The 204037-nt window shown below is 44.4% G+C and overlaps 11 protein-coding genes and 1 long non-coding RNA gene across 39 annotated transcripts; 9 read left to right on the forward strand and 3 right to left on the reverse strand.

The window, feature by feature from the left end:
- Nucleotides 1–5312: 5312 nt before the first annotated feature.
- Nucleotides 5313–29652, forward strand: SSC5D (scavenger receptor cysteine rich family member with 5 domains). 2 transcript variants are annotated; one of them, XM_083580545.1, is made up of 13 exons: nt 5313–5584; nt 13784–14134; nt 15403–15708; nt 16940–17254; nt 17546–17851; nt 19809–20123; nt 22038–22343; nt 23788–24102; nt 25058–25372; nt 26794–27123; nt 27685–28008; nt 28100–28231; nt 28729–29652. In XM_083580545.1, the coding sequence occupies exons 1-13, from the start codon at nt 5491–5493 to the stop codon at nt 28890–28892; spliced, it is 3573 nt and encodes a 1190-aa protein (XP_083436671.1). In that variant the 5' UTR covers nt 5313–5490; the 3' UTR covers nt 28893–29652. The 2 variants fall into 2 exon arrangements, with proteins under 2 accessions (XP_083436671.1, XP_083436670.1); XM_083580544.1 differs by lacking the exon at nt 5313–5584 and adding an exon at nt 11146–11164.
- Nucleotides 29653–33782: 4130 nt separating this feature from the next.
- LOC310746622 (uncharacterized protein) lies at nt 33783–65626 on the reverse strand. Of its 3 annotated transcripts, XM_083580571.1 has the most exons (6): nt 64533–65626; nt 42792–42819; nt 42107–42276; nt 38437–39455; nt 38145–38271; nt 33783–36882 (listed from the first exon to the last, which is right to left on the reverse strand). In XM_083580571.1, exons 4-6 carry the CDS (start codon nt 39133–39135, stop codon nt 35903–35905), a joined length of 1806 nt encoding a protein of 601 aa, XP_083436697.1. In that variant the 5' UTR covers nt 39136–39455; nt 42107–42276; nt 42792–42819; nt 64533–65626; the 3' UTR covers nt 33783–35902. The 3 variants fall into 3 exon arrangements, with proteins under 3 accessions (XP_083436697.1, XP_083436699.1, XP_083436698.1); XM_083580573.1 differs by lacking the exons at nt 42107–42276; nt 64533–65626 and having other exon boundaries at nt 42792–42813; XM_083580572.1 differs by lacking the exons at nt 42792–42819; nt 64533–65626 and having other exon boundaries at nt 42107–42769.
- LOC310746617 (uncharacterized protein) lies at nt 43686–52449 on the forward strand. Of its 4 annotated transcripts, XM_083580564.1 has the most exons (6): nt 43686–44838; nt 45335–45427; nt 45610–45747; nt 46249–47181; nt 49057–49183; nt 49914–52449. In XM_083580564.1, the coding sequence occupies exons 4-6, from the start codon at nt 46471–46473 to the stop codon at nt 50954–50956; spliced, it is 1881 nt and encodes a 626-aa protein (XP_083436690.1). In that variant the 5' UTR covers nt 43686–44838; nt 45335–45427; nt 45610–45747; nt 46249–46470; the 3' UTR covers nt 50957–52449. The 4 variants fall into 4 exon arrangements, with proteins under 4 accessions (XP_083436690.1, XP_083436692.1, XP_083436689.1 ...); XM_083580566.1 differs by lacking the exon at nt 45610–45747; XM_083580563.1 differs by lacking the exon at nt 45335–45427.
- On the forward strand, nt 63993–69701 carry LOC310746652 (serine/threonine-protein kinase SBK2-like). Its single transcript, XM_083580632.1, has 4 exons — nt 63993–64223; nt 65633–65797; nt 67144–67346; nt 68952–69701. Exons 2-4 carry the CDS (start codon nt 65635–65637, stop codon nt 69543–69545), a joined length of 960 nt encoding a protein of 319 aa, XP_083436758.1. The 5' UTR covers nt 63993–64223; nt 65633–65634; the 3' UTR covers nt 69546–69701.
- Nucleotides 69702–82062: 12361 nt separating this feature from the next.
- On the forward strand, nt 82063–98451 carry ZNF628 (zinc finger protein 628). 7 transcript variants are annotated; one of them, XM_083580540.1, is made up of 7 exons: nt 82063–82459; nt 83874–83947; nt 84625–88095; nt 93663–93765; nt 95712–95789; nt 97288–98140; nt 98171–98451. In XM_083580540.1, exons 2-4 carry the CDS (start codon nt 83909–83911, stop codon nt 93702–93704), a joined length of 3552 nt encoding a protein of 1183 aa, XP_083436666.1. In that variant the 5' UTR covers nt 82063–82459; nt 83874–83908; the 3' UTR covers nt 93705–93765; nt 95712–95789; nt 97288–98140; nt 98171–98451. The 7 variants fall into 7 exon arrangements, with proteins under 7 accessions (XP_083436666.1, XP_083436664.1, XP_083436665.1 ...); XM_083580538.1 differs by having other exon boundaries at nt 97288–98451; XM_083580539.1 differs by having other exon boundaries at nt 97803–98451.
- Nucleotides 93724–96254, forward strand: NAT14 (N-acetyltransferase 14 (putative); the record flags this gene model as incomplete). The annotated part of the gene is made up of 2 exons (XM_083581759.1): nt 93724–93765; nt 95712–96254. 2 exons carry the CDS (start codon nt 93724–93726, stop codon nt 96252–96254), a joined length of 585 nt encoding a protein of 194 aa, XP_083437885.1.
- Nucleotides 98452–98830: 379 nt separating the features above from the next.
- Nucleotides 98831–113137, forward strand: LOC310746611 (uncharacterized protein). Of its 6 annotated transcripts, XM_083580548.1 has the most exons (11): nt 98831–99163; nt 101129–101188; nt 102869–102895; nt 103780–104094; nt 104646–104756; nt 105815–106129; nt 107593–107781; nt 108575–108889; nt 109558–110556; nt 111600–111755; nt 112165–113137. In XM_083580548.1, the coding sequence occupies exons 2-11, from the start codon at nt 101161–101163 to the stop codon at nt 112566–112568; spliced, it is 2859 nt and encodes a 952-aa protein (XP_083436674.1). In that variant the 5' UTR covers nt 98831–99163; nt 101129–101160; the 3' UTR covers nt 112569–113137. The 6 variants fall into 6 exon arrangements, with proteins under 6 accessions (XP_083436674.1, XP_083436673.1, XP_083436675.1 ...); XM_083580547.1 differs by lacking the exon at nt 98831–99163 and having other exon boundaries at nt 100056–101188; XM_083580549.1 differs by lacking the exons at nt 98831–99163; nt 102869–102895 and having other exon boundaries at nt 100056–101188.
- On the reverse strand, nt 108353–115576 carry LOC310746726. Of its 4 annotated transcripts, XR_014540776.1 has the most exons (3): nt 111897–112157; nt 111113–111266; nt 108353–110334 (listed from the first exon to the last, which is right to left on the reverse strand). It is a non-coding gene; the product is annotated as an uncharacterized lncRNA (long non-coding RNA). The 4 variants fall into 4 exon arrangements; XR_014540774.1 differs by lacking the exons at nt 111113–111266; nt 111897–112157 and adding an exon at nt 115233–115576; XR_014540775.1 differs by lacking the exon at nt 111113–111266.
- Nucleotides 115577–125731: 10155 nt separating this feature from the next.
- LOC310746629 (putative serine/threonine-protein kinase SBK3) lies at nt 125732–154997 on the forward strand. Of its 6 annotated transcripts, none has more exons than XM_083580598.1 (5): nt 125732–125765; nt 136740–136913; nt 148597–148794; nt 150926–151128; nt 151782–154997. In XM_083580598.1, the coding sequence occupies exons 1-5, from the start codon at nt 125747–125749 to the stop codon at nt 152562–152564; spliced, it is 1377 nt and encodes a 458-aa protein (XP_083436724.1). In that variant the 5' UTR covers nt 125732–125746; the 3' UTR covers nt 152565–154997. The 6 variants fall into 6 exon arrangements, with proteins under 6 accessions (XP_083436724.1, XP_083436725.1, XP_083436723.1 ...); XM_083580599.1 differs by lacking the exon at nt 125732–125765 and adding an exon at nt 127721–127895; XM_083580597.1 differs by lacking the exon at nt 125732–125765 and adding an exon at nt 127923–129787.
- Nucleotides 154998–155303: 306 nt separating this feature from the next.
- LOC310746614 (uncharacterized protein) lies at nt 155304–160915 on the reverse strand. Its single transcript, XM_083580558.1, has 2 exons — nt 160753–160915; nt 155304–158227 (listed from the first exon to the last, which is right to left on the reverse strand). The coding sequence occupies exons 1-2, from the start codon at nt 160795–160797 to the stop codon at nt 156110–156112; spliced, it is 2163 nt and encodes a 720-aa protein (XP_083436684.1). The 5' UTR covers nt 160798–160915; the 3' UTR covers nt 155304–156109.
- Nucleotides 158179–168068, forward strand: LOC310746612 (toll-like receptor 12). Of its 2 annotated transcripts, XM_083580552.1 has the most exons (3): nt 158179–158598; nt 161070–161143; nt 164584–168068. In XM_083580552.1, exon 3 carries the CDS (start codon nt 164638–164640, stop codon nt 167461–167463), a length of 2826 nt encoding a protein of 941 aa, XP_083436678.1. In that variant the 5' UTR covers nt 158179–158598; nt 161070–161143; nt 164584–164637; the 3' UTR covers nt 167464–168068. The 2 variants fall into 2 exon arrangements, with proteins under 2 accessions (XP_083436678.1, XP_083436679.1); XM_083580553.1 differs by lacking the exon at nt 161070–161143.
- Nucleotides 168069–181180: 13112 nt separating this feature from the next.
- On the forward strand, nt 181181–199867 carry LOC310746636 (serine/threonine-protein kinase SBK2-like). 2 transcript variants are annotated; one of them, XR_014540772.1, is made up of 5 exons: nt 181181–181759; nt 189536–189708; nt 195320–195522; nt 196233–198476; nt 198721–199867. XR_014540772.1 is itself a non-coding variant. In XM_083580616.1 (4 exons), the coding sequence occupies exons 1-4, from the start codon at nt 181641–181643 to the stop codon at nt 196788–196790; spliced, it is 1053 nt and encodes a 350-aa protein (XP_083436742.1). In that variant the 5' UTR covers nt 181181–181640; the 3' UTR covers nt 196791–199867. The 2 variants fall into 2 exon arrangements, 1 of the variants encoding a protein (XP_083436742.1); XM_083580616.1 differs by having other exon boundaries at nt 196233–199867.
- Nucleotides 199868–204037: the final 4170 nt, after the last annotated feature.

The following is a 204037-nucleotide window of genomic DNA, read 5'->3' on the forward strand; positions in this document are numbered from 1 at the left end:
TTAGAACAAGAAGAACTTTTGGGAGCAGTTGGAGGAAAATAGAATAAACACATCATGTCTCTGCAATTATTAAGCTGGAACATTCATGGTTTTAACTCCCCGGAGAAGAGGAAGAAAGTATTCCATTTACTGAAAAAGGAACAATTGGACTTAATTTGTTTACAGGAAACCCATGTGATAAGGCTCCACAGGAAAGTTCTGATTAATAAAAGACTGGGCCAAGAATTTATTTCATCGGACAAGGTTAAAAAGAGAGGAGTTGTTATCTACGCCAAAGAGAGTCTATCACCGAAATTTGTCTTTAAAGATGAACAAGGAAGATTTGTTGCAATTGAGATTCAATCACAAGGAGAGAAATTTTTGATTGTAGGAGTTTATGCACCAAATGAGGGGAAGTCTGAATTTTTTAAGAAATTGCATGAGACATTGTTGGACTATATGGACTATAACATTATTATGATGGGAGATATGAATGGAGTGGTATCCACAAACATGGATAAGTCGCAGAGACAGGTGGTAACCAAAGATGGCAGACTACCAAAAACTTTTTTTGAACTGACTGATAATATGGACTTGATTGACATTTGGAGAACCAAGAACCCCCTTGGAAGAGAGGGGACATTCTTTTCTGAAGCCAACATGACATGGACAAGAATTGACCAAATATGGATAACTAGAGGACTGGCACCTAAGACTCGAAAAGTGGAAATTTGCCCAAAAACTTGCTCCGACCATAATGCAGTGAAGATGGAGATGAAACTAACACCAATCAGTTCCTTCAGATGGAGGATGAATGACACCTTATTCAGAGATCAAGAGGTTACCAAGAAGGCCCAAAAAACCTTGAGAGACTATTTTGAGATAAATTTGAATACTACGGTTGAAAAAAGAACAATCTGGGACGCAAGCAAAGTGGTTATGAGAGGGTTTCTGATTCAACAGAATGCAATAAAGAAGAGAACTCAAAATGAGAAAAAAGATAAAATATTGGAAAAAATAAAAGAAGGAGAGAAGAAACTAAGAGCGAAACCAAAATCGCAAGAGATTCTGAGAGAAATTAAGTTATATCAAGTACAATATATGAAAATGATAAATCAGGAAGTAGAATGGAAAATCAAGCAGATGAGACAAAAGACATTTGAATCGGCTAATAAATGTGGGAAACTGTTAGCTTGGCAGATGAAGAAAAGACAAAAATTAAATACCATTACAAATTTGGATGTAGATGGAAAGAGTATACAGAATCCATTGGAGATTAGAAAGTGTTTCCAGAGATATTTCAAACAACTATATACACAAGGGCCACAGAAAGAGACTGATTTAGACCAATTTTTAAGAACAAATGGATTACAAAAAATCTCTCAAGAAAATAAGATAATGTTGAATCACAAAATTACAGAACAGGAGGTGGAAGGTGCCATCCAGAATATGCAGCTGGGTAAATCTCCAGGGCCAGATGGTTTAACCTGCAAATACTACAGATCCTTGAAAGACTGGTTAATTCGGCCACTAAAGGAGGTTTGCAATGAAATTTTAGAGGGGAAAAAGGCACCAGAGTCGTGGCAGGAAGCCTACATTACACTTATACCGAAAACTGAGTCTGAAAAGACGCAACTTAAGAACTACCGCCCCATATCCCTGCTCAATGTGGATTACAAAATATTTGCTGACATTTTGGCTAACAGATTAAAAAAAGTATTAGTGGAAGAGATTCATAAGGACCAAGCCGGCTTTCTCCCAGGTAGACACTTGTCTGACAACACGAGGAATATAATTAACATTTTGGAGAAGTTGCAAGTGAACATAAATACCAAAGCAGTTTTAATTTTTATAGATGCGGAGAAAGCCTTTGACAATATTTCTTGGAGTTTTATGAAGAAAAATCTTCAGGGGATGGGGGTTGGCCAAGGGTTTGAAAATGGTATAAGTGCAATTTATTCAGAACAAAAGGCTAAACTAATTGTTAATAACGTGGTGACAGAGGAATTTAAGATAGAGAAAGGTACACGACAAGGTTGCCCAATTTCCCCGCTGCTTTTTATTTCAGTCCTGGAGGTTTTATTAAATATGATTAGAAGGGACCGTCTGATTAAAGGTATCCAGGTCGGAGCCAAACAATACAAATTGAAGGCTTTTGCAGGTGACCTAGTTTTAACGTTACAGGAGCCAGAATCTAGTACGAAAAGAGTATTAGAACTGATTCAAGAATTTGGTCATGTGGCAGGATTTAAGTTGAACAAGTCAAAAACCAAAGTGCTCGAGAAAAATCTAACATCGATTGAGAAAGAGAGGTTTCAGAAGGAGACAGGTTTAACATTAGTGAAGAAAGTTAAATACTTGGGGGTTAATATGACTGCCAAGAACTTAAACTTATTTAAAGATAACTATGAGAAATGTTGGACAGAAGTGAAAAAAGACTTAGAAATATGGTCAAATTTGAAGCTTTCCTTGTTGGGCCGAATTGCAGCTATAAAGATGAATGTATTGCCAAAAATGTTATTTTTGTTTCAATCTTTGCAAATTTTGGACAAGATGGACTGTTTCAAGAAGTGGCAGAGAGACATTTCTAGATTTGTCTGGCAGGGCAAGAAGCCCAGAATAAAATTTAAAATATTAACTGATACAAAGGAAAGAGGCGGATTTGCCCTGCCAGATCTTAAACTTTACTATGAATCGGCAGCATTCTGCTGGTTGAAAGATTGGCTGCTTCTTGAGAACACAGACATTTTGGATTTAGAAGGTTTTAATAATGTTTTTGGGTGGCATGCATATTTGTGGTACGACAAGGTTAAAGCACATAAAGCATTTAAAAACCATATTGTCAGAAAAGCATTGTTTAATGTTTGGATAAGATACAAAGACTTATTGGAAAATAAAACCCCAAGATGGTTGTCACCAATGGAAGCAAAGGCTCTGAAAAAGCCCAATATGGAGGCCAAATGGCCGAAATATTGGGAAATATTGGAACAAGAAGGAGAGAAATTGAAATTGCAGAGCTTTGAGAAATTAAAAGATAAAGTGTGAGATTGGCTTCATTACTATCAAATAAGAGAGGCCTACAATTTGGACAAAAAAAATGGCTTCCAGGTGGAAAAATCAAAATTGGAAACTGAACTGTTAGATCCCAAAACTAAGACACTTTCAAGAATGTATAACTTGCTGTTAAAATGGAACACGCAGGATGAAACAGTTAAATCTGCAATGATTAAATGGGCACAAGATATTGGTCATAACATTATGTTTGCTGACTGGGAACAGTTGTGGACCACCGGTATGAAATTTACGGCATGTAATCTCTTAAAAGAGAATATTATGAAAATGATATACAGGTGGTACATGACACCAGTCAAGCTTGCAAAAATCTATCATCTGCCCGATAATAAATGTTGGAAATGTAAAGAAAATGAAGGTACATTTTTTCATCTTTGGTGGACGTGCCCAAAGATTAAGGCTTTCTGGGAGATGATATATAATGAAATGAAAAAAGTATTTAAATATACCTTCCTGAAAAAGCCAGAGGCCTTTCTCTTGGGCATAGTCGGCCAATTGGTACCAAAGAAGGATAGAACTTTCTTTATGTATGCAACAACAGCAGCAAGAATACTTATTGCAAAGTATTGGAAGACACAAGAGCTACCCACCCTGGAAGAGTGGCAGATGAAGGTGATGGACTATATGGAATTGGCAGAAATGACTGGCAGAATCCGAGACTTGGGAGAAGAGTTGGTGGAGGAAGACTGGAAGAAATTTAAAGACTATCTTCAGAAATATTGTAAAATTGATGAATGTTAAAATGATGTTTGGATTGGCAATAAGTGGTATTTAGCAACAAAAGTTAATAAGAATATGCAAAAATGAATTGATAAATGGATGAAAATATAGAGTTATAATATGTTATGATATAGAGTTAAGATAAATGAAAGAGGTTAAGGATTTGCTGATTTGATTATTTAAATGGGAATACAAAAAGGGGAGGTGTGAGGGAGTCAAGGAAACAAGTTAAATGAATTTAAAGTTACAAAAATGGATTTGTTTTTAATTTTTTCTTTGTATCTATTTGTCTTTTTGAACCTTGTATTTTTATTTTTATTCTTATTTTTTGTTGTTTTTTTTGTATCTTTTTTATTACTTATGTAAACCTTTCTTTTTGTCAAACTTTAATAAATATCTTATAAAAAAAAAAAACCAGAACAGCATACAAATATGTGTTTATGAGGAGAAATTCACACAAAAAAGCTGAATAGTTTTCATGAGGCTTTAACAACAATAAAAATAGATTACAGGTTGCTGCAGAAATTTGGAGAGCCGAATTTAAGGTTGGAAAAACAAGAAACAGAGAGGTGAAAATAACGGATCCTTCTATCCATGGTCATGAGGCATACTGGAGTTGGCAGTCAGCAGGACCAGAGCCAAAAGCCAGTGGGGAGATCCCTTTTGTTGCTCTCCTTCCCTCTCTGTCTGTCTGCCACCGCTTCACCTCTTTTCCCCATCCTCTCTCTTCCTAAGCAACCAGCACAGGGAGCGCTTGGCTTCTGAGCAGGTTGCCAAGAAATGGACTTCACTTTCTCAGTGCCCCGCATGGAAATGTAGTTAGTTGGTGGTTCCCCACATTTCCCTAGAAAACCCCACTGGTTCTCCTAAGTTTCAAAGACAGCACAACTTGTAGTGGAGATGACTGGAAGTTATTGAGTGAATGAATGGGTGGATAAGAAACATAGGAAGCATCTTGGTCCATTGGTCCATCCAGCTCAGTAACTGTATCTACAGTATCTACAGTAACTGGCAGAAGTTCTCCAGGGTTTCAGACACAGGCCTTTCCCACCCCAACCTGAAGATGCTACAGCTTGATCCTTGGATCTTCTGCATACAAAGCAAATGATCTTCCACCTCTGAGCTGTAGTCTTAATATGGTGCAATACTAACTGAATAAGGACTATTACAACTCCTCATACTCTGGATATTGCTACATATTGATGTTGGGCAATGCTGGTGTTTAAGCTTTCTTCAAAGCTGCAAGCTTCCCTCATTCCTCAAAGTATGGCATGTGTTATTTCCTAGAGGGAGAAAGGGGCCCTTCAGAAACTCAGAGGCACTTGTGTTATTCCTTCACATATTCCATAAAGGATCCCTGACACTAGTAACGGGGCTGAGACTTGACTCAAACAAAGCCCCAACGATACACTCAGGATTCAGCTATAAAGACCCTTGGAGAAACACTGAAGCTTTGAGAAAAACTAGCCATTTGGGGGAACCGAAAGTTGTTTCACAATGTCAAAATGGTAAAAACAGCAGTGTCAGCTGTCAGCCAAGTTACACTAGATTATGCTCCTCCCTCTCAGTTTCCACCAGCCCCTTCCGAGCATTTTGCCTCCCAACCTTTGCCCGTGGCATTGACCTGTGTGCGTATCTCATCAGGACAAGCTGCAGCCCAAATGTTCAGGATCTGAGCACTCCATTCAAGTGAGAAACCTAGTTGAGTCCCTAGGACTTATGGCTGCCTGCACTCTCCCCTTTTTGGGGAACTCTCTAGGAAGATGGCTGGGACAGGTGGCGATGGTCCTTATTCTCTTGGTATCTCTTTGGGGTGAGTTGAGCCTTGTCGTCTCTTTTAAGTTGCATATTAGCAAATGGGTGCCTGCACTCTTTCTGTCACTGCTGTTGTTCCACCATCAGTGCCTACAAAATCCCACTGCTTGGCTGTTAAAGATCCCACTAGATCAGCAGTGGCTAGAAAATGGTTGCAAGGGGAATGATGACCCACTGGACTAATTCTGGTGGACCATATGGTGCCTGCTGGTTGCTGAAGATCTTGGAAAGAAAGATGAAGTAGGTAGCTTTTTGTCTGATCCAGAAAACCTGATAGGGTGAGAAATTGGATTGTGGTCTACTTTTGGCTGGTCTGGTGTCTGATAGTTATAGGGGTTCTTGCAAAGAATGCTTGACTTGATGAATGAAACCTTTTTTTTGTACTTAAGCACAAATCAATATTCTGGATTCAGGAGTGCTTAGTTATACCCTACTATTAATAGATTTTGAGTACCGTATATAATCTGGCTTTTTGCAATGCATTGGTAGACTGCAAAGGCTCAATCATCACAGTATATAAAAAAACCAACCATGAAAATCTAAAGTCAGCCCTCTCCAGGTTTAGTCTTGATCTTATTTCAGGATAAGTGAAAAACAAACTGATGGGTTTCTGAGCATGTGCAGTGTGTTCTCACCACTAATTAACTTTCTCTCCTGTAGGATTCAGATAGAGCCTTCGTTAAGTGCTGCTGCTAGAAACTGAAAACTATGACATGTTCATTTTATCTCCAGTTGCTTTAGAAAGGGAGACTGTAGATTAGTATGAGGAAAAGTAACTTGTGTGTTCCTTCTTAACTGGGGGAAGAGGGAGAGGTAGACCAAATACGCTAGCCATGTAAGTCGTTCATAAGGTGGCTACAAGTCCTTACATGTCTTTTCCCCAGGCACATTATGAAAGCAGCAAAATAACCAGACTGTACAACGGTGATGGCATAAAATCAGGCCAATTCTTTATTGACAGCAGCAGTCAAGGCAAGGGTTGGCATGGCACTGGGTCCCAGGATCAGTTCATCATTCCACAAGCCCCATGTTGATGGAATGGATCTGCTGGTTTTGGATCGCTCCAAACCTGTACAATGGGAGTTGTCCAGTGTTGAACCTTGCCGTGATGCAAGTCACGCAAGCAAATTCTCACTGGGGGACTAGGGTGCAGATTCCAATACCGAACCCATGCTTAGGTTTGCCATGGTCAATTCTCCCCTCAGGCCCCTTATGGGGGTCCCCCATTCAATGTTGATCCTGACCAATGCCATTTCTGCCCTCATACAAACAACGTTCTTCCACCTAACAAAGAAAAACCATAATTTCACTGAGGGAAAAGTGAAAAAAAAAACCAACCAAGTGCTAATCAGTTTGAGAGAGAAAAGTTCATTTCTGGCCCTGTCAACAAGTGCCTCAGAATTGCTCAGTGAAGGCTCTAACCTGAGGGTGGGCAGATGGGAAGCTCTCAAACTAAATGGCTGTGAGCTCCAGCGGAAGCTGCCTTATACATGCTTTCCCCTCCCCTCTTCAGCAAGGGCTCATGGGACAGCTTTTTCCCATGAACCCATCACACAGAGAAGATACTGGGCAAAACCTTGCCCAGTATATAATGGGTGAGATTTTCTACCTCACTTACCCCACAAATGCAAAGTCTTAAATGGATTTAGCCTCTCCTCAGACCAACCATCTGTGTCTGGTCAAGCATTCTGACAAAGCGATGTTCCAGACATTGGCGAACTATGTTTCACATGGTAAAGCATCAGAAAACTTTCAGAGCCAGTGTGGTGTAGTTGTTAAGAGCAGTGGACTCGTAATCTGGCGAACCGGGTTCGCTTCCCCGCTCCTCCACATGCAGCTGCTGGTGACCTTGGGCTAGCCACACTTTTCTGAAGTCTCTCAGCCCCACTCACCTCACAGAGTGTTTGTTATGGGGGAGGAAGGGAAAGGAGATTGTTAGCCGCTTTGAGACTCCTTAGGGTAGTGATAAAGCGGGATATCAAATCCAAACTCTTCTCTTCTCTTCTTCTAATGGGCTATAACAAATCTGTTGGCCAGTAGTGACATTTAGACTGGGTTTCTGGGACACTTGCTGGGATAGAAATAAGGAACACCACACAATCAGAATGGAATCAGATCAGGCCAAAACTTTATTGACTACAGATGAAAACGTTTAGCATAGGCAATGGGTAACCATTTACTTCTGGCCAGCCTGCCGGAAATAACATCAAGGGTCAACTCAGCAGTGGGGATTCCTATGACTTACATCAAATAGTGGGATCCCCATAGGGAAGCACTGTGGCCCAAGCCCCCATCTGGACATATGGACAGAAGCAAGTCCTTCCCAGATCCCTTTAACGGGGTAGCCTTGTTCAGGTGGGGGAGGCAGAAGCTACAACCTCCCCTCCATCCAAGACTAAGGTCGCCCAATGCCTAAACCACCAAAGTTGTGATGATTGCTATGAGATAGGCAAAACCCTTCAGACCAGTGCAAATTTGTCTGATGGGCGAATTCCTACCCAGCCCTGAATACAGCAACCAGCATTGCCATAGCAAGGCCAAAGCTGTTAGGAAAGTATTGTTGGATTGGTTGATCCAACGAGGAGAACCAGGTGTCGGGACTGGCACAAGGTGCCTTAAATCTCCAGGGAGCAGACCTGAGGGAAACCTAACTGCTTTGTCAGGACATCCCCCAAGGGCAGTCATATAGGGAGGACCCAGATAAGACTGGGATCATTGCCAGAGGGAGTGTTTATAAAAAAACAATACAATCTGGAGTAGCAGGGCTACCCAGGAACTATGTTGAGAAATCCAAACTTAAAGGTACAAATCCAGATCCTCCAGAGGAAGAGGTTCTCAGGGCCAGAAACAATTGTACACCTGTACCTGCTTTCTAAAAGGGAGTGGAAGGCTCCAGGGAACAGCGTTGGTGTAGAGAAGAGCAATCAACTCTTGTTGGAGCTCACCATTGCACTAAAGCTTTCAGGGTTTGCTACTAGTGTACTAATAATGTTAGCAGGGTTTCAGAGCAAGGTCTCTCATAGATCAAATCAGCCAGTGAGCTATGCTCATCTTTTTCTAGTTTTGCACTGCATGAGAAAGTGTCCTTTGTCCAGAGGTTATGAAATCTGAGGCTTGCTCAATGTTTCAGAGAACCATCTATTTTGTTTGAAAAGAACAATGCTGATAGTGCAAAGTTTTTTGAGATGTTGCTGGATTTGTTTGTCTTTTTTAAAAAAAAATAGTCATAGGAACACAAATGCAAGTTGGTAAGAATTATTTCTACTTTGGGCAGTAAGCTTATAAACCAATCTTGCTTGCCACAAGGAAATTAGGAAATTCAATGTGCAGAGAGATTCCTAAGGAACTCAGTTTATTTCCAAACCTTTGGAAATAATTAATTTGATTGTTCATTATTCTAATTTGATGTCTATCCATATGTTGCTGTCTCATTTAGAGAGCTGTCCTTTGTTCTGTTGAAGGATAACTGAGGGGCCGTAGGACACTGTGGACTTGCCTTGCCACTTGCCTTGACAGAGGCCTTCTCGGGGTGGTGGAGGAAAGCTCTGTTGGTGCTTTTCTATGCATGTAGAACCAGAAATACACTTTTAGAAGTTGAATGTGCCACACGTCTTCCATATTGAGTTTTCCATTAAAAAATGCTTCCGGAAGTAAATGCTTTGGTTTTTGAATGTTTTGGAACTCGAACGGTCTTCTGGAATGGATAACGTTTGAAAACCAAGGTACCACTGCAAGCCAAGGGAGCCTGAGGGAAGCCTGCCATAACCACTGCTTGGAAGGCAAGCTGAGGAGAAGACAGAAAAATAAGAGGGAAGGTGGTTCCACCACCACACATGGAAGGGGGCTAGGCAGACAGGAATTCACCTGTGAGGGGTGAGAGCAAGTGAGCAGGTGGGTGAGCTGAGGCAGCCTCTGGGGAACTTGCTGTGGCTGTTGCTGCCTTGGGAGCTAAGATGAAGGTAGGGTCAGAAAGGCTGAAGGGGATGCCTGGTGTCCACAACAGGAAGGGGGCTAGGCAAGCAGCAATTCTCTTGGATAAAAATACCTCTGCTGCACAGAAACTGCTTCCCAAGATGGGCCTCACCTGTTACCTCCCCCCATAACACTTCAATTATATATCATCTTTTATATACACGTGTGTGTGTGTGTGTGTGTGTGTGTGTGTGTGTGTGCAAATTGGACTTCAGAATAGAAGCAAAAGTGTGAGAGAGAGATAAGTGGAGATAAGTTGTCTGTGTGCATATGTGTGTGTGTGTGTGTGTGAGAGAGAGAGAGAGAGAGAGAGAGAGAGAGAGAGAGAGAGAGAGAAATGCAAATGTATGGATGTGTGCCTGAGGTGGGGGAATACACGTTCAGTGTGTATTTGTGAAGGAGAGAAAGGAAGGGGGTATGCATGCATGTTTGTCTGAGAAGGAGGAAGAGATGTGGTGTGTGTGTGTGTGTGTGTAAGAGAGCTAGAAAGTTAAGGGGAAGTAGTGTACTAAGAGAGAATTCCTTGAATACAGGAAGGAAAGTGTACCATGTTAGACTGGCACAATGTGGTCAAATGATTCATGATAGCAGGGAGCAGGGGGAAAGTGGGGTGTACCAAGGTTACAAAATCACAGTGGGAAGGGCTAGTGGGTCTGTACCAAATGGTAATTTTGGGGGTGGGGTCCCAAGTAGGGAAATAAGAAGAAGTGGTATATCAATTGTGAATCACCCAGTAAGGGAGGAAGGGAGAGAGAGGGAGAGGGAGGGAGAGAGATGGGGGGGGGAGGAGGTGGAGGTGGAGGAGGAGGAAATGTAGTGTACAAAGGATATCAGGCATGGAGTAGTGGAAAAAACAGTGGGGCAGGGGAAATCATGCTGCACTTGTTCAGAGGAGCCTCTTAAGCAAAATCACATACAAAATGTGTGTGTATTATGAGAAATTTGCACTGAAATGCTGGTGAAATTACACGACTTTTTGTTTTGTTTTTGTTGTTGTTTTTTTAAAAAATCAGTGTGAGGTGGAAAAGTGGAGGAGTCAATTTAAGATTAGAAAAATGAGAAAGAGGAAGTAACTGAAATTGACAATTTGCCTATCCCTACTGGAAAAGTAGATAATGGCATAGTGTGGACAAATGCCAAATGTTTATGTTCTGTGCTCTGGAAATGAATACTGTGACCTCTGCTGATGTCAGAGTGTAACTGTCAAAGTTCAGAGCCTTGTGCTGTTAATATGTTGCAAGCCTCTTTAGCAGCAGCTACTTGTTGACAGTTTATCAACTGGGGTGGGGGCAGAGCGAGAAACACAGGACAGTTAACTGTCAATTGGAAGAAATGATCAGTTGATGAGGGACATGGGAAGTGAAAATAAGAGAAAACTAAGTTGGATATCTGAAGCCTGAGTATTAAGCTATTCCTCCCTGGTGCCAAAACAACAACAACAACAACAACTTCTTCTTCTTCTTCTTCTTCTTCTTCTTCTTCTTCTTCTTCTTCTTCTTCTTCTTCTTGAATTTCATTTATTAAAAGACTGAGAAAAGAAGAAAGCAAAAAAGCAAGTGAATGAAAAAAAATATTGTTACAATACCATCCTTTAATATACAGATGTGTATGTTCTTATTATCCTAATATACATATAATTATCAACAAATCAGTATATTCTGTGTAAACTCATTCTAAATGTCATTGTATTTATCCAAAGAAAGTCTGCGTCCATAAGCTGTCAATATATGAATTGTGCAAAAACTTCACTTGGTTGGTGAAGGTCAGCTAAAGTCAGCTAAGTTAAGGGGCTGTATTCAGACCATTTCATTTTCCTGATGTTTACTTGCCTAATAATTTTCATGTAATGTGCAGTCTTCAACATGATATAAAAGCTGCTTCTGCAAACCCAGCGGAAGTTCTATGTGTTGGGAAATTTCTATTCCACCTTAAAGAGCAGACATGGAACTGTTACGTGTCACATGTCTGTTTACATTCCATCACTGTTTTGGTGTCGTTAGCGGAACTTCCACTGTGTTATTGCTTTTGGACTCTCTCGCGAGAAGACAAAGAGAGAGACGACGTGTTTCTTTGTCCTGATTTATGATTAATAAATATGTAGTTGTAGTATGCTTCCACAAGCCTCACGCCTATTCTGTGTGCGCAGTTTGCTCTGCTAATATAGTGTGCCCTGGCTTTGAAGCCTGGGTCGCTGATTTACTTCGGAGCAGAGGCTGATGGGACGGCTGGAAGGAGATGACCCAGCTGGGGCTAGCCAGCTGGCCTTGCGACCCTCTGCATGCCGACACTATGTTCATTGCTTCCAGGGGGAAAAATCCATTTGCAAACCTGTTAACCCCAAAAATTCATGGGATGAAAATTGGGGCCATATTCTGAGCACACAGTTCTTTCCCACTGTTTTCAGGGGTGAATTGCAGAGAAACAGAAGCACACATGTGTCACACGCCACCCACTGGTGAGAATGAAATTTAGTGCAACATGGTATAGCGATCAAAAATACATCTGTCAGGGCTGCCCAAGGTCCCAGCTCACAAAGGACCAACGCTGCTTCTTGGTTAAGTACAAAAGTCTTTATTGAAGTTCAGTTTCACTTCCAGAGCCGCAGCGTGCAGCTCTATGTCTCAACTGTTAGACCGCTGATGCTCCGTCTGAGTCTCCTCCCCCCTGACACCAATTTAAGATTCTAGCCTTACTCCACCTCTTCCTCAGTTCCTTCCGCCTCTGGTTGCGCCTGGCCGTTGGGGTATCGCCCTTTCTAGCCTCTTCTGACGCTGAGTCCCCTGAGCCTTCCCCCTCCCTCCGGCGGGCTTTAGGAGCTGGTTCCCCATCCGGGTCTCCTGCTGTTCCCCGCGCCTGTGCATTTGAACTTGGCATGCGCGCCCAGCCAATAACTTTCCTCCTGACCATTTCACTGCTGCTGCTGTCACTGCTTCCCCCTCTGGGGGGGCTAGCTGCAACTGACCTCCCCTCCGTTGGAGGCGTGGTCAGCCCTGACTCACTCTCTCTCCCCGCTGGAGGAGACGCTGGCCCTGACACATGTGACTCTTCCCCCCCACTACGCTCTGGTGGGGAAACTGGTCCCAATCCCCCACTGCTGCTTTGGGGTTCCCCTCTGTCTCCTTGTTTCTGGTGCATCCCCCCTGGGACCCCCCTTGCCCTGACCATAGGCGCCCCCTTCTGGGAATCTTCTGATTCGCTGGAGAAGCTCATGGAATCTCTTGGGCCACTGTCATACTCCCCTACGCTGCCCTCGGATTCTTCCCCTTCGCTCTCCATTTCCTCTCTCCCCAGAGCTCCTGCTCCTGAGTCCCTGACAACATCGTTCCACAATGCAACAGGAAATGCAGTGTAAAAGGAATGTTGTAGAATGGGACAGAAGCACTAGCATTATAACCTCAGGTCTGAATGCTGAGAGAGACAGACAGAGAAGCTCAGCTGGCTTAAAAGAAAGAGATATAAACAATAAAATAAATAAAATAAAATCATTGCTATTCATCTCATTGCGTAGTAACACTCCTCCTGCCAGCCAACTGCTTGCTACTGCTACGACACCTTATTTATTTTGAAGCAGTGGGAAAGGTGTAACTAACTGAAGGAAAATATATTTTGGAGCACAATCTGGATCATTTGACTGAGAAATTAAAATTAAAGTAAAAGTTAAAATCAATTTAAAATTAATTAAAATGGCTAATCTGTTGGGATACTGCCAGGGAGACAGGGGCATCAGGCAGGCCCCCAGCTGGCTCCAGCCACCGGCCGGCAGCAGGACGGTTCCGGTCTCCCTTGGAAAGCATCAATCAGCGACACGAGCCTCAGATACATTTAGAGACCCATGCACACTGTCAGCAGAGTGTGTAAATCTTCTCACAGCAGAAGAGGCGGACAGAGAAATGTGTAAGCATAAAGTACAGCATTTTTATTCAGCATAGTTCAGGAACAGAGGAAAACATGTCTGCTTCCCTTCGCCTCCAGCAAAACAGCAGTAACACAAAAGCTATATACAAATGGAAGTTCCCAGCGACTGCTGGAAGTAAATAGGCATGTGACACAAACATCATGCCTGTACCCTTTTAAGCAGTGGGAAAGGTGTAACTAACTGAAGGAAAATATATTTTGGAGCACAATCTGGATCATTTGACTGGGAAATTAAAATTAAAGTAAAAGTTAAAGTCAATTTAAAATTAATGAAAATGGCTAATCCACTTTCTGAAACTTGTGTACCTAGGTGGTGGAGCTTGGAGTTCACCTCCTGAAGAACCAGCCCAAGCTGAGATCAGGTTGGTGAATGGTTCGAGTCGTTGCAGTGGGAGAGTCGAGGTGCTCCATAATGGAGAGTGGGGCACTGTTTGTGATGACAGCTGGGGCATCGAGGAAGCCAGAGTAGTATGTCGGCAACTGGGCTGTGCAGCTGCAATATCAGCCCACCGTGAAGCATATTTTGGAAGAGGAGTTGGTCGCATCTGGCTAGATGAACTCAGATGCACAGGGACAGAATCAGGCCTCAGTCAATGCCCAGCAAGGGCTTGGGGAGACAATGACTGCCATCACGGAGAAGATGCTGGCGTTCTTTGCTCAGGTAGGTTATTCAGCAAGGTAAACACATGTCCTTGATCAGATGTGCATCCCTACATGCCCATGGAGGTGTGAATTTCAAAATTTGTGTTCTAGAGTCACAGCACATCATGGGGATGTTGCAGTGAAATGCAGGGTAGCAATCAAATGCAGAGTCCAATCTGGGTAAAACAGTAGAATTGCATTTATTGTTACAAAATCAAAATGGGGTTAATGAGTGTGATTAAAATGAAAGCTGCCTGAGACCTTTCTCATCATGCAGCCATAGGGATAGGATGCATGGTCTGTATGCCCCTGAGCATAGGCACCATCTTTGATTTAAACCATGTATTTTGTAATCTAGACGTCTATTTTGCCTTGAATCAAGTCTGCAGCTTTATGTAAGTAAACAATAGTTTTATATTGTTACATTACAGACTTCTGTGTTGCTATTTTATTTATATAGGGATAAATAAAGAGGAAGCTCCAGTCTCCCAAAGGCATCCTGGATAATTTTAGAAAGCTGCACAGCTTTGTCCCAAGTTTCCATGTTGATGCTGCAAAGGGTGGCATATATTTTTTAACTCTGCTAAACCAGATGCTAATCTTACTCAAGTGAGTAAGAGGAAGAATAATAAATAAATCATATATCCTAACCTACCTTCCAAATCCATCCCAACACATGAAGCCATTGACTCCACCCCACCCCTTTAGTCATAAGGTGGTGAGGATGGTTACCTTTTTAGCCTTCAAAATGTAAATAGAGCTGGAGGAGGAAGTCGAAAGTGTGACACACTTTCCCACTTCCTCTTTCAGCTCTATGTGCTTTTCAAAGCTCAGATTAATTCTAACAAGTCTCATTTTTACCCAGACTACTTGGACAGTGAGGTGTGCATGCATCCTCTCTCTCTCTCTCTAACTCTTATGGGAGGGCTCTGATCTGGGGAGGGTGGAAAAAAGTGAGGGGGGGAGTCGCACCCACAGCATTCATTCAATATAACAAATTTGCCATGGACCTAGAAAGGTTGATAACCCTTGAGTTACTTCATGGAGGGGATACGCCAGTCAGGGATTATTAAAAATGGCAGATAGAAACCAAACAACAGTGTCCACTGGTGATGCTATGTCTCTAGAACTCTGGGAACACACCAAAGAAAATGGATTCCATCAACACCCCATGTTCAACATGCACAAGGAATCTGATGGGCTACTGACAAAGGTGAAATACTGAAAGGATCATTGGTTTTGCTGAGAAGGTGAATTATTATGTTTTTCCCTTTTCTCTCTAAACAGAGGTGAGACTGGCAGGTGGTTCGTCTCCATGTACTGGCAGGGTCGAGTTGCTTCATAACCAAAGATGGGGAACAGTGTGTGACAATGGATGGGACTTAGCTGATGCCCATGTTGTGTGCCGGGAAGTGGGCTGTGGAGCTGCTCTAAAAGCAACTCTTGCAGCTAAATTTGGACAGGGATCTGGCCCCATCTGGATGGATCAAGTGAATTGCACAGGGGATGAAGACAGTCTAAGGAAATGTCCACCAAAAACATTGACAGAACACAGCTGTGCCCATAGCAAGGATGCTGGTGTGGAGTGTGAAGGTAATAATCTATGGATTTGTACAACTAAGGAACTATGAAAATTTAAAATAATAATCACATATTCTGTCCCCGAGCCTGGAAGAATATATATTTCAGCTACTCGTTTAACCATGGGAAAGTAGTTAATATGGGTTGTGGTAGGAGAGCTTTAATACTCAGATGTTTGAGGCCTCTGTGCTATGAATTGCTTTGCAAAAAGAAGAAGGGGGGAAAAGAGGGAGAGGAAGTCTCATTCAATGGGGCCTCCATATATATATTCCCGTATGCCATGAAGTTTGGGCCAAGTACTCTTTGGTGAAAGAACCCCAACAGAGATGTAACATGGCAAAACAGGTAGCAAAGTAAAGCATGGAAATATAGGCTGTAAAACCTTTAGAAATGTGCCCCTCCAACTGAGCTCCAAAGATGACCTGCTTGAAAGCTTCTTCCAAAGTTTCCTACTAATCCTATCATAGAAAAAACAAACATGTTTTTAAAGCTATGAATTGGTTTACTTACAAACCTTTCTTAGGTTACACTCATGTGCTTTTCCATACAGCAGTCAGATGGGTTGTACAGGCAGTAAAATGTAGCTTGGTTACAAAATGGTAAAAGCTCCTAAACTATTGGCATAAGGAAATGCTAATTTTGGACTCCATTCTGGTCTGAAACAAAAGAGGCTGGTGAATGCCATGCGGCTATGCTGGAGCAATCAGCTCATATGTCCTCACACACCAAAAAGGTAGACTGAAGGAAACAAAGACTTAATTGTCCATTTTATCCCAAGGTGAGGGGAAGTGACATAGCTAAGTCTGGCTTTAACTTCTTTGTGCATTAATTAGACTTAAGCATTGGGTTAAATGAGGCTAGTTATTCCACACTCATTACAGGCTTGCTCCTCAAATCTAAATGGGTACCAGAATGAAGGGCAAAGGGTGGCTGGCCTGTCTTCACACTTGCTGATTCCAGGAAATTAGTTTCTAGTACACCACTTAATTCACACAGTTAATTAACACTCCAAGCATTGATTAAATGCCAACATATACTAGATCCAGGAATTTAGGGAAATACAGCACTTACAAACTCTGGCACCCACAGACTCATGACACTGTGCATATCTGTAGGCATCCCAGAGAATCAAAATAAGATTGTGGTAGTAGCAGAGGACAGGGAATTGGTGGAAACAGTTATGCATGAAACTAACTTTAAAAAAAAATTGTCCATTATTTCTCAATGTTTTCCTCATTCTCAGAACCCCCTGAGCTCAGATTAATAAATGGCCCCAATCACTGTTCTGGGAGAGTTGAGATCCTGCACGATAAACTCTGGGGGACCATATGTGATGATGATTGGGACCTTGATGACGCTGCAGTCGTGTGTAGTTATCTTGGCTGTGGAACTCCTATATCAGCCCCACGAGGTTCTCGTTTTGGAGCAGGAACTGGTCCCATTTGGCTGGATGGCGTTAACTGTACAGGGTCAGAGACTGCCATCAGCAAATGCCAAGCAAAAGACTGGGGAGTACATGATTGCACCCATACAGAAGATGCCGGTGTTGTATGCGCAGGTAAGGCACACTTTCCCCCAATCAGAAATGAAGCAAAGAGCATGGGAGGATATTATTGTTCAACTATTTTGTATTAGTGGATAATCCTCGCCAATAAGAATCCAACGAGTCTGTACTTCAAAGAATGGAATCATAGAGTGGGGAGGGGTCTCTTGTAAGTCATCTAATCCAAACCTATGCTCACTTCCCCCCGCCCCAAGGTGTTTCAGTGATATTATCCACCTATTCTTGTTCAAGGAATTCTCTGCAGGATTACTTTTTTGGTGTTTAAACTCTTTTTTGTCCCATCAGAGCTTCGCCTAGTGGACGGCACAAGTCGCTGCTCAGGGCGGGTCGAGGTGTATCACAACAAGCAGTGGGGAACAATTTGTGGTTCTGATTGGGATATGAATGATGCCCACGTCGTGTGCAGGGAACTGGACTGTGGACAACCTGTAACAGTGTCAGGCAGCGCACGGTTTGGCCAAGGATCTGGTACTATCTGGCTAGACAGAGTTAACTGCACAGGAAAAGAAGCAGCTCTGAGTGAATGCCAAAAAAGACCCTGGGGAGAGCATACCTGTGACCACAGCAGGGATGCAAGTGTGGAGTGCTCAGGTAATTTTGTACTATGTGATGTAGTTCAAATCCATTCTTCATTACAGTCAGGTACTCTACCAAGGTAAATTAGCTAGATGAAAGCTCTGAAGGAAGTAGGTTGTGGCCTAAAAAAATGGCAGAAGTGTTTGGCAATCACCCTGAAAGACAATGCAAGTATTTAAAATAGTGCCAGTTCCACCAAAAATAACTGCAATCTTCAGCTTCTTTCCTACCAGCCAGTGGCAAGGACTAGCTAGACTGAAACTTCCATAATTGTTTGTTCTAGTCTTTGTCCTAGAAGACATGTCTGACAGAACAATAGTTCACAGCAGCAAACCATTAAAAGCCATCTTGCATCTTCTAGTCTTCAGTGTCCACTGCAGAAGTTTCTTTCCAGCCGCTAGCAAAATGAAAGCCTTAAAATGTAGCACTCTTTAAGTCAAGAGTGGGGAACCTTCAGCTCATGGGCTTAATTGGGCCAAATGGTAGGTTGAACCAACCATGCCCACCTGTTCTACACCTGATTTCATATATGACATCAGGTGCCAGGTTGGTTCAGTTCAACCTGGTTCAGTTGAAATGGTGTTTTCAGATGGCACCTGCAGAGCCCTATAGAAAGTGCTCTTCATGGGGTGTCACAATTATTATTACCAATTAAATTTGTTGCCCAAGGCAACTCAAAGCAACTTACAACCAACAACACCGGCCCCACCCCCCCATTCATTAAAGCCAAGGTGAGGAATACATTTAAAACATCCCACCCACTTCTAAGTTTGAAGCCAAAGGCCAAGAGATAGAGGAAAGTTTTTGGCTGTGATGATGATGACAACAACAACAACAATTTTGATTATTTATACACCACCTATCTGGCTGGGTTACCCATTCACTCTGGGTAGCTTCCGACACCTATAAAAACATAATAAAATATCAAACATTAAAAGCTTCCTGATGCAGGAGTGCCTTCAGATGTCTTCTATATGTTGTGTAGTTCTTTATCTCCTTAACATCTGATGGAAGGTGTTACACATGGTGGGTGCCACTACCAAGAAGGCCCTCTGCCTGATTCCCTGTAACTTCACTTATCGCAGTGAGGGAACTACCAGAAAGCCCTCGGAGCTGAATATCAGTGTCCAGGCTGAACGATGTGGGTGGAAATGCTCCTTCGGGTATACAAGGCCAAAGCCGCTTAGGGCTTTAAAGGTCAGCACCAACACTTTGAATTGTGCTCAGAAACGTACTGGGAGCCAGTGTAGCTATATAATGATGGTGCTAGGAAAGCCTTCCACAAGACTTTCAGGTCTTGTGGAGCATGTTGCAAACAGCTTTGCCAAGGTCTTCACAAGTCCAACAATCAGCTGATTGTCAGGTCTTGCAAAGGAAAGACCCTTGCAAAGCCCTCTGCAAGTCCCGGCGATTAGCTGATAGTTGGTGATTTTCCCATCTGTCAAACTTAGACTGCAGTGGATGGGGTAGATAATGAGCTGGGCAACCAACCAGATACTAGTCCTTTTTGCTAGCAGCTGATAAAGCATCTGCAGTGAACAGAATGTTCCATATATTCACAACCCTTTAAGAAGTCACATGGAGAGGGGTCACGATGATGATATAACAGCTTGCCTAAGGCTACCACTTAGCTACTACACATAAGTCTGAGGAAAATCAGCCAATCTTTTCCAGTTGAGCCTAGACATCAGCTGTTTGAACCACTATTTGTCCTTTTGGAGACAATAGGGTTTCAGATTTCCAGAAGTCAACCTGCCAGGCCAAAGACACAGTTGTAAAGGAGAAAACCTCTTGTTCACAGTCATCAAGATGACCAGACCCATGTACTGCACCTGCATTGCTTTCACAATGATCAGTTACACACTTGAGTAACCTTAGTATTACTGGATGGATTGCCACAAATGGGAACAAAGGCAAGGGAGGCTGGAGAACTGGAAAGTGGAAAAAATAACAATTCCTTTGACTGTTTCAGACCCCCATGAGATCAGACTGGTGAATGGTACAAGTCGCTGTGTTGGGAGAGTTGAGGTGCTCCACAACCAGCAGTGGGGGACAGTGTGTGATGATGGCTGGGATCTGAACAGTGCTCAAGTCGTGTGCAAGGAACTTGACTGCGGAGTAGCCTTGGGGGCTCCCCGAGGAGCTCAGTTTGGAAGAGGTGAAGGCAACATCTGGCTGGATGATGTCAAATGTAAAGGGACAGAAGCTGCCCTCAGAGACTGCCGCCTCAAAGCCTGGGGAGAACATAATTGCAATCATGGAGAAGATGCTGGTGCTGTGTGCTCAGGTAATGGGAGACCACCAGGGAGTGCCATACTATGGCCTTAGAAAGTGGCTAAAAGTTGAAGGAGCTGTTTTGTCAACAGTGGGTTTCTCCAGAGCTCTACTACTGATAATAATTATCGAAGAAGAACAATCTTCAGTGGATCTTTCTCCCTTTCTTCTTTCCTTCCTTCCTTTCCACATCCCTCATTAGATAGGCTCAACACAACACCTTGCTAATTTCATCCACTCCTTTAAACTTCATCTATTTGTTTTTGTTTTTATGGATACATACACAAATTGTTTTCTGAGCACATGTTCCACAGAAGAAGTTCACAACATAAGTAAACAAGCTTGCTATTTCAGCACTCCAGAAACCAGCTAACTTTTTGTTCATGCTTCTTTGTTCCCTGTTTTATATTCAACAACTACACAGGAAGTTGTCCAGTTTCCAAACAAGGAAGAGGAGCACTCTGTCTGAGACATAACCAAGTGATACATTAAAATTAGGGATGGATAATCCTTTTTTCTCTCAGGGCCATATTCCCATGGGAGTAACTTACCAGCGTCTGCATGCAGCAGTGGGTAGAACCAAAATGGGCCGGGTTTTACAACATTGTAGGATTGCATAACTGTCCTTCTCTCCCTCCCCTCTCTCCTCTCTTCTCTCTCTCCCTCTGTGCCACCCCATATCTATGAGCTGAGTTAAATTAGGCCAAGAACCACAAGTTCCCCACCCCTGCAATAAATGCATGGTCATATTTCTTTAAAAGAGAGGAGGAATAGAACCAGCTGTGGAAGGCCGGTCCAGATTAGGGCTGTCTGAGGGGGTTTCAATTCTTTCCTCCATTGTGTTTTCCTTATGAAAATTCCCTCCCCATAGATGGTACTTAACCCCTGTAAAACTCGCAAAGATTTATCATAAGAGTGATAATCTATGTTGGAAATGTAAAGAAAAAGAAGGTATTTTTTATCATATGTGGTGGACTTATCCCAAGGTGAAAGACTTCTGGGAAAAGATTTATAATGAATTGAAAAAAAATGTTGAAATATACATTTATTAAGAAACCAGAGGCCTTTCTTCTTGGAATAATAGGTTTGGAATTGCCCAAAAAAGATGTTAGATTGTTTTTGTATGCCACAACTGCTGCTAGAATTTTGTTGGCCAAAAATTGGAAATTATAAGAAGTACCAACAGTGGAGGAATGGCAGTTGAAGATGATGGACTTTTTGGAGCTAGCCAACCTGACCGGAAGAGTCCGCGACCAGAAGGAGGAGGAGTATCAAGAGGAATGGAAGAAATTTAAAGACTATTTAGTTAAATATGTTAAGATAACTTACCGGTAAATAGAATTACTTGTATTAAATCGGCCTAGGATTTAAATATGTGATGATGTAGAATATTATGGATAAAAGTTAAAATGAAAAGAAAGAAAGATATTAATTGGACCAAGTAAATTTTATGTAAAATTAGTTTTGGAAAACTGCTACAATGATTTATATGGACACTCAGCCAGGGGGAGTCGAAGAAGTCATCTAACAATGTTAACAAAAGTGGCATTTCTACAGTTAGGAAATATGTTTGTTTGTTTGTTTGTTTGTTGATGTTTTCTTTTTATGTTTGATGATATGTTTGTTTTAAATCTGGAAAATTAATTTTAAAAATTGGAAAAAAAGAAAATTCCCTCCCCACTCTCAATTTGATATTCACCTTGGGAGGATGTAAATGGCCATTTCTGAGGCAATCATCAGCATTCGTTGAGGGAAATGCTATGGGGAACAGTTTCTCCTCATGGGAAGAAAAATGACTTGATGTAATCATGCCCTTTGTGAGATGAGGCACAGCCTCCTTAGCTATTAGACATAAGATGTTCAAGAACCTTGCCAATAATGTCTTGGCTTAATGAGTGGCGTCCTTCAATGTTTTATTTCCCATCAGAACTCAGGCTGGTGAATGGCTCAAGTCGTTGCTCAGGAAGAGTGGAGATCTTCCACAATCATCAGTGGGGCACTGTGTGTGATGATCGCTGGGGCCTTAAGCAGGCTGAGGTCATCTGCAAAGAGTTGGGCTGTGGCGTTGCTTTGAAAGCTCGTACAAAAGCTGCATTTGGACGAGGAACAGGGCCCATCTGGTTGGATGATGTGAACTGTCAAGGAACAGAAACAGCCCTCAGTCAGTGCCCAGCAAGTGCTTGGGGGATCAATAACTGCAATCATGGAGAAGATGCTGGTGTTGAGTGTGCAGGTAAATTGTATTCCATGCTTAATGGTTTGGAACATACATGTTCCTATTACATAAACCTGCATCCCTCTTGCATGAAACTTTGGAGACCTTGCACTGCAGGCCATTGTCTTCCAATCTCGGGTTGGCTGGAATGCAGGACCAAGTCTTCTTCTTTGCCTAGACTATGCATAGTGGAGAAGGAATACCAGGGGAACATGGCTCTAGCACTTTAGAGCAGGAGCAATGAGCAGCAGGGAAACTGAAATACTTTCTTTGATCTGGCGACTGAATGATAACTAAGCTTTCAAGTTTTACAGTGGTTTGTACTGTATTTGCATAGAGGAAGACTGAAAATGAGGTAAATAAGCAAAGGGTACTTTTTTTGCTTTGAAGGAATTTGTCCTTCATGCTGCCTGTTTAAATGGTAATCTTTCTTTGCAAGATTTTTTGCATTTCTAATTTAAAGCTAAAAGTTGTTAAAACTGAACTCATTTTACAAGTTGAACCTATGTAATTAGAAGTGAGCATTACCGAGTTCAAGGGAGCCTATAAATCAGGGATGTGATTCCAAATTTCCCCAGCTGAATTCCAGCTTAACTGCTACACCATCCACTGCCAGCTTCCTATTTTATTACCGTCTGCTGACTCTCATAAGCTGGGTATTGTGCTATGTACTGCTGATCTATCTCCCTCTTAAGTTTGAGAAATTCCCCGAAAGGCATTTGCAGGAGATAATCAGCAGGGACAGGAAAGGAGAATATTGTGTACAACATCTGTGCTTAAATAACTCCACTGGACACCAATATGTCACCAAGCCACATTTAAGGTCTTGCTGTTAGTATAGAAAGCCCAGAACCAACTGGGATCAGCTTACCTCTGGGAGCATCTTGCCTTGTATAGCCCAGATACTTCAATCCTTAGAAGAGGTACTCATAGTAGTAAGTTCTCAAGGTTCATCTTATGTCTACTAAGAGCAGGGTCTTTAGTGTGAAGGCACCAGTCCTTTGAAATGTGCTTCCAGTGAACATCAGGTAAGCTCCTATAGTTTTGGCATTTAGGAATCTGCTTAAAACCCATCTGTTCACCCAAGTTCTCCTTGAGGTGTGATCAGCCATGTTGATGCATCAGTTCTGATCTACTGATGGGTAATGTGCTTTGTACTTATCTAAAATGTACTTTTATTGTTACTTAATGCTGTTTACCACCTTGATGGTTTCCCTTCCCCCTAATGTGGGCGGCATAGAAATTTTGCAAATAAATAAAAAGAACTAAATGTATTTATTGGCAAACACAGTTTTGGCGAAATCTTTATTTGTTAGAGTAATGGATAGCACTGGCCTCAGTCCAGATGAGATTAGGTATAACCCATACTAGCATGAGTAAAAATGAAACATGATCTTTCTTGGGAGTCTTCTTGAAATATCTGTGGCTTTGTGTTTCCATGTTATAACTTTTACCATTCCAGATCCAGTGGAGCTAAGGCTGGTCAATGGCAGTCATCGGTGTTCTGGTAGGGTGGAAGTGTTTCATCTCAACCAATATGGAACTGTGTGCGATGACAGCTGGGACCTAAACGAAGCCGTCGTTGTATGTAGGTACCTTGATTGTGGATCAGCCATAGCTGCCCCCCGTGGAGCTCAATTTGGGCGAGGAGTCGATCCCATCTGGTTGGATGATGTTGAATGTACAGGAACAGAAGCTTCTCTCACTGCTTGCAAGGCCAAGCCTTTGGGAACCAATGACTGTAACCACGGAGAAGATGCTGGTGTTGTATGTTCAGGTAATCTGCTCTGGTGCAATAAAGGTAAAGGGACCCCTGACCATTAGGTCCAGTCGTGACCGACTCTGGGGTTCCGGTGCTCATCTCGCTTTATTGGCCGAGGGAGCCAGCGTACAGCTTCCGGGTCATGTGGCCAGCATGACTAAGCCGCTTCTGGCGAACCAGAGTAGTGCACGGAAACGCCATTTACCTTCCCGCCAGAGCGGTTCCTATTTATCTACTTGCACTTTTGACGTGCTTTTGAACTGCTAGGTTGGCAGGAGCAGGGACCGAGCAATGGAAGCTCACCCCATTGCGGGGATTCAAACCGCCAACCTTCTGATCGGCAAGTCCTAGGCCGTGTCCCTATGCTCTGGTGCAATATTCTACACAAAAAGGAGGCAGTAACAAGGCAAGCGGGTCATTCCTAGCCCCATAAATCCTCTCAAGGATTCCTGATCTTCACAGCAATCCCTGATTTGAGCCATTCCTTTAAAACACCAAACCGCTGTCCTACGTCTTCCTTACAAAGTCTCCTCCTGGTGATGGTGGCTCCTTGCTTGAGACAGGGAGATTATATGACTCATCTACCATGAGCAGGACTTAATTTTTGCATGCCACCTTTTGTTTCACAAACAAGAGGTATTTGATTGCATGTTTTAATTACACATACCAGCAGCAAAGTATTAAAACAGATCTGAGCTCATAGTGGCAGCAGAGTAATGCAGTTTGTCATCTACAAAGTGAAACAGGATCAACTGACAAGTCTGTTATTTGTTACCCCTACAATCTGAAGCTGACTGCATGTTCATGATGGGGAACCATCATCAGATCCTGCTGATTTCTGCCAGCTGTTTAGGACAGCCAGGATGAAAAGGGAAAGAATTCATCCAAGTCCTGACATTGGTTTTTTTAAGAGCTACTTGGAGTTGTTCTCTGTGGAGTTAATCATTTGACCCTCCCGTTTTATTCTTAGATGATCTCAGACTAGTAAATGGCACAAATCGCTGCAGTGGGAGAATCGAGTTCCGGCCGCCCCACAGTGAACAGTGGGGAACTGTTTGTGACCGTACGTGGGATTTGCAAGATGCTGAAGTCATCTGCAGGCAGCTGGGCTGTGGAAAGGCTTCAGCAGCCCCAGGCGGAGCTCATTTCGGACGTGGATCAGGATCCATCTGGTTGGATAATGTGAACTGTAAAGGCACAGAAGATGCCATCCAAGAGTGCAGCGCAAATACCCAGGGGAACAATAACTGTAATCATGACCAAGATGCGGGAGTTGTTTGTTCAGGTAACCTGCTATGGCCACCTTGTTGTTTCCAGAATGGGAGTTGGGAATGACATGTCCAGGGATGGGGTGAAGTGATGGGGAAAAATTCTCTGTTGGATGTGATGGAGGAGCAGAGGGACTATTTGCACAAGGCACTTTGACTTCCTTCCCCACCCCCATTTGTGTTGTATTGAGGTTCTTAAAATTCTTGTCAGTGTCTCTCAAAGACACCAGCTCCTGGGGGCTGAGGTACTTTGCCCTCCCCCATCTTTTTAAAGGGGGTGGCCCCCCTCAATATTCAGAGGACCCCACATGCAATGCCAGGACACACAACATTAGGACGCAACATTACTTGGGAACATTTTTCAGCCTGAGAGGCACAATCCCTTCTGCATAGATTAGTTTCTACACACACCTCACTATTCTTCCTCTATCTAGGCAAGCAAGAACTCAAAGACATGCTGCAGTCAGGCAAAAACAGTGAGGGGTGTGGCCTGGTAGGGCTGTATTAAGACATCCTGAGGCCTTACTATAGTTTAAGAGACTGCATAGCATTATCAAAAATGTGTGTTAGTCTAACAGAAGGGACAACGGATATTTGCATATACTGGTACATAGATGAGGATGCAAGTAAAAACTAGCAATCAAACTAAAACATAGAACTTGCAGTAAGCCTGATGTAGTCTGCATTTGACCTGAACCAGAGATCACCTGTCACTGGTGCTGTTTGACAACTTATGGACAGATGGCCTAACGAAATTTCCATATAAATTAATAGTTGCTGCAACTGCTTTGCAGCACCTAAACCTGTGGACAGCATGGATTTATAAACACAATATAGAAAATGACAAATAACTGAGTAGCCATTAAGTATATTTTTCTTATGTCAGTATAATGTCTATTTCAGAGCCTGTTTTATTTTTTAACCAATTGTGTAAAAAGTGAAATTCAACACAGACACCCCTTCATGTTTGGAGGGATGAGTAGAGTCCCAAAATAATAACTTACTTAGTTTGTGCATAAATCTGGCACTGTGGCCTGGGGATAATTCTGAGGCCCAGATAGATTTGGAGACTTCTGGTCTTGCAGGGAGAATGTCACAAAGAGACATGTGCTAAGATGTGGAGTGAAAGGTGCACAATTTCAGCTTGCATAAGGTCAGACAGCAGACTTGGGACAGCAGCCATGTTTTTCCACCTCCTGCTTTGAAATTGCTTTCATTAAGCTTCTTGCTTTCCTTGTTTTTTCCTTGGTCATGAGGTTCTTTGTGTTCCCAGTTGAAGTGATGGGCCTGCATTTCCTGTGTTTTAATTTTCAGAGCTTGGCAGTTGCTGCAGATAAACTCTTATGCTCACAGTCCCCCATCCCTTATGTGGATGGGGAACCTTCCAGTCACATCCTTACACCTGCACTGATTTTTGTTCATATTGGGTTCTCTATAGAGTCATCCACCATCAATGTGATTAACATCAGGCTAGAAGATGGCCCAAACTCCTGTTCTGGGAGAGTTGAAGTCATGCACCAGCAGCAGTGGGGAACTGTGTGTGATGATGGATGGGGCCTTCCGGATGCTAGCGTTGTGTGTAAGCAGCTGGGATGCGGCATTGCTTTGGAAGCCCTACATGGGGCACACTTTGGACGAGGCCCTGGCCCCGTCTGGCTGGATGATGTGAACTGTACAGGCACAGAAACATCCCTGAGAGACTGCTGGGGACGTTCCGTAGGAGAACATGACTGTGATCACTCGGAGGATGCTAGCGTGGTGTGCTCAGGTAACTCTTTCAGGGCATATAGCACACGTATAAATCCTTAACTTGGAATGAATCTCCAACTTTTAAAAAACAAAATTAAAACAGCTTCAGAAAGCTGTGATTGTGAGAAAAATATTATCATTTAGTTTGTTGCACTATTTATAAAAGTATCTCCATACTGCCATATCACGAAATATCAGGGTGGTGTGCAAACGATTAAATATAAAACAGGAGGAGGAAATTCTGTAGTGACCAATGCAACATTTGTAAGCTTCTTTACATAATATCTCATATTTTGGCTAATATTATTCAAACTCCAATTAACATTCAACTTTTTCTGTTAACTGGACTGATCTTCCCTAAAGCATAATAAGTTTAAATGTTTTTTTTCCTAAAATTGTGTTTAAAAGAAGATATGACCAACATAAGAGTTTCGCAAACTCAAAAATTTATCTGTAACTTAGACAAATTTTCAAAGTGCTGAAATGGCACTGAAGTGGGTACCAGGGAAGCCTTTCTGGGCAGACTGTGCATCACCTCAGTAGGGAACAACCTGTGACTTCTTCCTCTTTCTTCCTGCAGGTCCTATGCAAGTGCGATTGGCTAATGGCCCCCATTCCTGTGAAGGGCGAGTGGAACTGAATCAAAATGGCACTTGGGTCTCTGTTGGTGACTCTGGATGGGGTCTTAAAGAAGCCAAGGTGATATGCCGGCAACTGGGTTGTGGTGAAGCATTGTCAGCACCGACGGGAAACCAATACGGCAACAGTGTTGGCCCAGCCTTTCTGAATGAAGTGCAATGTACTGGAGAAGAAGCATCAGTCACCGAATGCTATGCTGCCCCCACAGGCCCCCATAAGTGCATCTGCAACTCCTACGCTGGAGCAGTGTGCAAGGGACATGCAGGTACTTCTGTGATCCAGCCTATTCTTAAGGAACGCTTTAAGGGGGTTAGGGGAGCAAATCTGACAATTTTTACTCTCTGCTTCTTTCACAGCCTCTTCTACAGCAGCTGCAGTGATCCTGAGTCTCTTGGCTGCTGCTGTGCTCATAGGTGCTGCTGCTGTGCTCTACCTGAGGAAAAGGAGAGGAAAATCAATTTGGGTTAACCCTTTAGCTGGAAGAGGAGGTAAGAATGTGCCAACCAATTTTCCAGTCTAGCTCACCTGATTGCCAATCCCAGGGCTAGTCTGCACTGATGTTTTTGCAGAAAGTAACCTGTGCAGTTCCCACCTGATAACCATCTCCTGCCCTGAATAACTCACCTCTTCCAGGTTTCATTTCACTTTCAGTGCACAGTTATAAAATAGTGTTCCTGGAGTGTATCCCAAATGCTACACACAAGAACAAGAATTCCGCATTATATACATATATTTAAATTCAGTACAGTTGTACCTTGGAAGCCAAATGCCTTGGCTCCCAAACAAATGGCTCCTGAATGATCAAAACCCGGAAGTGAGTGTTCTGGTTTTCAAATGATTTTCAGAAGCTAAATGTCTGGCTGTAGTTCCTGTGGTTCCAATAAGAAGAGAAGCAAGGATCTGTTGCTGGAATATAATGGGATTTTGGAGTCTTGAGATCACTAGTCTGGGAGCTCAATCAATTCAGTTTTTTGTTTTGTTGCAGAAGCATTTATGGAAAACATTACTGTTGGATCAGATATGGTCAATGGCATTCGAGAGATGTATACCAGGGGAAGAGAGCAAATTGCATCTGAAGGTGACTCTGATGGTGACACCATCCACCTGGTGAAAAATACTTCTGACTCAGCCACAGACGACGCCAACTGAGAGACAAAGAGCAGGCAATGGTTCAGACGCTTGTGAGAGATAAGTTTCGTTCTGGAAGATTGGTTCTTCCTTCTGCCATTCCCTTGCAGAAGGACATATCCTTCCCACCAGCTCTTGTGCCATCACCACAAATGTTCAGAGACTTGCTGGGATCCCAAGGAATATTCAGATATCCCAATTTCTGGGAGTAAGGGACATTAGGAAGGGATAGAAGACAACAAACTAGAAGACCTTAGAAATATCAGTGGTGCCAAAGCTTGGGGGGGTGGGGAGGTTGCAGAAAGTTTGTTTCAAAACTTTGCCTTTCTTGTCATTAACCTTGCTGTAACCATTATAGCACATACTGATCACATAGTAAATAGTAAGACCCAGGAACTGTGCCTCCTGATGCTATTCTAACGCATTTGCAGGAATTGTTTCAGTACAATTTTCCTATTGGGAAAGGGGTCAGAGTCTGACAAGTGTCTCTACAACATGAAAAGTGAGGTGATACGGTCCTTGCATGAGGACTGTACCACTTTGTTGATCATACGCCTTAATTGCCATTTCCTCCCACCATCCAAGTGCTAACCGGAAACAACCCTGCTTAGCTTCTGTGTTTTTATGGGGCAGCACAGCCTCAATTTCCTTGCTTTAAAATCTAACCCATAGTAAATTGGCCAGTTGTTCAATGAGGGAAATTGCTCAATTGCATGTGCTGTTCCAGATGAGTTGAATTTTGGATTTGCCTGTTTATTAAACATTGATACTAGACTTAAAAGTTTGTCTTGTAGCATGACCCTAAGCACACCTACTCACAGGTAAACTGCAATCAACACACAAGTAGGATTGCAGCCTTAACAGGGAAAAGCAAAAATGGGACAATCCCAATTCCCAAGAACCCAGGATCGTTTTGAACATAATCATTCTTCCAGCTATACCAAGAAGAGGAGCAACAATATTGTGCTCCTATATTGCAGTTAATGTTGACCACTGTAGATTGTGTTCAGACACTGTTTCAGCAGTGATCATCTAACCAGGAACCCAATTTAGCAGGATGTGGACATGATGCAATAAGGTTGCCAAGCTGACACCAAACCCCAGTGGAACCCATTACTAGAAATAGCCCAGTCATAGAAGTTTGTCCGATACCTTTCTTTAAAAACATGATGCACATATTTTTATTTCAGAACCTGCAAACGCTATAGGACACACTTATTCATTCATAATCAGTTTGCATAATCCGTTTACATAGTCATCCCCACTCCTGGTTTAATATACCTTGTCATAAACCAGAGGGGTGCTTGTGTGTTTCTTGTTTTCTCTCCAGCTGAACTTGCTGTCTCTCCCCATTGCAGATGCCACCACACAGAATCCTCAGCCTTCTTACTGGAATTCAGATTGCCTCCATATATGTATTTATATTTCAATCCAAGGAAGTAGATTAGAGGAGAAGCAGCAGAAGCAGGAAAGTGCCTGGGTAAACAGCAATTCCCCCTTTCCCCAATTTACTGTGCCTCTCTAGGGGTCACCTTTACTTCTCCCCCTTTTTTTAACCCTTGGAGTTGCTTGGGGTGGGGCAGGGTCACCAAGAGCTGCTTGACCTAGCCAACTTTTTTTGACAGAGGCATGAAGCGGCAACAAGAGGCAGAAATGCAACTGGTGCAGCGCAACAAATGTAGGGTTGTGCAAGGGAGGCCGAGTGTGGCTACTTTCCCCATACTTCCTAGGAATATTTATGAATCAAGTGAGTTCAAATCCACGTTGGTGAATATTAGCACAGAACAGGGAGTGATTCTGGATTAGCTGATGAGGCTAATACATAATCAGAGACTTCCCATATAACACAACCTTTCTTTCTTTTTACTAACTACATAGAATTCTCTCTGGAATCATTGGTGCCGAGGGTAGTTCATTCTGTATTCATAAAACCAGTGCTTTTTTTCCTTAAAAATGTTTAGGGGTACTCTCATTTTGACTCAAGAAAATCACCATTTTATACTTCAAATCGGGAAAAATAAATACAGTAAATGGACAAAAGTAGAAAGATTCACAAAATGTTTAGGGGTAGTGTACTCCTGCGTACCCCCAGAAAAGGCACTTCGTAATACAGTAATTAAACAGACCAAATCACTGTTTCACACATAAACATTATTAGACGAGAATGGGTGGTTGGGAGGGCAGGAGAATTTTTTCTACCTATTCTCAGATGATCAAGATTACATTTTTAAAAAACTTTAAAAAGCTATTGAAATGCTAGAGCAGTAATAGCATACAGCAACCAGCAGGTGGCAGCCGTCATTTTCAGTGCTAGATTCTCCTTAAATAAAATGGGTGCTGGGGTGAAATGCTATTTTAAGCAACCACATCTCCTTTCTATCTGTCCCAAGGCACAGCATCCTGCACAGGAAGTATTGACACCTCCCAGTATCCCAGTGATTCAGTATTCTCTCAGTGCCTACAAGGAAGGATCATAAAGAAAGGGAGGAGCAGAGGGAGCCTTACTTTGGGGGTGGCTACTGGCTGCTCTGGGTCCATCAAGACCAACTCACCCTGCCTTCAAATTATTTACCTGACTAGCACAAAGGGCTACAGTGGCGGGTATTCAGTAGCGACAAGGTGCTGAGGACATTTCACATCTTCCTTCTATGAAATATACGGACAGTACAGTGGTACCTCTGGTTACGAACGAACTTAATTCCTTCGGGAGGTCCATTCTTAACCTGAAACCGTTCTTTACCTGAGGTACCACTTTAGCTAATGGGGCCTCCCACTGCTGCCACGCAATTTCTGTTCTCATCCTGAGGTAAAGTTCTTAACCCGAGGTACTACTTCCGGGTTAGCGGAGTCTGTAACCCGAAGTGTTTGTAACCCGAGGTACCACTGTATGTCTTTTTAAGTTAATTTACTAACTCAGGCTGGTTCTCTGCAACAGTGCCGGGTGGAAAAAGACAGCAGGGAACTTTACTTTTACACACACACACACACACACACACACACACGGTGAGAGTGTTATAGACTACATTGCGTGCAACCATGAGTAAAGAACTTTACAGTGGGAGAGCAATTGGAAAGTGACCTTCAGCCTCTCTGCTTGGAGCTAGTGTGCTTTCAGGGTATCACGTAGGACATGCTGCATGAGATCTCCAATGTACAACAGGGGAAATGCAGGCCGAGGTAAAAGTAGAGCAATGTTGAATCTTAAAATAAAGCGAGACACAATCTTTGTATGTTAAGTAGGCTCACTTATGCAAGCACGGACAATCTGAAGGTGAGGGAATGGACTGAGAAGCATCACTTTTTTAGGAGACTGCTAAAATATAAACAAACCGTGTTTTATATTGAAATGCAGTCAGCTATTGAACAGGCCACAATCGGTAGGGATTTCACAAAATTTTGACACTCTGTGACCTGTTAGCTTAATGAAACAAAATATGGGATTGGTGCTTATGCCCAAATTGTGAGGCACTCATTTGAAGCAAGTGTTGTATTTTAATTCTGGACCAAGCCAGAAGAAAAATAAATAATAACAAAGAGACAGATTCCTGGACAATTTGAATCGGTGAGCTCCAAAACTAGCAAAACTCTTTACATATGTCAACTCTACAGGCAACCCTCATAGGGACTGGGAGCAAAGTATTGTCAACCCGATCTTTAAGAAAGGAGAGAAAATCTAACCTGGCCAATAATCACCCAGTTTATTGGACATTATATCCAAAGTCTATGTTTGTTACTTATTGGAAAAGTCTGAGAATTGAGCAGAGCAGAACAATAACATTGGGGATCAACAAGCATGCTTTTGTCAGGGGAGGTCAACCAAAGAACAATGCTTTGTCTTAAATTATTTAAGACAGAAATATGCAGGTGCCCTCAAGAAATATCTATATGCTGTCTTTGTCGATCTGACCTCAGTCTTTGATAGAATCAACAGATGTCTAAAATTATGGAGGCTGGGGATGAATAGGTGACCGTTGACCTTAATTAAGATCCTGTACACTAGAAACACAATGCAAGTTAGAGTAGGCAGAGATTACCTGGGGCGGAAGTTTGAAACCAATACAAACACTTCAACAATCCAATGATGTCTTCATTATGTGACCACTGTAGTCGGTGCTGCTTGGTACTTGTGGCATCGCCTGGGAACCACAAGGTAACGAACCTCTGTGTTTCAGGCTTCTGGTTTGCCTGCTCCTCTCAGCCATTCTGTCCCTCGCGACACAAGCAGTGTATTTATTTAAACTACTGTTATTCTACTCTTCAGGCAAAAGGGGCTCCCAAAGCGGCTTGTAATAATCAAGAATAAGATGGTCCCTGGTAAAAGGTGTGGCACAAAAGGAACAAGGATTTTGAGGGAGGAGGAAAAAAGTAAACTTGAAGACTAGATCTTAGCTACAAAGGTCTTGTAAGCGTTTCTTCCACCAAGGAGGGGCAAAGCAAGTTCCCTGCAGCTGCTCCTTTTCTGACCAATGGATGTGGCCAGATTGGTCCCCCCTTGCTTTGTGGTTCTTCCTGGAATGATGGGGTTGCAGCCCCCCAGTGGCACATAGACCCCTGGATAATGGCAGAGGCCAGAGTGTGCTGCCCAGTCTCTAGCTCAAACTCTTGTTACCTACCTTCACTGTCAAGATCACAGCTCCCATCTCTACAAATTCACTCTCAAGAATCCTTCTTCCTTCTCTCCAGTTTCCTGCCCTCGAGTCCAACTGCCACTCTCCAGCTTTAACTGACAACATTCCAGTCTCCTTGGCAATGGTTGCCTAGAGCAATTCATGGTCTTCTGTTCTCTCCAGGAACATCTGCCCACATGGTCTTAGTCCCCAGCTTAAGTGTGCATAGGATGCCTAGTTTAGCACACACAGTCACACAATGCATTTAAAACACATTTAAAGAACATGACTGAGTCCAGCTGCATAACTAAACATTGATTTATTGCTATTTCATTATTATTTACAAAGCAAATCTAAAAGCTGCCAATGGTTTATTTAAATCAGAGGATCCCAAGGTATCCAGGGTGTGACAAGGTTATAAAAAGTTTGAAGTCTTTAAACAACTCCTAACATTAATCAATGTGTACTTCACAGAATCTTAGTTTTCAGTCTCCAAAATGAAGAGCAGTGATTCCCTAGACTGTGGAAGATGTACAACTCATACAGGACACAGAAATGCCTGTAGATTTGATCACATGTGTGTGCACGTGCTTCAGTTTGGGCAGAAGTACATGTGAGATCCATAGGTGAAGAGTATGTTTGCTTGTGTGTGTGTGTGTGTGAGAGAGAGAGAGAGAGAGAGAGAGAGATGTGGGGAAGGGTACTGACAAATCAATTTCAGAATATGCAGGCCAGAGCTCCAGATCACACCTAATGCTGCTAATTCAATGAGCCCCACTGTGCAGATGCATGAGCCATGTGAACATGGCAGGACTTTTTAAGCAGAATCTCCCAGACATCACTGCTGATGTGGTTTCTGACACCTTCGCTTCTGTGGCATCATGGGAAAGATGCCGTTATCATTAAGTGATGGCTGGTTGGTGGATGTATGGATCATGGCATATAGATCTCTGGATATGAGTCATTTACCCTGGTCCTGCAATGGGATTCAGGCATGCAAATAAATTGCTACGTATGGCTCTCCTTGGATTTGCTGAAGTGTGTTTGGGTGGTGGGGGAGAGTAAGGAGCCACATCCAGTACAATGGGGCTGTGCAGTGTTCCTATCCCACAAATGCACAGCTACACAAAATGGTCACCTTTGACAATGCTGAACAACGGTTGAAGAAAACGAATCTAGGTGCTCCTGTCCCCCAAGAGACCTTATGTTACTCACTTATTTCATACAGATAAAAGGTAGGAGACCCCTTTTATGATGCTTTTTATTTGTGGCTATCTCTGTGTAAAAAGACACATCAAGTTTAAATACTAGACTTGAGAATTCCCAAAGATTTTCGGCCATTAACAGCAACCTCCATGTTGTTCCCTCTGCTCCTACATACTCATCCAGGGTAACTTCTACTCTGTGGCTGCAGTCCTAGACACATTTACCCAGGACTAAGGCCCATGGACCTCAACGGGGTCTACTTGCTGCCAAGTAGACATGTAGAAGACTACTTCATCAAAAATATAATGGACAGAATAATCTTTCCACCCCAAATAAAATATATACATACACACAATAACTACTGTATCAGTTTGAACTAAAAATGACTATATATAACTAATAAAATAACAAGTAACATTAATGGGAAGAGGTTCACCTGCCCCTCTCGCAAATGCTGCTCTGCATTCGACAATGGCCAAATACATACCCTTAGGAAACCCACATGAGAAACATGATGGCAACAGTCATCTACTGACTATTTGCAGCACCTGGAAAAGCAGATCTCCTGCTGCCTTTGGTCCCTCCTTCCTACAGGTCATGCAGTGAGAAACCCAGTCTGAAGAACTTTTGTGGGCAGGCCCTTAATCTCTATATTCACAGAGATTTTGCTTAAAAAGCAGAGAAGCATGATGACACAGATCAGCCCTGAGAGGACTTCACCAGAGTCCTCCCTGCTTGAGCTCCATCCTGGGAAACGTTAGGGCAATATGGTACATGCAGCAAATTCCCATTCGCCTTTGCTGCATGGTCAGCAATGTCCTCTGAACAAGCCTTGCAGGCAGAGCCAGCGACTTCTTTTGGACAAGAATCCATCTGACAGGCTGAAAATCGGAAAAAAGCAAGGAACTGGGCTTTGAATTACGTTTCCAGTCACTGCAGAGTGAAGCAATCTTTCCCAAATGCCCTGGTGAGTCTGTCACAGTAGCCAAATCACAGGGGGCAAGGAAAAAGCAGGTTATTCGCACCTTCTATTATGTCCTGAGCTAGGTTGTCCCCAAACAAAGTCAAGCTATGTCCTTGAGAGGGGCCAGGCATGGAAGAGGAATGAGACCTATCAGCAAACCCAGAAGAAACCTCAGCACAACCTCTAGCATTTGACTTCCTTCGTAAGGTTGAAAGGAATCAGGAGCTGGGAGAACACGCTGAGCCTGGCTGCTTCTAAGCTCTTGACACATCTTTCTTTTCTTTATCTGGAACGTCTACCTTCTCTTCAGTCTCGCTTGCTTTCAGTTTGCTCTTTGCCTGCGACTCTGTGGATACCAGAGGCTTGCTTTTCTCGGCCGCTTTCTCCTTCGTGTGGATCCTCTGATGCGTCACCAGAGCGCTCTTCTGCCGGAACCTTCTCCCGCACTCGAGGCAGCGGTATGGCCGCTCCCCGGTGTGGATCCTGCGGTGTATCAGAAGATCCGAGAACCTGGTGAACCGCCTCTCGCACTCGTCGCAGGGGAAGGGCTTCTCTCCCGTGTGGATTTTCTGGTGCCTGGTGAGGTCCGACGGGTAGCTGAACCTTCTCCCACACACGCCGCAGCAAAAGGGCTTCTCTCCGGAATGCGTTCGCTGGTGAGAGATGAGGTTGGAGCGCTGGATGAACCGCTTCCCGCATTCCGCGCAGGAAAACGGCTTCTCTCCCGTGTGGATCCTCTTGTGTATCTTCAGCGTGGAGGAAGAAACAAACCTCTTCCCGCATTCCAGGCAGATGTAGGGCTTCTGGCCCGTGTGGATGCGTTCATGGACCTTGAGTGCCGACTGGTGGCTGAAGCACTGCTGGCAGTGAGAGCAGCGGTAGGGCTGCTCCCCGGAGTGGACTCTTTGGTGGCTAACCAGAGAGGCCCGCTGGGCAAAGGATGCTCCACACTCGGTGCAGATGTGTGGCTTTTCCCCCGTGTGAATCCTCTGGTGTCGGGTCAGGTGAGACAGCTGGCTGAATCTTGTTCCGCACTCCATGCAGCGAAAGGGCTTTGCACCGGTGTGGATGTTCTCATGCTTAGCCAGGTCAGATGGACGTGCAAAGCATTTGCCACAGTCGATACAGATGTGGGATTTCTCCTTCCTAGGAACCAGCCCGGAAGTAGAACGTGTTCCCTCTTCCTTGGCCCCTTGATGAAATGGACCACTAGCTCTGTTTGCATTCTTGGCACCTGTAAGATTGGGAAGGGAGGGGAGAGAAATCCTGAAGTTATCTGTGGGTTGCTCAATGCACTAATGTGACTAACATTTATAGATGAAAAACCATGTGCATTAACTATGTCATCAGCACAACTCATTCTGCTTCTGGCCAAGGCTGTGTGTATGCTGCAGTTCTGTCTGAGTACAGAAGAAATGCAGAAGAGTGTGGCTGTAGGCATGCACAGAATTCAAATTTCCCAACACTCAGCTTTCTTTTGTTCTAAAGCAAGTTTCTAGTCCTTATGACTAAAAATATGCTTGTAGGTAGATGGACAAAGCACATATTTCCAGCCAATGTATGTTTTAAGCAGCCAGAGAGGTGGCTGAATAGGATGTCCAGTGTCTGCAGAGCAAGGCTTTCACTTCCCTGCACAGTTCATTGCCCAATCCCTAAACCAGAATAAATTATTGTAATATGTTGTGACAATTTACATAATTTATACATACAACACCAATAAACTATTCATGGTACAAGCTTTCAATTAGCAAGGTACAGATTTTAATTTTTTTAGTGTGCCATACCAACAGCCCAGCTTATAGCACTCTCGCAGAGTAAACAGAATGATAGAACTGGAAGAGACCTAAACAGCCATCCAAACAGCATAGCTCTCCATAAAATCTCTCTCCCCTTCCCTGCAACAGAAACCTAAATAAAACCTGAGGGGGAAAATCAACCTGCAGAACAAATGGGTTCACATGATTTGTGTAAGTAAGCCAGGCTACAAGCTGAAGCAGAAGTCATACCCCAAAAAACCTTAGAGTAAGCCAAGTCCATCCACTGCATATTCTAGAGAAATGTTAGCTGAGACAACCCCATGAACTCCTAACATCAGCTGTAACCGCCTTGGTGCTTACTTTCTACTAAGCAGATGAGTGAGGCTCAAACTGCACGTGTTAATTACAGCATCGCCACAGAACAGGAGTGGGAATATGCGGCCCTTCAAATGTCAACCGACTCCAACTCCCATCAGTCCCAGCCAATGACCAGGGAGGACTGACTGCTTACAACAGCTCTGGAGTCTTTAATCTTTTTTGCTAAAACAGCTGATCCTTCAAGAATGTAGCGTTCGCCACTAAATTCTAGAATTTCAAACCACTCCTTTGAATACTTTCCAACTCATCTAAATTCCTCCTTGAACTATGGGACTCAAATTGGGCATAGAAGTTAAGCTGTAGCCTTAAGCTGTGCTGAAGAGCTGTACTGTGTTCACAACAGCACAAGTGCAAGACATACCTAATAAGCTGGTCTTCCCATTATCCTGCTGTCGGGCCTCCTTAGCAAGATGCCTCTGTCTGGCATCAGACACAGCCCTCTGGCCTTCAGAGAGATTCGTGGCTGTCTCCCGGAATGAACCAGAGTCCTGAAACAACAAAGAAAGTTGACACTGAAGGCCCTACCTGCCCCCACCAACAAAAACATAATGGTTAACAAAATGAAGCAATGTTAAGGCAAAAACCAGAAGGTGAAAGCTCTGCAGAGCAGCAACACACCTGACTTGACCGGCTTGCAATTCAACTCAACCCACCTGTGTTTCACTCTGCAAACTCTCCTGCTGCCTCAGAAGAAATCCTTCAGCCAGGGCCACCGCCTGGGCACAAGTCTCAGGTCCGCGTTCTCGGACCCGGTTCTGGATTTCCTTTGGCAGGACGGTCAGAAACTGCTCCAGGATCAGCAGCTCCAGGATCTGCTCCTTTGTGCGGCTCTCCGGTTCCAGCCAGCAATGGCAGAGTTCCCGTAAGCGACTGCAGGCCTCGCGAGGCCCCTCCGCCTCCTGGTAGCAGAACTGGCGGAAGCGCTGGCGCTGCGTCTCGACAACACTGGAGCTGCCTCGCAAGGCAGCTGCTTTCACCTTCCCGTGGTCCCCTCTGTCTCTGGCATTCAGGCTGCTCAAGGCCTGCTGGGCTTCGGCGCTGAGAGTGGGCATGAGGCGGCTCATCCCTTCTCTAGACCACTGGCAGGCACCCACCACGCGGTCAAAGGTGGCCAAGTCATCCCACGAAGCCAAGTCCGGCAGCTGAGGTGTTCCCCACCCTGAAGAGGGATACTGGACTGTTTTCAGGTACTCTTGCCACTGGGCTTCCAAGCGCTGAGGTATCCCTTCCTGGCGCGGCGTTGCCCATCGGGACAAATCCCGGGGAGTACCAGACTGGACTGGAAAAGTGCCTCTTCCTGATCTCCCAGATCCTTCTCCTGGCCCGGCGCCTGCTCGGGTTTGTTCCTCCATTGCCGCAAGGTGTTGCCCACAGTTTAGCTCCTCATAAGTATCTCCACACCTGCCCCCTTGTCTTCCTAGGGTTGGTTCTCTCTCAATTCAAGTGCTCAAGCCTGGTATCCCCTTCAAAATCCCAAGTTTTTTACCTCAGACCAGGTGAAAGGATAGATCAGCACCTGGGCATACGTAACACCTCCGGCCACTTAACATCTGCCACTGTGGGGGCTGGATAGACACGCTTTCTCATGCAGCCCAGCAGTCATGGCTAACTGAAAGAAACCAGCTGAACCTGCAGCCAACAGGTTTCCCATTCAAGCAGCTTCGTGTTGTTCCTGAGGGAAGACAAAGGAAATTGGCCAAAGCTAGATTTTGGGCATGGAAAAACAAACATACCAGTCCATTGGTAAGCAACTGAATTATAATCAGCCAAGCTTATCGAAACTAAATTGGCTTCAATTACATTAAGAAACATAAAGAATGTCAAGAAAACACAACAGTGGTTGCTGGTAATTTCAGCTAAAACACCAGAAACAGTTTAGATGGGCAAGCAAGCGGTAGAGCATATACGGCAGTGTTTTTCAAATGTTTTATCTTGAGGCAACAGACTCCCCATGGATTTGTCTGCCAAGGATTCTGGAGAATGTTATTGGTTGGACTAGTCTGCTTGCCCACAGGTATGGCGAAGCCTATTGGGCTTATTGTTGCTCAGTGTGAATTCACAACCATGTGCAGAACCCTTATTCCCCTGCTCAGTGCTTTCCACAAGGAAAAGCCGCCTTTCAAGAAAGCTTGTCCGCCATCACTGATCTCAGACAGAAACCAGTAAGCTCTCAAGAATCCTGAAGATGCCTTGCAACATTTGAAAACTGCTGAGTTTGTGCAACTTCCAGCCATTCTTCACACCTCTCCTGCCCACAATCCCTCAGAAACCAAATTTACATGAAGTGTTCCCCTTCAGTAACACAATACAGATCTATTTTTGCCAGGGTGGGGGTGGGGGGAGGGATTTTAAGAGCAAGTCTTTTTGTTGTTGTTGAAATTCCTATAGGGAAATCTTACTTTCATTTATTTTCTTTAAAAAATCTGTTAGCCATATTTGGGCCTTGGAATCAATATCTAAAGTATCTGGAAAGTGCTGCAAAGATTGGCCAACTCTTCTGAAAAAATAGAATCCTAATTGCAACTATAAGGTTGCATTTGTGGGAGCCTCCAGAAAAATAATTATGGTACAGCATCTTGCACTACAAGCAAAGGTGGGCATGGGAAATATAGAGCGGGGAGAGCCCAGGATATGTCAGGGGTATTTTTCCACCAATGCTTTATTTGAAACTGCGGCCTCAGAACATGGCTGGCTGCTGCAGGGAGAAGAGAGCCTCTTCGGAAAGAAAACAGAGATGTTGTTGTGCGGGGTCCAGAGAGGGATAAGCCGAGCTCTTAATCGGCTCAGGAGTTAAACACATTCTGCAGAGAATCAGCATCCACAGCGCTTGCTTGCCCTTCCCCCACAGGCCTTGATTCGCTGGGGGTCTCTTAATCCCCCACCCCACCCCTTAAATCCTCAGATGCTAACAGAATGGAAAGGCTAGCTAGAGCTCCTGCTAAAGTCTGCATTTTTCTCCAGGGTCTCTCTTTTTTCTCATTCTTTCTCTCTCTCTCTCTCATCTGCTTCTCTTGTCCATCTTGACAAGAAGGTGGAGGTGAAACTGTATTCAAGAACTAAAAGCAAGTGGAGGGGTAGAAAATTGGTGAATAGACACACACAAACACAAGTCCTTTAGGAAAGCTACAGCTTCCTTAATTATGCTGCATGTACAAAATCCACATTGATTAATCCACACCATATCCTGATCCCATGCTCACAATCATTAACTTGGATTACAAAACCTTCATCAACCCACACTGGAGGGATGGCAGCATTCCAGTCCTTTCACCCCTGATTCTACCACACCCTTCTCACAAGGAACTCTGAAATCCTGGCTCCAAGTATTCCCTAACCCACCTCACCTCCCAATCCTCTAGTTTTTCTCAGCGTGGGTATACACCCAGAATCTCAGCCTCAATGCCTCCACCCCTCTGCCCAGACACTCTGTTGCCACATACACTTAAGTCACGTCACTGCGTTCTCTTAATTAATATGAACTAAATGCTAATCCTTTGCCCCCATACAAATGTAGATGGGGGATCCCCACTTTACACACAAGCCTGAATTGGAAAGGCGGTACAGAAAACCACTCTTTAAGCACTCCTGTTATGGGTAGAATAAGGAGGCTAAAGGATGTTGAGGGCAAGAAATCTAAAGAGAATAGTCACAGTCCCCACCACACAAAAAAGAAAGAATCCTAAGGCAGGATGTGAAGGCTCCCCACAGGTCTCAAAGTGGAACCTGGCTTGATCTTTTAAAGCTTCAAGCTTTCGAAAGGAGAGGAATAGTGAGTTAAAAAATGGGAGACAGAAAGTTAGGAAACGTTGCTTCTGAGCTCTGGGTTCAAATCCAGCCATGGATCCCCCATGTGCCCTAGGGCAATTCACAGGCTTGCCTCTTCAGCACTTTCCCTCCTCTTCGGAGAAAACTGAGCACTACTTCTTCACTTAGCGGAGGACGGATGTAGGAGGGGACTCAGAGATGTAGGAGAGCCAGGAGAATCTGGGTTCAAATCCCTGCTTAGCCAGGAAACACACAGGGTAGCCTAGGGCCAGCTACTACGTCTTACTAAACCTACCTCATGGGAATTCGTAAGGCTGACTCTCCTGTCCTGAGTGCCTTGGAGGGAGGGCTTGGCACAAAGTCATTACCTCGGATAAAATAACGGTTTCTGTGCCATCGTTTCGCCCACTATACTTTGCAAAGAAATCGTTGCAAATTTGGACTGCGGCTTTCCAGCCGCTCGGATCTCACTCGGAGCCAACCCTACAAAGGCCTTTTGGGAAGAGGCGCACACCCTGCAAAAAGCTCCCTTCCCCCTCTCCCGTTTTGCTTTCCCACCTGCCTTGCAGGCTCCTCCAGATGTTTCTCCCTTTCCTCCTCGGCAGCTGGATCTGCCTGCGCCCTGCTCGGACGGCTGCAGGCTCCTCGCCCCAGCCAGCGCTCTCGCTCGGCGCTTCTCCTCCGCCCAGCCCCACGGCACAAAGCCCCGCTGCGGAAGATCTGCAGCCCTGCAGAGGCAAATCCCCCCCTTATTAAAATTCAAATCCCAAGTTTTTGATCCTGGGAAGGGGAGGAGCAGGAAGGTGCCCTCGGCTAATGCATCCCCCCTCTACTCCGGCCGGGTTTCCTGAGCCTCTCTAGGGCGGAGAGCGCACGCTCGGCTTAACCCTTGGGGTTGCGCAGACCTCGGCTGGCTCCGCAGAAGGAGAGAGAGGAGACTAGAAGAATAATATTTTTTTAAAAAACGGATGTTGTTTCCTTGCCAGGCGCGAGAATAGCTCAGCTGGATAGAGCTTGGTGCTGATAGCTGCATATTCCTGCATTGCAGGGGGCTGGACTTGATGATCCTGGGGGTCCAAACTCTTACAGATCTAGGAAAGAGCCTCCCGCGTCAAGACTCCGCAGGGACGCGAGATTCGTGCCAGAGGCTGTTCTCACGTGAGCGACAAGCCATCAAGTGATGTGAAGCTAAAGCGTGCAAAGGGGAGCAGGTTGTTGGATGGCAACTTCTATCATCGCTTACCTTGGAAGAAGGTCACAGGTTTCCTGCCCTAAGGAAAAGATGCAAGATTGGAAATAAAAGAATACCAGACATTCAACAGGAGCAACCTTTGCCCAAAGGCTCAGTATTGGAAAAGTTGGCTGCCTACCCATCATGTAGCAGTAAACATAGCTGCAGAACATCAGTCAAGGGGGGCGGGGACGGAATGCAAACTTTGCTTTCATATGACAGGCAACCTCAACGTGTGCAGTTGCACACTAGCTATGCTCGGGTTGCAATCCTAAACACACACATTGGACTGGAGTCCCATTGAACTCGGAGTTTACTTCTTGGGCTTCCACTGCCAGACACAAAAGGAAAACACCACCATCCTTGCAAACCTCCCAAATGAACCTTAATGAAATACTGGTCTTGAAATAGAATTATTTCTCTTCCCTCCCCCCGCCCCACTCCCTTTGTTTCTTTTTTAGGTCAGGTATTGGAGGGGGAATATTGAGTTGGGAGTGAATGGGAAAGAGAAATCTTTGAAAATGACAGCAGAAGAAGGAACTAGTTTCCGTGTGGTTAATCATTATTTGTGACAGTTCGATAAGATAAAACAAAAAGTTATAAAAACCAATAAACTGGCCTTTTTAAAAAGTCTGTTACTCCTAATATTTAACACTCTCATTTTTACCAAGTGGGATTCAAATTAAGTGAGTTGTACTTGATAACGTTTCACATTGATTTCAGTAGGACCGAAGTGCAACTAATCTGGCTTGGATCCAGACTGTTGAGTTGGTCTTGACAAGATAAGAGCGCTGGTGGATCACAGCTAAGGTTGCTCTAGTCTAGCATCCTGTCTCCCCAAGGGTCCAGCCAGATGCGTCTAGAAATATTCAATGCCCTGTGGCCCCCCAGCAGTTGACCGTTGAGAGACCGTTGAGAGAACATGGGAGATTCCACTCAGCTATGATGCCTAACAGTCACTAACTGGCAAATCCTCTGTAGATTTGTCCAAACCTTTTATAAATGTGTCTATACTTGTGGCTACATTTTCTGTAATTGTGAGGAAGTACTTTTGCGTGACCTGAATGTACCGCAATTCATCTCTCCGAACCCCATGTTCTGATATTATCAGAGGGGGAGAAAACAGTTTTTCAATCCATTTTCTTATTTCACCATGTAGAATTTCAGAAACCTCTATTATGCCTCCGCATCACCCCTTTTATTTTTATTTTAAAAATGAATTTTCATTGGTTTCCAGCTAAAGGAGAAAAAAATCCTTCAAGCCTTAGCCTCCTCTTCTTGGGAGGCTATTCCCACCCTGCAATTATTTAAGTTGCTCTTTACTACATTATCCCCGCCCCCCAGCTTTTGCCAGCTGTACAATATCCTGTTTTTAGGTTGGATAACTAGAACCGTATGTAGTATTCCAAACATGACCACATCCTGAAAGGTAGCTCACTATTCAGCACAACCTTTTAAGGTAGGCAGCCCATTATTTGATTCCATTTTACAGATCGAAGACAGAAGCTGAGAGTGGACTTGCACAGAGGCCAGGCAGGGGCTTATTCGTAGTCAAAGCCATTAAGGCAGTGCGGGGAAAGCCTGTGCAATTTTACTTAGGAGTAAGCCCCACTGAATTCAGGGTGGTCTCCTTCCTGAATATATACTCGTAGGATTGCATTGTAAGCGTCCCTGGTGGCATTCTCGAGGTCGGCTTATGGAGCCTGCATCATCAATTAGTCACTGTTTTGAGAACTAAGAGAAAAGAGACAATGTTGACAAAAGGGATTGTGCGATCTGGTCTAAAAAATGGGCACATCCACTGTCTTCTTAACTTGGTGTCTCTGAGCCTGCAGCAAGGCGCTTCTCCTGGACCAGATTATGAAGGGTTAAATAGGTTGATCTTTCTGGGTCCTAGAGCCCCTCTATATCTTTAGAGACAGGGGGAAGGAATAAGATACGGAGCTTCCTCTTTCTCACAAACAGTCAGCTCTTGGGGTTTTTTCTCTCTTCTTCCTCGCGGTAGCAAAAGCAGCAGATCGAGACAGTACAAACCCCCAAGCTGGGCAAAGCAGCAGAGGTGAGTCGATGGGAATTCTGCATGCGGAGAATTACAATTTGCGAGATGTCTGGAAGTTGCGGGCGTCTGCTTTATTTGACTGACAGCGAAGATGTGGCTTCTGCTATAAGGCAGGGTCATTCGTTCAGTGGAGCGATGATCATCAGCTCAAAACATGGGATGCAAATCCACGAGGGACTAGCTGGTACTGATAATCCTTCAACAAACCTTGCTGGAGCTATTTTATGAAGTGCTTTGCCGTCTTTAGCTTGTTCCCTGTCACAACAGCCTTGTGAGATAGAGTACACTTGTTCCCATTTTGCAGATGAGGATAACCAATGATGTGTTTACCGTAGTTCCTGCAATGCCCAACAGTGCTTTCTAATGCATAAAACAGCCTTCCCTAATCAGAATAGTGCAGAGATTTTGTATCAAGTACTGCAGAGGATGTTCACCTGTGGGTTGTAAGTCATTAATAAATCATCATCATCAACAACAACTATTATTTATTCCCCAGCCACTTTGGGTGGCTCCCAACAGATTAAAAACAGAATGAAACATCATATGCATGACTACCAAGAAGCAAGCCTCACTGTGAGACTTATCCCAGGTTAGTGTTTATAGGATTGCATCTAAGAGATGCTCATGCATTTGTGTTAGCCCACCTTGAGACTGAGAGATGGTTTGTACTTTATTGTCTGCACAAAAAATTGCATGTGTGAATGGTCCACTTGCAATGAGTAGTGGAAGAACAGAACACTTTGCTGAGTTACAAGCAGGTTGTCTTTGTAGCTGTGTGTTCTGCTGCCCCATTGCTCAAGTGAAGATTAGGGTACCAGATGCAGATCCAGCATCCTGAAGATCAGCTGTGAAGATAGATCTGAAAGTATGTGAACAACGGCAGAAGATGCACAGAAGTCAGAATGAAAGGTGAGCAAGATTAAGGCCTGAGTGCCTTAAATAGCTCTTTGCCCATCTGCTCACACCAGAATAGCACAAGCAAAAATAAATAACCAAAAATAAAATAAAATTGCACCAGTTTCAGAAACTGGTTCCAGAAACCTGCATTTCTTTATGAATCCTGCTTATTTCAAATCACTGTTTGAAATGTAGGCTCTCTCAGTAATCTATGTCTTCTCTCTAAGATTATACCGACCATTCTGATTTCTCCCTCGACCATCTCCCCAGGTTCTTGCAGTGTTTAATCCCTCCTATTTCTAGTCCCTGTGTGATGTTTGCCCCTTCCAGACACAACTGCCTTCCATTTACCTCAGAGCAACAGCACTGATTTTTCAACATTCCATTCCTAGTTCTTATTCTGTGACATCACAGCAGCTCAGCCAATGGCTAGGAGCAAGGCATGAAGTCAGTGGATAGCTGTGAGCTCACTATGCGTATAAAAGTCTGGGTTCTCTCTCCCTCTCTTCACAGGTTCTTAGTGCCTTAGATGGGAATTTTGCTGTGCTTTTGATGGTAGTAGCACTGTTGATGATAAGCCCTGTTCTGTTCAGCACAGTCCTGCCAATTTTGGCATGGGAGTTGAGAAGTTGAGAGCAGCGTCAAGGCCAATGCCAAGGAGACAAAATGGCTGCAGTTGAAGGGAAGCAATAACACTACAGCTCTAACTGCCTTTGAGAGCAACCAGAGGGAAGAATGGAGGAGCCAAACCCAGGACATCCTGAACTGGGGGAAGGGGTAGGCAAGTCTCCTCGGGCTGTTCAGGCTGGGGCAATCAGTGAATTTCTGAGGTGGGCCACACCGCACCATGGTAGGGTTGACAGACAGGAGGGAATGCGTCCTCATGGAGAAGCCCAGTGGCAAGAAATCCTCAAAACGGTACAGTCCTCTCACTCAGGTTGGGCAACTTCCCAGCTGCCAGAGTTGCCGCCTTGGGATGACCTGTCTACATTCGAGCGGGTGGTTGATGCCTGCCAGTGGCCACGAGGAGAGGGCATGGCCAAACTCGTGCCGAATCTCACCGGAGAAGCACAGCAGGCCTTCAATAGCCTAGAAACAAGAGAAAGAGGAGACTATGGGAAGGTGAAAGTTGCCATCCTGCGGGAGGACTTTGTGAACGTGGAGGCCCAGCGCCAGCACTTCCGCCAGTTCCGCTACCAGGAGACCGAGGGGCCCCGGGAAGCCTGCAGCCGGTTGCGGGAGCTGTGCCATCGCTGGCTGGAGCCGGAGAGCCGGACGAAGGAGCAGATCCTGGAGCTGCTGATCCTGGAGCAGTTCTTGACGATTCTGCCGAAGGAAATCCAGATTCGAGTCCGAGAGCGCGGGCCGGAGACCTGCGCCCAGGCAGTGGCCCTGGCAGAGGGTTTCCTTCTGAGGCAGCAGGAGGGGGTGAAGCGGGGACAACAGGTGAGGTCATTTATTCACAGTGGTCTTAAAGGGATGGGGGTGGGAGGACCAAATTGGAATTCTTTGGGTTGTTGAGTTTTAAGGAAGCACTGCTTCCTTAAAACTTTGACATGTGTCAATCATGCGACTGGTGTCATAGGATTGGCAGGTGGGTGGTTTCATCTCCTGTCAAAGTTGGCCTGCAGTAGTGGGGGAGATAGTGAGGGCACTGTGACCTATGGCTTGAGAGTTATGACCTCTCACCTGGAAGGCCTGTTCCCTAACTTGATTTGGCTTGCTGTGACTACCGTGCAGCAGCGTTCAAACTTAGCCACTTGTGACCAAGTGAAGGTGCCTGGGCACCAGGATGGCACCTCCACTGTCTGAAGGTGTTTGCCTGCGGATCCTTGGATCTTGACTGTTTACACACACTAGCAACATATCCTGTAGAATTCTATCTGTTACATTTTATCTGCACAGCCAGAATGAATTTCAGAAACCAATAAGCCATATTGAAAAATACAACTTTCGAGCCATCTGGCCCAAGAATGGCAACCAGGCATTCTGATTTTGCATTCTATTTTGTAACCCTGGCTTAAGGAGCCATTTGGTGCCTGAGTTCCTAACACTGCCTTGCAGTGAGTAAAATGCACCCTGTACATACTCGGAGGCATATTAAAAGGCTGAGCCCTAACTCTGACAACAGATGGCTGATCTAATCACAGAATATACTTCGGATAGAGGGGTCATTTTCCTGCTGCAGCAGCTGAGAGAAATGTTGCTTCCTTGTTTTTATGGCCAAAGTTTTCAAACTGTGGTCTGCATTCAAGCTGCATTCAAGTAGTCTGTAAAAAGTCTGTGGAACAGAGGACAGTATATGTACTTAGCTCAGCACTTGACTAATGTTTTATCTAATGATGGCGATTAAGACCATTTTCACCTGGACTGGATTATCAAACAGCCTAATTAAACCCTAATTTAGGGCCCATGATTTTCATAGTTCAGTCTGGTACAGTCTATAATTCCTCCCCCCAACAATTTACCAGTTTAAAAGGGCTCTTCTCTGTTGCCAGGCCACCATCAAGTCCAAACATAGAAGCAGGATAAATACTGGAGCTAGCCTGAGGCTTAAAGCAGACCAAACTTTACACCTAACATCACAGAATTTGTTCACACAAAAAAGCAAGTCTGTGGTTATTGTCATATTTATGATATGTGTGGGGTTTGATTTGTAGGACAAAGGTTTATTAAGTGGTCCATCAAGACACTCTGCCATTTTTGAGTGGCGGGGGTGGGGAGAAGATACTTGAGAACTTCTGTCCTATGGAACAATCCTGAAGCTGTAGAGAAGAGAACTTTGCAGTTTCTTAGCAACAGTTTACAACAGTTAGGGAAGTGCATCCATAGCTGCCCAGCAACCACTCACCTGCTTTCTCAAAAGCCTTCAAAAGTCTTTTGTTCTGGTCTGTTGTGAGAAGGCAGCAGCAAAGAGATCCAGTAGGGGTCTCTACAGAACTTCATGAAGAAGTTTATGAAGTTGGCTAAGGGAGGGAAAGCTGTGGCTCTGCAGATGTTGTTGGACTCCAATTCTCATCAGTTGTAGCCAGCAAGGATCAAAGGTCAAGGATGCTGGGAGTTGCTCCCCACTTCTGATCTGGACAGTGGCCAGGGCAAGGCAGAAAAGTGATTTCTGCCTGGCTGGCTTGGAATGAGCTTCAAATGGTTGTGTCAGGCTTCACTTTTGAGTGGTTGTGAGTTTATTGCTTCTCACAATGGATAAACACTCAACACCACCATCCCATTATTTGTTTCTCTCTTGATACCACAGAGGATGTCAGCCCGTGTAGGCCCAATATTCCTTCTTCACTTCCAGTGTGGTTATTGCTGTTGTTACAGGTATCGGGAACAGCCCAAGAAGGGCCTGCAAATTGCTCTGAAGCTCATCGGCCTCTGGTCAACACCAGGCAAAGGCAAACCTATAAGGAAGTCAGGCAGCAGGACAATGGGAGTGCCAGCTCCCCCGGTAAGGAACCACACCATTCCCTACATTATTTCCCCTCCAGTCTTCATTTCGTTAAGGGTGTGTTAGTCTGAATGTGGCCCATGATCATTAACTCCTATCAAGGTGATGGAAAGAGTGATGACAGTTCATCTGCAGATGCTCTTGCAGGAAACTGATTATGTTTGACCCATTCTGTGATAGGAGCCACCACAGAAAAGGCCCATTCTCATCTTGCCACCCTACAGACCTTTCATGAAGGAGGCGTACGAAAAAGTGCCTCATATGATGATCGCAGGGTCTAGGTTGGTACTTACCTACCCAACACACCAGAGTATGCATCTGGATTGGCATGGAGGTGGGGGAAGCTCAGTGGGTCTTTGTGGAAAAAAATCCTGCATTTAAGGGCAAACCACTTGCTTAACATAATACAGTTGGACCCATATGTGGTGAACTGATGCTTGTAGCTAAAATGTGAGCTGGAAAGTCTCTAATTGAAATCACTCTGTGCAAGTTGTGTTGTGGTCTGTCAATCTAAATTTGATTTAAGTCTAGTTACATGCAGGAATTTCTGAATGTTAGATTTTGTGGATGTTGGATAATTTGTCAACATTTTGCATTGTAGCATCTTGAGTACAGTGCAGAATTCTTTGGAGTACATAATTTTTTGTTAGGGTTAAACACAGAGTGTGTATGTGTGTTTGTGTCTACCTAGTCATAGCATTGTATCTGGCTCTTCTTTCCCACTCGACAGGTGCCAAGTTTTTGGGAAGAGCTGGACAGTACTTCCAGTGTCCGGACTGTGGGAAAAGGTTTAGGGGAGAGGAGGAACTCCAAGCTCATGGCGGTATCCACAGGAAGGACCGACCTCATGCCTGTGCTCAGTGTGGGAAAAGATTCACCCGCCCGTCGGGCCTAGCCAAACATTTGAAAACTCATTCTGGGGAGAAACCTTACCACTGTGCTCAGTGTCCAAAAAGCTTTATTCAGATGTCGCACCTCACCAGACACCAGAGAATCCATACTGGGGAGAAACCCCACCCTTGTGCTGCATGTGGGAAGCGCTTCAACTGCCCGTCGGACTTGGCCAAGCACCAGCACATCCACACGGGTGAGAAACCCTTCCGTTGTGCCGAGTGCGGGGCAAGATTTAACCAGTTCTCGCATCTCACAAGACATCAGAGAATTCACACAGGAGAGAAGCCCCATGCCTGTACAGAGTGTGGCGAAACCTTTAGCCAGCGAGCGCATCTTATCAGCCACCAGAGAATCCACACGGGAGAGAGGCCCTACCGCTGCACTTATTGCCAAAAATGTTTTAGCCACCTCTCAGCTCTTACAGTACACAAGAGAATCCACATGGGACAAAGACCTTACGGCTGCCCTGAATGTGGGAAAAGATTCATTGCCTCATCTGCCCTAACCAGGCACCAGAGGACCCACTCAGAAGAAAGGCCCCACACCTGTGATGAGTGTGGCAGGAGGTTCAACCAGCTCTCTCATCTCCACAGGCACCGACGGACCCATTCAGGTGAGAGGCCCCACAGCTGTGCAGAGTGCGGGAAAAGATTCAACCAACTCTCATCTCTCACCAGACACCAGAAAATTCACACAGGGGAGAAGCCTTATCCCTGTGACGAGTGCGAGAGGAGGTTCGTTCGGCTGGCCGACCTCATTATTCACCAGAGAATCCATACGGGAGAGAAGCCGTACCGCTGCACCGAATGTGGGAGGAGGTTCCGGCAGAGACAAACGCTCGTCAAGCACCAGAGACTTCATCCAATAGTGAATTCATAATCTGTTAACATGAAGCAAAGCAAAGCCTTTCCTGCTTTTGGGTTTATATCCAAGCAATTGACAGTATAAAACTGGATATTTTTTTTTAAAAAAAAGAAGAAAGATGAGGGAAGACATTTAATTCCAGCATCCCAGTTTCCCCTGTTACTTTATCTACTGCCTCTCTCTATTCCTCCCAAGGAAATGGATGCAATAGTTTATAAAGCCTTGTTAAAAGAGGATCTTCCGGTAGAATTCTCCCCCAGGCACAAAATAAATTAAAATTAAAAAGACAGGCATGCATGCTGGAAATGGAAGCTGCTGGATTCGGAAGCTACCTTCTGCAGTGTTCCAGTGTTGTGCAGACATTTGGATGAAATCAACAGTATGTTATAGGCATGATGAAGATACTTTAGTGTTGGGGAGAATGGATTTCTCCTTAAAGAATTGGAAATATAGAGATCAAAGGGGTTGAATGATCTGAGCCAACTCTTTCAGCATAGATTTTCTGGTACTAAGATGAGCATCTTCTTTTGTTAGCACCATTTTGTCCCTCGACCATCCCCCCTTGCCTTCTTAATACTATGAGGAATGCCACACCATCTCAATTGCTGCTCGGTTGTTGATTTCAGGCAAATCTTTTCCTCCAGCTTAGATGGAACTTCTGTTTTTATTTATGTATTCCTTTGAATGTAACAAAGGGCCTTACTGTCTAAATCAACAACCCTCGGGTGGGTCATTATCACCCCTACTTTTCCAGATGAAGGGGCTGAAATAGACAAAGCCTCATGCCCAAGACCATAGAAGGGAATTCATGGTGGATCTAGAATTTGAATCGGGACACTCCAAAAGGTGGCTGGCTCTCTGCATATATTACATTGTACCAGCTCACATTCCCTCCCTCCCTATTTTCTCATCGCACCCTTAGCAGAAGTAAACAAGAGAAGAAAACAGAGATATGGCACCTTCACAGAATTGTGATCTTTACTTGTTATGTAAATTTCTGTGGTTCCTGTTTTCCAGATGAGAAACTGTCTGAGACAGAAAGATTTGTCCAAGGTCTCCCATTGAGGCATGGCAGAGTCAGAGCTCGAGAACAGGTCATGCTTGCTTTCTCGATCCATCTTCATAGGTTTTAGCTTGGAGACGTCAGAATAGAATTAAGGTCTTCTCCAAGGTGTCAGTATTTTGCAGGAGGGGTTCAAGTGTGTATTAAAAATTTACTTCTTTGTGCATCCCCTGCCAAAAAACCCCCCCAACAGACTGTTTGCATTTAGAAAGGTGATGGGGAAGTGCACTGAAACGAGTAGTATGAACAAATGATGAATGGGAAGGTGTATACCTGCTGTGAAAGCAAATCAGGATGAATTCAGGATGAGTGCTCATTGTTGTATAACCACCCTGCAAACCAATCAAAATGAATGCTGAATAAGGATTGGGCATAGTCTAACCTCCCTGTAAGCCTTGTGGAAGCAAATCATGATGAATACTCAATAAACACATCATCTGGAGGAGCCCCAGATTTATTTCTTTCATGTGTGTGCCATTACTGCAGCACCTGCATTGTGTCTTTTCTGCGGTCTTTCTCAATGAGAGCCTTTCCTCTTAAAGACAGATACTTGGAACTCTCTTGTGCTGTCAAAAGCCATGTTTGGAGGGGGAATCACAACCAACAGGCCTTTTTCTCTTCTCAAGCAGCATGTGATTTTCAAGAGAGCTCCCTGGTCTGAAGAATGTACGACTCTGCCACTTGTGGAACTTGACCGTGTAAGCCAGGGGTAGCCAATGTTGTGCCCCCCAGATGCTGGACACCAACTCATCCCTGGCCATGTTGGCTGCGGCTGATGGGAGCTGGAAGGCACCATGTTGGTTACCTCTGATCTAAGTACTTACATTTCAACTCTTGTTGGGTTTTGTCATTGACTGCAATGCTTGAGGAATGCTCTAAATCTGGAGGTTGAATAGGAGCCTTCAGGTGTACCAAACACATGTTCTGTCACTATTCTTCCTTGTCCTCTCTCAGCCTCCATCCTGTCCTCATATTTATCTCCAAGGCTAGAAGGGAACCTGTTTTGTGATGGTGGAGAGGGAAGCACTGTTTAAAGGAAAGCCATGGATCTCATCCATGCTTTTTGTTGACCGCCTTGGTCCTCAGATAAGGCTATGCTTGGAAAATCCAGTCCACTGGTAGCCTTCCATGTTGTGGCTGCATCTATAAAACTTGTGGGTGAATATGGAACATGGTGAGAATGGAATTTGGCCATTTGGTTGAGATAGGAAGTGGAGACTAAAGAAAGCATTGCTACAAGCTTTCTCTTAGGAGGCTAGGAGCCATGATAAGAAACCTGCCCCCCCCCACTTTCTAGCCTTGTGGCTTCCCATTGATTCCATGGAGACTGGTGCAATGACTACAAAAGGCAATGCAAATATAGGTTGTGCCAACCAGATCATCATTTCATAGATGCTGGAAGGGATGGTCCTGCTGCCCCCCAGTACTGCCTTGATCTCATATTGCAACTCCAGCATTCCATTTTTGCAAATTCCTTTTACACACAAGCTCCAATGGAGCACTGCGAAGATCAGAAATGATCCACAGTGCAAATCCTATAAGGACAAAATATGTTTAGATTGGAGTGGGGGGAATCAAGTGTTTCCGAGGAAGGTTATTCAAGGCAGACCATGATAGGCATCCTTTGCTTGCCCTCAGCATCTGCTCTGATCCAGCTTCCAGGCGAGAGGGTGGGGTTTCTATTCCTGTTAAAAATTATTAGTGGAAGTAGGGGCTGGTTCTGGGAATGTGTACCCTCTTTCAGATGAGCTGATGCCTTGGTCTGAAACAGTTCTCATGCAAGTCCAAGGAAGTGGCTACCCATCTGTGTGCAAAGTTATCTATAAAAATGCTTTGGAAGCAGCTGGGAAAGGAAGAGGGGAATATCACTTTGCTGTTCTAGGGTTTGATGTGAGGGAAAGATGCAGGCCAAGCTGAAATACAGAATGGGATAGGGTTGAATTGCCTAGCAATTATGTGAAATCTAAACAATACATCGGGGAAAATACTGGGAACAGTTAAGTATCTTTGTTAGGGGTAACACACAAAAATAGCTTGCTGCATTTCTGTGCTATGATTTTATTAAAGTACAACTTGCCTGATGATGAGGATTCCTTTTGTGGTGGCTCTCTTCATCCCTATTTACATGCATGTGCAAAGAGAGGCAAAACTTCACACCCAACTACCCATAAAGGAAGCATTTCTCGTGTTTTTCTCTCTGTGTGTTTCCACCTCACAGCACCAAGACAGGAATGCCAACTCTGAAGGTATTGCCCACGTGCTCAGTTGTTCTTATTGGCAACGTGCAAGTGCCTGCATTTGTCACAAAGAAAGTGATGTGGCAAAGAATTTAACTATCTCTAAAAATAGACTAGATATGATTTCAGTACTTACCGACCAGTTTTTGCCAAATTCTGCTTTCATCGACAGGCTGCCGCTATAACACCATTTTGTGTCCATTAATTTTCAGCCACCTCAGGGGGCAGGGGGCTAGGGAGGTAGAAAGTTTTAGAATCCTTATTATTATGAGAGCACAACCTGCTTCAATATAAGTTACACCGTGGTAGACACTAACTTCCTACCTTGGCTCTGATGGAGTGACACCTGTTTTCTGCCCTGCTCATGCCAGTTCTTCTTTGCTATCAATGGCAGATAGTGTTACATAAAAATGTGTCGCTTGCCACACTGAATATGCAAAGTCCATTTTATAGCTCTAAAATGTGGCTTGTCATTGAAATGAGTTGGGAGGGTGCATATTTGGAGACAGCCCTTGAAACCCCAAACATTAATGATTTCCAAATGCCATATTCACTACAGGAAGAAGCTGTATCAGGGTTCTCCTTGGATCACAACTCATTTTAAATGAGGAACAGTGCTTGGTATGCTTCCTTGACATTAAAAAATGGCATCTGGACATGCATAAATATAGGATCCTCCACCCCTTATGGTTGTGATTTGACAGCAACAATCACAGGTAACAATGGCTCTCAAAGTGAATCATTCACAGTGGGATCAGGTGTTAAATAGGGTTGTGTTATTGCCCCAACTCTATATATTATTTTCATCGCAATGATCCTATACTTTGTCAAAGGGAAACATCCCACTGGAATAGAAATCATATACTGAACAAATGGAAAGTTCTTTAATCTGAGTAGGCTGAAGACAAAGAGTAGGGTTATGCTAACTTCCGTCATAGAGCTTCAGTATGCTGATGACAACGTAGTGTGTGCACACTCAGTGGATGACCTCCAAACCATCCTAAATAGCTTCACAGAAGCTTACATAAAGCTTGGCCTATCGCTCAACATCCAAAAAAACCAAAATGTTGTACCAACAAGCACAAACAACCCCTCTGCACCGTCACAAATGCAACTCAATGGTGTAACATTGAAAAGTGTCGATCGTTTCTCCTACCTGGGCAGTTATCTTTCCACAAGGGCTGACATTGATGCTGAAATCCAGCATCGCCTGAGCTCTGTGAGTGCAGGTTTCTCCCAATTGAATAGCAGAGTGTTTGAGGACCAGGACATTCGCAGGGAAACAAAAATGCTTGTTTACAAAGCTATTGTACTACCAACCTTACTGTGCTTCTGAAACGTGGACCACTTATAAATGCCATCTCCAACTCCTCGAAAGGTTCCATCAATGGTGTCTCCAAAAAATTCTACACATCACTTGGGAAGACAGACAAACTAATAACACTGTACTGGAAGAAGCAAAGATCACCAATGTCGAAGCAATGATTCTGTAACATCAACTTTGTTGGACTGGTCACGTTGTGCAGATGCCTGATTATTGTCTTCCAAAGAAACTGCTCTATTCCGAACTTAAAAATGGAAAGCATAATGCTGGTGGTCAACAAAAGAGGTTTAAAGACTCTCTCAAGCTAATCTTTAAAAATGTAGTATAAACACTGGCAATCGGGAGACACTGACCTGTGAGCACTCCAGTTGGAGAACAGCCTTTACCAAAGGTGTCATGGGCTTTGAAGACACTCGAACTCAGGACGCAAGGGAGAAATGAGCTAAAAGGAAGGCACGCTTGGCAAACCCTCACCCTGACCTTCACCAACTCCCGCCCGGAAACCTATGTCCCAACTGTGGAAGGATGTGTGGATTCAGAATTGGCCTCCACAGTCACTTACGAACTCACTGTTAAGACCGTGTTCATGGAAGACAATCTTACTCAGCTACAAGTGGTCGCCGAAGAAGAGATTTTAAGTACTGTATCCTGTGAAAAAAGGCAACAGGAAGCTGCAATTCTGTGCTCATTGACTTGAAAGTAAAATTAATTAAATTCAGTGGGACTCACGTCTGAGGAAATATGAGCAGGACTAGGCTATAGGTGAATTTTCCTTTAAACCCCACTTTAGGAAATGGCTGTAGTTCTCTGCATTGCCAGCTTGGGGAGCCACAGAACTGGTACATAGCACTCTATACTGTATGTGTGTGAGTAATTTTCTGTTTTTCCTTTTGGTACATCTGACAGTTGCAGCAGCTGCTTAGTCAGTTTCTTAGGTGGTGCAGCAGTTGCAGACCCTTCAAACATCAAAGCTGACTTGTTGCATAGTTGGCCAAGAATGTGTGAAGCACTTTCCATTGTTGTTGTTGTTGTTGTTGCTGCTGCTGCTGCTGCTGCTGCTGCTGTGGCGGCATTCAGGAGAATTTTAGCAAACCCATTATGATTTACATTTATAACCTGCTTTTTGACCATCTTGAAAGCACCTAAGAAGGGAGAGAGAAACTGGAAAGCAAGTATGATGTGGGCAATAGCAATAGCACTTAGGAGAAATCTGTGTTCAAATTCCTTTATTGTTGTGATGTCTGGTCACCACTTTTCAGCATAATAAATTTACCTCACAGGTTTCTTGTGAGGATAAAAATGGGAAAGGGGGAGACCACATACACCTAAGAACCTTTTTCTAGAAATATTACTTGAGGGAAAGTTGATATGAGAATGTAGAAAAATAAAAACAGAATATTAATTCTGAATCCTAAAGTAAATTAAATATAATTATTACACAGCAAGGAAATAATAAAATTTTTCAGCTTTGGTAGGCTCAGTGTGCTTGTATAGCTAATGTATGCATATATAGTCATAGCTTCAGCCTCCTAAAAGAGCCAATGAGGTTCTTCTTGCAGGCTTCCCATAGGCCTCTGTGATAACCAGATGCCTGACTAGATAAGTTTTTAATGTTATAACCGTGTTCCTAATGACAGGTCTCCTTTGGAAGCTTGTTTCACTTTATGTTATCCATGTTTTTGTATACGTAACCACTAAACAGTGGTTTCATTTTCAATACAGTCAAGCACTAATGATACTTTAGTGTTTTCCTAGAAATGCTACAAGCGCTCATATTCCAGTAATACAATACTGTGAGGTCAGCCAGTATTTTTAATCCCAATAGTGCAGATGAGGGGGGCCTGAGAGTCTGAGGCCTGTCAGAGGCCACACAGCAAGTTCTGGTTGACCTGAAATTCAAACTGGGATCTCATGCTCTGAATAACCACTGCTAGAAGCAGAGGCTAGAGCACGTTGTGAACACAGTGGTGGTTTCAGCAAAATCATCATCATCAACAACAACAAAAACCCACAGCCTGCCACATAAAGTCACTGGTTTATCTTGGTCTATACATGACTCTAAAACTCCAGCTCAAAATGCCAGCTGAGTGTTGATCCCCTCATTACTGTGCCAGGATAATGACCAACAGAAAGCACCCTTGCCAAGGTAAACAGCGCCCAAGTCTGCAGCTGTTGCCTGGAGGTTCATTAGGCAGGAATGTGCCACCCGCCAGCTGGATGGGCTCCAGGGCAGCAAGACTGACGGTTAAGGAGGATCAGTCATGGAATGGAACAATGGGCATCATAATGGGTCCAGTTCCTGATCCATCCTGGACCCCCCCCCCCCGGGATGGAAGCTGCATGAGCCATCTTTGGCTATGGCAATGGAACAATCTTGACTCTAAAGGAGCAAAAGTGTTTATAGGGAGGGGGTTGCCATGGCTGCAAGCCCCAGAGATGACTGGCCTGGATAGTTCACAGGTCGGTGACCAACCTGGGTGAGTTTATGTAACCCACATCAAAGATGGAGGAGGTGAGGCAATATTAATCAAATGGAGTGATAAACCTCCTGATTAATTAGGAACGGTGGTATCAATCTGGGAGGTTTCTGACAAGGCTCACACCCTAAGGTGCAGCTCAGAGCTCAGGAAAGTCTTCAATTCGGTTGGGAAGATGTTATACACTGCCCACCAAGACACTTTGTCAAATAACAAAAAAGAACCCTATTTCCCATACTTTGGGCAAGGCCCAAACATACACACTGGATTGTGATGTGGTAGACCGTTGTGAGGGTTTTTTAGGTGTCTTGCTTGTTCACATGTAAAGTGGTGCAGGTGGGGAGGGGGTTGAGTCCTACTTTTCTAGAAAAAGAGGTGCTGAAACTCACCATTAACACCTGCCTCATTCTCTTAGAATGGCAATGGCACCCACCTGAGGGGTGTCAGAACTGAATCCCAGCAAGCTCCAGCTGAAAAAAAGCCCCCCACGTGGGAGAGAGGAGCTAAATTTCTCTCTTCCTGCATCTTACCTTTCCACTGCTGGTTGTTTCAGGCACTTTGCTCCCTATTCCACCTCCAATAACTGAAGAAAGGGAGAAAATGCCTGGAACAATTGACTGTGAGGTGCTAAGATGCAAAGATGCAATAGGGGGAAAGGTTTAGTGCACAAATGGCTGGTGCTCAGCCTGCAGGGTGTTTGTTGGACTACGGCTCCCATAATCTCTCCAGACCACAGGCCATAATCCCTTGGTCTGATGGGACATGGAGCCCAACAACATTTAGAGCAGGCTTTCTCAACCTCAGCCCTCCAGTTGTTTTGAGACTACAATTCCCAGCATCCCTGACCACTGGTCCTGCTAGCTAGGAATCTTGGGAGTTGTAGGCCAAAAACATCTGGAGGACCAAGGTTGAAGAAGCCTGACTTAGAGGGCCATTGAATCCCTACCCCGGTTCAATGGATTTCTCCTCCAAGCTTTACTGTAAAAACAGCAGCAGCATCAACAGCCTTGATATGTGAATGATGTCCCTTTCATTTACAGATAGGTAGCCGTGTTGGTCTGCCATAGTCAAAACAAAAAAAAAATTTTTTCTGCCAGTAGCACCTTAAAGACCAACTAAGTTAGTTCTTGGTATGAGCTTTCGTGTGCATGCACACTTCTTCAGATACCTCTGAAGAAGTGTGCATGCACACGAAAGCTCATACCAAGAACTAACTTAGTTGGTCTTTAAGGTGCTACTGGCAGAAAAATTTTTTTTTTGTTTTGTCCCTTTCATTTGTAATTTTACATACTGAAGTTGACACTGGAGGGGTAAAATTTCCAATTCCCTCTTGAATCTGTCCCCTGAGGCAACTGTTGTATTTTCCTTCCATTAGTTACCATAACACCATTACTTAATGGTATTATGGATGAGAGGGGGAGAATGCTCTGTTGACGGCAATGTGTTTTACTTCACTTACTCCAAATTGCCTCGTGAGGGGTGGGATAATGTTATTTGAATGCTCGTAAGCCTGTCCTGCTGCATATGAGGGAGCTGTTTCTGAGCAGGGCTCTGGACTTCTGCCCCCAAATCCTGCCCTAACAGCACACTTGACAAGCCCCACTAAGGAGAAGTTATTTGCCTTTTTCTAGCATTATGCTCCCAGACAGGCAGTAGTGCCTGCTGAAAAAGCTGAGCTCTGCACACCAGGAGAACTTTTCCTCCGCTCCTCTCTTTGCCCCCTTCTCTCCAAGAGCACTAAAGAATTTCAGCGAGTGACTCTCTATGGAAACCCAGACCAAACAAACAGCGCACTGCCCACCTGCCTGTGTAAGCCCCCCCCCCAGCCCTTCCCCAGAGGGAGTTTATTGCATTTGTACATCAGTAAGCCACCACTGGCAAAGGGCAAGCCACACGCTAGGCAAAGGCTGCCAAGGAATAAGCAAAGGTCAGGACAAAAATCTGTTCAGGGAAAATACACATATCAGCAGGCCCTTTTGCAGAAGGCTTCCTGTTGATGCACACCAGGTAAATAGATCTGGTGAGAAGGGGTACTCAATTCTAAGCTTTCAGGGTTCATCCTCAAAATTGCTTAACAGTGGCTGTGTACGCATCAAAGTGTTGATGTACACATCAGTCACGCGGATCCGATTTTTCTGCATGAGCTTTTGTGCATGTTCATCTACACATGACTGTTTTCAGTTGAACACTATCTCCATGTTTCCCATCCGCCACAGGAGCAAATTCCCAGGGGCCAAGGGGTCTTTGGCCTCCCTAATAAAATAGAGTTGATGGGCATTGCCATTCAAATGGTATGCATGCACTGTGTCTTGTGATCAATTATGCTGGGCATGGCTTACCTGACCCCTCTCCCAATATTTTATTCAAGTTGGTACTCCTGCCATCCACTCTAATAGGTAGTCCTTGATGGGATATATTTGTGCAGATATATTGTGTGAAATAGCAACTGCATAGTTGCCATATAACATCACCAGCCTTATTCTTCATTACGCAAAGTAGCCCTTACTGTCTAGGTTTTTGTATGGCCTGGTATTTGATGGGCAATGGCTATTCCAAACTTCTGGAATGTGTCACACCCAGATGACTTGGGTGGAGATGCAAAGGGACACTTTGTGCAATTTGAATTTAGCCAGGGGAAAACAGCATTGCTAAAAAGTACTTGGCTGACAAAAACAGTTTCAGGGTACGGCACTGATGCTTCTTTGGGGCTAGCGTTGCCAGTCTCTGTGACTGCTTTCTTATTTATTTTATATACCATTTATATGCCCAAATGCTAGTAAGTGGTTTACAACTATAAACATAATTAAAATGCACAAGAACATTAAAACATCTTGCTTGCATGTTCAGCCTGTGAAGAAATAGATATTGCAGTATGTTGTCCTCTAGTGGAAACTACTGTATCCTTGTCAAAGCTGCCTTAGAACTTCCCATGCCTTGCGGAAGTGAGAAATGTGAAGCAATTGCGTGATATTTTTGGTTATATTTATATAACAATTATAAACTACCAACTTTGAAAAAATATCAAGGTAGTATATAATATTGTAAAATATAGAATGACCAACACCGAATCAAATTACATTCAGGTCCCGCTTTCTGAATGCTTGCTATGTGAAAATTCACAAGGAATTTGTACCCAAACGTTACCATACATACCACCAATTCAGATATCCAAACAGCTGAATCCCTTACTTGTTTGTGCTTTGCTGGTCAGTGTCAGCCATTTTCAGGCTTAAACCTGGCAGGGAGAAAATAGGGAGGGAGACCAGACAAATCAGGGAGCAGGAGAGATCAGACAAATCAGCTTTCCCTTTGTCTCTCATTTGATGGTTGGCTCCAGCTGTTTCAGGAAGAAACCACGGAGGGAGTGAGGAGGGATATTGGACAAATGACAAAATAGAAATGTTCCTATAGGAAAGGATGGAAATTGTCAGCTCGTTAAGCAAACACTTGCCTAATGAACAATTTGCTGGGAATGCACTGTGCTTGGAAAGTGGGACTCTTGTGTCAATAATATGAAACAGAAATGGGCAGATCAGGATTCCTTTGATGATCCTTAGATGTTTCTGATTCACAAACAATTGGTAATAGCAAGCCGTTTTGTCTTCCTCCTTGTGCCTCAATATTATAAAAATGTAAGAATGTATTTCTGAAGCCCCCATTGGATGATTTGTAGTGTCACACCACACCCCTGGATTTGCAAAAAGCCAGGAAGGGATAGAGGAGCAAAAATGAAGGCAGGTTGTACAATACTAGTGGCCATGGCATGGGAGCAGGAAGGGATGGAAACTGAGAGGGGGGAAATGGTGGTTTGGATAAATGGCAGAGGTTTAACTAAAGTGAGAGTGGAGAAACACTGAGCACCTTTAAACGACAGGAGTTTGAATAAAGCAGGAAGAAATGGAGGGGGAAATGGCAATACTAAATGGCAGAGGCTTGAGCAAGAGGTGGCAGTTTAAAACAAGGTTTGAGCAAGAAGGGAGTTGCGAAAGACTCTGTTGTGTTAGTTTTTTGGTGTTAGTTTTTAAGCCTCCATCCCTGCTTTTCTCAATCTTTTGCATTATTTAAGTACAGTGAGATTGTGGGCCCCCAAATTGGTAAGACTGGAAAAAAGGAACTCATAGAAACCTGTAGCTTTAATAAACCTGTAGCTTTAAGAAAATGCCAAGAAAAAGCTTAGAAACTGCTAAAAAAGCTTTTGTTATGCAAGCGCCCTTTCCCATGGGAAGAGAAGCTAACATTTTTTGTCACAGAACATACGCAGCTGTACGTGTAGGTTCAACAAAGCACAATTGATTTTGCTATAAAAATGTAACACAATGTTACTATATGGAGGCCATATACATGAGAGCAAAACAGCCGGTGCTTATGCTAAGCTTGCGCAAGCGCACTAACATGAAATGTATCCAACAACTAGAATGAGGCAATGGGGAAAATGATTAGAGAAAATTGCAATGTTTTCTGTAAAAACTTATATCACCCTCAGGCCGCGGAGTCACGGTTGCAGCTTTTGCGGAGTGATCCGACTGTAACCTATTGCTTGGAAAGTAATAAATCAATGGACTCTTTATCTCCTCCCAGCTCCTGAGTATTATTGGCCTCAGACCTAGGAGTTTTTAATAGCCTTTGAGGGCTTGCAACAAGATGAAAGAGACCTTGAAAGATTGGAAGCCTGTTTTAAATTTCTACCTCTTCTATTCCACAGCTCTCAAATATTCCATAGTACTATGCCATAATCATATATTTCACTCCTGGTATCATGTGTTGTCTTCAGCATCAAGTTCCAGCTTCAGTGTAGTAGTTTAAAACAGATACTTTGTCAACAAGCAAACACCCATATATGTCCAACATCCATCAACTGGACTTAACATTTTCTAATTGAATAAGCTAACTGACAGGATTGCTCTTAATTAAGTTTCTATTCATTCTATTCTAATCATCTTAAAGATGCAGTGATTTATATCAGCATGGGGTGGGATGCCCAAAGGGAGTTGCAGATTATGAGAGGAGGAGGAGGCATGGAAATTGAGGGTGGTCTGTGCACAAGGGAGACTTGAAAAAAGGAGGAAGAGCTAGGGAAAGGAGGTGAAGGCAATTGCATGTGAGTGAGCCTGTGTGCATGCGCACAAATGGGACTGCACAACTCTGGAAGGTGTGGAAATGAGAGATCTCTATGTGCAAGGGAGAGTTGAGGCAAGTAAGGAGGGCTGAGAGAAAAAAATAACGAATGAGGGTGCAAAGCAGGTTGCAAAAAAAGGAGGGAGCAGGATGCATGTGATTGGGTTGAAGATGAAAGCAGGGGCATGAAGGGGTCTGCAGAATAGGAAAGTAGCTTCATAAATAAGTGGAAGAGAAAAGGGTGTTTAGTAGTTGCAATGGGTGGGAGGAGGAAGATGCAGGGTGGTTTTTGTGCGGGGGGTGCACAAAAGGAAGAAGGGAAGAGGCATGGACATGGAGGTGAAGGGGGAAATGGGTACAAAGTGGGACTGCAGAATTGAAAAGTGGCTTCGGAAATGGGGTTGGGCAAGTGCAAAGGAAGGCAAGCTCTAGGGGTTTGGTGTGGGAGGAATGGTGGGAGTTAGTGAGCAGAGTGAGCTGGTGCACAGCCCCTGGTAAGTTATATATTATCTCTCAGGCTTAGTGCTTGTCACCAATAATTATTATTTGGTTTGATATGCTCTGGAATGGGATGTAGGTTGAGGCTGGGGCAGAGACCAGCTGCCTGGCAAGTTATGAAAAGATGGATCTCTAAGGGCACAGTGGCCTTTCTTCTCTGGCCTGATACACTTTGTCTCATCAAAGCTCAGCCACCACCGGGCCTTTGAAGAGCGAGAAGAGACAAGCACTTCTTTCCAGGAACATCTGGGACACATAGACATATGCGTAGCAGCAGCTGGGCAAGCGTAGGTAAAAATAACCTTGTTAAGTGGCTGCTAATCCTGCCCCATGGAACTGCCTGGACTCCAGAGCCCTGACCTTTTGGGGCAGAGAAGAGATGAGAGGGGGTGGCTTGGCCGCCTTCCCTATTTATGCGACTAGACTGAACCAGATGGGAAGTCGCTGCTATAAAAGGCTCCATGAGGATCTCCACGTGGCAGGTCCCAAACAGACAGACAGACAGCAAGTCAGTCAACAAAACACTCTGAAAGGAAGAAGCACAAGTGCCCCAGCGCCATTGTGGCAGGTAAGTGTGTGTCTTATAGGCCTGGCAGGTAGGTAAGCCTAAAGGTTTAGAGTGCTCTTTGCAATTCCTGTAACTGTAATTCAGGTGCAAAACTGACAGGCTAGGAAGTGCATTTGACTTTAACTGTGTAATCAGAAGCATGTTCCACTGAATTCAAGACTCACTCCTATGCATGAGATTGCAACCTAAGTATCTTTCTCTTGCTTTATACCCTGCACCAAGGGAGGAAGACATATAGAGCCACTTACAGAAAAATGTATTTTTTATAGGCAGTGCTATTTTTCTAGAAAATGAGGTGCCGGAACTCACCATGAATGCCTCCCTTGTTCTCTTATAATGGCAACAGCATCCACTTGAAAGGTGTTGGAACTGAATTCTGGTGAGTTCCAGCTGAAGGGGGGGGGGGGAAGCCCTGATTATAGGAATGTTTTTGTGTTGTGTGAAGCTAAAACATCCTTAAGTTATTCCCCACCCCCGCCATCCCAGTCCTCACAGTTTTGTCTAACGTAAGAGGTATTGAGACTGAAACACAGCTGCCTGTTCATCAGACTCTCTGCCCCCTTAGTGTTTCCCCCAGATCCCAAATATGTGAGCATTGGTTGTGGTTGCTCTGTGAACAAAAGCAGTCTGCACACTGTTAGAGGTGCTCCTTTCTTTACACTCCAAGTCAGAACTCCAGCATCATAAACCTTTTTGCAATCATCCTTCATCTGGCACAGGACTCTGCACTGAGTCTCATTTTGTGACTTGCTCCACCAGAGTTGGGCAGCATCTGGCTGTCCTTCAGAGGCAGCTGATGCAAAGCCCAATACCTGGGGTGTCTGGTTATGTAAACACTCTGGTGTCATCATTTCTGATTCCGTGCCAAAAAACGGAATCATTGCTCTCACATGGCAATACATGCTGTTTTGGAATGACCAAGGCATAGCAGGAGCAAGGAAGTGTGGGGAGGGGAAACGTCATGTTGGGTAACAAATGACCCCACTTTCCATAGGAAGGAAGGGACCATCTGCAGTAGTGAGATAACATAATTACGGTTGCCTTGCGCTGTCTGAACCTATCAAGGTGAATGGGCAATTGTGCAGTCTTTATAGTGTTTCAGGCCTGTGTTGTGCATACTGTGTTGTGCAGTATGGTCCATTTTTGTGAGAGTCTGTTTCATGGAAATGGCTATTCCCAGATCTACTGTTTATTTTGGAAGGCACAGGAAAAATGCCTCTCCAATTATTTCTTTCTCATGGGCCTTTTGCCTTCAATGCAGAAGGGTGACCCCTGCCCCAATTCCTGCTATGCATTTTAGTCACCTGGCACCCACAAAAAAAGTGTACATGCAGGAGGGTACATTGGCAGTTGGTCAGTGGTCTTTTTTGCATTCACCCCAAGTCTCTTCTGTCTCTCCTCCTGAACAGCCATGAAGCTCGTCTCTGGTGACATTGCAAAACGACTTGAAGAGATGGTGTTGTTGACTTCTCAGAACCTGCCCCAGGTGGAGGTGGCTTCGAGTTACACTGTCCTCCGAGAGCTTGGCAGTGGCTCCTATGGGCATGTGTTGATGGCAGTCCACCAACGCCAAGGTAGGTCAGAACCCAAGTCCCCATGCACTGTGCTAAACTGGCGTAGCATGGGGACTCGCTTCCATGGTGCTGGAAATTGTGTCTGCACAGATGCAGATGCCAGAAAGCGCGCCTGCGCAGATGCCGAAAAACGCGGGCACGCTCGCTCACGCGCACATGCAATCTGGCCCACGGAGGGATCTCTGCTGGAGTGAACTGGCCCAGGCGAGGTAAACCTTGCCAACCCCTGGTGTAAGATATGTGTGTAAATCAGTCCATGTTATTCTACCTGAAGGAAGGGGCTGAGAAGGTTCTTCTAGATTGTTGGTGAAGTGGCCGTTAGAAAGTGTCAGTTGAATAGATTTCTGGGGTGAGAGTGGAGAGTCCATCTAAAGAGAGCTAACAGGATCCTTTCTGAGAACAGAACTCATCCGTTCCCAGTTCTGGGAAGCTTGCATTCTACTCTGAAGAAATGTAGCTCTGTCTGTCTCCTGAAAAAGAAGAAATACCAACATCTCTTTTTTTGCTAGTCTACACAACACAAGGAAATGTATGTGCCGCTTCCATTTTCGGAGAAAATAGGGGATGTTGTTATACCTGCAGAATGGTGAACGTAGTCTCCTATTATCTTTGAATTATTCTCTCCATTATTGTTTCAAGGGTGATTTTCAAGAACTGGGATGGACCCTAACTCTGTAGCTGCAATTATACTCTAATCCTGTACTTGCTTACATCATTGGGATTTATTTCTGGTACTGAGTAGACATATATAGGATTGCTCTGTAGATCCTTCTAAAATCAATGGGAAATGAAGTCATGGTTGATTGTCTGGTTGAAATAAGTTATACTGGATCTAAAGCAGCATCATTTAAATCAATAGCATGTTGTTGTTTTGCTGAAAAGAATTGTGTTCGCTTTTGTACCACAAGAGCAAAATGTGAGACTAGCTTGTTTGATGTGGAATGTCCTTGGGGGGCACCCAAGCCATTTATATTTTCTCCTCTCTTTCAGGGGCCAAGGGTCTCTTGGCTGCCTCCCAATTGCCACTGTTTGGCACATTTAGGTGGACTGAAGCACTCTGCTGCCCTAGCACAATAAATCCACTTTAAATAAGGGAAGAACATTGGAAAGTGTGGAATAAAAGAACAATTAATGGGAAGGCTGATAAGGACTCCATAAGCAAATCGAGATTAATGCAGAATAATTGCTCATTGTCCTATAACTGCCCTGCAAACAAATCAGCACAAATGCTTAAAAAGTAAAAATCAGATATAGTCTAACCTCCGTGTAAGCTTTGTGTCAGCAAATCAGGATGAATGTTTAATAAATTGGTCATCTGGAGGAACCACTTATCTTCTCTCTTGCAGGAACACCCATGGCACTGAAATTCGTACACAAGAAGGCTACAGAATTGCTAGATTTCGTGAATGAATACTGCATTGCGCTGACTTTGGGGGCCCATCCCTGCATTGCCACTGCCCTTGGGATTGCTTTCCAGACCCCCAAACACTACGTCTTTGCACAGGAGTTGGCTTTGGCCAGTGACCTCTTCTCGCTCATGGTGCCACAGGTAACAAACCACCAGGCATGGACACAGACCACTTATGTCTTCTGTAGTTGGCAGCTTTCCACCCCATTCCATGCTTTTTGAAAAGTTATGGTGGGGGAGAAAGATGTGAGAGAATGGAGTTTCTTTGCTTGTATGCTCCTTTCCCCCCTACTCCCAAGTCATTTCAAATCATGGAATAGTACCAAGCTGGTTTTCACTGCCAGGACCACCTGTAGTAATAAGATTGCCTATGAGTTGCAGCTGATTACTCTGTTGGTTAAATCTGCATATTGGTCAAAACAATATCTCTGAAGCGGGAAACATGCTGTCTTTAGTTTTCAGCAGAAAACATCTTTTAATAAGAGGCATTCCTCCTGCATGAGACGGGACAATGCTTCTTCGAATATGGTACTCACCATATGTAGTTTTTATAAACACTTGTATTTTTTGCATTTTTAAAAAAGTCTTCTGCTTGTTTAATCAAGTGGGCTTTTTAGACAAAGGTACAGTTGAGCTTTCTAACTACTCTTCATGGTTGAGAAATTAGAAACATATTTTAAAAGCTTCCCTGCATGCTGTCTTTTTTATGTGATACCAAACGCAATACTTACAACACATGATCACAGAAACACAAGATACAGCCAGCCTTACAAGTGCATATGCACTATTTTCTTCCTCATCGGCTCCTTTTCAAGTTGCTTTCTGGAAAGCTGCCTGAGAGCGAGTGCTTCAAAAGACTAGATAGAGTGCATCCACTCATCTTGACTTAGGCAACTGAGCTGAATGGAAGTTGTTGATGCAAAGGTGATCAATCATGAACCTCCAAAGAAGACCCCAAGCATTGTTGTTGTTTAGTCGTTTAGTCGTGTCCGACTCTTTGTGACCCCATGGACCAGAGCACGCAAGGCATTCCTGTCTTCCACTGCCTCCCGCAGTTTGGTCAAACTCATGTTGGTAGCTTCGAGAACACTGTCCAACCATCTTGTCCTCTATCGTCCCCTTCTCCTTGTGCTCTCCATCTTTCCCAACATCAGGGTCTTTTCCAGAGAGTCTTCTCTTCTCATGATGTGGCCAAAGTATTGGAGCCTCAGCTTCAGGATCTGTCCTTCCAGTGGGCACTCAGGGCATATAACTGCCCTAAGACTTATAATCTCACAATATAATCTCTCCCTGCTTCAGCACACTAGAGAATGGGGTTGGGCAATATATCATCCAAAACCAGTTAGAATCCATACTGTGATATTAGTTCCATAATTTTTGACCTGAAAATATATTGTGAATCATAATGTGTTTGTGTGCTATGCAAAAATCACAATGTGGGAAAACCCATGATGCCAGCCAATGCCTCTGCATACATTTCAGACACTGTGGTGCATCACAATGTTGAAAACCAGGTATCCCTCAGCCCTACTCTTTATCTCTACATACTTTCATCCTTATTTCAGACATTGTGATATATTAGTACAGTATATCACAATATTTAGCTGGTGATATATCATGATGTTGAAAACCAGTTAGCGCCTAGCCCTACCAGAGAACTGAGGAATGGAGCCTGGAGATGTTTCTACCTTCAGGGAATTTGTGTGGCTGCACACGTGACTTTCAGCTCTCCCTTTCTTCCTCCAGGTTGGTGTGCCTGAGCAACGGGTCAAGCGCTGTGCCCTGCAGCTTGCCAGTGCCCTCGAGTACATGGAAACGAAGGGGCTGGTGCACCGTGACGTCAAACCAGAGAATGTGTTGCTGTGTGACCCCGAGTGCCGCCGCATCAAGCTGACTGACTTTGGGCTGAGCTGCCCCCGAGGCCGGGCCATTGAGGCTTTGCCAGAGAGCCTGCCATACACGGCCCCCGAGTTGAGCACGCTGGGCCCCAAAGCTCGTTTGGAGGCCCAGCCCAGCCTTGACACATGGTCCCTGGGAGTGCTGCTCTTCTGCGTGCTAACTGGCTACTTCCCCTGGCTCACAGCTGTACCCGCCGACCGGTACTACCGCAGCTTTGTCTGCTGGCATCGCAGCCCCCGCTTTTCCCCACGTCCACCCCATTGGGGGCGTTTTACTCCCCAGGCATTGGAGATGCTGCAGGGACTGTTGATGCCCAACGCAGCTCAGCGTAGCCCAGCCAAGGAGGTGATGAATTATATCAAAGTGCCTTGGTTGCTCCCAGAGGCCCAGAGCTGTGTTCGGCCTAGCAGAGATCTTCTTGGTACCAGCCGGCGCTGCTAATAATCTAGGCCATATGTGTGAAGCAGGGAGGGATGGCACCAATCCCAAATCTAGCCTTAGCCATTGAGGGACCAAAGACACCATGCACGTCACGAAACCAAAACACCTCATTGTTCCTGAGGGCAAAGAGAAAGCACAGTCAAGCTAGGGAAACAGGGGAGAAAAGACTGTTATCCTCAGAAAACAGAGCAAGCTGCCAGCAGGGCAGGGCAGGAAAAACTTTAGGGAATCATTCCTCTCCCACATATGTGATTTTCATCTTAGGAGGGTCGCTCTCCAGTCCCGATTCTGGATCAGAGATTCAAAAGACTTGATTTCAGTCCCTCCTGGGTCAATAACTGGCCACTTCATTGAATGGAAAGGAACCAAATAGACTTACATCTAAAAGGCAACAAAACCTTGGTGTCTGTCACTCACCCTGAATTAGACGAAATGGGGGTGGACTAAAATTATGTGTGACTAGATTGGGAATGAGGGGCCAGCAACAATGGTCAGATTTACAAGACTTCTGTATGGTTGTTAATCATGGTGACCACAAAGTCTGCTGATGTGACAGTGGACATTGCTGAGCAGTTAACGCTGCTCTTTGTGCTCTTTCCAGCCACCATGGATGGACTGTCTCTTGACAAGTCATATCCAATGGAGAGAGAGAGAGTGATGCAGAAGAGATGTAAGGAGCAATTTGATCTTTGACTGGCAGAGTCACCAAGGAGACGATTTGGAGGTCTACAATTGATGTTGCTGTGGGTCTAGCAATGTTTTGCTGGAAAGCCGCCCAGAGTGGCTGGGGCAACCCAGTCAGATGGGTGGCATATAATTAAGAGCATTAGTAGTAGTAGTAGTAGTAGTAGTAGTAGTAGTAGTATTGCCTGCCTATATGCTTGTTTATATGCTGCTGTAATACCCATTCAACTTGTACATTTGTAAATAAAGAGATTATATTATGAAAACATTGTAAATAGTCGGTGCTCTCATTTTGCAAAGAAACACATCCTGGAATGCAACCTGCAATGGTGACCTCCAGCTGCTTTGGACTACAAGTTCCAAGAGTCTCAGCCAGCTAGGGCAGATGGGAGTTGTAGTCCAAAACACCTGATGGGCACCAGGCTGGGAAAAGCTGCTGTAATAGTTGACTCTGACTTCCCACTGCTTGGGAACTGGGGAGTGCAGAATTAGAGTTAGAACTGACAGCCAAAGATATGATGGGTACACTTGAATCAATACACGCCATTGATAGGTGTGCCCCCCAGCCTGGGCAACTGGCTTCTGCATTGCTTCAGGACAGACATTTCCTAAGGCAGTCTTAATGATACCCATGCTCACCAATGCCAATCGCCAGGCAGGACAAGCCCTTGCCAACATAACTGCTCTTCTGAGAGCGGGCTTATGGGGGATGTACTCTTGCTCTGCACCCCGAAGGATTCCTGGCTTCTTGAGCCATGTGTCGCATGAGGCTCCATAGGCTTCGAAACACGAATATCCAAAAGCAGCTGTAACCGGAAACGATTAACAAGCAGCCAATTTGGCTTGGCCCCTGCGTCCTCTCACGCACCTGCTAAATATAATCCACAGCTGACGACAGACACAGTGGGTGGGTGGGAGAAAAATACTTTCACCCCACCCTATGCTTCCTCTTTGTTGATTCTCTAAAGGAGAGAGCTCACATTTGGGGTCACAAGGCTTTGAGGAAGATTGCACAGCCCTTTCAAACAATCGCACTTTACAAATACATTTTGGTTTTTTGTATATAATTTTTGTTAAATTTTCTGTTTTACAATTTAAAATACTTATTTTTACATCCTTAAGATATCAGTGACTTCCCTTCTCTTTCCATGGTTCATTTTACATATCATAAATCATATCACAAATCATATTACATATCACAAATCATAAAACTATACCATTCAGTATTCCATTATTGCACCCATCAAAGCTTATTTACACTTTTGAATTTATCTTAATGCTGCCAGCGTTTTCAGCTGTACACAATTGTTTCCCATATATTCAATAAACCTTTTCCAATCTTCTCTAAACATATGTTCTTCTTGTTTTCATATTCTATATGTTAAGTCTGCAAGCTGTGCATATTCTGTCAATTAAATTGCCATTCTTCTTTGGTTGGTGCCTCACTTTACAAATAAGTGTATTTTTCTATGTATAAGACGATATTTTTTCCTTCGAAATAATAGGCAAAAATTGTGGGTTGTCTTATACACGGATAGCAGTGGGGGGACGGGCGAGTGGTGCCAGCAGCCAGCAGGAGATTGGCAGCAACAATTGGGTGTGTGATTGGTTGCTTGGCAAGGCCTGCTGACGATTGGCTGCTGCTGCGGCAATAGGGGGGACTATTTGCAGCAGTGGCGAGGCGAGCGTGCAATTGGCTGTTGTTGCTTTGTGTGTGCAAGTGGGCTTTTGGCGGTTGTCTTATATATGGGGGTGTGTTATACACAGAAAAATACAGTACATTTTGGATGCTAATATCCCACAAGAACTGTTTTTTTTTAAAAGGTATATGTTAATATAAAGTATATATATTCATTTGCTGAATTTAACTGGCTACTTTTGCAATTAATCAAACACTTGTAAAAACAGGCCAATATTTTGATTAATCCACATAAATACAGGTGGTACCCATTCACACCCTTGTACACACACACTCTACATGTGGCTGCAACAGCAGTCAACAGCTGATTTTGTATCAGCATATATTTAAATGAATTGAGTGATGTGCAAATAAATATCTCAGGGTGGGGAAAGTGATGACTTTCTCTCTGCCCCATATCCATGGGCCGTCCATTGCCAGTGTCACTGTGTCTCCTTCAGCTGCTCTAAAATATATTATTTGCAAACTGGGGCTGGCAGACACTGGAGAGAAGAGTGACATGAGGGAGTCATAAAACTGTCAGCCCCAGGAGTGAATTACTGGAACTGGCAGGGCAGGGAGAGTTATGTTCAAAACATAGTAAACTAAGTAAAGCTGAGTAAAGCTGCTGGCTGGTTTTAAATGTACCCAGATAATTTTTGTTCTGCAACCAGGGTGATGGAGGTGTCCCCGCCCTTGGCTCACAGCAAACTCAGCTTCAGTTTAAAATGTACAGCTTTAGAGAAAGTGTCAGATCAGTGGGATCATAGGTCTTCATTTAGGACTTATCTACACTTATTTTTTGCCCCACTCTTTCCAGGCAAAGGTCCACACTTAAAAGCTCAAGTCCAAGTGTCTGTCCCTCCCTCCCCTCCCCAAGCTTTTCCTGCTGAAAGCTACTCTTTAGTTCTCAACTGGAGCAAATGTCAATTTGGGCTTTCCGCAGATTGCTATTTGATCCAACTGAGCTTTAAAAAGGAGGTTTTTCATAGGGAAGGTTGCAGTGCAAAAAAGGAAGAGGGCACTCGGACATGGAGATTTAAAATGTGCTGGAACAAGTGAAGGAAATGTAAGTGTGGATAAGCCCTTAGCGGGGCAGGATTTACAAGTGTTCCAACCTAGCTGGATTGGAACAGTTGCATCACCACAATTTTTTATTTTGTTTGTTTAAGGTTATTATTTTTAAGAGACAGAGCAAATAGCTAAGGCCTCCTGACCTGTTAAGTGCTGTGTAGGGGGGGGGGGGATTTCAGTTTTTCTTACAACTGAATATCAACCTATTACCAAAATCTAAACAACCGTAGTTGCGTATTTCTATCATACTGATATGTGTTATGGGCCAGGAGTCAGCTTCACCTGCTGAACAAGCAGCCTGAAGGGGGAGAAGGCAGAGGGACTCCACCTGTAGCTGATCAGCCTTCAAGGGCACAGGGGAGAAGGTGCTGATGAGAACCAGCAGGCTTCAGCCTTCTTAACCAGAGCTTCCAGCAGCAGTCAGAAGCTGTTAACAATGCTTGTAGTTCCTGGTCCTACCTTGCTGCTTCCTGCTTGTCTTGATCCTTGACTCCCTGATCATCAGATTTCCTAACCCCTGGACCATCTGACCACATGGATTGTTGTTTGCCTGTACCTTACTTTGGATGCTGACTCTACCCCCAGGCAAGTACGTGTCAGAGACAATACTGATTGGCTGGCCTCCGACTCCACCAAGTTTTGCTCAGCAATGAGACTATGACAATACACCACTTCTTGGATGCCCTCAATGCACCTGATGAGAAAGAAAATAAAACAATAATAAATAAAATGTGAAAATCAATAAAAAACAGCCACAGTTACGTAAGTTATTATGCAGCAGCATAAAACAAATAATTCAGAACATGAAGCTATACTTAAATCTTTCTGGAGACTGGGATGAAACAGGTCAAATCAGATTGGACACCTGGGGAAGTATTATTATCTAACGAGAGAACACTTGATTACTTACAGGTAGAAGTTTATTGTAGAATTGAGGCTGCTATATCCCATGTGTGGCAATTTATTTGGTGAACAGCTTTGTAATATGTTGAATAATTCTGAAATACTTCCAGTGGAAGCAATGATTTAAAATGCAAAACAGTGCAGAGGAAATACCAGGCCACTTTGAAAAAATACCAGTGTCTTTTAAAAAGCACTTTTGATTTAACAGTCCAGGTTTTGGAAGGTTTCATTAACATGAAGAGGAGCTCTCTTGCAAAATGCTTATTTGATATAGTAAACACCATCCATGGCAGCTTGACAAATTTTCTAAAGTTTCATCAAGATACAGCTGTTTTGTATAATGGCAAGTGAAGTGTAAGAAAGCGAATTCCTAAGGAGTGAGATCAACCTTAAAATTTCAGAGAACTGGCAATTCTGTTTCTTTGCACATCACCTTCATGGTATTTGTTGTTGTTGTTGTTCAGTCGTTTAGTCGTTTAGTCGTCCCCTTCTCCTTGTGCCCTCCATCTTTCCCAACATCAGGGTCTTTTCCAGAGAGTCTTCTCTTCTCATGAGGTGGCCAAAGTATTGGAGCCTCAGCTTCACGATCTGTCCAGTGAGCACTCAGGGCACTTAAGAATGGATAGGTTTGATCTTCTTGCAGTCCATGGGACTCTCAAGAGTCTCCTCCAGCACCATAATTCAAAAGCATCAATTCTTCGGAGATCAGCCTTCTTTATGGTCCAGCTCTCACTTTCATACATCACTACTGGGAAAACCATAGCTTTTACTATACTGACCTTTGTTGGCAAGGTGATGTCTCTACTTTTTAAGATGCTGTCTAGGTTTGTCATTGCTTTTCTCCCAAGAAGCAGGCGTCTTTTAATTTCGTGGCTGCTGTCACCATCTGCAATGATCATGGAGCCCAAGAAAGTAAAATCTCTCACTTCCTCCATTTCTTCTCCTTCTATTTGCCAGGAGGTGATGGGACCAGTGGCCATGATCTTCGTTTTTTTGATGTTGAGCTTCAGACCATATTTTGCGCTCTCCTCTTTCACCCTCAATAAAAGGTTCTTTAATTCTTCCTCACTTTCTGCCATCAAGGTTGTGTCATCTGCATATCTGAGGTTGTTGATGTTTCTTCCGGCAATCTTAATTCCGGCTAGGGATTCATCCAGCCCAGCCTTTCGCATGATGAATTCTGCATATAAGTTAAATAAGCAGGGAGACAATATACAGCCTTGTCATACTCCTTTCCCAATTTTAAACCAATCAGTTGTTCCATATCCAGTTCTAACTGTAGTTTCTTGTCCCACATAGAGATTTCTCAGGAGACAGATGAGGTGATCAGGCACTCCCATTTCTTTAAGAACTTGCCATAGTTTGCTATGGTCGACACAGTCAAAGGCTTTTGCATAGTCAATGAAGCAGAAGTAGATGTCTTTCTGGAACTCTCTAGCTTTCTCCATAATCCAGCGCATGTTTGCAATTTGGTCTCTGGTTCCTCTGCCTCTTCTAAATCCAGCTTGCACTTCTGGAAGTTCTCGGTCCACATACTGCTTGAGCCTTCCTTGTAGAATTTTAAGCATAACCTTGCTAGCGTGTGAAATGAGTGCAATTGTGTGGTAGTTGGAGCATTCTTTGGCACTGCCCTTCTTTGGGATTGGGATGTAGACTGATCTTCTCCAATCCTCTGGCCACTGCTGAGTTTTCCAAACTTGCTGGCATATTGTGTGTAGCACCTTAACAGCATCTTTTAAAATTTTAAATAGTTCAGCTGGAATACCATCACTTCCACTAGCCTTGTTATTAGCAATGCTTTCTAAGGCCCATTTGACTTCACTCTCCAGGATGTCTGGCTCAAGGTCAGCAACCACACTACCTGGGGTGTACAAGCCATCCATATCTTTCTAGTATAATTCTTCTGTGTATTATTGCAACCTCTTCTTGATGTCTTTTGCTTCTGTTAGGTCCTTACCACTTTTGTCCTTCATTATGGTAATCTTTGTACGAAATGTTCCTTTCATATCTCCAATTTTCTTGAACAGATCTCTGGTTCTTCCCATTCTGTTGTTTTCGTTTATTTCTTTGCATTGCTCGTTTAAGAAGGCCTTCTTGTCTCTAACACCCAGATTCACAAACACCACCAACTTAGCAACGCTGCTGACGCAGGAGCTCTCCCCATCATTCCTAGAAATTTGGACAACTCTTGAGATTATCAGCACTGAATAGCTGAAAATCATGGCTTGCCAGGGAGAGAGACCTGCACTATGAGATACATTGGACCACTCCATTAGCACCCTTGTAAAGGAGTGTCTGTTTGGAGTCAAAAGATCATAATTTTGTTGGAGAGTACTGAATGTGCTTCGGTGTGTTAATCTTCCTGACCTTTAGACAGATCGTGGGGAGTTCTAATCCTCTGCGCCCTTAAAAGGCTCTTGGAAACTGATAGTTCAGGTGTGAAGATCGGAAGAGTGATTATCTTAATTGCAGGACTGCAAGCACCTGTTCCTAGAAGGAACTACCGGTACTTCTTCAATAAACAGATTCTGATTCGTAGAAGTAATGATCTAAGCTTTCAGTGACCAATAAACTGTAAATTTTTATACTGAGGTACCAGATTTAGCTTATAAACAAAAGTTGGCAATCCTACACAGGTGCCTAGGACACATGATTTGGTATGATGTTTTGTAAAGGTTGTAGGAAGAGCTGAATTCTGGAATTTATTTACAATTCTCAGCTTCTGTTACTGTTCTACCTGAAACTTTCAATATTTGATGATTGATTGCATGTCACCAACATCTGACAGGTCAGTTGTCTTAACTGATTGGTCAAATACCAAATACAGCTCAGAGAAGAGGGTGATGGGATAGAAAAGGAAACAAAATATTTTGATGAATTGCTGAAGTTGCTTAGAATATGGAGGCTCCTCTGCTAAACGTCATCTTCTCCTGGACTCTGAGCCTGGTACTTTACATGACATGGCAATGTGTTGCTGCAATCAGACAAAACTATTGTGTGGAATTGACGCTGCCCATTGTATGCCTTCTGACCATCAACTGTTGGTCAAACATCAATACAGTACTAAGAAGGAACGGTGGTGGTGGTGGTGGGGCTGATGAAACCCTGGATTCAAAAGCCCAACAAACTGAAATTAGTGTTTTGCTAGTTGGTCTTACCTTGGACAACAAATGTCAGTGGAGGCCCTTCAGTTTTGATATAGCAATGTGCCACAGCAGAGGGAGGTCAGGTAGTGAGGAAAAGGCAGGTGAATGAAGAACAGGAGATGTGTTCTGTTACACTCTTATTGCTCAACTGCAAGCAGAGTGAGTCATCCAAAGACGGCTTCTTTAGACACTGGGCAAAACAGCTAATGCTGCTGAAGACAGTTGCTGGCTGGCTTGCTGTAACACTATGATGCTGATGTCATCCTCCCAGTAATGCCTCTCCATGGTGACATCACAATGTAGTCACATGTCTAAATGGATGGCATCACAAAGTGCGAGCACATGATTGGCTTATCATGCCTGTTAACAATTATCAGCGTACAAAGTGTGTCAAAGGCTTTTCTGAATACTCGAGTGTCCTGCGGTATTAGCAGCAATTAGACTGCACCAGCCAATTCAGCAGCTGATGCACAGCTTTACAGAGGACACGCTAGATGTGAAGACATCCATCCCCTCTCACCAAAACCTCCACACATTATCACTAATTTTCCAACACAGGATTGTTCTTGGCTCGGTAGGAGCCTGAGCTCAAGTATCCCAGTGCGTCAGAGGCCCAAGAGAGTCTCCTAACAATACCTCTCTAGAATTTGCAGGATGTTGTACAGAGAACCATTACAGTCTTAGTCTCAATTTGAGGCACAGCTTATGCCCAGAATGTGCCGTGGATGTCAGGGCTTATTCCTTCAACACAGGATTCCATAATAAAGGAAAGAGTGCCTCTCTGCATGTTCAAAAGGAACACATACATAGGGGCATAGGGACCAAGGCTGCTTAAGCTTCCAGTTCTCTTCCCCTGCACCCCTCAGAATTTTTTAATGAAGTTGTTGCCTCACATCGTGATGTGTTTATTCTCAGCCAGTTTACAAGGACCCAGCCCTTTCCTTATTTACAGAAAACTGGCTGTCCTTTCAAGAAATGGTCATCAATCAGGGATAAATAAAGATGAAGCAGGAGGGCTGAGGGAAGGGCATCCTTGGGCTGCTCCCATGGCCCCAGATCCCTAGCAAGGACTTCTGCTAAAGTTTACCGCAGGCCCTACATTTAACTTTTCCCCCCTGGTGCTTGGCTGAGGGTTGGGCTGCTGGGGCGTTCTTCCATTTAAATTTCCTATGATGTCTCAGAGTGAGAGTACATCAGAGGGCATTGTGGGAACCTTAAACAGAAAAATAGACCCAGAAGCACTGCAGCCTACCCGTGTAGTAGAGGAATTACTAGAGTGCTTAGTACACATTCAAACTTGGGACCAGCACCATTGTAAAATATATATAAGGATCCATGCCTCGGTTAGGTGTTTTTGCATTGTTGCAATGCTGGAAGGAAGTGCTGGATGCAGATTGTTCTGTCAATGGATGCAGATGTAATTTGCGATTTCAGGGTGCTCTGTGAGGTTGGGAACACTGAAATAATTATGCAGTTTCAAGAGGATCTATTTTACTGGATCTGACACAAGTATCCCTGTGTGCCTAGCATTCCACACTATCCCTCCTGTGACACCCCACTTTATCTCTCGCCTTCCACATGACTTTTTCTCCCCGCAGTCTCTCACATTTCTCTCTTTCTTCCTTCTCTCTAGGTTGCTCTGCTATCTATTCAGATGCAATCCCACTTGCTTCCCCCTGTAGCTCTGTGGTAGATTGACCCACTATACCCAGTGCCCACAAAGCACTTCTAATTCTGCTTCTGTCACCAGTCCAGGCACTTCTTCCTATCTCTCTGATTTACATCCCTGGTCTTGTCCAGAGCAGCTGCGACAGGAGTTGGCAGTACTAGAACACCATGCAGTAAATCATATGCAGAAACCTAGATTTGTCAAACCTTGTTCAATGTCTTTCTGCCCTTCACCACCCCTTCTCCCATGCCAGAACTTATATAAGCTTCATACCTTCCATCTAGCCTACTTTGATGAGATGTTACCCAATTTTAGGACAGGTCCTCTAGCTTTGACACTGCACAGGGCATTGCAGAGTTTTCAAATTCTCTGAAATTTGTTGGTGGATATTCAGGTAAACTGCCTAGCTGCTGAGTTTGTTAGATTGGCATACACTGTTAAAGGCTACTCAGGGTCTTTTGTCGAGTAATTCAAATAAGCCTTGTAGATCCCAAGCTTCTTGCAAAACCTCTGGTTCACTGCAAAGAAATTAAGAATTACAGGTTTTGGTACATAGCAGCTCTATATTTTGTAGTCGGTACAGTTGGTCTTTACTGCTTCACTAAACTGGAGCTACATATCACTTCAACCCAAATGCTACTAGCAGATCATTTGACAGCTTGTTATGTAATATATGCTTAGATTAGGACTTTTAGAGTGGGAGAACAAAAACATACAACCCAATCCTATGCAGATTGGGGTCATAGTCATGCCAAATTTGCATAGAACTGAGCTGTAAAATTCAGCCATAAGGCATAATAGTATGAGCATTAAGAATTATTAAATATAGCAAGGTGCAAACCCACATAATTTTTTTTGCTAAATGTAGAGACAACCACTCATCACTGCTACCACTACTACAGGATCTGTGAATGGTCTTTCTCTTTGCCAAGAGTAATAATGATCACACTCTTTTATTCTGAATATAATAATCTGGGATATTTACCACTCCTTCATCTTGACACAAGAGTTTAGAATGTCTACTTAGTACTTAAACATGCACAGAAAGAGCAAGAAAAGTTTGTTCCTTGTAAACACTGTACATCTGAGCTACCCAGGTTGCATGAACAAAAGGACAGCTATCTAATCAGAAAATGCACAGCTTGGTTTTCTTTTTCTATTAGGAGAGAGAAAGGGACGCCTGACTCGCCTAGGCTGTCAACGATTGATGTTGTGACTTCCCAGCTGGCAGTTTAGGAGAGCAGCCAAAGGACTGTTGTGTAACAGCGAAAGTGTTTGTGTAATCTTTCACCAACAGTGCTTGGAATCTGCTCTCGCACCTCGATTCATATGCTGGACCTACTCCAGCGGGTTAGCAGTTGAAGCTGGCCCCCAAAATGCCATTCAGCTGCTGGGACATCTCAGCAGGTCACCCAGGTCCTCTTCGCCCTGGCCTGCGGCAAAAGGACATTATGATCGCTTTGTTAGGGTTCCCTCCTCCAGTTAGAAATGGGAGTCTGTTGGTGTGAATGAATATAAAGTCAAAGCATAAGAAGAGACCAGGGGCCATTGAACCTCATTTCCCCTACAGTAAGACAGCAATCTCTGCCCATCCACATCAAGAGGGCCAATTTATGCATTCCATATCACAGCAGGAAGCAAGCTAAGTTGTAGAAGGGCATTTACAGGGCAAAAAACTTGAAACAACACAATCCTAGCTGCTACTGTTGCTGGTATAACTATACTGACAGAGGGTGAATATGCTGTGTGGAGAAAGAGAGATGACTAACGTAGGTGCTACAGGTTGCTGGGGTTTTTTTCTTTTTCTTTCTGATATTGCGGTTTCTATTGTCTATGGAACCCCTCCCCATTTTCTTTAATATGGGTCTTAGAAAACTTTATTCCCAGCCTACCTTTGATTAGAAAATTTGGGGTGGTTTTAAAAATCAGTTATTATATTGTGACTTGATTATGTTAACTGGCTGTTATGGTTTTCTTTTAATGCTGCTGTATTATCTTTGGGATTTTTAAAGCATTTTTCATTTGCATGTGATTTTAATGATGAGGTTTACTTGTCATTATTATATTTTCATTTGTAACTCCCTGACATGGGAGCTTTTGACATGGTTTTGAAAAAGCATGTAAGATATGTAAATAAAAGAAATATTGTATTTTAAACCAGTGCTTTACACGGTTATCAAGACACTTTGTGGATTCTGATGGATGGAATAAAAAATTATATTTGCAAACTACCAAGAGCTGTTATCAATGCCTTTTTGAGACATGAAAGCAAATGTAGGTAGGGTAACTTATGCACGTAATAAATGAACCATGGAACAAGCCAAGGAACAGGTCAAGCAAAACATTTTTTGAATAAAGTAGTTCTAGGAAGAAACAAGCTAAGCTCATGAACTGCACTGGTGTCTTTTGACAAGAAGAACAGAAAGGATGCTCATTTTATGTAAAGTAGCCTACAGAGATCCATGCAGGCTGTTATTACAAATAACTGTACTAGTCCTTTCTTCCCAAATGAACAGACTATTTCCTACCAGGTACAGCTCTCTCTATGCAGCCAATAATCTGCAATTGCACTTTTCCTAATCATCCTTTCAACCAGAGACGGAGTGAGCAGGATCTCCTTTAGTTGTGGCAGACTTAATGCATACAACTTAATGCTGCCCCCAGGTGGATAAAGGATAGCTGCGCCATTGATTTTCTTAAATAAGAGATAACATACCTGTCTTTTAACAAGGGGAGAAAGGATGAGAATGGAAACAGCATGACAGTGGTATGACACTTGTTCTACACAACTTCACCAAGGCAATTTCATTTGTTTAACAGATCTGGACTTGAACTTGATACACTCTGTTCTTATTTGGCACCATATTTCTGGGAACTCTTTGGGGCTGAAGAGCAGGCTGTAAATATGTGTGCCATATATAGATAGATAGATAGATAGATATTACAATAAAGAGGGTTCAAATTCCTTTTTGAGAGTTCAAAGAGAAAATTCTTCACGTTGCTGTTTCTCCCATTCCTCAGCTGTCAGTGAAAAGGCATCACCTGATAAAATTCCCCTTTCTATACCCTCCCGCCACAAATTCCCCAGACTGTTAGCAAGCCCCATTCAATTCAATAGGACTTACTTCTCAATTGCTATCCGCCCCCGATACTCGGGGTAGAAGCAAGTTGATAAACAAATATTATTAATTTTCAATTATTTCATTTAATACCAGCGAAGGTAGGATGATGTCATTATTAACCGTGATGTCAGTATTCACTAAGGCCACATGGAAGCAAGAGCTGGTCAGCAACTTAGATTACCTGAGCTTCCTATTCTCACTATAATTAATTAATTAATTAATATTAAAAATGGTGTTATCGGGCTCACAACAGCGAGGTCACGAAGTTTATTGTAAGGCCTCCAACGCGCTCATGATAAACGCCACTACCACCTTTCCGGCGACACACACAGCTTTCCCTTCCCCAAGCGCTTCCCAAAACACGTGGTGCGGGAACAACATGGCGCCCGGCAGCGTCCTCCACAAGAGCCTACAACTCCCGAGATGCTTTGCGTGGCCAATGGCATCGGCGCAAAGGGGTGAGGCTGGCTGCCCTCGCGGGCGGTTAGTGTGAGCGAGTTAAAGGTTGGGTGTCTCGCAGCGCCGGCCGTTGGGAGGGTGGAGCGACAGCCCCTCCCCCCCAGCCCCGCTGCACCCCTCTTATCCAGCTCCTATTGAGACGAAGTGCGCAGGGAGGAAAAAAAAAAAAGACCGGCCAGGTGAGGAAAAAAAACAAGAGGCAGAGAAAGAAAGGGAGAAAAGATGTCGCGAGGCCGAACGGCAACGAAGGGGGAGGGGCGGCAAAGCTCGGTTCCTTAAAGGGGCAGGTCCGCATTTAAAGGGGAGTGTGCCACGGAGAGGTTTCCTCTGTTTTTTTGTCTGCCGACAGAACAGTGCCTTGTTCTGAGTGGCGAGAGGGTGGAGGAGGCACGCTTTTTAATTACAGGCGCGGGGGTTTGGCCCAAAGGAATCCCCTCCCCCAGCCTACGTAACGTCGGCAATAAAGCGGAGCCCTTAAAGCACTTTGCTCATGGTCAGGAGAGCCATCTGACTCTTTGGCGCAGGTCGGGGAAGTGATGCAGGGTTAATCTCTCCAAAGGCTGGGCTCGGATATTTTGGTCCCCTATCCTTAAACTTTCGGCACAAGAACACGAGCGGAATTCAAAAACTTTAGCGGCTGCTTCGGGAAATTGTCCCCAATGCAAGTCGTGGATAATTGTGTGAAACAAGACAGCCTTAAATCCTCTGGAAAAACAACAGCACTGAATTGTGTTCTAAATTGCGTGCGCTCTGTTTTCTATGTAGTCAGCGTTTAATTTGAAAGGTTAAAAATTAAAACTTTTTTGCTATGCGGTCCTTGGAGTGTGGGTTATTGCCAGTGTGGCCCTTGGACATGCATAATAACCTTGGCCACTGTTATTTCCATGTATAGATCAGGAACTGAAGCTAAGAGATTTTCATGGCATACAGGCTACTTCAACTTTTCACAGCTCATTTGCTCTCCTGATCCTAGTCCAAGCATGACTTCAGGCATCCATGCTTGTTTAAAATTATTTGTGTCTCACCTTTGTCTTCTCAGCAGGGCTCCTGGGTAATTGACAGAAATTAATGACAAAGGTTGATGGTGGGAAATGACCACTAACCGGATTTAAATGCCACTGTTGTGGCTGGTCCAACTGCTGCTGTTCAAAGTTTCCATGGTGACCATCAAGGAAAATACTGCCCGCCCCCCATACACACAATGTGTACACTGAAGCAGTCAGGGCCAGGTAGCACTAGATGTTTTGGACCCAGGCAAGTGAGGCATCTCCTGGGCATCTGGACAGTCCGCAACTGCTGACTCTTCCTGCTAGCAGAAGGAAGATCCCTGGGGAGCAGGGGTGGGGTGGGGGGCAAATGATGATGGGAAGGTGCCTGTTTTCCAGGCTGCGGTCTAGGGATTGGGAACCTGTAACTCTCCAGATGTTGAACTGCAACCCCAGTTATACATGACCATTGGCTATGCTGACTTGGGCTTCTAGGAGGGCCACTGACTCACCTTCCTTGGCTCCAGAGGTTGCTATGTAATGGACTTTTATGAGTTCAACACCAAGTAGGGACCTAACCCATGTGTGTGTTTTGGGCAGGGGGGAGGGGGGAAGTCAGCCTCCTAGGAAGAACATAATGTCATGGTAAAGATCATCCTGAGAAGGAGCAGCTGTTCCATCGTGAGTTGTATTTTCTTCCCTCTGCATTCCTTTTCCCTCTTGTATCATGTCTACTAGATTGTGAGGGTAGGACAAAGGACTGCCATTTTTAAAATACTGGTACAGTACTTAGCAAATTTTAATAATATTAATAATAATATTATTAATAATAAAATTACTCTCCTCAAATGCTGCATTCTTTTAGTCAGGGCTGTTCAAACATTCACTTTCAATCATAAAACAAAATGACTTCCTGTGTCTGTGAGCATCACTCAATGACCACTGCTTTTTAAAGGTGGCAGGTTCATTTGAGGTGATTTTTACTCTCTCATTTCCAACTAAGGGGCTATGTGTAAGAAACACCTCAGTAATTCCTGGAGCTTGTAAGGTAAGTGCTAGTTTGCTCAGCTAGTTTCCCATTTGAAAGTGAAGCGGTAAAGTTCCTGTGCAGATTTTACTGTCTCAAGCACAAATGGAGAGGTGCCACAGCTCAGTGGTAGAGCACATGCTTTACATGCTGACTCTCTCAGCTTCAATCTTTAAGCATCTTCTGTTTAGTGATGGAAAAACTGTGTGGACAGTATCAAGCTAGATCAACCAATAGTATGATTTAGTATAGGAGAGCCTCTATAAATGAGGCTAGGTCTGTCACAGTTACAATAATGGTGTTCTCTCTTTCTCTGCATGTGTTTTTCTAGCAGGTGAACTCTGGTGCAATGGTGGGAGCTCAGCAGCTAGAAATGCAGGCAGCGGCAGTGCCAGCGGTGGCCCCAGCAGGTGGAGGCCCCAGTGGCAGCAGTGGCGACCACCAGTATGAGTGCCTGGAATGTGGCAAGGTATTCAAATGGTCATCGCGGCTCATCCACCACCAGAGGACTCACACAGGCGAACGCCCTTACAAGTGCTCAGAGTGCCCCAAGGCCTTCAAGGGGTCCTCAGCCTTACTGTACCACCAACGCGGACATACGGGGGAGCGACCTTACAAGTGTGACAAGTGCGGCAAGGCATTCAAACGGTCGTCCTTGCTTCAGATCCACCAGAGTGTGCATACTGGCCTGCGTGCCTTCAAGTGCGCTCAGTGTGGCCTGGCCTTTAAGTGGTCCTCACATTACCAGTACCATTTGCGCCAGCACACTGGCGAACGCCCCTACCCTTGCCCGGCGTGTGACAAGGCCTTCAAGAACTCTTCCAGCCTGCGGCGCCACCGCCATACACATACAGGCGAGCGCCCCTATGTCTGCCTCATCTGCAGCAAGGCCTTCACGCAGTCCACCAACCTGCGGCAGCATCAGCGGGTGCATACTGGCGAGAGGCCCTACCGATGCCAAGACTGTGGTAAGGCCTTCACCCACTCTTCCAACCTGGCGCTGCACTGCCGATCGGCACACGCTGCCCGCCCCGCCCACACCTGTGTTATCTGTGGCAAGGCCTTTGCATCGGACACCTATCTGCAGCGGCACTTGGAGTCTCATGGGGACATTGCGCCTCCAGCACAGCTCTTCTTGGAGGAGCCAACCACCACTGTGGAGATGCTGTTTCGGTGTAGTGTCTGCCATCTCACCTTCCCCTTGCAGGAGCAGCTGCTGAGCCACCAGGAAGCACACTTGGCCCCAGCAGAGCCACTGCCTCTGCCACCACCACCACCGCCACTACCAGTGCAGGAGGAGGTGGCGGCTGTAGCATCCCCCACACCCTCCCTAGCTTGCTCTGTGTGCAGTAAGACTTTCAAGAGTGCCGCGGGTTTAGCACGGCACCAACAGAGCCAGCACTCATCCGATCGCACCTACACCTGCATGGTGTGTGAACGCTCCTTCCCGGCACTGGCCAGCCTGTTGGGCCATCAGCGTTCGCATCCCCCGGCTGAACAACGGTTGGAGGAGGCAGAGGTGACGTGCCCAGCACAGGCAGAGCCAGTGCCTGCGGCCACAGTGACGCCACCCCCACCCCCTGAGCGCCCCTATGTGTGTGGAGAGTGCGGGAAGTCATTCAAGGGCTCCTCTGGGCTGCGTTACCACCTCCGTGACCACACGGGCGAGCGCCCCTATGCTTGCGGCGAGTGTGGCAAAGCCTTCAAGCGCTCCTCGCTGCTGCGTATCCACCAGCGGGTGCACACGGGCTTGCGTGCCTTCACTTGCTCCACCTGCGGGATGGCATTCAAATGGGCTTCCCATTATCAGTACCATTTGCGGCAGCACACCGGCGAACGCCCCTATGCTTGCCAAGATTGCGGCAAAGCCTTCAAGAACACCTCGTGCCTCCGGCGGCACCAGCAGTTGCACACCGGTGAGCGGCCCTTTGCCTGCCAGACCTGTGGAAAGTCCTTCACGCAAACATCCAACCTCCGGCAGCATCAGCGGGTACACACTGGCGAGAGGCCCTATTGTTGCCGGGACTGTGGCAAGGCCTTCACCCACTCCTCCAACCTGGCGCTGCACAGACGTACCCATTCGAGGGAGCGCCCCTTCCAGTGCCCGGTTTGCTCCAAGGCCTTTGTCATGGCCTCTTACTTGCAGCGCCACTTCCGCACCCACAACAGTGCTGAGGCGCCCAGCCGCCCAGCCACCACCTCACCTGCCACCACTCAAGAGGTGCAAATCATGCCTAACTTGCAGGCCACTCTGAATGTGGAGTTAAGTGGCAGCCCAGCCCCTCCTGTCTCGTCAAACACTCAGACTTTCCTGCTTGTGCAAACATCACAGGGCTTGCAACTTATCCCCAGCATACAGCAGCCGCCGCAGCCACCCCCACCCCAAAATTTACCCCCCAAACTTATCCTGCTGCCTAGTCCCCAAGTGCCCACTACATCCACTGCTCCCACCAGCATTACCCTGTTGCCAGCTGCTCCTACCACCCCAGGCAAATCTGCCCTGGTCCGTCAAGGTAAGGCCAAGAAACCTGCGCCCTTGGCTCCCCCACCACCATCGGTGTCTGGCAACCAGAATATCATTTTGATGCCCAGTGCCACCGGGACCAGCATGCAGCCCCTCTCAAATGTGCAAATCCAGAGGACGCCAGGGCTACAGACTAGTGGACAGAATGTTATTGTTCTCCAGAGCTTGCCAGAACAGCAACTGGGCACGGTGCAGATCCAAACTGTGCCAGCTGCTCCACCAACAGGCACTATTCAGATTCAAACCTTGCCCCAGCCCCTCCAGAGCTTTCCCACTGCCCAGCCAGGTGGCACTTTGCAAATTCAGACCGTACCTGCTTCACAGCAACCTGGCACAATCCAGATCCAGGCCTTCCCACATCCTCCACAGACTGGCATTGTGCAGATTCAAAGCCTGCCCCTTCCCCAGAATACAGTCCAGATCCAAAGTTTGCCCACCTCCCAATCAGGAGGCACCGTGCAGATCCAGAGCCTGTCTAGTTGTCCACAGACTGGCACAGTGCAGTTTCAAACTCTTCCACCTTCCCAGAAGATGAACACTGTACAATTCCAAGCTGTGCCATCCTCTGAGCAGGTAGGAACCCTACAGCTCCAAACTCTCCAGCCTTCCCAGCAAGTGGGCCCCATTCAGATCCAGACCTTGCCATCCCTGCAGCAAACCAGCCCTCTGCAGATCCACAGCCTCTCCCCCTCCAATCAGCCTTTGACCAGCGTCGAAATCCAGAGCCTCTCGCCTTCCCAACAGCTGGATGGCACCATTCAGATCCAGGAGCTGGTTTCTTCTCAGGAAGGGGAACAGCTTCAACCTTCAGAGGAGATGACCAGTGTTCAGCTTCAGACTTTGAGCCCACCACAGGAGATGAATGAGGTGGGGACTTCTCTGTCCAGCTCCCATGAGCTCTCTGAGGTGGACCTCCAACAGGGACCTGGTGTGAAGGAGGAAAGCCAGGACCTAATTGTGGTGCAGAACTCTCCAGGGGAGGAGCTTTTGGGGCCAGGCGGGGAGGTGGAGAGCCTGGAAGGGGTGCAAGACATGCACTTTGAAACTTTACAGACCGATGAGGGAGTTCAGAATGTGTTGGTGCTGAGAAGTGCAGGAGGAGAGCAGACCCGGTTGTGCGTGCAGGAGGTGGACAACATCCAGACAGTGCAAGAGCTGCCTGGCCTCCAGCTGCAAGGGCCCGAGGGTAGTGCTGGGACTGGGCAGAACCTCCTGATCATCCGTAGTGCCCAGGGGGAACAGACCCTCCAAGTGCTGGAGAGTGTGCCAACACTGCAGGTGAGCAGCCCGGACAGCACCCAATCTACTGGGGACAGCAACAGCGCCTCCCAAATGGTGCAACTTCTGCCGAGCCCAGTAACTTCGCAAGGCCTGCCCTCCATTCAGATTGTGCAAACGGTACCCAACATGCAGCTTGTCCACACTTTCTGAGGACAACTGTCCCCATCCCTGCGTTGGAGTACCAACTGAGACTCAGTTGTGCTCTCACTAGTGGCTGCTATAATTAACTGTGTTGCCAGATGGGATCGACCTGCGCAACTTCAAGACTCCTGGAGGTGGATCAGCTTAGGTTCCTCAGGACAGTGTCATGAAATGACAGCAGAGAGCTTAGCTCACGCCCATGCCTGCAGGTCCAAAGCATACCCTTGAATCCCTCACTTCCTGCTCACATGGGGATTGCTGTTGCTGCCCGTGTCCTTGCAGTTACAATGACTCCACTACCATGTCCTTCCCCCAAACACTTTTGTCTTGTTTTGCATGTGAGAAAGGGATAGCCAGTCCAGTCCTCGATACAATCCCTAACCCACACATTTCCCCATCCTGTCTGAAATATGTTGTTCCAACAAGAACCAAATGTATGTGCAGTCTGATGGTTGGAAGACTGTGCAGCCAGAATTCCTGGTTTTTTTCTCCACACTGGACAGAAAATATAGTTAGCAGATATCAACTGGACTGCTGGCCTCTCTCCATTTCCCTGCTGTGTTGCAATTTTGGAGCTAAGTGCTGTGGAGCAGTGTGAGCTCTTTTTATGTATTAGAAATGGGGAAAGTTTGAGTTTTTGGGTTTTCCTTTGATACTGGCTGCTGCAGGAGGCTGCTTTATGAGCTGTCATAAACAGCATCTTTTTCCGGTTAAGCCCCTCTTATCTATTCTCCATTCCAGCCCCTCACCATGTGCAGAACCACATTTATTCCCAAGTGTACCCCAGTTCCTGGTGCTAACAGACAAGAGGGTCATAGACTCTTGGTCTAGAAGAAAAATAAAAGACTGCTTCAAAGCATTTTTACTCCTTTCTGTGTATTGTGCAGAGGTTGGGTTCACCAATACATGTCATACTTCTTTTGTGCTTTTTAGGTCTGACTGGCATTTCAGTAGCAGATTGCATAGTCCCCAAAGGAAGTCAACTAAGAACATAGGAAGTTGCCTTATACAGAGTAAGACCATTGGTCCATCTAGCTCAGTAATGTATATATCAGGGTTTCCCAAACTTGGATCACCAGCTGTTTTTGGACTACAGTTCCCATCATCCCTGATCATCAGTCCTAGCTGTAGTCCAAAAACAGCTAGAGACCCAAGTTTGGGAAACCCTGATCTAGATTGAACGGTAACAGCTCTCTAGCATTTCAGGCAAACATCTTTTTCAGCCCTCTCTTGAGATATTGTGGCTTTGAACCTGTGTTCTTCTCCATACAAAGCATGTGATCTACAACTGAGCTGCAGCCCTGCAGCTTTAACAGGCTTGAGAGGTGCAAGATAAAAGGTTCCTGCTTAGAGGAAACTCTTTATGTTTTTCTCAAGCAGCTTCAACATGCTAGATATTGAATTTTAAACTGAAAGGTGCTGGGACTCAAGCCTAAATGGGAACTTAAGCTTAGTGTTGAAAGTCAGTGCAAATGAGGTCTCTGTACAAGATTTCTGGAAAATGCAACATGTTTGGTGAATTTCTTGGGGTAGGAGGTTCTGCAGTTTGAGGAATGATTGTGGTTGAGCTGAGAACCAAAGACCAAAGTGGGCAGAGTTGAGACGTGGGATTTCCTGTGGGTTTTTTTCTTTCTTTCTCCAAGAACACTGAGATCCACCAAACTGATGGCTCAGGTTGCTGAGCCAATTATGTGCTGCACACTGTAGCCCTACACTTGAATAACCTGTACAGTGCTACCTCAGGTTACAGATGCTTCAGGTTACAGACTCCGCTAACCCATAAATAGTACCTCAGGTTAAGAACTTTGTTTCAGGATGAGAACAGCAATTGCGCGGTGCAGCAGCAGCAGGAGGCCCCATTAGCTAAAGTGGTACTTCAGGTTAAGAACAGTTTCAGGTTAAGAACGGGCCTCCAGAACGAATTAAGTTCTTAACCCAAGGTACCACTGTACAGAAAAAGCTGTCCACAAAAGCTAAACAAGTGAAACCTGGCCATGCTCTTTCTATTTATGGTTTGTTAGCAATCTTCCCTCTCAGTGTCTTACTCTATAAATTATATGATGCATTGCATTTTAGTACTTGAGAATTGACCATCTTGGGAGAGCCACTGGTTCCCCACCTCCAGCAGAGAACACGGGGAAGGCACTTTTACAGGAAAAAAACCTGAAAAGATGAAGAACCAACCCTCAGGGTCAGTGTGGGACAACACTCCTGTTCCACAGGGGATTTTTTCCCCACTGTGTTAATCATGTTCTTAAATACAGTGGTACCTTGGTTCTCAAACTTAATCCATTCCAGAAGTCCGTTCCAAAACCAAAGCGTTCTAATACCAAGGCGTTCTTTCCCATAGAAAGTAATGCAAAACGGATTAATCAGTTCCAGACTTTTAAAAACAACCCCTAAAACAGCAATTTAACATGAATTTTACTATCTAATGAGACCATTGATACATAAAATGAAAGTAAAAATCAATGTATTGTAGTATAAAATAGAGATTATTGTAGATGATAAAAATTAAAATTACATTTTTTTCTTACCTGCACTGATAGTCATTATTTGGATGGGGGGGGGGGGCTTTTATCCATTTCTGTAGTCACACAATCAATCAGTAGCTGAACTGAGTTCCATACAGTCACAAAAACAAATTAACCGAAAAAGCTTCGAAAACAAAATCACAAAATAAATAGCAAAAACAAAAGCGCCAAACTTAATCTGTTCTGGAAGTCCGTTCGACTTCCAAAATGTTCCAAAACCAAGGCACAGCTGATTGGTGCAGGCACCCCAGAAACAATAGCCAACAACCGCATCGGATGTTCGGCTTCCAAAAAACATTTGGAAACTGGAACACTTACTTCCTGGTTTTTGGTGTTTGCAAGCCAAGGCATTTGAGAACCAAGGTACCACTGTACTGCATGGCAGGAGGTGAATGGCTCACAGATACGCTTAAGGTGAAGACAGACATAATTGTAATGCTGCCTTAGCCATTTCACACATTCCTTTTTTTGCCAATGTGAACTGCTGGTTTTAATGCTTGTTTAACAGGCAAGGAGCTGTTAAAAAGACCTATGCCCCATGTGAATTTGACAGTCAGCCACCTTGTGGTGACGTTAAAGAATTTTTTAAAAAGTAACATCCCCATTTTGCAATGATAAACAAAATGGGTTATAAATGGTTTACTGGGTCAATGCCAATGTTACTGTTTTTAAATGCCAGCTTCTAAACCACTCAGAACTGTTATGCTTCTTCAGACCAATATCCATTTCCTTTTGACATTGGCCAGCAGCCAGCTAGATGCAAAAAGGAAGCTCACAGGCGGAACAGAATGGCTACAAATCAAATTGGTGCACCTGCTTATCTCCAACAACGATGCTTACTTTCTTAATATTTACATTGAGAAAGCAACATGTCAAAGGTTACTTTCGGGAATTCGGTGCTTACAATGTAATGAAATAAATCCCTTTATTTTTGCTGTCTTAACCATGAGCCCCAAACTCAATCCAAACAAACAGTCTGTGCAACTCTTTAAAAAAAAAAGTTGAAAAACAAAACCCTTATGGAAAGACACATACACTTCCAGGTGGCTTCCAACTTCATGTCAGCAGCATAAAATGGGTACATAACGAAAATGATACATTAACAGCCACCAGCTGTTTACATTATGGGCAGCAGGTCGTGTTTTTTTTAACAGTTCCATAGCAGACTGGCAGCAATATGGGAAGGCTTTTCCAGATTTCCCTCTCTACTAGCTGGCTACAGCAATACCCGTTGAATTCCCGCCTGCCACTTCACCATGAAAAAGAAAAAGAAAATTAGAAAGTCAGATATTTCCCTAAGTCCTAAGCCATTCAAACTGAACCTACCCCCGCTGCTGCCCGCTCTCTCCCATAAAAGGCAAAACGGGTTTGGGACTCGCAGCGCTTGAAGGCCCCGTTTCGCCCCCTTAGCAACAGTTGCCAAGAACTGCGTAAGGAGCGAAAGGCTCCGAAGAAGCCAGGAGCGCCACGCATGCGCTCATGGAGTGAGGCGCTGGAGCTGCGAAGCTGGGGAGGGTTGACTAAGAAGAGGCTCTTGGGGCGAAGCTGTTTTCCCCTCTCCTCCCCCCCTCCCTCCTGAAAAAGCGGGCGGGGTGGGGAGAGAGAGAGAGATGTAGGAGGCCTCGGAGAATTCCATGCTCCTTTTATGCAGGGGCAAAGGCAGCCGCTTCCTACAGGCTGGGTGAGTCCATTCCGCGCCTAGGGGGGGAGTGGAGAAGGTTTGCGGGCGTTTCTATTTCTGCGGAGGGGTGTGGCCGCAAGGGCTAGAGTGCCGTGCCCGGTCAGTTTACGACGGTGGTGCTGGCGTTTTATTGCGGATCTGCCTTTGCTCTCGGGAGGGGCAGAAGGGGCAGGCCGGAGAAATGTGGGCGTCGCGTTATTTTTGTCCGTTATGTGGCATAAAATAACGGTGGTGCTCCATTGCAAGGGATCCTACCTTGCAAATAGAGTAGGGGGCGCAGGGAGCTAGCTGGGAATCAGAGGCTGCTGGTAAAATGGCTCCCACGACCTTTAATTAAATGGGGGGCGTGCAAGTGTTATTTCATAAAGTATACACGGCCTCGGTCTCGTTCCTTTTCAAGACGACCCCAGGAGGCATGTGGTCCCTGTTTAAACAGATGGGAAATTAAGGCCAAAAGATTGCCAGTGAATCTGCTGCTGAAAAAGGATATATTCTTCCCAGCTATACCGGTTGTAGTTGCTTTTTTAAGAGTTGCCAGCTTCTTTTCTTACCAAGGCTCCTGTGCATTTAAATTGGAGAATGATTGTCAGGCATTTAACACTTTAAAATGGAAAGGGGGTCTGTTGAGATTTCTTTGTGTGTGTAAATGTACAAGAGTCATGCCACAAGCAAAATAGTTTTCAACTCTTGCTGGCATTGTAGGAAGTTGCTGCTTCTGTGTTTGTTAGATTGACCCCCCCCCCCAAAGTACCTATTCTCCTTTAGGAAGGGATTGGAGTAAGAGTCTTTCTCCTCATCCCCCAATATTATTCTTATTGCTGTATTTGTATCCCGCCTTTCCTACACAGAGCTCAAGGTGGTGTGCCTGGTTATCTACCCACTCTTCATGTAATATTCATAACAACCCTGTGAGGTAAGCTGAGAGACAGTGACCGGCCCAAAGGCACCCAGCAAACATCATAGCTGAGTGGGGACTTGAACCTTGGCCTGTCAGGTCCTGATCCAGCATAACCACTACACAACACTGCCTCTGGTTTCTGTGCTGCTTCAACATAAAAATGCTCCCCATTTACTCAAGAGTGTCCCCAGCCATGTTGGAAGGTTGGGCTCTGACAAATGACCCATTCTAGTTGGAGACACTTTCCTTGTCCATCCCAGCCTCTCATCAAGGACATATCAGACAATAACTGGGCTTTCCCTCTTTGAAGGTGCCATCTGCTGGCTGCCAGCATGCCTACCCTGGAACCTGAGCAACTGACCATCAGAGAAATGAGAGAGGAGGAGACACCAATTGTCTTGGAGCTTCTGAAGGTGAGGTGGGCTTCTGAGAGAGGTGGTGGAGAGCCCAGGCTATATAAGCACTCTCCTTCCTTTCTAAAGACTTACGGAATGTGTCATTTAATAGGAACCTTCCCCTAGAAGTGGGAAAAAGGCAGTTTGGTGTTCTCCAGATGTTGTGGACTACAACTCCCTTCATCCTTTACCACTGGCAATGCTGATGGGCTGGTGAGAGTTGTAATCCACCAAACTGGAGGACATTGCATTGTCTACTTCGGGGTCAGCAAACTTTTCAGCAGGGGGCTGGTCCACTGTCCCTCAGACCTTGTGGGGGACCAGACTATATTTTTTGGGGGGAGGGGGGAATGAATGAATTCCTATGCCCCACAAATAACCCAGAGATGCATTTTAAATAAAAGGACACATTCTACTCATGTAAAAACACGCTGATTCCCAGACCATCCACAGGCCGGATTTAGAAGGCGATTGGGCCAGATCCGGCCCCTAGGCTCAGTTTGCCTACCCATGGTCTACTTCATATGTTAGAGCAGTTGCACATTGCAAGGGAACTGTGTGTGTGTGTGTGTGTGTGTGTGTGTGTGTGTGTTCTAGGAAGCTGTTTCAGTTCGTTTAGGGCAACACTTCCCAAACTTGGGCTGCCAGCTGTTTTGGGACTACAGTTCCCATCATCCCTGACCACTGGTCCTGCCAGCTAGGGCTCATGGGAGTTGTAGTCCAACAACAGCCAGAGAGCAAAGTTTGGGAAACACTGATTGGGGTAACTAAGAAGTCTAATCAGTGTCCCAAATAGGAAGCCTTCTAGAACAGCATCTTCTGCAAAGCGCAGAGCTCCTCAACAGACAACTTGGAATGGGCAGGGATGTTTGAAAACCACTGAACTGGTATTACTTGTTCTGCATGCAACTTTATTTCCTCATTGTGATGCTAGCACTTCTGTTTTCTTGCATTCCTTTCACACTGCAGTACCTGTTGCAAAGGTGGTTTTTTTGACTGATATTTCACGCTAAAATTCATTGACAGCAGTGAGTGTGGTGTGACACAACAACGAAGGTTACTGAACACTGCCACTCCTCCACTACCCTTTCTGCACATGCATGCTTCTGTTCTCCCATGATTCACCCATGAAAACAGTAGGAAAGAACTTTATGCTGGCATACCGCCTCAATTTTTGTCACTTTACACCTACAGTTTTCTGGCTTATTGGGGTTGCAAACAGATTTTTTATGAAAGCAATTAACATGGAAATGAGCACTAAACTTTACCATATTCTGCTAGATTTCCAGAAGCAGCTTTTACATAATGTAAAAGCACAAATATAATGCAGAAATTAGACAAACAGAATAAACTGCTGCGTGAATGCAGCCCACTCTTCCTGCCACATCCACTCTGATGGGGGGGAGGGTTAACTGAGCATATTAAAGCTAGAGAGAGAAAAAATTGAGATGTTTGCAGCATAAAAAAAAAATTAAAGGGGACTTGGCAAGAAAAGGAGCTACATTTGATGATACTTACCTCTAAGGGTTGGGCAAGAGGCAATTGTGTTACTGTGTTATTTATCTCACAGTTGAACACTAGAAAGAAAATTCCCTCCACACTTAAAGACTGGGAAGAAAATTTCCTAAGGGAAAGAAAGCGTGGTTCAATCCACTGGCTCTATCTCAATTCCAATGCTCTTTTGTCGAGGTTCCTTGTTTCCCACTAGAGCTTGCATTATAGAAAAGCTGGGGTAGAACAACTTTCGTATCTGCAGGACAGTTCTGCTTTCAGTGTGGCTCTTGTCTCTCCAGCCTTTTCTTAGCTCTGTGCAAGTTGCTACAGACGTCATAGAATTCCCCTCGTAGGTTTTCAAGTAAAGTGAAGGATAAGCATTTTTTTAGAGATACACAACACATCCCAGGTCCCTCATAGCTGTATATGGTCCTTTACTTCATATCCCTTTCTATTTCTTTCCCCACCAGGATGGATTCAAGGATACAGAGAACCGCCTGATCCTCTATGTGCTGACGCGGCCTCTGGCTTTGCTGCTGATGGCGGTGGTGAGCAGCGGCCTGCGTTTCTTCCTGAACTCGTTTGTGGTGGCTCTCGTGCTGCCGGTCCTGCTCACCGTGGTGGCTCTGAAGCTTCTGCTGTGGCGCTCGCCGGACTTGAGGCACCTGCATGCCTACTACAGCGCAGGGCAGCGTGGGCTGTGGGTGGCTGTATACGACGAGGACGACGTGTGCGGCTGCGTGGCTCTGGAGCCCTGCGGTGGGGAACCACGCACGGCGGAGCTCAAGCGCCTGGCTGTGAACCGGTGGTACCGGCGCTCTGGCGTGGGCCGCTCCCTCCTCAGCTTCCTGGAAGCTCACGCTCGCGCCCAGGGCTTCAAATTCTTAGTGGCCCAGGTCTCGGTAGTCACCAAGGCGGCGATTGGGCTCTTTGAGAGCACTGGCTACAACATGAGTGGTGGGCGGCGGTGGCTGGGCTACACCATACAGCAGGAGTTCAGCAAGGAGCTCTAGTTGGTCTGCCTGCCAGTTAGCCACTAGGGAGGGACCCTCCCTAGTCTTGAGGAATCCCTGCCGGCCCCCTAAATGTGGGGAAAGCACCGAGCTCCAGAAGCAAGACTGCAGGGAACAAGTCATCTCTTAAGCCTGCAAACAGGGCAGTTCCTCTCAACAAAAATGGCTTTCTCTGCCTGGAAAATCATACACTGTAACCATGAACACAGAGCTAAGCAGGGGAAAGGGTTGTCCATTAAGAGCCTTCTCCCTGGTCTGCCACGTCACTCAGGCTCCCTGTCATTTAGAGATTTCTACCAAAGCCACCCCAGATTATCTGTCCATAGTTTTGAAGAGCGGAAATAACCAATACTTAGTTGTTGACCCCTCCCACCCACCCCATGCCCTGCCTCTGGTCAGACTCTACACCAAACACATTCAAATCTTATACCAGGGTAAACCTCAAATTCTAGGACTTGCATAAATACTGCATATAAAGCAAACCTGGATTTCTATACAGTGTAGTTGCGTGAATGGCATTTTACAGAATATGAGAGGGCAGAGCTCTATGCCAAGGAGCTTTATTTATTTATTTGCTATGTTTTATTTAATAATAATGATAATTTTATTATTTATACCCCATCCATCTGGCTGGGTTGCTGTATAGCCTTGCCCTATTCTACTGTCTTTTTGTGCATTTGGAACTTCATGGGGAGGAATGCTTTTTTGTGTGGGTGGGTGGGTGGTGGTGCATATTTTAGGAATATGCACAGGTGTGTGTGGACAACTTTTCTGCTTGCGCCAAATCTCCCCCTCCCTCCCAAGCTGCTTTTCCTTAAAAAAAGAGCTGCTGGGGTTCTGTTACACTCATTTCCATGCAACATGCAGTTTGACGTACAAGATGGCAAATGGCACCTTGTTCTCTGTTGGATTTGTGCAGCTATCAAACTAGGTAGATTCGAGAATGATCCATTCAGGGCTTTATAGGTCAAGGCTGATCCTGTCAACTGTGTCTCTATACGCACATGGGTTTTTTTTTATGGTATCATTGCAGCTGACAAGGACTTTGCCTCTATGGAGCCTTTCAGCTTCCTCCCGAGTCCCGGGACTTGGGGTCTGAAGAGAGAGAACCTCTTCCATGTGGCTTCTGGATCCCAGTTCCTCCAGAGGCTGAAGCAATTGATAAAACTGTGGATTGGTTGTGGGATGGGTGGGAATCACATTTCCAGCTCCCAGCTTCCAATTCAAGTCAGCCTGGGCTTGCAGCATCTCTGTGTGTTCACCCCACTTCCCAAGAGGACACAGCAGACTGGAGACTCTATGATAAGGCGATTCAGGGAAATGTATGATAACACTGTAGATAAATATGTCTTGCTAACGGCCTGTGATTATGAGTGGGAAGAAGTGGCTGGACCCAGGGGTGTAGTTCATAATGCAGAAATGCACCCTGCAGCCCTCTGGAATGAATCCCTGTTGGTGGAGACTGGGTTACCTGGTATTGGGTGTAGAGGAGATATTTTGCTTTCATTATAAGTGCTCTCTATATGAGCCATTTCCGTTTCCCCACAGGAGCGACCCCTAAAGAAGGAACAGGGAGCAATGGCTCATTTCTTTTTAACAGGATGGTGAGGATTTCAGCTGGAAACCACCTTCCTTGGAAAAGTTGGGCCATTGGATGAGGGAAAAAAATCTCCACTACCCCCACCCCACCCCATCCCCCACAAATAAAAAGCTTGCCTACCCTAGTGTGTCTAGGGGAACTGTATTTTCCCAGTGGATGAAAACTGGGAAATGGGCTTGAAGTGTGAGGGAGATAAAACATGTCCGCATAGATTAGATCTTTATATGTGGAGAATCCAGAGGCGAAAACTTGTGATACAGAGAGTTGTTACACCAAAGGTCAAATGGCATATGTGTGTGAATATGTACAGGAACAGGCTTCCCCAGGTTTATGTAATTTAAAACGGGTAGATGTTCCTCCATTTAAGAAATGAATGGTGGGTAGGGAGAGGGAGGAATCCAAATGGGTGGTGATTTGGAGAGGGTTTCGAAACACTGGAAAGGAATGACTTTTTGTATGTGTGTATAAATAAATATTCAGATGGTTTTAATTAAATAGTTTTAATGACTTGGGCAGTTCAGTTGCCCTCTGTGTGTAAACCTCATTGGCGGACGAAGGTTAAGATTAGAAATTAATTAAATACACATTTTAAAACAATCTGAATGGCATGGAAATTTGCTGTACTCCTGCTTATCTGTGATGCAGGCTGAAATTTCTGAAGAGTCCAGGGCAGCTCCACATCAGACGTATGCCCAGCACCCTTAGATGGAAGGGACAGTCTTTGATCAGGAATCTACTGCAATAAATTTCAAACTGTGTAGGACATAAGCTGTGAATACTTAGTAGTGCGGGGAAAGGTTCACTACACATTCTCAAAAGCACTAGTTGATTGCTTCACATGTTCTAGGGCTGCAGCCTGACTTTGTAAAACATAAGTCCCAGGGACCAGACTAGGCTGAATAAACTGTTGTAAATGTGGTTTGTGTGCACACAATTACCCCAACAAAATATCCTAGCAACTATGCACTTAACTATATTTTACTGGTCATCCTCCCCAAAGTAGTCTGCCGCTGCTCTAAATTAGTCTGGAATGTTTAGCTGTGCAGTGCTGGGTTGCTATGGTTACCAGTTATTGTGCTAGAAACTATGGAACCAACCCAGTAACAGAAATTCTTGTTGGAGCAATGGGTGCATCCCATAAACTAGGAATAGCCACCACTGGGTCCCCCAGGCTCACTCAAAGCCGCAGGGCCTGGGTTCATGTTTCTGCTGGTACCCCCATTGTGATTTTCCCCAGACACAACCTGATCTTGACTGTTTCTGTTCCTCTTTTCCTAAATACAAGAAGACCAGCTGCTTCTCTGGGATGGTGGGTGTGACTCATATTTCCTGTGACATGCTTCCCCTGTGGATAGATTTGGCTATTGCTTTGCTGCTGTTGCTGCTGCTGTTGCTGTGCTTCCAATCGGCGTCAGTCTACATTTCATCCCTGTGTGGGTGTGAAGATAAGGAAGCTCGGAATATCGTGAAGCGCAGGAACTTCCACAGATCTGTGGGCCTCAAGCAGGGGCCACAGTACCACAGAACCCTGTCAGAATGGTTTCCATGCTCTCTCATTTGTACTCTGCCCTTCTTCCAAGGAGCTTGTGGCAGCTGACTTGGTGTCTCCCCATGTTTATCCCACGTTGAATGAATAAGTCAACCACTTATCTTGGTGGGTAAGATGCCATTTTATAGCTAGCAAATAGAGGCAGAGTGTTGTTGTTTAATCGTTTAGTCGTGTCCGACTCTTCATGACCCCATGGACCAGAGCACGCCAGGCACTTCTGTCTTCCATTGCCTCCCGCAGTTTAATCAAACTCTTTCGGCGACCAGCCTTCTTTATGGTCCAGCTTTCACTTCCATACATCACTACTGGGAAAACAATAGCTTTAACTATACGGACCTTTGTTGGCAAGGTGATGTCTCTACTTTTTAAGATGCTGTCTAGGTTTGTCATTGCTTTTCTCCCAAGAAGCAGGCGTCTTTTAATTTCATGGCTGCTGTCACCATCTGCAGTGATCATGGAGCCCAAGAAGTAAAATCTCTCACTGCCTCCATTTCTTCTCCTTCTATTTGCCAGGAGGTGATGGGACCAGTGGCCATGATCTTCATTTTTTTGATGATGAGCTTCAGACCATATTTTGTGCTCTCCTCTTTCACCCTCAATAAAAGGTTCTTTAATTCCTCCTCACTTTCTGCCATCAAGGTTTACTTGCACCAAAACCATCTCTAATACTTGTGAAATGAGGGTAGGGACAAACAACGTGTTACACAGCAGCTTTGCAAAGTGATATTCCAACACTTCTTCCTTTGAAACATAACCGCCAATTCATTTGAAAAGGGCAACGGAAGGGGAAGAGATATTCACCCGAGCTCTGTTCTTCAGTGAAAATGGTGGACCTCTCCCCAGCTGCTGTTTGCCCCCTGAGAAGGGGAAACTGGTTGGGGAAATGGCTGAGGGGAGGACTTAAGTGTGTGTGTGTCGCTGAAAAAAACCAGTTGTGGAACTCATTGGGAAGCAATGGTTGGATTTAATTCAGCAGTGTATTAAAGGAAAGGGGCAGTGAGGCCAGGTAGAAAGGAAGTTGAAGGAGGTGGGAACAAAGCCAGAGGGTATGGGAGATGTGTCGAGATAGAAAATTAAGATAAATAGGGACAGTTGGAAAGGGTAGAAAAAGCATTTGTGTAAGTTTAATACCTTTTCTCCAACACATGACAGAAGTTCCACGAGTGGAAGTTTGAACAGAGGCCTCATAGAAAAACATTCACTTGTGTGATACTGCTAAAGGTGCAGAAGAGGTGCCTGCCTCTTCTACAAAAGGTGCAGGGGGGCACAAAGTAAGGGATGGGAGATGAAATAGGACTGAGGAAAATGTGCAAGGGATGGCTAGCAATGAGGTGCGGCTCTGGAAAATGTTTTCACTCTTTCTCCCCACCTCTGCACACAAGTGGACTGGAAATGCAAAAGAAGTACTGCATTGAATGAAACTAGGCCTTTAAGTCTTTGAGAGCTTATACCTCTTGTAGCCAAAACACATCATTTCAGAAGTGCTACTACCAATGTTGTTCCTTTGAAAATCCTTGCACAAATGTAGCTCTCCCAGGATTGTTGAAATGCCTCCTATCGGTCTCCCCCACTCTGGCTCTTTCCTCTTCCCAGGCTGCAGATTGGAGGCTACATGACCCAGAGCAAGCAGGGGTGTTTCCCACTCTTTTCTGCCTGGCTGACTCACTGCCTGGGTCCTCTGCCGGCAATAAAAAACGCCTCTGATTTACAGAGTTTCCTTTGCAGCTGACCAGGACGCAGAGCCGGCCACTAAGACAATGCAACAACGCCTCTTGTTTCTTCTGGGTGAGTGTTGCCCTCTGCACAGCCAACCCCAATTCCTGGATGCAACTCTGAATTATCTTGTGAACAGCTGGTCCTGCCAAGGAGAGTGGGCTAAGAGTTTCCACCAGCAACATCAGAATTGTGGGGTGTGTTTATTGGGGACCAGGATGTCTGAGCAGGGAATGAGTTCTACTTGAGAAGCATTGAAAAGAAGCCTACTCAGGTCAGTGCAATAGTGTCTGCAACACTGCAGCATAAATAGCATCTTTGCTTTCACAAAGCAGCTCTGCTTGCCTCCCCCACCACCACCTACTTGCACATTGGGAAATCTTTTCTCCATCTAAAATACATGTTGTACATTCATTTACTCTGCAATAGCCTGATCTGTATTGGTTTCTGAAGCAAGGGACTGTTAGTAAACTGACCGTACAAGTTTACTTTTTTAAAAAGCCTGAAGAACGATGACTCTCATAATGGATCTGGTTGCACTTACACAGAAAAGCTGCAACTCAAGCCTGTTCTGAAACTTTTATTGCCCCCATTTACTGTGAGTGGAGGGATGGAAGAGAAGCAGTGTACTGATATGTTGTGTCCATTTACTGAAATCAAGGTATTACCCCCAAAGTTTGAAATCTGCAGAACACATTTTTTTAAAATGCATTCCCTGTATCTCCCTGAAAGACATGACAGGGACAAGTTCCAGAAAGCAGAGAGGTAGTTTGACCGTATTTAGAATAGATGTTGTTAATGGCATTTTATGTTTTGTGAAAAGTCCCACATTGGGCAAAATATTCCTGCATCGCAGGGAGTTGGAATAGATGACCTTCATGATCCCTCCTACAGGCAGGCAGGCAGTTCAGACCTCTGACAAGAGGGGTCTGTCTTTATTCTGGCATGTGGCCCCTAACTGATTATCCCACCCCTTGACAGAAGAAAGACTCCCCACCACTGATCCATAACTGTGCTCTGAACATGTGAATAACATCCAAAATCCTTCCCTATAGCCTTTGTAAGTTAAGAGTACAAAAGGTTGATAAACAGTAGTAGGAATTAAAGAAGCTGGTGTAATGCTCTAGGTATTTTAAAGAGTATTGGTGAACAGCTGCTTGTGATTGACAGGAGCATTCCAAGGCGGTTGGAGTCTGTTGGAATCAGAGTCCATTGAAGAAGGCCATTGAGCTACCATATTTATTTGCCACCAGTAGCTGCCTCTATCTGCTCCCTCTGGAGGAAGGAAGGAGCCTGGGACAGGGACCCATAAACACCTCAGCACATCCCTAATATTGAGAGCCAGTCTTGTCTTTTTTAAAAAACAGGAGTTAAATAAAGTGTGGAATAGTATCAGTAGTGGTTAGGAGACTCAGGAAAGAAAAGTTAGTGAGATTAGGGTGAGGACAGGGATGGAAGATGCAGAAATAGACTTTTCAGTTGTGGATAGGTTCAGACTTTGCTCTCATTTTATAGGAAGAAGTCCCAGGTGGTACTGGTTAATATACACCTTTTTATTTGTTTAACCCTCCAAATATTATTTTCTGGCTCTGGCTCTCCCATGAGCATGAAAATGTCTACCTAGATCCATCTCTGCCAGGGCTTGGCAGCCTGTTGTGATCTTGAGAACACAGCCCAGAATGTTTACACCGGTAGAACTAACCTTCCACTTGAGCTTAATCTCATTTGAAACCTCTTGCCTTGTTTTTGCAGTTGCCTTCCTGAGACTTCATGCCACAGGTAAAACGGAAAGGAATCTCTGTCTCTTTCCCCTTTGCTTCCTCCTGTGACCTCCAGGTTGGGAAGATAGGAAGCTTAGCTGCCTTACACCGAGTCAGATAATTGCTCAGTCTAGCTTAGTATTGCTTAACACTGACTGGCAGCTGCTTTCCGGGGCTTCAAGAAGGAGTCTCTCCCAGAACTATTTGGAGATGTCAGGGATTGATCCTGGGACCTTCTGCATGCAACACAGATTTCCTACCACTAGGGCCTTTCTCCACAGCCTGAGATGCTATCATCATTCCTTCTATTTTCAATATTCAGGCCGGAGTGCTTGTGCTGTGCAGGCTAAACAACACCATCCGTGCACTAGATGAACATTTCAGAAGGCTTGCAGAAGTAAAAAAACACACCCTCAAAACCCTTAGAAAACAATAACCTAGAAAACTGGATGGGAAGGGGAACTGAATGGAATACGCAGGTAGAGGGCATGACTGACTGGCACTGTGAACAGGAGAACTCCACACTGCAGCATTTTGTTGCAGGTCCCCTGTGTCCTGCATAATTAGATGTAGGCTGACAATTCATTACATGCTGTGCTCCCCATCATTTTCCAGGGGGGAAACTTCTGTTATTTTCCATTAGTGTGCAAATGAGAATAGCATGTTTACAAACACTATTGATTTGATCTTGCTATAGTTCTGGCCTTGGGGGAGATGGCCTTAAGAGCCAAGGGCATTGTTTAGGAAATCTGCACAAAGGTGAAAACTGACTTGATGATCAGATCAAGAGAAGAGATGTCAGGATGGGGATGTGGGATATCAAAATTCAGAACTGCCTACTTAAGTGGGAGAAAGAGATAAGACAGGTCTCTCCTTGACTTTGATTATTTCTCCTCCTGGCAGGTTCCTTTCCAGTACGTCTGTCTGGAGGCCCAAGCCTCTGTGCAGGACGGGTGGAACTGTTCCACCAGGGTGAATGGGGGACAGTGTGTGATGACAGTTGGGATTTGCAGGATGCAGCTGTGGTGTGTCGAGAGCTAGACTGTGGGGCTGCCCTTTCAGCACCCCATGGGGCCTGGTTTGGTGAAGGACCTGGACCCATCTGGCTGAATGAGGTGCGCTGCATGGGCACTGAGGAATACCTGCACTCCTGCCCCCATATTGGGTTTCGCAAGCATGTCTGCACCCATGAGGAGGATGCCAGTGCCATATGCTCAGGTAGGACTCTTGTGATTCAGAAATTTCATCAGATGAACTCTCATGAAAGCTGACTTTCCCACAGAGTTGATTGCTTCAAGCAAACGGGTTGTTGTCACACAGACACATCTCTGTACAGTCCGATTTAAAGCATCCAACAAGAGAATGTTTAAAGATAAATTCAGCGCTTGAATTATTGGAAGACATGTTTGTATAAAGTTACATTTGGCTAAACTTGTGGGAGTCAGGGGGTGAGGCTTGCAAATTCATTAAATGGCCCCTGCCTTTCCTCTGTATAATTCATACTGCTCTGCTTAGTTAAAAAGGCCTACCTGCGAACTCCCTTTAACTGAAAGCTCTGCAGTCTCACCTTTTGACAGTATGGGGGAATGTATCCAGCCAACTCTTTAAAATTAAGGCTGCTTGTTGCGATTGGGTCCAAGCATAGAGCTGGATGCAAGTTTAGGTGTTTCATAACTATTGTTCTATCCCTGAGGAAAAGGGACCTAAGTGTTTTGTAGCATACTGGACCAATGAGCATGTTCATTTCTCTCTCTCATCTCCCTTGGCAGCTCAGCGCTTTGCTCCTCTTACCGCCTTCCCCCCTCAACCGGCATTCAGATGGGGCAACATGAAAGCAGTAACGACAGCAAGACCACTCATATCTTCTGCACCTGCTGAGGGTGAGTGTGCAGGCATTCCCGAAGTGCACCACTTTCATCGTTTAGCTGAACAATATCAATCTCTAAAGTAGGGTTAAAAGAGATGGTGGGGATGGGTTCTGGGGACCCATTTATTAAATCTTCTGCCATATATTTGCACGGTGGCAGTGCTCCTGTTGCGACGCACCTTGGATCAGGTTGCAACCCACTAGTGGGTCCAGTCCCACCAGTTGAAAACCAGTGATCTAAGAAGATCAAGCTTGCTTCCTTTTTCTAGCCCAGCTTTAACTTAGCCTGAGAGCTTCTTCTGCTACATTTTTATGAATTTGTTAAGGCACAGGAACTGTTTGATTCGGGCACAGGAGCAAAATGGCAACCATACCAATTTTTTTATTCTATTAGTGTGCCAAGTAATCATGGAGAAAAGGGAGGGAAAAATGTAGTACAAAAGAAGGAAAAGTCTACTGGTTTCACAAGACACTTTCTATACTGAATAAAAAGCCATTATTTAGCTCAGAGGTGGAGAACCTTTTTCAGTCCATGGACCACATTTGCTCATGGGGAACCTTCCAGGGGCCATATGCCAGTAGTGAGTGGGGTCAGGGACAAAACTAGGCGCTTAGCATTGTACTGGGTGCTTAGCATTGTACATTCCAGACATGAAAACTCAGAAAGTCCCCCCCCCTCACATCTCCATCCAGGTTAATTCAAGATATTATACTTAGGGTAAAACAATCAAGGGTGTAAAGCAGAACCAGAGAAGGGTAGGGCATGGCCTAGGAAAAGTTCTAGGGGCCCAAGGTCCCTTTCCTGCTTTAGTTGCACAATAGTTGTGGGTTTTCATATAGAAATAAATGGACAGTGGCATTCAGATCGTGGCTTGGGCTGGAGACAGTTCAGTTCCACTTGCCTTAAGGTTAGTGGGGTTCAGCATTTGCTTTAGTGCCCAATCAGAAATTTGGACTAATTTTCCTTGAAAAATCAGTTAGGCTGTAAGATGGGAGAACCCCATACCCCACCTTTGGGCTCTCCAGGTGCTATAGCTTGTCTTAATCTCCTCTCCCCCTTCCCCCCTCTAGGGACCCCTGCTCTACGTCTCGTGGGTGGCAGAAGCCGCTGTTCTGGCCGACTGGAGGTGTTTCATGAAGGGGAATGGGGCACAGTATGTGATGACATGTGGGACCTTCTGGATGTTGCTGTGGTCTGCCGGGAGCTGGACTGTGGGGAGGCGCTGGCAGCACCAGGCGGCGCCTTCTTTGGTGAGGGGAGCAGTGTCATCTGGTTAGATGATGTACAGTGCCAAGGAGAAGAGTCAATGTTGTCGGAGTGCCATACCAGCCTTTGGGGGACAACTAACTGCCGACACAGTGAAGATGCTGGGGCTGTGTGTTCTGGTGAGAGAACTGTAGCATTATTTGCACTTAATCATTCAGACTTCTGAGGAAATTCTGAGAATTCTAGCTTTGTGAGGATTCCAGAGGCTAGGAATCTCAATCATCCATCCCTTAGCATCCATCCTAACAGCAATTTCCAGGATCAGTTGGATGAAGCCATGAGTTATAAAGCTGGTGAAAGATATGAGTTATAAAGCTGGTGTAGATATACCATTGCTATACAGTGGTACCTCTGGTTACAAACTTAATTTGTTCTGGAGGTCCGTTCTTAAGCCGAAACCGCTCATAACATGAGGCATGCTTTCGCTAATGGCTCCTCCTGCTGCTGCCGCGCTGCCGGTGTGCAACTTCAACTTGCATCCCAGGGCAAAGTTCACAACCGGGAGCATCTACTTCTGGGTTAGCAGAGCTTGTAACCTGAAGCGTTTGCAAGGAGGACGGTACACAACACGAGGTTCTACTGTACTCTGGCCATGGAAAGGTAGCACTGGTCTTACTGTGAAAATTATTTCTCATTTGGTGTGTGGATGTCTCTAAGTGAGATGTATTTCTCCTGTTGCTCATTAAGGCAGGAAACCATGTTGTATGCTCTCTCTTCCTGTTGAAGCCTCAGTTCCATGGCTGAGCTAAATTCTCTCTCTCTCTCTCTCTCTCTCTCTCTCTCTCTCTCTCTCTCTCACACACACACACACACACACACGTGTATGTATAAGCAACAGAAGAGATTGTAGAAGAGTATGGGCTCTGGCAAAAATGGATGTCAGGACTACAAGTTAACTAGCAATATAAGAAACAGTGTGAAATACTAACCACTATTAGGATGTGACCTGTGCAACAACTTTCACAGTAAGACCAATGCTACCTTTTCCTTTAAGTACTGGATATCTCACAGTGAGGTGTACTAAAGCTAATGATATACTGGATGGGAAATTAAGTGTCTTCTGCCATGGCTATTACATTCTTTTCTCAAGCTGCTCATGCTTCTTGGACACTTTTGTTATCTTGACCACAGGCTGTCAGTAAGTGGTCAGAGACTATAGTCCTATAACACCGGTGATCAGGTATGTGTTGATCCCAGAGTGTTCTTCCACACTCAGGTCATTCTTGCACTATAGACTGAGTGCTGCTTTTTATAATTCTGAGATTAGGAATCTCAGGCTTGGTCATGTGTCTTCTCTTCAGCCAGTTTTGTTTTGCAGTATTGGAATACCAGACTTCAACAGGAATACTGAGGCTTCAACAGGAAGACAGAGTTGAGAAATTCCTCTGAAGCAAATGGTTTTCTGCCTTCCCAAGCAACAGGAGCAGCCCAGCCCACTCAAAGACATCCAGCACCCAAGGGAGAAGCTAATGATTATACCAGTATTAATTCTGCTCTAAATTATTGTGTAGGGCTATGGTTGCACTGAAGCTTCCTTTGTATGCGCTGTGTCTGTGTCACATGATGTATCATCTCCTCACAGGTGAGATGCCCCTGGCCATGGTGGAAGAGCATGTGGCCATGCTCACAAGGACCTTGGCACCCCAGAGGCGCCGGTATGTAGCCCCTAAAAGAATTCCCCGTCCTACTCAGCCTACAGGGAACCAAGAAGCAACTGTAGCTAATGAAGCATTACAAATAGAGAAGAGCCAAAAGGAAGCAGTGCCAGATGGTGAGTAGCAGAGAGAGGTAGGTGTTTATGTCCATCTTTGACTCCCAGGCAATTTGCACAGGTGCTGTTTCTTGTTTGGAATGGGGGTGCCAATGTAATTAACAACTGTGAAAACACAATCTAAGTGACCTTAGATATTACATGACAATTTACTTTGCATCTTTGCTTCAACAAACCCCTTAAAACAGGGAGCAGAGATTGAGTCACTGATTGAGTCAAATGAAGAATTATGAAACAAAATTCAATTGTGACATCTCAGTGCTCAAGGAAGTTATCACATTATACAGCATGTTTTACTTGTTTTAGTGCCCCCTTGAAAACATGAGTGAAGTTCAAGCTGAAACATAGGTCCCCTCCATTCCCCCACCTGCTGCTACCTAAGCAAACAGGTATGACTCCACTTTCATTTGAGTAAATGACAAAATTTGGGGAGATCCAATCATGGATCTTCCACATGGCATCTAGTTTTGTCTTGGACTGCTTTCAGGGGACATGGGCTGCATAGTCATGGTATCCGGATTCCTTGCAATGATACTGTGTTTAGATTTTTATTTATTTGTGCTTGTTGTAATTTGTTTTAGTGTTTATACTGTGGCTGTAAGTTGCTTTGGGTCACTTGTGTGAGAAAAGCGATATAATCATTATAAAAAATAGAGGCCTTTGGGATTCACTAGCATGAACTGAGAACCTCAAAGGGAAGGACCGTGGTTTACAAGTGAGAGATCTGTGATGCAAGGACTTTTAACTCCTTTTATCCTATAAACATTTCCCCTTCATATGCTTTTAAACTCAGGCCAGTGGCAGGTGCGGCTGCAAGGAGGCCCTGGATCCTGTGCTGGACGGGTAGAGGTTCTGTATCAAGATTACTGGGGCACAGTATGCGATGATGGCTGGGATCTGGTGGACGCGGCAGTGGTGTGCCGTGAGTTGGGCTGTGGGGCCCCTCTTCTCAGCCCTGGTAATGCAAGATATGGGCCAGGATCTGGACCCATCTGGTTGGATGATGTCAACTGCACTGGGGCAGAGTTCACTCTACAGAACTGCCGCTCCCAGCCATGGGGGACGCATAACTGCAATCATCATGAAGATGCTTCAGTCATCTGCACAGGTAGGGAACAACTCAGTTTACCAGCTGATTCCCAGTCATGTTCAGTGAGTCCATTTGCCTGGTTTCAAAACAGATATGCCATATTTAGGAGAGAGAACCCTGAACTTGTGAATAAGCCAATAATAGAAAATTCAATGTCCTTGGGGGGAAAGCAGTAACAATCTCAAATGGGCTAAACCCAGTTTCATTCTGGAGACTCCAGTAAACACCTTATTCTGGGTATGTATATACAGTACTAAAGACTTATATTGGTTTTAGGTAAAGGTAAAGGGACCCCTGATCATTAGGTTCAGTCGTGACCGACTCTGGGGTTGCGGCGCTCATCTCGCTTTATTGGCCGAGGGTGCCAGTGTACAGCTTCCGGGTCATGTGGCCAGCATAACTAAGCCACTTCTGGCAAACCAGAGCAGCGCACAGAAATGCCGTTTACCTTCCCGCTGGAGCGGTACCTATTTATCTACTTGCACTTTCATGTGCTTTCGAACTGCTAGGTTGGCAGGAGTATATTGGTTTTATGGCAGCTTAATTGCTATGGCTTTCCATCTTGGGAATCTATTTAGGTGAGGGTGCTGAGAATTCTCCCTGCACTGCTATAATTCCCCACCAAGAAGAAATGACTGTTAAAGTAATTTTAGTCTGTGATGTAGGAACACCTTCTGTATTTTCAGGCAGGTGGAAGCATCTGTCATTGCCAAACTCATCAAGCAATTCAAAGATAGCTGCACCTGCTACAACCATGAATCCAGGGCAAAGCATCTTGGATGTGCCTGAGACCAGCACAACTACTCAGGAGTTTTCAGCCAGCCGGGAGCTAGAGTTCCCTGAAGCACCAATCCTAACCACACAAACTGTGGAGCTCGAACTGGAAAAGGAGCAAAAGCAAGCGAGCCCCTTCAACAGAATTGAAACAACCACTAATACAGAAGCCCTGCAGCACATCCAAGAGATGGAGTCAAGCAACACTCCAAAGATAGAACCATCCTCACAGGAAAGGGGACAAGAGCCCATTTATGCCTCAGTTGAATCTCTGCCAACCTCAGCCACACTGGATCTGGTAACTGAAAGAGAAACAGAGACAGTAAGCCTGTGGAATATAGATAAAGCAACACTTAATCTAGAGATCCTGCATGTTCAGGGGACAGAGTCAACCAGCACCCCCAATACAAGGCCACAAACACACGAATTGGGACAAACCCCCACCCCCTCCACAGCTGAGTTTCAGCCAACCTTAGCCATGCAGGAACTGGAATCTGAGGAAGAAACAGCGACAACAAGCCCAACAGGAACAGGACTGCCCATAGCTGAACCAGGCCTAACACTTGCAACAGAGGTAGTGCAGTCTAAGCACTGGGACATTGCATTTAAAGTGCCCTCAGTACAGAAGGTAGAACTTACCAATCCCACAGCTACAGATCAGCCTACCACTTCCACATCAGTTCAGGAACCTGAAGGAGTGAATGTAATTGATAATGTAGTAAAGGAACTGTTCCTGTTCTCAAATATCTTGAAGGTTGCAAGAGAGATGGAATTGTCGGCAACCACACAGAATGCACCATCTGTAAACCACATGGAATCCATAAACCACAAATCTTCACATTCTGAAGAGAACACAGATCAGAAGCAACAAGAGGAATCAAACACATATTCCCATACCATCGGGCCCACAGGTGAGTAGCTGCCTCAGTGTCAGATCCAGGATTTTGAGGGGCCTCAGGTAAAGTATCTTCATTTGGGCCCCTCTAGTCAAATAATGTGGGCAGTGGTTGTTCCTCATCATTCTCACCACCAGAGGGAGAGAGCAGGAAGGTAAAAACTGGAGGATGAGCAGAAGCTGCCCACAGGTTGACCTGCCTGCCTTTTCCCTCTGAAGCAAAATCTCAGAGAAGAGGAGATTGACAAGAAAGTCAGTTGTTAGATGGGTGGCTGGCAGCAGATCCACCTCTTTTCCTTCCTTTGCCATCAACCTGTTTGCCTGGCAAAGGCTGCATACATAAAGTATATTTAATGCACACACATTCTCCTCCAAGAATATTGGGAACTGTAGCTTTGTGAGGGTAAATTACAATTCTCGGGATTCGAAAGGAGGGGGGGGGGGGAGATGATAGCATATTTTAAATGTGTGATGTGTATGCAACCTAAGGGGAAAGGCAGGTGAATTGCCTGGAAGAGTAGGAGGAACAGAAAATGTGGTCAGTTCTGCTCAATGGTCAATTGTTCACTTACTCTGTATTTTCTCCCCTCCCAAGAGGGGAAAGGTGAGCAGGCTGCTACTGCTGCTGCTATGTAGCATTTCTCCCTCTGCACCCCTCCTCACAGTGACAGCAACTGTAGAGACTCTGTTAGCTGTCTGTGGTGGGTTCCTGCCTGAGCATGGATGCTGGTAGACACCCAACCACACAAACTACTTATATTATGCCTGAACTGCTTATTAGGCAGGAACATACCTTCCCCTTTAGCTCTCTCAGTTGGTGCGGGTTAAAGGTGAGCCCCAGCTCTCTGTGAATGAAGAATGCCTTGTAGAATATCCTCCAGAAACCTATGCAATTGCCAGACTTTCTTGGCAGGCAAGTTGATGGAGAACGGGCCTGAGATATCCTCAGCTACCTTCCTAAGATCAAACATACCCTGCTCTTTTTTTGGGGGGGGGGTGTTATTTAACTCTGCTGCTCTCATTTAATGTTACCACATTCTCCCTCTCCATTTGCACCAGAGCCTACCATTGCTCCCATTGTCTTGACCACTTTGGCTGAAACAGATGTTCACGATACGACTGTTCTGCTCCAAAGTACAGTGTCACATACAGTTTCTATGGATGGGCTGCTTGAGGATAGTATGGTGAGCTCAGGAAACACAGAAAGAGGAGCTGGTAAGTATCAGAGACAAAGCTTCACTGCTGAGGCTAGGAAAAGGGTCTTACTTTGAAGGCCTCTTCCCAAACCGCAGAGCATCGTTAACAATTTCCACACATTCTATAGCTGTCAAAAGTTCAGAATTGGGTCTCACTTACCTCACTGGCCATGTTTAAGTCCAGTAGTCAGGGATGGCACTTCCTCCTGGACAAAGTCAGTTTTCACAGAAGAATTTCCTCCTTTTATATACCTTTGGCTATGCTTATTGATCATAGTCACAAGCTATGACCATTGTGTTTTTGTAGTTTAGTTGACCACATAACATGCAAACACACCACCTTGGGGATACTCCTTACTGACTACTGGGGTGATGGTGTCAAGGCACAATACAGTCATTGGTTATTTTCTGTCTCTCCGAATACATAGGTACCACCTCCGCACCAGGCTTGATTGAAGCACCAGGTCCAAACACCACTTTGCCTGAATCTGTCACCCACACTGCTACAGTTAGCGAGTCACCCTCGGACTTCCCTTTTAGGCAGGACTCAAGGGGAAAGGATCAAGGCTGTTGCTGTTCACCACCTGGCCTGGAAAACTTGGTCCATGCAATGACAGGTCTCCGTGGGGAACTAGGCTCCCTCTCTACTACCATTCAACATCAGGGCTCTCAACTAGAGGCTCTTGCCCGCAGTCTGGCTGAGCTGGCAGCTTCTGTGAACCATCTTGTGGGGGTGCTGCCTACCTTACTGCAGCCAGCAGCTGCCCAGTCCTCCTCAGCTCAAAATATGCAGGATGAAGGCCAAATGCATAACCAGCTGCCCTTAAAATGAAACTAGGACTTTCTATAAGGAAAGGAAGTTGCCTCTCAAGCCAACTAAAGTCAAACTTCTGCTATGAGGTGAGCCCACCTCCCATGAAATCCCATTAAATATGCCATAAGCAGAGGTCACACATGCTACACAAAGGTACTATAGGAGACCTCCACCCCAATGGTTATGGGGTTTTGGTTGATCTATTTATAAGCAGTTAACTAGAAAAATGTGCTGAGAATGGTAAAATTGGGAAACAATGCACAGTTCACTGGAGGCTGCATGGCCTGAAATCCAGAAGTCAAACCGATTTGTAGATTTTTTGGAAAATGAACATGATATAGCAATTTCAAAGGTAAAAATGCAGAACCGATTATGATTGGGTACTAGATTCACTGGGTACTAGATTGCGCTAAGAAAAATGTTCAAATAAGTGTTTGTATAATTGCTTACATTGATGTGTGGTGGCCTGATCAGTATTATCTTCTAAAATATTTTGGATTTTAGCATAAGCCTTCATGAATACTCCATTCATTTGTTTGTGTAGGCTGGTCATTGAACCTTTCTATGTAATAAACTGTTGAATTTTGTGTGATCATTCCTGTGCAAAATGGGAGGAATGAGGAGAGAAGGCTGGAAAGGGCAGGAGCCAAGCACTAGGTGTATTCTTTTTGATAATACTGTATATCCACTGTCTCAGAAGTAAATTCCTGAAATGACCACGAGATGTCATCACAATGTCATACAGACACAACCCAAGAACCATAATTGAAATCCCTTCCATAGTTGAAAATCCTCTTTCCCCAGTCAGTTTGATCAGTTAAACCTACTCCTAATAAAACTACTACAATAGTGTAAGAAGTCAATTAGAGGGATGATTTTAGGAGAGAAGCTGACACCTTCACTAATGTCTGAATCTGTTGGACAAAACTCTGCAATAATAAACAATTAAATTATAATCATTATGCTTACTTTGGTAAAAATAAAATAAAAAGATGTATCCAATACATTAGAATTAGGAGTTTTGCTTATTTGTCAATAAGGATGATATCGTTATCATAAATAAACAAAATTTCACACTTGCCACACGCCACAGTGTTCATAAGGCCTCTGGGTCAGGGACCTAATCTCTCCCCTCCTCCCAATGCTACTTAATAAAGTCCCATGCATTTTAATGGAGAAAATATTAAGAATTTAAATTTTAACAGAGAAGGGTGACCAAGATGATCAAGGGTCTGGAAGCCAAGGGTCTGGAAGCCAAGCCTTATGAGGAACAGTTGAAGGAGCTGGGTATGTTTAGCCTGGAACAGAGGAGACTTAGAAGAGATATGATAGCCATCTTCAAATATCTAAAGGGCTGTCACATGGAAGATGGAGCAAGCTTGTTTTCTCCTGCTCTGGAGGGTAGGACTCAAACCAATGGCTTCAAGTTACAAGAAAGGCAATTCCAACTAAACATCAGGAAGAACTTTCTGACAGTAAGAGCAATTCAACAGTGAAACAGGCTCCCTTGGGAGCTGATGGACTCAGCTTCATTGGAGGTTTTTAAGCAGAGATTGGCTGGCCATCGGTCGTCGTGGATACTTTAGTTGAGATTTCTGCATTTCAGGGGGTTGAACTAGATTACCCTTGGCATCCCTTCAAAATTTACAGTTCTATGCTTCTATGATTGTAACAGATTAAAATAAGCTTCCCTCATTCAGAGGCAATATATTCAGAGGCAATATATTACCAATTTCTAGAAGCTGGAGACTTTTCCAGGTGACATTTAGCTCACTGCTGTTGAAGGTCTGCTAGACATTTTGTCTGTTCCAGCAAAGGAGGGTGGTATCTTCTTGGAGGTGTTGCTTCTGCCGCTTGCTCCAATAAGCAGGGCTTATGCAAATTAGCTGTAGAATCTTAGTCCCTATGAGTTAGAGGAAAACTGTCTTTTCCTAGTTCCAGCCTTCTCAGTGGTCTGAGACCATTTTTGCACCATTGTCTTTTTGTGGCGCATAGATGCCAATTGTAGGCAAAAAAATGGTGCCCTCTCAGTGGGCTTGTCCACACTTCCACTTGTCCTAAGGCTAGACAGCATGGGCCAATGCACTTTTGCCTTTGCTCCACAACTTTCCCCCAGAAAACCCGCTCTTTAGTACAAAAGCAGAGCAAATTGGCGTTTGCTCCAACTCAGCGGTAAAGATTGGGCTTTCCTGGGGGGAAGTGGTGGGACAAGTGCAAGTCTGGATAAGCTCTGAATCTACTGCCCACAGTAGTTGCTTCACAGCAAAGTCCCATAGCAAGACAGTTTATTTATTCTCCAAGGCTTTAAAGGTGTTGGTGTCAATGTATTCCATCTGTGTATTCTATGTATTCCATTTTTTTCAATGTCATTCACACAGTGTTCTCATCCAAGTGTATCCTGATCTGTGGATAGGGTCACATTACCCAACTGTGGACATAATGAAGCATTGTGCGGGCAGGGTTTTGTTTTTTACATGTGTGGTGTAAAAAAACTACACCCCCTACTTCTGTTGGAGAGTTGCTTCTCCGTGGGTTGCTGGTAGGTCTGGGCATGTCACACACACTTGTTTAATTTTTGTTTTCTTGCTATTTTGTGAAAGTCTGGTATATTGGAAAACTTGCATCTCATTTATAAAACATATAAACCCCACCCCACCCCCTGACTGGTACACAAATACTTGCTTGAATGCCCACAAAAGTTGAGATTCTTGCAATGCAAGGTGTTGGGACTCAATGACCCTCAGGCTCCCTAGCTGAGAGGTAGCAATCGGAGTTCAAAATGAAGTTTGCTCTTGGAGACTAGATAAGCCATATGATTTTTGCTCTAACCATGGTAACAGGATATGAACATCAGAGGGATGACATCACAATGTAGGCAATAATGCTAATGGCATCACAATAGCATAGGTGACATCAGAGTAGGCTACTGTTACAACCCCAAGGTTGCACTTTGCTGCTAAGTCCTTTCAAGTAGTGACAAAAAAACAGGCAGGATCTCGATCAGGGTGGCCCAACTTTTGACACCAGGTGGGCCACAAAAGTACTTCAACAAGGAACCTATGGGCCACACACTGCTTTGTTGTGGGCCTGTGAGTGGGGAGGGGGAGGGAAGCAAGGCACATACCCAGCCCTTGTTCTGCCTCCCCAAAGCTGGCTATGCTATGTGAGGTACTAGGCTTTGGGAAGGAGGTGTGAGGCTTTCGCAGGGTCCTAGAACACTAGCATCTCCTTCCTAAAGCTGAGAAAGTGCTAACTAGACTTTGGGAAGGTTTCGATATTCTGGTTGGTTAAGGTATTGCCAGGCAGAGGGCCTTCTTGGTAGTGGCGCCTGCCCTGTGGAAAGCCCTCCCATTAGATGTCAAGGAAATAAACAATTATCTGACTTTTAGAAGACATCTGAAGGCAGCCCTGTTTAGGGAAATTTTTAGGGAAGTTTTTAATGTTTGATGTTTTATTGCTTTTTGTTGTTGTTGTTGGGAGCCGCCCAGAGTGGCTGGAGAAACCCAGCCAGATGGGTGGGGTATTATTAATAATAATAATAATAATAATAATAATAATAATAATAATAATAAATTTCCAACCCTGCCCCTGCTCCCCAGTGGGTCAACATTGATATCAAGATTGCCTTACAGATTTTCCGTCAGGTTCTAGCTCTAACTGACTTAAATGTCTCATCTGTGCTGGGAATGCAAAAGGAACGGTGGGGTGGGGTGCCATGTTGGCTTTGAACACATCCCATTGACCCTCTACTGAGGACTCTGTCAGCTGCATTATATTTAGCACAGTGATTATAGAATGAGAGGCGTGTCAGGTGCAGCTGCTGCCCAGGGATGGGAGGGAGAAGAGAGGTGCTAATTCATTCCGTCATGGGTTGGGAGTGGCAGCCCAGGTGCCACGAGAGACCCTGATAAGGACAGAGCTGCTGTTCAATGAGCTGGTGGCTCCACGGGGGCCTCGCACCTGACCCCATTATGTAAGCGCTCATTAGCAACTAATCCCGCCACCTGTCCCAGCCTTGAGGGGACCAGAGGGGCATGTTGTGGCATGAAGTCCATGGCACTGCACACTCCAAGGACATGTGCAGCGGATAGGTTTGGTGTCCTAAGCGCAGCTCCCAAAGGGGTCCTGCATATGAAAAAATCCAAAGTAATGATTTACAGTAATCTTCCTCTATATGTGGAAGTAATGGAAAGAGTTCTAGAATAGAGCATATTATTTTAAAAATAGATTTTCATTATTATTTTATATTTTCAGCTCCTTGGGGGCTTAAAATGTTAATTTTTGCCTATGTATTTTCTGTAAAGCACTATGTACACTGATGGTCCTTATTAAGCATATTAATAATTGCAGGTGTTTTTTCCAGGAAAACCTAAGCCCTAACTAGGAACGGCTGAATCTGCCAATCTCTCCATTTCTGATTCTTCCAAACTTAATTTCAGTGACTCACATTTCCAAATTAGTTCATGGTTGTTGTTTTAAGTCCTTATGAAAATTCATATAATTTTAGTGTGAATTTCTTCTAATATACATACACACACTTGCATGCAGCTTTGTATACATTATTGCAAGGTGATTTCCCATAATATAATGCATTTTTCTATGTTATTTTCACTAATATATGCATTTTTATGTACACTTTCCCCTAGTCTATGCATTTTTGTACACATCAGTTGGCTGGAGAGTTGAACTGCAAAATACAGAGAATTTCTAAGAGCAGCAATGTCCCTGTTCCTGTGTTGTTTCACAAAGTGCAAATTAGGTAAAGGTAAAGGGACCCCTGACCATTAGGTCCAGTTGCGGATGACTCTGGGGTTGCGGCACCCATCTCACTTTACTGGCCGAGGGAAATAGCGTACAGCTTCCGGGTCATGTGGCCAGCATGGTGAACCAGAGCAGCGCACGGAAACACCATTTATACCTTCCCGCCGAAGCAGTACCTATTTATCTACTTGCACTTTGCGTGCTTTCGAACTGCTAGGTTTGCAGGAGCAGGGACCGAGCAATGGGAGCTCACCCTGTCACAGGGATTTGAACTGCTGACCCTCTGATTGGCAAGCCCTAGGCTCTGTGATTTAGACCTTGAATTTGCCTTAAAATGTGAATCAAATTTCTCCCCCACTCCTAACATAAAGGTAGCCCTCCAGATGTGGTGCCCTCCAGATGTTTTGTACTATCAAAGCTATCAACCCAGTCAGTGTAGCCAATGGTCAAGGACTCGATTCCACATCTGGAGGGTACCATGATTGCAATTCCTGCCCTAACCCCTCTTATTTTAGAAACGAAGTCCTGTTGAGGAGTGTATTGGGTAGTTACTAAGCAGCTATCAAGTGCTTCCTCTCCCCTAGGACAAAACACCTCTCTTGAGCCAGTAATATGTCAGCAACAGCACTGTTCTCAGGGAAGAATACTGTCAGCACACAGGGTCTTCTGCAGACTCCATTGCACAGGCCACACTCAAGGCAAATTCTATCAGTCATAATTAAAGCATTTAGTGGCTATGTTCCAGCAGTACAGATGAACTGAGTACAAAGCAGCAGCTGGTACATACAGTGAGAAAGCAAATGCCATTCCAGTCAAATAGGTACAACTGGAAGCTATGAATGCCCTGCTCTCTGCTATCCCCAAGGGTAGCCCCCAAGCAACAGCTGCTTGGGCCTACGTCTGGAGTGTTGCTGAACGTCCTTCTGTCATCAGGCCTTCACTCAGCATGGCCACAGAGGGGGACTATTTACAGCCCAACACATCTATTTATACCTCTTTCCCCTCCACCCTCTTTGCTCTGTGCTGCCCCTTGGCCGTTTCATTCCTTCTCACAGCTCCTGGAGACGTCACTGGGAAGAATGTCGCTATCTCCTCTGCAATGGGACAAGGATGCCTTCCGCGGTACCCAACAGGGGCCTCAGTGGTACCCACACAGGAAACCTTGGCCGTACAAGGCAAAGATTGCCTCTTTGCAGGCCCTGGTGAGAATAGAAAGCCAGCAAAACTGACAGATTGGGCATACAGCTAATTAGTCATTTGCTACTCTGCTAGGGATTAAGAGCAACAATTGATTGACTTCAGGAATTCAGGCCCCAACCAAAGGATTAGGAATCTGGACATTCCCAGGAAATGGCAGCATTTGCCTTGCATACTCATGTATCTTATTATCAGGGGAGGGATATATATCAATATGAATTTGGGGTGGGGAGCAGGCCACGCATAATCTTTACATTTAGTGAAGTGTTAGGATTTGAGCAAACTCACAAATTCATGAATTTAGCAAGGGCTGGGAAAAATACTAGCTAGCTTCCTCATGAGGCCAGCCTGGCATTGGCTGGCTGGGGGTGGGTAGTTCATAGAATCATATTAAGTGTAGAGTTGGAAGGGACCCTGAGGATCATCTAGCGCAACTCATGAGGAAGCTAACCCACATTTAGTTGGATAAATGGATCTTTGCCACATGTGTCTACTCTATTACAGTTTTAGACTTGCTTTATTTTAATTTTTGCTGCATTTTGAGTTTTTAACTGTTTTAATTATCTTCTGTGTGGCTTGCCTTGAGATGCTTCTTTAGAAGGTGATTAATAAATCAATGATGTTGGTATTTAAATTATGGAGGGGCAGGTCTGTAGGCATTTATAGCAACACAAAAAGATCTTGTGAGATTGTTGGAAAAGTTGCAATTCATGTCATCATATGCATAAACTATTATTCTTAGTTAACATGTGTTTAAATAAAAAAAGAAGTAAGCCAGTAGATCTGAAAGGTCAGGAAATGTAAAAGATAAAGTATTGGTTTCCTTTGCAAACCTCAAATGTATAGCGGATAAACACAATGACTATTCAACCAAAGCAGCAATACTCTGTTAAAATCTTTTGCAATCCATTTCCCCCTCACAACCAGCTCCACTTCATCAATATGTAATGGTTTCTTCTGCCTCAGGTCCTAAATGAACCTGACTGATCTTGGGTGCTATACAGTGGTACCTCAGGTTACATACGCTTCAGGTTACAGACTCCGCTAACCCAGAAATAGTGCTTCAGGTTAAAAACTTTGCTTCAGCATGAGAACAGAAATCGTGCTCCGGTGGCGCGGCAGCAGCAGGAGGCCCCATTAGCTAAAGTGGTGCTTCAGGTTAAGAACAGTTTCAGGTTAAGTATGGACCTCCGGAACGAATTAAGTACTTAACCTGAGGTACCACTGTATACCTTGCATTGCACTGGGGGATCCATTTCTCTTTCTGCCTCCATTAGCAAAATGTATTGACAGCTAGGCATGCACACACCTAGGTTGTCATGCAAAACATGTAGTAAAATGCCCGGCTGAATTCACTTCATGTATTGTTTTAATTATCACTGGAAACAGGAGTCCGGACTGCAGAGTAAACTCATCTATTTGTCTCTTTTGGGTACAATGTTATGTTAGAATGCCTACCTGTATCAGCCCTGCTGTTAGGTTGAGTGAGATGCTCCTCTCAGGAAGCTGACTTTGAGCATAATGGAAGAGATGGCGGACTTTGGGCTCTCACACTCCATTCTACAGCATTGTTGTGGCGCCCCCTGCAGCCAAACCAGTCACTCTACCCTAAAACCACCTCTGATAGAAGGGCAGAAAATTGTTACATTTTAATTTATTATTATTGCTATTATTATATTCCCAGGGACAGGCATTTGTGGGATTTTCTGCCTCAGGTGCCAGTTTAGGACACTATGACTCTTGACTTGAACAGAGATGGGTGCCATTTGCTGTTCCACCTCAGGCAGCAAAATGTCTTGGACCCGCCCTGATGCCCAGGTTGCTTTGTTTTTAACTCTGTAGTTGTCACAACACTGCAAGCCTCTTATATAAAAAAGGAGGCTTGCCAATGCCAGGCCGTTTGAGTGAGTCACTGAAGATGCTCCTCATGTTCGGTTTTTTTAAGGCTGATTATTGCATGTGGTTTGATATTTTATTGCTGCACATGTTCCTACTAATTTTACGGTTGAATCTGTTTTTAAATATTAGATTTGTTCTTTATTTCTTATTTATGTGCACCTAGGCCTTTTTTGTGATAGTTCTCACTGACACCGATTAGCAGCACCTGTTTTCTCTGTCTATGGCAGCCATTTTGCACCGGAACCCACAATGCTTTTACCAATATATGAATAGCGGGACCTAATTTGTTTGTTTGTTTGTTTGTTTGTTTGTTTATTAATTACCAGAAAGAGCACTGTGTATACACTTACAGGGTTACTGGCTTTATTTCTAATCTAACAAGGCAAGGCTTTTTTAAAAAAGAAGAAGCCCAGAGAGGAGTCTCACATGATCAGCAGGATTCCATGAGCCATACAGGTTCCCCACTGGCCAAGGCAGAACGAAGGGGAGGCAAGGGCAGCAACCCCCAACAAGTAGCTCACCTCCCCACCACTACCGGATACCTATGGTTACTTGAAGGAAAAGCATTTTCCACATGCAATTAATACATTAAAGGTAAAGGTACCCCTGCCCGTACGGGCCAGTCTTGACAGACTCTAGGGTTGTGCGCTCATCTCACTCTAGAGGCCGGGAGCCAGCGCTGTCCGCAGACACTTCCGGGTCACGTGGCCAGCGTGACAAGCTGCATCTGGCGAGCCAGCGCAGCACACGGAACGCCGTTTACCTTCCCGCTATAAAGCGGTCCCTATTTATCTACTTGCACCTGGGGGTGCTTTCGAACTGCTAGGTTGGCATGCGCTGGGACCGAGCAACGGGAGCGCACCCCGCCGCAGGGATTTGAACCGCCGACCATGCAATCGGCAAGCCCTAGGCGCTGAGGCTTTAACCCACAGCGCCACCCGCGCCCCTAAATTAATACATTAATAATAGATTAAATTGAAGCTGCAGACCTAAGCATTCTTATTGAAGACTCAGCTCAAACCAATAGGACTTACTTCAGAGAATATGTTTAGGATGGGCCCTGTAACTTGGCCCTGTCTGTGCCCCCATCATTTTTCCTCTTGCACCACCACTGCTCCATAGCTATTGATGCCACATCTTCTGCATGCTGAAAGGTCGCAGGAAATGACCTACATTCCTGCAATTTGTAGACAGGTTTTCCTTGCATGCTAGCTCATGTACACTCTACACATGCTCCAGAAGCCTCCTTTGTTTGTATTAATAAATATTTCAAGGTTGAGCCACAGCAGTGAAAACACATTCTAGGACTCATGTAGAGTCTAGAGGAGACTGAGATGGAATCTACACACATAGAAAACCCCCGTGAAAATGCTTTTTTAAAAAAGTTTTGAAAAATACATTTGAGTTTTGCATAGTTCACTGTCACCATTTAGGGTCACATTTGTATATCGCACTTTACAACACATTTAAAACGTATTTGCAGCGGTGTAGATGAGTCCTGAGAGGAGATCTGATAGACATCTTCAAATATCTAAAGCAGGGCAGTCCAACTATCCATACCAAATGGTCCACAAAGGTACTTCAAAATGGTACCCATGGGCTGCACACTATAGCTTTGCTCAGAAGGGGGCAGCAAGGTCAAAATTTGACACACACCCCTGCCACCCTCATGCTGTCTTCCCAAAGCTGGATAAGCAAGGCACCAGGATTTGGGAAGGAGGGACTAGGCTCTGTCGAGGTCAAATGTTGCCAAGGGCTGCCCTGACCTAAGGGCTGTCACATGGAGGATGGCGCAAGCTTGTTTTCTCCTGCACCAGAAGCTAGGACTCAAACTAAAGGCTTCAAGTTACAAGAAAGGAGATTCCGACTAAACATCAAGAGGAACATTCTGACAGTAAGAGCTATTTGACAGTGGAACAGACTCCCATGAGAGGTGGTGGACTCTCTTTCCTTGGAGGTTTTTAAGCAGAGGTTGGATGGCCATCTGTCATGGATGCTTTAGTTGAGATTCCTGCATTGCAGGAGGTTGGACTTGATGACCCTCGAGATCCCTTCCAGCTCTACAATTCTATGATTCTATGACCCCTGCTTATGGTTACGCTCTTAACAAGGCAGGAATATTCATGACAAATGGCACATATGGAATGCCTATTGGGATAACACTGTCTTGATAGTAAGCTTTATGGAGTTTATTGCCTCTTTAACACATTATACCAACAAATCAATCTACAGCTCAAACTGCAAATTCTGCCCTCCCAGAAGGGTTCTCCTCTGTCCTTTCTGCTCAGCTTCCCTCTCACTCTGGGAGGAACCAGCTGCAGGGAGATAGCCTGACCCTCCTGGCCTCATTTGGAAGGTAATTAATACTTGACACCACATTAGCAGCACCTGGGCTTGGCGAAGGGAAAGGTCAGGCATGCAGCCATTTACCCGCAAAGACTTCCGAGCAGCCGCCTCTCTTTGCCTGCCTGCTTAATTTGTTTACTCACTAGGATGAGATTGATGGTTGGAGGACAGATTGGAGGAGGATGCCTCCAGAACAGGTCCAGGCATGAGAGACAAAGCATTCCATGTGCCCACTTGCATGCTTACAGTATAGGTCAAAAGATTTCAAGTCCATTTCTAAGTGCCAGAGTGATGGTTAGAAGAGAGCAGTGCCTTCAATCATGTACCTTACTGAGCCTCAAGCACTGGTGAGCCATGGTTTACCCACCTCTATAAATGAACTGGGACAAGTTACACAATAGACTTTCAGATGGACATAATATATTTGGCCTTCCTCCTCCCACCCCCCAAAAAATCAGGCACTGCTTCTGACCACTACATGTCATGCAACATCTGGGGAACATCTGGTCTGACTTCTGTTCCAAACTCTAATCTGTAGATGCCCAAAGTTGAAATGTCAGATGGGCTGATTCAAAGCTTTGTGCCTTTTCTACAGTTCTAAAACATATTCACACAACTCAAAAGATGTTGCTATAGAAGTTAGGAATCAGAATTCCTAGCTCATGGCTCTTCCCACTGACCCCAATATACTGTATATTCATTTTAGCTACAGCGAGGAGCCAGGAGTCTTGGTTTCCAACAAAAGTTCTTCAAAAGGAACATAAGAATATATGAAGGACCCTGCTGGATTAGATGAAAGACCCATCTGCCCAGTATTCTGTTTTTAGTGACCAGCCTATGACCCATGATAAGCCTACAAGTAGTACATGAGTGCAAGAGCACTATCCTTGCTTGTGCTCCCCAGCTTGTGTTCTGGCATTCAGAGACATAGTGCCTGATACTAGATGTTGTGCACAGGCATCATGGCTAGTAGTTACTCGTAGCCTTATCCTTCATGAATTTGTCTATACCATACTAAATTGTACAGAAGATTTCATAGTTTAATTATGCACTCTGTGAAGAAGTACTTCTTTTGCCTTTCCTGGATCTTGTAACATTCAGCTTTACTGGATGACATCAGGTTCTAGTACCACGAGAAAGGGAAGAAAACGCCCCCTCTATCCACTTTCTTCACACAAGGCATAATTTTATACTCTTATGCTCCCCCACCCCCATTCACCTTTTTCCTAAACCAAAGAGTCCCAAATATGTAATATTTCCTTGTAGGGAAGTTGTTGGACCAAATGAATCTTGGGATCCCTTCCAACTCTGGAATTCTATGGTTCTATTATTTCTTTCCTCTAATACCTTCTTTGATTTTGCTTGTTAACCAAACTGACGTCCTCTTGGCCTTGGTGCTACATTCTGGCTGAACTTCAATTTATTGTGGTTTTGAAGAACGAACAAGAATTCTGGGGAGGTCTGACCCTGTTTACTTTCCCTTTCAACTTTCTTTTTACCAATCCAGTTTTCAAAAGAGAAATTTTCTCTTTTGAAGTAACGTGTGACTGTGTTTCACTTTCACTGTATATGACTTTTTTTTTTTAAAAAAAAAAAGCAATTGTCCACTTAATTTGGTAAAACTGTGGTCTCTGTATTGTCTTTATATCCAGTCTTGTGCAAAAGCCAAGTTTATATATTTATTACTTTTGCATCCCATGCTTTTCCAAGATACAATGATTAAATGAAAAGCAGCTATGCAGAAGTGAAATTTTCATAATGTGCAGCTTTTCTTAGCCCTGGCATGACCAAATTCAATTTTCCCCACTTCTGTGAATGGGACAGAAATCCTTCCCTCCTTTACATCTGGCTACCCAAAATAAGCCACACTACAGTCTATCCACCTTACCGCCCTCTCTGCCCTCTGGGGGTGGGTCTCAGTGGAACTATCAATGTCTGTTATTGGGGTGCTTTGCCCGTATAAACTAGGTGCCTCCTCTTTTTGACATTAAACAACTCAGCTCAATACAATAATACTCTCCTGGCAGGACACAAACTCCGTGTGCTGCCAAAGAGCTGTTGACAGAGCATGGCCTCCAGAAATAGACCCCAGGAAATTTCCATTCCTGACAAGTCCAGATGTGAACAGGAGTTGTTGGGTTAGCATGGGGATCCATCAGTGCGTGGATGACCAGAAGCAAAGGTGAACAAGGAGCTTGTTTGTCATTTAGAAATTGCATATTTTGACCAGGTGTACAGGTGTGAAAAAATCTGCACCTGCTGAAATTCTCTCTTCTGCACAACTCTAAAGGCTGTACTCCTCCAGTCACCACTGATTAGACATGCAACTGGGAAGTGGTTATGTAGGCTCTCAGGCCTTGGCTGGCAGCTTCATTTTCTCACTTCCAAATGAAGAATATTTTCTTCTGAACTTTGAAGCGACTAGTAGATTTAAATGTATGTGGGTGTGTTCGCACACTTGTAGATTCCTAACAGTTCACCTGGGTCCTCTCATCACAGCCAAGACATGGGTGTGTGGGTGGAATCTATGCATGGCACCTCAGTCCCTTTGCCAGTCACACCTAGCACTGAAGGAAACAGTTACATAAACATAACAGTCATTATCTCAACATAGCCCTGTTCTGAATGCAGATTAACTGTTCCAGCCGCAACACTCAGTCCCCTCCAGGAGGTGCTCTTCTTAAGGCACAAACCCATGATCCCTAGACAGAGCCTGGAATTTGGCAATGGTAGTGCCTTTTACATGGGACAAAGAACAAGGGAGCATTTATGTAGAACAATATCTGCTTAATTTACCTGCTAAAAGGGGAACAGGAAGCATCAGCTGTGCTTCCTGCTTTCAAAGCAAGTGGTATAAGATTCAACATGGAACTTGCATGGAAGAAAATCACTAAATGCTCTCCAAGATTTCCTATATCTATTTGCTATCATTACATCAAATACATGAAATGGGAAGCATAACTCATGCTTTCATTATCCTGTAGGCAGAAAACATGCAAAAGAATGCACAAAGTACATACAAATGTGCTTTACAACAGGGTGATGCATTCCTGCAAAACAGCCCTGACTTTATTCTGCTGACCTTTACTGTGAAAAAGGATGGATCTTGTGACACAAGCACACACTTCCACATCCCTCTCTTATGGATGTTGAGTTGGATCCAGACAAAGGGCTTATCCACACTTATCTGTGCTTAAAAGCTCCACTTTCAAGTGCTTTTCTTCCTTTCTTTTTGCCCCAGAGCTTTCACTGTGAAAACTGCTCTTTGGTGCTCAATCGTCACAGTTGTCGATTTGAGTTTTCAAAGGATTGCCATTTGCTCCGATTAAGCTTTAAGGAGAGGGTTTTCATAGGGAAAGCTCCAGAGTAAAACAAGTGAGGGTCACTTGGAAAATGGAGTTTTAAAGCGCGGATGGTACCTGGAAAGAGCAGAGCAAAGGTAAGTGTGGATAAGCCCTTAGTTGCATTTAGGTCCCACTGAAAGCAATGGGATGCATTAGTCATGCCTTAAATCCTATATAGACTTCAATCGATATTTTCAGTTCAGTTCTATAAATGTCCAGAAAGTGTGCATAGGATCCAAACCACTCACCACTTCTTCTAAACAGGTTTCAGCAATTAATCTTGTGAGCAAACCCCCTATCCACATAAAGACTAGAATGAGATGAACTGTAAAGCACATGCTATGCAATTACTTTAAAAATAGAGAGTGTTTGGATTTAATGGCACAAACCTGCTTTATTTATTGTATAAATACAAAAGCCATGTATTCAGTGTCAGTGTTTTTCAAGCGTTATCACTATTTTAAAATGACCATTTGAAATCACTTTATGTGGCTCATTGCTGTGGTGCTAATGCCTGACTATTTCTGTAATTCTTGCTTCAAAGCTTAAAGCCCCCCCCCAAGCTTCCCTCCCCAGCTGTTCCAATTTTTAAGTAACCATGAAAAGGAGTGCTTAAGCTTGGTTCCAGATGCATAAGCCAAGCAGTTGCGTACTAAGAAAGTCTTTCAGCAGCTGTGGAATTTTAAAAAGCACAAAGAGAACCGTTCAAGGATTTTTACTAGACCGAAATGATGGCATGCGTTAAGTGATTAGCTCATAACCATCTCATCACTGGCAAATGATGACATTTGATTTGAATACCTTGCTCTCTTGAAATGCCTTGCCTACAATGTAAATCAAATAGTGATGAAATGGAATGCAGAACATTGCAGGGAAAGAGGTCTGTCATCTGCCCATAAACCCTGAGATTCCCTTTCGCCTCTATTGATCTAGTTTCCCTGGAGATGGCAGTTGTTGCCTAGTGAAGGGCATTGGAAAAGCGGTAGCCACAAGAGTTTTAAACCTGCTGCTGTTTGAAAGATTGGAAGCAAGCTTTGAGGAGGTTTTTTTTTTTTTTTTTTTAAAAAAGGTAAGATGGAGGAATGGAGGACAACTATGGAAGCACCTGAATTGAAGGGAAAAGGAAAAAATGGATTAAAAAAAGTGGACTTTGAAGAACAAATAAAATGAGATACAACTGCGCAAATGAAGACACGTGGAAAAAGTAGTCGCTGACTGTGAGAGGACTGCTTGAAGATTTGCCAGAAGACCGAGATTGTCACCACAAACAAGTCTATAAAAGGAGCTTTGGAGAGCAAATAGGCAAAGTCACAGAGGATAAAACGATCACTGGCTCCTAGTTTTAACAGCTATATTACCTCCAGGATTAGAAGCCGTATGCTCTGAATATCAGTTGCTGCGGATAAGGAGTGGGAGAGTGATGTTGCTCTCATAAGCTACTTGCACGCTTCCCATAGGCATCTTGTTGCCACTGTGAAAACAATCCTGGACTAGATAGGCTCTTCATGTGTTCTTAAAGTTCTGATATTTATTGGGAGGAGATGAACGATTGATATATAAATATATACAGTCAATCAAATATTCAAGTTGGTAAGAAAGGCAATACAAGTTACAATTCCTCCACAGAATTCAGGAAAGACCATTAGAAAAAGTAATGTATAGATGTCCTGCTGTTTTTCCTAGAATTTTGACAAAGCATACATTTATTTAATTCTATTGATTCGTACCCAACCTTCCTTCTAAAAGTACACATATTTACGCAGACAGAAGCATTGCCCTCAAAGGTTCAGGAATTCTGGTAGGTCGTGGTGAATCATTTTATGTAGCAGACTGAGGGACAGGCAGACCCTGAAAATCCTTAGAGAAGCACTTGAAATTACTTGAAATTCTAGGCCATTACTTTATTTCTTACTGTATTTCAGTACTACTTTATGAACTGCCCTGACAATGGAAAGGCGGTAATTAAAAAAAACCATTTTATGTAAATGATGTGGATTAGCCACTGAATGACATGCAAAAATCAAAACTTTTCCTTTCCATTAAGAAGAATGTCAGGGAAAGCTAAACCTGGTCATAAAAAAACGGGTTGCAACCTTAGGCTCAGTATTGCATTTAAAAAATGCTTCCTGTTCGTTACCAAGAAAATTTTATAGGGTTAATTAATTAATTAATTAACTAATAATAATATCTGCCCCCTATAAAGTAGAGAAAGGTATGTTCACAGGATTCTCTCTTCTGTGCTGTTCTTTTGTTTGTACAATCTGGATTGAGGGTAGGATTTTTTGGTGTTGTTTAATTAATGTGAAACAACAGAATCATATTGTGCCTATTCTTTTGAGGCATTTTACTGGATTTGAAACTTGTGGACACAATTTGCTTCTTTGTTTTAACTTTCATATGGTGCCCGAGCCATTCGGGATAGTAATCATCATCCCTATAAACGGCAAACTTAGCGGTCCCGTGCTTTGTTAAAAAAAGAAAATGACAAAGACAAAAGGGGACAAAAGTTTCAAAAGAGTGATGAGGGGTGGGAACTCTCCTATAGGAAACAAATTCTAGAAACACTAAAAAGCCTTGACAGTTATGAAAGGGGAGGAACCGGCAGTTGGTGACAGTTGAAGTAAACAACAGTTGATTTGAAAAACTGCAACTACCTCTTCAGAGCCATTGTAGATTTTATGAGAGAAAGAGCGTTACACACTGAACTTCCATCCAGTTTCTAACACGAGGAAAACATAATTTCAGAAAGTAACTGCACAAGGAAGAATGACTAATGAGAGACAGAATTTGTAAAATAGTTGAAACCATTGTACATCTCAGAAAAGAAGAAAAATAAGAGAACTAGGCACTGGCACTTTGAAAACTACATCTGGAGAGTATTTTGAGAGTAGTAATTGTTTAAAGTTGGGAGAGAAATTGTAGAAAACCAGACTGGATAAAAAAAATAAATGAATGCAACTGCATAAATAAAAAATATGTGAAGGGGGAAAGTATTGATAGTAGAGTATAAACTGAAGAAAATTAATAATTAAGAATTGAGAAAAATCACACAATAATTTCAGGAAAAGGGAGCAGCAGGATATTTTGGTACTCTACTCGCAGTACCATGGCAACCATTTTGTGGCAGTACCCACAGCATTTTTATCAATATATGAGTACTGGCACCTCAGGTATTTTTTTTACCACCCCCTACCCCCCACCCCATGGGAGTATTTTTAAAAAAACATGGAAAGGTGTTCACATAGTTCACTATTCCACAGTAACATCATAAAAAAACAATTTCATTATTTATATTTGTTTTTAGACTTTGTTGATTTTATATGCATTTCATACTGCTTTGCATTAGCAGTTTAGATTGTTTTTCTTTTTTTATTAAGCTGTCTACACATTTTGTTAAATAAAATATAAATAAAACAAACCCAGGGATAGAAAAGGACAAAAAGTGCTCAGTTCAAGTCTAGTTAACAGACACTGATGATATTCTGATCAAAACTAGCATAAAGATTTGGGAGTGGGGCATTTATTTGTGGGGAACATATTTATGAATGTTTCTCAAAATAAAAGTAATTTGCCAAGCATAGAAAAATATGAGCAGTTGTTGATGGTTCATATAATATAGTGAAAGGAAACAGAAGGAAGTAAAAGGAAACAGAAAGGAAACAAAATGAGGCATGAGGAGAAAAAAATCATGTAAGTATTCCTGAAAAGTATAACCAAATCTATTTCAATGCATACCCACCCACCCTACCAATAAAAGGCAGGAACATAAAGCAAAGGGGAAACAACCCTCGTTATTAATAACAGACCAAAGGAATGCCATAAAGAGGTGTGAGGGGAAAAATAAAATGGGAGGATTTCTAAAATAGATGCAGGAAAAATATGAAACTCTAAATGAGCACAGAAATGCTAATGATAGACAGATTGTACACTACAGTGAAGGGAACTGAGGGAATTCAGGCAGCTTATAAACAGAAAACTGAAGTATAAAATTGGCAGGAAAATACCAAAAGCAAAGAAGAGGATACTCAAGGCACCAAGTAGATAAACTGTTGGGTTTTTTGTTTGTTTGATTTAAGTTTAATTATACAAAAGATACAACAAAAACATCTGAACAGATGTGTGCTCATTGGGCAGAGCTGAGAAACAAACATACAGAAAATAGCATCATGACTGTAAAAACCTGAGTGTTCCAGAGCCCTTCAGTGTGCAAAGGACACAATGAGTTTTCTATAGGCAACTTGAGACACATGTGCCAGCAAGGCTTAGCTCACCCAGGAGGCATCTGTCTCAGACAGCACAGGATCCATAGGGGCAGCAGATCTGGCCTCCAAGGATGCATTGCTTGCAGCTGACACCATGGCGGCAGCAACAGCTGTGGCATGCTCCTTGGAGACTGGAACATTTCCCCTATGAGAAAAGTGGTGATCGCATGCTGTCGCCATGGAAAGGTAGATAATAGCAGTGTAACATGGCATTTGGTCTCTCTGGGAATCCATTTCAAAAACCCTTTAATTACTTTCACCTTACTTTTCAGACAGTTATTGTCTCCCAAAGCAATAAAGAGAGAGGTGCTGCTACTAGGCTTGCAAACTAGAAAGACACACAAGGGAAGGGAGTGGAAAGAAAAGGCAGAGAAGAGAAATCAGTCCCTCAAGGCCAGAACAAAGCACAGGGCTAAAAGCATTTATATCTAGTTTGGGCCAGGCTCATCTTCCCTTGCCAGTGTTTTGCCTCTAATTAAAGTTAGTGGCTCTTTTTCCTTTGGACGATGGCTGGGTCCAGTGTGTTCTTTCACCTTGCCTCTTGAAGTCCGAGAACAGCAGGCAATTTCCCCCCCAAGTGTCACTTTCTGGTAGAGAGGACAGAAGCAAGTCCTTTGCAGCTGCTCCTTCTCTGGACGATGGATGGAGCTAGGATGGTCCCCTTTTACATTGATGTTCGGGAGGCAAAGAGTGCAGCCTCCCAGTAACCTGTTGTTCCCTGACCATTGGCATAACCATAGTCCCTTCAGCTCTGAGGCCCTCAGGCAATTGTGTCTCAACACAGAGATCAGCATGTCATAACATAACAGACTTATAACCTGTGCTATTTGATCACTATTTGAATGTTCTGTTAAATTAATAGTAATTTAATTACAATTACTATTTAAGTGGCAGCTGGTTGACCACTGTGAAAACAGGATGCTGGACTAGATGGAACTTTAGTCCAGCATTCTCTTTCCCACAGATGCCTTTGGGAAGCCCACATGCAGAACATGAGGGTAACAGCCATCTCCTACTGTTGTTCACCAGTGACTAGTATTCAGAGACAGCACGGAGATTGTGCCTAGTGGAAGATGATAGCCTACCCTTTTGTGTTTTATAGCTGTTAAGTGTGCAGGAATAATCAGATGAAACTTTTCACAGCACGGAAATCAGCATTTACCCGCTAACATCTGCATGTCAAATTCCTGTTAAAGGTACAACAGCAGGTCCTGGGCCAGCCTTTGGGAACGGTTTATATACATCTTTTAACCATAAAAATAATGATGATGATGAAAGCAACTGAAATGTGAAACCATGGAATTTGCAGTGACACTGTAAAATCTGTCAGAATAGGCACCCTTTTTTGACCTATTTGATGAGGTTGGACTCATCAAGGCCCAGATTTAGCACTTGTTTTGAATTACATGGCGTACCTTAGAACATGTTAAGTAATATTGAAAAATGAGCATGGACAAAGTGTTCTCCTTCATCATATTTATGAATCAGATGCATCTGATGAAACAAGCATTACCTACTAAATCCCATAAATCAGTCAGATTTTAAGGGGCTATCATAGGACTCTCACCTTTCTTGCCTACAAGTAACTACAAACATCACATCTCCATCTAGGTCAGAGGCTGCAGCTTCTCTCCAAACTCAAATTCCCTATCTAGAATCTAAGCATGCAGAATAGGTTTTAATTTCTAATTCTCTGTTGCTGGCTTTGTTTAGTCCTACAATGAAAATGATTATCTATACATACAAACCTGAGCACATGAACCTGGTCTCTTTAACCACATACCGGTAATTAGAAAGAAAACTAGAAGTCAGCAATAGGCAGGAACTTGGCACACATTTTCCAGAAGGTTAAACTGATGTCTTTGTTTTATTGCAAAAAAAATTAAGGCTTCTAATTCTTGGTGCAAACATTTTTCTTATTTTTGCTTGTAAAAGGGAGAAGCAGATAGACTACCTTGTAAAGTAGGGCATGTCCCAAAGCTGCAAATGAGCAGGACCTCAGCCAGCCATTGTAAATAGTTGAGGCAGCTGCTGGGCTGGGCTGGCCTAATGTTACAAGGCGGGTTTATGGGATGATCCCCTCTCACCACAAATATCTCAAGGGGCCACAGAATAGGTCGCACTAGGGGGTTGGCTCTTAGCCCCATCATTTTTGCAGAGTTAACTCAGACACCACATCCTGACCTTTGCTTTCACTCCTTGCCTCTGCTTGGATTATGCTGGGCAAACGCCAAGTTCATTAGCTATTTATTTGGAGAACATTTGGTTTTCTTTCCTTGGACTCTGGTTCAGATCCAGCCAATGCTTTCCCCAGTGGTCAAAGTCATTGCACCAGTTATGGGACATGTAAATGGTAAATAAGAGAGTGCCTTGGCATATGTGACTACTTTCCCCTCATTACCAAGTAATCACTGCCAGTTCCCATTTCTGGACTGAAACATACAGTACTTGTTCCTGACAATTCTCTTTTGTGTATTTTGATGTCAAATTATTCTCTGTAATCAAATATATGTTGAATATTCTCCTGATATTTGTTATCTATATTTGGCACATATTGATTTCAGTATCTGATATCTGATGAGTGATAATTTGATAGATGACATGCACTGGTATTTAAAATCTGATAGTATTAATATTCAGTGTTGTATCACAGTGGTTTTCCATTTTCTGTCTCAAGGGAGCACTCTCAATGCCAACTTGTCTGCCAAATAAACTACATATTACTAAGGGTTCTGGGACTTGTTTTAATGCCGCCAGTTAACGTAGACCAGTGATTTGGGCCTTACCATTGCTCACTGTGAGGGACGCGGGTGGCGCTGTGGGTAAAACCTCAGCGCCTAGGGCTTGCCGATTGCATGGTCGGCGGTTCAAATCCCTGCGGCGGGGTGCGCTCCCGTTGCTCGGTCCCAGCGCATGCCAACCTAGCAGTTCGAAAGCACCCCCAGGTGCAAGTAGATAAATAGGGACCGCTTTATAGCGGGAAGGTAAACGGCGTTCCGTGTGCTGCTCTGGTGCCAGTTCGCCAGATGCAGCTTGTCACGCTGGCCACGTGACCCGGAAGTGTCTGCGGACAGCGCTGGCTCCCGGCCTCTAGAGTGAGATGAGCGCACAACCCTAGAGTCTGTCAAGACTGGCCCGTACGGGCAGGGGTACCTTTACCTTTTTATTGCTCACTGTGAACTCATTGCTCACTCCCTTATATGTATTGCTGAGAAATATCAGTAACATTAAGTATGCTGTCTTTCAAGAACGCTTATAGATGTTGCTAGAGCACAACTTCCATTATCCCTGACTATGCTGGCTAGGGCTGACAGGAACTGGAGTCCAACAACATCTGGAAGGTGGCAGTTTAGCTACCCACTCCTGACACATAGAGAATCTTCAGGTGTAAGTAGTTAGACATGCAGGAATATCTAGTGTATTGCACACCCATAGCTGTATGTCATTAATTAGGAGTTTCATAGGTACCAGTCAATCAGTGTTGTGCGTTGCCAACTTCTGCTGCAGTCTCACAGAACAGTCTGCTCCCTCTAAGATCAGGCCTGGAGAAAAAAATTGTTTGCTTGACTAGAAAAGGACAATGTGCTTTCAGAGTAGCCCCACCACACAGATAAAGAGCATATCTGTGGTTGAAATTAGATCTGAACTGCATATTTGCTTGCTCCCAGTCTGTTGTCACTATACAGTGCTGTCTCTTATTACTATATCAATCTAGAAAACAAAGTCCTCTCACTGTAACACAATTTGAGTTTCTCAGAAGCAGCTCATATATATGGACAAAATAATCTTTTACAAATAAGAATGGTTTTCTGTTAGATAATCCAACTTTCTTTCCTAGGATACAAGTTTTCTGATAAAGCGTTATGTGGTTTAAGGAGTATTGAACTAAGATGGGCTAGCTAACCACAGGGTGAAGTAGATGTAATTTTCAGTAAGGCACTTTCAGAGTCAGACCAACATTTTCCAAAATAACTAAATATATAATGGCAATTCAGCCTCTTTAAATGCAGATCTGCCCCAATCACATTGGTAATTGATTTTTGTGAGGATCTCTACCCCCCCATCAACTGCTTGCCTAATTGCAGCCCATTCCTCAGATACTATGTCCAATCTGGGCTTACTTCCAATACTGGAGTCCAGTCAAGAGGGATTCATCTCTGCTCTGAAATCTCCTTTGCTCTTCCAATCAGTCTTCAACTCCTTTATATTTGATTGGGGCAGGTTCACATTGAAAGAGATGTGTTTGTCACCATCCTCTTGATAACTTTTCTCTATACAAATATTTACCCCCTTTTTTGCATATTTAAGTAAAGCCCGGAGCTCGAGGCATAGTTGCTGCATGGTGTAATTGTCAGAAGGCCATGGTATAGTCACCCAACACCACTTTCTGAAACTAACCTTTCAGGAAGCAATGGAACTATTGTGAAACAGTGTCCATGATTCCGCATGTCACAGAATTGGTCTAGAAGGATAAAATGGTCAATGGTATCAAAAACCACTGCCAAATCCAGCAAGAATAAAGGTCCTCTATCCTGACAAAAGCAAATTCTATCCCAAAGCTTGGCCCAGACTGATATATGGCTCCAAATAATCAATTTCCTCCAAAAATGCCTGGAGCTGCCAGAAGTTAAATACCACCAACACAGCACCTTGCCCCCAAAGGGGGTATTTGTGATCAGATAGTCATTTTTAAGTGACTTAGGATTCAGGAAAAAAATATTAAGAAGTAGCTGTACCACTACCTATTTCAAAGTAGCAGTCACCCAATCCTCCATCACTACGCCTAGAACTGCCCCCTTCCCAATCAGCATCGCCATTTAACTCATATTAGCCATGATGAGCAAGTGGCTCATTGACACCATTGTTAAAACATAGGAACTTTCTCCCCATCTACTGTGAATCCAAGGTCCTTGCATTAATTTATAAAGCCCTGAAAGACTTACACGAGGTCTAGGGTACCTCGGCTGCCTGAACTCTTACATCGCAGCTCAATCACATAGATAATCTGCAGGAATGTTGTTGTTGGTTTCTTGAGTTGTTGAGACTCACTTGATGACAAGAAACTGAGTCTCTTGTGCCATCAGCCCAGTATTGCGGTATGGAATAGTATTGTCAACAGAGATTCAGCAGCTGCCTTCTGTTTCAACTTTTAAACGCCTGCCAAAAACATTTCTTTTCTGTCAAGTTTTTGCAGGCTATTAAGAACACATATTTCCATAATAGTTTGCTCATTACTGATTTTCACATTTTTATATAGATATTACCATATGATTTTAAAACATAATTATTGAAAACAGCTCTGATATTTTTAATAATAATAATAATAATAATAATAATAATAATAATAATAATGATAATAATAATAATAATAATAATTTATACCCCGCCCATCTGGCTGGGTCTCCCCAGCCACTCTGGGAGGCTCCCAACAGAATATTAAAAACACAATAAAACTTTAAAAACTTCCCTAAAGAGGGTTGCCTTCAGATGTCTTCTAAAAGTCAGATAGTTGTTTATTTCTTTGCCATCTGATGGGAGGGCATTCCACAGGGCGGGTGCCACTACCAAGATTTATTTTTATTTATTTTGTTTATTTTTGTTTTTTTGTTTTTTAAAAATAAGTACCGGTAAGTTTAAGAGGTACAGCTATAAGCACCTTGTCCGTGGACCTCAAAAATGGAAACTGATCATGTACAACTCCTTATGGTGGTGAGCCTAGAAAATGTCACAGATAGTGAGTGATTCGCACAAGAATTCATTATTTGATGTTTACTTATCATTTAATGACATCATTTAATACTGAATGTTTGAAAGACTTCCAGTTAAAGTACTGCTTAGGAGATGATGTATCAGATCTGGCCATTCAATCTGATCTATGGTGGCTCTTTTACAAATACAGTAGAAGCCACCATATGATTTTACAATCACTATGTGAATGTGTGTGAATTCATTCAAACCCAGACTTATATCCTCTGGGTGTGAAGTTAATTTGTAATATTTCATCACTAAAATTGTTTTATTTTTATCCCCATACCTGTCTACCTTCATCCCCATTGCCAGAAGTTCATCTCTCTACCTGGGCTGCTCACCTCTTTGGGCTGAGGGTCCTGGGCCTGAGCAATACCCAGCCTCTCATTGCCCACACAGGTGATGAGCTTGGAGTTAGTTCTGGCACCGTGAATTGTTGCCATCACCTCACTGCTCTCCCTTTGCTTCCCCTGCCTAACTTTGGAAGCCTGCCCGGCTTGTGTCTGAGCCTGTGACACATGTTGCCTTCTTCTCACAGTGGGAGAGATTAGAATGAGCCAGCTCTCACAGGCACAACTGACAGGCTGAGCAGAGCAAAAATCTGACTGTTTTGCAACGCTCTGCCCACCCAGTGTACACAGCTTGGGCCAGAGAGGAAACAGCTCAGCCGGCACCAGAAACGATGACACCTGGGCAGATTGATGCCATAGGACACGAGAAACAAGCAACAACAAGAGAATGGTCTGTTGTTGTGTTTCCACAAAAGACTTCTACAGCACCAGCTCAGAAGTGCCTTCCAGATCAAGGTAAGTTCTAGGATACAAGGGGAACATATACCTGCCAGTCCATGAGGTAAAACCAGCATGAGCTTGCAAATGTTTCAGTTGCACAGGGCTTTAGATCTAGCAGTAAATTGTTTTGTGGAACTCAACAAATTGCATATTCTCAGAGTGCTTGCAGAGGCTTAATATCTCAGACAAGTTCTTCAGATATCACTAGCAACAGTTGGGCCTATTTTAGCTTATCAGATTTTTCTGCAGAAAGAGTAAAACTGGATTAAATTAAGGGTGAGGGAATTATGAGCTAGTATTTTTATGCCGATGTAACCATCTGAATGCTGGAAAAGACTTAGATGCATGAACAGCACCAATCCCAGAATAACATCCTCTGGTAGTACATTTAAATAGATATAATTCAGGATTAATTCAGTGCTATTCATGTTTGAAGTTGTAGGGTAAATGTGGACACAAATGTGTCTTTGCATTTCCTGCAAGAAAGACTATTCCTGTAGAAAATATTTGCATGGTGCTTTTGTGGTGCCTTTTCCCCTACTGCTTTCTCACCAGTGTAAATGGTTTGCAAATGGCTCATAATTCTGTAAGTGTTGCAGAACACATTGATCATGCATTTCAGTGTGTTCATATATGTTCTCACATTCTGTGCATGGCAGAGATAATCGTGATTACACTGTGGAAAACCTTTGGAGCTTCCCAGAAGTGATGTTTCATCAACCGTTCTTGCAATCTACATTTGTTCAAATGACTTCTCCAGCGTTTTATACAGATACAGCTCTGTGGCCAAAACAAATGCAGGTTTACTCAAAGAAACTGCAACTGAGTTCAATACAGTAATAAAAGCTCTGAATATGTAACAGCATATCAGTGGGAACATTTGATTGTATGAAAATTAGGTAACAGATGGTGTCATTTTAAATAAGTAAATTAAATGCAAGTTCTAAATTCTAAATTTCAACTGATTAAGAATATCGGTGCTTTCAGTCTCACAAGTATGATCAAAACAGGGCTTTTAGAGCTCCAGCCCCAAACAGCATCTGAACTGTAATTTAAACAGAATAATTTCAAAGTTACACTGAATGAATTAGTTGTTATGTTTAATGGTCTTTTATATTTCTGGTCTGTGACCATAATAAATCAGTTCAATTCAATGGTCATTTAAACACTCCCTCTCTCTGCAACGGTCACCGTAATGCAGGAATATCGTAAATATTCTTTTAAATATCACGAATTGGTAAAGTATATGGCAGTGCAAATATATTTCACACATGCTACCTTTATCTCTCAGCCTTTATTTCTATACTTTTTTTGTCCCTTCAACAATAAAAAGATATCTTGTAAACTCCCTGAGGCAGAGACCTGATAATTGTTTTTTCTTTCTCGTAAATTGACAGTGAAGGACCCGGGTGGTTTAACCCACAGCACCTAGGACTTGCTGATCAGAAGGTCGGCGGTTTGAATCCCCGCAATGGGGTGAGCTCCCATTCCTCGGTCCCTGCTCCTGCCAACCTAGCAGTTCGAAAGCACGTCAAAGTGCAAGTAGATAAATAGGTACCACTCTGGTGGGAAGGTAAACAGCGTTTCCGTGTGCTGCTCTGGTTCACCAGGAGCGGCTTAGTCATGCTGGCCACATGACCCAGAAGCTGTCTGCGGACAAACGCCATCTCCCTTGGCCTATAGAGCGAGATGAGCGCGCAACCCCAGAGTCAACTAGAAGACGACAACTAGACATTAATTTCTAAAAAGAGAGGTGCTGTGGCTGAAGACTTTTTGGCTATTCCACCTTCTTAACTTGAAAGCCCTTGTCCCTAAAATCAGATGCATCAGGACTGATTGAGGCCTGTTTGAAATCTGCCAATATTCAGAGCTTTTCTCTTCTAATTGATTACTTCACATCTTCAAGGGCTGAGTGCCAGCATTTAAAACAGAGTCCATGGCTTAAACTAGATGAAACTTGGCTCAGAGAACTCCCATAGGTAATAGATAGCTTGAGACGATGCTCAATCATCAGTTGACCATGTGTGTGTTTGTTTGCATTCCTATGTACTGCATTTTTATCCTGCACTCCTCCAAGGACCTCAGGGTATTAAACATGACTCCCTTCTTTATCCTCACTACAACCTTTTGAGGCAGGTTAGGCAGAGGGAGAATGACTCAATGAAAGTCACTCAGCAAGCTTCACAGCTCTGCATTTAATTTTCCCGTGTCATGGTTCAACACACTAACTACTACTAATCCAGACTCTCTATTTTCCAGTGGAATTCATTCACATACCAGCAAATTCACGTTGCCATATTATAGTTGACTGGGAGGTCTTGCGCAACAAACCTGCTTCCCCCAAAGATCGAACTTTTTGCTATAAGGAAAATGATCAGGAAACGCATTGGAAAGTGTGAGGCAACACTTGCTTTGATGTGTCATCAGACCTCCCCAAAAACAAATCAGAATGAATGCTCATTAAATAACCTATGTCATCTAATTTCCTTGCAAACAAAAAAACCCCATATTTATTTAAGATATTTATATTCCACTTTTCGGGCAAACCTCACAAAGAGGTTTACTTTAGATTGTTACTAAAATAAACATATTTTTTTAAAAAACAAACCACTTACAGTAAATATCACTGTCTGTTCAGAAGAAGTTGCAGCCGCTTCTTCTCTGCTCCCTGCAGGGCAAGATGGTCCTTCAGAAGCTGCTGTGGTGACAGGTGGAGGCCACCACTGGGAGCTGGATGGAAGCAGTTCACCAGGCTCTTTCCTCCTTAATTGCAATCAACCCTTTGTGGCTGTGCATATTTAGAAGCCCAAGCAAAAGTACTGTATTTTTTGCTCTATAAGACTCACTTTTCCCCTCCTAAAAAGTAAGGGGAAATGTGCATGCGTCTTATGGAGCGAATGCAGGCTGCGCAGCTATCCCAGAAGCCAGAACAGCAAGAGGGATCACTGCTTTCACTGCACAGCGATCCCTCTTGCTGTTCTGGCTTCTGGGATTCAGAATCCCCCCCCCCTTGTTTTCCTCCTCCAAAAACTAGGTGCGTCTTGTGGTCTGGTGCGTCTTATAGAGCGAAAAATGCGGTATATCCATGGAGTTAGGCATTAGGTTTCTGCCTTAAGCACAACAGGACAGAGAAGTGGGGATGGAATTGGTTTTTTTGAAATTTACTCCCAATGGAATGTTTAACCCCCCCAAAAAACCCCAAAAGCAAAAGTCAAATTGCATGGAAGACTCCATCAACAAGAGAAGATTGCAGGGGAGGAGAATCCTGTTGCTGTGGGACGTTGTCAAAGCTAAAAAGATAATTGAGATATGGGAGATGGATTAGAACATATTCACAGAGGATAAATCTATCAACACCTACTAGCCATAGTGGTTAAAGCATAATTTATCCAGTCGTTTGACCTGAGACAGCTGAAAGCTGAAAGGGAACAATGGTAGAAGGGGAAACTATAAAGCAAGAGAGGTGATATGTTTATCTTGGAATGGCTAAGCTATTAAAAAACACTGAAGAGAGCTTTCTAATTACAGCGATATCTTGTTCAGGCTAAAGAACAAAAAGGTTCAGAGCAAAAGAGAAGTTTCATGTTCAAAGAACCACAAGCTGGCTCTCCTGTGGTTCTTTGAACAAAGGAAGGAGGGGCTATGTTAACTGAAGTTATAATAGAGAATCAAAAATTAAATACAGAATCACAAAATATTTAGGAGTAGATCCTTAGTTCTGGCTACGCAAAAGGTAAAAAGAGCTCAGTAATCCCAACCTTGAAAGAAGCAAGTTATGAAAAAGTCTTCTCATTAAAATGTTAAATATTATAATATAAAAATTATCTTGCTCATTTTTTCACTGCTTTGACTTGAAGGAAGGGTGTGTCTTTTCTGTCTGTGTGTATGGCGGAAAAAAGCCATGCTATTTATAATCCAATTAGCACAGTCCTTAAATTTGTTCTAAAAATGATTGTTTCAGATAGAAAATATGAACACAAACCTCTAGCATCTTTCCATTTTGTTATGAACACCTTCGCCCAAGCCACAAGCATCTTGTATGCTAGAGAAGAAGGAATATTTCCTCTCCAAGGGTTCTACTCTGTTTACGCAAATGGATCAAAGAGAAGAGCTGCAACTGAGGAAACCATGGAGGAGAGAAATTTTGTTCCCCCTACAAGAGTTTATCCAGTCATTACAGTTTTTTCTGTGGAAAGTCCCAGCAGACTTAAATTGTGAAGGGGAAAAGGAACCTCAAACTGGAAAAATTACATCTGATGCAATTATGACTCTTCCCCCTTAATAATTTTTTCTGGTTAGTCTACTGCTCCTGGAAAACTGCTGCCCTAGGCAGCCATCTGTGTTACCTATAGGGTTGGGGCAGTCTTTGTTTATTGAGCGGTGTGAAGAAGTCAGGGCTCCTAACTTCAGTGGTGGGAAGGTTGGTTCTACTTGCTCATTGGTGAAGGGGAAAGCATGCTGTGCAACTCAGTGGTATTCTAGTCATTATTATTAGTTTTGTGTTCCAGTGAGCCTTGGTACTGAAACACCAGGCAAGGTTCTGGTGAGTCCTGGATGATAGTAAGCCCGGATCAGATCCAATACTTGGTTAAAAAGCAAGGTGGATTAAAAAGAGCAATCCATGGCAATAGATTTTTCAGAATCATTTACAGACCTATCAGGCAGGTTGCTTGCACTCCCCCCCCCCAGTGGCCATATATTTTCCCTGTGGGCTTCAGAGCTGGGTCCACTGAGTGTGAGATTCTGTCTCAGCAGGAGCTCTAATATCGCTGTGCAAGGGCAACCTGGCACCCAATACCCTATCAGCAATTTCTCACAAGGAAAGAGCAAACACCTGCCCAGGTCTGCAGGGCATTCCCTTCCCTCCTGCTGCACCATGTTTGCTGAGTGAAACTGAAGCTAGTGCCCTATCGAGATCGGCACTGTCTATCACTATCAGTTTCTTAAAGAGAGAAAGCTAAGCAAGGTTTAACTTCTAAAACCAGAGGTGGTGGGTATTCAAGCCAGCTGAACTCCCTTCTTGATTTATAGGTGTGAATGGGCTGCTCAGAGGTGAGAGAAAGGCTCTCAGCAAATTCCTGGCTTACAGCTTGTTTATTTCCTTTCCCCCCTACCCTTATCTGAGTAGCTCAGGGCAGAGTACTGTACTTGGTTGTGAAGCACCCACCACACAGCACAACTTAGAGTGAAAGACAACCCAAGATCACCCAGTCAGTTTTAATGATGACTGGAGATTTAATGTCCTGATGCTAATCTAGTTTTCTAGCCACTACCGGTACTTACAATGTTGCTACCCTAGTTACAATTTTTATGGCATTGATTGCAATGTGGACTACCAGAGCTGAGGTCCTAGCTTGGAAAATTTTTGACTCAGGATTCCATGGCTGTGCACAGACACACATAATCTGAGCAGTGTAAAAGTACACTCAAAGCATTATATGCAATATAATCTCTCCCTATATCCATTTCAAGGGAAACCTGTACTTCAGGTATGCAGCAAAGGCCAAATTTGCAAAGCCCTGGTTGACTGAATTCCCTTTCCGGAATATATTTTTCAGCTGCTTTTAAAAAATGTTCTTGACAGAATAGATATGCAAGAGAGGCTAGTGGTGGGGAACACAGAACACAGACTGTCCGAAGCATGGCAAGAGAGGGCAGAGAACAGGAAAAGACCATCACCATTTGATTTAGAGGCTGGACATGTGTCATTTGAAGGGCAAAGGCAAAGAGAAGCAGATCTCGGAAGGGAAAAAAAAGAAGGAACCTGCTTGTCTTTCTAGCAGTGCATAATAATGTAGCAGTGCTCTGTCAAGGAACATATGAAATAATAAAAGTGTGTCTGAATATGTCCAGAGTGCCTTTTAATGACTTTTTAACAGCCCAGGTTTATTCCCATATATATTATGACTTCCAGGAAATTTGAGTCCCTTCTGTTTTTAGAATTTAATAACAGATCAATTCCCCCAAAATTACAATGCTTCTTTGCGACCACATTCCATTAATGATAGCTTAAAATGTATGCCACCCACCGAAGGAGTATTTTGGCATTTGAATATTAGAGGTTGCTGCTGCTGTATTCTTAGGGTTCAAATTGTTCAGTGCTTTCAGGCACCAATCAGCAGTTGGGGGAGTGGTGCAGGAAAGACAACTTACTCCTTACTTTAAAGAAAACAAAAGAGATTATTGTGGACTTTAGGAAATGTAAATTGAATATTCAGCCAGTGCGTGGAACAGGTCTCGGTGTTTCGATTTCTGGGAATGGAGTTGAGAGATGACCTAACCTGGGGAGAAAACAGCAAAGACCTTATAAAGAGAGCACAGCAGAGGTTATATTTTCTGAGAATCCTCCAGAAAAACAATCTCTCAGATGGCATTTATCATTGTACTGTGGAGAGTGTATTAACTTATGGTCTGTGTGTGTGATTTGGGAGCTGCACGACCAGGGAAAAAATAGTGCCGTCCAGGATTGTAAAGACTGCAGAGAGAATAATTGGGTGCACTCTTCCCACCTTAGATCAAATCTATGCTGTCAGGTGCCATAAGAAAGCTGCAGAGATAGCGCAGGATAGTGCGCACCCCGGGAATGATCTCTTTCAGCTTCTGCCTTCTGGAAGAAGGTACAGGGTTATAAAGACTAGGACTAGCCGCCTGAGAAACAGTTTCTACCCAAATGCAATTCTGGTTTTAAAAGCAGTATAAGGAGTCTCTATAGGGGTATATTGTATTTTAAAATGGGGGTTTCAGAGTTTTTAGGGGGTTTTGAATGTCTTACGTAGATTTTTCAATTTCATTGTTCTGTATGGGAGAATGACAATAAAGATATCATATTGTATCGTAGGCGGTGCAGTGATCGATAGTACCCAGCAAAGCATTGCCAAAAACATTTTTTTAAAAAACAACAACCCAAAACAATCCTGCCAACAGAAAGAGTTTCAGTACATCCCCAGTTGGGTAACATTCCCCCCCCCCTTACTACACTGTCTGTGGATCAAGAAAATCCAAATTAAATTGGGGGTGGGGGAGCACAGGCTGCCACTTGAATGAGAATGTCATCACGTGAATGAAGCGAAAAACATACACACAATGGGATGCATCATATCCAGTTTAAACTGCTGTGTTCACCATCTTTCTGCTATGAGTCACACCAGACTGCTCCATGAACAACTTCTCTATAGCTTCAAAAACAACAGTGAATTATATACTGGAAGATAAAGAAGAGTTTGGCTGTGAAGGATAAGGTGATTACTTAAGGGAGTGTTTTCTATGCCATATATGGTTTCTTGGCTGTTGATGAGTTAGCAGCAAATCCCTGTGCGATGCATGCCCATGCCAATGTGTTTTACGGTGCCTAATATGCAAACTGACTCACCGCTGTCTCTCCCATGTTTATCCTCCTAAACAACGTATTCACCAGAAAGCTGGGGAGAAAACACTTCACCCCGCTGATTGATGAATCTCCCCTCTATTTTCTAAAAGGTGCTCGTTGTTCCTAGTTGCTATCTCATGATGACCAACAACTGTGAGTATCTAGTGCACTGGCCCCAAAATGGGCCTGCTGTTTGTGTGCCTTTGGTCTCATGAGAAGCATCCCTGAAATGAGGGGGCCAGGCTTCTACCCAGAACACCTGGTTGCCCCAAATATTTTCCGTTTAAGTTTAAATTTATGATAGACAGCTTTTATTAAAAGAATGAGGCCTTGCCCACCACCTTGCAAGCCATACCTTTTCAAACTCCTGACCTGAATCGCTCAGCTTGCTTATGATTCCTGCTGGTTTAGGGTGGATCGGAAACTAGCCCTTTATCATACTTAACGTGTGTGTGTGTGTGTGTGTGTGTATCTGCTTTATTTAGTAATCTTGTAATTATGTTTTATTATATTTTTAACCTTCTGTTTGCTGCTTGAGCTTTTTAAAAGGGAAATAATGAGGAAAACATTTTAAATCAACAAACTAAATGACTGGCGGAGTGGGACACCCAGAGACCGCAAAAGCACAGCTGCAATAACTGTGAGCATGACAGGGGTTTTAGCGGGGCAAGGGTAAGGCAACTTATTTAAAGGTCTTAAATATAAGCAGGTAAAAGCTTCTAAACTTAGGGGAAAACACCTGTATTTAACTCACACATATTTGGTAATAATGATTCAGCCGCACAGATATTTGATTTGGGGTTATAAGAGCTTACTCTAATGATGTTAACTGTGGAACCGGCACTTTACAAACACCACATAATATTCATTATTCACCTATGAGAAATCAATATTTTAGTGCGGCAGCACCCATTCTCCAGAACGCCCAGAAAATTAATATTGGTCAGGTGCCATCTTTGTACTGCTTTCAATGTCTGCTAAAAACTGTTTTTAGGCAAGTCTACCCAGACGTACTTTTATTATTTACAATTGTTTTTGAAACTGGTTTTATTGACATTTAATAATTTTATTATGTCTACTGTTTTTAAAGTCTTTTTTATTGCTATTTTAATTCATTTTTTATATAATTTCATGGAAACTGTTAGATATCTTGATTAAGCAACACATAAGTTTTGTTAAGTAAATAAAGGAAAAACTGAAATTACTGTTTTGAAGAAAATTTTTGAAAATCAAAAGATAAACGGCTAATATGCAAAATTTGTACAATTTTTTTAAAAAAAAACTGAATAGAAGCCACTATTCATAAAATGTGTTGAATCTTTAGATTGGCACAAAAACTAATGAAAAATATTTTAAAGCTTTTGAACTATGACAGTTGTGGGGGAGGATAAGAAGGATCTTAGGCTGCTGGGAGCCCAAGTATTAGAAAATAATAGTCTCCAGTGAGAGAAAACCAAACCCAGGTAAGATATAGCCCTGAAACTTCCCTCTGTGTGGTATAGTGGGGAAAAACACATTTCATTCAAAAAACCCAAACTCTAAAGCTGATTTGAATTTGTGTGCAAGTTTAGCATGTCGTTAAACTTTCAGAATTCCGATTAGAAATTTCAAAATGCTCAAATTTCAGTTTTAAAGCCAGCTGTTGAAAACCTCTTAATGCTTATTTTAAACCAAAATTTGTTTTCAGCTTAAAAATTAGCAGTTTGTAAATCTGTTCATTCAAACATGGTAGTAAGCGCTGCTCCAGGTGTTCATTTTGTTATTACCCTTTTCTACAACAAAACGGTCCTATGTTCCCATGTTTTTCTCATCAGGGGGCAGCAGAAGCAACTTCCATTTTATCCCTGTAGTTTTGATGGTGCTATTTAAGTAAATTTCAAATGTGAAATTGCATGTGCTCAGAATATTCCCCCTCCCTCCTCCTCCTCCTCCTCCTCCTTCTTCAAGTCAAACTCCTTTTGTTTATTTTTTCGCTCTATACCATATCAGGAATGCAAAAGCAGATGTAAAGTATAGAATAGCTGGGAAGGGGAAATGTTAAATGTGTGCGTGCTTCGTATTCATAATCGAATGAATACCTACGGCTGTCTAAAAAGCACAGAGGAAGGTGGGGGCTTAAGACCATAACACAAGGGTCAGATTACCTAGCACTGCTTTTACCTTTCTTATTGCGGTCCCGGAGCAACAGAGCTTTGCATTCAACACAGCACCCCCACCCCGGCCAGTTTTCCCTAGGCACTGCTCTGATTCCCTGAGAAAGTCTTTCTGGGATCTCAAACTGCAGAGTCATCTGCTAACACACAGGCAAGCGGCATGTAGGGAATGTCCTCCCGTGGTGCGCGGGATGGTGGAAGGATGCCTCTGGCCTGGCGCTGCTCCAGTTCCCAGCCTGCTGCTATATTGGCTCCCTGCTCCCGTTGGTTATCTAACAACCCCCCCTCCCGCTGCCTCTTCTCCTAAGTGCATACTTCCCTGAGTGCCATCCTTCGATAATAAGATTCAGGAAGCAAACCTGAATCGCGCCTCATTAAAATCAGGGGCAACTGCACCAAAACCTTCCCTCATTGGGCTGTGCAGGATAAAGTGTTCAGTTTTTGAACAGAAGGCAGGAGGAAGACCCTCAGCCTAAGCTTTAAGAGAGCCCTGTGTCCTGCACTGCACAGGGGAGGATTTGAAGGGCTGTTCATTCCAAGTTGTGTTTAAAAAAGAAAAATAAGAGAGCATGAGCATTAAAGTTATCCATCAACACTAACTGGACAGCAGATGGGGAGCCAGACATACAGTTCACATTCTCCCTCGCTGTGGTGAGACGTATTTTACGGTCTATTTAAATAAATAGTGATTGTCACTAAATTTGCAGCCATACTTATGGACGTCTTATGAAAATGTGTCCTCTCCTCACCTCTTTTTTTGTGGTTCGTTTCCTCTTATTTGATGATGGGTAAGTGGCATGCATAGCTTGCTGCTGCTCCACCGCCTGTTTTATCTCACAGCAAGACCAGATGCCATTTCCCTCCAAAGAAAGCAAAGTCAAAGTCCTCAACAGTTTCTTACCTCAGGCAACTGTGACATCTGTTGTCTCTCACCTAAGTTACCGTATTTTTCGCTCTATAGGATGCACTTTTTCCCCTCCAAAAATTAAGAGCAAATATTCCTATAGAGCGAATGCAGGATGAGCGGCTAAGCCCAAAGCCAGAACAGGGAGACGGAGCACTGCACAGTGCTCCATCTTGCTGTTCTAGCTTGGGGTTAGCTGCGCAAAGCCTCCACAGGGCAGCGGGGTGAAGGCACCCCGCTGCCCTGTGGAGGCTTCAAAGGCCGTCCCCGAAGCCAGAACAGCGAGGCGGAGCGCTGCGCAGTGCTCCGTCTTGCTGTTCTAGCTTGGGGATGGCTGCGCAAAGACTCCGCAGGGCAGCAGGGTGCCTTCACCCCGCTGCTCTGCAGAGGCTTCAAAGGCTGTGCTCCGGGGGCTTCAGGCAGCTATCCACAAGCCTTCGGAGCGCAGCAGGAGTTCCCGCTGTGCTCCAAAGGCTTGTGGATAGCCGTCTGAAGCCTGGAGAGCGAGAGGGGTCGGTGCACACCAATCCCTCTTGCTCTCCAGCCTTCGCTTCGCTGGAGAGGTGCTGCACAGTTTTCCCTCTCTGCGCAGCGCCCCTTCAGTGAAGCAGGAGGAGAAATGGAAGGGGCTCCGTTTCTCCTGCTGCTTTGCTGAAGGGGCGCTGAGCAGAGAGGGGGAGAATTTTTTTCCCCTGTTCTCCCCCTCCTATGGTCCAGTGCGTCCTATAGAGCGAAAAATACGGTAATTAAGTGTAGGATTCCTCATCTTTTGTGCTCTTGCAAAAATAAATAAATGAGCCCAGCCAAATTGAGGGGAAAGGCGGCCTCTCCCCTTACTCTGCTGTTGATGTTGGAGGTCAGCCTTCATAGAATCATGGGATGGGGTCATAGAATTGTATAGCTGGAAGGAACACCGAGGGTCATCAAGTCCAACCCCGTGATGCAGGAATCTCAACTAAAGCATCCATGACAGGTAGCCATCCAACCTCTGCTTAAAAACCTCCAATAGAGACTTCACCACCCTCCAAGGGAGTTTGTTCCATTGTCAAACAGCTCTTACTATTAGAAAGTTCTTCCTAATGATTAGTCTGACTCTCCTTTCTTGTAACTTGCAGCCATTGGTGCAGGTTACAACCCTCCAGAGCAGGAGAAAACAAACTTTCTTCATCTTCCAATGGAATTTAGAAGACTACATGTGGATTACAGAGAATTAGAAGACTACATGTGGATTACAGATAATTTAGAAAAATTATCATTCCTCCTTTCTCTCCACAGGCTCTATTCATGAGCAGAACACCACCTCAACTGAGGCTCTGGAAGATATTGAAGACAATGAGGAGCTCATAGAACAGCTCATGTGCATCACCTCAGACAGCTTACCTCAGCTAGAAGTAGAGGAGAAATACGACATAGCCAAGGAGCTAGGCAGTGGCTCCTATGGACATGTTCTGCACATCCAGCATCGTGAGAGAGGTGAGAGTGTGAAAAGGCAAATTCCATGCTAGGGATCATTAGGAAAGTGACTGATAACCAAACAGCCAATACCGTAATGCTGTTACACAGATCTGTAGCATGACCACTTGAAATACAGTGTACTTTTCTGTTCATCTCACCTGGAAAAGGTTCAGAAAAGGGTAACCAAAATGATCAAGAGGATGGAACAACTCCCCTATGAGGAATGACTATAACATTTGAGGCCTTTTCGTTTAGTGAACAAGCGGGGAAATGATAAGAGGTGTACAGATGTACCTTGGAAGTCGAACTGAATCCGTTCTGGAAGTCCATTTGATTTCCAAAATGTTTGGAAACCAAAGTGCAGCTTCTGATTGGCTGCAGGAAGCTCCTGCAGCCAATTGGAAGCTGCGGAAGCCCCATCAGACATTCAGGTACCAAAGAACATTCACAAACTGGAACACTCAATTCCAGGTTTGCGGTGTTCAGGAGCCAAAACGTCCGAGTACCAAGGCAATTGGCATCCAAAGTACAACTGTATACAGTTCATACACTGGGTGGAGGAAGGATATTTTTGTCCCTGTCTCATTATGTTGTAACTTGGGGATATCCAATGAAGCTGAGTGTTGGAAGATTCAGGACAGACAAAAGAGAGTTCTCCACACATCACATAGTTAACTTGTAGAATTCACTCCCACAGAATGTCAAGATGGCCACCAATTTCAATGGCTTTAAAAGAGGATTAGAAAAATTCTTGGAGAAGAAGTTTATCTAGTTTACTAGCCATTTTCTGCCTCCACTGTCTGAGTCAGTATGCCTCTAAATATCAGTTGCTGCGAATCACAAGTGGGAATAATGTTATTGAATGGGCTTCCTATGAACATCTGGTTGCATCTGTGAGAACAGAGTGCTGAACTCGATGGACCTTTGGACATCAGCAGGTTCTTCTGATGTTCATAAGGGCCACGCCAGCCCACAGGAGGCAATGTGCTGTTACAGCTGGGGACCAGAGTACCAAAGTCTGTTAGTGAATATTAGAAGCTAATAAACCGTAATATTTGGATAATATTTGGGATACAAAGGGAAAATGCAAGCTGCAGAACTGTGCCAGACAAGGAATACATGGGTTAGTTTATGGAAACCATATTGGCTGAACAATGTGGAAAGAAGTACTGAGCCATTAAGGGCCACAGACAATGCAAAAGAACTGTCTTTCTCTTTGCCCCTCACTCCCAGTGAGTATTAGGGGAGGGGTGTAGTATCACAGGAAAATTTGTCCTTTTAGAAAGCTAAAGGTTTGTTGGGAAGGAGTAGGACAGAATTCCATGGGCTGCTATGGAGAAAACCAGGAACAGGATAAGTAAAAGTTGCTGCGGGAAATGGGATGTTAACCAGATTAGAGTGTGGTCTTGTCTTGAGATTGACCCTAGTCTTGAAGAGAACCTACCCTCTAGTACTACAAACATGCCCTGGGGCTAACGCTTGACTTAAGACCTGCCTGGAGCTGGCTCTGCTGCAGCTCAGCCCAAGCTGCCCCACTGCCCTCTTCTAGTTCACTAAATCCTGTAATTAATTAGCTGTGTCATCCCAGGAGTGTGGGCAGCTGCCAGCCAGCAGGTGCTGTGTTGGCGATGCCAAGTGCCTGCAGCAGTCCAAGTAGCAAGCTAGCCAGCCTCACAGCTGTAAGAATAAGAAGGAAGGAGGTAACCATTTGCACATAAATGTAGAAGAGTATGTCACTGAACAACAGATTCAATCCGAGTCCCAAACCCAGGTTAGGGACAGATTATTTTTTCTGTTACCCAGATGAAAGATCTTCCTCACCATTTGAAACTAGCTTTGCAGTGCCCCCTGCTGCGGAGACAATGGTATGCAGCAGTTAATTTCTGAAAACAAGTGTGTTGCCAGAGTTTGAATTGCCCTCCAGAGTTTCTGACCTGAGTGTTCCTTCTCCCAATCCAAGGATGATCAGCTTCTAAGGGCTTACAGGTTAGCCGCTGTGTGAACTGTGTTTTCGAGGTACAATGCCTGGCGCGTGCAGGTATCAAGTACTAAACAGAAGATTTATGTGTGACATGGGCACTACTTTTGGTGCTGTGGCACCCAGGCACCCTCTAATGTCCAGCCGCTGACATTTTGTTGTTGTTTGCAGGAACATCGATGGCTCTGAAGCTGATGTCCAAGGAGCGGACAGGGAGGCACGAGTTCCTGCGGGAATACTGTATTGCTCTCTGCCTCTCCTCACACCGCGCCCTTCTCCGAACCACTGGCATTGCTTTTGAGACATCTACACATTATGGCTTTGCACAGGAGCTGGCACCAGCTGGTGACCTTTGTGCCATCCTGAATTCAGGGGTACGAAGTGGGATGGAAACTTTGTGGGGCCTACAAATGGGAGAGTCTAAGCACATGTGGGAAAGTAGGATTTATTTTGTGTATAGGGAAAGATTAAACATGCAAGCAATTGTAATCTAAAACTCAGAGTGAGCCTGCAGTGTAGTTCCAGCTTCCTCCTAGCTCTAATATGAATGGCTGAAACACACCCTAGCACATTGTTGTCAAAACTTGGATCTCCAGCTGTTTTCACCATCCCTGACCACTGGTCCTGTTAGCTAGGGAGACACAAGTTTGGGAAACATTGCAGCCTAGCATATTAATTAAATGCTGGTTCAACTGGCCACCTTTTTGTTCTTTAAAGTGCCACAGTACCTTTCCCCATTTTTATGTTTATCCTTTGCCTTCAGTGCTCCAGGGTTAAGCAGCTGATGATAATATAGCAAAACTGTTCTAAGGACTGGGGGGGGGGGGAAGGTGTCTAGGTGACATCATAGGTACAGGCAATTACATCTACAGTTAGCTTCTTTCAATGAAAGGTCCATTTGCACTTGACTCAACGACGGTGCTTCCAAACTGGTCCCATTCCTCTGAAAGATGGAGGCTGGAGGGTAATCCTTTTCAAGAGGTACTGCTCATCTTTACCCCCTGCTCTCTTTTCTCTTTCTCAACAGGAGGGCCTTCCTGAGGTACAGGTGAAGCGGTGTGCAGCCCAACTGGCCGAGGCGTTGGATTTCATGCATGGCAAAGGCTTGGTGCACCGGGACATAAAGCTGGACAATGTGATGCTTTTTGACAAAGAGTGTCGTCAGGTGAAACTGGGAGACTTCGGCCTCACACGAGTGGAAGGCACACAAGTGGCTGCTATGTCTGGCACTCTGCCCTACTCCCCACCTGAATTGTGCCTTTTGGAAGGCACCGAGACTTTGGCTCTAGACCCCAGCCTGGATGTCTGGGCCTTTGGCGTGCTACTGTTCTGTATTTGTACAGGTTGCTTCCCTTGGGATGTGGCCATGAGCCCTGACCCTCAGTTTGAGGAATTTGGCATCTGGCAGAACCGCACGGTGCCAGGGGAGGCTCCGGCCCTGTGGAGAGGCTTTACCACCCATCTCTTGGGTCTGTTCCGCCACCTAATGGCCATTGACCCTAACCGCCGCAGTCCTGCTGTTGAAGTGCACAAGTACTTAGCTCTGCCTTGGCGGGTGGGCAGCTGTGGAGGCACACAGAGTCCCCAAGATGAACCTCTGAATACAATGGATTCAGGTGCCGTCCTCAATGACCCTATTGGGGGCAATACTAACCTGGGCAATAGATCTCAGGAGAATTATTCAGGGGAAATACTGCCTGAGCTAATTCTCTGTGAGAAAACCCACACCATTCAGAATGGTCATAGCCCTGGAAGCAATCCCAGTCCACAGGAAGCCTCATGGCTAACTGAGCCTGGGCTCCAGCCCTGATTTTAGATAATCCTCTTCCATGAACATGCTGAAATGAGTTGAAAGACCCAAGTAAGGGAAATAAGACTTAGCAGTAGTTTGTTCAGTATAATGCCATGTCTGCTATTGGTCAGGTTGGATAGAACTAGCTAGTCAGTAATGGGTGATCTACTCCCTGCCAGAGAGATAGTGTGTAGTTGGGTAGCAATGGTATCAGCAGAACAACCTTTATTTCAATAGCAGGAACATCACTAGAGAAGATAACGGTTGCTTCCTCTTTAGCTGGATTAGCTGGAGATGCCTTCCTTTGTTCACTTACTTTTTGTGGAGCATCTAGGCAATGTCATTATTAAGGTGTTGCAGTCCAGAATTTTCTGTATCATCTCACCATGATTTTTTTTAGACAATTATGACAATTTTAAAGAAATAAAATATGATCGCTGGACCAGCCTGCCCATGAGGAACAGGCAGAGTTCTGTTCCAGCTTCTCACAGCTCCTGTACCTTTAAAACAGGGATGGCTAACTCACAGGCCGGATCAGGACCACCAGGCCTTCAAGTCCACAACCTGATTTGGAAATCTCGCCTGCTCTTTAAGGAGCAGATGGGGCACTTAAATCTCCAGATTGAGGCATAAAATTCCTCTTCCTTCTCTTTAGATCCACCTATGGAGAGATAAAAGATCCCTCTGGCATCCCTTTAGAGGAGATATCTGGAGAGCAGTCATAGGAATCATTTCTCCCTGATCTTAATGCTCAACACCACAGTGCTGAGACTGGAGATCATCCCTCTACCTGATATTTAAGAGTAAAAGGCAACATGCCCACCCCTCAGTCCAGTCCTAGGGTGGGGAAATGCTGAGTTTTAATCTTAAAGAGCAAGCAGAAGGCTAATATCCAGCCTTAGCACTGTGATGGCTAGCATTAAGATCAGAGAGAAGTATAGGATAGGTTTTAGTGGGTAGGAGAGGATATATTAATTGCACTTTATCCCTCTAGGCCATGTGTATGGGGTGAACAGAGTTTTAAAATCCCACCCCAAACTGAACAATTAAAAGAATAGGAATTAGACTGTAAAACCTTATTTTTAGCAAGTCCAGCTATGAAGTAAGTTGGCTCTCCTTTCTTACCCTGCTCAATAAAGATTGGGCAACAACTCGGAAAGTAAGTTAAAAACTATAGCTTGTTTACTTATAATCTAGCATTGGTTCAAGCAATGGTAGCAGTAAAAACTATGCAAGCAAAATACATTTGTAGTATAAACATCTTCAGTTATGCACCTAAAGCTGGAGTAAGTAGAGGCATATCTGCATCCATGGCTGTCAAAGGGAGAGAGAGGAACAGGAAGTACTGCATGCTCCTTCCTCTCCAGGAGAGTGGGGGGGGGGATGACATAACACAGAGCCCTCGCTGCCAATTTTAATTTGGTGGTCTGACTATCTATCAGCAATACAGCTCTGTGGACATTGCCCCTTCTCATGCTAACTCAGCAAGAATATGTGTTTGTTAGGTTTTGCTGCTATCTCCCACAAGATTCCCATGGCTGCTATTTAGAGCTCCAGCACTAGAGTAGTGTGGATGGAAATGCTGTCCTTAACTTCACATAGTCCAAAAACAGCTGTAGGTTCTTCTTTGTCAAGAGGATCTTTAAAGCAGTGTCAGTGAACAGCTTCGCTTTTTTACTTATGGCAGACTAAACTGAAGGCTACAGGGAGATGAAACATATCCCTATAAATTTAAGCCTTAAAGTTTCAGCAGTTCCTCTTTTCAGATCTTGTTTTGCCCCCTGATTAGGGGATTGGTGCTAAATAACCTATTAATTGCCTCTTTAATTTACCATTCAGAATACCCAAATGTCAGTTTCTGTTATTGCTTTAATTACTAGTTTCCTTCTGTTATATTTATTCCCACTCTCCAAATAGTGCTGTTTCACCAGTAAAGAAAAGAAAAGAGATCAGTAATCAAAACATCTTTCCTCAGAAACAGAAATTGTCAGTGGAGAAATTCTGAGAGACTATTCACGGGGTGATCATTCATCTCCCAGGTGCAATTAATAGGAAGCAATTGAACAAGCTGAACTGCAAGTAACAAACTTTTAACTGAATGGGACTTTCTTGGGGGTAAATATTATATGAGGATCTTGGCCACAAAGGAAGGGTGTTGCTGCATGATATAGTGCTATATTAATATGCTGGAAACTCCATTTTAATTACCTTTTCAACTATTTAGAGAAAAAGCAATACGTCAGCTGTACCAAAGGACAGCAAAGAAACCAGAATGCTTTATGTTTCCAGCAGACCAAGACCTGAGAGTAAATATATGGATTTTTTAAATATGGTGAATGCAGGAAAAAATGGTTTGGCTTCTTAAAATAATGAATTACACAGGATATTATATGTATATTTATTGTACTGTATGGTTGATGAAATTTCTGTAATAAAATTGTTGCCAAGAAAGAAGGCTTAATTCTATGATGCTTCTGCACACTCAAGTGTAATGCAGTGTTTGTGTAGGTTAGACCTCAGAGTTTGTGTACATTACACACAAGCAGGAAAATATTTGACAATAATGCTATCCATGATATAACATTCTTTCATTTACATAGAAATAGGACACATCCGAGTAAACAAAAACGTTATGTGGGAACAAGATTTAGCAGTGTTTGTGTCTGTATGTGAACTCTCTTGGTTTCTCTGGTCAAGACTCCATTAAGCTTGCCTATATCTTTTCACAACTAATTATTTTGCAAGATAAGAAATAAATCTCGTTGGGCAGAAGTTTGTTGGATGCTCACTGCATAGCCAAGTTGGACAACACAGAATGCTTAAAGCTTTGGTTCCTCCCCACCACAGTGTTGCTTCAGTATCTTCCTCAACCTATCCCAAAAGGCAGCCTGGGCAGCTGGCTCCTGAGGCCAGTCTAGATACGCCTTCCTCTTCACCAGCTTTGCCAGACGATGATAGGCTGAGAGATGGTATCTGGAGATGTGTTCCATGAACAACAGGATCAACGTATCCTCTTGCTCAGCCACAAGACGGTATGTGGCCAGGGTCATCTCCAGAGAACACCAGGAGCTGTTGAGGGCATGGTGGCTGATAACACAGATGGTCTTGTAGCTGCTGTAAAGACTCTCCATAATATTGTCCACAATGGCCTTGCCCACCACAAAGTCCCGGTTGTGGAGACAGAGCTTCAGGAAGGGGGGTCCCTTCTGCTCCAGATTGGGCACCAAGTGCTGCAACACCCACTCCTGGTCCTGACTGCTGTAGGACACAAAAGCATCATACTCAAACCTCTGGCCTTTTCTGTTATTCAACAGTCCATGCCACCATGCTCTCAGGATGTAGATCAGGAAAAGAAGCTCTGAGCCGCAAGTGGCTTTCAGGATAGGGAGTGAAATAAGGAGGAACAGCACCGAGGAGGTTGAAACAAAAAGGAGGAAGCCAACATCCTGACTACAGTTCTGCTCTATGAAAGACAGATAGTTGCCTTTCTTTTCTCTCCTTTGGACATCCAGACAGTCTGCATGCTCCAGCCCAAATACATAAATCTCTTTCCTTCTGATGGCCTAGTCAATGAGCCAGGCACTTGAGCAGTCACACCTGAAGGTGACACTGGAAAAATGCAAGTAGCGGAGAGGCATTTGTCCCAGTATTTGATCCTGAATGTCACTGTCAAGTTCCAGGAAGGCCTCCTTCTCTAGCACGAGTTGCTTGAGTTTGCACTTTCTTCTGAAGAACTTTGCTGAGATGTACCTGATGTTGCTGTTCACCATTCTCAGGGCCTCCACCTGGGGCAGATCCATGAAGAGGGACTGCATCTCTGGCGCAGAGGAACCGTAAGGTACTTCAGGCAGGTTGTGCACCTCAAGCAGTTGCAGCTTGGACAGATGAGACATGTTGAAATTCCATTCAGTATATCTTGCTTCTAACTTATACTTGTAAACAAGCTGCTCCAGCACAGGGAAAAGCAGATGGAGGGGCTTAGAAGAATCACATTCCAAAGCTGGCTCCCAATGCATCAATCGCACATTGGGGAAAAATGTGTTATGAGACAAGTTGTAAAATTCAAAGCAGCCACTTAGAGTCATATTCTGCACTGAAGCAAAGTCAGACTGTGGCGGATTGTATAAGGCAATTGATGAAAAATTTTGCAATACAATACTTTCTACATTTTTCGCTGAGAATCTCAGGGTTTCTTCCCCTTCCTGAAAATATGGAAAGCCTATTTGGAGTTCTCTCAAAAAAGCCAAACCCTGGAATGAATCGCTTTCAAACTGTGTGATGGGATTGCCACACAAGTCTAAGGAAACCAGACTGGACAGTTTATAGAAAGAGGCATTTGCAAGGTTGCGTAATCGATTGTTTCTCAGATTTAAAACCTTAAGTTGGCCAAGTCTAGAGAAGGCAGATACTGGAATGTTCTCAAACCCACAGTCATTGAGTGAGAGTGTCTCTAAGTATGGCAGGCAGGAGAATACAGTAGATTGGGGACTTTTAAATCTGTTACCAGAGAAATCAAGAATCCTCAGCCGGGAGTTAAAGTTCATCTTCGCATACTCCAGTGGGCAAAGGTTCCAGTAAAGATTATTTCCAGAAAGATCTAACAGCTGGAGATAGAAGAGCTTATACAGAAGCAAGGGATCTACTCTCTCCATTTTATTATCCTCAAGTACCAAATTCTCCACAGAGTAGCAGCCAGGAAGCTCTTCACTGTTGAAGTTTTTGTAGTAATTCAATGAAAATGACAGAGATCGGAGGGAGAAACGGGAGGCCAGAGCACAGACCTGAAAAGTCTGGTTCTCATGCATGTGGTGTGTCTTCTCCAATGAAAGTGCATCAAGTTCTTTTATTTCTAAGGATAGAAGCTCACTGAGTGCCAGAGGGAAATGGCTCAGCACCAGGGACTGAAGTGAGCTTTTGTTCTGAGAATAAAGACCCGTTCTTTCCTGTGATTGAGAAGATGGGACCCTAGAGCTTGAGAAGTTAGGATGTTGCCTCAGATACAAAGAGTGGGGAAACCTCCCTATTTCACAGTTATCTACAGACACGTGAGGCACTGACTGCAAAGATGGGAAAATGCTGAACAGCTCTGAAAATTGGTCTAAGCAGCATCCAGAAATGGAAAGCGATTTTAAGTGACTTGGAAGATTTATTCCTCGCTGTCCTGTGAGATAGATGCCCTTCATGTTCAAAGTCTGCAGTTGCTCTAATTGGTGGAAGGCTTGAGTTGGGATGGAGCTGTTGCTGCAGCCTGTATCTGAGTGGTGGATTGATAAGTATTGTAGCTTGTCCAGGCCCAGGAAAGCCCTGGGTGAGATAACAGGTGCCTTCAAGTTGATGCTCAGGTGATTAAGTTCTGGAAAAGATGAGAAAGCTCGTTCATAAATGACAACACTCCCGGAGAGACAAAGGGCACTCACCAGCTCAGGAACAGTAGCCAGATCTTCTTGCAAGGAGGTGACATTGCTACAGAATGCAACCAGACCTGCATCTGAAGCAGAGAGACAGAGGGATAGGGGTTCAGATGTGTGTGGTCGTAGCCAGCCCTCAGTGATCTGACATTTGCTGGTGAGCGTCGCCTTGCAGAAAGGTGGGCTGAGAAACAGGAAGAGCAGGAAGATGCTGGCCACTCTTCTTGCTTCCAATTTATTCCAGCAGCTCCTCTGAAAAGGGCTTCCATCTCTCTGAAAGATATTTGGGAATCATACATTGTCCATCTAGTGATCACTGTTTGGTTTTTTTAAAGAGGTACTTGCGGTGATCAAAACTGCCTACTGTTTGACATGCAGACACTGGTACCTGGTATTCTGCAATTCGCATTGGGGAATGCAGGGAATCTTTTCACAGAGACACACTTTTTATACACATCTCTAATGTAATGTCAGCAACATTAAAAATCTTGACACTTGTTTAAAGCCTATTTAGTTATCATGATAATTCCCACAATGAACTCTGGAACTGAATTTTGAAATGAATGCTAAGTGAAGGCTTTGCTAAAGCTTCTGCATCTCTTCAAAGAAGAAATACAGTTCCCAGAATCTCTTTGCTAGGGCAGGTAAGTGCTTGAAACTATTTTATATGTGGAGTGTTGTCACACTCTTATCAGTTGGTCTACTCACTTCACTTTATTCTGAAGCCTTTTAAGAGTCTTGAATTAATATGTATACATTTGGATTAATATTAGAGATCAGGTGCATACAAATTCACTCATGTATCAAAAAGCATGGGAATTTGAGATTAAGGTGCCCATCTTATGTAACATGGAAACATTAAATATGTACCACAGTTTTATATATTGTACTTGTTAAACTTGGCTCCATGAAAACAACCTTTACCTTGGTCTTTCCACCCCAATTTTCTTTCTTTAAAGTTTGGGGAATAACTGACCTTGTACTGTTGTTGTTTAGTCATTTAGTCGTGTCCGACTCTTCATGACCCCATGGACCAGAGCACCCCAGAGCTGTTGTATTAGTATCCCTTAATTATTGAGGGAAGCCGTTTTGCCCTTGCTCCTGAAGTTTCCTCAGTACCTGGTGGCTGCTGCTTCTAGCAACAGACTTCTCAATACATCTTTAATTCTGCCCTGAGTTATTTGTATAGGTGAATAAATGGACAGGTTCTCCTGTACAGCTTCATGTAAAGTTATGCACAGAAAGGCAACTTCCTCACACAATTCAGGACATCTTTGTTGATGTCTACAAGGCAGCACTGTGTTTACCCCATGTGGCATGAATGTCAAGACTTTCTTTCCTGATGGCCCATATTTAAAGTCTAAGACCAGCATTAAAACACCCACCCACCACAGCTATAAAGAGTTCATTAGGTAGTAGAAAAACACTGGTACAGCCTTATAAAATATATGCTTTCTATCTTATACACAAATTTGGTCCTGCATGTATGAAAAAGCAATGTAACCCTAAATAGTTAAAAGCAAGTGAATATATTAGAATGACAGTGTAGGGCACTGTTGAGCATTGCTCAACTCCCATTAGCCTCAGCTAGCATGGCCAATGGTCAGGGATAGGATCTGTACTCCAACAATATCTGGAGGGCCACAGCTTCCCTATCCCTGGTTTGCAGGAACTCTCTTTGTATGTGAAGGCCCACAAAATGTCAGTTGTATGAACCATGGGAGTGTGGCTGTGCTCAGCCTACTCCCACATTGTGTCCTGGGCTGACCCATCTTCAGGGCTGTCTTTAGCATATGTGCCACCGGGGTGCACAGATCCGCCCAGCACCCCCAAATTTAGTTAATTTTGCGTACACAGCACTGTTGAGAATGACAAGCGCTATCATTGAGTCTGACAAGCGCGCCGTTGTGAATGACAAGCGCCGCCACTGGCGTGGCGCATCTTTGGTAAATGAGCGCACAAAGTCAAACGTCCTTTAGTGAAACAGTAGGTATACATTTCGGTAATGCCTAGGAATATATGTATTCTGTTTTTCTAGCTTGATTAAAATTCTTTATTATTTCATAACAGGTAGATAGTTAAGAGCTTAGGCGGCTTCAGCGGCAGGTGCCTGGCGCCCCCGTGAATTCGGCACCCAGGTGCCCCACACCCCTTGCACCCCTGGGTAAAGACAGCCCTGCCCCTCTTCAGTACTGTTTATGCATTTGGTAGGTGCAACCTACCAAACTCATGACCTGCGATGTGGAGGTGGGATGAATATGTGTGGACCAGCTCTCTTGGCTCATGCAATTAACATTATGTGGGCCTGAACACTCAAATAGGAAACTGGAGAACCTGTTGCTTTGCCCCTTCTTTTTCAGTTACTCATTGACAAAGTGGTGATAATTTGGTGGGTTTGGGTGAAAAACTGAAGCGGTTGAGGCACCTCAGACACTGTGTGTATGAGACACGGCTTGAATCCTGTCCCTGGTCTAATCACTTGGTGCACATCCTAGAATCATTTTGAAATATGACCCAGCAGGAGATGAGCAACTATTGTTGCATGGCATTGTCACCATACAGACCATACCATATGCACACAGAGACAAAGACACACTCCTCTCCTGAAAATCACACCATGATGTCCTTTACCTCTAAGATGTTCATTTGAACCCTCTAACAATACCCATTCAAATGGGGAAAAGTCAGCTTTTATCTGTGTGGGTTCTCCAGGTTACACAGAATACATTGCTATGAAATTATAAGCCCATTGAAAACTAACCTAGAGAAAAAGGGAGAAAAAAGCCAGTTACCAGTACCTCTTTGCTTCGCCATCCTGGTGCTAGAACTGCATGTTTAGCCATTCTCTTTTCCAATATTTCTTTCCCTGCTCCTCAAGCTAACTTCTCTCCCTAAGTCTCATACAAGTAGTATCTCTACTGGATAAACTTAGTTACAAAGGGTATAGCAGATCTCACTACTCACTACTCCACTTCAGGACACAATTCCTCTTTCACTCCTACTACAAAGCTGCATGCAACTTTCACATGCAAGTTAAGGCAGTAATTTAAAAACTGGAACTCTATGCAGAAGTGAGAATTTACTAGAATTGTGCCTTTCCTACTTCCTCATCTAGAAGAAGCCTTTTTATGTGTTTTCCCTTTGCAAACCACAACTACATGAAGCGTCTTTGCATGTTGCTGCTTAGAGGTAAGTGACTTATGAACAATGGTCTTGCACACTTGTGGATGGGAATCCCCGCACACCACAGGTTCTCATTTGGACAGATCTCATGGGGCATTCAGCTAGGAACTGTTATAGAATAGAAAGGGTGGAAAAGCTTGGTGAAGAACAATGCTCTATAACTTGGGCTTGGACAGTACGGCCAGATGGGAGCAAAGGGTTAGGGATGGGTTGACATGGGCTTTACATGTAAGCAAGCTGTGGGAAAACACTCTGAGATGAAAGAGTGGTGTTGAAGGAAGCCTCGATATAAAGGAAGAGCTTCTTTGCAGTGGTATGTATGGCTTAGGGACGGAACTGGGAATAAGTCATTAGATTCTGGAAGATGTATGAGGCAATACCAGAACTTCCCTTGCCCTTTCTGAGGTCCCAAAGGAGGACTTCTGGGTGACCCTGAAAGAAGTTATGTACTGTGGCTGTCACTCTGGACCTATTTAGACACCCACTTTCCTAAGGAGCAGGAAGTTTCATGAGAAAGCCGTTTCCTTTGGAGGAGAGATCACTGGAAAAGCACTTTTGCTGCTTCTGGCTGCTCATTTCTCTTTCTAAAGGAAGATTATGGTTCAGTGCCCCAGGATGGTTGCTTGATTGCTTTCCTCAATGGGAGCTAATGATAAGGAGATATTTGAGGACTGACAGTTGCTTCTACATTACTGGAACCACCATCCTTTGTTTACACATTTTTTATGGCACATCTGAACAGTGTCACTGCCATAGTGTTGATGTCTAGTGTTTTCCTGTATGGAATATTCTTTTTCAAATGCAATTAGTGACAATGTTGTTCTGCAAGAAAACACAATTGCAGGACCAACTGCTGTTGAGGATTTTTAGAACTCCCGTGCCTTTAATTCTAAATATCCCATGTGCAGGTCTCACCCATTTCATTGATTTCTGCTTTCTCCTGATCTGTAATGAATCGGTTACTGGTTTCCTTGCATAGGTTTCTTTCTGTTTGTAACAAAATAGTACAATTTCACTATTACAAAAAGAGAGAGAGAATAAATGAGCAGTTGAAACTTCCACCCTTCGTAGGGGAACAGAAACTGGTGCTGGGACAACTAAGGGTTTGTCCACTCTTCTGCTTATCCCATGCCTAGAAAGCATGGGTCCAAGCAGTTCTTCATTTATCCCATATTTCTGGGCATGGGTCTGACCGATTTTCCATTTGCCACACTGCTTTCCTCTGGAAAACCCACTGTTTACCTCTAGATTGAAGCAAATGTCGATCCCAAGAAAGCTTGGTTGATATTTGCTACAGTTCAGTGGTATGCAGTGGGTTTCCACAGAAAAGCCGAAGTATGGATGAGCTTTAAGAAAGACTATTGAAGATGGAACTAAAAGGACATTCACCAATCTCATGGCTGTGATCAAGAGAAAGAGTTAAAATGAAAAGGACTTGCAGTCAGCACATTTGCAATTAGGACCAGAAAGGGGATCTGCCAATCGGGACTTAATCGTGAATATTATAGAAGGTTTTTTTAATTGTGTGGAAAGGGATGCGTGTTGAAGAATAAAATGTAATATTGCATTGAGCTGTGTAGAACTTTTAATTTCACCCATGTAATTATGGGAACCCCTTCATGGATCACTGCCTTGCCGTGGCGAAGGGGCTTGAATAACTCAGAGAAGCTATGAACTATGCCGAGCAGGGCACCAAGATGAACATGTCATAGTGGAGAGTTTTGACCAAATGTGATCCACCTGGAGGAGGAACCGGCAAGCCACTCCAGTATCCCTGCCAAGAAAACTCCATGGACAAAGACAACAGGCATATTGGAGGACAGAAGTGCCTGGCGTGCTCTGGTCCATGGGGTCACGAAGAGTCAGACACGACTAAATGACTAAAGAACAACAACAATAATTATGGGAAAGCAATGTGTCAGCAGCACTGAGGGGCTTTAGTATAGAAGCAATTTTTTTGTGTGTTTTAAAGAGCATTACTAGAACTTGGGGAAATTACACCTCTCCAGCTCTTAGAATGGGGAAGATGTAAGGCATTTGTTTGTGAAGAAATGGTTTTCCTTTTTCATTTTGCAGTTTTGAAAGAGGGAGACTATGCGTACAGAGTTTGTATTTGGAGTCAGTTAAGACTGGGGGGCGGGGTGCAACCTGGAAGGCTGCCTTGAAGGGATCCCCAGGGATCTTCTGCCTTGTGATTCTTAGCTTCCAATTACTGTATACACTTTCCATACATTGGTAAATAAAAAAAGAAAGTGCTCCAAACACTGAAACATTGTAAATATTACAAAAATGCCTGTGTTCTCTCACCCAAATGTACTCAAATCTAGGTAGAGATGGCCTTGGAACTTCTTATAGCTTGGGGGACTCGGGGGTATGCAACACTATTTTTTTGTAATATTTGATTATTTACAAATATACACAGGGATATGGGGAGGGGGAGACCAAAGAGGTGATTTGCACATCAGTTCCCCAGAGACAAGCAATATGCAACCAGCCCTGACTCCCCAATGACTGCTCTTCTTAACCAAATAGGAAAGGTATTCGTGGTTGCTTAATTAGTGTCGTTGTTTCTTAATCTGCCTCACCTACATAAACAGATTATCAACTGGCTATCAGGTCCCATTAAGCCAATAACATACTATAACAGGAGTGAGGAACTTCAGGTCCAGTGGCTGAACATGAGCCTCCAGTCCTCCCTATCTGGTACTTAAAACTCTCTCCAGGCCATGCCCTTCATTGGCTCTGTTTCACAACGCTTTTGCCTGGCTAGGATTGTTCTTGAGTTCTGATAAAAACCATTTACCTGAATCAAAGGTGAGTGGTGGTTGCAGCCTCTTTGTAGCAGCTGGCCATTGGGTCCTCCTCTGGTCAGCTGCTATGAATGGCAGTATAGCTCACCAACAACAAATGTGAACTGCCCAATCAGGAGTAGGTTGGGGGGCGGAGCCTGGGCAGTGGAACAGAGTGTGGAAGTCTTCATTCTGGTCCACCCCCTGGAAATATAAGCCGACTTCACTCAAGTATGGTACATTGTCTTGTCCCATTTGTTTAAATGTATTGTTGCCTTCACTCACATTCAGTGTGGGATGTTGTGAGTGGGTCTGCAATGCCTCTTGCTTGTCTGGATGAAGGATAGAGCTGTTGGCAGGTGTGTGTGTTAAACTAGCCTACTGTACAAAGGTTAAAATTTACATTAGTTGCCCCACCCATCACTGGTCCTTGGAAGGTTGCCCAGAATGAAACATCCCCCACTCAAGTGCTAAACTATTAAATTTCAAACTGTGTTCAAAAGAACAGAGACCTACTGGGCTTCTTTGAAAGCTGATTAGATTCCCAATGGAATCTAATGGCAGACAAGCTTTCATAGAGGAAAGATGACTAATGATGATGGTGGTGATGATGATGCTGAACAAAGTGAACTCAAACTGTTTGTTTTTCTTTGCCAGGTTACTTGGCACCTCTAAGGTGATCCAAACTCTTCAGCTGTGGAAAGGAGGCCAATGCAACAGAGAGGAACAATGCTGGCCATCTTGATGCTTTGTTCCTTGGGACAACCTTTCTCTCTTGCTTTGATGAACCTAAAATGCTATACCATTGAAGGGTCACTGATGCCTTATGTGGCGCGTCGCTTTCCCAGCTGCTCTCCACCTAATAGCACCAGGCTGATAGTGAACTGCCAGAATGTATGTTCCTTGCCAGAAGACATCATCACCATCCCCAAGGAGGTTGAAGCACTCTGTCTCTCAGGGGACATTAAAGTCTTGGAAGCTCAAACCTTCCAAGCTTTTCCAGAACTCCACTATCTGAGACTCATAATAAAGAAGGATGTTGTTATCTCACCCAGGGCTTTCATAGACTTGAATAAATTGCAGTACCTTTTCATCGTATTCCAAAATCTTCAGTCTTGTTCCAAACTCATCAACATTTGTGAAACCTTCTTCCCTATGCCCTCCCTTCAAACTCTGGTCCTAAGTGATGTCAGTCCCACAGGAGGAGATATAACACTGTCTCATCAACTCCAACTGCTCTCTGTTTCTAGATGCAGCTTGAAACACGTTTTGGAGCTGCTCCACTTCTTCCTCTCATTGAAGTCATCACCTCAAGGGTCTGTAAATCAACTCATGCCAGATTCTTTTTCTTCCTCTTTGTCTCAAAAGCAGCATCCTAGCAGCTTGGCTCCTGCTGTCCCTACCTCATGGTCTCAGAAAGAGGGAAAGAGTCCTGAAGGCCAAAACAGATATTTTCTCCAGAACCTAAGATGGAGCTTTTCCCCTCTGACTCTGGGTGAGATCCTAATATTAGCATTAGAAATAGAAAAACTTGACTCCCTTTCACTGGAAAACACCAACCCAAGGTTCAAGAGCCAGACCTTCCCAGTCTGTGATTTGGCTTCCCGTTTCTCCCTCTGTTCTCTGTCACTGTCCCGGATATTTTTCAAAACCTTTGATGCTGTAAAGTATGATGCCTGTCGCTCTCTGGAGAAATTGGCACTTGTGCGGAACCAACTAGAATATGTAGATTCTTTGCTTCTATACAAAATGCCCCAGCTCCAGCTTTTAGATCTTTCTCTAAATAACCTCCACTGGGGCCTGTGCCCACCAGTGTATAAGAGGATGAATTTCACCTCTAAGCTGCAGACTATGAATTTCTCAGGAAATAATGTCAGCAACCTCCAAGCCTACGCCTTTTCCTGCCTGCCATATTTACAGGAGCTCTTACTCTATGCCAGCAATATTGAAAGGATAGATTCAATGGCATTTTATGGACTTCATCAACTTAAGGTACTGAATCTGGAAAACAACTACATTATTCATTTGACAAATCATTCCTTTTCTTCCCTCTCCAGGTTGGCCTTCTTGAACCTAAGGCACAACCCAATTGAAGTGCTGACAACATACTTCTCTCAAGGTCTCAATATGCTGAGAGAACTACAATTTGGTTTTATAAATTATGGTGACCTGGATGTGGGCTTTTCAATCCCTGGCCTTGAAAATCTTGAACTTCTATCCAAATCCAGAGTTAGATTTAGAAGACAAAGCATGGAGATGTTTTCCACTTTGGAGAAATTAACACTCAAGTGTAATCAGCTTGAAGTGGACTCATGCAAATCGCCTTCTTTCCCCAAAGTAAAGGAACTTTATTTGTCAGGATTCATTTTTTCCTGTAATACCTCTAGGCCTTTTTTCCATGATTTCCCTCTCCTAGAAAAACTTCACCATAGTGTTATCGTACAGAGTTCTTACAGGGGACACTTCAACTTTTCCCATTTATCAAACCTAAGGGTCTTGGTGGTTTTTAACCTTGCAGATGCAATTAAATATATTCCTAAAGCTGATGCCCAGTATCTCTTCCAGAACCTCACTCACCTGGAGGTATTGCACTTGATGGAATCGGGCCTGGAATATGTATCCCCTGTTTTATTTCGGGACATGAAGAGTTTGCAGCTTCTTGTGTTGCAAAGTGAATTAATCCTTACCCTAGATGCTAGCTTTCAGGATCAAATGGGGCAACTAAGGTACTTTTACCTGAACACAGGCAACTTTGGGTGCTACTGTTCCAATGCCTGGTTTGTCAGCTGGGCATCAGGAAAGAAAGACCTTTTTGTATCTATTGTACACCCACTGAGGTGTCAGCAACTGACAACGGCATTGAAATCTCAGAAGTTCTTGCAATTTGTTGAGCACAATTGCATCCTGAAGATAGACTTCATTCTCTTTATGGCCACTTCCTCTCTGATCCTCTTCCTCATGTCATTCCCATTGATTCATGTCACCTGTGGTTCAGAGCTCTTCTTCCTCATCTACATACTACGAGGCTGGTGGCATAGACTGTGTGGTGAAATAGGGAAAGGCAAGAGGTTTGAATATGATGCCTTCGTGTCTTACTGCAGGCAGGACCAGAATTGGGTCCTTCAGAACCTGGTACCCAACCTAGAGCGCAATGGTCCTCCCTTCCTGAAGCTCTGTCTACACAGTAGGGACTTTGTGGTGGGCAAGGCTATTGTGGACAATATTATGGACAACCTCTACAGAAGCCGGAAGGCCATCTGTGTGATCAGCCCACACTCCCTGTGCAACCATTGGTGTTCTCTGGAGTTGAGCCTGGCTACGTACCGACTCTTGGCAGAACCAGATGACACACTGATCCTGGTGTTCTTGGAACGCAGGTCCAGGTATCAGCTTTCATCTTACCATCGGTTGGCCAAGCTGGTAAAGAAGAAGACCTACATAGACTGGCCTGAGAAGCCAACAGCTCAGCTTGTCTTTTGGGATAGGCTGAGGAAAAGTCTTAAGCAGCCCTGTGGTGATGAAGAGGGGGCAATCTGAAGAAAGTGCTACTTTAAATCTCTGAACTGTAGTTATAACTGCCAAATCTGCAAGATTAGGACATTTATTCTATTCAGGACCGTCTGTCATCCCCCCCCCCCGAAATAGCTTCTATATAATGTTTGCTCCATATTTGTTTCCAATATTTCAAATGAAGATATAGTTGGGATGATGCCATGATTACTTAATAATACTTCCCCTACCCCTTTCTTTCCTGATGTCTTTTAGCTCTTCTTCTCTGTAAAAAAGGTAGTTGAAACTTTGCTTACTATTTTTTTTTAAAGGATTAAAAAATCTTAGATTTTGAAACAGAATACTGAACTTGGGTAGAATCTATAACGAGATCAGGCAAAGCAAAGCTAAGGGGCAGTTACAATGATCAGAGTAAAGTGGTAAAGCTTGGCTTGGATGAGACCTCTTCAGAGGGACCAATGAGCCTTTCTCCTATACGAAGTACCCTAGGGAATCAGTTATTTGTACTGGAGATAACCCTGAAGAAAATTAATTTCTTAAACAGTGTCATGCACTTGTCATCTCTGAAAACACACAACCACAGCTGTTTCCCCTCTCCCAGCCAGTGTTCCAGAAGTGCACCTCACAAACACAGATCTAGAGAACCTTGTAAAAATAAAAGCAGAAAGGAAAAGAGAAATCTTCCACTTCCAGACCTCTTCTACTGCAACCCTTCATGTGAGTTGCTTAATGTGGACAACAAAACCTGAAGTGACACACTCACTGCTTTGTTTCCTGGAGATATGGGAGTCTTACCTCACATATGAGAAGGCCTACTGCCATCTTCTGGCACAAAATAGTATAAAGTCTTTATTAGCAAAGAGTGGGCAAGAGGAATGTTTGTCTTGCACAGTGCAATTCTTAAATTCTTTGGTTCATAGTGAACACTTGGTAATCTCCCCAGGCCTTGTCTGAAGTTGTGCTATGCCAAAATCTCCCCTCCATTTCCCCCTCCCACCTCCTGTGAAAGAAGTTTCCATTTCTGTCCCTTTGCCAGGGCACCTTTGGATTTGGGTGGGTGTGGGGTTTTGAGCTTATCATTTCAACTAAAGGATGTGAGAGTGGAGGCATCTTTCCAGTCAGTATTTCTTCACCATTCTGCGACCTCCCTGGTTATCTCTGCTTCCTGACCTAGAAAAGACTCACAAGAGGAGTTACCTCATGTCTTCCTCCAGGCTTTAACTGTAGCATGGGAACCTGGGAAGGATGCAGAATGCAGTGCACTGGTGATATGATTTGTGGAAGGAAAGAAAGGACTCCTTTGTGTTACAGGAATTTTTATAATGATTTGGGGTGGGGTTGCCCCTCCAGCACGCAGTGTGTACCCCCCCCCCCTTGTTCACAAACAATGTCTCCTCAAAGCACCACATAACGCACGACCAACGTTGTTCTGCTCTGGGAAAAGATGGCTACCGAAGGGGGGACTTGGGAAACTGGTAAAAGACAACCATAATTCCTGAAGCCTGGGATCAGGTACACAGCAGCCTCCTGCATAAGAGATAATCACTGGCATCCTGGCAAATGGGTGCCAGACAGGTAGTCATCCTGTGGACAATAGCAACCCATCCAGGAATGGATTAGATCAGGGGTCAGCAAACTTTTTCAGCAGGGGGCCGGTCCACTGTCCCTCAGACCTTGTGGGGGGCTGGACTATATTTTGAAAAAAATAAAAATGAACGAATTCCTATGCCTCACAAATAACGCAGAAATGCATTTTAAATAAAAGCACACATTCTACTCATGTAAAAACACGCTGATTCCCAGACCATCTGCAGGGCGGATTTAGAAGGCGACTGGGCCGGATCCGGCCCCCGGGCCTTAGTTTGCCTACCCATGGATTAGATTCTTGGTCAGGACAAAGAGATGTGATTAACTTGGTAGGGGAAACCAGGAACTTGTAAATACGTTTTTTGTCTTACTTGATAGGTATGAGGTGGAGGTCAAGGGAAAGATGGGGGCAAACCTGATGCTCAGGTTTCTGTCACCAGACTCTCCCAATTTGTGATGTATTTGTGATGTATGCACGATGTAATTTTAGGAGTGTTGTGGGTATCTTTGTAAAACTGATAAAAGTGGGATTCAGGTAGGTAGCAGTGTTGGTCTGACGCAGTAGAAATAAATAAAAAAATTTAAAAATTGTCCAGTAGCACCCTAGAGACCAACTAAGTTTGTTCTGGGTACAAGCTTTCATGTGCATGCACACTTCTTCAGATAAGTGTGCATGCACACAAAAGCTTATACAGTGGTACCTCCAGTTTGAACTTAATTCGTTCTGGAGGTCCGTTCTTAACCTGAAACCATTCTTAACCTGTGGTAACACTTGAGCTAATGGGGCCTCCCACTGCTGCCGCGCACCCGCAGCACGATTTCTATTCTCATCCTGAGGCAAAGTTCTTAACCCGAGGTACTACTTCCAGGTTAGCGGAGTCTGTAATCTGAAGTGTTTGTAATCTGAGGTGTTTGTAACCCGAGGTACCACTGTACCCAGAACAAACTTAGTTGGTCTCTATGGTGCTACTGGACAATTTTTTAATTTATTTTGATAAAAGTGGGAGCCATCCTTTGTTCTGGGCTTCTTCCTGCTTCACCCAGTCCTTTAAAATAAAAACCAGGCCTACTGGCTGCTGTTTTGCTTCTATATTCCTGGCTGGTGTCTTTGCTTGGCAATCCAAGTGAGCCCAAGGATTTTCCTACAACATTGGCCACCTCAAAAGTAAGGGTAGGCATGGCAGAAACAAGAACAACCCTGCTCTCTACCCACGAGAATTTAACTAAAGTTTCTTTTCCCCTTTGATAGGTTTCTTTTCTCATTGATCGATGGAGAATGGTATAAAACAAACCACACACAACTGTAGGAGAATGGTTTGAGACAGAACTAGTTTGAATGGTAGGCTGGAATTCTGTGCAGTTCTGTCAGGTCTATTCTTTGGGCTGTGCCTCCACAAAGACATTCATGTTGATGTAGATCATGGATTCCATGTGTGTGTTAGTGTCACACATGAGCACCTTCCATTTTATGCCTCTGAAATCTATCTCGGTGTTTCCCATCCACACTAGTAGTGGGTGGTGCTTGATGGGATATATTCATCCTGAATGTTGTTGCCTCCTGCCCTTGGTTAGTACTTTCCCACCCAAAGTCCCAGAAACCTGAGGCTAGTTGTGGGCATTTGTTTAGCTGGGTGCATGGCTTTAATTTTTAAAAAGGAAAAAAATACAAAGTTTTCCAATATAGCACGTTTGCATAAAACCACAGTAAAAAAAAAAGAAATGAAATATGTGCATTTCTCAAGGCCAGGCAACAATTTGGAGGAGCTGGCATGAAAAGCTGTTGTTTCCTTTTCCTCCCCCTTTCTTTTCTCACCTCACCCTACTGGTGTCTTTGTTTGACAATCCAAGCCATCCCAATTTCTGATTTGATCCCAGAATTTCCCGCTTTCCCTATTTTCATCAGAGAAATGTGGGAGGGTATGGAGTTATGTGACCCTGGAGCCAAGGAGATATGCAACTATACAATCTTTAGAAGACATCTGAAGGCAGCCCTGTATAGGGAAGATTTTTTAAAATGTTTAATCTTTTATTATGTTTTCATTTATGTTGGGAACCACCCAGAGTGGTTGGGGCAACCCAATCACAAGGGCAGGATACTACTACTACTACTAAGATGATGATGGAATAAGACATCCCTATTTTCATCAGAGAAATGTTGGAGGGTATGTGTTCATCACTTCAGAACATCTATAACACCAAAGTTACAGAAAGAGAGAACTGTTGTTCCGGAAAGAGTAAGCTTATTTAATAATGACTAGTAAAGGCCCTTCAGCATAAGGCTAGTCAAGTCTTTGAGGGCTTCACCAACGAGGAAGGCCAAGAGGTGTGTGTACGTGGCACCATCTAGTAGAAGACCATTCCCACTAAGAGGGGCGCTTGGATGCACAGGGGTGTTCATTCCCACTGTTAATGGTCGGTGTGCCTTTGGATGCTGATAGCCTGGGAGTGAAGCCAAAAGATTCCGGAGCCATGAGCTCTGAAGAGATGACCTCAGAGCACAAGAGGCCCTGTCAGTCGGCAATGGCAGCAGCTGGCTATACTCAGCTGGCAGTTGAAAAAAGGATCCTAAAGGGAGTTGCTAGTCTGCCCCCATAGTTCTCTCATCTTCTCTCCACCTGCTAGGAGGGGAGGTGGGGGAAGCTGGTAAAAGGGTAGGTGAGGGGAGAGGGCCTCACTGTCCGTTGGAGATTTATCGCCAGCAGGAGGTGGGAAGAATGCTTTGAAATGCTTCAGAAAGGGGATGCCCTGTCCCATCTTCTCTGAGGTGAACTTAGGAATCCGGTCCTAAGTACAAGGCTACGCTAGCTATAGAAGGCCATTTTTTTAGGGCTTCCTACCACTACATGTTTGAAACACTAGTAGTTAAACATCTACATCACTCTTACCCTGAGTTCAAGTCACCTGTGGAGCTGCAGGGAAGCATTCTGGTCCCATCCGTCAGCTAAGGGATGCTTGAATTGTGCGATTTCAGGATTTGCATATTGCGGTCTGTTGTAAGCTGCCTTGAGGCCCATTCAACCAAATGACAGGATATAAATCTTGTCACTAATTAAGCGAAATCCAGTTAATATGTAGATTAACTCCACCCCTTTCCCCTATACAGAAATAAAATAACATTCCCATGCCACCTCAGCTCATTCTTGTCTTTTTCATTCGACCATCATTTTAAACAACTAAACTAAACAAAAGCGCACATAATTATTTCTAATATAACTTATCAATAAAACAAAACTTTGGAAGGTAAATTTAATTCTCTATAGATAGACCCACACACCTATATGTCACTGTTGGGCTTTAGGATTTGGCAGATACCATCACCCCACCAAATGGATGAAGGTCAGTATAGAAATTAATAAATAGTTATAACAGCCTGCTCTTTACTGCTGAATCAGAGCAAATGTCAATAGGGTTTTCCATGGACTGACGTTTGCTCTGATTCCGTGGTAAAGAACAAGTTTCCATTTGGGGCAAATGGAAAACCACTCTTGGACCTGGGCCTAGTAGAAAGCACTGGACATGCAGAAAACCTCTCTAGAAATCAGACAAGCAAAGTGTGGATGAGCCCTATATAAGGACCATAAAGACCTGGTTTGAAACCTCCTTGCAGCCGTGAAACTTGTTAGGTGATCTAGGGCCAATCCCTAACTCTTAGCCTCACCTATCTCACAAGGTTGTTGCGAATGGGTGGGAGGAGATGGGGCACACCATGTATGCTACCTTGAGCTCACTGGAAAATGTAGAGCTGCCTTAAAACTGAATAAAAATGCTGGCCCATCTAGTTCAGTGCTGCTTACTCTTACTCTTACAGCAGATCTTCAGGGTTTCAGATGGGAGTCTTTCTGAGTCCTACCTGGAAATGCCAAGGCACAAACCTGGGTCCTTCTAAATGCACAGTATGTGTTCCACAGCTAGGTCATCCTCCTGCCCTTGTAGAAATGACAGGCTATAAAGAATAATAGAAGCCTTCCATGCCTCACAAAACTACCCCATATTTTCTCCAGTGTTTTCAAGCCTTTTACATTGGTGTAACTGTTGTAACCTTGGAAAGCATCCAACAGGAAGTTTGACCGTACGAGATCCATAAAGATGCAAAAGAAGTGGATGCAGAACGCTACCACCTCCTGCTCATTTTGGTGAATCGTGTGCAGGAGAACTTCCCAGTTGGACACTGTGCCTCTTTGACCATTTCTTGGCTTGTTTCCCTATCTGCTTGCATGTTTTGGACGTTAGTAGGGAAACATTGCATTAGATGTGATTACAGCAGGAGGAACAGAGCACCAGTCATCCCTTTGAACTATATCATCCCCCACCCCCAAGCCTGGGCAGCTGTCGGGGTGACACTCTATCCAGATCATTCAATGGCTAATTGAAAAGCTTAACAATGACCTCAGCTTCTGATGGATCAACAAATAGCCACCGGACTGTTACACATTCCTTGCTGTGATGGAGTTAAGCTGCCTGAACTAAACTGAAGGTTTTGCTGAGTCTCGGCACATTAGATGCAGTTTGAGGAAGGGGCAATCGTGGTGGTGCTACCTATACTGTCCGATTAAGAGTTGACACAAGGGAAAGAGATCACTGGGAGCAATACAGAAAATGGAAAGACTAGGAGGACGTTTCCCCTAGACCACAGAACACCAATGGAGATGTTTCTTGATATTTATTCATTTTTATTTTATTTATTTCATAAAATTTATACACCACTTGATTGTAAAAAAACCAAACCAAACCAAAAAACCCCTCAAAAGGTTTATTAAATAATAAAATCAAGAAAAAAATCACAACCATACTTTCAAATACTAAAACAGATTATAATTTATGTAGTTCAATTTCCACCCTTCTTATTCTGAAAGGGGTCAAAGGTGGGTAATAACTGCAAAACATGCTGCCGAACCAAGATAAAACAAAATAAAACAAATAAAACAAAAACTTCCTGTCATAAAATTACGTCACGTCTGTTTAACTGAGTGACAATCCAAAGAGAAATGTTTGAAAGGTGCCTGGAAACAATAAATGTTTGGGCTTTTCTGGATCTTTATGGGAAGCTTATGACTAAGAAGTGGAAGAACCATTCCTGCTTCTGAATACATGCTAATAGCCCAGTCTTCAGATCACTACTTTTTCACACAGCACATAGTTATACTGTGGAATTTTCTCCCCTAAAGGGCAGGGATGGCTACCAGCTTGGGTGCCTTTAAAAGATAACTATACCAATTCATTGAGGGTAAGGCATTCAGTGGCTGCTAGCCATGATGGCTGTTTTCTATCTTCACTGTCAGAAAGCAGTTGATGGAAACCACAGGAAGGAAGAGTGCTGTTGTGCTCAGACCCTCCTTGTTTGTTTCCTGCAGGCAGAGCCATAACTACGGGGGGGGGGTGTCAGGGTGGGTAGCCATTTTTTTTGCCCCAGGTGAAGACTCTAAAGGGGTGCCACTGAGGTTCCAAGCCTCTGTGTGAGCGCGCACACATGCAAATATGCATGGTGTTGGTGGTGCCAAACTGGGTCTTTGATCTGGGTGAAATAAAGCCTAGTTTCACTCCAGCCAACAGGCATCTTGTTGGCCATTGTGAGAACAGGATGCTGAACAAAATGGACCACTGGCTAGATCAGGCTCCTGTCATGTGCAAAGAAAGATAAAAAGAGAGCCAATATAAGAAAACTTTCTTTTGAACAGAGGATGAAAGAAGGCATTAAAGCTGCCAAGAACTTCCAGAGGATCTGTTTATCAAACATTCATCCTATTTTGTTCACGAGGAGATTAGAGAACGCCAGCCATTTATTGAGCACTGATCCTGATTTGTCTGTGGGGAGGTTAGGCAATGTGGCATCAAGCAATCATTATCCCACACTTTCTGGTGCATTTTCCAGTCACTTTTCTCATTGCAAAAAGTGAAATTTGGGGACGGGGGGGGGGATTTGTTATGCAAGTGCTCCAAAGCTACTTCAGTTGCACAACTTGAATATGCCAGTATGTGACTGTATTCTACCTGAAAATAGCAACAGCTTAGAAGTGCTCAGTGTCAAGCACAGAGCTGTGGAGCTTTGAAAACAAGAAGTGTGAAGTTTATGGAAGACATTCTGAGAGTCAGTGTAGGCAGACGGATAGCATGACTATAGTAATGGGAGAAGCATCAGTTTCATAGATATTATAAATTTCCCCAGAGAGGGAAGGCATTCAGGGATTGATTCAAACTGGGGCTCCTAAGCCCAGCTGCACAGAATTCTAAAATGGTATGAACAAAGACAACATCTCTTTGAGCGCCACGACAATAGATAATAGGCAAGTACACAAAGCCAAGTTTAGCATAACAAGAAAAGAAGAATATTATGTGGGCTAATCTAGAAAAGATTCAGACAGTGGCCTATGAAAATTTTATATTTTGTTAAAATCAGCCTCGAAGATGCAACTTGACTCACAATTAAAATAACCATCACAAAAAGAGAACCAGGTATATGGTGTGTGCCCTAAAACTTTGCCTCTACTGCATTGCCTGTCTCTGAGTACCCCACTGAATGTAAAATTCAGTGCATTTCTAAACCCAACATGATCATACTGCTGTCTTCAACCCTGGCATTCTACTCTGTTTTGAACACAGCATGTTCATGAAGCAAAAGCCCATTAATATTTTTCTAAGTCAATTAATGGCAACGTAATTAACCAGTTATAGTATGATTGTGGAAAAGACCCTGGAAAAGATCCTGACCCTGATGTTGGGAAAGATGGAGAGCACAAGGAGAAGGGGATGACAGAGGACAAGATGGTTGGATAGTGTTCTCGAAGCTACCAGAATGAGTTTGACCAAACTGCGGGAGGCAGTGGAAGACAGGAGGGCCTGGCGTGCTCTGGTCCATGGGGTCACGAAGAGTCAGACATGACTAAATGACTAAACAACAACAAAGTATGATTGTAGCAGAACTTCTCTGTGATAGGGAGAACTCAGTGCTACAGTAAGATTGTCAAAGGCCAGACAGGGTGTGTGTGAAGGACACAACATTAACAACCAAATATTTGGCAGTCAGGAATCACCAGGTAAAGTTCTTCATGACACAAAGATGATAAGCATCAGTAGAAGTTCTTTCAATTTGTGGTAGGAGCAGTGGGATTGCACACACTGCCTCTGCTCCAAAACTTCTTCATATTCAGTTTGGGCAGGTTCAGGGTAACTTGTCCTTTCGATGTTATCTTTTACCACAAGAGATACTGTTTCAATATGAAGGTGGCTTATTCCGTTTTTTGCTTTTTAAAAAACATTTTCAGCTGCTTTGCTCTTTTGGGTAGAAATTATGATCCAACCAGAAGGTTTCCAAGCCTTGGGTGCAATTTTAAAAATGCTTTCCCAAATTAGAACTGCTGCATCAGGATGAAAAATGGGCTGCTCTGTGAAGAATTGCAGGAACACTTACAACTGAAGAGGCAGCTAAAGGTTCTGCTTGCCTCATCAAATTCCATCCTGGATTTCTGTTTGATCTTTTCTGCCAGATCACGTATTTCATAAAGGAAAATGCTGGCTCTTCCAAGTCTCGTGCCTGAACATTGATGGAATAGACTCTTTGCACTCTGCACCTTGGGAACATTTCCATCCACCTGCTGTTGTGCTAACCAGATGAATGATGAGATTAGCACTTGCTGAGAAAGAGGTCGACCTCCCTTATAGCAGGGCGAAAAGAGATCTGGTGCTAGGGAAAGAAGCCAAGATGGACCAGCAAGACTGCCAGCAACCTGGGCTCTTACGGCGGTAGGATACAAAAGGTTGCCCTTCTTGAAGTGTGGGTGAAAGTGTAACACAGCTGCTTCCAGTTTATGAGGAAACAATCTGCCTTACCAAATGCTAATGCCTTCTTAGTAACACTCAAGCTCTGGTGAAATTCTTGGAAGAGTCATTTTATCTCTGGCCACTTCCAGGTAGCTCACCTCTGGATAAACTGCTTCTTGAGCATTCATTCTGGTGTGTTCTCACAGTTTGCAGGCAGGTTAGTTTAGTGGTTGCTTATTGAGCATTCATTCTGATTTGTTTTCAGGGAGGTTATATGACATGGCCTCAAGCATTTTTTATCTCATGCATTCCAGTCAGGGCTTTTTTCAGCTGGAACTCAGTTCTGGCACCTCTCAGGTGGACGCCATTGCCATTATAAGAGAAAGAAGGGAGGCATTCATAGCGAGTTCTGGCACCTCTTTTCCTAGAAAAATAGGACTAATTCCAGCACATTTCTTGTCATTCTCCTTATCACAAAACATCTGATAGGAGGGAGCAAGTTTGTTGCGCAAGAATGACTTTTATGTAACTTATGTATACAGCTTTCAGAGAATGCTCGAGATGCACCTCTTTTAACACTTGTTATGTTTTTAGGACCCACTTCATTTTATGGCTGTAAATTGTTTTAAGTTGTTTCTAATATCATGTTTTAATGTTGCCACCCTCCATGGACCTTAGGGCGAAGGGAGGGTAACAGTAAAAATAGTAAAAATAATAGTGTTATGAAAGTTGGGTGCATCGCTCTCTTTCTGCCGAGTGGTAACAACAATCCATGGGGTTCCAGGTACTCACCCAGGGTCTGTGTTCCTTTGGAGAATTGAGACATGGCATAGACTGTTGTAGCTTTAAGAAATATGGTCTATTCACCTATCTACATCTTCAGTCTGCATGAAGGGAGTCCAGATCTTACAGCATGGTCATTTCAAGAGGGGCTTGTCCCCCACAGCAGTACAGCCAGCCTTCAGCCATCCTGCCCAAGATGGATTCCAGTCTTTTTTCCTTTCTTCTTCTTCCCTAAACACCTTGCTAAAAGACTTCTGTTACCACACACCAAGTTACCCTGGCAACCTTCTAAACCCCCAGTCTCCGTTCACAGCTCAGGGCAAGGGGAAAGACAGTTCTCTTGCATTTCCAATGCCTCTCAATGGCCCCATATTGTTTCTTAATGGCCCTAGCTTAGCCTGGTCATGTGCTTTTTTTTTTTTTTTTTGCAAAGGCTAGCATCGGAATTCCTCTGCAGCTTGTATTTCTCCCTTCACATCCCAAATAATCAAAATCCTACCATTTATCAATTTTTAGGGTTTTGCCCCCCCCCAATCTATAACAATAGCAACAACCTGAATTTGCTGGTATGCGTATTCCACTCAAAAATACCAGTCATCTATATAAACTAATAGTATACAGAAAGTGTCATTATCTCATCTTTGATCTTCATATTGTTGCACTTTCATCTCACATTTTCCATCTGCCTCCAGCCATTTGGGCAGATGCAGAGAGTGCTGGCAGCACATTGTGTAAGATGTCAGAATGCTGCTTTCCAGCTGCCTCCAGACTGAGGAAATAGTGACAGGATAGCTAGAAGTGCCAAATGAGAGGGAGGAAGGTGAGCAGTGAATATCTAAAAGGCCTAGTTGCTAAGATTATCAGCTGTGCATCCAAATCCTAAATAATCAAGAGCCTAGGCCAAGGCAAGAATAAGAGAGATAGATAAACTAGTGGATATCTTTTCCTTCTCCTTACTATCAAGGCTATAGAGAGAATAAGAGCTATAGATAGACTGGTGGATGTATTTTCCATCTCCTTATTAGTGATTCCAGTTACCACTCATCTGAAACACTCAACACAGGCAACCTTCACAGCTAATATTCTTTCCCTACATTGCATGCCACTTCCAACAGTAAATAAGATGCACTGGGTTTATTTATAATATATATACAGTGGTACCTTGGGTTACATACGCTTCAGGTTAACCCAGCACCTTGGGTTAAGAACTTTGCTTCAGGATGAGAACAGTAATTGCGTAGCGGTGGCGCGGTGGCAGCGGGAGGCCCCATTAGCTAAAGTGGTGCTTCAGATTAAGAACAGTTTCAGGTTAAGAATGGACCTCCAGAATGAATTAAGTTCTTAACACGAGGTACCACTGTGGTTATCTCTCAATTTATCATCCTAGCAACCCTGGGTGGTAGGCTAAGCTGAGAGATAGCGACTAGCTCAGGGGTCAACAAACTTTTTCAGCAGGGGCCCGGTCCACTGTCCCTCAGACCTTGTGGGGGGCCAGACTATATTGTGAAAAGAAAGAAAAGAAGAACGAATTCCTATGCCCCACAAATAACCCAGAGATGCATTTTAAATAAAAGGACACATTCTACTCATGTAAAAATCCACGGGCCAGATTTAGAAGGTGATTGGGCCGGATCTGGCTCCCGGGCCTTAGTTTGCCTACCCATCAACTAGCTCATGGTCACCAAGGGGCTATCCTCCTCTCTTTCCAGGCATGACCCATGATTTAAAGGACCATGTCTGAGCCCTTTTTAAAATCTTGCTCCAGAGTTTTCCCTGTTAAAACCTGCTCTTTAAGCTCAATGAAAGCAGACATAAATCTGTGGAAAACCCGAATTGATGTTTGCTCCAATTCAGCTTTAAAGAGTGGGTTTTCACAGGGAAAGTTCAGAACAAAAAGAGTGAGAGGGTAAAAAACCCTAAAAGAAGTTCATGGTTCTGAACCTGACTTTTCCAAGTCCTACCCTGACACTATACCATGCTGGCTCCATACTGTCTCAGACAACAGAATATGTGATGTATTCAAATAGGTTCAATGCATTGTCCTAAAGAGCTGTTGGGGATGCGGGTGGCATTGTGGGTTAAACCACAGAGCCTAGGACTTGCCAATCAGAAGGTTGGCAGTTTGAATCCCCGCGACGGGGTGAGCTCCCGTTGCTTGATCCCTGCTCCTGCCAACCTAGCAGTTCGAAAGCACGTCAAAGTGCAAGTAGATAAATAGGTACCACTCTGGTGGGAAGGTAAATAGCGTTTCCGTGTGCTGCTCTGGTTCACCAGGAGCGGCTTAGTCATGCTGGCCACATGACCCAGAAGCTGTCTGCGGACAAACGCCATCTCCCTTGGCCTATAGAGCGAGATGAGCACGCAACCCCAGAGTCATCCACGACTGGACCTCATGGCCAGGGGTCCCTTTACCTTTAAAGAGCTGTTAATTAGGAACATTCTATGCAGCTGCAGTATATGAATGTCATTAAAGCTAAAAACCCCCCCAACCAATTAGACTGATTTGCTCAGTAGCTAAACTGAATCACAGTCTTCTGATTTCATTATACTGTATTTTGGTTCACTGAGCTGTTTTTGTTTGTTTCCTGTCAGATAAAGAAACTAGGCCATAATTTAAGGAAGATGAGAGATGCTGATACATTAATAATTTCCCAATCATTTGAATTTTCAAAATATCCAACTATCTTTATTTCTAAGGACACCTTTCAAGACAGAAATGGTCATTAGACCAACAGTACTTACATCTACAGTTCAGTCATATCCCTCTGTTGGACTCTCACTGTTAAATCAAATCACATGAATCATGATCAAGTGAAGGAGAGACTAATCACTTTTAACCTTTGAGTTGTTTTGCATATTGCAAATTCATTGGCCATCACAGCATGGAGAAAGCACAGGGACGTGAAGCACCCTCAGCAATGCTGGGTTCCCTCGTTTTGCCCAAACCACTGAAGTTTTGTCCCATTAATGCGCAAAACACTTGCTGAAATTTCGGAATTCAGCAGATGTTGTTTTCAGGGCTTATTCTGTTGCAGCCAGCCGGCCAGAAGCATGTGATTGAAATCCTCATTTCTCTTGGCTGCAGAGCTTAATCCGAGCTATACTGTTCCTGTTTTGTACAGCAGGACAGCACAGGATTATGTAAAGCGACAAAATAGAAGAGGCTGCTTTTGCATATGCACAGAGTATACTTCACAGCTATCTTTGGTAAAGCAGTAAGAGGCAGGGCTGCTAGCACAGAGGACTGGATTGAACTAGGTACCTCTCACTTATGAGAGTGTGACTTACTTCTCCCTATTCACTCTTTCTGTACAATTCAAAATGATATACATCTCTTTTGTGTACCACCAACTATTGTACTGAACGCACAAAAGTACTCGCTGCTTCATTTTTTCTCTCTAGTGTGGAAGACAATTCATTTCCCTAAGTGAAATATTGGCTTTCGGGGAGGTCCAGACTTTCTTACAAGCCTGGGCTTGCTGTACATGTTACATAAGCTGCACCACCCTGGTTTCCATGGAAACCACCTTTAAGAGGTAGCCAGCTGTTGGCAACCTCAGAACATGGCACAGACATTTGTCACAGCTTACTCTTGCGGGATCCCTTGAACCTTTCAGCTAGCATGAATAGTGTGGAGAGGAGATGGACACATGGGGGGGGGGGTCAGAAAGAGGGAGACCATGATTTCCCCGTCCCCCCTGCTTGTCTGCTTGCTTCTTCTCTCTCTCTCTCCCCCTCCCCATGCAGTGAAGTGACATGGACACAGGATGTCACTGTATCACAACTGCAGCATAAAGGATTATGGGGAATGGCAGAGGACTATGGGAGAGAGGTGAAAGGCCATTGAATCCCCCAGAAACAGGAGCCCAAACTCTTGCTGCGGTTTAGGTATCCTGGCAGATGCCATGGTCTGGGCTGAATGCTGCCGGGTGGAGCAGCCTGCCTGGTATGCTCAACTCTTTCATCTGTCCTAGAGAGATAGATGACACCCTCGCTTGCGCTCCCCCTCTTCAAACTCCAGCTCCATAGGGTGTGTGTGGCACAGGAGAAGAGGCGGAGCGTCACGCTTAGACCCGGTAATGCCTGGCAGACACCCCGGCTGCACTCTGGACAGTTTCACCAGACAGCAGCAGAAGCAAGCAAGTGAGCAAGAGAGAGAGAGACTGGGCACTCCAGAGATCCTTCAGCACAGCAGGAAGTAAGTACCAGGTGGAGTCCGCGGTGCCAGGGTGGGGAACTAGGTCCTGGTGTCAGCTCTGTTACCTGGGCTGCAGACAGCAGAGTCCTGATGGAACAATCTGACAGGTGGCTTCCATTCAAATAACTATGGGTCTGCCTGCTACCCTGGAGCATTCGGACAGTTTGCAAAGGTGTTCTCGGGTATGGAATGCAAGAGAACAGCCCATCTGTCTAAGCCAAAGCCAGAATAAAGGGCAAGAAATAATTATCTACACTGACTAATCAGTACAGAGTGTTCATTCTAAAAAGTGTCCCTGGTTTTTGTTTGGGCGATTGATGTGTGAGGAATTGCAGTGCAGCGCAGCAGAAATGTGCAGGAAGAGGCAGGTGTTAAGGACTAGTGCAATGTGGAATTCTAGCAAAGTGTCCATCGTTTGCCTGCTACTGTTCTCTACTTCTTTCCCACCTCTTTCCAGTTATGTCTTGTACTGTGTATGTTCATGTTGCCACCTCATAAGTGGCTGTCAGTAGCAGGGGTGATGAAATGTGCAGAACATTGATGTCACATTGCACATTATGTTATAGTACATGTCCCCGGGAAGGGAGAAGAACAAATACAAAGGGGCAGCTCAGTGTCCCTTGTGTCTAGTTCCACACTACATTTACTGGCCGAAGTTTCCAATATTTGAGCAAAAACCTCTATAAATCCCAGAGGGGTTTTCTCTCTCATCCAATACTCACAATTAAGGTTTCTTTGCAGTTATCTGATCCATGATGCCCAGTAAGAATACGGTAATATACAGGTGTATGCACCAACAGGAGTGAATGCATCCCCCCCCCCCCGCGCCCTGTGGTTCCTTTCAATCTTTGTTTTTCAAAGGAAACACATACTTGCCTTCATATCCAGCAGTGATCAGTGACAGACTTTGGGTTCTCACATTTCAGCGGCGCCCTGTGCGACGCTAAAGTTCAGCCCCCCCACCTCGCACGCGCCGTTCTACATCATTATTGCAGCGCCCCCTGTTGCATGGTGCCCAGAGCGACCAAACCAGTCATGCTACCCTAAAACCGCCTCTGCAGTGATCACTTATTTATCCCTGTTTCAGGTAGGCTGCATTCCATTTTAATAAAAGTGTCTTGGAAGCTTCCTATTCAAATTTTCCAGCACCTAAAAAAACAGCTTCTAAAAAGTAAAAAAAAAAAAAAGCCCTAGGGGAGTGTGTGTGGCTTTGTGATGTACAAGGGCCAGTCAATTAGCATGGAACACATCTGGTTTGCATTGGTAAACCAATATACAGTAGCAAATTTTCTCTTTAGTTCAGTCCTGTAGGGAAGATTGTGCATCCAGCCAAAACAGGGGCTGTGTTTGCACAGTGTTCTGACTGCTCTAATCAGGTAGGGCTGTGCACAGTCATGTATGAACACATGTAGCTGTCTTATATGCTGTCAGACCATTGGGCCTCTGTAGTCCAATATTATCTACTACAACTGGTAACATTTTATCAAGATCTCAGGCAAATATAATTCATTTCCCTACTTCCCAAGCTTTAAGTGGAGATCATGCACAGTGCACTGCAAGACAAAAAAAAAAACACTTTCACTGAGCTCAGGCCCTCCAAAATAACAGAGGCAATTCAGAACTACTGTTATGCTTATGGTGATGCCTTTTCCCTGCTCGAACCACAGCAGCTTCTTGTCCACAGTGAGCAGATGGCCAGAGTCCTTCATTGTGAGTGGAAAGTACCAGGCTGCTGTCTACAACACACTCCTGCTGCTACAGCTTGTAGCAGTGTAGAAAACTGATAGCTCCTATCCCGTGCATTAGTAAAAAGCACAAAAAATGTTACCAGACATGATGGTTGTATGAACTGGCCTGCACGCAGTTTTAACTGCTATGGGGAGAATGTGTGCTTAAAAGCCTTCTGTGATTGTTCTCTGTGTTTAACTGTATTACTAAACAAGGTCTCTGCACATTCCAACATTGTTGGGGCTTTTTATATAAACAACACACAACTAAATTCCACACAAAAAATGGATTAGTCAACTTCTACATAGAATAAAGCAAATGTTTGCACATCTATTATTATTTTGCATTAAATTCCTCACCAACATGGTGAAAGGGGAAAGCTATGAAAGGCGCTGAATCTCTGAAACCCTGGGAATCCTGCTCAGCCCTTACCCTTGTTTCTGAAATTTCACCAGCTATCTGCAAGCCTACCCAGAACATTAAGGACTAGACACTTACTAGTTCTTACAGGTGGCAGCAGTGGGGCAGAGGACAAGGTGATGGTGGTGGGTGCATGCCTTTTCCTGTTTTGCCTCAAATGGCAAAATGCTCTTCGCTCAGTGGCAGCTTCACAAGCCCTGGCCTAAACTTGCACTTTGTCCTTTAGAAATTACAACAGGAAAGAGGGATACCTATTTACTTGTAATTTTCTTCCTTTGGGCATAAGCAGTGCTTTAAATAAAGAATGTAGTGAGTGTTTCACAGGGAGTTTGAGCTTGTGAAGTTGTTGTTTTCTAAAACCAATTGTTATCACCTAGTAAGCTTAGCTCCTCCTGAATAGTTGTTCCTTAACTGCTAGTATTTCGTTAGAATCAAGGAGGAACTAATGAGAATGAAGGCAAGGCAGGGTAGCCAATTTGCATTGCAAAAAAGAAAGGAAATCACCAAAAAAGAATTGCATAAAAGATACATTAATTTATATGTATTGATGCAAATTTAGAAAATGTTTTCTATAATTTACACAAAATGCATCTCCCTGTATGGTGTGAGGCTGTGGACAGGCTTAGTCTGCTCCCAGGCATTGCTAACCGTTGATGGGCGGCTTCAAGGCACTTGGTTTTCCTTCTTACATTTCTTCATCTTTAAACCAAATGGCCATTCAAACTGAAGAAACACACCTTCATATAGAGAGCTGTCCTTCCAAGAAAGAATTGACCTCTGTAGAGTAGATCATATGGCCATCCAAAGGCAAGGTTTGGAGGTCAGATTTCAAAGCAGGAGGGGAAGCAAAAAGCACAAATGTGAGAGTTGTTGTCTCCTTCAAAAATGGAAGAATAGCCTTATCTTCTGAATCTCTCTGACCTTTCATAGGGTCAGAGGCAGGCTCTGTTCACTTGCGTGAGTAGAAAATTCACCATAGAACTCACATGCCCTTTAAACAAGGAAACAGAATTGCACAGAAATTGTGGTAAAGCATCAAACAGACCAATTGGGTCCACCTTTATTAGCAGTGGGGTAGCAGCAAGGTTTATCCTTGGGCTGCACCTATAGTTAGAGCGAATGAAGGAGAGGAAGAGGGCACTTAATGAAAAGTTTTCCTCTTTTTCGACTAGTGAAAAATGGTCTCTTTTGCCCTGTGCAAACAAATGGTACCTGAGTGAAACAGGCCTCAGATTTGCTCGGTTACCAGGGCAACCGCCTCCCCTTCAGCCCTGCTTTGCGTGCAAGGATTGTCCTGAGAGGCAGATTGGGTTCCTTGCGAGTGTCCAAGCCCACATGATCGATCACAGCCAAGTGGCATGCAGCAGCAGCCGCGAATGGGCGGGCCAAATATTTGTTGCTTTGCCTGTAACTGGAGAGTATTCTGTGAAGTCTTGGTTGGTGTCTCTGCCACTCTTTTGGAAGAGATACAGCCCCGATGGGAGATGAGACTTCCTTCACTTCGCACTGAAGCTTAAGGGAGAGGAGATTTATAGTTAGTAGCAATAAAAACACAGTGAGATATTATTATTAATAATACCTCACTGTGCTTTTATTTACTATTGTAAATAATAATAATAATAATAATCCAATGCTGAGCAAGGGGTGTGTACGAGGGCTGCAGGGGAGAGGAGGGGGTAGTGCTGTTGCACAGCCCTGTGTTTTTACTTTGGGCTTAAAATCATTTGAGGTGGGAAAGCCCATAAACGATGAGTATTTGTACGACGTTTTTATTTTATTTTTCACACAGTGATCTATTTGTGTGAAATTGTCCCTATGCGTGAGGGAAACCAAAAAGTTATTGCATCAGAGGGGTCATAAAATGGATGTGGTACCTTTTCATTCGCTAGGGCTAATAAAAGCAAGACGCCCTACGAGCATGTACAAAATGCCTACTGCTCCCACCACTGAATAACCAACACCAGACCCTACACCACTCATCTAGCTCATCCAGACTTCCAGGCACCCTTGAGCCCTGAGCTTATTTATTTATTTATTTATTTATTTATTTAAGTATCTTTCTCTCTCCCTTTCACATTTGCCTCTGTTTACTGGGCTTATCTCTAGGAGCAGGCTAGGCAGGAGAAGGGAAAAGGAGAGGGTGGTTGGACCTTGCCATGCCCTTTCCCTCTGCCTCTAGAAGCTTGGAAACGGATCTCCAGTGGCTTTAAGAGCGTGTCAATCCCATTTAGGCCCAAATCCCCATGAACTTTCCTAGCCTGTAAGAGAGGACGCTTGGCATGGAATCAGAAGGCAGGCACTCTGGCAGCAGCTAAGCAAAGGGGGCTGCAGGCGACTGTGTCCATCTTCCGTGGGGCACCAGAAATGTAATTTAGAACATGACATAGAGCCAGTCTGCTCACCCGCTAGAACTGGACCGCAAAAAGAGTGTGTAGAAAGAAGTAACCATCAAAGAGATTTTCCATTCTGCCTTCCAGCATTCTAGAGGTCTACACAGTTCTGCAACTGGGACAATGTTTTATAAGTGGAATTAGTTAGGGAGATTGATACACTTTAGCCTTGCTAAATTTGGAATATGTCTGTATGGAGTGGGAGAGGGGAAAGGGACTAGAATCAAAAATTGTGGCTCAAAGAATCTCAGGGATACTACAGAGGCAGTGCATCCAATCTGCTGTAGATGCAACTGTTTCAGCTTGTTTGGCCTGGCCCACTCATAATGTAGACTACGTAGATGGAAACACCAAGCTGTTACAATACATCTACATGCAAGACTCCCCACAGTTGACATGTAAGGATTAAGAGGGCAAAGGATACAATATATGCCCTTTCTAGGGTTAGAGTTGCATCTATGCATATACAGAGTACCTTTGCTTGACTTCCATCATAGATGCTGGATTGGCTCAGCTGAGGGAGGTCTAATACCTCTCTCTTTTTTTGGTAGCCCCAGGTGGGGAGGAGCAGTGGCTGTGTGGAAAAACCTGCCTGGAGAGGAAGAGCAAACTCGGGCTGCTGTTGTGCATCTATCTATCTGCCAGAGACTTGCCCTGAGTTTCTGTATTAAATTTCTTTGATAAATAATTATATTAAATCTATTGTGTGCTTAATTTATATATAATATATATATAAACACATCTGCATATTAAATAATATAAACTATATTGCAAACACTTTAATTAAAAATATAGAAATTTAATTCAGCGTGTGGCTTGCAGGTTCTGTGCTGAAGTGCTCTTGCAGACCACTTCGTCTGAGAGGCTGGACTGCCCTGAGCTAAGAGCAGACGAAGCCCGCAAGGCTCTTAGTCTGAGTACAGAAGGCTAGCTAGTTTAGATGTACTCTGTGTGGCAATTCACAGAAACTAGAATCCATATCCAAACACTGCACTGTGGAAAAGAATGCCAGCTGCTTCTTATGGGATGATCACATGCATTCCTATTTAGTGGATGAGCATGACAACACACACATATGGTTTTATTTATCTGTGTGAAAACTATAAATCCTCTCTCTTTCTCACTCACTCACACACACACACAAAACAACAACAACAACAACAACAACAACAACAACAACACAGAATGAATTATATTAGGAGGTGTTTATAAGTAGCTTGGATTGGCATTATTTCCCCTGGTTCTATATGCTCCTGTTCTGGCAACTAGTCAGGAGGACTTTAAAAGTCTGGCTGTTTGGCAAGCCTAAAATTGCTTCCTGGTGTCCTAAATGAGCAAAAGCATGGAGCTAGGGGCACCTTTTAAGCTATCCATAAAGAGGAACGCATTGCAACTTAACCCACATTTACTATTTTCCCTCAAAACTGCTGAAATTGGATTGAGTGGTTGCGCTGTGCATTCAAACAGATTGTGTGATATGTTGCTGGTCTGATAACTGCATAACTACTTCAGCATCATAATAACAACTCAGTCCAAATCTACTCAGCCCACATGCCTGCCACATCAATATGGATGTGTGAATGAATTTACCTTCAGTTAGGGCTAGAGTGCCTAGTCAAATAGATTAATCCATCAAAACGTTTTGACTGACGAAAAGGTGTCCTGAATTACTCAGGTAGTGGGATTTTTTTTTTAAATGTAAGTACTTAAGTGCAGATGATGTCTTGAAAGAGGTGGCTCCTCCTGTGTGAAAGAGAAGAGGAAGGATGCCCTTTCAAGATGATGTTTTCTGAATGAATTGTAAGACTGATACCACCTTCAACTGAAAGGACTTCTTTCTACTTTTCCTTCTGAGAGGTAATTCCTTTCGAAAGAATTCAGCCCAGAAATATCATCTAAGTGGAGAGCTAAAGCATGCTTTAAAAAAAGCAACTGGACCCTGGAGACATGGGATGGAACTGGGAATTAACAATGTGCAACATTCAGATGTGGACATTGGGGGACAGGGGCAGGGAACTCAAATTTAGGTTGAAATTACACAGTATGTAGGTTTCTGCTCCGTGGTTGCCCCAAGGCCATCTGGACCAATTCATACTTTTCATGGTGTATAAAGAGTGCCAGGCATGTGTGTTCTTCTGTTTCAAGGTCACTGAAAGGTTTCCAGGGTATCTGAACACCCTGGGGAGCTGCGGGGAAGCAAAGAAAGGCAAAGTCTCATCCTAGAGACCTTTTGGAGCTATAGGATGGCTCTGTTTATTGCCTTGGCCCAAGAGACACCAAATAGTGAGGAGAATGCGTCATGTTGAGGGGGAAGAGGGGAGGTAATTGACTTCCTTCCCTGTTCTGCAAATGGGACTTGAGATTGGTGGGTGGTGAGGGCACATCTGCATGGTAGGGAACCATTACCAACCTTCTTGCAATCTGAAACAAACTCCTGGGACATTAAGTGCAGGAGAAACTAGTCCTTGGAAAAATGAGGAATTTTTGAGAACCCAGCAAAAAGTAAAAAAAAGTTTGGGCAATATGAGTGACCATACCTCCATAGGAGTGCCATTAGATGCTCTCTCCCTCCCCACCAGGAAAGAAGGAGTGAGTGAAGATCTGCAACAGGAACAAGTGGGGAATAAAGATCTACCTCAGGACCTGCTGCTCCTGTGGATCCTGCTGCCTGAGGTGGTCACCTCACTTTGCCTCATGGGTGGGCTGGCCCTGCTGCTTGGACCATCTGAAGAGATATTTCAAGTAACAAGAACAACAATTTTTTTATTTGTACCTCGCTCTTCTGACTGGGGTGCCATTAAAAAAACAAAACAAATCACCTTGGTTAGGACTATAGTGGTACCTCGGGTTAAGTACTTAATTCATTCCAGAGGTCTGTTCTTAACCTGAAACTGTTCTTAACCTGAAGCACCACTTTAGCTAATGGGGCCTCCTGCTGCCGCTGAGCCGCAGGGCAGAAATTTCTGTTCTTATCCTGAAGCACTATTTCTGGGTTAGCGGAGTCTGTAACCTGAAGCATATGTAACCTGAAGCGTATGTAACCCGAGGTACCACTGTAATTTTGTTTGCTACATTTGGATTTCTTGTGCTGTTTGGTTGTTTTCAATCACTTGTGACTCAGGAGAATTGAAATGTTATATATTCGTATATATGTAGAGAACTGGCTTTCTGCTGTCCTCCCCTGCCCAACGCAATTCATTTCAAGCTGTACTTAGCAATTTCTTCCTGTTTCTTGCAGCTTGGTCATGGACCTGTCCTCAGGCATGGAGGCCCAAGCTCTCCTAGAAGACATGTTGGAAATCACGTCCCAGAGTTTGGTGCACATGGAGGTGTCTGAGCACTACCACATCATCAAGGAGTTGGGCAAGGGGAAATATGGGCAGGTGGTGCTGGTGACTCACAGGAAGAGAGGTAAGGGTGGATTGCCTTGTGTGCTCTGGCAACTCCACTCACCAACAGGCTGTTTACATTGAAAGGGCAACTAGGGATGAGAATACTTCAGTGGCCAGGTGTGCCACTGGAGAAGGTTGGACCACTTGCCATAACCAATGGGTGTGGTAACAATTTCAAATTACTATGTGTGATCTGTGGTCAGCCAGTCATGGACAGTGGTCATGGACAGAACAGTGGTCATGGACACAGCAGTGGTCATGGACAGAACTGGCCATTTTTTTAAAAAAACAACAACAACCCACTCTATTCAGTCACTCGTTTCATTCATTTATTAAACTTATGAATCGCTTGTCACCTGAAGGTCCCCAAGTGGGTGACAAGACCTCTACTGTGGGCATTTGGTGCGAAAAAATTTATCATTGCCTGTGGAGGCATTCACCTTCCATCTTGTGACCGTAGAAAGAGTGCCCAAACAATTTCAAACAAACTCCACATATCAAGCAACATTCTTGACCCAGCTCTTAGTGGTTTCACTGAAGCCCATTTTAATGAAAATATCATTGTGAATGTAGTCCTTACAACTTGTCTTGTGCCTAAAAGATTTATGGGCCCCAAAAAGAATGAATGGGACTGATTCTCCCCAATTCTGAAATTCAGAATTAACAGCATAATCCTACCCGCGTCTATTCATAAGAAAGTTAGGTAAAGGTAAAGGGACCCCTGACCATTATGTCCAATTGTGACCGACTCTGGGGTTGCGGCACTCATCTTGCTTTATTGGCTGAGGAAGCCGGCTGAGGAAGCTTCCGGGTCATGTGGCCAGGATGACTAAGCCACTTCTGGTGAACCAGAGCAGCGTACGGAAACGCTGTTTACCTTCCCGCTGGAGCGGTACCTATTTATCTACTTGCACTTTGACGTGCTTTCGAACTGCTAGGTTGGCAGGAGCACGGACCGAGCAACGGGAGCTCATCCCGTCGTAGGGATTCAAACTGCCGACCTTCTGATCGGCAAGTCCTAGGCTCTGTGGTTTAACCCACATCAAATGGGACTTACTCCCAGGTCAATGGGGCTAAGAACCCCCTTCAATGCAGGAATTTTATCTAAAGCATCCATGACAGAAGGCCATCCAACCTCTGCTTAATAACCGCCAATGAAGGAGAGTCCATTACCTTCCGAGGCAGTCCAGCAGCCACTGTCCAGCAGCGCTTACTGTCAGAAAGTTTTCCCTGATGTTCTCCAAGAATTCTCAGAGATTATAGACAGAGGCTCTGAGATTACACCTGCAAGCTCTTTTAGTATGATTGGGTGCAGCTCATCAGGCTCTAGATAGATAGGATGATGTAATGGTTATATGGGGTTGTTCGTGCGTAAGTAGCCGCCACTCCTGGCTAGGTAGCCTGGTTAAACCTTTCCTGGCTGGACAGCCATTCACTTCGTGGCTGTTCAGTCGCTAGCAGAATCCGTCAGTGGGTGTTTCTTGAACCTCTTCCAGCAAAGAAGTTATTTGATGCCAAGTAGCCACCTACTCTCCCTGCGTGGAAGTCTTCTGCGCAGGGTGGGTGTGGGCAGCGGAGGACCCGTGCTCTCCTCGCTGGTCTCCTGCGAGGAGTCCTGGAGCCTCCTCTCCGCTTCCCCCATTGGCCCCCCTCTATCCCTGGTGTTACGCTGATTTTCTTCCCCAGCCGGAGAGCTGCCTCTTCTCCCTGCTTGGCCCTTCTCCAGCATCGCTTGGGAGCCTTGCCTCCGCCTCTCGCTCCGATGTCAGTTCCCTGACACCAACCTCCCCCCCAGAACCCCCTCCACCCCCGGTCTGACCTTTCGATCCAACTTCGTCCCTTTCCTCGGCCGACGATGCGGGGAATCCCCGGAAGGAGCTGTCGCCATCCTCAGAGGATTCAAAACCCACTTCCCACCTGCTCCGATCTCTTCCCGCGGGGTGGGCCTCCCAGTCTGATTCCTCTTCCTCTGACGCCTCTCCTCCCTCCTCTTCGGAGGCAGGAAAACCCACAAAATCCTCTTCATCGTCTGTGGTTCCAAATTGCTCCTCCCAGAATCTCGCTAGTGGTTTAGGTTTATCTGGGAACAGGCTGTGGAACTCCTCCACAAGATACCCGTCATTGATAGCCTCCGCAGGAACCCACGTGTTTTCTGACCCGGGTTCTCCCTCCCAAGCTACCAAGTACTCCACCTGGCGCCCTCGCCACCTTGAATCGAGTATTTCCGTGGCTTGGTTGTGGTGTTCCCTCTCCTCTACCTGCGGGTGTGTGGTGACTTCTCCCTCTCGCCCCGGGAATTCCTGCCCCTCCCTGTACGGTGAGAGTAGGGACCTATGGAACACCGGGTGTATCTTCATGCTGTCGGGCAGCTTGAGCTTGAATGCCACGGGGTTCACCTGCTGTGTTACCTCAAAAGGTCCCAGCCGCCTTGGCTGCAACTTCTTGCACCCTCCCTTAAAGGGTAACCCTTGGGTTGACAACCACACCTGGTCTCCCACCCGTATGGTCTCCCCTTCCCGACGGTGCTTGTCTGCCTGCCTCTTGTAAATTTCCTTGGCCCGTTCCAAGTTCATCTTAAGTTGTTGGTGCAAGGCCTCCATTTCTTCCACAAACTGCTCTGCCGCAGGTACACTCCACACTTCCTCCCCACTCCCCGGGAAGGCCCTGGGGTGACACCCATAATTGGCCATGAACGGGCTCATTCCCGTGGACACATGTTCAGCGTTACTGTACGCAAATTCAGCCAGCGCTAGTTTCTCTACCCAATCGTTCTGTCTCTCGCTGACGTAGCAGCGTAGGTATTGTTGGAGTATACTGTTCGCTCGTTCCGCTTGCCCGTTGGTTTCCGGGTGTCTCGCCGTTGAGAAGCCCACCTCGACCTGCAGCAAGCTCATGAGCTTCCTCCAGAACCGGGAAGTAAATTGTTTCCCGCGATCTGAGATGACCCTCGAGGGAGCCCCATGCAGCCTGAAGATGTGATCCACAAACAACCTGGCTGTTTCCTCTGCCGTCACCGCATGCGAGCAAGCTATGAAATGGCACATTTTTGTCAGTAGATCGACTACTACCATGACTGCTGTCTTCTCCCTTGATTTGGGCAAATCTGTCATAAAATCGATGGATACCACCTCCCAGGGTCTTCCAGGCGTGGGTAAGGGTTCCAGTAACCCTGCGGGGGCAGCCCTCTCCCCCTTTGCTCTCTGGCAGCGGTCGCACCCCCGTACATATTCCCGTACATCTTCCCTTACCCTTGGCCACCAGAACTGCCTGGTGACAAGCAACATGGTTTTGTGTTGACCAAAGTGCCCCGCTGTTGGGTTGTCGTGGAGTTGTTTGAGTACCCTTCCCCTCAAGGTCTCCCCCGGTACGTACAGCGCCCCCTTGTAGTACAGTAGCCCTTCCTTTTCCTCAAACCCTCCATGGTTTTCCCTTCTGTCTCGGAGTTCCCTGATTTTACTTTGAGCGAATTCGTCGTTTCTAGTTAGCCCGGCCAGTTCTCGTTTCCCAACCAACACTCCCCCCACACACCCATCAGTTCTCGGGGAACACATGTCTGACTTCCGGCGGTCCCTCTCCTTCCATGTACTCCGGCTTCCGGGAGAGAGCATCTGCTCTTACGTTTTCCTCTCCCGGCACGTACCGGATCTCGAAGGAAAACTTGGAGAACTCCTGGGCCCATCGAATCTGTCTCTGGTTGAGTACTCATGCAGTCCTCCAGTATTCCAAGTTCTTGTGATCCGTACACACCTGGATCTTGTGCTGCGCCCCTATTAGCAGATGTCTCCATCGTTGAAATGCTGCATAAATTGCTAGCAGTTCACGGTCATACAGCGTGTAGTTTTGCTCCGACTTGCTCAGCTTCCTCGAGAAAAAGGCGCACGGCCTCCAGCTCTGCTGGGCCTCTGGCTGCAACAGTACCGCTCCGATGGCTCGGTCTGATGCGTCGGTCTCCAGCCTCATTGGCTTCTGCAGATCCATGTGCAGGAGTTGCTCTTCCGAAGCGAACGCCTTCTTCAGTCTTTCAAAGGATTGCTGGGCACTTTCTGTCCAGACGAACTTCTTTTTGCTACTGAGATAATCTGTGATGGGCGCTGTCAAGTGGGTGAAGTTCTTGATGAACTTCCTGTAGAAGTTGCTGAACCCTAGGAACCTCTGCACGTCCTTCCGGGTTTTGGGGGCCTTCCATTCCAGCACCGCCTGCACCTTGCTTGGGTCCATAGCTAGGCCCTTGTCTGACAACTTGTACCCCAGAAACTCGACTTCTCTGGCATGAAATTGACATTTTTCCAGCTTGACCCACAACTGGTGCTTCTGCAGTCTCTTTAGCACTTCCCTGACGTCTCTGACATGTTGCTTCTCATTGTCCGAATAGATTAAGACGTCATCCAAGAAGGCTACACAGTTCTTGTACAGCAGGGACCCCAACACGTGGTGCATGAAAGCTTGAAAGCAGGCGGAGCCCGACTGTAATCCAAATGGCATAACTAAGTACTCAGAGGCCCCCAGGGGGGTGAACATTGTGGTTTTCCATTCGTCCCCTTCCCTCATCCTAATCAAATTGTATGCTCCCCTGAGGTCCAGCTTGGTAAAAATTTTCCCCTGCCTCACCCGTGTTAAAATGTCGTCAATCCTGGGCATTGGGAAGGTCACGGGTTCTGACACCAGGCCCCTGTAGTCCACAACGAGCCTGGGCTGATTACTATCCTTTTTGTCCACAAAGAACACCGGACTGCCCCCCACCGCCTTTGATTCTCTTATGAAACCTCTTTTCAGGTTCTTGTCAATAAATTCCCGCAACTCCTGCATCTCCCTGTCCGACATGGCATACAGTTTACCCACCGGCAGCTGAGCCCCTGGGAGTAAGTTGATCTGGCAGTCAAAGGGCCTATGGGGGAGTAGTCTATCCGCCTCCTTCTTGCTGAAGACCTCCTGCAGGTCAGCATATTGTGGTGGCACCTCCCCTTTTGGCTCCACAGCCATCCCAGCCACCCTGGCCACGGTCATCCTTGGGTTTTCCCCCCCAGACAGTGTTCCAAGCAGTAAGCTGACCCAAAGGTGACCGTCCGCTGATGCCATGCCACTACTGGATCATGTAGTGCCAGCCAGCTCATCCCTAATATTATTGGGGGTCCTGCCAGTGTGGCTACGTGAAAGGCAATGGTCTCGGTGTGCCTGGAAACCCTCATTCTCATTGGTGGGGTCTGGTGCGTCACTTCCCCTCCCAGAAGTTCCCTGCCATCAATGGTGGTCACTTGCAAGGGAAAATCCAGGGGCAGCAAGTGGAGTTGGTTCTCTAGAGCGAAGTCTTTACTGAAGAAATTGCAGGAGCTGCCTGAATCCAGCAGCCCCTTCACCTTGACTGGGTGCCCAGTCAAGGCGCACGGCCTCCAGCGCACGGCCTCCTGGCTGCAAAAGTACGCACGAGCAACCCCTAAAACCATTACAAGTGCTATATATTAAAGAGACTTCACTTTACTTGATTTGATTGTTAGATGTAATTCCTCTCCTCCCACTATCCAACTATATATATAACACTACGTTTCAGTTGTCTGTTGTGGAAATACATTTACTGTTATTGGAGTAGTATTATCTCAATGTCTCATTCACTTTTGTATCTCAACCTCCCTCAGGGACCCCTATGGCTCTCAAGTTGCTGCCTAAGGCGAGCACTAAACTGGAGAATTTCTTGTATGAATACTGTGTGGCCCTCTCACTCTCCACACACCCTGCCATCGTTGGAATGTTTGGCATCGCCATAGAGTCCAGCCAGCACTATGGTTTTCTCTATGAGGCAGCCTTGCACAAGGACCTCATCTCTATTATCAAGCCCAAGGTAAGGCATATACACGCACATCCAATGCAAAGCTTAGCTCCCAGCACCCCACGCCCGGGTCTCCTCAGGGAGGAAGGGCAGGATAGAAATACAGTCATACCTTGGATCCGAATGCCTTGGTACTCGGATGTTTTGGCTCCTGAATGTCGTAAACTCAGAAGTGAGTGTTCTGCTTTGCGAATGTTCTTTGGAACCCGAATGTCTGACGAGGCTTCCGCGGCTTCCAATTGGCTGCAGGAGCTTCTGAATGTTTTGGAAGTTAAACAGATTTCTGGAACTGATTCTGTTCGACTTCCAATGTATGACTGTATAATGAAGGAATGAATAATTGGCTTCAGCTAGGAATTCTACCAACACATACGTGGTTTTATTTCTGAAATTGTGAAATGGCTGTTAATTAAACAAATTACAGCAGGATTCTAAAACAAAACAAAAAAAAATCCATAGATTAAACAAAAGCAGCGGGGCAAAGCCTTTTGAAGCTTGCAGCTGAATGTGTCTTGAGATATTTTAACATGGGTTGATGTGGTCATGGTGGCATCACAGAGAGAAAGGAAATGTGATGTTTATTTTTAAATGCCGGTTGAGATTTTGTGGCTTTATTCAAGAGCAGAAAAGGGCTTGTGTTTCAGTGGCAGAGCCTAAATGCTTATGAGGAAGTGAGGAGACCCGACATGATAAAAACACGTGCCTTTCTCTTCTCTGACCAGGCTGGCATCCCTGAGCCAGCAGCCAAGCTCTGTGCCAAACAGCTGGTGAGTGCACTGGACTTCATCCACAGCCGGGGCCTTGTCTATCGAGATGTCAAGCCTGAGAACATCCTCCTTTTCGATCGCCATTGCCACTGCATCAAACTGACAGATTTCGGCCTGACGCGGCCCCAGGGCACCCTTCTGCGCCTGGTGGTTGGGATCATCCCTTACACTGCACCCGAGCTGAGCCGTGGCACTGGCGACTCCCCAGGCCTGCCCATCGACGCCAGCCTGGATGCCTGGGCCCTTGGAGTGCTGATCTTCTGCCTGCTCACCGGCTACTTCCCTTGGGAGAAGACGTTGCCTGAGGATTCCTTCTTTGATGACTTTGTGATATGGCAACAGTCTGGCTTAGACGAAGACTTGCCATATCACTGGCGCCCTCTGTCGCCAGATGCCGTCGCCATGTTGCGGAGCCTCCTGGCTCTGGAGCCCACAAAGCGCGGTCCCATCCGCCGGGTACTCAGCTACCTTGACCGGCCATGGCGAGCAGAAGTGGCGGCCAAAGACCCGTAGCGCAATAAAGCAGAGCAGGAATCCGGTTTATGAGGCTGGGGAGAGAAAAGCACTAAGCAACTCATCCGAATACAAAGATACTTGCAGGAATTCAAATGTTACGTGCTCTCGGCTGGGTTATTTCACAACATTCCCCAAGGAACGTAACACTGGACATTCAGATTTCAGGAGGAGACAAAATGTGTATTCTGTATGCCGTGTGTCTGATATTCTGGCACTCTTAGTGGCTAAGCATCCTTGTGCTAAGAACAGACTCATCGTATATCCCCAAAGGTAAACTCATTTTTCCACAGGCTGCAGAAGCTGATATTGCCCACCTTCTGCCCATCTTCGTCACATCATTTGGGAAAGGCTTGGCATTCCTTGGATGCGAGGAATGTTAAAGGCTTTTAAGGACATTTACAGTTTCAAACTTTCATAGTTGCAACCATACATAAACCTTTATCATGTACACATGGTATCTTTAATTTCATTATCTGTATAGTTTTCATGCTCCGAATTGAGTCTCACTGTTCTCTGAGGGCTCATTCACACTTCTACTTATCCTGCGCATTGGAAAGCATGGGTCCTAGTGGCTTCCCACTTGTCCCATGTTTTCTAGGCACAGCTCTGAGTGGTTTTGTACCACTGCTTTCCTGAGGAAACCTGCTCTTTAGCACTGAATTGGAGCAAACGTCAGTCCAGAGAAAACCCGATTGATGTTTGTTCTGATTCAGCAGTAAACAGTGGGTTTTCCCCAGGGAACATCGCAGGGAAGCGGAAATGTGGATGAGCCCTGAGTGTACAGTGGCAAAAGTTTTAGGCTGCCAGCCAGGTTCACATTTCACCTGAGTCCACTAGGTGTCCTTAAGAAAGCTTTTAGTGTCTACAATATAGGAATCTAATACAGTACTAGTCTATCTTTGACAGGCTGCTGTAGGGATTGTTGAAATACTGGGATGGATCCAGACTAACTTAGTTGCACTCAGGCCCCATTGAAATCAATGTGGAAAATTAAGTCATGGTTTCACTTAAGTCTTGCTGATTTCAGTGATATGCATAACTTCTTTTAAAGAAAGAAGGAAAAGGCCTAAGAGCAAAACTCAGTTGAACGCACTTTTCTCAAGATACTGGTTCTACTGTTTCTCTCCCTACTTCTTTTAAAGATTCCTTACAGCAAAATGTTTTTTCCAGTAACTAGTCATAGTAAGCTATGCGGCCTGCATTTAAGACAGTGGTGCCCTGTCTTGATTCGTGCTCTATATTTCACACTGCAGTTAGTACCTCATAAAAGAGGTACTAATTTTACCACAATGTCCCTTACTGCTGCGAATGACCTTTGGGTAAATGTTTCGCAACCCTCTTCCTCTTTCCGTTTATCACAGATAGCATTTTTAAAGTTTGAAAGCAGAAGGCATCCACAAATCAACCAGTTGCTCAGGTACCCCATTTCCATTGCCTCCACCACCGTCCACTGCCTGCCAACCTTATCCAACATTAAGTAGACATCTTCCCTGACTATTTTATATCCCCGATATGTGTTCCCCACTTTGTATAAAGAGATCTGGATCACCTACTATAGTTAGTGATGTGGATTCCATTTGTGTGCACTTTTCTATTTCTTTCTTTCTTTTTAAAAAAAAGATATATAACATACCCAGCAGCTCATTTGCAAGGAAGAAAGACACAATTACACAACATACAGTGGTACCTCGGGTTACATATGCTTCAGGATACATACACTTCAGGTTACAGACTCCGCTAACCCAGAAATAGTACCTCGGGTTAAGAACTTTGCTTCAGGATGAGAACAGAAATCGTGCTCCGGCAGCGTGGCGGCAGTGGGAGGCCCCATTAGCTAAAGTGGTGCTTCAGGTTAAGAACAGTTTCAGGTTAAGAACGGACCTCTGGAACGAATTAAGTACTTAACCTGAGGTACCACTGTATAGAGAAAGAAAGAGATGATGGAAAATTTTAAAATAGACTATTGGGATGGAATCAAAAGGTGATGAGCAGTGCTTTTTTTCTATTAAAAAAAAGGTGCCAGTACTCACCATGAAGTTGTTACAGTAAGTGCCACACTTTTTAACAACAAAAAAGAGGTGTTGGTATTGTGTACCCTTGAGTACCCCCTGGAAAAAAAAGCACTGGTGTTGATGTCAATTATGTTCCAGCATTCAGCTAATTTCTCATCACTAATGCACATAGAATGCATAACTAGAAATATCAGCAAATTTCTTTGTCCCATCAATTTCTGTGCTGTGATAAAGTTCTGTTGTTCTAATGGAATAATCGCCATATTGTAAATCTTCACTCACTACTGTCCTTCCCCTGTTCCCCCACGGGTACATTTAAAATATTTTGTGCGCTCCTCAAATTATCTAATTTCTAGAGGGCAAATACATTTGTAAACACATTTATGGTGCAAACAGCAATGATAACCAAATGTATTTATTAAGACCAACTAAAAACCCGAAATAAAAAGAGTTTTGCAGGATCAGACCAAACACCTTTCTCACAGCATCCCATTTCTCACAGTGGGCAACTGGATGCCAATGGTGATGGTCCTTTACATTAGCAAAGCTGGGGATTAATTTTAGATGGGTGCTGGGAATTTAAGTGCTCATCTAAAATGCATATCCATTGTATTTATTTATACCTTATAAGGGACTCTGCTAGAAACAGTGCTAGAAATAGATTAGAATAATTGTTGGCTTTTATTAAAGTGTTTTAAGACCTCTTTCACCCCAGCATGCCCTTCTGCATCTGAGATCTTACTTCTTCGGGCCCGCAAGGCTCATAGTCTGAGTACAGAAGGCTAGCTAGTTTAGATGTACTCTGTTTGGCAATTCACAGAAGCTAGAATCCATATCAGGCACCATCTAACATAATCAAATCTGTATGATGTATGTCCCCTGTATGCCCCCAACTACAACAACTACAGCATTGGGCTTTTCATATTGCCTAAATACATCTTCCCTCCTCTTGTTTTAAATTATTTTGCTTAACATGTATGCACAAGAAGAATTATGATGAACACAAAAGTTTGTACACTTCTTTGTGACTTCTTAGCTAGTCCTAATAAAAGTATGATGATACTGCTGCAGTTTGAATTTTTTCTAGTGGACTGACATGGCTGCCCACAAGTTAATTTGTTATATAGGTACTCCTGTCATGGAGCCCTGGTTGCTCAGGTAACCACAGGGAGTGTACAGGCAGGTGGAAGTCTAGCTCACATCAAGTCTTCAGTATGAACATGCAGAAAGGCAAGTGATGGAGCACAGAATCTGAGCCCCACCCACTTGTCAATTCAGCACTCAATGGGTACACATTCCTTGGCCAATGGTTGACCAGTTTTAATCCAAAAGGGCTGTCTTACTCATTTGTGACATTTCCAACATGGAAGCAGGAACTTTGGGATGAGACTTTGAATGGTGGAAGCTCAAAGTATGAGCTACCTTTAAATAGGTTGGCCCTATTGGGAGTTGGGCCAGAACCACTTTGAGCTGGATGTGACTCAGAATGTGGTTCACACTTGGCCTCTTCCCTCCCTGTCACTCCCCCCCCCCGCAAATAGCATCATGAGGGGAGCAGCAGGATAAGAGTTGGGGAAGGTCCTTTTAACACTGGAAGCATACCCTCCAACATTTCTCCAGTGAAAATCGGAGGAGGTCACTTCCAACTCTACAATTCCATGATTAATAACAATAATGTTATTATTTATACCCCACCCATCTGACTGGGTTGCCCAGCCACTTCCAACATATATACAAACATATTAAACATCAAACATTAAAAACTTCCCTATACAGGGCTGCCTTCAGATGTCTTCTAAAAGTTGTATAGTTACTTATCTCCTTGGCTTGAGGGGGTATGTGGTTCACATAACTTTGTAACCTTCAACATCTCTCCAGTGAAAATAAAAGGTAAGGGTAAAGGTACCCCTGCCCGTACGGGCCAGTCTTGACAGACTCTAGGGTTGTGCGCTCATCTCACTCTAGAGGCCAGGAGCCAGCGCTGTCCACAGACACTTCCAGGTCACGTGGCCAGCGTGATGAAGCTGCTCTGGCGAACCGGCACCAGAGCAGCACACGGAAACGCCGTTTACCTTCCCGCTATAAAGCGGTACCTATTTATCTACTTGCACTTAAGGGTGCTTTCGAACTGCTAGGTGGGCAGGAGCTGGGACCGAACGACGGGAGCTCACCCCGCTGTGGGGATTCGAACCGCCGACCATGCGATCGGCAAGTCCTAGGCACTGAGGTTTTACCCAGTGAAAATACACGTTATCGTTTACCCTGGTTGTAGTGCACTCCCACTGCTGGTGTTTGAAGCCGTTAGCCACAATCCACGTATATGCTGTAGTTTCTTTGATGTACTTCTTTTTTTAAAAAAAGCCTCCCTTCCCCATGTGACCAAAGTAATCTCCTGCTTCTATTAAAACCAACATTGACATGGTTTGAAATTAATGAGTTTAAGGCGATAGCAAGTTTGGCCCTCATCCAATTCCAAATAGGGCCAGCCTATTTGAAGGTGGGGGGAGTCATTCCTGGGCATTATTAGCCAAAGGTCAAATTCACACCATACATTTAAAGCACTATGGCACCACTTTAAACAACCATGGCTTCCTCCGAAGAATCCTGGGAAGTGTAGTTTGTTAAGGGTACTGAGAGTTGTTAGGAGACCTCTGCTCCACTCCCAGAACTACAATCCCCAGTGTTCCCTGGGAAGAGGAAGCGCTTGTTAAAACATTCTGGGAATCTCTGGATGATTGATGGCTTCATGAACTGAAACAACATGATACATTTATTCACAAGTTTGGGGAGTTGAGAACTGAAATTTGGTTAAAAAATAATTTTGGGGGAGGGTGCTTAAAAAACACAACTGAATTAAAAGGTGAAAAACTCAAAGGTAATAACCGAAGACAACTTATAACTCTCCCCTCTCTCTACCTAAACACACTAAATTCATCAATATCCCAAAATGTAAGAAGATACTTTTTAAACAATAATCTTAAAAAACCCAACAATGTTGGATTATAAATGTGCAATTTTGCAATTGAAAATTTGAATTAGGGAAATCAGCATGTTAATTTCCTTCCCCTTCAACTTCAGCAGCATGTAGAAACTCCTTGCTTAGAATTATTCCTTTCTTAAAGGGAAAGTTGAGGGTAAGGCACGTGCCTCCCTGCACAGGTGTTGCCCTGATCAGTAACACATCCATCAGCTCTGCCTTGTCTCTGTGTTCCTTGGGGACTGCTCAGCACTGACAATCGGACTGCTGAAACCAACACGGTAAGACCTGCTGAAATCCATTCACCAAAGAAGGGGAGCGGGAGGGGAAAATGTTGGTGGTTTGGCAGTGAATGTCAGGGGTTTAGAAATGGATCTTTCCACCCTTGTCACCCTGGCATAATAGCAGCTGCTGTGGCTGCAAAGCAGAGCAGAGAGGTGTTTGTAAATATACCGATCTGTTCGCAGCCTTGCCGCCTGCAGGGTGGGAGGCCACTGGCCTTGTGCCTGGATCCGTGAAAGGGCAACACTTCGGCTAATGCAGTGGGGCGGATTCAGTTATGTCCTGAAAGAGGCATCGAGTGGCTGTTAAGGGGGAGGGAAGGGTCAGGAATCTGTGCCTCTTGAGGACAGAATAAAGAGATAACAAGGAGGGCGAAGCAGAAAGCAGGTGGGAACTCAAGCCTGGGTGAGAAGAGCTTTCTCTTTTTAATTTATTATTTCCATCTGTATGCCATTTTTCCAGCTCTGTAGTTCTCAAAGGGGTGCACCCCAACATAAAAAAAGAAGCAAATGATTCTGACTGCACAATCTCAGCATATTCCTTTAAGGGGAAGAAGTTAGAAACAGGAAGCAAGTACCCAAGGGAGGGTGAAGTTTCTTCATAGTTCCTTTTTTTCACTTCCTAGTTCCCTATTTCATTCTAGCCCCCATCTTCCTTTTTTAATGCTGCCTTTTCAACTGCATAGTGGTTTTGAAAGGAGAAATAAGTGGGTATCCCAGAATCCCCACATCTTGTAACTAGTAGTTGTAGCATCAAGGGTGATACTACATACCATCTGAAGGCAAGTCCTGTTTTGAGCATGCAAAACGAGGTGCCTGCTTTCTTCATTGGCCTGGCTCACACATAACCCAAAAACATGGTTTATTAAACCATGGCTTAGTGCCATGTATGAACCCATCTCAGCAGGTTAACAAAGGTTTCTGAAAGGTTGCTCATTAACCAAGCTTTTTAGTTGGTTTATAAAGCCTACCTAGTGTTGTAGCTAAGGCTGTGTATTCATTAGTGGCTTGAAATGCAAGGTTGTCTGCTGTTTCAAGCCACTTATGATTCATTATATGCACACTGCTGAACACACCAGAAATTGGGCGGGGATGTATTCACCTAAAGTGCTTTAACTGTTTGGTTTTGCTGTGTTTACAACCCCTGTGAACTCCAGTGAAGCTGTCATCTGCATATGTGCAATGGTTACTGTCAGGGAACTGCCATCAGTGCCAGAGGGAGAGAGCAAAATCCAGAGGGATTCCAGAGAGCGTCCCGGGATTGGGAGAGGCAGCCCAGCTTCTGGGGAAGAGAATCAGCGTAGCGCCAGTGGAAAACGGGGGCAGATGGGGGAAGCGGTGAGGCGGTCCCATGACTCCTTGCCGGGGACCAGCGGGGAGAGTAGGGGTCCTCCACTGCCTACGCCCTCCTTGCGCAGAAGGCTTTCGCGCAGAGAGAGTAGGAGGAGTCTAGGCGTCAAAGAGCTTCTTTGCTGGAAGAAGTTTAAGAAACGGCCACTGACGGATTCTGCCAGCGATTGAGACAGCCACGGGTGAGTGGCTGTCCGGACAGAAAAGGTTCACTCAGGCAACCCAGCCAGGTGTTTGCACTGGCTTACGCACGAGCAGCCCCTAGAACCATTACAGCAATCCGTCAGTCCCTGACGTTGCTTGTGCGCAGCCCCGGAGAGGCAGCACAATGAGCCAAACAGGGCCGGCCGGAGAGACAGAGCAAGAAGCCATGGTGCGAGGTCTGGTCGAGAGACGGGCTCAGGATGCACAGGTCAGAGCCACCCCGATAGGGAGGAAGGTCCCGGGGCTGGTACACAAGTTTGGTGGAAAGCCCCAAGACTACAATGCCTTCCGAACGGAAATTCAATACACTTTGGAATTGCAGAAAAATGACTTTGCGGATGACGGGGAGAGGGTGCCTTACATTGTTGGACATCTGCAGGATGGGGCGCGCGAATGGACCAGGCCCCTAATGGCAACGCA

Source organism: Podarcis filfolensis (assembly GCF_964270895.1).
Source record: "Podarcis filfolensis genome assembly, chromosome: 13".
NCBI lineage: Eukaryota > Metazoa > Chordata > Lepidosauria > Squamata > Lacertidae > Podarcis > Podarcis filfolensis.

Bases quoted from the DNA above. Each gene is read 5' to 3' on its own strand.
- LOC310746612 (XM_083580552.1), top strand. From the start codon at position 164,638: ATGCAACAGAGAGGAACAATGCTGGCCATCTTGATGCTTTGTTCCTTG.
- LOC310746614 (XM_083580558.1), bottom strand. From the start codon at position 160,797: ATGGCTAAACATGCAGTTCTAGCACCAGGATGGCGAAGCAAAGAG. The intron at 158,228-160,752 runs GTACTGGTAACT...AATATCTTTCAG, and splicing joins CAGGATGGCGAAGCAAAGAG to AGAGATGGAAGCCCTTTTCA.
- ZNF628 (XM_083580537.1), top strand. From the start codon at position 83,909: ATGGTAAAGATCATCCTGAGAAGGAGCAGCTGTTCCATC. The intron at 83,948-84,624 runs GTGAGTTGTATT...GTGTTTTTCTAG, and splicing joins GAAGGAGCAGCTGTTCCATC to CAGGTGAACTCTGGTGCAAT. The intron at 88,096-93,662 runs GTGAGCAGCCCG...CCCTCTTTGAAG, and splicing joins AGAGTGTGCCAACACTGCAG to GTGCCATCTGCTGGCTGCCA.
- LOC310746652 (XM_083580632.1), top strand. From the start codon at position 65,635: ATGAAGCTCGTCTCTGGTGACATTGCAAAACGACTTGAAGAGATGGTG. The intron at 65,798-67,143 runs GTAGGTCAGAAC...TCTCTCTTGCAG, and splicing joins GGCAGTCCACCAACGCCAAG to GAACACCCATGGCACTGAAA. The intron at 67,347-68,951 runs GTAACAAACCAC...TTCTTCCTCCAG, and splicing joins TCTCGCTCATGGTGCCACAG to GTTGGTGTGCCTGAGCAACG.
- LOC310746636 (XM_083580616.1), top strand. From the start codon at position 181,641: ATGCCTGGCAGACACCCCGGCTGCACTCTGGACAGTTTCACCAGACAG. The intron at 181,760-189,535 runs GTAAGTACCAGG...TGTTTCTTGCAG, and splicing joins ATCCTTCAGCACAGCAGGAA to CTTGGTCATGGACCTGTCCT. The intron at 189,709-195,319 runs GTAAGGGTGGAT...AACCTCCCTCAG, and splicing joins GGTGACTCACAGGAAGAGAG to GGACCCCTATGGCTCTCAAG.
- LOC310746622 (XM_083580571.1), bottom strand. From the start codon at position 39,135: ATGGAGGAACAAACCCGAGCAGGCGCCGGGCCAGGAGAAGGATCTGGG. The intron at 38,272-38,436 runs GTGGGTTGAGTT...TTGTTGTTTCAG, and splicing joins GTTTGCAGAGTGAAACACAG to GACTCTGGTTCATTCCGGGA. The intron at 36,883-38,144 runs GTATGTCTTGCA...CCAATCTTACAG, and splicing joins TGGGAAGACCAGCTTATTAG to GTGCCAAGAATGCAAACAGA.
- SSC5D (XM_083580545.1), top strand. From the start codon at position 5,491: ATGGCTGCCTGCACTCTCCCCTTTTTGGGGAACTCTCTAGGAAGATGG. The intron at 22,344-23,787 runs GTAAATTGTATT...TTACCATTCCAG, and splicing joins TGCTGGTGTTGAGTGTGCAG to ATCCAGTGGAGCTAAGGCTG. The intron at 28,232-28,728 runs GTAAGAATGTGC...GTTTTGTTGCAG, and splicing joins CCCTTTAGCTGGAAGAGGAG to AAGCATTTATGGAAAACATT.
- LOC310746629 (XM_083580596.1), top strand. From the start codon at position 130,431: ATGCATTGCTTGCAGCTGACACCATGGCGGCAGCAACAGCTGTGGCAT. The intron at 136,914-148,596 runs GTAAGTTCTAGG...TTCTCTCCACAG, and splicing joins GAAGTGCCTTCCAGATCAAG to GCTCTATTCATGAGCAGAAC. The intron at 151,129-151,781 runs GTACGAAGTGGG...CTTTCTCAACAG, and splicing joins GTGCCATCCTGAATTCAGGG to GAGGGCCTTCCTGAGGTACA.
- LOC310746617 (XM_083580564.1), top strand. From the start codon at position 46,471: ATGGAGGAGCCAAACCCAGGACATCCTGAACTGGGGGAAGGGGTAGGC. The intron at 47,182-49,056 runs GTGAGGTCATTT...CTGTTGTTACAG, and splicing joins GGGTGAAGCGGGGACAACAG to GTATCGGGAACAGCCCAAGA. The intron at 49,184-49,913 runs GTAAGGAACCAC...CCCACTCGACAG, and splicing joins TGGGAGTGCCAGCTCCCCCG to GTGCCAAGTTTTTGGGAAGA.
- LOC310746611 (XM_083580546.1), top strand. From the start codon at position 102,796: ATGTTTACACCGGTAGAACTAACCTTCCACTTGAGCTTAATCTCATTT. The intron at 104,095-104,645 runs GTAGGACTCTTG...CTCCCTTGGCAG, and splicing joins TGCCAGTGCCATATGCTCAG to CTCAGCGCTTTGCTCCTCTT. The intron at 111,756-112,164 runs GTAAGTATCAGA...CCGAATACATAG, and splicing joins AAACACAGAAAGAGGAGCTG to GTACCACCTCCGCACCAGGC.